The following is a 288358-nucleotide window of genomic DNA, read 5'->3' on the forward strand; positions in this document are numbered from 1 at the left end:
GCCGAGTGGTGCAAAAACAGCTTGTGCAGGTCTGAACTTACTCAACCACTGCGATCACTTTAGCCTGTCCGGTCCGGAATTGACGTCAGACACCCGCGATTTTCCAACCGTTCTTTGAAAACGGTCAGTTGACACCCATAAATGCCTTTTGCCTGTCAATCTTCTTGAGATCGGCTGAACGAATGGAATCTTCGTTAAATCCATCGCCCAGCAACGATCCACTTTGTACCCGTACGACGCGCCTGCGCATTGAGGTGCATACACATGCGCAGTAGTGACCTGATCAATGCGCTGCGAAAAACGGCAGCGTGAGATCAGGTCGGAAAGACCCCCCTGATCATAGCAGCAAATTTGTTAGCAGTTGGGCAAAACCATGGGCACTGCAGGGAGGGGGGGGGGGGGGGGGGGGGGTGCAGATGTAACATGCGCAGAGAGAGTTAGATTTGGATGGGGTGTGTCCAAACTGAAAACTAAATTGCAGTGTAAAAATAAAGCAGCCAGTATTTACCCTGCACAGAAACAATATAACCCACCCAAATCTAACTCTCTCTGCACATGTTATATCTGCCTCCCCTGCAGTGCACATGGGGGGTCATTCTGAGTTGATCGCACTCTGCTGATTTTCGCAGTGCAGCGATCAGGTTACTACTGCGTATGCACTGCAATGCGCGTCGTACGGGTACAAACAGCATCGTTGCTGGGCAATGCTTCTAGCGACAAATCCATTCGCAGGGGTGATCGCAAGGAGATTGACAGAAAGAGGGCGTTTATGGGTGTCAACTGACCGTTTTCTGGGAGTGGTAGAGAAAATGCAGGCGTTTGCAGGGCGGGCGTCTGACGTCAATTCCGGGACTGGACAGGCTGAAGAAGTGATCGCAAGTAAGTTCAAACTGCAAAAAAAAATTTGTCCCGCTCGGCTGCACATGCGATCGCACACTTGCAAAGTGAAAATACACTCCCCCGTGGGCGGCGACTATGCGTTTGCACGGCTGCAAAAAGTAGCTAGCGAGCGATCAACTCGGAATGACCCCCTTAGTCTTGCCCAACTGCTAACAAATTTGCTACTGCGATCAGGTCTGACTTACCCCCCAAGTCACTCACTGGTGTATTAGTACTACGCCTCTGTGCCGCAAAACATTTAATTAGATCAACAATATTATTTGTAAAGAATATTTTCTGATGCAGTGACCATTCTCTGATGATAAATTAGCTGTAGGGATGCCTGGAGATGTAACCGGAGTGGAGCCAGGAATCCCTACAAGGATATTTATACCAATGGGGTTTCTACGTTTTAATAAAATGTCTCTGGAAACAACAAAAGGCCCGTCTTCTCTTTCACGACTTCAAGATGTAACCGCATAAAACTCATTTGAAAGTTGTATAAAGTTTCATCTGTGGCTGTTGTCACCCAAATGTAATAAAATTATTTGATTTTGGGGAAAAAAATATTAGAAAAATTTATGTTTATTATTTTATGGTTTTAGGGATTTGCAGAATTGATTTTGTGGCGCTGCAGAACATCTTGATATTTCTGCACCATGGGGGTTATTCTGAGTTGATCGCAGCAGGAACTTTGTTAGCAGTTGGACAAAACCATGTGCACTGCAGGGGAGGCAGATGTAACATGTGCAGAGAGAGTTGGATTTGGGTGGGGTGTGTTCAATCTGCAATCTAAATTGCAGTGTAAAAATAAAGCAGCCAGTATTTACCCTGCACAGAAACAAAATAACCCAGCCAAATCTAACTCTCTCTGCACATGTTACATCTACCCCCCCTGCAGTGCACATGGTTTTGCCCAACTGCTAAAAAATGTCCTGCTGCGATCAACTTGGAATTACCCCCCATGTGGGTTATTCAGATTTGGTTGCAGATTTTGCTCATGCAGCAAAATCTGCAATCATATACTCACATGTGTAGCGCCACCCTGCAATGCAAACGCAGCAAATAGAGGTTGGCCCCTGCCTATTAAGCCTGGCTGCGTATGCAACCTCATCGGCCGGCCCTGAAAACGGCCACGACGCGCCTGCATTTCCCAATTCCCCCAAGCACCCACCCCCCCCCGGATGGCCGTTGCCTGACAATCACCATGCAGTTGCATCCTTCCGGGATGAGATCACATGGTGAAAGGTCGCGCACGCGCACTATGGCCGCTGCACGTGCGCAGACCCTCTGAATGCAGTGGCTGCATTGAACTCTGAATGAGGGCCCATAGCAGCTGCCAGCACCACGCACCCGGAAGTGTGTACCATCCAACCGACTCCACAAGCACACTGCTTAGTTGCCATCCTGGTCTCAGAAATGTCCTTGTTCCCACATCCCACCTGTCCTCAAATCCTGTTATACACCTAAGAAATATCTCCAAAATCTGCATGTACCTCCCACAAAACACCTCCCGCACCCCCTCATTGCCCATTGCAGTTCCCTCCCCTGCTTCCCCTACAGTGTATGTTGCCGGGTCCTATCACACCTGTAATCAACTTTTCATGTGGCGGATAATTTTATCATTCAGCAAAATGCTCTATTACTGCTGGACCGCTCAGTACATTTACTGGGGGTCATTCCGAGTTGATCGCACGTTGCAACTTTTTGTTGCCCGTGCGATCAACTAGACGCCGCCTATGGGAGAGTGTATTTCTGCATAGCAAGGCTGCGATCGCTTGTGCAGCCCTGCTATGCTAAAAAGTTTTGTGTAAAACAAGACCAGCCCAGCAGTTACTTACCCTGTGCGATGAATCCAGCGATGAAGGTCCTGGAACTGACGTCAGACATCCGCCCTCCAAACGCCTGCGTTCCGATCTCCACGCTCCGAAAAAACGGTGAGTTGACGCCCCGGAACGCCTCCCCCTTGTCAATCTTCTTGCGGTTGCCGCGGCTGCGCAATGTGGCCGCCGCACATGAGCAGTTCTGACCCGTTCGCACCGCTGCGATGAACCGCAGCGTGCAAACGGGTCGGAATGGCCCCCTTACTGCGTATCTGTTTTGTAGTGGCTCCAGTATAAACTACATCTGCTAACATACACAGCCCATAAAAAAACTGCACCATGTATCACTTCCATTGTTTCCTAATATTCCCCCCTCCCCCACCATCACCTTCCTCCTGCCTTGCCCAAGCTCCTCTCCTGTCATCTACACTCATTACATGCTCCCGCTCCAGGTTATAGGCTTTCTGTTGTGCTGCACCCGCTGTGCCTGGTTCTGAGTCGCACGCAAGTACAAATGTGGCTGCATCTAGCCAGTCTGGAACCCGGAGCTTTTCGCTGTATGGCAAATCCCGCGGCTAGTTAAATGAACCCTGAGCTGAGTGACTGGATCATACAGCCCCATTAAGCACTTTTTCCTTTTGAAATCTGCCTGAACAAATGCAGAATGTGACGCAAATGGGCTGATTCAGGGCCCGGACACAGTTGCAGCTACAACGGAGTCTTTTTACGCAACAGCGTCTGCACCTTTATGCAACTGCCATGATCGGTTCTTCACCTATGGAGACGCTCACAGACATCGGCTGTACTCCATCGCTGCACATGCTAAAGCGCGTCATCGAAGCACCAGTGGTTGCGACACTGAAGACTACATCAGCCCTACGACGAGTGAAATTTCGCTAATGCCATTGTTGATGCTACTGTGTCTTTGGATGCGCGCCTCTGGCTAGCCACCTCCCTGACACACCCACATCTATGCGTGCAAGTTTATTCTGCGTCTTTCAGCGTTAACCATCAGGACATTTGCGCAGTGTGACTGAAACGTCTGCGCAGACTGAAAACATGGTCCGCTTGCATCAGAGTTTGCCCCTACGTCCACCTCTGAATCCTGCCCTTCACCTCCTGTTACCCTGTATCTCAGGGACTTTGTGTGCGACGCACGGACACCCAAAAAGTGTCATGGCCACGCATCACAGGGGCGTGACCACATATCACAGGGGTGGGCAGAGCACTGGGAGGTAGCGCTGCACGGCAAGACCTACAGATGGTGGATTGGCCCATCGCGCCATCAACCCTTCTGGCATTTGCCCCTGCTATAGATTGTAAACATGCAAGCTTATTTCTTAATACCCCATGCAGTTATAGTAACGTGTTTGCTCCCAATTGGGTATACGGTCAATAGGTCGACACCACTAGGTCGACAGTCATTAGGTCGACCAGTACAGGTCAAGATGTATTAGGTCGACAGGGACACTAGGTCGACATGGTCATTAGGTCGACATGAACTAGGTCGACAGGTTAAAAGGTCGACATGGGTTTTTCACAAAATTGTTTTTTTTTTTTTTTCATTTTTGGACTTTTTGATACTTTATGATCTACGCGGACTACGATTGGGAACGGTAACCTGTGCCGAGCGCAGCGGTAGCAGAGCGAGGGACCTTGCCCGCAGCATGGCGAGCGAAATGAGGGGACGCGGTGCACTAACTGGCGTTCCCGGTCACTTTACAAAGATAACGACACCAAAAAAAGGAAAAAACTCATGTCGACCTGTCGACCTAATGACCATGTTGACAGTGTCCTTGTCGACCTATGGTGGCCGACCTAATGACTGTCGACCCAATAACCCGTACCCCCAATTGTATAGTGCTGGTGCTATATAAATGTTACTCAAACTAACTGTGACACATAGAAGCCTAATTCAGACCTGATCGCAGCAGCAAATTTGTTAGCTAATGGGTAAAACCATGGGCAGTGCAGGTGGGGCAGATGTAACATGTGCAGAGAGAGTTAGATTTGGGTGGGTTATATTGTTTCTGTGCAGGGTAAATACTGGCTGCTTTATGTTTACACTGCAATTTAGATTTCAGTTTGTACACGCCCTACCCAAATCTAACTCTCTCTGCACATGTTACATCTGCCCCACCTGCAGTGCACATAGGGGATCATTCTGAGTTGATCGTAACATGCGGGGGGACGCCCAGCACAGGGCTAGTCCGCCCCGCATGTCAATCCCCCCCCCCCCCCCCCACAGAAACGCATAGCGGCGATGCTTTTGCATTTGAGGAGTAATTCCCGGCCAGCGCAGCTCCTGAGGCTGGCCGAGCAGCCGCCGCGGCCCGTCCCACCAACGGTCCGGCCACAACTGCGTTGGCCGGACCGCGCCCCCTAAACGGCGGCTTAACGCCTCTGTCCAGCCCCCTTCCACCCAGTCAATCAGGCAGAGGCGATCGCTAGGCAAAGACGGCCTTCGGTCGTCTGGCATGCGCAGTTCCAACCCGATCGCTGCACTGCAATAAACTGCAGCGAGCGATCGGGTCGGAATGACCCCCATGGTTTTGCCCAACTGCTAACAAATTTGCTGCTGAATTTGCTTCAGGTCTGAATTAGGCCCTATGTTAGAAGTTGGAGTAGACGCTAGATGGCATCAGCTACTTGATGGCAGCAAAAGCTCATAATCCGTGTAGATGTGGCCTGTGCCTCTATTCCACCGAGCCCCTCATTTGTCGGACTGACTGTCTTAGTCAGAGAAGCCCATGTATGTCGTAGATCTGCTTTAGGTTTAGTCTGATGATGATTTGCTGATGGCAGGAGAACCTGAGTGTCCTGTGACCAGAGTTACACTTGCCTCGGGTCACACGAGCACACATTCCACTACTAGCACGCGCCTTAAGCTTCTCCGGGGTGTGCAGAATATGCCCCCCCTTTTCTTTCGGCTGCAGAATGGACTCACTTATTGCTCCTTGGCACCATTTCCCTAACCCTGGGCAGCGATCGGCCATTCCTGCTCGTAAATCCAAAGCTCCGGGCCACTCCTTCAGGGCCCAGGGCCCTCCCAAGAAGACGAATGAGCGAGACTTGGCAAGGCGTCTCCTGCAAATCCAGCTCTGCAGATCAGCTCTCCCTCTGCTCCTGTGGGATTCTGAGATTCAGGCCTCTCTCCGAAGCCACCGTGGGAGCTCAAAGTCGTGATACATAAATTCTATATACGTGTGAAATGATTCTTTTCATCCAAGTCCTGCTCTGAGTTTATTTCCTCTCTTCTCCCCTCTGCATGTTCTGAAAAGCGGTCATTGATAAAACAGTAACTTGAGGGCAGCAGAAGCTGTGGTGTGTGGGGCCCTCACAGAAGCACGGCTCTTTCTCCTCAACCCCGTTCACCTGCCCCGATCACCTAGGCCAGCCCCCCCTCCCCAATCTGTCGACCTGCTTCAGCCACGTGATTTCCAGACACGGTTTGGAGTGAAATATGGCTGTTAGCCTGCACAAGAGACTCAAAGATTCGAGGGAACAAACACACAAATACTTCAGTTCTTTAAAAACATTTATGGCAAATAGCGAGATCCCAGCAATAAAATATCTTTCCAGGAAATAAAATGCGCTTTCATGCTGTGTTCCTGGTGAGGATAAATAACATTGAAAAGAAGCCATCGCCAAAGGTCTGAATGCTGCTACCATATGCGTGCTTTAATTAGCAAGTGCCGTTGTGTGACGGCATTCTCTTCAGCCGTAAAAAGGTTTATTATATAATATTACATTTCTCTTACGTCCTAGAGGATACTGGGGTCCATGTAGTACCATGGGGTATAGACGGGTCCTTTGGGAGCCACTGGCATTTTAAGAGTTTAATAGTGGGGGCTGGCTCCTCCCTCTATGCCCCTCCTACCAGACTCAGTTTAGAATATGTGCCCGGTGGGGCCGGTCACAGCTAGGGGAGCTCCTAGGAGTTTTTCTAGTTTTATTGTTTTCTGAGTTTTGTTAGGTACAGGAAGGCTGCTGGCAACAGCCTCCCTACTTCGTGGGACTTAGGGGGGGAGTAGGAACCAACTCTAGAAGTTAACGGTTCTCTATCTCCGCTGACAGGACACTGAGCTCCTGAGGGTGCTGATCGCAAGCCCACGAGCCGACCGCTCACTCCCTAACAGAGCCAGAAGAAAGAGTGGTGAGTTCAATGCCGGCGGCACGGTTAGCGGGTCGCCGCCAGGAATGGTGGCACAAGGGTGGAAGCGCAGCTCTGTCAGGCTGCGCTCCATGAAGGCTCAGCAACAGGTTACTGTAGACGCGGCTGAGGGGCGTCCTGGGCCAGCGCGATCACCCTGACACTGGTAATCCCGCTGTTAGCATTAAAAACCTCAGGCCAGTATAAGCATAATGTGCGGGAAGCCGTGCGGCATTTTAGGGGGCGGGGCTTCTCAGAGCGGATCCAGCACTCACCAGCGCCATTTTCTCCCTGCAGAACGCTGAGACACGCTGACAGGGAGCGCTGACCCTCTACATAACTCCAGTTACTGCGGTACCAGGGTGTTTTAGGCAGGGGGAGGAAGTGTAGTTTGTACTATTTAACCTATTAAGGTTATTAAGTCTGCGCCGGGCTGTTATCATAATAACTGCTTACTGGGGCACTGTGGGGCTGGCTCCTTATACTCTGACTCTCTGAAGGTACTCTGGGGAAACTGTGTCTGACATTTTCCTGTGTGTGTGTGAGTGTATATATCCACACTACCATGTCTAAGGGCTCTGTATCCTGTGCTGCAGAGTGTGTATCTTCTCCTGAGGAGTCAATCCCATGTACTCAGGACTGCAATGTGCTTTCCCAACTTGTCAAATCCAAACCCCCATGGGTGGATTCTTTAAGGGGAATGATATCCCACATTTCATCAAGGATGTCACATAATGAGAAAGAGACGCAGTTTTTGAGAAAGTCTGTAGAGGGGTTGCAGCATTCAGCTCCTACTCCCTCAAATACCCCACCTACATACCCTAAAAACCATACACTTGCCCAAATAATGCAAGTTGACACTGATACCGACTCTGATACAGGGGACGGTGATGGGGATATGCAGGGGGGGGGGGGGGATGCATCCCTTGCTAAGGGGGTGCAGCTAATGATTAAAGCCATTAGGGATGTTTTACATATTACTGAGAAGGTACCTGACCCGGAAGAGGAATCTTATTTTACCGAAAAGAAGAAATCCTCTCTCACCTTCCCCTCTTCTAAGGAGCTGAACTCTTTATTTGAAAAATCCTGGGAAAACCCAGGGAAAAATTCCAGATCCCTAAAAGACTTCTCATTGCTTTGCCTTTCCCTGAAGAGGATAGAAAGAAATGGGAAACTCCACCTATTGTAGACACTTCTGTATCTAGGTTATCTAAAAAGGTGGTTTTACCTGTCCCTGGTTCAACCGCCCTAAAGGAGCCGGCTGACGACAAGATTGAGAATACGCTCAAATCTATATACACTGCTACAGGAGTGGCTTTAAGACCCACTATTGCTTGTGCGTGGATTTCTAAAGCCATAGTAAAGTGGTCAGGCACATTACTAGAGGACTTAGATACTATGGATAGGTGTGACATTGATTTGTTTTTGCGTCACATACAGGATTCTGCTGGGTTCATGGTGGAGGCCATGAAAGACCTTGGAATGCTGAATGCAAGGGCTACTTCCATGGCGGTATCAGCACGCAGAGGACTCTGGCTACGCCAATGGACTGCGGATGCAGAATCCAAGAAAAGTGTGGAGAACCTACCCTTCACAGGTCAGGCTCTGTTATGGATGCATTGGATGCGTGGATTTCCATGGCAACTGCGGGTAAGTCAACCTTTCTCCACTCAGCGGCTCCACCGACTACGAAATCTTATCCTATGTCTACACTACAGTCCTTTCGGACTGCAAAATTTTAAAAATCTAAATCCCCTTCCACCTTCTTTAGGGGTGGTCGGGAAAAATCCAAAAAACCTGCTCCAACAGGCTCTCAGGAACAGAAACCAGGTTCTGCTTCCTCAAAATCTTTAGCATAATGGTGGTCCTCCCAGCCTGGATATCAGTCAGGTGGGAGCGAGACTAAAAAATTTCAGTCACATCTGGGCGTCATCAGGCCTAGACCCCTGGGTGACAGACATTATTACCCAGGGCTACAGACTGGAGTTTCAGGAACTCCCACCTCACAGATTCTTCAAATCAGGCTTACCAGTTTCGCTGACAGAAAGTGCTATCCTACAGGAAGCCATAACAAATGTCATTGTTCCAGTTCCACCTCACCTAAGACACAAGGGTTATTACTCAAACCTGTTTGTGGTGCCGAAACCGGATGGTTCGGTAAAGCCGTTTTTAAACCTAAAGTCATTGAACCCCTACTTGAGGGAATTCAAATTCAAAATGGAGTCTCTGAGAGCGGTAATCTCAGGTCTGGAGGAGGGGGAATTCCTAGAATCCCTGGATATCAAGGATGCGTACCTTCATATTCCGATCTGGCCGCCTCACCAAGCTTATCTCAGATTTGCGCTGCTGGATTGTCACTATCAGTTCCAGGCACTGCCATTTGGCCTCTCCACAGCACCGAGAGTGTTCACCAAGGTCATGGCAGAAATGATGCTACTCCGCAGGCAAGGAGTGAACATAATTCCATATCTGGATGATCTCCTGATAAAAGCATCTTCCAGGGAGAGATTGTTGCAGAGTATTGCTCTCTCAACTCAACTACTCCAGAATCATGGGTGGATCCTGAACCTTCCAAAGTCACATTTGGAACCAACAAGGAGACTGACCTTCCTGGGGATGATACTTGACACGGAAGTGCAGAGGGTGTTTCTACCGGTAGATCCTTCTAACCACGGATGCAAGTCTCAGAGGTTGGGGTGCGGTCACCCAAGAGGAAAACTTCCAACGAAGGTGGTCAAGTCTGGAATCCGATAAACATTCTGGAACTAAGGGCCATATACAACGGCCTTCTGCAAGCAGCACATCTTCTGCAAGATCAGGCCATTCAGGTTCAGTTGGACAATGTAACGGCATTGTCCTACATAACCCGACAGGGCAGAACGAAGAGCACAGCTGCAATGTCAGAGGTAACAAGAATCCTCCTCTGAGCAGAAAAGCACGTGGTTGCGCTGTCAGCAATCTTCATTCCGGGAGTGGACAACTGGGAAGTTGACTTCCTCAGCAGACACGATCTCCATCCAGGAGAATGGGGCCTCCACCTGGAGGTATTTGCAGAGATGACAAGCCGTTGGGGTGTACCTCAGGTAGACATGACGGCCTCTCACCTCAACAAGAAGCTTCGGAGGTACTGTTCCAGGTCGAGAGACCCACAGGCAGTGGCGGTGGACGCTCTGGTAACTCCGTGGGTGTTACAGTCAGTGTATGTGTTCCTTCCACTCATCCCAAGGATTCTCAAACTAATAAAAAGAACAAGAGTTCAGGCAATCCTCATTGCTCCAGACTGGCCAAGAAGGGCTTGGTACGCGGATCTTCTAAAATTACTCCTGGAGGATCCGAGACCTCTTCCTCTTCGCGAGGACCTTCTTCAAGGGCTTTGAAGATTTATGTGAAGAGAACTTCTTGTCACAGGAAGTCGGACGCTTTGTTCATCCTTTATGATCCCAACAAGGTTGGGTGTCCTGCCTCTAAGCAGACGATTTCTCGTTGGATCAGGTTTACTATCCAGCATGCTTATTCTACGGCAGGCTTGCCATGTCCAAAATCTTTTAAGGCCCACTCTACTCGTAAAGTGGGTTCTTCCTGGGCGGCTGCCCGGGGTGTCTCGGCTTTACAGCTTTGCCAAGCAGCTACTTGCATACCTCCCAACTGTCCCGATTTTCGTGGGACAGTCCCGTTCTTTGGGTACCGTCCCGCTGTCCCACCCGCGGGCCGCAGTGTCCCGCGGTGGGGGGGGCAGTTGGTGTAATGGAGGTGTGAGGTGTGGTGCCTCTGGACTGGCTGAGCTGGATGGCTTTAGTTTGGCATACCTTTACATTCTATTAACACTTTTCACTTATTAATTTTTAACACTATTTCTCTATTTTAATTACATTTCATGTTTGTATCACCCTCTCTATAGCTTCGGCTTCCTAAATACTAATTTATTAACACTATAGTTTTTTCACTGGTATGCTACACTGGACTTTCTGGATTATGCTGGTGTTTTGGGGTGCCACACCCTGCACCTAGATATAGCGCTAGGGACCCCAAATGTACAGAGATGCCTTGATGCGGCTTTGGGGCTTAACCACACATTTGCGCAAATATGTGTAACGAAGATCTCTGAATTCTATTATTATGTGGGCTTTATATCTGGTTACTGTTATCATTCAGGGTGCTCTGATTTCATCCTGTGTCCGTCATCCCAGTACCCGATAACTGGGATGATGCGTCCAGCACCTGTTTAAAGTACCGATATTTGGTACTTTGCTACAGATGCAGTACCTCTAACCACATCTGAATGACCCCCCTCAGTGCGTTAAAAATAAAAGTGTGTAATGGTGTCTATCATAGGCGTGCGCAGCACATTTTATTAGGGGGTGCACCATCGGAGTGGTGTGTCTAGCACCATCTATTGACGGTCTAGCACCATCTATTGAAAAATATCCACCCTTGTACCAATCCTAATAAAGCAGATACATTGTCAGATGTTGTGGTGTGCACCAAACAAACACCCCTGATTGCACTCACTGCAATTACAGTGCTCCTCCTCAGCCTGGTCTGGCTCCCCCTCTCTTTCCCCTGCAAGCTGCAGCAGCTTACTTACAAGTCAGTCACTCACTGACACTGACAGTCGCAGACTAGTACTGCTGCTGCTGGAAAAACAAGCGACATGTCAATGCTGCTGCAGACCGCCTGCCAGTATTGAATTTGTCTTCCTAAGAGGAACGCTGGCTGCATGCTGATCCTCATCAGTGGCTGGCGTTGGCATAGCACAGAAGGAGAGAGGTGGGCATGTGGCGGGTGTGACCAGTGGGCGTGCGAGCAGCATGACATAATCACGTCACATCACGCTGTTTTTGTACATGGAGGTGGAGCCGAGAGTTTGAAAGCCGGTGGCAGTGGCACCCTTGATTAACCCAGGCTTCCGGTCAGTAATGCAGTCCTGACAGGGTGCAGTGCAGAGGGGACAGTAATCAGCCTGCTTGGCAATCGCTGCACCTGGCATGTGAGATGGAGGTGCCAGACATTAGGGGGTGCCTGTGCACACCAGGCACACCCCCTGCGCACACCTATGGTGTCTATATATTATTAGGCAGGGGGGTACTCTCAGTGTCGGACTGGGGCATGTTAGGGGTGTGACCAGTCTGCAGAGAGGGTGTGGCCTGCCACCTCGTTGGTTTGACTAACCATTAGAGAGTGCAACGTCTGGGCCCCTTCATAAATATATACAGTAAATTCAGCTGCTGCATGCATGATAATGTACCAGATTTATAACAGCAATGCACTGTAGAAAATACACCATAGTCCAGTATAAGGTAACATATGTATAATGTATAATTCAAGTGCACAGTCTGGAACCTGATCCTTAGAGTAGGAGGTGGGGGCCCAGGCAGTAGGGCCCACCGGTGGTTTCCCCTGTACCTCTGTGGGCCATTCCAAGCCTGGGTACTCTGTATTTGTCAAACCACAAAAAGTCCTTTTTCTGTGCATATGTTTGCACAGCCGCTGCGTACAGGATCGCAGCTGTGACGGCATTTGCGTCCATCTCTGCGAATGTTACACGCCCTCTGCTCTTGTCTTATGCCCTGCTCTGACTGGCGTTCCAAGTGATTCTGTTTTGGGCCTTCAATAATAGGCCCTGTTCTGTTTCTTTTTTTTATTTGCTCATCCTCTTTTCATTGTTGTAGTTGTTTACTGTATATATATATATATATATATATATATATATATAATAAGAATTTACTTACCGATAATTCTATTTCTCGTAGTCCGTAGTGGATGCTGGGGACTCCGTCAGGACCATGGGGTTTAGCGGCTCCGCAGGAGACGGGGCACAATAATAAAAGCTTTAGGATCAGGTGGTGTGCACTGGCTCCTCCCCCTATGACCCTCCTCCAAGCCTCAGTTAGGATACTGTGCCCGGACGAGCGTGCATAATAAGGAAGGATATTGAATCCCGGGTAAGACTCATACCAGCCACACCAATCACACCGTACAACCTGTGATCTGAACCCAGTTAACAGTATGATAACAACGAAGGAGCCTCTGAAAAGATGGCTCACAACAAGAATAACCCGATTTTTGTAACAATAACTATGTACAAGTATTGCAGACAATCCGCACTTGGGATGGGCGCCCAGCATCCACTACGGACTACGAGAAATAGAATTATCGGTAAGTAAATTCTTATTTTCTCTAACGTCCTAAGTGGATGCTGGGGACTCCGTCAGGACCATGGGGATTATACCAAAGCTCCCAAACGGGCGGGAGAGTGCGGATGACTCTGCAGCACCGAACGAGAGAACTCCAGGTCCTCCTCAGTCAGGGTGTGCCCCTGACCAAGTAGCAGCTCGGCAAAGTTGTAAAGCCGAGACCCCTCGGGCAGCCGCCCAAGATGAGCCCACTTCCTTGTGGAATGGGCTTTTACTGATTTTGGCTGTGGCAAGCCTGCCACAGAATGTGCAAGCTGAATTGTACTACAAATCCAGCGAGCAATCGTCTGCTTAGAAGCAGGAACACCCATCTTGTTGGGTGCATACTAGAGATGAGCGGGTTCGGTTTCTCTGAATCCGAACCCGCACGAACTTCATGTTTTTTTTCACGGGTCCGAGCGACTCGGATCTTCCCGCCTTGCTCGGTTAACCCGAGCGCGCCCGAACGTCATCATGACGCTGTCGGATTCTCGCGAGGCTCGGATTCTATCGCGAGACTCGGATTCTATATAAGGAGCCGCGCGTCGCCGCCATTTTCACACGTGCATTGAGATTGATAGGGAGAGGACGTGGCTAGCGTCCTCTCCATTTAGATTATAAGAGAGAGAGATTTACTGGAGCTTAGGACTAGGAGGAGTACTGTAGAAGTGTAGAGAGTGCAGAGAGTTTACTAGTGAGTGACCACCAGACAGTGCAGTTTATTTAATATATCCGTTCTCTGCCTGAAAAAAGCGATACACACAGTGACTCAGTCACATACCATATCTGTGTGCACTGCTCAGGCTCAGCCCAGTGTGCTGCAACATCTATATATATTATATATCTGTCTGACTGCTCAGCTCACACAGCTTATAATTGTGGGGGAGACTGGGGAGCACTGCAGTGCCAGTTATAGGTTATAGCAGGAGCCAGGAGTACATAATATTATATTAAAATTAAACAGTGCACACTTTTGCTGCAGGGGTGCCACTGCCAGTGTGACTGACCAGTGACCTGACCACACTGACCACCAGTATAGTTAGTAGTATACTTATATTGTGATTGCCTGAAAAAGTTAAACACTCGTCGTGTGACTTCACTTGTGTGTTGTTGTTTTTTTTATTCTATAAAAATAAAACTCATTCTGCTGACAGACAGTGTCCAGCAGGTCCGTCATTATATAATATATAATATATACCTGTCCGGCTGCAGTAGTGATATATATATATTTTTTATATCATTTATCATCCAGTCGCAGCAGACACAGTACGGTAGTTCACGGCTGTGGCTACCTCTGTGTCTGCACTCGGCAGGCAGTCCGTCCATAATTGTATACCACCTAACCGTGGTTTTTTTTTCTTCTTTATACATACATACTACTACGACATCTCTTTATCAACCAGTCTATATTAGCAGCAGACACAGTACAGTACGGTAGTTCACGGCTGTGGCTACCTCTGTGTCTGCACTCGGCAGGCAGTCCGTCCATAATTGTATACCACCTAACCGTGGTTTTTTTTTCTTTCTTCTTTATACATACATAGTTACATAGACATCTCTTTATCAACCAGTCTATATTAGCAGCAGACACAGTACAGTACGGTAGTTCACGGCTGTGGCTACCTCTGTGTCTGCACTCGGCAGGCAGTCCGTCCATAATTGTATACCACCTAACCGTGTTTTTTTTTTCTTTCTTCTTTATACATACATAGTTACATAGACATCTCTTTATCAACCAGTCTATATTAGCAGCAGACACAGTACAGTACGGTAGTTCACGGCTGTGGCTACCTCTGTGTCTGCACTCGGCAGGCAGTCCGTCCATAATTGTATACCACCTAACCGTGGTTTTTTTTTCTTTCTTCTTTATACATACATAGTTACATAGACATCTCTTTATCAACCAGTTTATATTAGCAGCAGACACAGTACAGTACGGTAGTTCACGGCTGTGGCTACCTCTGTGTCTGCACTCGGCAGGCAGTCCGTCCATAATTGTATACCACCTAACCGTGGTTTTTTTTTCTTTCTTCTTTATACATACATAGTTACATAGACATCTCTTTATCAACCAGTCTATATTAGCAGCAGACACAGTACAGTACGGTAGTTCACGGCTGTGGCTACCTCTGTGTCTGCACTCGGCAGGCAGTCCGTCCATAATTGTATACCACCTAACCGTGGTTTTTTTTTCTTTCTTCTTTATACATACATAGTTACATAGACATCTCTTTATCAACCAGTCTATATTAGCAGCAGACACAGTACAGTACGGTAGTTCACGGCTGTGGCTACCTCTGTGTCTGCACTCGGCAGGCAGTCCGTCCATAATTGTATACCACCTAACCGTGGTTTTTTTTTCTTTCTTCTTTATACATACATAGTTACATAGACATCTCTTTATCAACCAGTCTATATTAGCAGCAGACACAGTACAGTACGGTAGTTCACGGCTGTGGCTACCTCTGTGTCTGCACTCGGCAGGCAGTCCATAATTGTATACTAGTATCCATCTCCATTGTTTACCTGAGGTGCCTTTTAGTTGTGCCTATTAAAATATGGAGAACAAAAATGTTGAGGTTCCAAAATTAGGGAAAGATCAAGATCCACTTCCACCTCGTGCTGAAGCTGCTGCCACTAGTCATGGCCGAGACGATGAAATGCCAGCAACGTCGTCTGCCAAGGCCGATGCCCAATGTCATAGTACAGAGCATGTCAAATCCAAAACACCAAATATCAGAAAAAAAAGGACTCCAAAACCTAAAATAAAATTGTCGGAGGAGAAGCGTAAACTTGCCAATATGCCATTTACGACACGGAGTGGCAAGGAACGGCTGAGGCCCTGGCCTATGTTCATGGCTAGTGGTTCAGCTTCACATGAGGATGGAAGCACTCAGCCTCTCGCTAGAAAAATGAAAAGACTCAAGCTGGCAAAAGCAGCACAGCAAAGAACTGTGCATTCTTCGAAATCCCAAATCCACAAGGAGAGTCCAATTGTGTCGGTTGCGATGCCTGACCTTCCCAACACTGGACGTGAAGAGCATGCGCCTTCCACCATTTGCACGCCCCCTGCAAGTGCTGGAAGGAGCACCCGCAGTCCAGTTCCTGATAGTCAGATTGAAGATGTCAGTGTTGAAGTACACCAGGATGAGGAGGATATGGGTGTTGCTGGCGCTGGGGAGGAAATTGACCAGGAGGATTCTGATGGTGAGGTGGTTTGTTTAAGTCAGGCACCCGGGGAGACACCTGTTGTCCATGGGAGGAATATGGCCGTTGACATGCCAGGTGAAAATACCAAAAAAATCAGCTCTTCGGTGTGGAGGTATTTCACCAGAAATGCGGACAACAGGTGTCAAGCCGTGTGCTCCCTTTGTCAAGCTGTAATAAGTAGGGGTAAGGATGTTAACCACCTCGGAACATCCTCCCTTATACGTCACCTGCAGCGCATTCATAATAAGTCAGTGACAAGTTCAAAAACTTTGGGTGACAGCGGAAGCAGTCCACTGACCAGTAAATCCCTTCCTCTTGTAACCAAGCTCACGCAAACCACCCCACCAACTCCCTCAGTGTCAATTTCCTCCTTCCCCAGGAATGCCAATAGTCCTGCAGGCCATGTCACTGGCAATTCTGACGATTGCTCTCCTGCCTGGGATTCCTCCGATGCATCCTTGCGTGTAACGCCTACTGCTGCTGGCGCTGCTGTTGTTGCTGCTGGGAGTCGATGGTCATCCCAGAGGGGAAGTCGTAAGCCCACTTGTACTACTTCCAGTAAGCAATTGACTGTTCAACAGTCCTTTGCGAGGAAGATGAAATATCACAGCAGTCATCCTGCTGCAAAGCGGATAACTGAGGCCTTGACAACTATGTTGGTGTTAGACGTGCGTCCGGTATCCGCCGTTAGTTCACAGGGAACTAGACAATTTATTGAGGCAGTGTGCCCCCGTTACCAAATACCATCTAGGTTCCACTTCTCTAGGCAGGCGATACCGAGAATGTACACGGACGTCAGAAAAAGACTCACCAGTGTCCTAAAAAATGCAGTTGTACCCAATGTCCACTTAACCACGGACATGTGGACAAGTGGAGCAGGGCAGGGTCAGGACTATATGACTGTGACAGCCCACTGGGTAGATGTATGGACTCCCGCCGCAAGAACAGCAGCGGCGGCACCAGTAGCAGCATCTCGCAAACGCCAACTCTTTCCTAGGCAGGCTACGCTTTGTATCACCGCTTTCCAGAATACGCACACAGCTGAAAACCTCTTACGGCAACTGAGGAAGATCATCGCGGAATGGCTTACCCCAATTGGACTCTCCTGTGGATTTGTGGCATCGGACAACGCCAGCAATATTGTGTGTGCATTAAATATGGGCAAATTCCAGCACGTCCCATGTTTTGCACATACCTTGAATTTGGTGGTGCAGAATTTTTTTAAAAACGACAGGGGCGTGCAAGAGATGCTGTCGGTGGCCAGAAGAATTGCGGGACACTTTCGGCGTACAGGCACCACGTACAGAAGACTGGAGCACCACCAAAAACTACTGAACCTGCCCTGCCATCATCTGAAGCAAGAAGTGGTAACGAGGTGGAATTCAACCCTCTATATGCTTCAGAGGTTGGAGGAGCAGCAAAAGGCCATTCAAGCCTATACAATTGAGCACGATATAGTAGGTGGAATGCACCTGTCTCAAGCGCAGTGGAGAATGATTTCAACGTTGTGCAAGGTTCTGATGCCCTTTGAACTTGCCACACGTGAAGTCAGTTCAGACACTGCCAGCCTGAGTCAGGTCATTCCCCTCATCAGGCTTTTGCAGAAGAAGCTGGAGACATTGAAGGAGGAGCTAACACGGAGCGATTCCGCTAGGCATGTGGGACTTGTGGATGGAGCCCTTAATTCGCTTAACAAGGATTCACGGGTGGTCAATCTGTTGAAATCAGAGCACTACATTTTGGCCACCGTGCTCGATCCTAGATTTAAAGCCTACCTTGGATCTCTCTTTCCGGCAGACACAAGTCTGCTGGGGTTGAAAGACCTGCTGGTGAGAAAATTGTCAAGTCAAGCGGAACGCGACCTGTCAACATCTCCTCCTTCACATTCTCCCGCAACTGGGGGTGCGAGGAAAAGGCTCAGAATTCCGAGCCCACCCGCTGGCGGTGATGCAGGGCAGTCTGGAGCGACTGCTGATGCTGACATCTGGTCCGGACTGAAGGACCTGACAACGATTACGGACATGTCGTCTACTGTCACTGCATATGATTCTCTCAACATTGATAGAATGGTGGAGGATTATATGAGTGACCGCATCCAAGTAGGCACGTCACACAGTCCGTACTTATACTGGCAGGAAAAAGAGGCAATTTGGAGGCCCTTGCACAAACTGGCTTTATTCTACCTAAGTTGCCCTCCCACAAGTGTGTACTCCGAAAGAGTGTTTAGTGCCGCCGCTCACCTTGTCAGCAATCGGCGTACGAGGTTACATCCAGAAAATGTGGAGAAGATGATGTTCATTAAAATGAATTATAATCAATTCCTCCGCGGAGACATTGACCAGCAGCAATTGCCTCCACAAAGTACACAGGGAGCTGAGATGGTGGATTCCAGTGGGGACGAATTGATAATCTGTGAGGAGGGGGATGTACACGGTGATATATCGGAGGGTGATGATGAGGTGGACATCTTGCCTCTGTAGAGCCAGTTTGTGCAAGGAGAGATTAATTGCTTCTTTTTTGGGGGGGGTCCAAACCAACCCGTCATATCAGTCACAGTCGTGTGGCAGACCCTGTCACTGAAATGATGGGTTGGTTGAAGTGTGCATGTCCTGTTTTGTTTATACAACATAAGGGTGGGTGGGAGGGCCCAAGGACAATTCCATCTTGCACCTCTTTTTTCTTTTCTTTTTCTTTGCATCATGTGCTGATTGGGGAGGGTTTTTTGGAAGGGACATCCTGCGTGACACTGCAGTGCCACTCCTAAATGGGCCCGGTGTTTGTGTCGGCCACTAGGGTCGCTAATCTTACTCACACAGTCAGCTACCTCATTGCGCCTCTTTTTTTCTTTGCGTCATGTGCTGTTTGGGGAGGGTTTTTTGGAAGGGACATCCTGCGTGACACTGCAGTGCCACTCCTAGATGGGCCCGGTGTTTGTGTCGGCCACTAGGGTCGCTAATCTTACTCACACAGCTACCTCATTGCGCCTCTTTTTTTCTTTGCGTCATGTGCTGTTTGGGGAGGGTTTTTTGGAAGGGACATCCTGCGTGACACTGCAGTGCCACTCCTAGATGGGCCCGGTGTTTGTGTCGGCCACTAGGGTCGCTAATCTTACTCACACAGCTACCTCATTGCGCCTCTTTTTTTCTTTGCGTCATGTGCTGTTTGGGGAGGGTTTTTTGGAAGGGCCATCCTGCGTGACACTGCAGTGCCACTCCTAGATGGGCCCGGTGTTTGTGTCGGCCACTAGGGTCGCTAATCTTACTCACACAGCTACCTCATTGCGCCTCTTTTTTTCTTTGCGTCATGTGCTGTTTGGGGAGGGTTTTTTGGAAGGGACATCCTGCGTGACACTGCAGTGCCACTCCTAGATGGGCCCGGTGTTTGTGTCGGCCACTAGGGTCGCTTATCTTACTCACACAGCGACCTCGGTGCAAATTTTAGGACTAAAAATAATATTGTGAGGTGTGAGGTATTCAGAATAGACTGAAAATGAGTGTAAATTATGGTTTTTGAGGTTAATAATACTTTGGGATCAAAATGACCCCCAAATTCTATGATTTAAGCTGTTTTTTAGTGTTTTTTGAAAAAAACACCCGAATCCAAAACACACCCGAATCCGACAAAAAAAATTCGGTGAGGTTTTGCCAAAACGCGTTCGAACCCAAAACACGGCCGCGGAACCGAACCCAAAACCAAAACACAAAACCCGAAAAATTTCAGGCGCTCATCTCTAGTGCATACAGGCTAAACAGCGAGTCAGATTTTCTGACTCCAGTCTTCCTGGAAACATATATTTTCAGGGCCCTGACAACGTCAAGTAACTTGGAGTCCTCCAAGTCCCTAGTAGCCGCAGGTACCACAATAGGTTGGTTCATGTGAAAAACAGAAAACACCTTAAGGAGAAATCGAGGACGAGTCCTCAATTCTGCCCTGTCAGAATGAAAAATTAAGTAAGGGCTTTTATATGATAAAGCCGCCCATTCTGACACACGCCTGGCTGAAGCCAGGGCTAATAGAATCTTCACCTTCCATGTGAAATATTTTAATTCCACAGTGGTGAGTGGATCAAACCAATGTGACTTTAGGAAACTCAAAACAACATTGAGATCCCAAGGTGCCACTGGGGGCACAAAAGGAGGCTGTATATGCAGTACCCCTTTTACAAACGTCTGAACTTCAGGCACTGAAGCCAGTTCTTTCTGGAAGAAATTCGACAGGGTCGAAATTTGAACCTTAATGGACCCTAATTTTAGGCCCATAGACAGTCCTGTTTTCAGGAAATGTAGGAAACGACCCAGTTGGAATTCCTCTGTAGGGACCTTCTTGGCCTCACACCACGCAACATTTTTTCGCCAAATGCGGTGAAAATGTTTTGCGGTTACATCCTTCCTGGCTTCGACCAGGGTAGGGATGACTTCATCTGGAATGCCCTTTCAGGATCCGGCGTTCAACTGCCATGCCGTCAAACGTAGCCGTGGTAAGTCTTGGAACAGACAAGGCCCCTGCTGGAGCAGGTCCTTTCTTAAAGGTAGAGGCCACGGTTCTTCCGTGAGCATCTCTTGAAGTTCCGGGTACCAAGTCCTTCTTGACCCATCCGGAACCACGAGTATCGTTCTTACTCATCTCCTTCTTATGATTCTCAGTACTTTTGGTATGAGATGCATAGGAGGGAACACATACCCTGACTGGTACACCCACAGTGTTACCAGAGCGTCCACCGCTATTGCCTGAGGGTCCCTTGACCTGGCGCAATATTTGTCTAGTTTTTTGTTCAGGCGGGACGCCATCATGTCCACCTTTGGTTTTTCCCAACGGTTTACAATCATGTGGAAGATTTCCCGCTGAAGTCCCCACTCTCCCGGGTGGAGGTTATGCCTGCTGAGGAAGTCTGCTTCCCAGTTTTCCACTCCCGGAATTAACACTGCTGAGAGTGTTATCACATGATTTTTCGCCCAGCGAAGAATCCTTGCAGTTTCTGCCATTTCCCTCCTGCTTCATGTGCCGCCCTGTCTGTTTACGTGGGCGACTGCCGTGATGTTGTCCCACTGGATCAATACCGGCTGACCTTGAAGCAGAGGTCTTGCTAAGCTTAGAGCCTTGTAAATTGCCCTTAGCTCCAGTATATTTATGTGGAGAGAAGTCTCCAGACTTGATCACACTCCCTGGAAATTTTTTCCTTGTGTGACTGCTCCCCAGCCACTCAGGCTGGCATCCGTGGTCACCAGGACCCAGTCCTGAATGTCGAATCTGCGGCCCTTTCATAGATGAGCACTCTGCAGCCGCCGCAGAAGAAAACACCCTTGTCCTTGGAGACAGGGTTATCCGCTGATGCATCTGAAGATGCGATCCGGACCATTTTCCCAGCAGATTCCACTGAAAGGTTCTTGCGTGAAATCTACCGAATGGGATCGCTTTGTAAGAAACCACCATTTTTCACAGGACCCTTGTGCAATGATGCACTGATACTTTTCCTGGTTTTAGGAGGTTCCTGACTAGCTCGGATAACTCCCTGGCCTTCTTCTCCGGGAGAAAACATCCTTTTCTGGACTGTGTCCAGAATCATTCCTAGGAACATTAGACGTGTCGTCGGAAAAAGCTGCGATTTTGGAATATTTAGAATCCACTCGTGCTGTCGTAGAACTACTTGAGATAGTGCTACTCCGACCGCCAACTGTTCTCTGGACCTTGCCCTTATCAGGAAAGCGTCCATATTTCTTTTAGGAAGAATCATCATTTCGGCCATTACCATGGTAAAGACCCGGGGTGCCGTGGACAATCCAAACGGCAGCTTCTGAACTGATAGTGACAGTTCTGTACCACGAACCTGAGATACCCTTGGTGAGAAGGGCAAAATTTGGACATGTAGGTAAGCGTCCCTGATATCCAGTGACACCATATCGTCCTGGTTCGCTATCACTGCTCTGAGTGACTCCATCTTGATTTGAACCCTTGTATGTAATTGTTCAAATCTTTTAGATCTCACCGAGCCGTTTGGCTTCAGTACCACAATATAGTGTGGAATAATACCCCTTCCCTTGTTGTAGGAGGGGTACTTTGATTATCACCTGCTGGGAATACAGCCTGTGAATTTTTTTCCAATACTGCCTCCCTGTCGGAGGGAGACGTTGGTAAAGCAGACTTCAGGAACTTGTGAGGGGAAGACGTCTCGAATTTCCAATGTACACCTGGGATACTACGTGTAGGATCCAGGAGTCCACTTGCGAGTGAGCCCACTGCGTGCTGAAACTCTTGAGATGACCCCCCACCGCACCTGAGTCCGCTTGTATGGCCCCAGCGTCATGCTGCGGACTTGGCAGAAGCTGTGGAGGACTTCTGTTCCTGGGAATGGGCTGCCTGCTGCAGTCTTCTTCCCTTTCCTCTAACCCTGGGCAGATATGACTGGCCTTTTGCCCGCCTGCCTTTATGGGTACGAAAGGACTGAGACTGAAAAGACTGTGTCCTTTTCTGCTGAGATGTGACTTGGGGTAACAAAAGTGGATTTTCCAGCTGTTGCCATGGCCACCAGGTCCGATGGACCGCCCCTTTATACGGCAATACTTCCATGTGCCGTCTGGAATCTGCATCACCTGACCACTGTCGTGTCTATAAACATCGTCTGGCAGATATGGACATCACATCTACTCTTGATGCCAGAATGCAAATATCCCTCTGCGCATCTCGCATATATAGAAATGCATCCTTAAAATGCTCTATAGTCAATAAAATATTGTTCCTGTCAAGGGTATCAATATTTTCAGTCAGGAAATCCGACCAAGCCCCCCCAGCGCTGCACATCCAGGCTGAGGCGATTGCTGGTCGTAGTATAACACCAGTATGTGTGTATATACTTTTTAGGATATTTTTCAGCTTCCTATCAGCTGGCTCTTTGAGGGCGGCCGTATCTGGAGACGGTAACGCCACTTGTTTTTATAAGCGTGTGAGCGCCTTATCCACCCTAAGGTGTGTTTCCCAACTCGCCCTCACTTCTGGCGGGAAAGGGTATACCTCCAATAATTTTCTATCGGAGGAAACCCACGTATCATCACACACTTTAATTTATCTGATTCAGGAAAAACTACAAGTAGATTATTCCCACCCTACATAATACCCTTATTTGTGGTACTTGTAGTATCAGAAATATGTAACCCCTCCTTCATTGCCCTTAACATGTAACGTGTGGCCCTAAAGGAAAATACGTTTGTTTCTTCACCGTCGACACTGAAGTCAGTGTCCGTGTCGACCAACTGAGGTAAATGGGCGTTTTTACAAGCCCCTGACGGTGTCTGAGACGCCTGGACAGGTACTAATTTGTTTGCCGGCCGTCTCATGTCGTCAACCGACCTTGCATCGTGTTGACATTATCACGTAATTCCTAAATAAGCCATCCATTCCGGTGTCGACTCCCTAGAGAGTGACATCACCAATACAGGCAATTTGCTCCGCCTCCTCACCAACATCGTCCTCCTACATGTCGACACACACGTACCGACACACAGCACACACACAGGGAATGCTCTGATAGAGGACAGGACCCCACTAGCCCTTTGGGGAGACAGAGGGAGAGTTTGCCAGCACACACCAAAAACGCTATAATTATACAGGGACAACCCCTTATACAAGTGTTTTCCCTTATAGCATTTTCACATATGTAATCATATCGCCAAATAAGTGCCCCCCCTCTCTGTTTTAACCCTGTTTCTGTAGTGCAGTGCAGGGGAGAGCCTGGGAGCCTTCCTCACAGCAGAGCTGAGCAGGAAAATGGCGCCGTGTGCTGAGGAGAATAGGCCCCGCCCCCTAAAACGGCGGGCTCTTCTCCCGGAGTTTGTGAGATCTGGCAGGGGTTAAATACATCCATATAGCCTCAAGGGCTATATGTGATGTATTTTAGCCATAAAAAAGGTATAATACATTGCTGCCCAGGGCGCCCCCCCCAGCGCCCTGCACCCTCAGTGACCGCTGGTATGAAGTGTGCTGACAACAATGGCGCACAGCTGCAGTGCTGTGCGCTACCTTATGAAGACTGAAAGTCTTCTGCCGCCTGTTTCTGGACCTCTGGACCTCTTCAACTTCGGCATCTGCAAGGGGGGTCGACGGCACGGCTCCGGGACGAACCCCAGGGTGAGACCTGTGTTCCGACTCCCTCTGGAGCTAATGGTGTCCAGTAGCCTAAGAAGCAAATCCATCCTGCACGCAGGTGAGTTTACTTCTCTCCCCTAAGTCCCTCGTAGCAGTGAGCCTGTTGCCAGCAGGACTCACTGAAAATAAAAAACCTAACTTAAACTTTTATTCTAAGCAGCTCAGGAGAGCCACCTAGATTGCACCCTTCTCGGCCGGGCACAAAAATCTAACTGAGGCTTGGAGGAGGGTCATAGGGGGAGGAGCCAGTGCACACCACCTGATCCTAAAGCTTTTATTATTGTGCCCTGTCTCCTGCGGAGCCGCTAAACCCCATGGTCCTGACGGAGTCCCCAGCATCCACTTAGGACGTTAGAGAAATATACATATATATATACGCAGCCCATTCGGACTGACAATCCCTGTCACCGCTGTAACACCAGACTGCTGCTGGGGATTACAGCGGATTTACGGATTCCCCATGAAGTGGCTCTGGTGCGCCCTCCCACTGAGAGATAAACCTAGATTACACAGAGATTGTGTTCCTCACGTATGATCATAGGTGGCAGAGGTGCCCGCCCTGCCCCTAACCGCTTCTGGCCTTGTGCCCGACGTCACCAAACTGCAGGCGTGCAGAACACTGTTATTCCAGGGGGGAAACCACTGGCAACGGTGTGATGTTTAGATGTAAGCACAATGTAATTCATATGTTCGGAGGTTATGAGGACCACCTGCAGGTACAGGTGAAATCTGGGTGAAGAAGGGGCAGGATCAAACCTGAACGACTTTTTCTTTTTTTACCTATTCTGTGAAACGTCTGGCAGCTTCATTACACAGACACTGAATAACTAGTGACGTATATCAGTGATCTTTCATGTTGCAATGTGCGTAGATCTGGTGCAATGTTTCTCTGTATTGTTGCAGATGGAATAAAGATACAGCAGTTGTCATTATCATTATCGAACGCTTTCAAAATAGTTTTTTAGTTAAAAAAAAAAAGTTTTCCTGTCCTTTATAACAAAAGGCTAATGCTGCTCCACACCTCTATGGGGGCAATTCAAGTGTTGCTCCGTTCGGCCATGCACAGCCGCTGGTGCTGACATTACTGTTATGTTGTTCCGTCATGTTGACGGGCTGGTAACTAGTCCGCAAATAAATTACGAGCGCCAGTGATGTAGTCAAGGCTGTTTATCCTTTGTAGGGTCTACCAGCAAACTGCACCAGTCTATGCCAGGTTGGGCTGGTTCCCCATACAACAGTGAGACCTGCAGTGTGAGGCCCCCCCTGTCATAACCTGAAGCCAACCAAAGCCTGGTCAGTATGGCGTTGAGTTATCCCAAGGGCAACGATGCACTGACGTTCTTCCTGATACAAATCATTAAGGAAATTGGTGGAACTACATGTCCCAGCAAACTCTAGCGGACATTGATGTCTTTGGCATCTCTCCTTCAAATTCCCAATGGGCAAAGTATAAATAAGCCTTGTAGAATGAGGAGTAATTGCTCCTAGCAGGGCAGCAACACAAATTAATGGAAGAGGGCAAGAGGCAACCAGCCAATCACAGCCGTGTTATGTGGAACTAATTCTTCCGTGTGTGCGCAATAAAACAAAATAGAATTTTGAGGCACCAGCTGGACATATCTGCAACTCTAAATTACAACCACAATGGCCCAAACTTTAATTAACCTACTTTTTTGTGAGTTGCAATGCAGATAGTCGGCTCGTACTGCAGGTACGAAAGTGCTTTTGATGCTTTTTTATTTATAGCTCTCAGTATTTAGTCACATGTAATTCTCTAATGTAAAATCTGCGATCCTTCCCTGGGCACACAATCTGAGAATGATGATCGTATACTCTTCCACAGTTTATTGCCTTTACAGATGGCGAGTGACGACCATCAAACGGCATGGTATTGTGTACACCACCTGTTCCACCTTGCAGTCTTTAGTGATATTTAAGGAACATCCATGGGGGCTATATAAGCTCCCTCAGACAAATACATTTTTATGTCGGAGGGAAAGGAAGTTGGTATTTTCCAGCAGAAACGAAAAAGCTAATACTATACAGTGCTTTCGGAAAGTATTCACAGCGCTTCACTTTTTCCACATTTTGTTATGTTACAGCCTTATTCCAAAATGGAATAAATTAATTTTTTCCCCCTCAATATTCTGCACACAATACCCCATAATGACAAAGTGAAAAAAGTGTTTGAGATTTTCTGCTCTTCCTGCAAGCAGGCGTGGATAAGGGCTTGTGGTTGGTCTCCATCAAGGTTCATATTTCGGCTCTCTCTCTATTCCAGAAACAACTAGCAGTACTGCCGGAAGTACAGACATTCCTGAAGGGTGTTCTTCACATTCAGCCACCTTTTGTCCCTCCCACGGCTCCATGGGATCTCAACGTGGTCTTGACCTTTCTCCAGTTTGACTGGTTTGAACCCTTGCAAAGGGTGGACTTGAAATATCTAACCTGGAAGACCGTCATGTTGCTGGCTTTGGCCTCTGCAAGACGTGTCAGAATTGGGTGCCTTATCCTGTAAAAGCCCATATTTTATGTTTCACAAGGATAGGGCGGAGCTCAAGACTCGCCCGCAGTTTTTGCCGAAAGTGGTATCGGCCTTTCACGTAAATCAACCAATAGTGGTTCCAGTGTTGGCGGACACATCAGTTGCTCCAAAGTCCCTGGACATTATGAGGGCTTTGAGGATTTACGTCGAGGATCGCTTGTCACAGGATATCTGACTCGCTTTTTGTACTTTATGATGCTACCAAAATTGGTTGTCCTGCTTCTAAGCAGTCAAATGCTGTTGGCTCAGGTTGACCATTCAACAAGCCTATTCTTCAGCAGCTTTGCCGCTGCCGAGCTCTATCCAGGCCCACTCTACACAGTCGGTGGGTTCTTCCTGGGTGTCTCGGCTTTACAGTTGTGCTGTGTAGCTACTTGGTCTGTTTCGACACCTTGGCCAGAGATGACCTTCAGTTTGGTCAGGCAGTTCTGCAGGGGTCTCAGCACTCTCCCACCCATTCTAGGAGCTTTGGGACTTCCCCATGGTACTAATGTCATCCCAGTATCCACTAGGACCTTAGAGAAAATAGGAATTTAATACCTACCGGTAATTCCTTTTCTCGTAGTCCATACTGGATACTGGGCGCCCACCTCAGTGCTCCATGTTCCTGCTTACCTGATTGTAAGTGTTCTTGGTTAGGTCTGCTGTTGCTGTCCCTGTTCCATGTTTGGGTAGCGTTGCTATCCTTGTTATAGTCAGCGTGGCTATCCTCTGTTCTTGTTAGGTCTGCTATCTTTTACTACTGTTGTGTGTTGGTTCATTACCTCACCGTTTTCCTTCTGTTTCCTTCTTTCATGGTATGTCCGTCTCCTCGGGCACAGTTTTCCTAGACTGAGTCTGCAGGAGGGGCATAGAGGGGAGGAGCCAGCACACACTAATGATTTCTTAAAGTGCCAGGCTCCAATGGACCCGATCTATACCCCGTGGTACTAATGTCATCCCAGTATACACTACGGACTACGAGAAAAGGAATTACTGGTAGGTATTAAATTCCTATTATTGCTCTCGTTGGGGGACAGCTAGTCCGAAAAGCAGCTGTCTCACGAGCCCTTTCACTGACACTACCGCCGCTAATTACTAGGTGACTGTGTTACTGCGCATCATGAACTGACACTGCCAGAGGGGTTCTTCATAACCCGGACCTCCGTCCCCTAATATGGCTCAGTTTCTGCAAACAGACTCTGAAAATATCTTGGAATTTGCTGAATATGGTGAGGCCACGCCGACACTGGGCCACTAATGATAAATGGGCCTGTTACCTAAAGCATGCAAAAACTACTGTTTCCATGGGCTGGTAACTGACTTCTTCACCTTGATGAATAGGCCCCATGGTAATGGAGATTTGCATGTGTTAATTATATTAGTACAATAGCAATGCCGTCTCTGCTGAAAAATGGACATTGCAAATGCTGACTCTGGTGGAGAATGGCAACAGTTACAGGCTAAAATTACTGGAGAAGTTGTAGGACAGTAGGTGGCGCTGCTGTGACAGTGTACTCTTGTAGAATTTACTTTTCCCCCTAATCCCCCATGTAATGTTCAGAAGTTTGATATCTTCTGGCCACGGCAACGTTTTCCCACATACTGTAGTGATGGCTATCAGCGCACTTGACATCAATAGTGGACCAGTGAATCGTAATCGATGGTCGTAGACTATGTAATATAGGAACATCAATGGTTTCATCCACCGATGGTCATCCCTGTTGTTTCACTGGCCTGTGGCCCAATCAAAACATGGTGGCTGGGCTTCACAGGCTCTTAGAAGGCGGAGCTAGGATCCATCTCCCTACACTAACTAGGGGGAGGGGGAAAAAAAACATTGAGGGGCTCTGTACCATCAATGGTGGAGAACCATTGGTTCTCTGCCATTGATGGCAAAACTAACTAATACTGACATTAAACCATCGATGATCGGTGGCTAACCCTATTCCCACAATCTTTGCCAGCGTGTTAGATACTGGAACAGAATCACGTACACATATCAGGGGAAGGCCCCCTCCTCATGGCGATGCATGCTGCAAGACTCAGGGGCCCGGGGCCACAGCATAACCTGCACCCAATATATATATATATATATATATACCACTGTGTACACAGCATGCCTCCGCAGCCTAATTCTTTGCTGTTGTCTCCCCTGAGCTCCATCACGGTCTAATTCAGGAACTGTCTCTCCCCCCACTGCAGTGTCTCTCTCCACCTCTAGCTTATGTTTGTAGGCAGAGTTACCAGATCTGCCCTCTGCATCGGTACATGGGAATGGTGCATGCTACGAGGAGGAGGCCGCACTGCGACCCTGCATTCCTGACGCATTCACTATGTGGTCTGTGTAATCCACACGACACCAATCTGATTTTTTTCTTTCTTTATTTGCAACCCGAGCGGGACTTTTCTCAAGTCACGTTTCGGTACCGTGTCGCTTTAAGGGTTAAATCCATCTGCTAGCGGTGTCTGCAAGCGTTTAGGAGTCATGGAAAACAGCACCCACAGACTGGAGGTCAGGAGTTTACATAAAACACAGCATCCTGTTACCTGCAGCCAGGAATATCAGGAGAGAAAAGCCTGCGGTCTGGGCTGATATTCTGCAGAACAGGTTTATTATAAATTACGGTTACACTTCCACTTAGAGCCTATCTCGCGGTGCGGAGTAAGTGTCTCCACGACCGTCAGCCGGGACAAAGAGGCCTGTGTGTCAGGAGCCAAACGTAAGGCCGAAAGCGCGGTGCCAACATGAATCTGCTGGCAGCCAGTCAGGCAGTCGTAGAGTTACAGCATGTTACAAGATGGAGCAGGACGGGCTCTGTGGGGCGAGGGAAGGAGGGTTTACATTACGGGATTTATGGGACACTTGTTTAGGCGTACTTATAGAGAAGTTATAGGCTGGACGAGTGTGGTGTCTGGATGGGAGGAAGCAGCGGTTATCACACGTTTAATCATAATAAATATGTTTAATTTCTCCTTTCATGTGGTCACATTTAATGTTTCACAGAACCCCCTGCTGCAATAACATCTTTACTTCAGCTTAAAGGGCCGTCAAAACTGAGACGGGACTCCATTAGTAAATGAGTGAGTCCGTGTAAGTTGTATAGAGCTCTTGTTACTCCATAGATGCGTTCTATCAAAGTTATTGCATAAAACCAAGCTGGCTTTTTACCATCCACTTGGGCACGAAAGACGTTCACGTCTTAAATCCTATGGTTGATACTGTAGCGAATTACACCTCATTTCAGGTACCAGGGCATGTGTGGACTTGTAGTTCCACACAAGTTGCCTACCTCTGTTTTGGAGCAAGTACAAAACGTTCATAAGACATTTACTAAGCAGTGATAAGAGCGGAGAAGTGGCCCCATCAACCAATCAGCAGCTCTGTATAATTTTATAGAATGCAAATTATAGATGTTACTTCAGTGCTGATTGGTTGCCAGCCATGGGCAACTTCTCCACTGCCTCACTTCTCCACCATTATCACTGCTTAGTAAATGTCCCCCAAAGTCACAGTTAGGGAAGCCAATCCCGGGCCATTTTTTCAATCCCGGGTATCGGGATTGAAAAATGGCCAATCCCGGGATACCCGGGATTGGCTTTTTGCTGTGTGGCCGCCCCCTCGCCCCGCGCCCTGCACACATAACTCACCATATACCGGGGGCGGGCGGGGAACATCTGCTGAACGCTGCTGGCGGCTCCGTGCAGCGGCTGAGGGCGCAGCGTGACCGCTCACTCTGCGCTGGGGAGCCGGAACAAGGAAGCCGGGCAGCGTCTGAGCGTCCTGTGGACGCTCAACGCTGATCCCTCAATCCCCGGGATTGGAGCTTCCAATCCCGGGATTGAATCCCGGCCATTTTTGGCCCTAAATCCCGGGATCCCGCCGATCCCGATCCCGGGATTGGCCACTATAGTCACAGTAGGGCGCCCCATTCATGTGATAGGGGTGTTGTCTACTTTTGTCCAGAGGTCCCAGCCAGGACCTGGTCATTTGGATTTTGCTCAAAGCCAAAAGCCCACCTACCTACCCCCTGCTGATATTCTTTCATTGTCATTTCACACTTTTATTCCTCCCTCATCACACATGGGGGTGTACGTCGGGCGTAAATAAATATATAACTGTGGGTTGTAAAAGGAAAGATAGGAAAGCAAGAGAGATAACATAGAAAGCAAATGAGGAGGACTATTTGCAGTCGTCAGAATCTGAGAGGTTAGAGTAAAAGAAAATGGAGAAATATACAGGGCTACAGCTCTCGGCCTCTCTGCCTGGCTTTATCCCCGGGGGGCTGTCTGCCGCCGCTGCTGCTGTATGTGAGGTGGAGACGGCGGCTGACCACGTACCACAAGTGGTTACGAGGGAGAGAGGCAAAAATCCACAAGTATCTGCTGTGCTCACCAGAGCCTGAGAAACCAAAACACACGGCGACCACAGCAAGCGCCACTAAGTGTGTGTACAAGTGAGATGGAGACTGCAGTGCAAGGGCTACACCCTGCGGGGACAGGGTCAGTCAGGAGGATGCCGTGCAAGGAGCATGTGCTTAGGGGGAACGAGGGAGCAGCCCGGACTGGAGAACGTGAGCTAGTAACAATACTAGGGTTACTGTGGTGAAAGATCAGACCCTGTTTTGGAAAGATTTGGTTTAAAGTGCACCTGCCAGGGGCATAGGCAGGAATGTGGGCCCTATAGCAAGATTCTGAAGGGAACTCTGCCCTATTGCTTCCAGACACACCTCTCTCCACAGCAGTTGTTCATTTTATGCCCCATAGTATTGCCCTAGTTCATGTAATGCACCATAGTAGTGCCCTAGTTCATGTAATGCACCATAGTAGTGCCCTAGTTCATGTAATGCACCATAGTAGTGCCCTAGTTCATGTAATGCACCATAGTAGTGCCCTAGTTCATGTAATGCACCATAGTAGTGCCCTAGTTCATGTAATGCACCATAGTAGTGCCCTAGTTCATGTAATGCACCATAGTAGTGCCCTAGTTCATGTACTGCACCATAGTACTGCCCTAGTTCATGTAATGCACCATAGTAGTGCCCTAGTTCATGTAATACACCATAGTAGTGCCCTAGTTCATGTAATGCACCATAGAAGTGCCTTAGTTCATGTAATGCACCATAGTACTGCCTTAGTTCATGTAATGCACCATAGTAGTGCCCTAGTTCATGTAATGCACCATAGTAGTGCCTTAGTTCATGTAATGCACCATAGTAGTGCCTTAGTTCATGTAATTCACCATAGTAGTGCCTTAGTTCATGTAATGTACCATAGCAGTGCCCTAGTTCATGTAATACACCATAGTAGTGCCCTAGTTCATGTAATGTACCATAGTAGTGCCCTAGTTCATGTAATGCACCTTAGTAGTGCCTTAGTTCATGTAATGTACCATAGCAGTGCCCTAGTTCATGTAATACACCATAGTAGTGCCTTAGTTCATGTAATGCACCAAAGTAGTGCCCTAGTTCGTGTAATGCACCATAGTACTGCCCTAGTTCATGTAATGCACCATAGTAGTGTCCTAGTTCATGTAATGCACCATAGTACTGCATTAGTTCATGTAATGCACCAAAGTAGTGCCCTAGTTCATGTAATGTACCATAGTAGTGCCCTAGTTCATGTAATGTACCATAGTAGTGCCCTAGTTCATGTAATGCACCATAGTAGTGCCCTAGTTCATGTAATGTACCATAGTAGTGCCCTAGTTCATGTAATGTACCATAGTAGTGCCCTAGTTCATGTAGTGCACCATAGTACTGCCCTAGTTCATGTAATGCACCATAGTAGTGCCTTAGTTCATGTAATGCACCAAAGTAGTGCCCTAGTTCATGTAATGTACCATAGTAGTGCCTTAGTTCATGTAATGTACCATAGCAGTGCCCTAGTTCATGTAATACACCATAGTAGTGCCTTAGTTCATGTAATGCACCAAAGTAGTGCCCTATTTCATGTAATGCACCATAGTACTGCCCTAGTTCATGTAATGCACCATAGTAGTGTCCTAGTTCATGTAACGCACCATAGTACTGCCTTAGTTCATGTAATGCACCAAAGTAGTGCCCTAGTTCATGTAATGTACCATAGTAGTGCCCTAGTTCATGTAATGCACCATAGTACTGCCCTAGTTCATGTAATACACCATAGTAGTGCCCTAGTTCATGTAATGTACCATAGTAGTGCCCTAGTTCATGTAGTGCACCATAGTACTGCCCTAGTTCATGTAGTGCACCATAGTAGTGCCTTAGTTCATGTAATGCACCAAAGTAGTGCCCTAGTTCATGTAATGTACCATAGTAGTGCCCTAGTTCATGTAATGTACCATAGTAATGCCCTAGTTCATGTAATGCACCATAGTATTGCCCTAGTTCATGTAATGCACCATAGTACTGCCCTAGTTCATGTGATACACCATAGTAGTGCCCTAGATCATGTAATGCACCATAGTAGTGCGCTAGTTCATATAATGCACCATAGTAGTGCCCTAGTTCATGTAATACACTATAGTAGTGCCCTAGTTCATGTAATGCACCATAGTACTGCCTTAGTTCATGTAATGCACCAAAGTAGTGCACTAGTTCATGTAATGCACCATAGTAGTGCCCTAGTTCATGTAATGCACCATAGTAGTGCCCTAGTTCATGTAATGCACCATAGTAGTGCCCTAGTTCATGTAATGCACCATAGTAGTGCCCTAGTTCATGTAATGCACCATAGTAGTGCCCTAGTTCATGTAATGCACCATAGTAGTGCCCTAGTTCATGTAATGCACCATAGTAGTGCCCTAGTTCATGTAATGCACCATAGTAGTGCCCTAGTTCATGTACTGCACCATAGTACTGCCCTAGTTCATGTAATGCACCATAGTAGTGCCCTAGTTCATGTAATACACCATAGTAGTGCCCTAGTTCATGTAATGCACCATAGAAGTGCCTTAGTTCATGTAATGCACCATAGTACTGCCTTAGTTCATGTAATGCACCATAGTAGTGCCCTAGTTCATGTAATGCACCATAGTAGTGCCTTAGTTCATGTAATGCACCATAGTAGTGCCTTAGTTCATGTAATTCACCATAGTAGTGCCTTAGTTCATGTAATGTACCATAGCAGTGCCCTAGTTCATGTAATACACCATAGTAGTGCCCTAGTTCATGTAATGTACCATAGTAGTGCCCTAGTTCATGCAATGCACCTTAGTAGTGCCTTAGTTCATGTAATGTACCATAGCAGTGCCCTAGTTCATGTAATACACCATAGTAGTGCCTTAGTTCATGTAATGCACCAAAGTAGTGCCCTAGTTCGTGTAATGCACCATAGTACTGCCCTAGTTCATGTAATGCACCATAGTAGTGTCCTAGTTCATGTAATGCACCATAGTACTGCATTAGTTCATGTAATGCACCAAAGTAGTGCCCTAGTTCATGTAATGTACCATAGTAGTGCCCTAGTTCATGTAATGTACCATAGTAGTGCCCTAGTTCATGTAATGCACCATAGTAGTGCCCTAGTTCATGTAATGTACCATAGTAGTGCCCTAGTTCATGTAATGTACCATAGTAGTGCCCTAGTTCATGTAGTGCACCATAGTACTGCCCTAGTTCATGTAATGCACCATAGTAGTGCCTTAGTTCATGTAATGCACCAAAGTAGTGCCCTAGTTCATGTAATGTACCATAGTAGTGCCTTAGTTCATGTAATGTACCATAGCAGTGCCCTAGTTCATGTAATACACCATAGTAGTGCCTTAGTTCATGTAATGCACCAAAGTAGTGCCCTATTTCATGTAATGCACCATAGTACTGCCCTAGTTCATGTAATGCACCATAGTAGTGTCCTAGTTCATGTAACGCACCATAGTACTGCCTTAGTTCATGTAATGCACCAAAGTAGTGCCCTAGTTCATGTAATGTACCATAGTAGTGCCCTAGTTCATGTAATGCACCATAGTACTGCCCTAGTTCATGTAATACACCATAGTAGTGCCCTAGTTCATGTAATGTACCATAGTAGTGCCCTAGTTCATGTAGTGCACCATAGTACTGCCCTAGTTCATGTAGTGCACCATAGTAGTGCCTTAGTTCATGTAATGCACCAAAGTAGTGCCCTAGTTCATGTAATGTACCATAGTAGTGCCCTAGTTCATGTAATGTACCATAGTAATGCCCTAGTTCATGTAATGCACCATAGTATTGCCCTAGTTCATGTAATGCACCATAGTACTGCCCTAGTTCATGTGATACACCATAGTAGTGCCCTAGATCATGTAATGCACCATAGTAGTGCGCTAGTTCATATAATGCACCATAGTAGTGCCCTAGTTCATGTAATACACTATAGTAGTGCCCTAGTTCATGTAATGCACCATAGTACTGCCTTAGTTCATGTAATGCACCAAAGTAGTGCACTAGTTCATGTAATGCACCATAGTAGTGCCCTAGTTCATGTAATGCACCATAGTAGTGCCCTAGTTCATGTAATGTACCATAGTACTGCCTTAGTTCATGTAATGCACCAAAGTAGTGCACTAGTTCATGTAATGCACCATAGTAATGCCCTAGTTCATGTAATACACCATAGTAGTGCCCAAGTTAATGTTATGTACCATAGTACTGCGGAAGTTCATGTAATGCACCATAGTAGTGCCCTAGATCATGTTATGCACTATAGTACTGTGCTAGTTCATATAATGCACTATAGTAGTGCCCTAGTTCATGTAATGCACCATAGTACTGCCTTAGTTCATGTAATGCACCAAAGTAGTGCATTAGTTCATGTAATGCACCATAGTAGTGCCCTAGTTCATGTAATGCACCATAGTAGTGCCCTAGTTCATGTAATGCACCATAGTACTGCCTTAGTTTATGTAATGCACCAAAGTAGTGCACTAGTTCATGTAATGCACCATAGTAATGCCCTAGTTCATGTAATACACCATAGTAGTGCCCAAGTTCATGTTATGTACCATAGTACTGCGGAAGTTCATGTAATGCACCATAGTAGTGCCCTAGATAATGTAATGCACCATAGTACTGTCCTAGTTCATCTAATGCACCATAGTAGTTCCCTAGTTCATGTAATGCACCATAGTAGTGCCCTAGTTCATGTAATGCACCATAGTAGTGCCCTAGTTCATGTAATGTACCATAGTACTGCCTTAGTTCATGTAATGCACCAAAGTAGTGCACTAGTTCATGTAATGCACCATAGTAATGCCCTAGTTCATGTAATACACCATAGTAGTGCCCAAGTTCATGTTATGTACCATAGTACTGCGGAAGTTCATGTAATGCACCATAGTAGTGCCCTAGATCATGTTATGCACTATAGTACTGTGCTAGTTCATATAATGCACTATAGTAGTGCCCTAGTTCATGTAATGCACCATAGTACTGGCTTAGTTCATGTAATGCACCAAAGTAGTGCATTAGTTCATGTAATGCACCATAGTAGTGCCCTAGTTCATGTAATGCACCATAGTAGTGCCCTAGTTCATGTAATGCACCATAGTACTGCCTTAGTTCATGTAATGCACCAAAGTAGTGCACTAGTTCATGTAATGCACCATAGTAATGCCCTAGTTCATGTAATACACCATAGTAGTGCCCAAGTTCATGTTATGTACCATAGTACTGCGGAAGTTCATGTAATGCACCATAGTAGTGCCCTAGATAATGTAATGCACCATAGTACTGTCCTAGTTCATCTAATGCACCATAGTAGTTCCCTAGTTCATGTAATGCACCATAGTACTGCCCTAGTTCATGTAATGCACCATAGTACTGCCCTAGTTCATGTAATGCACCATAGTACTGCCCTACTTCATGTAATGCACCATAGTAGTGCCCTAGTTTATGTAATGCACCAAACTAGTGCCCTAGTTCATGTAATGCCCCATTGTATTGCCCTAGTTCATGTAATGCACCATAGTACTGCCCTAGTTCATGTGATACACCATAGTAGTGCCATAGATCATGTAATGCACTATAGTACTGCGCTAGTTCATATAATGCACCATAGTAGTGCCCTAGTTCATGTAATACACTATAGTAGTGCCCTAGTTCATGTAATGCACCATAGTAGTGCCCTAGTTCATGTAATGTACCATAGTAGTGCCCTAGTTCATGTAATGCACCATAGTAGTGCCCTAGTTCATGTAGTGCACCATAGTAGTGCCCTAGTTCATGTAATGTACCATAGTAGTGCCCTAGTTCATGTAATGTACCATAGTAGTGCCCTAGATCATGTAATGCACCATAGTAGTGCCCTAGTTCATGTAATACATAGTAGTGCCCTAGTTCATGTAATGCACCATAGTAGTGCCCTAGTTCATGTAATGTACCATAGTAGTGCCCTAGTTCATGTAATGTACCATAGTAGTGCCCTAGATCATGTAATGCACCATAGTAGTGCCCTAGTTCATGTAGTGCACCATAGTAGTGCCCTAGTTCATGTAATGTACCATAGTAGTGCCCTAGATCATAGGATGCACCATAGTAGTGCCTTAGTTCACGCAATGCACCATAGTAGTGCCCTAGTTCATGTAATGCACCATAGTAGTACCCTAGGTTCATGTAATGCATCATAGTACTCCCTTAGTTCATGTAATGCACCATAGTACTGCCCTAGTTCATGTAATACACCATAGTACTGCCCAAGTTCATGTAATGCACCATAGTAGTGCTCTAGTTCATGTAATGCATCATAGTACTGCCCTAGTTCATTTATTGCACTACAGTAGTGCCCTAGTTCATGTAATGCACCATAGTACTGCCCTAGTTCATATAATGCACTATTGTACTGCCCTAGTTTATGTAATGAACCAAAGTACTGCTCTAGTTCATGTAATGCACCATGGTAGTGTCTTAAATCATGCAATGCACCATAGTAGTGCCCTAGTTCATGTAATGTCCTAGAGTACTGTCCTAGTTTATGTAATGAACCAAAGTACTGCCCTAGTTCATGTAATGCACCATTGTAGTGTCGTAAGTCATGCAATGCACCATAGTAGTGCCCTTGTTCATGTAATGTCCTAGAGTACTGCCCTAGTTTATGTAATGCACCATGGCGGTGTCGTAAATCATGCAATGCACCGTAGTAGTGCCCTAGTTCATGTAATGTCCTAGAGTACTGCCCTAGTTTATGTTATGAACGAAAGTACTGCCCTAGTTCAGAGGATGCACAATAGTACTGCCCTAGTTCATGTAATGCACCATAGTACTGCCCTAGTTCATGTAATGCACCATAGTAGTGCCCTAGTTCATGTAATGTACCATAGTAGTGCCCTAGTTCATGTAATGTACCATAGTAGTGCCCTAGTTCATGTAATGCACCATAGTAGTGCCCTAGTTCATGTAGTGCACCATAGTAGTGCCCTAGTTCATGTAATGTACCATAGTAGTGCCCTAGTTCATGTAATGTACCATAGTAGTGCCTTAGATCATGTAATGCACCATAGTAGTGCCCTAGTTCATGTAGTGCACCATAGTAGTGCCCTAGTTCATGTAATGCACCATAGTAGTGCCCTAGATCATAGGATGCACCATAGTAGTGCCTTAGTTCACGCAATGCACCATAGTAGTGCCCTAGTTCATGTAATGCACCATAGTAGTGCCCTAGTTCATGTAATGCACCATAGTAGTGCCCTGGGTTCATGTAATGCATCATAGTACTCCCTTAGTTCATGTAATGCACCATAGTAGTGCCCTGGTTCATGTAATGCACCATAGTACTGCCCTAGTTCATGTAATGCACCATAGTACTGCCCTAGTTCATGTAATGCACCATAGTACTGCCCTAGTTCATGTAATGCACAATAGTAGTGCCCTGGGTTCATGTAATACCCCATAGGACTGCCCTAGTTCATGTAATGCACCATAGTAGTGCTCTAGTTCATGTAATGCATCATAGTACTGCCCTAGTTCATTTAATGCACTACAGTAGTGCCCTAGTTCATGTAATGCGCCATAGTACTGCCCTAGTTCATATAATACACTATTGTACTGCCCTAGTTTATGTAATGAACCAAAGTACTGCTCTAGTTCATGTAATGCACCATGGTAGTGTTGTAAATTATGCAATGCACCATAGTAGTGCCCTAGTTCATGTAATGTCCTAGAGTACTGTCCTAGTTTATGTAATGAACCAAAGTACTGCCCTAGTTCATGTAATGCACCATTGTAGTGTATCGTAAGTCATGCAATGCACCATAGTAGTGCCCTTGTTCATGTAATGTCCTAGAGTACTGCCCTAGTTTATGTAATGCACCATGGCAGTGTCGTAAATCATGCAATGCACCATAGTAGTGCCCTAGTTCATGTAATGTCCTAGAGTACTGCCCTAGTTCATGTAATGCACCATAGAAGTGCCCTAGTTCATAGGATGCACAATAGTACTGCCCTAGTTCATGTAATGCACCATAGTACTGCCCTAGTTCATGTAATGTACCATAGTAGTGCCCTAGTTCACGTAATGCAGCTTAATAGTACTGAAGATCATGTAATGCACCATAGTAGTGCCCTAGTTCATGTAATATACCATAGAAGTGCCTAGTTCATGTAATGCACCATAGTAGTGCCTTAGTTCATGTAATGCACCATAGTAGTGCCATAGTTCACGTAATGGAGCTTAATAGTACTGTAGATCATGTAATGCACCATAGTAGTGCCCTAGTTCGTGTAATACACCATAGAAGTGCCCTAGTTCATGTAATGCACCATAGTACTGCCTTAGTTCATGTAATGCACCATAGTAGTGCCCTAGTTTATGTAATGCACCATAGTACTGCCCTAGTTCATGTAAGTTCATGTAATGCACTATAGTACTGCCCTAGTTCATGGAATGCACCATAGTAGTGCCCTAGTTCACATTAAACCACACACTGCTCCCAGTTCATATTATGCCACATTGCAGTGCCGCTAGTTCACCATACGTCACATTGTAGTGCTGCCAGTACAATTATGCTACATATTCCATTAGGTCATATTATTACATAGTGTTCCCAGTACATATTATGTCATATTACAGTGCCTCCAGATCATAGTATGCCACACTGCAGAGTCCCAGTTAAATTGTGCCACATTGGTTGCGGTATCCAATTACCCATAGTCATTGATCGCTTCGCCGGGGACTATCCAAATAGCCTTGCTAAGCCTCAGGCAGGCGAAACCAAATGCCTGAAAGCAGCCCTGTTTTCGTGTGAAACCGGTGCAGCGGATAGGGGGCCACACAGGTTTCACTGAACCTGTGTGTTTTCATGAGGAAATTTCTTTTTTAAGGTCCGATCTAATTGGATAGCCTGTTAAAAAATATCATTAAACCTCACCAAAAAAGGACGTTTTATGCACCCCATGTTTTATCGTGGGTAATTGGATACCTCCCATTGTAGTGCCCACAATTCAAAATTTGCCACACTGTAGTGTCCACAGTTCATATTGTGCCATAACAGTGCCCCCAGTTTATATTATGCCTCATTACAGTGCCCAGGTTCAGCTTATGCCCATTACAGTGCCTCCAGTTCATAGCATGCTACACTATAGTGCTTCCAATCCATATTACACTAATTACAGTGGCCCTAGTTATTATTATTATTACTACCAGTTATTTATATAGTGCACACATATTCCGCAGCGCTTTACAGAGAATATTTGGCCATTCACATCAGTCCCTGCCCCAGTGGAGCTTACACTCTATACCCCCAATCACATGTAAACGCACACACATTCACACTAGGGTTAATTTTGTTGGGATCCAGTTAACCTACCAGTATATATTGGATTGTGGGAGGAAACCGGAGTACCTGGAGGAAACCCTCGCAAACACGGGGAGAATATACAAACTCCACACAGTTAGGGGAATGGTGGCAATCGAACACATGACCTCAGTGCTGTGAGGCAGTAATGCTAACCATTACACCATCCGTGCTGCCCATCCTAGGTCAGATTATGCCCTAGTATACTACACACCCCTCTTACCTTTATAATATCCATTATACACACAACTCACTGACAATGGAATATCTCCCCATTAGGCAGCCTTATCCTACATGGAAGTCTGGTAAGAGAGTATGGGGTCTATTTACTGAGCCCTGGAAGAGATAATAGGATTTTAATTACCTACCGGTAAATCCTTTTCTCATAGTCCGTAGAGGATGCTGGGGTCCACATTAGTACCATGGGGATAGACGGGTCCCTTGGGAGCCATGGGCACTTTAAAAGTTTAATAGTGTGGGCTGGCTCCTCCCTCTATGCCCCTCCAACCAGACTCAGTCTAGAAGCTGTGCCCGAGGAGACGGACATACTTCGAGAGAAGAAAATACACAGATAGTGGTGAGATTCACACCAGCTCACACATAACAGAAAACCAAGCTAACCAGCTTGAAACAATTCAGCAATGGCTGAACAACAGTACTTAACCAAGTAACAAATCAGTACTTAACCAAGTAAAAACTGCAGGAAAATGAAGCGCTGGGCGGGCGCCCAGCGTCCTCTATGGACTACGAGAAATGGATTTACTGGTAGGTAATTAAAATCATATTTTCTCTTACGTCCTAGAGGATGCTGGGGTCCACATTAGTACCATGGGGATGTACCAAAGCTCCCAGTATGGGAGGGAGAGCGCGGAGGCTCCTCCAGGTCTGATTGGCCAAACTTTAGGTCCTCAGAGGCCAAAGTATCGAACTTGTAGAACTTAGCAAACATGTTCGATCCTGACCAAGTAGCTGCTCGCCAAAGCTGTAAAGCCGAGACACCCCGGGCAGCCGCCCAGGAAGAACCCACTTTACGCGTAGAGTGGGCCTTAACAGATTTTGGACACGGCAATCCTGCCATAGAATAAGCATGCTGGATAGTAAACTTGATCCAGCGAGAAATCGTCTGCTTAGAAGCAGGACACCCAACCTTGTGGGGATCATAAAGGACAAACAGAGCGTCCGACTTTCTGTGACGAGAAGTTCTCTTCACATAAATCTTTAAAGCCCTCACCACATCCAAGGACTTTGAGGTAATTGAGGAGTCAGTAGCCACTGGCACCACAATAGGTTGGTTGATATGAAAAGCCGACACAACCTTCGGAAGAAATTAATGACACGTTCTGAGCTCAGCTCTATCTTCATGGAAGATCAGGTAGGGGCTCTTGCAGGACAATACCCCCAATCCTGACACACGTCTAGCACACAGGTTCTCAAACTCGGTCCTCAGGACCCCACACAGTGCATGTTTTGCAGGTCTCCTCACAGAATCACAAGTGAAATAATTAGCTCCACCTGTGGACCTTTTAAAATGTGTTAGTGAGTAATTAATACACCTGTGCACCTGCTGGGTTAACCACTGGTCTAGCAGATGCTAATGCCAACAGTGTGACCGCCTGTAAAGGCTCAAACCAATCCAACTGCAGCACCACATTAAGATCCCAAGGTGCCGTAGGAAGCACAAAGGGAGGTTGGATGTGCAGAACCCCTTTCAAGAAAGTCTGAACCTCAGAGAGGGCAGCCAATTGTTTCTGGAAGAAAATGAACAAGGCCGAAATCTGAACTTTTATGGAGCCCAAGCGCAGCCCCACATCCACACCTGCTTGCAGAAAGAGGAGAAAACACCCTAGTTGAAACTCCACCATAGGAAACTTCTTGGATTCACACCAAAACACGTACCTTTTCCAAATACGATGGTAATGTTTTGACGTAACTCCTTTCCTAGCCTGTATCAGGATAGGAATAACCTTGTTCGGAATGCCCTTCTGAGCTAATATCTGGCGTTCAACCTCCATGCCGTCAAACGTAGCCGCGGTAAGTCTTGATAAGCAAACGGCCCCTGCTGCAGCAGGTCCTCCTGAAGAAGGAGAGTCCTCGGATCTTCTAGCAGTAGATCCAGAAGATCCGCATACCAAGCCCTTCTTGGCCAGTCCGGGGCAATGAGGATTGCCTGAACTTTTGTTCTCCTTATGAGCTTTAGAACTGTTGGAATGAGTGGAAGAGGAGGAAACACGTACACCGACTGGAACACCCACGGAGTCACTAGGGGGCGTCTACCGCTACGGCTTGCAGGTCTCTCGACTTGGAACAATACCGCGGAAGCTTCTTGTTGAGACGAGAGGCCATCATGTCTATTTGAGGTACTCCCCAAAGGTCTGTTACCTCCGTGAACACCTCCGGATGGAGTCCACACTCCCCTGGATGGAGATCGTGTCTGCTGAGGAAATCCGCTTCCCAGTTGTCTACTCCCGGAATGAAGATCGCAGACAACGTCGATGCGTGTTTTTCTGCACAGAGGATGATTCTTGTTGCCTCTGACATTGCAGCTCTGTTCTTCATTCCGCCCTGTCGGTTTATGTAAGCTACTGTCGTTACATTGTCTGACTGCACTTGAATGGCCCGATCTCGCAGAAGATGGGCGGCTTGGAGAAGACCGTTGTAGATGGCTCTTAGTTCCAGAATGTTTATTAGTAGGCCGGCTTCCAGACTTGACCACCTTCAGGTCTCCCCTTGAGTGACTGCGCCCCAGCCCCCCGGAGACTTGCATCCGTGGTTAGAAGGATCCAGTCCTAAATCCAGAACCTGCGGCCCTCCAGAAGGTGAGGTAATTGTAGCCACCAGAGGAGTGAAATCCTGGCCTTTGGCGACAGACGTATTCTCTGGTGCATGTGTAGATGAGATCCCGACCACTTGTCCAGGAGTTCCAGTTGGAAGGCCCGAGCATGAAACCTCCCGTACTGCAGAGCCTTGTAAAAGGCCACCATATTCCCGAGAAGACGAATGCACTGATGAACAGACACCCGGGCTGGCTTCAGAACATCCCGGACCGTTGTTTGTATCACCAACGCTTTCTCCTCAGGAAGAAACACCCTCTGCACTTCCGTGTCGAGGATCATTCCCAGAAAGGACAACCTCCTGGTCGGCACCAAATGTGATTTTGGAAGATTCAGGATCCAACCATGTTCCCTGAGTAGATGGGTCGTGAGAACAATGGACTGCAACAGCTTCTCCTTGGACGATGCCTTTATCAGCAGATCGTCCATATACGGAATTATGTTCACCCTCTGTCTGCGGAGAACCATCATCTCCGCCATCACCTTGGTGAATACCCTCGGTGCTGTGGAGAGGCCGAATGGCAGGGCCTGGAACTGAAAATGACTGTCAGTGCGAATCAGAGAAAAGCTTGATGCAGTGGCCAAATCCGAATGTGGAGGTACGCATCCTTGATATCCAGGGACACCAGGAATTCCCCTTCCTCCAGACCTGATATCACCGCCCTCAGAGACTCCCTTTTTAAACTTGAACTCCCTCAGAAAGGGGTTTTGTGACTTTAAGTTCAAAATGGGCCTGACTGAACCATCCGGTTATGGTACCACAAAAAGGTTCGAATAGTAACCTTTGTTTTGCAAATGGGGTGGAACTGGTACAATGACCTGTGACTCCACCAACTTCTGGATGGCTTCCTGTAGGATAGCCCTGTCCGCCAGCAAAGCTGGCAAGCCTGATTTGAAGAATCGGTGAGGAGGGAGATCGTGAAACTCCAGCCTGTACCCCTGGGATCCAGGCCGGACGACACCCAGACGTGGCTGAAATGCCTGAGTCTCGGCCCCACCTCCAGGCTGTGCTGTCCACTGTCATGCAGAGGACTTTGGCGTACCTGAAGCAGGCTTCTGTTCCTGGGAACCCGCAGCAGCAGGTTTCTTGGATTTTGTCCGACCTTCTCTAAAGAAGGTGTTGGACGGCTTGTTTCTTGTTTTAGCAGCCCAAAAGGACTGTGATGCAGCTGAACAAAAAGGTTTCTTCGTAGCAGGTGCAGCTGAGGGGAAAAAAAGGTGACTTTCCTGCTGTAGCCGTGGAAATCCACGCATCCAACGCTTTTCCAGAGAGCCTGACCTGTGTAGGGTAGGGTCTCCACACCTCTCCTGGATTCCGTGTCAGCAGCACTGGCGCAGCCAAAGTCCTCTACGAGCTGAGACAGACATGGAAGATATCCCTGCAGCCATGGAACCCAGGTCTTTCATGGATTCCACCATAAATCCTCCAGAATCCTGAATGTTACGTAAAAACAATTCAACGTCACTTTTATTAATTGTATCCAAATCCTCAAGTAACGTACCTGATCACTTTACTATAGCTGTGGAAATCCATGCACAGGCAATAGTAGGACGTAGTATCGCCCCTGAAGCCGTGTATATGGATTTGAGCGTAGTGTCAATTTTGCGATCAGCCGGTTCTTTTAGCGCGGTAGATCTGGGGACAGGTAACTACCTTTTTTGAGAGTCTGGATACAGACGCGTCAACTATGGGTGGGTTTTCCCATTTTCTCTTACGTCCTAGAGGATGCTGGGGACTCCGTAAGGACCATGGGGATAGACGGGCTCCACAGGAGACATGGGCACTAAGAAAGAACTTTAGGAATGGGTGTGCACTGGCTCCTCCCTCTATGCCCCTCCTCCAGACCTCAGTTGATTACTGTGCCCAGAGGAGACTGGGTGCATTACAGGGAGCTCTCCTGAGTTTCCTGGAAAGAAAGTATTTTAGTTAGGTTTTTTATTTTCAGGGAGCCTGCTGGCAACAGACTCCCTGCATCGAGGGACTGAGGGGAGAGAAACAGACCTGCTTTAATGTTAGGCTCTGTTTCTTAGGCTACTGGACACCATTAGCTCCAGAGGGAATGGAACGCAGGTCTCACCCTCGCCGTTCGTCCCAGAGCCGCGCCGCCGTCCTCCTCGCAGAGCCGGAAGATAGAAGCCGGGTGAGTATGTGAAGAAAGAAGACTTCAGAGGCGGCAGAAGACTTCAAATCGTCATAGAGGTAACGCACAGCGGTAACGCTGTGCACCATTGCTCCCACACAGCACACACACACAGCAGTCACTGTAAGGGTGCATGGCGCAGGGGGGGCGCCCTGGGCAGCAATAAGGACCTCCAAATCTGGTAATAAGCATATATACAGGCTGGGCACTGTATATAAAAGAGATCCCCCGCCAGTTTTTGAATTTTTCAGCGGGACCGAAGCCCGCCGCTGAGGGGGCGGAGCTTGTTCCTCAGCACTCACCAGCGCCATTTTCTCCACAGTACACCGCTGAGAGGAAGCTCCCCGGACTCTCCCCTGCTTACCACGGTGAAAGAGGGTTTTAAAAACGGGGGGGGGGGGGGCACATAATTTGGCGCAAATAGATAATTACAGCGCTACCTGGAGTAAACAGGTTTTTTCCTGGGTCATTAGCGCTGGGTGTGTGCTGGCATACTCTCTCTCTCTGTCTCTCCAAAGGGCCTTGTGGGGGAACTGTCTTCAGATAAGAGGTTTCCCTGGGTGTGTGGTGTGTCGGTACGCGTGTGTCGGCATGTCTGAGGTAGAAGGCTTTCCTAGCGAGGAGGTGGAGCAAATTAATGTGGTGTCTCTGTCGGCAACACCGACACCTGACTGGGTGGATATGTGGAATGTTTTAAGTGCTAATGTGAATTTATTGCACAAAAGGTCCAGGAATTATGCAGAGAGTCAGGCCCTGCCTGCCCCTATGTTGCAGGGACCCTCGGGGTCTCAAAAGCGCCCACTATCCCAAATAGTAGACACTAATACCGACACGGATTCTGACTCCAGTGTCGACTACGATGATGCAAAGTTACAGCCAAAATTGGCTAAAAGTATTCAATATATGATTATTGCAATAAAGGATGTTTTGCATATCACAGAGGAACCCCCTGTCCCTGACACGAGGGTACACATGTATAAGGAAAAGAAACCTGAGGTAACCTTTACCCCCTCTCATGAGCTGAACGAGTTATTTGAAAAGGCGTGGGAATCTCCAGACAAGAAACTACAGATTCCCAAAAGGATTCTTATGGCGTATCCTTTCCCGGCTAAGGACTGGATACGGTGGGAATCCTCCCCAAGGGTGGACAAAGCGTTGACACGCTTATCCAAAAAGGTAGCACTGCCATCCCAAGATACGGCTACCCTCAGGGATCCTGCTGATCGCAAGCAGGAGGCTACCTTAAAGTCCATTTACACACACTCTGGTACCTTACTCAGACCGGCGATAGCGTCGGCTTGGGTTTGTAGCGTTGTAGCAGCGTGGACAGATACCTTATCGGTGGAATGGGATACCCTGGATAAGGATACCATTTTATTGACCCTGGGTCATATTAAAGATGCTGTCTTATATATGAGGGATGCTCAAAGAGACATTGGCCTACTGGGTTCTAGAGTCAACGCTATGTCAATTTCTGCTAGACGAGTCCTATGGACCCGGCAATGGACAGGTGATGCCGACTCAAAGAGGCATATGGAGGTTTTACCTTACAAGGGTGAGGAATTGTTTGGGGAAGGTCTCTCGGACCTGGTCTCCACAGCTACAGCAGGTAAATCAAATTTTTTGCCTTATATTCCCTCACAGCCTAAGAAAGCGCCACATTATCAAACGCAGTCCTTTCGGTCAAATAAAAACGAGAGTACGAGGATCGTCCTTTCTTGCCAGAGGTAAGGGCAGAGGGAAAAAGCTGCCAACCACAGCTAGTTCCCAGGAGCAGAAGTCCTCCCCGGCCTCTACAAAATCCACCGCATGACGCTGGGGCTCCGCTGAGGGAGTCCGCCCCAGTGGGGGCACGTCTTCGACTTTTCAGCCACATCTGGGTTCACTCACAGGTGGATCCCTGGGCAATAGACATTGTTTCCCAGGGTTACAAACTGGAATTCGAAGAGGTGCCTCCTCGCCGGTTTTTCAAATCGGCCCTACCAGCTTCTCCCCCAGAAAGGGAGATAGTTTTAAATGCAATTCACAAATTGTGTCTTCAACAGGTGGTGGTCAAAGTTCCCCTGCTTCAACAAGGGAGGGGGTATTACTCAACCCTATTTGTAGTCCCGAAACCGGACAGTTCGGTTAGACCCATTTTAAATTTAAAATCCTTGAACCTATTCTTGAAAAGGTTCAAGTTCAAGATGGAATTGCTCAGAGCGGTCATAGCCAGCCTAGAAGGGGGGGATTTTATGGTATCCCTGGACATAAAGGATGCATACCTTCATGTTCCCATATATCCACCTCATCAGGCGTACCTGAGATTTGCGGTACAGGATTGTCATTACCAATTTCAGACGTTGCCATTTGGGCTTTCCACGGCCCGAGGATTTTCACCAAGGTAATGGCGGAAATGATGGTGCTCCTGCGCAAGCAGGGTGTCACAATTATCCCGTACTTGGACGATCTCCTCATAAAAGCGAGATCGCGAGAGCAGTTGTTGAACAGAGTGTCACTTTCGCGGAAGGTGTTACAACAACACGGCTGGATTCTCAATATCCCGAAGTCACAGTTAGTTAGTTCCTACGACTCGTTTGGCCTTCTTAGGCATGATTCTGGATACGGACCAGAAAAGAGTTTATCTTCCGATAGGAAAGGCCCAAAACAGGTGTCGGTGCATCACTGCACTCGAGTCCTGGGAAAGATGGTGGCATCTTACGAGGCCATTCCCTTCGGCAGGTTCCATGCGAGAACCTTCCAATGGGACCTACTGGACAAGTGGTCCAGGTCACATCTACACATTCATCGGTTGATCACCCTGTCCCCCAGGGCAAGGGTGTCTCTCCTGTGGTGGCTGCAGAGTTCTCACCTTCTAGAGGGTCGCAGGTTCGCCATTCAAGACTGGATTCTGGTAACAACGGACGCGAGCCTCCGAGGTTGGGGAGCAGTCACACAGGGAAGAAACTTCCAAGGTCTTTGGTCAAGCCAGGAGACTTGTCTTCACATCAACGTCCTGGAGCTGAGGGCCATATACAACGCCCTTCATCAAGCGGAGACTTTGCTTCGCGACCTACCGGTTCTGATTCAGTCAGACAACATCACCGCAGTGGCTCATGTAAACCGCCAAGGCGGCACAATGAGCAGAGTGGCAATGGCGGAAGCCACCAGGATTCTTCGCTGGGCGGAAAATCATGTAAGCGCACTGTCAGCAGTGTTCATTCCGGGAGTGGACAACTGGGAAGCAGGCTTCCTCAGCAGACACGATCTACATCCAGGAGAGTGGGGACTTCATCAGGAAGTCTTCGCACAGATTGCAAGTCAGTGGGGACTGCCCCAGATAGACATGATGGCGTCCCGCCTCAACAAAAAACTACAGAGGTATTGCGCCAGGTCAAGAGACCCTCAGGTGGTGGCAGTGGACGCCCTCGTGACACCGTGGGTGTTCCAGTCGGTCTATGTGTTTCCTCCTCTTCCTCTCATACCCAAGGTGTTGAGAATAATAAGAAAAAGAGGAGTACAGACAATTCTTATTGTTCCAGATTGGCCACGAAGGACCTGGTATCCGGATCTGCAGGAAATGCTCACAGAAGATCCGTGGCCTCTTCCTCTAAGACAGGACCTGTTACAACAGGGGCCCTGTCTGTTCCAAGACTTACCGCGGCTGCGTTTGACGGCATGGCGGTTGAACGCCGGATCCTAGCGGAAAAGGGCATTCCGGATGAGGTCATTCCTACTCTGATAAAGGCTAGGAAGGACGTGACAGCTAAACATTATCACCGTATATGGCGGAAGTATGTTTCTTGGTGTGAGACCAGGAATGCCCCTACGGAAGAATTCCATCTGGGCCGGTTTCTTCACTTCCTATAGACTGGAGTGAATTTGGGCCTAAATTTAGGCTCCATTAAGGTTCAGATTTTGGCCCTATCTATTTTCTTTCAGAAGGAATTGGCTTCTCTCCCAGAAGTACAGACTTTTGTGAAGGGAGTGCTGCATATTCAGCCTCCTTTTGTACCTCCAGTGGCACCTTGGGACCTGAACGTGGTGTTGAGTTTCCTTAAGTCACACTGATTTGAACCACTTAAAACGGTGGAGTTAAAATATCTCACTTGGAAAGTGGTCATGTTGTTAGCCTTGGCTTCGGCTAGGCGAGTGTCGGAGTTGGCGGCTTTGCCTCATAAAAGCCCCTATTTAGTTTTCCATATGGATAGAGTGGAATTGCGGACCCGTCCTCAATTCTTGCCAAAGGTGGTTTCGTCTTTTCATATGAACCAACCTATTGTGGTGCCTGTGGCTACGCGAGACTTGGAGGATTCCGAGTCCCTTGACGTGGTCAGGGCTTTGAAAATTTACGTGGCCAGAACGGCTAGGGTCAGGAAAACAGAAGCACTGTTTATCCTGTATGCAGCCGACAAATTTGGCGCTCCTGCTTCCAAGCAGACGATTGCTCGCTGGATCTGTAACACGATTCAGCAGGCTCATTCTACGGCTGGATTGCCGTTGCCAAAATCAATAAAGGCCCATTCCACCAGGAAAGTGGGCTCTTCTTGGGCGGCTGCCCGAGGGGTCTCGGCATTACAGCTGTGCCGAGCTGCTACTTGGTCGGGTTCAAACACTTTTGCAAAATTCTACAAGTTTGATACCCTGGCTGAGGAGGACCTCATGTTTTCTCAATCGGTGCTGAAGAGTCAACCGCACTCTCCCGCCCGTTTGGGAGCTTTGGTATAATCCCCATGGTCCTTACGGAGTCCCCAGCATCCTCTAGGACGTAAGAGAAAATAAGATTTTAAACCTACCGGTAAATCTTTTTCTCCTAGTCCGTAGAAGATGCTGGGCGCCGTCCCAAGTGCGGACTAGTTCTGCAAGGCTTGTACATAGTTTTTGCTTACATAAGGGTTATGTTACAGTTTTCCTCAGTCTCGGACTGATGCTGTGTTGTTTCATACTGTTAACTGGTTCGTATATCCAAAGTTATGCGGTGTGAATGGTGTGGGCTGGTATGAATCTTGCCCTTAGATTAACTGAAATCCTTTCCTCGTACTGTCCGTCTCCTCTGGGCACAGTTTCTCTAACTGAGGTCTGGAGGAGGGGCATAGAGGGAGGAGCCAGTGCACACCCATTCCTAAAGTTCTTTCTTAGTGCCCATGGTCCTTACGGAGTCCCCAGCATCCTCTACGGACTAGGAGAAAAAGATTTACCGGTATGTTTAAAATCTTATTTTTTCCTATCCTCCTCAGGGAAAGGGAAAGCAACCAGAACCTTTCTAAGGATCTGAAATTTTTTCTCCGGGTTTTCCCAGGCTTTCTCAAATATAACATTTAATTCTTTTGACGCAGGGAAGGTTAGCGAGGCTTTCTTACTGTTAGTGAAGTAAGCCTCCTCAACCTGCTCAGGTGTTGTATCAGTGATATTCAACACATCTCTAATGGCCTCTATCAACAACTGCACTCCTTTTGCAAGAGATGCCGCCCCCCGCAGCACATCCCCATCACCGACTGCTGTGTCAGAATCGGTATCCGTGTCATCTTGCATAATTTGGGCAAGAGCATGTTTTTGGGAGCATACGTCAGGGGGCCCTGAGGTAACAGAACCGGACCAAACTGCCATAGAGTTCTGTAAAACCTGAGTTGCAGACTCTTTTTGTGCAACTCTAGTAGAAATCTGAGAAATCATACCTTTAAGAGAGGCTAACCACTCAGGCTCCCTTGCAGGGACCTGCGCTAAAACAGTGCAATCCTGATTACATGGAATGGGATCATCCTGAGAAGATATATCCTCTGCAGCATATGACACAGAGTCCCTGGACATAGCTTAATGGAGACCAGACACTCACCACACACACACAGGGGAGGGTAGACAGAGTTCCCCCCCCCCCCCCCCCCAAGAAGGGCAAGAGAGACACAGGGATTGGAGCCAACCCACACACAGCGCTACAAGATAGGGAGACACCTACCCAGCGCTTACTGTGCACCTAAATAGGTTACACAGTACAGATATGCAGCCTCCCCCCCCCCTTCTACAACCCCCTGGTACAGTATAAGATAGCTGGAGTTGATTTGGAGGGACAGCTCTCACTGACAGCGCTTCTGGAGGCAGGAAAATGGCGCTGAGGAGAAGCTCCGCCCCCTTTCATGGCGCTGTCTTCCCGCTCTCCTGAACATTATACTGGCCTGAGGAAAAGTGTTGCCAGCGATCCAGGGACCCTGACAGGCTTGGTGGTCAGTGTAGAGTGTAGGCGCTGGCTCAGGGCGCCCCTAACAGCGCCACACTATGTACCGCTGAGCCCCGGAGCGCAGTTAGTACTGCGCTCCATACCCTGTTGCCGCCATCTTCACACCGACTCCCCGCTTGCCAGGGGGGGGCGGTGACTAACTCACCACTGATCTTCGGCTCTGTAAGGGGGTGGCGGCATACTGCTGGGGTGAGCGATCCCCTGTGGCGGCGATCGTTCTGTCCCCTCGGGAGCTCAGTGTCCTGTCAACGGAGATAGTGGCTCAGAGCCCGCAGGGTGGACACTACTCCCCCCCTTAGTCCCACGAAGCAGGGAGGCTGTTGCCAGCAGCCTCCCTGTACCTAAACTCTATTTAAAATAATACAACTAAAAGAACTCCTATGGAGCTCCCCTAGCTGTGACTGGCTCCTCCGGGCACATTTTCTAAACTGAGTCTGGTAGGAGGGGCATAGAGGGAGGAGCCAGCCCACACTCTTAAAGTGCCAGTGGCTCCTAGTGGACCCGTCTATACCCCATGGTACTAATGTGGACGCCAGCATCCTCTAGGACGTAAGAGAAAGTAAACTACAGCTCCCAGCAACCCTTGCTGCCAGGAGCTCCTGACAGCAAGGACTGCTGGAAACTGAAGTTTACTTTCACGTTCTTCACTAGTGAATTGCGGTGCCGAACACCGGCGCCTGTTCCTGCCTACTGTGAGATCCTCCAGCCCGTGCGATGCCACTACCAAGTGATTCCACCCATTGGGCGAGGGTGGCACTGCCGGGCGGCGCCCCCTCCTCGGCTGGCGTCCCTGGCGAGTGCCATCCTGGCCAAAGGGTAGATACGCCCCTGATGGCAGCCTCCCTGTACCTAACTCTTTTAAAAAAAACTAGAAAAACTCCTAGGAGCTCCCCTAGCTGTGACCGGCTCCTCCGGGCACAATTTCTAAACTGATTCTGGTAGGAGGGGCATAGAGGGAGGAGCCAGCCCACACTATTAAACTCTTAAAGTGCCCATGGCTCCCAAGGGACTCATCTATACCCCATGGTACTAATGTGGACCCCAGCATCCTCTAGGACGTAAGAGAAAAAGGGGGTAATTCAGACTTTATCGTAGCAGCAAATTTGTTAGCAGTTGGGCAAAACCATGTGCACTGCATGGGGGGTGGGGGCAGATGTAACATGTGCAGAGAGAGTTAGATTTGGGTGTGGTGTGTTCAAACTGAAATCTAAATTGCAGTGTAAAAATAAAGCAGCCAGTATTTACCCTGCACAGAAACAAAATAACCCACCCAAATCTAACTCTCTCTGCACATGTTACATCTGCCACCCTGCAGTGCACATGGGAGGTCATTCCGAGTTGATCGCACGCTGCTTCTTTTTGCAGCCCGTGCGATCAGATAGACGCCACCTATGGGGGAGTGTATTGTAGCTTAGCAAGTGTGCGATCGCATGTGCAGCCGAGCGGGGCAAAATAGTTTTGTGCAGTCTCTGAGTAGCTCTGAACTTACTCAGCCGCTGCGATCACTTCAGCCTGTCAGGTCCCGGAACTGACGTCAGACACCCGCCCTGCAAACGCTTGGACACGCCTGCGTTTTCCTCACCACTCCCAGAAAACGGTCAGTTGCCACCCAGGTCCGCCTCCCTGCTGTCAATCTTCTTGCGCTTGCAGCTGCGATCGCTTCCTTCGCTGTTCTTGTCGCTGCCTGGTGACGCCGTTGCCGGGCAACAATGTGCCTGCGCATTGCCACCCGCGCGCATGCGCACTTGTGACCCGTTCGCACGGCTGCAAAAAACTGCAGCGTGCAAATGGGTTAGAATGACCCCCATGGTTTTGCCCAACTGCTAACAAATTTGCTGCTACGATCAAGTCTGAATTACCCCCAAAGCATACATGCCGACATTCTGGCTGCTCTCTGTGGGAGAGAGCAGCCAGGTCGGCTCAGCAGGGGGGCAGGGGAGGGCTGTGACGTGGGCAGGAGGTGGGGAGGAGGTGGAGTAGGGGCGGGACGGGGGTGGAGTTACCGTGCCACATCCTTTAAGCCACGCCCCCATTCTGTAATGCCGCGATCCCCGGCATTACACTGCAGTGGGCGTGGCTATGATGACGCGATTCAGCAAGAATCGCGTTATCACCTGCCCGGACCGCCCACTTTACACACTAAGTGGGCGGACGGGCAGGGGGACCCCTGATTCCGGGAGACTTGCCTGCTCTTCCGGGGGGCCAGGAGGGTCACCCGATTTTCGGGAGCCTCCCGGCCATTCCGGGAGAGAAGGCAAGTATGCCCCAAAGTACCAGCCAATCAGTAATTTTTCAAACACAGGGTGGGATGTACCAACCTTTTGTGGTACATCCCACCACACATCGCGCTGATACTAATCTCATATGTACTAACATATGCGATTAGTACCGCTCTCCTGATAAGACCTGTCCTTTGTGATGGCCACTGGTCCCTTGAGTTCCTGCACCCACTACAGCAATACACATTCTGTCACCTACATACAACTTGCAGCCATAGTGTGGCCTACAGCTACAGCAGACCCTCCAACATGACCCGCCCCACTAGGTACAAAATGCTCTGTTTCTGGACTTCCCTCTTAATTTATGATTTCCATCACCTGTGTTGAACTAGTTAGATGGTAAGAAAGCTGTTTCTTCACAGGTGATGGCAATAATAAATTAAGAGGGAAGTCCAGAAACAGAGCATTTTTGACCTAGTGGGGCAGGTCATGTTGGAGGGTATGCTACAGTCTTGACAAATGTAATCTGTCCACTCACTAGGAACCACAAAATGGCTGCCTCCACGGTGACAGGAAAACCTGAGGTGGACTTTCACCGGAACCTAACTTTCCTGCAGTATGCCTGCACATTACAGTGGTCTTGTTTGAAGCTGGAACTGGGACACAAGTCCTGATCCAAAGAGCAGCCCTCTACACTGGGACTAAAGGAAGCTACGCTGCCTATTGCAATATTGCCAGTTCCAGTCACAAAATGGCCACCTCCACTCCACATAGATGAAAGGTCCATATTACCGCTCTTGTAATAACACCAGGTTGTCGGTGCTTGGCACAGTAAAATGAGGAGGATGCAGATGTCAATTTAAAAGGCCTCTAAAACCGCTCGTGCCTTTGTAAATCTCCCTAAATGTGTTTATGCAGAACCCGGAGCAGAACCAATCTGAGAAGCATCACGCACTGGCACAGGGCACCTTCAGCTCAATCCAAAAGTGTCACTCAGAAAATAAAAAAAAGAATATTTATGCCTGCGAAAATAGCATCTGAGGAGGAGAAAATGAAATATCCAGGCTGCATTATAAACCACACAGTTGATCCATGGTGCTCGGGGCCTGGGTCTGGCAGATTACTGCATATTTCCCTGCGTGTAGTTAATGCTTTGATTTATAACGTAAACAAGACACCTGCAGCCACCTACATTGCTCAGATCAAAGCGGAGAGGCGTCTTATTCTGGGGTCTATTCATGAAGCAGTGAAAAGAGTGGAGAAACAGCCTAGTGGAGAAGTTGCCCATGGCAACCAATCAGCATATCCCTTACATTCTTTAGAATGTACTTGATAGAGGCTTCTTTCAAAGTTGATTGGTTGCTATGGGCAACTTCTCCGCTTCATGAATAGACCCCTTAGTACCCCCAAAGAGAAACAAGCATCCGGGATAATAATGTGGCATCGTTCCCCAGAAGATGGCAATTACCGAAAGGTCTTCCTTCAGGAGCATTTTTCATTAACACATAAGAAAATGGGAAATTGTCCTACCAACGCTTACCGTAATATTATTCTCCTGGTTCTTTCTTACTCATGGTGACACCTGCCGACGCACCAATTACAAACACAACTGGCCTGTGACATACACCGCTGTTTCATTGTGGACTTCTGCATGGAGGAGATGGGTGTTGCTATGGGAAACCACCAAGGATGGAAGATGATAACTATCACTAGGACCATTTTTGGTTTTCCTTTGGTCTCCATGGCAGCATGAAAATTTGATTTGATGAGCAATAAAAAGGGGGGAAAATGTACGAAAGCTTCTTATGAATGGACAATGTAGTGTGTAGATCAGTCCTTTCCCTCTCAGGATCAAATGGGTAATAAAAGGCAACCGTATGTGCAGGTGTGAACTGGATGAAACAAGCAACACAGAGAGGTGCGGAATAAACAGGGTCACTGAAATTATGGACGCCAGGTCATCTTCCTCTGCATTGATTCATGTGTCAGTATACTATGTACAGTCTCTCCTCTTCATACATGGGAACACATGTGCACACATATATATAAAGAACTTTCGATCCTACACTTTCCCAGGCTTTTAGGAGATACAAAGTCCACTTACCTCAGAAGCTAACACTCACCAACTACATAGCGGGCGTTCTCCATTGCACTATTCTTCTGCTCTGTGGGTTGTGGAGTAGCTGTCTAAAGTGTACACTTTATATGGTGTCCATGTTGACTTATGTCGACATACACACACAAAACAACAAAAAACGCATGTCGGCATTTTACATGTCTGTATTTTTACCTTGTCGGTATTTTAAATGTTGGGATTTAGACCTTGTTGGGATTTTGACCTTCGGTCAATTGGTGTCGGGATTTTGAACGTCGGGATTTTGATTGGAGGTATTTCATACCGATCCCCTGCAGAGCAGAGCAGTAACTAGACATGTGGAGAAGAATATATATCAAGTATATATATGGGCGCTGTGATGAGTATGTTATATCCTAGCAGCTGTATATATAAGGGGTAGTCAGCCCCTTGGAATTACAAGAAAGAGAAAAAAGATATACAGCGCTGATTTGACACAAATGAAGTCTAGATTTAATAATGTAATAAAACAGATTTTGTATAATGAAATACAATACAAAATATTTAAATAAAAAAAAAAATGTTTAAAATACTGTATGTCTCTTAAATGACTACGGGTGGGCTTGAGGATAAATTTGGCTGACAATCACTTGTTTTTAGGCACACACCAATAAACCACAGTCATAATATTGGACCAAATAGTGACAAGTTCATCCTGATGGATGTATTTACCAAGTCTGTGTTCCGTTCTCAAATTGGATCCCGCTTTGCTGTAAATCCGTATGGCAACGGTGATGGAATTTGGGTCCTGGTTCACAGATGGCTTGGAATTCCGTGTTCCTTTGATTGGGTCCTCTAGATGTCGTGGGCAATGGCAATGCCCATAGGGATCCTGGTCCACGGAAAAGGAAATGTATGCACAGGTCCTGACTGTAGGTGGTAGCGTGGTGGCGGTGCTGGTCAGCTTTTGTCTGCTCAAGTCCTTGCCTAACGCGTTTCGCTGCTCCTGGCAGCTTTGTCAGAGGTAGTGTGGCATTGAAACTGATCACCCTTTTATAGGGGAAGTGATGTCATGATTAGAGACAGCTGGGGTTTAATTGCTAAACTAAGCTTATTGCTAAAATTAATATAAAATTACAATCTAGTATATAATCATATTAGGAGACAATGATTTAATATTTTATTTACAAAAACGAGATTGGGAACAAGAAAAGTTTGGTTATTTTGTATAGCTCAATGCAGGTAGTCCGATCATGTGGTTTAAATGGCCAATGGGATGTTGTGTATAGGTCATGTGACAATGTCACATGATCTATTAGCTGGAGAGCAATCGTGTTCACCTGCGTTTACCAGGAAATGAAGTCCTGGTTGGAACGCATGTATTTTCCGGTCACGTGATCGGACACTGCCGGTCACGTGACACGCTCGTATAAGGATGATTCTATCTGTGACAATGCACAGGGTTTAGTTGGACGGACCTGTCACGTGGTCGGATTGCGCCGATCACGTGACTATCGAGCAGTCGGAAAATAAGGAAGTTGGTTAGTACGTGGTCGATTTGACGTCGATCACATGACTCACTCGATCTTTTCTGGCCATACATTGGTTGTCTGCATTCTAAAACCCATTATGTTGAATCGGTTGCCTAGCAACCGATACATGGTATTGTATATTAAACCTGTATTCATTTTGCCTGCCAAAACAGTGAACCGCATTATCTACTATGCAGCTACTGATAGCAGGAACAGAGTATACCGAAATTGAACCTGAATATAAAGATATCTGTAAATGATAATAAAGTGTAACACTTTCATTATATTTATTTATAAAATATCAGCGCGACACGGGTGTAACGAGGAGCAAGCAGAACACTCGATATAGGTGTAGTTAATGGGTTAGATCCTAATAATCATACACCAAAAGAGAAATTAACCTTAAGTTAAGTAAATAGTTATACTTGCATTTAAATAAATATTTATTGATAAGTTTTTTATATAGTTTTTATTTTTATTATTATTGTTATTGTTTATATATGTGTATATATGATCTCTTCTTTATATTTAATTCAAAGGTCTAAGTTAATAGATCTATTTGGTTCACTTCCTATTAGATGGTGTTGAATATATTCTCATGTTCATACATTTTAAGGGACAGCAATCACACTGTCTATAGTTATTTATTTTATACCACGCAAATGAATACATGGTATTTTCTTCTTGTCTATATATAGTTATTTATGACACTGTCAGTAGGTTTAATAACATAATACATGAACATGAAAATATTGGTTTTTAAGGGAGTTATAATGTCCTAAATTGAAAGGGAATCATAATATAGTGTTGAGCTCTAGCGCTTCATTCAGACCTTCAGGGTGTAAAGAATTAAGTTGAAAGGTCCAATAGATTTCCTGTTTGCAAAGGTTTCCGAATCTGTCTCCTCCTCTTTTAGTGGTGGGGATATGTTCAAGGCCAATGATTTTTAGGGTTTCCGGATTCCCCTGATGGTATTTGGAGAAATGTCTCGGAACACTATGGTTCTTTATTTTGTTGAGGATGTTTCTCCTATGTTCCGTGAAACGGGTTTTTAATGACCTTGTGGTGCGACCTACATATAGTAAATTGCAACCACAGATAAGGACATATATCACCCAGCTTGTGTCACATGTCACAAAGCTGGTGATATTGATATCCTTATCGGTAATGGTTTTGGGTATTTTAGTAATTTTGTTTAATGCGTGTTTGCAAGTGATGCATTTATTTTTACCACATTTGTAGAATCCTATTTGTTTAGGAAACCAAGAGTTTATTTGCTCACGTTGTGTATTAACAGGGGCTTTTTTTAACTGACTAGGGGCCAAATATGAGCCCAAGGATCGATTTTTCTTGAATATGAACCGAGGTTTAGATGGTAAAAGATCCTTTAGGGTGGCATCATATCTGAGAATGTTATAATTCTTATTGATAATTTGTTTAATTTCATTAGAACAACTATTAAATGTTGAGATAAAGGACAATTCATAATTTTGGAGCCTTGGAAGAAGTCAACAAAATGGACAGGGAACAACTTTTGTTAACAAAATCTAAATACAAACAAAAATCCCAAAATTATGAATTGTCCTTTATCTCAACATTTAATAGTTGTTCTAATGAAATTAAACAAATTATCAATAAGAATTATAACATTCTCAGATATGATGCCACCCTAAAGGATCTTTTACCATCTAAACCTCGGTTCATATTCAAGAAAAATCGATCCTTGGGCTCATATTTGGCCCCTAGTCAGTTAAAAAAAGCCCCTGTTAATACACAACGTGAGCAAATAAACTCTTGGTTTCCTAAACAAATAGGATTCTACAAATGTGGTAAAAATAAATGCATCACTTGCAAACACGCATTAAACAAAATTACTAAAATACCCAAAACCATTACCGATAAGGATATCAATATCACCAGCTTTGTGACATGTGACACAAGCTGGGTGATATATGTCCTTATCTGTGGTTGCAATTTACTATATGTAGGTCGCACCACAAGGTCATTAAAAACCCGTTTCACGGAACATAGGAGAAACATCCTCAACAAAATAAAGAACCATAGTGTTCCGAGACATTTCTCCAAATACCATCAGGGGAATCCGGAAACCCTAAAAATCATTGGCCTTGAACATATCCCCACCACTAAAAGAGGAGGAGACAGATTCGGAAACCTTTGCAAACAGGAAATCTATTGGACCTTTCAACTTAATTCTTTACACCCTGAAGGTCTGAATGAAGCGCTAGAGCTCAACACTATATTATGATTCCCTTTCAATTTAGGACATTATAACTCCCTTAAAAACCAATATTTTCATGTTCATGTATTATGTTATTAAACCTACTGACAGTGTCATAAATAACTATATATAGACAAGAAGAAAATACCATGTATTCATTTGCGTGGTATAAAATAAATAACTATAGACAGTGTGATTGCTGTCCCTTAAAATGTATGAACATGAGAATATATTCAACACCATCTAATAGGAAGTGAACCAAATAGATCTATTAACTTAGACCTTTGAATTAAATATAAAGAAGAGATCATATATACACATATATAAACAATAACAATAATAATAAAAATAAAAACTATATAAAAAACTTATCAATAAATATTTATTTAAATGCAAGTATAACTATTTACTTAACTTAAGGTTAATTTCTCTTTTGGTGTATGATTATTAGGATCTAACCCATTAACTACACCTATATCGAGTGTTCTGCTTGCTCCTCGTTACACCCGTGTCGCGCTGATATTTTATAAATAAATATAATGAAAGTGTTACACTTTATTATCATTTACAGATATCTTTATATTCAGGTTCAATTTCGGTATACTCTGTTCCTGCTATCAGTAGCTGCATAGTAGATAATGCGGTTCACTGTTTTGGCAGGCAAAATGAATACAGGTTTAATATACAATACCATGTATCGGTTGCTAGGCAACCGATTCAACATAATGGGTTTTAGAATGCAGACAACCAATGTATGGCCAGAAAAGATCGAGTGAGTCATGTGATCGACGTCAAATCGACCACGTACTAACCAACTTCCTTATTTTCCGACTGCTCGATAGTCACGTGATCGGCGCAATCCGACCACGTGACAGGTCCGTCCAACTAAACCCTGTGCATTGTCACAGATAGAATCATCCTTATACGAGCGTGTCACGTGACCGGCAGTGTCCGATCACGTGACCGGAAAATACATGCGTTCCAACCAGGACTTCATTTCCTGGTAAACGCAGGTGAACACGATTGCTCTCCAGCTAATAGATCATGTGACATTGTCACATGACCTATACACAACATCCCATTGGCCATTTAAACCACATGATCGGACTACCTGCATTGAGCTATACAAAATAACCAAACTTTTCTTGTTCCCAATCTCGTTTTTGTAAATAAAATATTAAATCATTGTCTCCTAATATGATTATATACTAGATTGTAATTTTATATTAATTTTAGCAATAAGCTTAGTTTAGCAATTAAACCCCAGCTGTCTCTAATCATGACATCACTTCCCCTATAAAAGGGTGATCAGTTTCAATGCCACACTACCTCTGACAAAGCTGCCAGGAGCAGCGAAACGCGTTAGGCAAGGACTTGAGCAGACAAAAGCTGACCAGCACCGCCACCACGCTACCACCTACAGTCAGGACCTGTGCATACATTTCCTTTTCCGTGGACCAGGATCCCTATGGGCATTGCCATTGCCCACGACATCTAGAGGACCCAATCAAAGGAACACGGAATTCCAAGCCATCTGTGAACCAGGACCCAAATTCCATCACCGTTGCCATACGGATTTACAGCAAAGCGGGATCCAATTTGAGAACGGAACACAGACTTGGTAAATACATCCATCAGGATGAACTTGTCACTATTTGGTCCAATATTATGACTGTGGTTTATTGGTGTGTGCCTAAAAACAAGTGATTGTCAGCCAAATTTATCCTCAAGCCCACCCGTAGTCATTTAAGAGACATACAGTATTTTAAACATTTTTTTTTTATTTAAATATTTTGTATTGTATTTCATTATACAAAATCTGTTTTATTACATTATTAAATCTAGACTTCATTTGTGTCAAATCAGCGCAGTAACTAGACATGTTGGTGGCCTGGGGTAGAAAGAGCATTGGTGCCAATTCCTTATTTTTCAAACAGGGACATAAGGCGAGCCGTGGCATCCATTGAAAGCACCTGCTATGATGCCCCTTCCCAAATATATATATTTATATATATATATATATATATATATATATATATTTATTTATTTATAGAACACCTATACTTACAGAACACTCCCAAGAAAATGTATTTGGACACCAATCCTCTTTCATAATTTATACATATAACATGAGAGCTCTTTGTCATTTACATTATCCTTTATTTTAAATCACACATTTGTTAGCAGTAATACAGAGGACCTTCAGTCACATCCTCCTTTATACAGCACAATTTCATAATACTGTCATACCCAGGTTTCGAACCCATGACCTTCCATATTGCAGTCAGACATCTTACTGATGGAGCTATTTGTATACCTTAAATAAAGGAGTGTGTAACTGAAGGTGCTTAGGAATATGAGGCGGAGATGAGGGCGGCCGGGTGATGCCGGGGATTAAAGAGAAAGAAGTTGCAAGTGAGAGTGATTTAAACATGACATTGACAGGTGCTGCGGAACAGCGCCCCCTGCCTTGCGATACCCCATGTGTTGGCACATGTCGCACCACCCTAACTACAGCCCTACTGCAGAATTGTAACTTGAATCTGATCACTGACAATTCAAAGTGGACTTTCAGACACATTAAGGCCTGTGTCATGTTTGTAAGTAAAGCAAATGATTAAATAACTGGGCAAAACCATGCTGCACTGCAGGTGGGGAAGATGTAACATGTGCAGAGAGAGTTAGATTTGGGTGGGTTATATTGTTTCTGTGCAGGGTAAATACTGGCTGCTTTATTTTTACACTGCAATTTAGATTTTACTTTGAACACACCACACCCAAATCTAACTCTCTCTGCACATGTTACATCTGCCCCACCTGCAGTGCAACATGGCCCAGTTGCCCCGCCCCCCTCAATAATCAGTCTTCTTCCGAAATTTCTTTCCGGAACAAATCTGCAGCAATAACCGGCAACTCTTTGTGTAAGGAACGCTGAAGCAGTTCTTACAACAGAATGTCCTTAAGCACTTCTCCTCAGTCCCGTATCATCCCAATACTAACGGTTTAGCAGAGCGGTTTGCTGAAATATTTAAAAGGCTTGCCAAGTCATCACGTTACAATGTAAAAACATCACGTTACAATGTAAAATAGATCATTTGTTATTTGATAGTAAATGCAGAACATGCCACCACTGATATTATCTGGAGATCACACTGGGACACGACTGCAAGAAAGTTTATGATCAGCAATTCCAATCTGCATATCAGACACCCACTTAAAGGCTCAAGGTGCTTAAGCTCACCCCTGTTGGCTGATAACTGGCGGCCAGGTAAGACAACATCTAGGGTGAGACTGCTCACCTATACTGTGGATGTTGGAAATCACATATGGTGGCACCACGTAACATAGAAACATGAAATTTGACGGCAGATAAGAACCACTTGGCCCATCTAGTCTGCCCCTTTTTTATCCTTTAGGTAATCTCAACCCTTTTTGAACCTTAATTCTTTGTAAGGAGATTCATATGCCTATCCCAAGCATGTTTAAATTGCTCTACAGTCTTAGCCTCTACCACCTCTGATGGGAGGCTATTCCACTTATCCACTACCCTTTCTGTGAAGTAATTGTTCTTTACATTTCCCCTGAACCTCCCCCCCTCCAGTCTCAGTGCATGTCCGCGTGTCCTATTGCTTCTCTTCCTTTGAAGAATGTTTCCCTCCTGTACTTTGTTAAAACCCTTGGTATATTTGAAAGTTTCTATCATGTCTCCCCTTTCCCTTCTCTCCTCCATACTATACATGTTAAGATCTTTTAGCCTTTCCGGGTGAGTTTTGTGATGTAGGCCATGCACCATTTTAGTTGCCCTTCATTGTACACTCTCTAATGTATTTATATCCTTCTGGAGATATGGTCTCCAGAACTGGACACAGTATTCCAGATGAGGCCGTACCAATGACCTATACAGTGGCATTATCACTTCTTTTTTCCTGCTACCGATTCCTCTCCCTATGCAACCAAGCATCTGACTAGCCTTCCTCATTGCTCTGTTGCATTGCTTTCCTGCCTTTAAGTCACTTGAAATAGTGACTCCTAAATCTCTTTCTTCCTCAGTAGTTTCCAGTATAGTACTCTTGATACTATATTTAGCCTTTGGGTTTTTGAGACCCAAGTGCATGATATTGCATTTTTTAGCATTAAACTGTAGTTGCCACGTTCTTGACCATTTCTCAAGCCTAGCTAGGTCATCAATCCTTTGTTTTACCCCTCCAAGTGTGTCTACCCTGTTGCAAATCTTTGTATTATCTACAAAAAGGCATACTTTCCCTTCAATACCATTTGCAATGTCACCAACAAAGATATTAAAGAGAACTGGTCTGAGTACAGATCCCTGGGGTACTCCACTGGTAACATTTCCCTCCATAGATTGCACTCCATTTACTACAACTGTCTGTTTCCTATCCTGCAACCAGGTTCTTATCCATTTAACTGTTTTATAATCCACCCCCATTCTTTCAAGTTTATTTAGCAGTCTGCGATGTGGGACAGTGTCAAATGCCTTACTAAAGTCTAGATATGCTATTATTTTCATCAGAGTCAAAAAAGTGAATAAGATTTCTTTGGCATGATCTCCCACCAGTAAATCCATGCTGTTTTGGATCCTGTAAGTTGTTTGATATAAGATATTCCACAACTCTTTATTTTAATAGTTTTTCCATTACTTTCCCTACTACTGATGTAAGGCTTACTGGTCTGTAGTTACTTGCTTCTTCCTTGCTTCCACTTTTGTACAGTGGAACTACATTTGCTCTTTTCCAGTCCTCTGCAATTACACCTGTATTTAGTGACTGGTTAAATAATTCTGTTAATGGTGCCACCGGCACATCTTTTTGCTCTTTGAGTATCCTTGAGTATATCCCATCTGGCCCCATTGATTTATCCACTTTTAGTTTTGAAAGTTCTGTTAGGACCTTCTCCTCTGTAAATGTACTTTCATCTACCTTATTTTTATGAATGTCCTTGCAACTTAACTGTGACCCCTTCCCTTCTCCTTCTGTAGTAAATACTGAGCAAAAATAATTATTTATGTGATCTGCTATTGCCTTGTCTATCTCCACCAAATGCTCACTCTCTGTCTTGAGTCTTATTATTTCTCCATTTGGTTTTCTCCTTTCATTTATATACTTATAAAAAGTTTTGCCTTCTTTATCTACTGACTGGGCCATTTTCTCCTCAGCTTCTGCCTTTGCACGTCTGATCACTTTGTTAGCATCCATCCATCTGTCAAGATACACCTCTTTGTCGTTATTATTTTGAGTCTGTTTGTATCTACTAAAAGCCATCTTTCTGCAGTGGGGTACACTGGGTTCCACAGGGAATAACATCGGGGTGTAGAGTAGGATCTTGAACCGAAGCACCAACAGGCTAAAGCTTAGACTGTTCCCAAGATGCTCAGCGCCGCCTCCTCTATAACCCCGCCTCCCTGCACAGGAGCTCAGTTTGTAAGTTGGTGCCTGCAGTGCAGGCAGCTAACAGCAGCCCTGAAAGAGCTTTAAAAAAGTGGAGACTGAAGACTTCAAGGGCTGCAGCAGAGGCACTATGGGGGTCATTCCGAGTTGTTCGCTCGTTATTTTTTTCTCGCAACGGAGCGATTAGTCGCTAATGTGCATGCGCAATGTCCGCAGTGCGACTGCGCCAAGTAAATTTGCTATGCAGTTAGGTATTTTACTCACGGTATTACGAGGTTTTTTCTTCGTTCTGGTGATCGTAATGTGATTGACAGGAAGTGGGTGTTTCTGGGCGGAAACAGGCCGTTTTATGGGTGTGTGCGAAAAAACGCTACCGTTTCTGGGAAAAACGCGGGAGTGGCTGGAGAAACGGGGGAGTGTCTGGGCGAACGCTGGGTGTGTTTGTGACGTCAAACCAGGAACGACAAGCACTGAACTGATCGCAGATGCCGAGTAAGTCTGGAGCTACTCAGAAACTGCTAAGAAGTGTCTATTCGCAATTCTGCTAATCTTTCGTTCGCAATTTTGATAAGCTAAGATTCACTCCCAGTAGGCGGCGGCTTAGCGTGTGCAAAGCTGCTAAAAGCAGCTAGCGAGCGAACAACTCGGAATGAGGGCCAATATGTGCAAGATGTCATTCTGACATCTCCTGCTGCAGCTCCATCACCTCCCCCAGCGGCGCTGTATACTCCCATGTCCCTGGTTGCCGGGTACTTACAGCGGAGGCTCCAGTTCTCTACATCAGGCGCACACACCAGCCGCAGCTCTCCGGGATCGCGTTTCCTCACTCAGGGAGGAGGTTAAGAGGGTCCCCAAGGCGGGACCCGCTGGAAATCGGGATCCGGTGGGAGGCGGGCCACGCGCGCTGGCGTGGACACTGTGGTAGTACAGGGACCCCACTAGACCAACAGGGCAGGGGCACAGGTTGGTTTTACTGAAAACCATTTACATATGGCCCACAGTTCCCGGTGATGAAGTCCAGTAAGGGGATAAGGCTCTGACCTGTAGCTCCTCCCCCAGCCCCAGGGCGCCATTGAGTAAACGTTCCCGCCCTGGAGCTGCATCTCTCTCTCTCCCTCACTCCCTGTCAGCGTTTGGGCGCCATTACCGCATGCTGAGCTGATCCTGGGACTGTTTGGGCAAAACCTCCTCTGTAAAGCTGCCTGCATGTCAGCGCTGTGTACTTTACAGGACACTTGAGTATTCTACATGTCTGCTGACAGTTTTAGTTAAGAAACAGTGCATTACTTCAGGGTTATGTGGTACAAGTACCCCGTGATATATATCCAGTCTTTACTGTGCATGGATATATCTATTGATCTGTATAGCTTTACTTAGTATTACTTAGTATTTCTAGTCCAGTGCAGTTTTATTGCTTGTCATAATTTCTGCATTGTGTGTGTGTGTGTGTGTGTGTGTGTGTGTGTATATATATATATATATATATATATATATATATATAGCTGCTGCGTGATTTCTATTCCGTGTAACTCACTCAGATTGCTATCCCTATATTCTGTACTCTGAGGGGGGCTGAGTGCGTCGGGCTTATTTGATATAGGTATTTCACAGGATATACTTATTGGGCCTAATTTTGAGTTGATCGCAGCAGCATATTTTTTAGCAGTTGGGCAAAACCACGTGCACTGCAGGGGGAACAGATATAACATGTGCAGAGAGAGTTAAATTTGGGTGGGGTGTGTTCAATCTGCAATCTCAATTGCAGTGTGAAAATAAAGCAGCCAGTATTTACCCTGCACAGAAACAATATAACTCACCCAAATCTAACTCTCTCTGCAAATGTTATATCTGCCCCCCCTGCAGTGCACATGGGGGGTAATTCCAAGTTGATCGCAGCAGGAAATTTTTTAGCAGTTGGGCAAAACCATGTGCACTGCAGGGGGGGCAGATATAACATTTGCAGAGAGAGTTAGATTTGGGTGGGTTATTTTGTTTCTGTGCAGGGTAAATACTGGCTGCTTTATTTTTACACTGCAATTTAGATTGCAGATTGAACTCACCCCACCCAAATCTAACTCTCTCTGCACATGTTACATCTGCCTCCCCTGCAGTGCACATGGTTTTGCCCAACTGCTAAAAAATTTCCTGCTGCGATCAACTTGGAATTACCCCCCATGGTTTTGCCCAATTGCTAACAAACTTGCTGCTGCAATCAACTCAGAATTAGCCCCATTGTGTAATTTTCTCTGTGATTTTCAGTCACTATATACCTCTTGAATCCTCTGTTTGTGCTATCACCGGGGGTTCTTGATAGGCATTATAATGCTGATATTGGCCCTCATTCCGAGTTGATCGCTCGCTAGCTGCTTTTAGCAGCAGTGCAAACGCTAGGCCGCCGTCCTCTGGGAGTGTATCTTAGCTTAGCAGAAGTGCGATCGAAAGGTTAGCATTTCTGCAACTAAAAAATTTCATGCAGTTTCAGAGTGGCTCGAGACTTACTCCTAGCTTGCGATGACTGCAGTCTATTTAGTTCCTGGTTTGACGTCATAAACACGCCCTGCGTTCGGCCAGCCACTCCTGCGTTTTTGCCTGGCACGCCTGCGTTTTTTAGCACTCCCTGATAACGCTGAGTTGCCGCCCAGAAACACCCACTTCCTGTCAAACAACGAACGCTCGAGCAACTGAAAAGCGTCGCTCGAGCTTGTGTAAAACTATGTTTTGCGTGAAAGTACTTAGCGCATGCGCGCTGCGTACCATGTGCAGATTTGCAGATTTTCCACCTGATCGCTGCGCTGCGAAAAAACGTCAGCGAGCGATCAACTCGGAATGAGGGCCAGTGTACTGTGTTGCCCGTGGTTCACGTTTTCATATTATGTCAGCTTCAAGGGGAGACGGTTCTGCGGCTGATCCCACACTGCGTGGTGGTGACGCTGCAGACACATTGGAAGAAAACATAGCAGCGGAGAGTTCAGGTTCTGGGGGCTCCCTGCCCCCCAGTAGGGCCGCAGCAGCGGGGGACCATAATGAACCACCTTGGGCTACTTTTTCCTCTCTACTAAATACGCTGGTAACTAGACTTACGCCCCCTATGGGACCTCAGGTGCCGGTACAGCTACATATTGTCCCTGCGGTTAATCCGCCATGGGCAGATCTCCTGTCCACTCAGTTACTGCAATTGAATCACTCACTGAACAGACAAAAACCTAACCCTCGCCCGCCTAAGACCAGGGGGCCCTCTAAGCGGGCCATTACTTCCTCACAATCCACCCATGTTCCAGACACTTCGTCTGATGAAGATGGCGTATATACTGACCCCACAGGCACTGACCCAGATGCTTCTGATGGGGAATCTGTTTCGCAGGTGGATGTTCCTGACTTATTGGAGGCTATCAGGCTGATTCTTCAAATTGATGATGACCCAGAACCTGTTGTTACCTCTAAGAAACCGGATAGGTTTAAACGTCAGAAGGTTGTTAAACAAGTTTTGCCTCATGCTGACCATTTAGTTGACATACGTCAGGAATCCTGGGAAAATCCAGGAAAGAAATTTCAACCTCACAAGAAGATGTTGGCTCGCTATCCCCTCGCTGTGGAGCTAAGTAAGAGTTGGGAAACACCACCGCCGGTGGATTCGCAAGTGGCGCGGCTGTGGTGTCCTCTGCTCTGCCTGTAACTACAGTCACCACTCTGAAAGAACCGACGGATAAGTGTGTGGAGGGTTGCTTAAAAGCTATTTACACCCTCGCAGGAGCTGTGCATCGACCCACTATTGCTGCTACTTGGGCAGCAGAAGCTATTGAAGCGTGGGCTCAGGAGGTGGAAGCAGAGCTGCCGCCCAACTTTTCTGATAATGCTAGACAATGTCTCTCATATATTGTCACAGCATCTCATTACATTAAGGAGGCGGCTTCTGATGCCGGTATTCTGGCGGCCAAGGCTTCTACTACGTCCATTTTGGCGCCCCGGATTCTCTAGTTACGGTCCTGGTCTGTGGATCTGGACTCCCTGGAGGTGCTCCCTTTTAAGGGAGACATTCTGTTTGGTGAGGATCTCAACAAGGTTGTGGCTGACTTAGCTTCTGCTAAGATGGCATGTCTACCTAGTAATGCTCCTTCAGTCCCGAAGGTTAAGAGTACTTCCTTTCGTTCCTTTCGACCTCCAGGTGAAGTAAAGAGTCAAGCGCACCCGAAACAGGCTTGCACTTCCAAAACCGCTAAGCCCAAACCTAAAGGTGCCTGGGCTGCCCGTCAGCCTGCTTCCAAATCAGACTAGCCTGCTGCATGACGGGGCGGTCCTCCCCCTGTGGGATCCCAGGGTGGGAGGCCGACTTCTAAGGTTTACCCAGGAATGGTTGAAGACCACTTCAGACGCCTGGGCACGGGAAGTCATCACTCACGGAAACGCCATATCCTTTAAGAAATGTCCCCCTCTTGGATCTTGCCTGACAGATGTCCCTTCGCATCAGGTGAGGGCAAAAACTCTTCATTTGGTGGTACAATCCGTCCTGGACACAGGAGTGGTAGTACCGATGCCTCTGGCTCAGAGAAGCAAGGGGTACTATTCACCGCTGTTCCTAGTCCCGAAACCGAATGGTTCCTTCTGGCCCATTCTCAACCTCAAGTCCTTGAACCAATTGGTGAGAGTCTCCAAGTTTCGGATGAAAACTCTTCGCTCTATTGTTCTAGCTTTGGAGCCTGGGGACTATAGACATGCAGGATGCTTATCTCCATATTCCTATTGTCAAGTCGCATCAGCAGTACCTGCGGTTGCTATTGGCAACCTCCATTATGAAATTTGGGCTTTACCTTTTGGTTTGACCACGGATCTGCGAGTTTTCACAAAGGTCATGGCGGTAATGACGGCTTTACTCCGCTGTCAGGGTGTCAGGATCCTACCGTATCTGGACGACTTGCTGATCCTGGCGAATTCCACAGAAATTCTCCGTCATCTGGATCTAACGGTCCAGTTTCTGCAAGCCCACGGGTGGCTCATCAACTGGAAGAAATCCTCTGTGGTACCTGCTCAGAGCATGGTGCACCTGGGGGCATTGTTGGACACTCACAACCAGCGGTTGTTCGTGTCTCAGGAGAAGGTCCTGATCCTTCAGGACAGAATTCAATGCTTCCTCTGACGTCCACGAGTGTCGATTCACTCGGCGATGCAAGTACTAGGCCTCATGGTGTCGGCTTTCCACATGGTGGAGTACGCTCAATTTCATTCCCGTCCTCTGCAGAAGCTGATTCTTGCCAAGTGAGATGGCCTGCCTCACCGTATCAGGTCTTAGATGATCTCATTGTCTCTGGAGGTTCGTCTGTCACTGAACTGTTGCATCCAGGATCAACGATTGAGCAGGGGTCGTTCCTTCTGGATCTCCATCTGGGTCCTTCTGACGACGGATGCCAGTCTGAGGGGTTGGGGAGCGGTGTTGGAGCAACACTCCCTTCAGGGTCGGTGGACCAAGGAGGAATCTCTCCTCCCGATAAACATTCTGGAATTGCGGGCAGTGGTTCAATGCTCTGAACCTGGCCCAGCATCTGATACAGAACAGGCCTGTTCAAGTACAGTCAGACGCCACCCCGGTGGTGTACATCAATCATCAAGGTGGCACTCGAAGCCGCATGGCAATGATGGAAGTGTCAAAGATTCTTCAGTGGGCGGAACACCATCTACCAGCCATATCGGCAGTGCTCATTCCGGGGGTCCTCAACTGGAAAGCGGACTTCCTCAGTCGTCAGGACGTACATGCCGGAGAGTGGAGCCTGCATCCAGAAGTATTTAAACTCCTACTGGACAAATGGGGCCTACCAGACGTAGACCTGATGGCGTCTCGACACAATCACAAGGTTTTGGTCTTCGGAGCAAGGACAAGGGATCCTCAAGCAGCGTTCGTAGACGCACTGGCAATTCCATGGAACTTTTGGCTGCCGTACGTGTTCCCTCCGGTGTCACTTCTGCCCAGGGTGATAAGGAAGTTTAAGCAAGAAGGAGGAATCCTACTTCTGATCGCTCCAGCGTGGCCCAGACGACATTGGTTCTCAGACCTACAGGGTCTCTCAATAGAGCATCCTCTTATACTTCCAAAATGCCCAGACCTCCTCGTTCAGGGCCCTTGTGTATACCAGGATATGGCCCGGCTGCTTTGACGGCATGGCTCTTGAAGCTTCCGTTCTGAGGGCCAAAGGATTTTCTGAGGCAGTCATTCAAACTATGTTGAAGGCCCGTAAACCGGCTTCTGCTCGGATTTATCATATGGTCTGGAATTCTTACTTTGCTTGGTGCGCAACTAACAATCATGACGCGTACAACTTTAGTACGGCCAAACTTTTGGACTTCCTACATCGGGGCCTAGACTTGGGCCTTTGTCTGGCCTCCATCAAGGTTCATATTTCTGCCTTGTCGGTGTGGTCTCAGAGAAAAATTGCTACTCTGCCTGATGTTCATACATTCACTCAGGATGTATTGCGGATTCAACCTCCCTATGTCCCGCCTGTGGCTCCTTGGGATTTGTCGGTGGTTCTGGAGGCCCTGCAAGAGTCTCCGTTTGAACCTCTTGAGTCTGCAGACCTTAAGTGGCTTACTCTTAAGGTTTTGTTTCTGCTGGCTAATGCCCCTGCTAGACGGGTTTCAGACTTGGGTGCCTTATCCTGTCGGTCTCCCTTTCTGATTTTTCACCGTGACCGAGCAGTCCTTTGGACACGCCCTGGTTATCTAACTAAGGTGGTGTCTTCTTTCCACCTTAACCAAGAGATTGTGGTTCCAGCCTTTATCTCTCCTGAATTGTCATCCAAAGAGAGGTCTTTGGACGTGGTACAGGCTCTCTGTATCTATGTGAAGAGGACAGCTTCCATTCGGAAGTCTGATTCTCTCTTTGTCCTTTTTGGTTTTCACAAACATGGCTGGCTGGCGAATAAGTACACCTTGGCCAGATGGATTAGAATGGTGATTGCACATGGTTACATACAGGCTGGCCTTCCAGCTCCTGCTACCATCAAAGCCCATTCTACTTGGTCTGTTGGACATTCTTGGGTGGCCCACCGTGGTGCGACCCTTGAACAATTGTGCAAGGCGACTACGTGGTCCTCAGTGAACACATTCATAAGGTTCTATGCCTTCGATACTTCCGCCTCCCAGGATGCTTCCTTTGGACGCCGGGTTCTTGTGCCCACTACAGCGCGTCCCCTCCCATGAGGAACTACTTTAGGACATCCCCGATGTTATTCCCTATGGAACCCAGTGTAGCCCGCTGCAGAAAAGGAGATTTATGATAACAACTTACCGTTGTTAAATCTTTCTGTGAGGTACACTGGGTTCCACAGGGCGCCCACACCCTGACGCACTTAGCTTCTTTGGGTTTTGTATGGCATTAGCCGCTGATACCTTCTCCTGTAGTGAGTGTCTAATGTATGTGGCTACTAACGGTTGTCGTCTCCTTTGCCTGCTACTGCATTGGACTGGTTAACGAAACTGAGCTCCCGTGCACGGAGGCGGGGTTATAGAGGAGGCAGCGCTGAGCATCTTGGCAACAGTCAAAGCTTTAGCCTGTTGGTGCCTCGGATCAAGTTCCTACTGTACACCCCGATGTTATTCCCTGTGGAACCCACAACCCAGTGTACTTCGCAGAAAGAGATTTAACAACGGTAAGTTCTTACCATAAATCTTTTTTTTCTTTCACACTAGTTGATACTTCTTTGGTGAACCACACTGGCTTCCTTTTCCTGGTGCTTTTCCTAACCCTTTTGATACAAAGGTCTGTTGCCCATAGTATTGCACATTTCAGGTTTTCCCACCTCTCCTGCACTCCTTCCAAGTCCCTCCAGTCCGCCAATGAAGATTATGACTTCTCCCTTTAAAGCCATTTTAGTGATGTCCAACAATAGGTTCCTATACGTAGACCAAGGCCCTTACTCAGGTTTGTTAGCAAACCATGCTGCACTGCAGGTGGGGCAGATGTAACATGTGCAGAGTGTGTTACATTTGGTTGGGGTGCAGTGTTAAAATAAAGCAGACAGTATTCACCCTGCACAGAAACTATATAACCCACCCAATTGTAACTCTCTCTGCACGTTACATCTGCCCCACCTGCAGTGCTGCATGGTTTTGCCCATTAGTGTACTTTTTTGCTAACAAAAACCTGAAAAACCCCCAAAATCCAAAATGATAAAGGAAGTTGTTTCTCTGAAGTCAAAACCCATTTCCAGAAGAGAATACAGGACACACACAAGTTGTACGACAACAGGAAGCAATAAAGGAGCCTCCTGATTACATGCGTCTTGGAGGGAGGAGTGTAATGTTTTTGGTGCTATATAGCTGCTGCTGGGGGATGTATACATTGGGAACACTTGGGGTCATTCCGAGTTGATTGCTAGCTGCCGTTTTTCGCAGCGTAGCGATCTGGCTAAAAATTGGCTGTTCTACGCATGCGTATAGGCCGCACTGCGCACGCTCCAAGTAGTTTCACACAAAACTATGCAGTTTTACACAAGGCTGAGCGATGCTTTTCAGTCGCTCGGCTGATCGGTGAATGATTGACAGGACGTGGGTGTTTCTGGGAGGCAACTGACCGGTTTCCGGGAGTGTGCTAAAAAACGCAGGCGTGTCAGCAGAGAACGCAGGCGTGCCTGGAGAAACGGGGGAGTGGCTGGCCGAACGCAGGGCGTGTTTGTGACGTCAAAACAGGAACTAAACAGTCTGCAGTGATCGCAAGGTAGGAGTAGGTCTGGAGCTACTCAGAAACTGCAGGGAAATATTTAATAGCAGACCTGCTAACCTTTCAGTCGCACTTCTGCTAAGCTAAGATTCACTCCCAGAGGGCGGCGGCTTAGCGTGTGCAATGCTGCTAAAAGCAGCTAGCGAGCGAACAACTCGGAATGAGGGCCACTGTCCGTTAGATGCGCCGCTATATAGCTGTGTGTGCAGTTGGCAGGTCACAGGAAACAGTTGTTCAGCGGCTGCCGTCCATTATCCAACGTATCCAGGGTGGGTTATTTGATGATTAAACACTGCCGTTATCATGGGCTGTGCAGGTAGTGCTGGAACTCATGGTCTCATAGCGGCTGGAAAGGAACTTGTGGTTTCACAGCAGTTGGAAAATCCCCAGGTTACCATAGGCTGTCAGATGGCGCTGGAAGCTCACAGGTGGTGACAGGGAATACTGGGACAACAGATAAGCCCCCGCAACCTCCCTATCCATGTTTCCAAAGTGTTGCAGGGAGTGCTGGAGTTTGTAGTTCCATAACAGCTGGGAATATACATTCTTGCAAGGAATCCTGGGACTTGTAGTTCCACAGCAGCAGGAAAAACCTTGCATACCAGGGATTAGCATGGAGAACAGCAGTTTGTAGTTCCACAACAGCTAGGAAAGCCACAGATTACCAGTGCTTGAGAGGGAGCGCTGGGACTTGTAGTTCCATAAAAAAAAAAAAACATGGCTAAGTAGCATGTAATTAAACACGGAGAGCTAGTGATTTTTTTGGAACATTCACCGTCTAACGTTTAGCACCTTTGCCACAGCTCTGGGTCAGTAATAAAAAAAAGCATAAAAGATGTAAATAAAAAAGTTGTGAAGTCAGCCCCTACACCGACACCTGCGTTCATACACATTGCTGCTGGATCAAAGACAAACTTGTGCGTTCTGGAACGCTCTGTGACACCGCTGAATAATGAACAGGCCTTCGCCTTAATGTGGAAGTACATAATAAATCACTTTTCTTCTAATGATAAAAACATGCCGCGGCGTGGAAAATAACAGGTGAGAGAAAACAGAGCGTACAACCACTACGGCTAAACCGCGTATTTATTCTGACTACAGTGCGGCCAGTCACCTGACCTCCAGCACGCTCTGAAGGTGGATACTCTCGGTAGTGAGAGTACCTTCACTTTATTTATGGAAAGAGTTCTAGAGTACAGTGGAAATACTCTACAGTCAGAGGGCGCAGGAAAAAATAAGAATTTACTCACCGGTAATTCTGTTTCTCGTAGTCCGTAGTGGATGCTGGGAACTCCGTAAGGACCATGGGAATAGCGGGCTCCGAAGGAGGCTGGGCACTCTAGAAAGATCTTAGACTACCTGGTGTGCACTGGCTCCTCCCACTATGACCCTCCTCCAAGCCTCAGTTAGGTACTGTGCCCGGACGAGCGTACACAATAAGGAAGGATTTTGAATCCCGGGTAAGACTCATACCAGCCACACCAATCACACCGAACAACTCGTGATATGAAACCCAGTTAACAGTATGAAACGATAGAGCCTCTCAACAGACGGCTCAACAATAACCCGATTTAGTTAACAATAACTATGTACAAGTATTGCAGATAGACCGCACTTGGGATGGGCGCCCAGCATCCACTACGGACTACGAGAAACAGAATTACCGGTGAGTAAATTCTTATTTTCTCTAACGTCCTAGTGGATGCTGGGAACTCCGTAAGGACCATGGGGATTATACCAAAGCTCCCAAACGGGCGGGAGAGTGCGGATGACTCTGCAGCACCGAATGAGAGAACTCCAGGTCCTCCTCAGCCAGGGTATCAAATTTATAGAATTTTGCAAACGTGTTTGCCCCTGACCAAGTAGCTGCTCGGCAAAGTTGTAAAGCCGAGACCCCTCGGGCAGCCGCCCAAGATGAGCCCACCTTCCTTGTGGAATGGGCATTGACAGATTTAGGCTGTGGCAGGCCTGCCACAGTATGTGCAAGCTGAATTGTACTACAAATCCAACGAGCAATAGTCTGCTTAGAAGCAGGAGCACCCAGCTTGTTGGGTGCATATAGGATAAACAGCGAGTCAGATTTTCTGACTCCAGCCGTCCTGGAAACATATATTTGCAGGGCCCTGACAACGTCTAGCAACTTGGAGTCCTCCAAATCCTTAGTAGCCGCAGGCACCACAATAGGCTGGTTCAGGTGAAACGCTGACACCACCTTAGGGAGAAACTGGGGACGAGTCCTCAATTCTGCCCTATCCATATGAAAAATCAGATAAGGGCTTTTACATGATAAAGCCGCCAATTCTGACACTCGCCTGGCTGATGCCAAGGCCAATAACATGACCACTTTCCACGTGAGATATTTCAGATCCACGGTTTTTAGTGGCTCAAACCAATGTGATTTCAAGAAATTCAACATCACGTTGAGATCCCACGGTGCCACAGGAGGCACAAATGGGGGCTGAATATGCAGCACTCCTTTCACAAATGTCTGAACTTCAGGTACTGAAGCTAGTTCCTTTTGAAAGAAAATCGACAGAGCCGAGATCTGTACTTTAATGGAGCCTAGTTTTAGGCCCATATTCACTCCTGCTTGCAGGAAATGTAGAAATCGACCCAGTTGAAATTCCTCTGTTGGGGCCTTTTTGGCCTCGCACCATGCAACATATTTCCGCCATATGCGGTGATAATGTTTTGCCGTAACATCTTTCCTGGCTTTAATAAGCGTAGGAATGACTTCCTCCGGAATGCCCTTTTCCTTCAGGATCCGGCGTTCAACCGCCATGCCGTCAAACGCAGCCGCGGTAAGTCTTGGAACAGGCAGGGGCCCTGCTGTAGCAGGTCCTGTCTGAGCGGCAGGGACCAAGGGTCCTCTGAGATCATCTCTTGAAGTTCCGGGTACCACGCTCTTCTTGGCCAATCCGGAACCACGAGAATTGTGTTTACTCCTCGCTTTCTTATTATTCTCAGTACCTTTGGTATGAGAGGTAGAGGAGGGAACACATATACTGACCGGTACACCCACGGTGTCACTAGGGCGTCCACCGCTATCGCCTGAGGGTCTCTTGACCTGTCGCAATACTTCTCTAGTTTTTTGTTTATGCGGGACGCCATCATGTCCACCTGTGGACGACCCCATTGATTTACAATCATTTTGAAGACTTCTGGATGAAGTCCCCACTCTCCCGGGTGGAGGTCGTGCCTGCTGAGAAAGTCTGCTTCCCAGTTGTCCACTCCCGGGATGAACACTGCTGACAGTGCTAGTACATGATTCTCCGCCCATCGGAGAATTTTTGTGGCTTCTGCCATCGCTGTCCTGCTTCTTGTGCCGCCTTGTCGATTCACATGGGCGACTGCCGTGATGTTGTCTGACTGGATCAGCACCGGCTGGTGTAGAAGCAGGGATTTTGCTTGACTTAGGGCATTGTAAATGGCCCTTAGTTCCAGAATATTTATGTGAAGGGCAGTCTCCTGACTTGACCATAGTCCCTGGAAATTTCTTCCCTTTGTGACTGCCCCCCAGCCCCGTAGGCTGGCATCCGTGGTCACCAGGACCCAGTCCTGTATGCCGAATCTGCGGCCCTCCAGAAGATGAGCACTGTTCAGCCACCACAGAAGAGACACCCTGGTTCGTGGAGACAGGGTTATTAAACGATGCATCTGAAGATGCGATCCGGACCACTTGTCCAACAGGTTCCACTGAAAGATTCTGGCATGGAACCTGCCGAATGGAATTGCTTCGTAAGAAGCTACCATCTTTCCCAGGACCCGCGTGCAGTGATGCACCGATACCTGTTTTGGTTTTAGGAGGTCTCTGACTAGAGAAGACAACTCCCTGGCTTTCTCCTCCGGGAGAAATACTTTTTTCTGGGCCGTGTCCAGAATCATTCCCAGGAACATTAGACGTGTCGTGGGGACCAGCTGTGACTTTGGGATATTCAGAATCCAACCGTGCTGGCTCAGCACTTCCTGAGATAGTGCTACTCCCACTAACAACTGTTCCTTGGATCGTGCCTTTATTAGGAGATCGTCCAAGTATGGGATAATTAAAACTCCCTTTTTTCGAAGGAGTATCATCATTTCCGCCATAACCTTGGTAAATACCCTCGGTGCCGTGGAGAGTCCAAACGGCAGCGTCTGGAATTGGTAATGGCAATCCTGTACCACAAATCTGAGGTACTCCTGGTGAGAATTGTAAATGGGGACATGCAGGTAAGCATCCTTGATGTCCAGGGATACCATGTAATCCCCCTCGTCCAGGCTTGCAATAACCGCCCTGAGCGATTCCATCTTGAACTTGAATTTTTTTATGTATGTGTTCAAGGACTTCAAATTTAGAATGGGTCTCACCGAACCGTCCGGTTTCGGTACCACAAATAGTGTGGAATAGTAACCCCGGCCTTGTTGAAGTAGGGGTACCTCGATTATCACCTGCTGGGAATACAGCTTGTGAATTGCCGCTAGCACTGCCTCCCTGTCTGAGGGAGCAATCGGCAAGGTGGATTTTAGGAAACGGCGGGGTGGAATCGCCTCGAATTCCAGCCTGTATCCCTGAGATACTATTTGAAGGATCCAGGGATCTACCTGTGAGCGAACCCACTGATCGCTGAAATTCCTGAGGCGGGCCCCCACCGTACCTGGCTCCGCTTGTGAAGCCCCACCGTCATGCGGCGGACTTGGAAGAGGAAGCGGGGGAGGACTTTTGTTCCTGGGAACCTGCTGTTTGCTGCAGCCTTTTTCCCCTGCCTCTGCCTCTAGACAGAAAAGACCCTCCTTTTCCCCGCTTATTTTTCTGGGATCGAAAGGACTGAACCTGATAAAATGGCGCCTTCTTAGGCTGTGAGGGGACATGGGGTAAAAATGCTGACTTCCCAGACGTTGCTGTGGAAACTAGGTCGGAGAGACCATCCCCAAATAATTCCTCCCCTTTATAAGGCAAAACTTCCATGTGCCTTTTGGAATCTGCATCTCCAGTCCACTGGCGAGTCCATAAGCATCTCCTAGCAGAGATAGATAGTGCACTTACTTTAGATGCCAGCCGGCAGATTTCCCTCTGTGCATCTCTCATGTATAAGACTGAGTCTTTGATATGGTCAATTGTTAACAGGATCGTGTCTCTGTCTAGTGTGTCAATATTTTCTGACAGGTTATCTGACCATGCAGCGGCAGCACTGCACATCCAAGCTGACGCAATTGCTGGTCTGAGTATAATGCCTGAGTGTGTATATACAGACTTCAGGATCGCCTCCTGCCTTCTATCAGCAGGTTCCTTAAGGGCGGCCGTATCCTGGGACGGTAGTGCCACCTTTTTTGACAAACGTGTGAGCGCTTTATCCACCCTCGGGGGTGTTTCCCAACGTAACCTATCCTCTGGCGGGAAAGGGAACGCCATTAGTAATTTCTTAGGAATCACCAATTTCTTATCAGGGGAAGCCCACGCTTCTTCACACACTTCATTTAATTCATCTGACGGGGGAAAAACTACAGGTAGTTTTTTCTCCCCAAACATAATACCCTTTTTTGTGGTACCTGGATGTAAATCAGAAATATTTAACACCTCTTTCATTGCCTCAATCATGCAGCGAATGGCCTTAACGGGCATTAAATTTGACTCATCGTCGTCGACACTGGCGTCAGTATCCGTGTCGACATCTACTTGTGCCACCTGAGATAACGGGCGTTTTAGAGCCCCTGATGACTTTTGAGACCCTTGGACCGGCACGAGCTGAAGACTCGGCTGTCCCACAGTCGGCATGTCGTCAAATTTTTTATGTAAGGAGTCTATACGTGCACTCATTTCTTGCCATAATACCATCCACTCCGGTGTCTGCCCCGCAGGGGGTGACATCTCTGCTAAAGGCATCTGCTCCCCCTCCACATCATTATCCTCCTCAAACATGTCGACACAGCCGTACCGACACACTCCACACACACAGGGAATGCTCAAATAGAGGACAGGACCCACAAAAGCCCTTTGGGGGGACAGAGTAAGAGTATGCCAGCACACACCAGAGCGCTATATATATACAGGGACTAACTGAGTTATGTCCCTAATAGCTGCTTATACTGTATACAGTGCCAATTTAGTGCCCCCCCTCTCTTTTTCCCTCTTACTGTATTGTAGAAATGCAGGGAAGAGCCAGGGAGCTTCCTTCCAGCCGAGCTGTGAGGGAAAAATGGCGCCAGTGTGCTGAGGAGATAGGCTCCGCCCCTTTTTCGCGGCCTATTCTCCCGCTTATTTTGGGATTCTGGCAGGGGTATTTACCTCATATATAGCCCCAGGGGCTATATATTGAGGTATTTTAGCCAGCCAAGGTGTTTTTATTGCTGCCTCAGAGCGCCCCCCCCCAGCGCTCTGCACCCTCAGTGACCGGAGTGTGAAGTGTGTATGAGGAGCAATGGCGCACAGCTGCAGTGCTGTGCGCTACCTTGGTGAAGACAGGATGTCTTCATGCCGCCGATTTTCCGGACCATCTTCCTGCTTCTGGCTCTGTAAGGGGGACGGCGGCGCGGCTCCGGGACCGAACATCAAGGCTGGGCCTGCGGTCGATCCCTCTGGAGCTAATGGTGTCCAGTAGCCTAAGAAGCCCAATCCGGCTGCAAGCAGGCGAGTTCGCTTCTTCTCCCCTTAGTCCCTCGCTGCAGTGAGCCTGTTGCCAGCAGGTCTCACTGAAAAAAAAAAAAAAAAAATTCTAAGACTATAACTTTCTAAGAGCTCAGGAGAGCCCCTAGTGTGCATCCAACCTCGGCCGGGCACGAAATCTAACTGAGGCTTGGAGGAGGGTCATAGTGGGAGGAGCCAGTGCACACCAGGTAGTCTAAGATCTTTCTAGAGTGCCCAGCCTCCTTCGGAGCCCGCTATTCCCATGGTCCTTACGGAGTTCCCAGCATCCACTAGGACGTTAGAGAAATAACTTTGTAAAAATATCTGCGTCATAAATACTCGCATGTCTGCATTATCCTCTGATCAGAGGTTATTACTGCAAACGTTATAGAGGCCGTCTGTCATTTTCTTGATAACTTGGCCACTGGGTGGCATCACATACTGAAGTTTACATATGACAGAAATTGACGTCAGCATCGTCTGCAGTATAAGATCGTTGCTGTTTTGCGTTTTTTAGCAAGATACAATTATTTCCGGCTCGGGACAGAGTATGTCTGCTATACGATGAATAATGGCTTCAGGGGAACAAATAGGTACAGCTTGCTAATACCCTCCTGGCGCCAATTACACACTCCAATCACTCACTAAGGAGCCTACGCACCGCACCGAGCCTGGCACAGGGCAGGGAAATGTGATGCGTGTGGTTCAGGAGGTCAATATCGCCACCTAGTGTCATGGAAGGGGATGGGATAGAGTCACCAATACAGACTGTTAAGCTATAAAAAGGATAAAGTAAAAGTGACTTAAAGGGGGTTATCTACTAAGCGTCGGGTTCTAAATCCGATTTATCCAACAGTGTTTATGCCCGAAATGTATAAGGGCAATGATTTTACTAATCGTGTCTTTTACATTGTGGGCATAAACACCGTTGTGACAATGCTAATGAGGCACATGGGAGCAGATTTAATATAATGCTCCACATATGAACGATAAAACGCAGCAGCCATGAGAAGACAGTAGGTGCCCGGACCCGTCAGACACCTCTTCACCTCTGTGCAGGAACTGACAATTTATTACATTCCCTCTTACTTTCCAGCTCTTCAGGGATGTCTTAGGAAAGAAACAGCCGTAGCCAATCAGATCATTGGAATGTTAACAGCAGCACAGATTATTTCAGTACAAGTTTATCTTGTGCAAGGGAACAACTTGTTTACTGGTGTGATTACTGAGGATAGAGCAGCATATGATGATGGGAGGAGGAGGATGGAGGCAGCAGGAAGTCACAGACTGAGAGTTATATAGTAGGATGAGCAGGGTCCCCCGCAGCACAGAGTATATCAGGAGATGAGCGATGTGTCAGTGAGGACAGGGCTGCATGTGACAGGGGCAGTGACATGATGTGAGGAGGGGAATGGAGGCAGCAGGAAGCCACAGACTGAGTGTTATATAGTGGGAGGAGTAGGGTCTCCAGCAGCACAGAGTGTATCAGGAGATGAGTGATGTGTCAGTGAGGACAGGGCTGCATGTGACAGGGGCAGTGACATGATGTGAGGAGGGGAATGGAGGCAGCAGGAAGCCACAGACTGAGAGTTATATAGTGGGAGGAGCAGGGTCCCCAGCAGCACAGAGTATATCAGGAGATGAGTAATGTGTCAGTGAGGACAAGGCTGCATGTGACAGGGGCAGTGACATGATGTGAGGAGGGGAATGGAGGCAGTAGGAAGTCACAGACTGAAGGTTATATAGTGGGAGGAGCAGGGTCCCCAGCAGCACAGAGTATATCAGGAGATGAGTGATGTGTCAGTGAGGACAGGGCTGCATGTGACAGGGACAGTGACATGATGTGAGGAGGGGATTGGGGGGAGCAGGAAGCCACAGGCTGAGAGTTATATAGTGGGAGGAGCATGGTTCCCAGCAGCACAGAGTATATCAGGAGATGAGTGATGTGTCAGTGAGGAGAGGGCTGCATGTGACAGGGGCAGTGACATGATGTGAGGAGGGGAATGGAGGCAGCAGGAAGACACAGACTGAGAGTTATATAGTGAGAGGAGCAGGGTCCCCCAGCAGCACAGAGTATATCAGGAGATGAGTGATGTGTCAGGGAGGACAGGGCTGCATGTGACAGGGGCAGTGACATGATGTGAGGAGAGGAATGGAGGCAGCAGGAAGCCACAGACTGAGAGTTATATAGTGGGAGGAGCAGGGTCTCCAGCAGCACAGAGTATATCAGGAGATGAGTGATGTGTCAGTGAGGACAGGGCTGCATGTGACAGGGACAGTGACATGATGTGAGGAGGGGAATGGAGGCAGCAGGAAGCCACAGACTGAGAGTTATATAGTGGAAGGAGCAGGGTGCCCAGCAGCACAGAGTATATCAGGAGATGAGTGCTGTGTCAGTGAGGACAGGGCTGCATGTGACAGGGGCAGTGACATGATGTGAGGAGGAGAATGGAGGCAGCAGGAAGCCACAGACTGAGAGTTATATAGTGGGAGGAGCAGGGTCCCCAGCAGCACAGAGTATATCAGGAGGTGAGTGATGTGTCAGTGAGGACAGGGCTGCATGTGACAGGGACAGTGACATGATGTGAGGAGGGGATTGGGGGGAGCAGGAAGCCACAGACTGAGAGTTATATAGTGGGAGGAGCAGTGTCCCCAGCAGCACAGAGTATATCAGGAGGTGAGTGATGTGTCAGTGAGGACAGGGCTGCATGTGACAGGGACAGTGACATGATGTGAGGAGGGGATTGGGGGGAGCAGGAAGCCACAGGCTGTGTTATATAGCATATCTCCCAGTAGAACAGAGATATCCCTTCCAAATACACCTATATACAAAAGAGCATAAGGATCGCACAATGTTCCTGAACAATAAATAGCATAGTCCACCGCATGTCACGATATGTAGATGTTGGATTCTGTGGGACGTGTATAAAAACTGGTGCAGAAGAGACAGGTGGTGCTGTCCACAGCAAGCAGAGTTTAGCGGATATAGTGCCGTATAGCGACATCTGATCGGCAGCGATGGGTAACGACATATTATCTCTCGCTGTCTGGGAACACCGCACCTGTATACAGCGCACACTCCACTCCCCGCAGATACTTTTATGAAAACGTAACAATGGTTTTTAGGTCATTTGAAGCAGTAACCAATCACCACGTCAGTCAGGGAAGAGGAAACGTTTCCGGTTTCTCCCTGTATCAGCGGCAGCGGTCACGTCCAGCCTGGCTTAACGTCTTTTATCAACCCTGATACGTATCACTGAAAATCCACACAGGGGACCGAAAGTGTAAAACAGCAGATATGTTTATTGTAATAAAAGTTCCGATCACTCAAAGTGGGTCCGGGGCCGTGGTCTCTGCGCAGTGGTTGGAGGAGATATTCGGTATTCGGTTTTCCTGGAAAACAGAAATGAACGCACAACGTTTAACTACTTGACAGTTTCACCGCTTTATGACTACGCCTAAAGTCTCCTATTAGCGGCTCTTAGATCTCCCAGGTTCAAGGGCTATAAGAGGTATACTCTTTAAGAAATCGGATACGGAAACCCTTATGGACAACGTGCATTCAATGCGACACCCATGCGAAATGCGGCTGGTAGAATTCTGGCAAGTTTTATTTTTCAAGCTGGTCAGTTAAAACAATCAGGTTTCCAAAGTAACCCTTATGCCTGTCTTGTTCCGTTTACCGTGGAGTGGTCGGGTGCCCAACCACAGCGCAGGAACCGGAAGCGGTCACTGACAGCGCTGGGTGGAGAGAGGCTACTGATCCACTCGCTGCCATCAATATACAATTACGCCGGCTTCATTTAGTCTGAGCGGACATTAATATATTGTGGGAAGTGAGGAAGCAAATTACAAAAATAGACTCCTAATAAATGATGATAAAGATGGGGAATAAAACGGCATCGAGACAGGCACGAGCGGTAATGGGAGCGCGGATTGTAGAGAGACATAAAACTTTTAAGTCAGAGACACTGTAAACCTAACAAAGGTAGAGTATGACGGCCAGACGTAATAAACATGTAATACTTATAGCTCATCCAACTATAATAAGCTGCAGAGGTTTCATAGAACGGAATCACAAGACACAAACTCACTTCTAGACGACTGTAAATTCCCAGTTTGAACCGGCAGCAAATGAGATCCACGAAAAACTCCCCCAGTCCATGGATCATACCTACGGCGACAGGATCACACACAGATTACATAAACTCGCTGCCGTCCACGTGTAAGCCGCAAAGTGACGCCAGCGCACGGAACTCACCCGTGGTGGTGAATATTCCTCCGACGATGCCACAAAGTTGTACAAGAAACTTCCACAGCGGCATGTGATCCTCTGTGACCGTCACCATCAACGAACTGATGTCATACTTCATGAATATCCCAGACACCCCGTGGCTGCCGGTGGCATGATTAATGGCACGCTCCTATAAGGGGATATGGAGACATGAGTGAAGGCTGGCCTCCGCCAATCACTGGGGTCGCACACATAGACCACGCACTCACCCGCTCCGTCACGGAGAACTGGTGTGTGTCTCCGTACACTTTGCGCGTGTTCAGCTTGGTTGGGACGATGGTGATAAAATACTGGTACATCTGGTTGCCTGCGGGAAGACATAATAGGTCATAGGCCAGGCTAGCGGGGACAAGCACAGGAATAAATGGGCGGGGCATGAGAAACGGGGCAACAACGGCAAAAGAGCGGCGGATAGCTGGCAAGCAAAGCGACAACAAGGACGGCAGAACACAAGTCTCCAGAAGGCATCTGGGGCAAAACAAAAACCATTTGCATCAACACAATACATAGCAGCCTGTGACCGGCGAGGGTCTCGGGGGCAGGCTACCGGCGAGGCGGCCGTGCTTACTTTCTTCAGCTATTTTCTCAGTTCCGTCCAATGGATTGATGATCCCCGGCATGACCTCTCCGAAGGACAAGTGGTCGATGCGATGAGAGAAGTTATAACCTGAGGAAGGGATGAATGAGGAAAGTGACGGTGAGATGGAGTAAGGGTTCTTCTGTGGCTCCTATAACTTCACTCTGGAGACGTAACACTGCAGAGGGACCAGGAAGTAGGATGGAACCCTAAGTGCCAGGAGTACCACCCTTTGCATAAAATATACAAAACTCAAGCTACCTGATTTTCTTCTCACTCAACGCTAATAGTGGATAAAACAATGAGTGACAGATTAAGCCACATTGGTGGTCAGAAACACGTACTGGAGCAACTGGCCCAGGTATGCATCATACGCAGCAATAATCGCCTCACGCGGCACATTCAGGTGATGCTGGAGGTCTCGGGAAGCATGGATTGAGTAATGGTTAGCAACAGAGGTACAGAGCTCAATCCCCACCAATGCCTTATAAGTGTGGAGTTTGTATGTTCTCCACATGCGAGTTTCCACTTACACTCCAAAAACATACTGGTAGGTTAACGGACCTCTGGTAAAATATTACATTGGTTTAAGTGTGTATGTTGTGTGTGTGTTAGGGAATATAGATTGCAAGCTCCAGTGACAAATAAATAAATAAATGAGGTCTTGTACTACGCCTAACTAGACCCCTTCGTAAGTGCCTACCCCTCAGCCTCCCTTCTAAGATCACTGTCTTGGCGGTGTCCCACATACAGGACGACAGAGGAAATGATACTCTATATCAGGGGTGGGGAACCTCCGGCCCGCGGGCCGTATACGGCCCGCGAAGCCGTTTGGTCCGGCCCACCAGCCGGTGTCAGTGAGACACGCTGCCGCTCAGTCCGGCGGCAGCGTGTCTCAGCTGTCAGAACAGAGAGACGGAGGAGAGGGCGGCTGTCGAGTGGGAGCGGCGGCGTGTAGTACTTCAAACCAGCCGCCGGTCCGTGAGCCAATCAGAGCTTGCGGACCGGCAGCCAATCAGGAGCCGCAGCTGCCGGTCCGCGAGCTCCGATTGGCTCTCGAACCGGCGGCTGGTTTGAAGCACTACACGCCGCCGCTCCCACCCGACAGCCGCGCTCTCCTCGGTGTCCCACGGTAAGTAGCACGGAGGGGGGAGGGCATTGGGCATCTGTATAGCTGGCACTGCGGGGACATTTGTATACCTGGCACTGTGGCGACATTTGTAAACATGGCACTGTGGGGACATTTGTATACCTGGCACTGTGGGGACATTTGTATACCTGGCACTGTGGGGGACATTTGTATACCTGGCACTGTGGGGGACATTTGTAAACCTGGCACTGTGGGGGACATTTGTAAACCTGGCACTGTGGGGGACATTTGTAAACCTGGCACTGTGGGGGACATTTGTATACCTGGCACTGTGAGGGGCATTTGTATACCTGGCTCTGTGGGGGCATTTGTATACCTGGCACTGTGGGGGCAATTGTGGATCTGGCACCGCACTATTGGGGGCATATGTGTATCACGTCCCATTTTAACTGGCCACACCCATTTTTTTGGCGCACACACAGTACCTCTAAGGGGCAGACCTACTGGGGGGCAGGGTAATTTTTAAAGTTGAGAATTTTTGTATGGCCCCCGAAGGATTTTATAAATATCCAAATGGCCTCGGGAGAAAAAAGGTTCCCCACCCCTGCTCTATATGGAAACCTGGCGGCCTAAGGTGACCACATACATCAGGGAAGCGGGAGCCCTGATCGTTGTGGTAAGAAGCGGATATGAATATTGGTAACAGCGACACATTCAGACTCTATACTCACTGTCGTGGCTCACTAGGGCTGCCAGATGTGCGTGGCCCCGTGGGTGTGGAATTGCTCTAAATAAAGAAAAAGTAAAAAAGAAAAATTACCGAAGCAGAACCTGAAATGATGGAGAAACAAAAACATTCCCTAAGATCTCACTGGCGTTTTATTTCCAAGGGCCTCGCGCTGAGTGTTCCATTATTATGTCAAACTGTGGCTCTATGCAGGGAATAAGCGGACACATTGTCAGTGATACAATAGGACCAGCGACACTGAGGACCCCCCAGATAAACTTTGCCCTGTGTCCGGCCAATGACTGGGGAGATGACCACTTTCCGCGTCACTACCAGACTAAGCCCATAAGACCACAGGACGGCCCCGTGCCAGAAACGCTCTACAGCACAGGTTCTCAAACTCGGTCCTCAGGACCCCACACGGTGCATGTTTTGCAGGTCTCCTCACAGAATCACAAGTGAAATAATTAGCTCCACCTGTGTACCTTTTAAAATGTGTCAGTGAGTAATTAATCCACCTGTGCACCTGCTGGGTTACCTGCAAAACATGCACCGTGTGGGGTCCTGGGGACCGAGTTTGAGAACCCCTGCTCTACAGCAATTATTCAGCTCGTCCCCTGAAAACCAGTGACCAGGCGCCCTCGAGAGATGCACATACTTGCCCACAGTGATGTGGAAGTTGCCGGCCACTTTATTGATATCAAGATGTCCGTGGATCCTGCAGGCGATAGGCGGCTCGGTAGGAGAATCCTCCCTGAAAGACGGACAGACAATTAGACCGTTTACCTGGGATGTCCCCATATCGCATCATCCTTTCTAACCGACTTGTTCTGTGTCTCCGAAACTGGCCTTGGTGCCAATAGGTCGCACAACTGCCGGTCGCTAGGCGACACCCCAGTCACTGGTAACGCCAGAGGATTATCACACCGCAGCGAGGATGAAGGAGATGAAGGGGCAGTAAGACAGAGACCAGCTAAACTTTGTAACCCCCGTATAGAAGCTAGGTAAAGTGCTGCTACTTAAAGACAAAGGGAACAGAACACAGAGCGGCCTGCCTTTAGGATAAGCGATAAACACCTGGCGCTGTTCCGGCTTTCTCACCTAGGGGGCAGGGCGGTGACGGAACTCCTCATCGCGCTTTTGAACAGCAGATCTTGTAACGACAACTCCTCCTGCAGCCTGTTCTGGATCTGCTGTAACATCCTGCAAACAAAGTGACACATTGACGAGGGAACGTCCTAGAGGGCACCCGCCCTCACCCACCCATCAGCTGCTGGTCTCAGGGTGCTTTTACCTCACCTTTGCCACTGCCTTTGCTGGGGCGACAGATCAAACACCACCTGGAGAAAAAGAGGACAGTCGGTGTACTCACAATCAGCGTGCAGGACAGACGCTCGCTCCACTTACCCTGAACGCCAGGCTCCCCATGGCCCTCAGTTGTCCCAATACACCCTTTTTATCAAGACCCAAACTCATGCAGGAAGATGTGTCAAAGTTGCCCATAACAGCCAATCAGCTTGTACCTATCATTTTATAGAACATACTTGATAAATGCTCGCTAGAATTTTATTGATTGCTATGGGCAAGTTCTCTTGTCCACTCATTAGAAGGTTTGATACAATTCCTCCAGAATACCTAAATTCCAAATGATGAAAACACCTGATGAACCTAAATTAAGAGGAATGGGAAGAACAACTGTTTTACCTTATACGGGACCTACATGAATGCATTTCACAGCCTGAACTAAGTCTGGCTCACCTGTGTGTCCCCGGATTTCCATTATACAATGATGGGAGTCCTGCCTATATATCCCAGCCAGAGAGGACCACCATCCAACACCTCCATATAGCCAACAACATAGCACTGTGCCAATAAATATGGCACAGAACATCCTGTGGAACTACAACTCCCAGCGTGCACAGACAGACAGGGGTAGTTACACAGAACATGGAAAACCTCTGATTCCCTAAGACGAGACAAGGATGGAGTAACTACACGTGAAAGGCAGCAAATAAGCTTCACTTAAAGGGCATCTGTGCTGCAACCGGAGGGGTCTCCCAACAGTGATACAACGGGGTCATGTAACGGAATTTCATGTGTGACCCCAACCCTGGGTTTCTAAGGGAATATCAGACATATGAATTTTGTTTATATTAATCTTTACAAAACTATTGCCAAGTAGACTGTAATCATAACACCTAAAGGACCCCCCACCCAAAATGCAGATACGGCCTTGTCCTAGATTACTCTCCAACATATCACTATCATTTCCTTCCCGATAAACCACCATCAGAATCTCCTATATAATAGCCCAGATCTGTGATCTTGTGATTCATTTGCTAACGCTGGGCGGAGTCACAACAGTGGGCGGAGTTAGTCAAATGAGTCACAGATCTGGCCAAATCTATAGGACACTAGGAGCAGCTGCAGAAGCAGATAGTATGGACATGGCACAGGCAGGGTGCATACCTCCCAGTTTTCTCACACACACACACACACACACACACACACACACACACACACACACACACACACACACACACACACACACACACACACACACACACACACACACACACACACACAGCGAAAAGGGGGCGTGGCTTCACGGGAGGGCCCCGTTTTCGTCAGTGAGGGGGCATGCCCAGCGCTCTGTGAGCTGCTGGCATGCCCCCAGGGGCTGATTATGAGTCCGGGGGGCACAGGGTACTTGAGACAGGGGAGCCCTATCTCATTGCTGTGCATGCTGTGGGCGTGGCCTAATCGCGGGACGCGAGGCCACGCCCCATTATGCAAATTCCGGGATTTTTTTGTTTTTGTTTTTATGGAATTTTGGCCCCTCAGCTAGAGGTAAATCCAGAGGAGGTGGTCGCTCCCCCTACACACCCGCACAGGCAGAAGAAAGCAGGGAGACTGCTGCCTCCCTGCAACACCACAGACCTGCCAATATGCAGCAGCGTGTGCTGACTGTAGCACAATGCTGCCGCTGATGCTGGCAGGACGAGGTGGGGGGAGGGGGGGAGCTTCTGACCTGGGACAGAGCTACTCCAGCCGGGGGGGCCCCTAAAACTGTGGGGCCAACGGTACGTACCGCCTCCCCCCCCCCCCCCTTAATCCGGCTCTGCTGCTGGAACCCCCTCTTAATCCGTACCCCCTGATGCCCCCTCTCCCTCTGTCTCCACTATTCACCGCTGCTCTGCTAAGCAGAACAGCGAGTACAGGAGCTTTCCAACTGCTCCCCCCCCCCCCCCCCCCACCGCAGGACACTGCGACCCGCGGGTGGGGCAGCGGGACAGACCCCAAAAAATGGGACTGTCCCGCGAAAATTGGGACATTTGGGAGGTATGGGGGTGTGTGAGGGGGTATGCCATACTTGACCCCCACATCAGCATACTCAGCAGGGTCTCTCTGGCGGGGAGGAGCATCACATTCTGGCACACTCCACGCTTCTTAGCTGTAGTTTTGTGGGTCACCAGCCTCTGTGCACTTTCCGTACTGCCTCCGTTATCTCCAGCCCCTGCGACCCCATCGCTAGCTGCAGCGCTGCCACCCGCAGTGAGTTGCGCCCAGCTCCTTCCCACACTTTAGCGGCGGGTAGCGCTGCAGAAGTCCGCGCTGCTTGCAGGCTCTGACCCCCTCCTCCCTCCAGCATCAGCGTCTCCTGGGAGCTAACCAGTCACTCCCAGTCTCCCCTTACCATAGTGCCCAGCAGCCGTGAGGTCAGCGCCACGTGCATGCTATGACCCCCTCCTCCCTCCAGCCGCAGCATCTCCTGGGGGCTAACCAGTCACTCCCAGTCTCACCTTACCACAGTGCCCGGCAGCTGCGCGAGGTCTGCGGTGTGTGACTGAGGAGGGGGGGAGTGATGCGGACGGGCAGAGGAAGCAGGAATACAGCCTAAGAGAGTCAGCCATGCCAAGTCTCCACCAGCAGCAGATCCCAACAGGTTGGAGTGGAACAGCAGCAGCCAGCAGCAGTGACTCCGGTAAGACACATCTGTCTGTCACCACTGTTCTGTCCCTAATACCAATCTCTCCCGTGCCCTGTGTTCTGTCATGTCCCTGTCACCCCCCTGGCCTTGACCTGCCACCCTTATCCTGGCCCTTTCACCCTTATCCTGGCCCTTTCACCCTTATCCTGGCCCTGTCACCCTTATGCTGGCCCTGCTACCCCTATCCTGGCCCTGTCACCCCTGTGCTTGCCCTGTCAACCCTATACTGGCCCTGTCACCCCTGTCCTGGTCCTGCCGCCCCTACACTGACCCTGTCAACCCTATCCTGTCCCTGTCATTTCTGTCCCGGCACCGTCGCCCATGTCCTGGCCCCGTCACCCCTGTCCTGGCCCCGTCACCCCTGTTCTGACCCTGTCACCCCTGTTCTGACCCTGTCACCCCTGTCCTGGCCCAGTCAACCCTGTTCTGACCCTGTCACCCCTGTCCTGACCCTGTTACTGCATACCCTCCAACTACCTTTTTGGCAGGTACAGTACCCGCAGCACCTCCAGACCTCTCCCCAATGCACCACACCTCCGCACCTTCCCCTCCACCACATGCGGCACTCCACCCCTCCCCCACATGCTGTGCCTCCAGACCCCCTACACCACCCGCGGCTCCCACTCCTCCGCCCCTTCACCACCCCCAGCAATCTCCAGGCCCCCTCCACCATTCACCCCCCTTATATGTCTCCCCCACACCTGCCCCCCTCCACCCGCAGCATCTGCAGACACCCTCCTCCATCCGCGGACCCCCACCTCAACCATCCCACCCCCATCCAATGGCACCCCCGCACCTGCCCCACCACCACCTGCAGCACCTCCGGACCTCCTTCCCCATCTGCCGCAACACCCGTACCTGCCCCTCCCCTACCCATGGCGCCTGCGGACCCCTACCCCACCAGTGGCACTCCCGCCCCTTCCCATCCCACAGCACCTCCGGAACCCTTCACCCATCTGCAACATCCCCACACCTGCCCCTCCCCCACCCATGGCACCCCTGCCCCACCTGCAGTGCCTCCGGACCCCTCCCCCATCTGCATCCCCCACACCTCTGCCCCTCCCCCACCCGCAGCACCTCCCAACCCTTCCCCATCCGGGCCCCACCCCCACTTCCGCCCCCCTCCATCCGCAGCATCTACAGACACCACCCGCAGTCCCCCCCGCACCCGCTACATTCTGTACATTGTGCCCTGCAGGTGCTGTTCACGCCGTTGCAAGGGGCTGCGCCTCCTTCACCATCGCACACCCTTTCATTGTGCAATATTTAACCACTAACAAAGGAATGCAGGTGATACTCCATATAACACAAATATTGAACCCCAGAAAGGCATGCAAGGGTTAAGGGGGCGTAGCCCCTTGCGACGGTGTGAAGAGCGCCCGTAGGGCGCGATGAAGCACCTAGTTAAAGATATAAACATACAGTAATACACTGAAACAAATGGTTGGCCTGACACACATGTACTTGTAATGTACAGTTTATTCCAGGGAAACTCATCTACTGGATAGTGGTGGTCATTCCGAGTTGTTCGCTCTGTAATTTTCTTCGCATCGCAGCGATTTTCCGTTAATTGCGCATGCGCAATGTTCGCACTGCGACTGCGCCAAGTAAATTTGCTATGAAGATTGGTATTATACTCACGGCATTACGAGGTTTTTTCTTCGTTCTGGTGATCGTAATGTGATTGACAGGAAGTGGGTGTTTCTGGGCGGAAACTGGCCGTTTTATGGGAGTGTGTGAAAAAACGCTACTGTTTCTGGGAAAAACGCGGGAGTGGCTGGAGAAACGGGGGAGTGCCTGGGCGAACGCTGGGTGTGTTTGTGACGTCAAACCAGGAACGACAAGCACTGAACTGATCGCACTGGCAGAGTAAGTCTCGAGCTACTCAGAAACTGCACAGAGAAGTCTTTTCGCAATATTGCGAATCTTTCGTTCGCAATTTTGATAAGCTAAGATTCACTCCCAGTAGGCGGCGGCTTAGCGTGTGCAATGCTGCTAAAAGCAGCTTGCGAGCAAACAACTCGGAATGAGGGCCATAGTGTGCGTCCTCCTGCAACATTTACTTAATACACAGTTCTCCTGTATATATTAGGGGTGGTGTTTTGAAGGGCAAAGATGTCCTGGGAAAAAACCTGCTCTGTGCATATATATGTGTCTATAGGGGGATGGGACCTTGAATTACACACCCTAATTCCAAACATAATAAGAGGTGCTATCATGAGACTTGTAGTTCCACACAGAAAAAAGAAAAAGAAAATGCATAATATTTGGCCAAATGTATGGGCCCACTAACTGCAACAAGGTGACCTCATCAGGTGGGTTCCCTAACACTCACAAGTCCACGGCAAGTGTTAATAGGTGTTACATAGGTAAGAAGAAGCTATGCAATAGGAGTGTTACAAAGGTGAGAGATGATAATTAGAATGTTTAAAGGTATTACATAGGTAAAATAATAATGTCAGGCCGCAGCACTGCACCATACCCACCGCAGCACTGAACAGGATATAAAGGCATGGCTGAGCAGCACAGACAGAAGCCGGAAAGCTAAAGCTAACTAGATAGTATAATATACGCACAAGGCATCCGAAGGTGGCCAAAGCCTTCCGTTATAATATGACGATTACTTTCCTCAGCCCATGTTGGCCAAAAAAAGTTTCTTGGTGCTTTGAAGTTCCAGCACCACGCAACCTGCTCACCGGCTCATAGACGAGTCCTTCGGCAGAGGTCACCATGGTCTCGGCCAGATCGAGAACATCCGCGCCGACATCTGGAGAAAATAAACTATGTGAGACCCATGTGAGGGCAGCATGGAACAACAGCGCCACCTACTGTGGGAGGAGAACATACTTACACTGGCATCTCATCGCCACCGTGATGTCTATGTTAAGCCGTAATTTACTGGAAGAAAGAAACAGACAACATATATGAGACATCCGTGTCCCACGGAAGGTTACTGGTGACCACAACAGCTCCGGAATAATCTCTGAAGCCGAGACGGTGGGCAACGGGTGGCAAATCAATTAGGAACAAAGCCACAGAGAGTATAGTCACCTGGTGAAATCTTTATCTACTTCATAATCGTATCTCATCCACGTGTCACGATACACCAGGAATTCCAGAACCGTGAGTACGGCCATGACGGAGAACGCCAGCAGGGAGACTGGAGAGAGAAACGTGTGAAAGATAAAAAATAAACAGATGACAAAATCCTCCTGAATTAATGGCACTTGTGCCGATTTGGATGACAACATCGCATTTGCGCTTGTGATAGAAGCACTGGTAAAGTGATAAACAGGAGATATGTTTTCCCCAGGATTCTGGCCTACGTATTTTAAAACCCCAGGAAGATGTTTGTGGTTGCTACTCTGAGAGCTTTTGGGCTTTTTGTAAAAGCCGGATAAGGGTTCCTGGGGGTATGGGTGTGAGAGAGAAGGGAGTGCTCCGTCCATAAAACCCATTTCAGGTCTTAAGACTAATTAGTGCCTGCAACTGTAAGAGGCTGATAGAAGGTGCGTCAGGTCTTGCTCAGGGTTTCACTAAAGGACTGTGAGAAGTCACTGTGATTTACTGACTGTAAGTACTGTGCATATGCCTGTGCTTGTGGTGGTGTATTAGGCCCTACCGCTCTGAGAGAGGGAATCTATTATGTTTAGTTAATGCCCAGACAGGATTTATTTTTAGGTTTTTTTTTTATGTACACAAGATAAAACTAGCCACGGCTAGATTGCACAAAAACTCTGGACTGGTGTGCTGGTTTCCTGGCTGCTGTGTGTTTGGAGGTGCCCATCTATCCCAGTAGAGAGCACCCCTACACAGGGTGAAAACAAAGTACACCCATGAAATTACAGTTCAGGGGCACAGATGCTATGTACCACACAGGTGTGAAGAGGGGGCTACAGACATTTTCCCCCAGAACAATGGAGGAAGGATAAGTGCCTGAGAGACCTACAGACCTGGGACATTAGATGATTGTCTCATACCAAAGCTGTGCAATGTGATTGGCCTGATAATCCAGTGGGTGTAATTTATTCTGAAGAATTAGGGAAAATTCCTGAGTCACTAAAATTGAGAGTCGGACGAATCACCCTGCCCCGTTTCTGGCAACCAGGGAAAGGCAACGTAACACAGCAGTACGTACAAAGAGTTTACATTAGTGGGGAGATTTACTAAAGTTTCCAAAAATAAAAAGTTGTGGTGTCCGCAGCAACCAATCACATTCTAGATATTTCTCGATTGCATTCTAAAAAATGCTAAACACAATCTGACTGGTTGCTATGGGAAACACCACCACGTCAGTTTTAGAAGCTGCAGTGAATCTACCGTTAGGCAGTCCGGCGGGCATAGAGAAGTCCCAACGCCAAGCGCGCCCCAGCACTCACCGGTCCCCCGGCTCGCCGACGTTTCCACATAGCTCTCAGGCACCTTGGGGAAAGCGTCCAGCTCCTTCACCAGACTCAGCGCCTTCTTACGGTTCAGTCGCCTCATGGTTAAAGGTCTGTCGGGCGATACCGACCTGCGAACAGATCTGTAGGCAAGAGACATCGAATATTTCCAACTACTGTCTGTGGCCTTCACAATAAATGTACAGGAATAGACATCCAGTCTGGACAGATGTTACCGACGCATTTCGCCTGGGCGACACTGTCGTCATAGTTGGGCATGCATTAATTTTTTCTGCAGTGACTGTATTGGAATGAGAATGCGGGCTGTAATACTATTAAATACCACCAGCATGCTTAAAACGCATTACAGACGCGTCGGAATAATGGTGCCGGCATTTTTATTAGTGATGAGCGGGTTCGGTTTTACTCGGTTTTACTCGGTTCTCAAAACGGCATCTTATTGGCTCACGGATGTCACGTGTTTTGAATAGCCAATAAGATTCGGTTTTGAGAACCGAGTAAAACCGAATCCGCTCATCACTAATTTTTATGTCAACACAGTCAAAGTCAATGTAACGTATGTATCCCGCAAATTATTTCTTATATAAATGAAATGAGTTTGGGATAATTCAGTCTAAGTTCTCCAGCAAATACATCCCCGATAAATGTAGGCTGGCACCGATGACCGGTAACTATTACTGTATACAACGCACATAGGAATACTCCGCCTGCGTAGTCTGCGGTATGTAAGTATACAGTGAGGAAAAATAAGAATTTACTCACCAGTAATTCTATTTCTCGTAGTCCGTAGTGGATGCTGGGGACTCCGTAAGGACCATGGGGAATAGCGGCTCCGCAGGAGACTGGGCACATCTAAGAAAGATTTAGGACTACCTGTGTGCACTGGCTCCTCCCACTATGACCCTCCTCCAGACCTCAGTTAGGACACTGTGCCCGGAAGAGCTGACACAATAAGGAAAGGATTTGAAATCCCGGGTAAGACTCATACCAGCCACACCAATCACACCGTATAACTCGTGATACTATACCCAGTTAACAGTATGAATAACAACTGAGCCTCTCAACAGATGGCTCATAACAATAACCCTTTAGTTAGGCAATAACTATATACAAGTATTGCAGACAATCCGCACTTGGGATGGGCGCCCAGCATCCACTACGGACTACGAGAAATAGAATTACCGGTGAGTAAATTCTTATTTTCTCTGACGTTCTAGTGGATGCTGGGGACTCCGTAAGGACTATGGGGATTATACCAAAGCTCCCAAACGGACGGGAGAGTGCAGATGACTCTGCAGCACCGAATGAGCAAACTCTAGGTCCTCCTCAGCCAGGGTATCAAACTTGTAGAATTTAGCAAATGTGTTTGAACCCGACCAAGTAGCAGCTCGGCAAAGTTGTAAAGCCTAGACCCCTCGGGCAGCCGCCCAAGAAGAGCCCACCTTCCTTGTGGAATGGGCTTTTACAGATTTAGGATGCGGCAGTCCAGCCGCAGAATGTGCAAGTTGAATCATACTACAGATCCAGCGAGCAATAGTCTGCTTTGAAGCAGGAGCACCCAGCTTGTTGGGTGCATACAGGATAAATAGCGAGTCCGTTTTCCTGACTACAGCCGTCCTGGAAACATAGATTTTCAGGGCCCTGACTACGTCCAGCAACTTGGAATCCTCCAAGTCCTTAGTAGCCGCAGGCACCACAATAGGTTGGTTCAAGTGAAAAGCTGATACCACCTTAGGAAGAAATTGGGGACGAGTCCTCAATTCCGCCCTATCCATATGGAAAATCAGATAAGGGCTTTTACATGACAAAGCCGCCAATTCTGACACACGCCTGGCCGAAGCCAAGGCCAACAGCATGACCACTTTCCACGTGAGATATTTTAGATCCACGGTTTTAAGTGGCTCAAACCAATGCGACTTTAGGAAATCCAACACCACGTTGAGATCCCAAGGTGCCACTGGAGGCACAAAAGGGGGCTGAATATGCAGCACTCCTTTAACAAATGTCTGAACTTCAGGCAATGAAGCCAGTTCTTTTTGGAAGAAAATCGACAGAGCCGAAATCTGGACCTTAATGGAACCCAATTTTAGGCCCATAGTCACCCCTGACTGTAGGAAGTGCAGAAAACGACCCAGTTGAAATTTCTCCGTTGGGGCCTTCCTGGCCTCACACCACGCAACATATTTTCGCCATATGCGGTGATAATGGTTTGCGGTCACCTCCTTCCTAGCTTTAATCAGCGTAGGGATGACTTCCTCCGGAATGCCCTTTTCCTTCAGGATCCGGCGTTCAACCGCCATGCCGTCAAACGCAGTCGCGGTAAGTCTTGGAACAGACAGGGCCCCTGCAGCAGCAGGTCCTGTCTGAGCGGCAGAGGCCATGGTTCCTCTGATATCATTTCTTGAAGTTCTGGGTACCAAGCTCCTCTTGGCCAATCCGGAACAATGATTATAGTTCTTACTCTTCTTCTTATTATTATCCTCAGTACCTTGGGTATGAGAGGAAGAGGAGGGAACACATAAACCGACTGGTACACCCACGGTGTCACTAGAGCGTCCACAGCTATCGCCTGAAGGTCCCTTGACCTGGCGCAATATCTTTTTAGCTTTTTGTTGAGGCGGGACGCCATCATGTCCACCTGTGGCCTTTCCCAACGGTTCACAATCATTTTGAAGACTTCTGGATGAAGTCCCCACTCTCCCGGGTGGAGGTCGTGCCTGCTGAGGAAGTCTGCTTCCCAGTTGTCCACTCCCGGAATGAACACTGCTGACAGTGCTAAAACGTGATTTTCCGCCCATCAGAGAATCCTTGTGGCTTCTGCCATCGCCATCCTGCTTCTTGTGCCGCCCTGTCGGTTTACATGAGCGACCGCCGTGATGTTGTCTGACTGGATCAGCACTGGCTGGTGTTGAAGCAGGGGTCTTGCCTGACTTAGGGCATTGTAAATGGCCCTTACTCCAGAATATTTGTGTGTAGGGAAGTCTCTTGGCTTGACCATAGTCCTTGAAAGTTTTTTCCCTGTGTGACTGCCACCCAGCTTAGAAGGCTGGCATCCGTGGTCACCAGGACCCAGTCCTGTATGCCGAATCTGCGGCCCTCTAGAAGATGAGCACTCTGTAGCCACCACAGCAGAGACACCCTGGTTCTTGGAGACAGGGTTATCAGCCGATGCATCTGAAGATGCGATCCGGACCACTTGTCCAACAGATCCCACTGAAAGATTCTTGCATGGAACCTGCCGAATGGAATTGCTTCGTAAGAAGCTACCATCTTTCCCAGGACTCGCGTACAGTGATGCACCGACACCCGTTTCGGTTTTAGGAGGTCTCTGACTAGAGATGACAGCTCCTTGGCTATCTCCTCCGGGAGAAACACTTTTTTCTGGTCTGTGTCCAGAACCATCCCCAGGAACAGCAGACGTGTCGTAGGAACCAGCTGTGACTTTGGAATATTCAGGATCCAGCCGTGCTGTTGCAGCACCTCCCGAGATAGTGCTACCCCGACCAACAACTGCTCCCTGGACCTCGCCTTTATAAGGAGATCGTCCAAGTACGGGATAATTAAAACTCCCTTTTTCCGAAGGAGTATCATCATCTTGGCCATGACCTTGGTAAATACCCTCGGTGCCGTGGACAGACCAAACGGCAACGTCTGGAATTGGTAATGACAGTCCTGTACCACAAATCTGAGGTACTCCTGGTGAGGATGGTAAATGGGGACATGCAGGTAAGCATCCTTGATATCCAGTGATACCATGTAATCCCCTTCGTCCAGGCTTGAAATAACCGCCCTGAGCGATTCCATCTTGAACTTGAATCTTTTTATATAAGTGTTCAAGGATTTAAAATTTAAAATGGGTCTCACCGTATCCGTCCGGTTTCGGTACCACAAACATTGTGGAATAGTAACCCCGTCCTTGTTGAAGGAGGGGTACCTTGACTATCACCTGCTGCGAATACAGCTTGTGAATTGCCTCCAGCACTGCCTCCCTGTCCGAGGGAGCTGTCGGCAAGGCAGATTTGAGGAAACGGCGAGGGGGAGACGTCTCGAATTCCAGCTTGTACCCCTGAGATACTACTTGTAGAATCCAGGGATCCACCCGTGAGCTAGCCCACTGGTCGCTGAAGTTCTTGAGACGGGCCCCCACCGCCTGTGGAGCCCCAGCGTCATGCGGTGGACTTAGAGGAAGCAGGGGAGGACTTTTGTTCCTGGGAACTGGCTGTATGCTGCAGCTTTTTTCCTCTACCTCTGCCTCTGGGCAGAAAGGACGCGCCTCTAACCCGCTTGCCTTTCTGGGGCCGAAAGGACTGTACCTGATAATACGGTGCTTTCTTTGGCTGTGAGGGAACATGGGGTAAAAATGTTGACTTCCCAGCTGTCGCTGTGGAAACGAGGTCCGAGAGACCATCCCCAAACAACTCCTCACCCTTGTAAGGCAAAACTTCCATGTGCCTTTTAGAATCAGCATCACCTGTCCACTGCCGAGTCCACAATCCTCTCCTGGCAGAAATGGACATTGCGTTTATTCTAGATGCCAGCCGGCAAATATCCCTCTGTGCATCTCTCATGTATAAGACTGTGTCTTTAATATGCTCTATGTTTAGCAATATAGTGTCCCTGTCTAGGGTATCAATGTTTTCCGACAGGGAATCTGACCACGCAGCAGCAGCACTGCACATCCATGCTGAAGCAATAGCTGGTCGCAGTATAATGCCTGAGTGTGTATATACAGACTTCAGGATAGCCTCCTGCTTTCTATCCGCAGGCTCCTTTAGGGCGGCCGTGTCCGGAGACGGTAGTGCCACCTTTTTTGACAGACGTGTGTGCGCTTTATCCACCCTAGGGGATGTCTCCCAACGTGACCTGTCCTCTGGCGGGAAAGGGTACGCCATTAGTAACTTTTTAGAAATTACCAGTTTCTTATCGGGGGAAGCCCACGCTTCTTCACACACTTCATTTAATTCATCAGATGGGGGAAAAACCACTGGCAGCTTTTTCTCCCCAAACATAATACCCTTTTTTGTGGTACTTGGGTTAATAATAAGAATTTACTTACCGATAATTCAATTTCTCGTAGTCCGTAGTGGATGCTGGGGACTCCGTCAGGACCATGGGGGATAGCGGCTCCGCAGGAGACAGGGCACAAAAATAAAGCTTTAGGATTAGGTGGTGTGTACTGGCTCCTCCCCCTATGACCCTCCTCCAAGCCTCAGTTAGGATACTGTGCCCGGACGAGCGTACACAATAAGGAAGGATATTGAATCCCGGGTAAGACTCATACCAGCCACACCAATCACACCGTATAACTTGTGATCTGAACCCAGTTAACAGTATGACAAACGTAGGAGCCTCTGAACAGACGGCTTACAACAATAACAACCCGAATTTGTTTGTAACAATAACTATGTACAAGTATTGCAGACAATCCGCACTTGGGATGGGCGCCCAGCATCCACTACGGACTACGAGAAATAGAATTATCGGTAAGTAAATTCTTATTTTCTCTAACGTCCTAAGTGGATGCTGGGGACTCCGTCAGGACCATGGGGATTATACCAAAGCTCCCAAACGGGCGGGAGAGTGCGGATGACTCTGCAGCACCGAATGAGAGAACTCAAGGTCCTCCTCAGCCAGGGTATCAAATTTGTAGAATTTTGCAAACGTGTTTGCCCCTGACCAAGTAGCAGCTCGGCAGAGTTGTAATGCCGAGACCCCCCGGGCAGCCGCCCAGGATGAGCCCACTTTCCTTGTGGAATGGGCCTTGACAGATTTAGGTTGTGGCAAGCCTGCCACAGAATGTGCAAGTTGAATTATGCTACAAATCCAACGAGCAATCGTCTGCTTAGAAGCAGGAGCACCCATCTTGTTGGGTGCATACAATATAAACAGTGAGTCAGACTTTCTGACTCCCGCCGTTCTTGAAATATATATTTTCAATGCCCGGACCACGTCCAACAACTTGGAATCCTCCAAATCGTTAGTAGCCGCAGGCACCACAATAGGCTGGTTCAGGTGAAACGCTGACACCACCTTAGGCAGAAAATGAGGACGCGTCCGCAGTTCTGCCCTGTCCGTATGGAAAATCAGATATGGGCTCTTATATGATAAAACCGCCAATTCTGATACTCTCCTGGCTGAAGCCAGGGCCAGTAGCATGGTTACTTTCCATGTAAGATACTTCAACTCCACCGATTTGAGCGGCTCAAACCAATGGGATTTGAGAAAATCCAAGACTACATTAAGATCCCACGGTGCCACTGGGGGCACAACCGGGGGCTGTATACGTAGTACTCCTTTTACAAAAGTCTGGACTTCAGGAACTGAAGCCAATTCTTTCTGGAAGAAAATCGACAGGGCCGAAATTTGAACCTTAATGGACCCCAATTTGAGGCCCATAGACGATCCTGTTTGCAGGAAATGTAGGAATCGACCCAGTTGAAATTCCTCCGTGGGGGCCTTCCTGGCCTCACACCACGCAACATATTTTCTCCAAATGCGGTCACCTCCTTCCTGGCTTTTACCAGTGTAGGAATGACCTCTTCCGGAATGCCTTTTTCCCTTAGAATTCGGCGTTCAACCGCCATGCCGTCAAACGCAGCCGCGGTAAGTCTTGGAATAGACACGGTCCCTGCTGAAGCAGGTCCCGTCTTAGAGGTAGAGGCCACGGATCCTCCGTGAGCATCTCTTGAAGTTCCGGGTACCAAGTTCTTCTTGGCCAATCCGGAGCCACTAGTATCGTTCTTACTCCCTTTTGCCGTATAATTCTCAGTACTTTTGGTATGAGAGGCAGAGGAGGGAACACATACACTGACTGGAACACCCACGGTGTTACCAGAGCGTCCACAGCTATTGCCTGAGGGTCTCTTGACCTGGCGCAATACCTGTCCAGTTTTTTGTTGAGGCGGGACGCCATCATATCCACCATTGGTTTTTCCCAACGGTTCACAATCATGTGGAAGACTTCTGGATGAAGTCCCCACTCTCCCGGGTGTAGATCGTGTCTGCTGAGGAAGTCTGCTTCCCAGTTGTCCACTCCCGGAATGAATACTGCTGACAGTGCTATCACATGATCTTCCGCCCAGCGAAGAATCCTTGCAGCTTCTGCCATTGCTGTCCTGCTTCTTGTACCGCCCTGTCTGTTTACGTGGGCGACTGCCGTGATGTTGTCCGACTGGATCAACACCGGCTGACCCTGAAGCAGGGGTTTTGCCAGACTTAGAGCATTGTAAATCGCTCTTAGCTCCAGTATATTTATGTGAAGAGACATCTCCAGGCTTGACCATACTCCCTGGAAGTTTCTTCCCTGTGTGACCGCTCCCCAGCCTCTCAGACTGGCATCCGTGGTCACCAGGACCCAGTCCTGTATGCCGAATCTGCGGCCCTCTAACAGATGAGCACTCTGCAACCACCACAGAAGAGACACCCTTGTCCGTGGCGATAAGGTTATCCGCTGATGCATCTGCAGATGTGATCCGGACCATTTGTCCAGCAGATCCCACTGAAAAGTTCGTGCGTGGAATCTGCCGAATGGAATCGCTTCGTAAGAAGCCACCATCTTTCCCAGGACTCTTGTGCATTGATGCACAGACACTTTCCCTGGTTTTAGGAGGTTCCTGACAAGTTCGGATAACTCCCTGGCTTTCTCCTCCGGAAGAAACACCTTTTTCTGAACCGTGTCCAGAATCATTCCCAGGAACAGCAGACGTGTCGTCGGGGTCAACTGAGATTTTGGAAAATTCAGAATCCACCCGTGTTGTTGCAGCACTAGTCGGGTTAGTGCTACTCCGTCCTCCAGCTGTTCTCTGGACCTTGCCCTTATCAGGAGATCGTCCAAGTAAGGGATAATTAATACGCCTCTTCTTCGCAGAAGAATCATCATTTCGGCCATTACCTTGGTAAAGACGCGAGGTGCCGTGGACAATCCAAACGGCAGCGTCTGAAACTGATAATGACAGTTTTGCACCACGAACCTGAGGTACCCTTGATGTGAAGGGCAAATTGGGACATGCAGGTAAGCATCCTTTATGTCCAGGGACACCATAAAGTCCCCTTCTTCCAGATTCGCTATCACTGCTCTGAGTGACTCCATCTTGAACTTGAATTTTTGTATGTACAGGTTCAAAGATTTCAGATTTAGAATAGGTCTTACCGAGCCGTCCGGCTTCGGTACCACAAATAGCGTGGAGTAATAACCCTTTCCCTGTTGTAGGAGGGGTACCTTGACTATCACCTGCTGAGAAAACAGCTTGTGAATGGCTTCCAATACCGTCGCCCTGTCTGAGGGAGACGTTGGCAAAGCAGACTTTAGGAACCTGCGAGGGGGAGACTTCTCGAATTCCAACCTGTAACCCTGAGATACTACCTGCAGGATCCAGGGGTCCACCTGTGAGCAAGCCCACTGTGCGCTGAAATTCTTGAGTCGACCCCCCACCGCTCCTGAGTCCGCTTGTAAGGCCCCAGCGTCATGCTGAGGGCTTTGCAGAACCCTGAGAGGGCTTCTGTTCCTGGGCAGGGTCTGCTTGCTGCCCTCTCTTACCCCTTCCTCTGCCCCGAGGCAGATATGACTGTCCTTTTGTCCGCTTGTTCTTATAGGACCGAAAGGACTGCGGCTGAAAAGACGGTGTCTTTTTCTGTTGGGAGGGGGTCTGAGGTAAAAAGGTGGATTTTCCGGCAGTTGCCGTGGCCACCAGATCCGATAGACCGACGCCAAATAATTCCTCCCCTTTATACGGCAATACTTCCATATGTCGTTTGGAATCCGCATCATCTGACCACTGTCGCGTCCATAAACTCCTTCTGGCAGATATGGACATCGCATTTACTCTCGATGCCAGAGTGCAAATATCTCTCTGAGCATCTCGCATATAAAGGAAAGCATCCTTTAATTGCTCTATAGTCAATAAAATACTGTCCCTATCCAGGGTATCAATATTTTCAGTCAGGGAATCCAACCAGACCAACCCAGCACTGCACATCCAGGCTGAGGCGATGGCTGGTCGCAGTATAACACCAGTATGTGTGTATATACTTTTTAGGGTAGTTTCCAGTCTCCTATCAGCTGGATCCCTGAGGGCGGCCGTATCAGGAGACGGTAACGCCACTTGTTTTGATAAGCGTGTGAGCGCCTTATCCACCCTAGGGGGTGTTTCCCAGCGCGCCCTAACCTCTGGCGGGAAAGGGTATAATGCTAATAACTTTTTTGAAATTAGCACTTTTCTATCTGGGTTAACCCACGCTTCATCACATACATCATTCAATTCCTCTGATTCAGGAAAAACTACAGGTAGTTTTTTCACCCCCCACATAATACCCCTTTTTGTGGTACTTGCAGTATCAGAGATATGCAAAGCCTCCTTCATTGCCGTGATCATATAACGTGTGGCCCTACTTGAAAATACGTTTGTTTCATCACCGTCGACACTAGATTCAGTGTCTGTGTCTGGGTCTGTGTCGACCGACTGAGGTAAAGGGCGCTTTACAGCCCCTGACGGTGTCTGAGACGCCTGGGCAGGTACTAACTGGTTTGCCGGCCGTCTCATGTCGTCAACTGATTTTTGTAATGTGCTGACATTATCACGTAATTCCATAAACAAAGCCATCCATTCCGGTGTCGACTCCCTGGGGGGTGACATCACCATTATCGGCAATTGCTCTGCCTCCACACCAACATCGTCCTCATACATGTCGACACACACGTACCGACACACAGCAGACACACAGGGAATGCTCTTATCGAAGACAGGACCCCACTAGCCCTTTGGGGAGACAGAGGGAGAGTTTGCCAGCACACACCCAAGCGCTATAATATATATGGGAACAACCTTATATAAGTGTTGTTCCTTATAGCAGTCTTAAATATATCAAAATATCGCCAAAAAATGCCCCCCCTCTCTGTTTTACCCTGTTTCTGTAGTGCAGTGCAGGGGAGAGTCCTGGGAGCCTTCCTCACAGCGGAGCTGAGCAGGAAAATGGCGCTGTGTGCTGAGGAGAATAAGCCCCGCCCCCTATTTCGGCGGGCTTTTCTCCCGGAGTTTTAGATATCTGGCATGGGTTAAATACATACATATAGCCTCAATGGCTATATGTGATGTATTCTTTTGCCATAAAGGTATTAAATATTGCTGCCCAGGGCGCCCCCAGCAGCGCCCTGCACCCTCCGTGACCGCTTGGTGTGAAGTGTGTGACAACAATGGCGCACAGCTGCAGTGCTGTGCGCTACCTTCATGAAGACTGAAGAGCCTTCTGCCGCCTGTTTCCAGACCTTCAATCTTCAGCATCTGTAAGGGGGGTCGGCGGCGCGGCTCCGGGACGAACCCCAGGGTGAGACCTGTGTTCCGACTCCCTCTGGAGCTAATGGTGTCCAGTAGCCTAAGAATCCAATCCATCCTGCACGCAAGTGAGTTGAAATTCTCTCCCCTAAGTCCCTCGATGCAGTGAGCCTGTTGCCAGCAGGACTCACTGAAAATAAAAAACCTAAAAACTTTTTCTAAGCAGCTCTTTAGGAGAGCCACCTAGATTGCACCCTGCTCGGACGGGCACAAAAACCTAACAGAGGCTTGGAGGAGGGTCATAGGGGGAGGAGCCAGTACACACCACCTAATCCTAAAGCTTTATTTTTGTGCCCTGTCTCCTGCGGAGCCGCTATCCCCCATGGTCCTGACGGAGTCCCCAGCATCCACTTAGGACGTTAGAGAAATCAGAAATGTGCAACACATTTTTCATTGCCGTAATCATGTAACGGGTTGCTCTATTGGAATGTACACTAGTCTCATCGTCGTCGACACTGGAGTCAGTATCCGTGTCGACATCTGTATCTGCCATCTGAGGTAGCGGGCGTTTTAGAGCCCCTGATGGCTTTTGAGACGCCTGGGCAGGCACGGGCTGAGAAGCCGGCTGTCCCACATCTGCTATGTCGTCAAACCTTTTATGTAAGGAGTTGACACTGTCGCGTAATTCCTTCCACATGTCCATCCATTCAGGTGTCGACCCCGCAGGGGGTGACATCACATTTATCGGCACCTGCTCCGCCTCCACATAAGCCTCCTCATCAAACATGTCAACACAGCCGTACCGACACACCGCACACACACAGGGAATGCTCTGACTGAGGACAGGACCCCACAAAGTCCTTTGGGGAGACAGAGAGAGAGTATGCCAGCACACACCAGAGCGCTATATAATGCAGGGATTCACACTACACACAGTGATTTTTCCCCTATAGCTGCTATAAATACACAGTTTGCGCCTAAATTTAGTGCCCCCCCCCCTCTCTTTTTTACCCTATTGAGCCTGGAAACTGCAGGGGAGAGCCTGGGGAGCGTCCTTCCAGCGGAGCTGTGAGAGGAAATGGCGCCAGTGTGCTGATGGAGATAGCTCCGCCCCCTTCTCGGCGGACTTCTCCCGCTTTTTTAAGGATATTTTTGGCAGGGGATTTTACACATATATAGTCCTACTGACTATATTATGTGTTTTTTGCCAAACTTAAGGTACTCTTATTGCAGCCCAGGGCGCCCCCCCCCCCCCCCCCCCAGCGCCCTGCACCCATTAGTGACCGGAGTGTGTGGTGTGCATGGGGAGCAATGGCGCACAGCTGCAGTGCTGTGCGCTACCTTAATGAAGACCGGAGTCTTCTGCCGCCGATTTCCTGGACGTTCTTCTTGCTTCTGGCTCTGCAAGGGGAACGGCGGCGCGGCTCCGGGACCGGACGACCGAGGCTGGGCCTGTGTTCGATCCCTCTGGAGCTAATGATGTCCAGTAGCCTAAGAAGCCCAAGCTAGCTGCAAGCAGGTAGGTTTGCTTCTCTCCCCTCAGTCCCACGTAGCAGTGAGTCTGTTGCCAGCAGATCTCACTGAAAATAAAAAACCTAAATATACTTTCTTTTCTAGCAAGCTCAGGAGAGCCCCTAGTGTGCAACCAGCTCGGCCGGGCACAAAATTCTAACTGAGGTCTGGAGGAGGGGCATAGAGGGAGGAGCCAGAGCACACCAGGTAGTCCTAAATCTTTTTTAGATGTGCCCAGTCTCCTGCGGAGCCGCTATTCCCCATGGTCCTTACGGAGTCCCCAGCATCCACTAGGACGTCAGAGAAATACATTTGTAGTAGTAATTGTTACAGCTGCCACCCAGGAAATACAGACATACAGGATACAGCACGAGGCGCGCGCAGACCCGGACACCAATGTTTGTGTAGTGATGATCGGTCTGTGTGACGTGTGGGCACCACAAGGGAACGCACAGTGTTTATATTAGCTAACGGTTGTGTACACTGCGTGTGTGCATGTATGGAGGCGATTATTGAAGCGCTAAAGCAGTTCTGGACCCATCATGCACTGGGATTTCCACCACGGATGACGGCTTTTAGGGGGTTGGGCAAAAATAAAATAGATTTCATTTTACAGAGTCCCAAATTAGACAATAGGGCGGAGAGAGCATCATGGTGGGGCGGGTGCTCGCCCGCTTCCATTCTGCAAAGGACTAGAATCTCGCCCGGCTTAGAGCTAGCGGTCGCTGGGTCTTGTCCTATGGAGGAGGGGGCACGGGCAGTGTATATTATATGGAGGGGGGCACGGGCAGTGAATATTATATGGAGGGGGGGGCACGGGCAGTGTATATTATAAGGAGGAGGGGGGTACAGGCAGTGTACATTATATGGAGGAAGGGGGTAGGGACAGTGTACATTATATGGAGGAGGGGGAGCACCGACAGTGTACATTATATGGAGGAGGGGGAGCACCGACAGTGTACATTATATGGGGGAGGGGGGCACCGATAGTGTAGATTATATGGAGGAGAGGGGCACTGCCAGTGTATAGTATATGGAGGAGGGGGGCACGGGCAGTGTATAGTATATGGAGGAGGGGGCCACGGGCAGTGTATAGTATATGGAGGAGGGGGGCACGGGCAGTGTATAGTATATGGAGGAGGGGGGCACGGGCAGTGTATAGTATATGGAGGAGGGGGGCACGGGCAGTGTATATTACACGGAAAAGGGGGCACGGGCAGTGTATATTACATGGAGGAGGGGGGCACGGGCAGTGTACATTATATGGAGGAGGGGGGTACGGGCAGTGTACATTATATGGAGGAAGGGGGTACGAGCAGTGTACATTATATGGAGGAAGGGGGTACGAGCAGTGTACATTATATGGAGGAAGGGGGTACGGGGCAGTGTACATTATATGGAGGAGGGGGGCACCGACAGTGTACACTATATGGAGGAGGGGGGCACGGGCAGTGTATATTACACGGAGGAGGGGCACGGGCAGTGTATATTACATGGAGGAGGGGGCACGGGCAGTGTATATTAAACGGAGGAGGGGGGGCACCGACAGTGTACATTATATGGAGGAGGGGGAGCACCGACAGTGTACATTATATGGAGGAGGGGGGCACGGGCAGTGTATAGTATATGGAGGAGGGGGGCACGGGCAGTGTATAGTATATGGAGGAGGGGGGCACGGGCAGTGTATAGTATATGGAGGAGGGGGGCACGGGCAGTGTATAGTATATGGAGGAGGGGGGCACGGGCAGTGTATAGTATATGGAGGAGTGGGGCACGGGCAGTGTATAGTATATGGAGGAGGGGGGCACGGGCAGTGTATAGTATATGGAGGAGGGGGGGCACGGGCAGTGTATAGTATATGGAGGAGGGGGGGCACGGGCAGTGTATAGTATATGGAGGAGGGGGGCACAGGCAGTGTATATTACACGGAGGAGGGGGCACGGGCAGTGTATATTATATGGAGGAGGGGGGCACGGGCAGTGTATAGTATATGGAGGAGGGGGGCACAGGCAGTGTATATTACACGGAGGAGGGGGCACGGGCAGTGTATATTACATGGAGGAGGAGGGCACGGGCAGTGTATAGTATATGGAGGAGGGGGCACGGGCAGTTTATATTACATGGAGGAGGGGGGCACGGGCAGTGTATATTACATGGAGGAGGGGGGCATGGGCAGTGTATAGTATATGGAGGAGGGAGGCACGGGCAGTGTATATTACATGGAGCAGGGGGCACGGGCAGTGTATATTACATGGAGCAGGGGGCACGGGCAGTGTATAGTATATGGAGGAGGGGGGCACGGGCATTGTATATTACACGGAGGAGGGGGGCACGGGAAGTGTATATTATATGGAGGGGGGGCACGGGCAGTGTATATTATACGGAGGAGGGGGGGCACGGGCAGTGTATATTACACGGAGGAGCGGGGCACGGGCAGTGTATATTATATGGAGGAGGGGGCACGGGCAGTGTATATTACACGGAGGAGGGGGGCACGGGAAGTGTAAATTACACGGAGGAGGGGGCACGGGCAGTGTATATTACACGGAGGAGGGGGGCACGGGAAGTGTATATTACACGGAGGAGCGGGGCACGGGCAGTGTATATTACACGGAGGAGCTGGGCACGGGCAGTGTATATTATATGGAGGAGGGGGGCACGGGAAGAGTATATTATATGGAGGGGGGGGCACGGGCAGTGTATATTACACGGAGGAGCGGGGCACGGGCAGTGTATATTATATGGAGGAGGGGGGCACGGGCAGTGTATATTACACGGAGGAGCGGGGCACGGGCAGTGTATATTATATGGAGGAGGGGGGCACGGGCAGTGTATATTATACGGAGGAGGGGGGCACGGGCAGTGTATATTACACGGAGGAGGGGGGCACAGGAAGTGTATATTATATGGAGGAGGGGGGCACGGGAAGTGTATATTATACGGAGGAGGGGGGCACGGGAAGTGTATATTACACGGAGGAGCGGGGCACGGGCAGTGTATATTACACGGAGGAGCGGGGCACGGGCAGTGTATATTACACGGAGGAGGGGGGCACGGGCAGTGTACATTATATAGAGGAGGGGGGCACGGGCAGTGTACATTATATAGAGGAGGGGGGTACGGGCAGTGTACAATTATGGAGGAAGGGGGTAGGGGCAGTGTACATTATATGGAGGAGGGGGGCACAAACAGTGAATAGTATATGGAGGAGGGGGCACGGGCAGTGCATATTATATGGAGGAGGGGCCCCGGGCAGTGTATATTATATGGAGGAGGGGCCCCAGGCAGTGTATAGTATATGGAGGAGGGGCCCCGGCCAGTGTATAGTATATGGAGGAGGGGGGCACGGGCAGTGTATAGTATATGGAGGAGGGGGGCACGGGCAGTGTATATTATATGGAGGGGGGGCACGGGCAGTGTATATTATATGGAGGAGGGGGCACAGGCAGTGTATATTATATGGAGGAGGGGGCACAGGCAGTGTATATTACACGGAGGAGGGGGCACGGGCAGTGCATATTATATGGAGGAGGGGGCACGGGCAGTGTATATTATATGGAGGAGGGGGGCACGGGCAGTGTATATTATATGGAGGAGGGGCGGCACGAGCAGTGCATATTATATGGCGGAGGGGGGGGCACGGGCAGTGTATATTATATGGAGGGGGGGCACGGGCAGTGTATATTATATGGAGGGGGGGGCACGGGCAGTGTATATTACATGGAGGAGGGGGCATGACCATTGTATATTACATGGAGGAGGGGGGCATGGTCAGTGTATATTATATGGAGAGGGGTGGTCAGTGTATATTATATGGAGGGGGACGGGCAGTGTATATTATATGGAGGAGGGGGCACAGGCAGTGTATATTATATGGAGGAGGGGGCAGGGGCAGTGTATATTACACGGAGGAGGGGGCACGGGCAGTGCATATTATATGGAGGAGGGGGCACGGGCAGTGTATATTATATGGAGGAGGGGGCACGGGCAGTTTATATTATATGGAGGAGGGGCGGCACGGGCAGTGCATATTATATGGCGGAGGGGGGGAACGGGCAGTGTATATTATATGGAGGGGGGGGCACGGGCAGTGTATATTATATGGAGGGGGGGCACAGGCAGTGTATATTATATGGAGGGGGGGCACAGGCAGTGTATATTATATGGAGGGGGGGCACGGGCAGTGTATATTATATGGAGGGGGGGGCACGGGCAGTGTATATTATATGGAGGGGGGGCACAGGCAGTGTATATTATATGGAGGGGGGGCACAGGCAGTGTATATTACATGGAGGAGGGGGGCATGGTCAGTGTATATTATATGGAGAGGGGTGGTCAGTGTATATTATATGGAGGGGGATGGGCAGTATATATTATATGGAGGGGGATGGGCAGTGTATATTATATGGAGGGGGATGGGCAGTGTATATTATATGGAGGGGGATGGGCAGTGTATATTATATGGAGGGGGATGGGCAGTGTATATTATATGGAGGGGGATGGGCAGTGTATATTATATGGAGGGGGATGGGCAGTGTATATTATATGGAGGGGGATGGGCAGTGTATATTATATGGAGATTGGGTATACACAGTGTATGTATGAAATGGAGAAGGGGAATGTAGTGTATATATTATATAGGGGGCATGTACAGTGTATATATGATATAGAGGAGTGGGCAGAGCATGCACAGTGTATATAATATGGAGGGGGTTGGGCATGCACAGTGTATATATGATATAGAGGAGGGGGCATACACAGTGTATATATCATATGGAGGGGGATGAGTCTGCACAGTGTATATATCATATGGAGGGGGATGAGCATGCACAGTGTATATAATATGGAGGGGGGATGAGCATGCACAGTGTATATATCATATGGAGGGGGATGAGCATGCACAGTGTATATATCATATGGAGGGGGATGAGCATGCACAGTGTATATATCATATGGAGGGGGATGAGCATGCACAGTGTATATATCATATGGAGGGGGATGAGCATGCACAGTGTATATATCATATGGAGGGGGATGAGCATGCACAGTGTATATATTATATGGAGGGGGATGAGCATGCACAGTGTATATATCATATGGAGGGGGCTGGGCATGCACAGTGTATATATGATATAGAGGAGGGGGCATACACAGTGTATATATCATATGGAGGGGGATGAGCATGCAACAGTGGTCACCACCTAATTACTAAAGGTAATAGTTGGTGGCGTGGATAGTTGAGGAACTATCCCGCTGGCCTAGCTCCTCCCCCTTGCGTCGTAACTCCTCCCCCTTACGGAAAAGGTCCCTTAGCCCACTTGATTCTAGCATCTACCATGCACCAGTGTATATAATATGGAGGGGGAGGTGCATGCACAGTGTATATATGATATGGAGGGGGATGGACATGCACAGTGTATACATTATATGAAGGGGGGAACATGCACCTACCGGGTCTTGATCTCGGGGATCCCCCGGCCCCTAGGTGCCAGAGAAGCTGGCAGTCGGGTCAGGGAACATAGCAGCCTGAGCCTGACATTACAGTCACTTCCGGCCTCGTCAGCACTGGGCTCTAGTGACAGAGCGCACAGAACAATGTCCCCACCTATGGAGACATTTTATGTAAGACAGTTGCTTGTTTATGGACGTATTTTGGTCTTTATGAAAATGGACGACTCCTTCATTATCTCCCACAGAACTGCGGCCACCTAGGAAAACAAACTATAACGTGAGGACGCGTAAACTCTTCACGTGGTACACTCAAAGGCGGCCATGATTAGTGAGGGCAAGCCATCCAGTATAGGATGTAGTGATTTGTTGCTGGTTGCCCAATTTTACCTGGTTACAGTGTTGTAAATGGAGCATGAGCCCAGTGTGAGAGACACTATGAGGGACATGTACTAAGCAGTGAAAAAAATGAAGTGTGCCAGTGGAGAAGTTGCCCATGGCAACCAATAAGCATTGAAGTAAACATTTATAATTTGCGTACTATAAAATTATACAGAGCTGCTGATTGGTTGCCATGGGCAACTTCTCCACTGGCTCTCTTCTCACTGCTTAGTACATCTCCCTTAATATGTCCTTGTGTTGCAGACAGACCTGGTAGTGGGAAATCTGTTAATAACGCATTGACCTCGGTGTGTACAGACCACCACGCAGTGAAGGACACAAATACATATTTATTCTAATATAAGCACTGAGCACTGGGTGTAGTTGTTGTGGGCTAATGATGGTGGGGACGGGGCCTAAATAAAGGTGATGTGACGGGCTGTTACTATAATGCTGGGGTGGTTTGGGCCCGGGGGCCTTTTCTTAATGTGGTGCAGAGACAGCGATTCATAAAATGAGAATACTAAGTAATGTCATGTTGCCATAATATACCTGTAATCCTGGACACATATGAATTACGGCCCGTATTCACGGGCAGATGTGGGGAGAGACGTGTGCTGAGCGAACCGCTCAGCACATACCTCTCCCTCCACTTAGCACAACGCGATGCGTGCTGAGCGTGCGGGGAGGGGGGCGCCTGCATGCAGGCCAATCGAGCACCAGCGATAGCGATGCGCGGGGCTGCGCATCGCTATCGCTGTGCGGGGTACACACGAAGAAATCACTGCTTAAAATCTAAGCAATCTAGTCAGAGTGCTTACATTATCGCTCCGTGAGTACCCCCCTTTACACAGGTTCTGTGGCTGGCTGACTACAAGCCTGTATTTCACCTGGTATTAATCAGCCACAGAACCTGTGTAAATCATAGGTCTCCCGCATTAAAGTGATATTAGTAATTTAACAGTCCCCCCCCGCCCCCCCCTTTGTTCATCTTCTGCATGGAGATCAGGCAAATCCCAGGAGTACCCCTGGTTCAGCTAGTGATGGTGGTTCCACCGGTGATGAATCCGTGGGGTACACAGCTAACGTGCAATAATTCCAGCTCCAACCCCACCTCAGAACGTCGCTGGCTCTGGCGATTAGTGGTATAAATCTTGGAAGTGGCGATGTATTATTCCGGCTATGTGAAGTAACAGCATACTGTACTACATACACACAGTACATACTTGCCTACCTGACCCTCTCCATGAGGGAGAAAATGCTCTGTTCCTGGACTTTCCTGGTAATGTATGATTGCCATCACGTGTGGTGAAACACCTTTCTTATCAATTAACTAGCTCACCACAGGTGACGGCAATCATACATTACCAGGAAGCCCAGGAACAGAGCATTTTCTCCCTCATGGAGAGGGTCAGGTAGGCAAGTATGAGTAACAGGTGCTGGTTGGTTGGCACTTTATCCCTCTAAACTTTATCACTCTCCAACCGTTGATGCATATGCCCCTTTGTGTTGTACATGGTTACTAAATAGTAGACGCCAGCAGACAGAAGTCTTAGAGAAACACCAGCCGGACAGACGGAACCAGGCGTTTATATTCATTGTAGTACAGCCATACTGACAGTTACCGGAGATGGAGTGGAGCACGCAGTGGACCAGCCGGTCACGTATGTGCAGGGTATACTGCAGAGACCCCCACTGGGATCAGTACTACACACAGTCGTGTAGCACTGCGGTGCTCCCACACAGTGACAAGATGTCACCATGCATGAGTAGACTAGATCATAGGTTCTCAAACTCGGTCCTCAGGACCCCACACGGTGCATGTTTTGCAGGTCTCCTCACAGAATCACAAGTGAAATAATTAGCTCCACCTGTGGACCTTTTACAATGTGTCGGTGAGTAATTAATACACCTGTGCACCTGCTGGGTTACCTGCAAAACATGCACTGTGTGGGGTCCTGAGGACCGAGTTTGAGAACCTCTGGACTAGATAATGGCGGCCATCTTGGTAAAGGAGCAGATGCTTCAGTTATGGAGCATCATGGAGGCAGCGCAGCATTGCACTCCATATACCAACAAAATCATTGTGCGCGGGTAGATAAAGGGCGCAGTTTTGAGGGTTTTATTAATTTTATTTTGGATTCTTCCAGCGCCATCTTCACAGTGATATTTGGGAAGATGATGCTGGCCACTAGAGAGCACAGTGCCAGAGTCTTTGCTTTCTGTGGGCGGCGCCATCTTCCCAAATATATCACCGGAAAGATGTTGCCGCCGCCACCGGCCGGCCACAGTAAATGCATACCTCCCAACATGACCCTCTCCAGGAGGGACACAATGCTCTGCTTCTGGACTTTTCTCTTACTGTATGATTGCCATCACCTGTGTTGAACAGGTTACTGGATAAGAAAGGTGTATCAGCACAGGTGCTAGCAATCATGCAGTAAGAGGGAAGTCCAGGAGCAGAGCATTGTGTCCCTCCTGGAGAGGGTCATGTTGGGAGGTATGTAAATGTGTCCTCAAAAGTGTGTGTGGGGGGGAGGGGGGGGGATTTGGGGTTTGAACGATTCAAAAGAAAACCAGGGAACACTGAGAAACATTTTATTAAAATCCAGCGTGTCGCTTTATCCAGTCTCTGTACTTCGCCACAGAGGTATACACGGCGGGCGTGTTGGGGTCACAGGAACCACTGCCCCAGCTGACTACACCAACCAGCATGTATTTCTCGTTCCTGCTGCATATCAGGGGACCTCCAGAATCTCCCTGCGGAAAGTAAATTAAATGTCGGTCACAGGTTTAACTTTTGTCAGTTTGTAACAAGTTTAACAGGGAACAAATTAGCAAAATTATCTTTCTAATAATATATTTTATTAATATATATTTCTCTAACGTCCTAAGTGGATGCTGGGGACTCCGTAAGGACCATGGGGAATAGCGGCTCCGCAGGAGACTGGGCACAAAGTAAAAAGCTTTAGGACTACCTGGTGTGCACTGGCTCCTCCCCCTATGACCCTCCTCCAAGCCTCAGTTAAGATTTTGTGCCCGAACGAGAAGGGTGCAATCGAGGTGGCTCTCCTGAGCTGCTTAGAGAAAAAGTTTAAAGTAGGTTTTTTACTTTCAGTGAGACCTGCTGGCAACAGGCTCACTGCATCGAGGGACTAAGGGGAGAAGAAGCGAACTCACCTGCGTGCAGAGTGGATTGGGCTTCTTAGGTTACTGGACATTAGCTCCAGAGGGACGATCACAGGCCCAGCCATGGATGGGTCCCGAAGCCGCGCCGCCGTCCCCCTTACAGAGCCAGAAGACTGAAGAGTCCGGAAAATCGGCGGCAGAAGACGTCCTGTCTTCATTAAGGTAGCGCACAGCACCGCAGCTGTGCGCCATTGCTCTCAGCACACTTCACACTCCGGTCACTGAGGGTGCAGGGCGCTGGGGGGGGCGCCCTGAGACGCAATAGAAATACCTTTTTTTGGCTAAAAATACATCACATATAGCTCCTGGGCTATATGGATGTATTTAACCCCTGCCTAAATTACAATAAAAAAGCGGGAGAAAGGCAGCCGAAAAGGGGGCGGACTCCTCAGCACACTGGCGCCATTTTTTCCTCACAGCTCCGTTGGAGGAAGGCTCCCTGACTCTCCCCTGCAGTCCTGCACTACAGAAACAGGGTAAAACAAGAGAGGGGGGGCATAAAATTGGCATATAAAGATATACAGCAGCTATATTAGGGAAAAACACTTATATAAGGTTATCCCTGTATATATATAGCGCTCTGGTGTGTGCTGGCAAACTCTCCCTCTGTCTCCCCAAAGGGCTAGTGGGGTCCTGTCCTCTATCAGAGCATTCCCTGTGTGTGTGCGGTGTGTCGGTACGTTGTGTCGACATGTATGAGGAGGAAAATGGTGTGGAGGCGGAGCAATTGCCTGTGTTAGTGATGTCACCCTCTAGGGAGTCGACACCTGACTGGATGATCTTATGGAAAGAATTACGTGATAGTGTCAGCACTTTACAAAAGTCTGTTGACGACATGAGAAAGCCGGATAATCAGTTAATACCTGTACAGGCGTCTCAAACACCGTCAGGGGCTCTAAAGCGCCCGTTAGATCAGGTCGATACAGACACAGACACGGACACTGACTCCAGTGTCGACGGTGAAGGAAAAAAAAACGTATTTTCCAGTAGGGCTACACGTTACATGATCACGGCAATGAAGGAGGTTTTGAACATTTCTGATACTACAAGTACCACAAAAAAGGGTATTATGTGGGGTGTGAAAAAACTACCCGTAGTTTTCCTGAATCAGATGAATTAAATGAGGTGTGTGATGAAGCGTGGGTTTCCCCCGATAAAAAACTGCTAATTTCTAAAAAATTATTGGCATTATACCCTTTCCCGCCAGAGGTTAGGGCGCGCTGGGAAACACCCCCTAGGGTGGATAAGGCGCTCACACGCTTATCAAAACAAGTGGCGTTACCGTCTCCTGATACGGCCGCCCTCAAGGAACCAGCTGATAGGAAGCTGGAAAATGTCCTAAAAAGTATATACACACATAATGGTATTATACTGCGACCAGCAATCGCCTCAGCCTGGATGTGCAGTGCTGGGGTGGCTTGGTCGGATTCCCTGACTGAAAATATTGATACCCTGGACAGGGACAATATATTATTGACTATAGAGCGTTTAAAAGATGCGTTTCTATATATGCGAGATGCACAGAGGGATATTTGCACTCTGGCATCAAGAGTAAGTGCGATGTCCATTTCTGCCAGAAGAGGATTATGGACGCGACAGTGGTCAGGGGATGCGGATTCTAGAGATGAGCGCCTGAAATTTTTCGGGTTTTGTGTTTTGGTTTTGGGTTCGGTTCCGCGGCCGTGTTTTGGGTTCGACCGCGTTTTGGCAAAACCTCACCGAATTTTTTTTGTCGGATTCGGGTGTGTTTTGGATTCGGGTGTTTTTTTTTAAAAACACTAAAAAACAGCTTAAATCATAGAATTTGGGGGTCATTTTGATCCCATATTATTATTAACCTCAAAAACCATAATTTCCACTCATTTTCAGTCTATTCTGAATACCTCACACCTCACAATATTATTTTTAGTCCTAAAATTTGCACCAAGGTCGCTGGATGACTAAGCTAAGCGACACTAGTGGCCGACACAAACACCTGGCCCATCTAGGAGTGGCACTGCAGTGTCACGCAGGATGTCCCTTCCAAAAAACCCTCCCCAATCAGCACATGACGCAAAGAAAAAAAGAGGCGCAATGAGGTAGCTGACTGTGTGAGTAAGATTAGCGACCCTAGTGGCCGACACAAACACCGGGCCCATTTAGGAGTGGCACTGCAGTGTCACGCAGGATGTCCCTTCCAAAAAACCCTCCCCAATCAGCACATGACGCAAAGAAAAAAAGAGGCGCAATGAGGTAGCTGACTGTGTGAGTAAGATTAGCGACCCTAGTGGCCGACACAAACACCGGGCCCATTTAGGAGTGGCACTGCAGTGTCACGCAGGATGTCCCTTCCAAAAAACCCTCCCCAATCAGCACATGACGCAAAGAAAAAAAGAGGCGCAATGAGGTAGCTGACTGTGTGAGTAAGATTAGCGACCCTAGTGGCCGACACAAACACCGGGCCCATTTAGGAGTGGCACTGCAGTGTCACGCAGGATGTCCCTTCCAAAAAACCCTCCCCAATCAGCACATGACGCAAAGAAAAAAAGAGGCGCAATGAGGTAGCTGACTGTGTGAGTAAGATAAGCGACCCTAGTGGCCGACACAAACACCGGGCCCATTTAGGAGTGGCACTGCAGTGTCACGCAGGATGTCCCTTCCAAAAAACCCTCCCCAATCAGCACATGACGCAAAGAAAAAAAGAGGCGCAATGAATTAGCTGACTGTGTGAGTAAGATTAGCGACCCTAGTGGCCGACACAAACACCGGGCCCATTTAGGAGTGGCACTGCAGTGTCACGCAGGATGTCCCTTCCAAAAAACCCTCCCCAATCAGCACATGACGCAAAGAAAAAAAGAGGCGCAATGAGGTAGCTGACTGTGTGAGTAAGATTAGCGACCCTAGTGGCCGACACAAACACCAGGCCCATTTAGGAGTGGCACTGCAGTGTCACGCAGGATGTCCCTTCCAAAAAACCCTCCCCAATCAGCACATGACGCAAAGAAAAAAAGAGGCGCAATGAGGTAGCTGACTGTGTGAGTAAGATTAGCGACCCTAGTGGCCGACACAAACACCGGGCCCATTTAGGAGTGGCACTGCAGTGTCACGCAGGATGTCCCTTCCAAAAAACCCTCCCCAATCAGCACATGACGCAAAGAAAAAAAGAGGCGCAATGAGGTAGCTGACTGTGTGAGTAAGATTAGCGACCCTAGTGGCCGACACAAACACCGGGCCCATTTAGGAGTGGCACTGCAGTGTCACGCAGGATGTCCCTTCCAAAAAACCCTCCCCAATCAGCACATGACGCAAAGAAAAAAAGAGGCGCAATGAGGTAGCTGACTGTGTGAGTAAGATTAGCGACCCTAGTGGCCGACACAAACACCGGGCCCATTTAGGAGTGGCACTGCAGTGTCACGCAGGATGTCCCTTCCAAAAAACCCTCCCCAATCAGCACATGACGCAAAGAAAAAAAGAGGCGCAATGAGGTAGCTGACTGTGTGAGTAAGATTAGCGACCCTAGTGGCCGACACAAACACCGGGCCCATTTAGGAGTGGCACTGCAGTGTCACGCAGGATGTCCCTTCCAAAAAACCCTCCCCAAACAGCACATGACGCAAAGAAAAATAAAAGAAAAAAGAGGTGCAAGATGGAATTGTCCTTGGGCCCTCCCACCCACCCTTATGTTGTATAAACAAAACAGGACATGCACACTTTAACCAACCCATCATTTCAGTGACAGGGTCTGCCACACGACTGTGACTGATATGACGGGTTGGTTTGGACCCCCCCCAAAAAAGAAGCAATTAATCTCTCCTTGCACAAACTGGCTCTACAGAGGCAAGATGTCCACCTCATCATCACCCTCCGATATATCACCGTGTACATCCCCCTCCTCACAGATTATCAATTCGTCCCCACTGGAATCCACCATCTCAGCTCCCTGTGTACTTTGTGGAGGCAATTGCTGCTGCGGAGGAATTGATTATAATTCATTTTAATGAACATCATCTTCTCCACATTTTCTGGATGTAACCTCGTACGCCGATTGCTGACAAGGTGAGCGGCGGCACTAAACACTCTTTCGAAGTACACACTTGTGGGAGGGCAACTTAGGTAGAATAAAGCCAGTTTGTGCAATGGCCTCCAAATTGCCTCTTTTTCCTGCCAGTATAAGTATGGACTGTGTGACGTGCCTACTTGGATGCGGTCACTCATATAATCCTCCACCATTCTTTCAATGGTGAGAGAATCATATGCAGTGACAGTAGACGACATGTCCGTAATCGTTGTCAGGTCCTTCAGTCCGGACCAGATGTCAGCATCAGCAGTCGCTCCAGACTGCCCTGCATCACCGCCAGCGGGTGGGCTCGGAATTCTGAGCCTTTTCCTCGCACCCCCAGTTGCGGGAGAATGTGAAGGAGGAGATGTTGACAGGTCGCGTTCCGCTTGACTTGACAATTTTCTCACCAGCAGGTCTTTCAACCCCAGCAGACTTGTGTCTGCCGGAAAGAGAGATCCAAGGTAGGCTTTAAATCTAGGATCGAGCACGGTGGCCAAAATGTAGTGCTCTGATTTCAACAGATTGACCACCCGTGAATCCTTGTTAAGCGAATTAAGGGCTCCATCCACAAGTCCCACATGCCTAGCGGAATCGCTCCGTGTTAGCTCCTCCTTCAATGTCTCCAGCTTCTTCTGCAAAAGCCTGATGAGGGGAATGACCTGACTCAGGCTGGCAGTGTCTGAACTGACTTCACGTGTGGCAAGTTCAAAGGGCATCAGAACCTTGCACAACGTTGAAATCATTCTCCACTGCGCTTGAGACAGGTGCATTCCACCTCCTATATCGTGCTCAACTGTATAGGCTTGAATGGCCTTTTGCTGCTCCTCCAACCTCTGAAGCATATAGAGGGTTGAATTCCACCTCGTTACCACTTCTTGCTTCAGATGATGGCAGGGCAGGTTCAGTAGTTTTTGGTGGTGCTCCAGTCTTCTGTACGTGGTGCCTGTACGCCGAAAGTGTCCCGCAATTTTTCTGGCCACCGACAGCATCTCTTGCACGCCCCTGTCGTTTTTTAAATAATTCTGCACCACCAAATTCAAGGTATGTGCAAAACATGGGACGTGCTGGAATTTGCCCATATTTAATGCACACACAATATTGCTGGCGTTGTCCGATGCCACAAATCCACAGGAGAGTCCAATTGGGGTAAGCCATTCCGCGATGATCTTCCTCAGTTGCCGTAAGAGGTTTTCAGCTGTGTGCGTATTCTGGAAACCGGTGATACAAAGCGTAGCCTGCCTAGGAAAGAGTTGGCGTTTGCGAGATGCTGCTACTGGTGCCGCCGCTGCTGTTCTTGCGGCGGGAGTCCATACATCTACCCAGTAGGCTGTCACAGTCATATAGTCCTGACCCTGCCCTGCTCCACTTGTCCACATGTCCGTGGTTAAGTGGACATTGGGTACAACTGCATTTTTTAGGACACTGGTGAGTCTTTTTCTGACGTCCGTGTACATTCTCGGTATCGCCTGCCTAGAGAAGTGGAACCTAGATGGTATTTGGTAACGGGGGCACACTGCCTCAATAAATTGTCTAGTTCCCTGTGAACTAACGGCGGATACCGGACGCACGTCAAACACCAACATAGTTGTCAAGGCCTCAGTTATCCGCTTTGCAGCAGGATGACTGCTGTGATATTTCATCTTCCTCGCAAAGGACTGTTGAACAGTCAATTGCTTACTGGAAGTAGTACAAGTGGGCTTACGACTTCCCCTCTGGGATGACCATCGACTCCCAGCAGCAACAACAGCAGCGCCAGCAGCAGTAGGCGTTACACGCAAGGATGCATCGGAGGAATCCCAGGCAGGAGAGGAATCGTCAGAATTGCCAGTGACATGGCCTGCAGGACTATTGGCATTCCTGGGGAAGGAGGAAATTGACACTGAGGGAGTTGGTGGGGTGGTTTGCGTGAGCTTGGTTACAAGAGGAAGGGATTTACTGGTCAGTGGACTGCTTCCGCTGTCACCCAAAGTTTTTGAACTTGTCACTGTCTTATTATGAATGCGCTGCAGGTGACGTATAAGGGAGGATGTTCCGAGGTGGTTAACGTCCTTACCCCTACTTATTACAGCTTGACAAAGGGAACACACGGCTTGACACCTGTTGTCCGCATTTCTGTTGAAATACCTCCACACCGAAGAGCTGATTTTTTTGGTATTTTCACCTGGCATGTCAACGGCCATATTCCTCCCACCGACAACAGGTGTCTCCCCGGGTGCCTGACTTAAACAAACCACCTCACCATCAGAATCCTCCTGGTCAATTTCCTCCCCAGCGCCAGCAACACCCATATCCTCCTCATCCTGGTGTACTTCAACACTGACATCTTCAATCTGACTATCAGGAACTGGACTGCGGGTGCTCCTTCCAGCACTTGCAGGGGGCGTGCAAATGGTGGAAGGCGCATGCTCTTCACGTCCAGTGTTGGGAAGGTCAGGCATCGCAACCGACACAATTGGACTCTCCTTGTGGATTTGGGATTTCAAAGAATGCACAGTTCTTTGCTGTGCTTTTGCCAGCTTGAGTCTTTTCATTTTTCTAGCGAGAGGCTGAGTGCTTCCATCCTCATGTGAAGCTGAACCACTAGCCATGAGCATAGGCCAGGGCCTCAGCCGTTCCTTGCCACTCCGTGTGGTAAATGGCATATTGGCAAGTTTACGCTTCTCCTCCGACAATTTTATTTTAGGTTTTGGAGTCCTTTTTTTACTGATATTTGGTGTTTTGGATTTGACATGCTCTGTACTATGACATTGGGCATCGGCCTTGGCAGACGACGTTGCTGGCATTTCATCGTCTCGGCCATGACTAGTGGCAGCAGCTTCAGCACGAGGTGGAAGTGGATCTTGATCTTTCCCTAATTTTGGAACCTCAACATTTTTGTTCTCCATATTTTAATAGGCACAACTAAAAGGCACCTCAGGTAAACAATGGAGATGGATGGATACTAGTATACAATTATGGACGGACTGCCGAGTGCCGACACAGAGGTAGCCACAGCCGTGAACTACCGTACTGTACTGTGTCTGCTGCTAATATAGACTGGTTGATAAAGAGATGTCGTAGTATGTATGTATGAAGAAGAAAGAAAAAAAAACCACGGTTAGGTGGTATACAATTATGGACGGACTGCCGAGTGCCGACACAGAGGTAGCCACAGCCGTGAACTACCGTACTGTACTGTGTCTGCTGCTAATATAGACTGGTTGATAAAGAGATGTCGTAGTATGTATGTATGAAGAAGAAAGAAAAAAAAACCACGGGTAGGTGGTATACAATTATGGACGGACTGCCGAGTGCCGACACAGAGGTAGCCACAGCCGTGAACTACCGTACTGTACTGTGTCTGCTGCTAATATAGACTGGTTGATAAAGAGATGTCGTAGTATGTATGTATAAAGAAGAAAGAAAAAAAAACCACGGTTAGGTGGTATACAATTATGGACGGACTGCCGAGTGCCGACACAGAGGTAGCCACAGCCGTGAACTACCGTACTGTACTGTGTCTGCTGCTAATATAGACTGGTTGATAAAGAGATGTAGTAGTATGTATGTATAAAGAAGAAAGAAAAAAAAACCACGGGTAGGTGGTATACAATTATGGACGGACTGCCGAGTGCCGACACAGAGGTAGCCACAGCCGTGAACTACCGTACTGTACTGTGTCTGCTGCTAATATAGACTGGTTGATAAAGAGATGTCGTAGTATGTATGTATAAAGAAGAAAGAAAAAAAAACCACGGTTAGGTGGTATACAATTATGGACGGACTGCCGAGTGCCGACACAGAGGTAGCCACAGCCGTGAACTACCGTACTGTACTGTGTCTGCTGCTAATATAGACTGGTTGATAAAGAGATGTCGTAGTATGTATGTATGTATGAAGAAGAAAGAAAAAAAAAAACACGGTTAGGTGGTATACAATTATGGACGGACTGCCGAGTGCCGACACAGAGGTAGCCACAGCCGTGAACTACCGTACTGTACTGTGTCTGCTGCTAATATAGACTGGTTGATAAAGAGATGTCGTAGTATGTATGTATAAAGAAGAAAGAAAAAAAAACCACGGTTAGGTGGTATACAATTATGGACGGACTGCCGAGTGCCGACACAGAGGTAGCCACAGCCGTGAACTACCGTACTGTACTGTGTCTGCTGCTAATATAGACTGGTTGATAAAGAGATGTAGTAGTATGTATGTATAAAGAAGAAAGAAAAAAAAACCACGGGTAGGTGGTATACAATTATGGATGGACTGCCGAGTGCCGACACAGAGGTAGCTACAGCCGTGAACTACCGTACTGTGTCTGCTGCGACTGGATGATAAATAATGATATAAAAAATATATATATATCACTACTGCAGCCGGACAGGTATATATATTATATAATGACGGACCTGCTGGACACTGTCTGTCAGCAGAATGAGTTTTTTATAGAATAAAAAAAAAAACACCACACAAGTGAAGTCACACGACGAGTGTTTAACTTTTTCAGGCAATCACAATATAGTATACTACTAACTATACTGGTGGTCAGTGTGGTCAGGTCACTGGTCAGTCACACTGGCAGTGGCACTCCTGCAGCAAAAGTGTGCACTGTTTAATTTTAATATAATATGTACTCCTGGCTCCTGCTATAACCTATAACTGGCACTGCAGTGCTCCCCAGTCTCCCCCACAATTATAAGCTGTGTGAGCTGAGCACAGTCAGATATATAATATATACATAGATGATGCAGCACACTGGGCTGAGCAGTGCACACAGATATGGTATGTGACTGTCTTGTACTCCTGGCTCCTGCTATAACCTATAACTGGCACTGCAGTGCTCCCCAGTCTCCCCCACAATTATAAGCTGTGTGAGCTGAGCACAGTCAGATATATAATATATACATAGATGATGCAGGCATGCAGCACACTGGGCTGAGCAGTGCACACAGATATGGTATGTGACTGAGTCACTGTGTGTACCGTTTTTTTCAGGCAGAGAACGGATATATTAAATAAAACAACTGCACTGCTGGTGGTCACTGTGGTCAGTCACTAAACTCTGCACTCTCTTCTACAGTATCAGCCTCAGGTCAATCTCTCTCTCTCTCTCCTAATCTAAATGGAGAGGACGCCAGCCACGTCCTCTCCCTATCAATCTCAATGCACGTGTGAAAATGGCGGCGACGCGCGGCTCCTTATATAGAATCCGAGTCTCGCGAGAATCCGACAGCGTCATGATGACGTTCGGGCGCGCTCGGGTTAACCGAGCAAGGCGGGAAGATCCGAGTCGCTCGAACCCGTGAAAAAAAACATGAAGTTCGTGCGGGTTCGGATTCAGAGAAACCGAACCCGCTCATCTCTAGCGGATTCCAAACAGCATATGGAAGTATTGCCGTATAAAGGGGAGGAGTTATTTGGGGTCGGTCTATCGGACTTGGTGACCACGGCAACGGCCGGGAAATCCACCTTTCTACCCCAAGTCACCTCGCAGCAGAAAAAGATACCGTCTTTTCAGGCTCAGTCCTTTCGTCCCCATAAGGGCAAGCGGGCAAAAGGCCACTCATATCTGCCCCGGGGCAGAGGAAGGGGAAAAAGACTGCAGCAGACAGCCTCTTCCCACGAACAGAAGCCCTCCCCCGCTTCTGCCAAGTCCTCAGCATGACGCTGGGGCCTTACAAGCGGACTCAGGCACGGTGGGGGCCCGTCTCAAGATTTTCAGCGCGCAGTGGGCTCACTCGCAAGTGGACCCCTGGATCCTGCAGGTAGTATCTCAGGGGTACAAATTGGAATTCGAGACGTCTCCCCCTCGCCGGTTCCTGAAGTCTGCTTTACCAACGTCTCCCCCCGACAGGGAGGCGATATTGGAAGCCATTCACAAGCTGTATTCCCAGCAGGTGATAATCAAGGTACCCCTCCTACAACAGGGAAAGGGGTATTATTCCACGCTGTTTGTGGTACCGAAGCCGGACGGCTCGGTGAGACCCATTTTAAATCTGAAATCCTTGAACACTTACATAAGAAGGTTCAAGTTCAAGATGGAGTCACTCAGAGCAGTGATAGCGAACCTGGAAGAAGGGGACTATATGGTGTCTCTGGACATCAAGGATGCTTACCTCCATGTCCCAATTTGCCCTTCTCACCAAGGGTACCTCAGGTTTGTGGTACAGAACTGTCATTATCAGTTTCAGACGCTGCCGTTTGGATTGTCCACGGCACCCCGGGTCTTTACCAAGGTAATGGCCGAAATGATGATTCTTCTTCGAAGAAAAGGCGTCTTAATTATCCCTTACTTGGACGATCTCCTGATAAGGGCAAGGTCCAGAGAACAGTTAGAGGTCGGAGTAGCACTATCTCAAATAGTACTACGACAGCACGGTTGGATTCTAAATATTCCAAAATCGCAGCTGATTCCGACGACACGTCTGCTGTTCCTAGGGATGATTCTGGACACAGTACAGGAAAAGGTGTTTCTCCCGGAGGGGAAAGCCAGGGAGTTATCCGACCTAGTCAGGAACCTCCTAAGACCAGGCCAGGTGTCAGTGCATCAATGCACAAAGGTCCTGGGAAAGATGGTGGCTTCTTACGAAGCGATTCCATTCGGCAGATTCCACGCAAGAACTTTTCAGTGGGATCTGCTGGACAAATGGTCCGGATCGCATCTTCAAATGCATCAGCGGATAACCCTGTCTCCAAGGACAAGGGTGTCTCTCCTGTGGTGGTTACAGAGTGCTCATCTCCTAGAGGGCCGCAGATTCGGCATTCAGGATTGGGTCCTGGTGACCACGGATGCCAGCCTGAGAGGCTGGGGAGCAGTCACACAGGGAAGAAATTTCCAGGGCTTGTGGTCAAGCATGGAAACGTCACTTCACATAAATATCCTGGAACTAAGGGCCATTTACAATGCCCTAAGTCAGGCAAGGCCTCTGCTTCAGGGTCAGTCGGTGTTGATCCAGTCGGACAACATCACGGCAGTCGCCCACGTAAACAGACAGGGCGGCACAAGAAGCAGGAGGGCAATGACGGAAGTTGCAAGGATTCTTCGCTGGGCGGAAAATCATGTGATAGCACTGTCAGCAGTGTTCATTCCGGGAGTGGACAACTGGGAAGCAGACTTCCTCAGCAGACACGATCTCCACCCGGGGGAGTGGGGACTTCACCCAGAAGTCTTCCACATGATTGTGAACCGTTGGGAAAAACCAAAGGTGGACATGATGGCGTCCCGCCTCAACAAAAAACTGGACAGATATTGCGCCAGGTCAAGGGACCCTCAGGCAATAGCTGTGGACGCTCTGGTAACACCGTGGGTGTACCGATCAGTGTATGTGTTCCCTCCTCTACCTCTCATACCCAAGGTATTGAGAATCATAAGAAGGAGAGGAGTAAAGACTATACTCGTGGCTCCGGATTGGCCAAGAAGGACTTGGTACCCGGAACTTCAAGAGATGCTCACGGGAGACCCGTGGCCTCTACCTCTAAGAAAGGACCTGCTCCAGCAGGGACCATGTCTGTTTCAAGACTTACCGCGGCTGCGTTTGACGGCATGGCGGTTGAACGCCGGATCCTGAAGGAAAAAGGCATTCCGGATGAAGTCATCCCTACCCTGATCAAAGCCAGGAAGGATGTAACTGTGCAACATTATCACCGTATTTGGCGTAAATATGTTGCGTGGTGTGAGGCCAGGAAGGCCCCTACAGAGGAATTTCAACTGGGTCGTTTCCTGCATTTCCTGCAAACAGGACTGTCTATGGGCCTAAAATTAGGGTCCATTAAGGTTCAAATTTCGGCCCTGTCAATATTCTTCCAAAAAGAACTAGCTTCAGTTCCTGAAGTTCAGACGTTTGTCAAGGGGGTACTGCATATACAGCCTCCTTTTGTGCCTCCAGTGGCTCCTTGGGATCTCAATGTAGTGTTGGGATTCCTAAAATCACATTGGTTTGAACCACTCACCACTGTGGACTTAAAATATCTCACATGGAAAGTGGTAATGATGTTAGCCCTGGCTTCAGCCAGGCGTGTATCAGAATTGGCGGCTTTATCCTATAAAAGCCCTTACCTAATTTTTCATACGGATAGGGCAGAATTGAGGACTCGGCCTCAATTTCTTCCTAAGGTGGTTTCAGCATTTCACTTAAACCAGCCTATTGTGGTGCCTGCGGCTACTAGGGACTTGGAGGATTCCAAGTTGCTAGACGTAGTCAGGGCCCTGAAAATATATGTTTCCAGGACGGCTGGAGTCAGAAAATCTGACTCGCTGTTTATCCTGTATGCACCCAACAAGCTGGGTGCTCCTGCTCTAAGCAGACGATTGCTCGTTGGATTTGTAGTACAATTCAGCTTGCACATTCTGTGGCAGGCCTGCCACAGCCAAAATCTGTAAAAGCCCATTCCACACGGAAAGTGGACTCATCTTGGGCGGCTGCCCGAGGGGTCTCGGCTTTACAACTTTGCCGAGCAGCTACTTGGTCAGGGGCAAACACGTTTGCTAAATTCTACAAATTTGATACCCTGGCTGAGGAGGACCTGGAGTTCTCTCATTCGGTGCTGCAGAGTCATCCGCACTCTCCCGCCCGTTTGGGAGCTTTGGTATAATCCCCATGGTCCTTACGGAGTCCCCAGCATCCACTTAGGACGTTAGAGAAAATAAGAATTTACTTACCGATAATTCTATTTCTCATAGTCCGTAGTGGATGCTGGGCGCCCATCCCAAGTGCGGATTGTCTGCAATACTTGTACATAATTATTGTTACAAAAATCGGGTTATTATTGTTGTGAGCCATCTTTTCAGAGGCTCCTTTGTTATCATGCTGTTAACTGGGTTCAGATCACAAGTTGTACGGTGTGATTGGTGTGGCTGGTTTGAGTCTTACCTGGGATTCAAAATCCTTCCTTATTGTGTACGCTCGTCCGGGCACAGTATCCTAACTGAGGCTTGGAGGAGGGTCATAGGGGGAGGAGCCAGTGCACACCAGGTAGTCCTAAAGCTTTTTACTTTGTGCCCAGTCTCCTGCGGAGCCGCTATTCCCCATGGTCCTTACGGAGTCCCCAGCATCCACTACGGACTATGAGAAATAGAATTATCGGTAAGTAAATTCTTATTTTTAAAGTGGATTCTAAAGGCCCATTCACCCTAGACGAGAAAATAATCTCTCAGAAGGGCCGATCTGAGCGAGATCTTTTACAATCTCGTCTAGGGTGTACTCTCAATGTCGATAACGATGTGCGTTTCCGCGCATCGTTAACGACCTCCTCTCTCGTCTGAACAGTACCGACGAGGGAGGACCTCTTTAATGAGGGCTATTAAGCAGCCCCAACTCCCCACGCCGTTGCTCCCTCCCCGCCGACATACACACTTGTCGATGCCAACACCCCGCCAGGTCTCCGCCGCTTCCAATATCGCCGGGTACACACATCGGCTAGTGCGTACCCACCCAGCTTAACTCACAAATTATTGGGAGATTTCAGCAGCCCATCTTATTCACTACAATATAACTTAGCGGCAGCCTGGACTTAATTTACCGCCAGGGTAAGTCCGGGTGTAAAATCAGACTTGCTTTGGGGTGCATGAAAAAGAAGCAGTGATTTCTATAGAAATCACAAATCTCATTTTCAGTCCTGTAATTGAATAGCAAAAACCCTGCAACGCTTTTTTTTTTCTTCAAATTTCCCCCGGTTAATTGAATCTGCCCCTTAGTGCGCGCCATAATAGGTCATCAAATATGGGGATTTCACACAAAGGGAACAAGTTAACAATTCTGACAGTTCTCCTATTTCAGGATTAGTCAATGTTTGGTACAAAGTAATAACAGACAACTCCTAGGGGTGAATTTACTAAAGATCGATGTTTATTGATTTTAAAATGATTTAAATCATTCACCATCGATCTTTAGTACTTTTAGCCCCATTGTTTTTGGGATCAGTATTTTATTAGGATCTGGAAGAGGAGGAAGTCTTCATACCAGGCAAGAAGATGCACCAACAGCCCCCGCGCACAGGTTGCCCTCGGTAATATCCGTCCCCCAGTAGCTCATGCAGTCCTCTGCGGGCACTAGTGGGATTTTCGCTTGCTGGAGCAGGTTAGTATACTGGGTACCTGGAATAGAGCGGAGATTCACATAGGTGACTGCAGCTTCCATTTCCCCCAACCATTATTTTACCTACCCCTAACCTCTCTGATTTCAGCGGGACGGTCCTCATTTCATGGCACTGCCCTGTGGTCAGGAGTTTCCCCTGGTCTTGCGGGGAGTTGGTAGGTATGCCAACATTGCTGTGTGACCGAAACATGCAGCCACAAAACGTGCTCATTGCTGCAATCTGGACCAATGGTCAGTATGTGGCTCTTACCGTCATGCATCAAACTACACCTCCCGACGTTATAAGTGGCCGTGTCTTGTTCTTCTGAAGCGCTGGGCAGCCCCCTCCTCCCGGAATTTACAACTGAAATGCCACATACACCCGAGTCATCCGCCTCCTGCTCACCAGGAGATATTGCTCCTAACTTCGACAAGTTGGGTCAAACATTCCAACACATAAATCCCCTGAAAGCGGAACTGTGACAACAAAGGTGGTCATTCCGAGTTGATCTCTAGCTGCATTCGTTCGCTGTGCAGCGATGAGGCAAAAAAACTGCATTTCTACGCATGCGTAGGCGGCGCAATGCGCACGCGCGACGTACCATTACAATGAACTATGTAGTTTCACACAAGGTCTAGCGAAGCTTTTCAGTTGCACTGCTGGCCGCAGAGTGACTGACAGGAAGAGGGCGTTTCTGGGTGTTAACTGACTGTTTTCAGGGAGTGTTCGGAAAAACGCAGACGTGCCAGGAAAGGCGCAGGCGTGGCTGGGCGAACACAGGGCGTGTTCGTGACGTCAAAACAGGAACTGAACAGTCTGGAGTGATCGCAAGCGCTGAGTAGGTTTTGAGCTGCTCTAAAACTGCAAAAAACAACAACTTTGTAGCCGCTCTGCGATCCTTTCGTTCGCACTCCTGCTAAGCTAAAATACACTCCCAGTGGGAGGCGGCATAGCATCTGCACGGCTGCTAAAAACTGCTAGCGAGCGATCAACTCGGAATAACCACCAAAATTGGGATCATTGGCCCTCATTCCGAGTTGTTCGCTCGCTAGCTGCTTTTAGCAGCATTGCACACGCTAAGCCGCCGCCTACTGGAAGTGAATCTTAGCTTTGCAGAATTGCGAACTAAAGATTTGCATAATTGCGAATAGACACTTCTTAGCAGTTTCTGAGTAGCTCGAGACTTACTCTGCCACTGCGATCAGTTCAGTCAGTTTCGTTCCTGGTTTGACGTCACAAACACACCCAGCGTTCGACCAGACATTCCCCCGTTTCTCCATCCACTCCCGCGTTTTTCCCAGAAACGGCAGCGTTTTTCCGCACACACCCATAAAACGGCCAGTTTCCGCCCAGAAACACCCACTTCCTGTCAATCACACTCCGATCACCAGAACGATGAAAAATCCTTGTTATGCCGTGAGTAAAATACCTCACTTTTTAGCAAATTTACTTAGCGCAGACGCACTGCGAACATTGCGCATGCGCAGTAAGCGACTAATCGCAATACAGAGAAAATCGTCAACGAGCGAACAACTCGGAAGGACCACCATTGAGAGGGACAGTATGAGCAAACTCCTGTTTTTCTACAAGTTATAAATAGAGATGAGCGGGTTCGGTTCCTCGGAATCCGAACCCGCCCGAACTTCAGTTTTTTTTACACGGGTCCGAGCGACTCGGATCTTCCCGCCTTGCTCGGTTAACCCGAGCGCGCCCGAACGTCATCATCACGCTGTCGGATTCTCGCGAGGCTCGGATTCTATCGCGAGACTCGGATTCTATATAAGGAGCCGCGCGTCGCCGCCATTTTCACACGTGCATTGAGATTCATAGGGAGAGGACGTGGCTGGCGTCCTCTCCGTTTATAGAGATTCGAAAAGAGAGTGAGACAGAGAGAGACACAGTAGTAATTTTGGGGAGCATTAGGAGGAGTACTACTACTACTAGTACTTGCTGAAGTGATAGAGATAGTGTGACTGTATTATCTGACTTGTGGGGGAGACACTGACAGTGGGGAGCAGTTAGAGTCTGAGAGCAGGACTCAGGACTCAGGAGTACATATAACGTACAGTGCACACTTTTGCTGCCAGAGTGCCACACTGCCATTGTTTGTGACCACACTGACCACCAGTATAATATATATTGTGATTGTCTGCTTAGGACTCAGGAGTACTACTTGCAAGTTGCTGATAGTGTGACCAGTGACCTGACCACCAGTTTAATAATCACCACCAGTTTATGAGTTTAATATATATATATATATATATATAATTGTATATAATATATATATAATATTGTATACCACCTAGCACCTAACCGTGTTTTTTTATTTTTTTATTTCTTCTTTATACATACTACTATAGTAGCTTACTGTAGCAGTCTGCGGTGCTGCTGAGCTGACAGTGTCCAGCAGGTCCGTCATCAGTCATTACATAATAAATATATATACCTGTCCGGCTGCAGTACTAGTGATATTATATAATTATATATATATATATATATATATTTTGATTTCATCTCATTATCATCCAGTCTATATTATCAGCAGACACAGTACGTTAGTCCACGGCTGTAGCTACCTCTGTGTCGGCACTCGGCAGTCCATCCATAATTGTATACCACCTACCCGTGTTTTTTTTTTTTCTTTCTTCTTTATACATACTACTATAGTAGCTTACTGTAGCAGTCTGCGGTGCTGCTGAGCTGACAGTGTCCAGCAGGTCCGTCATCAGTCATTACATAATAAATATATATACCTGTCCGGCTGCAGTACTAGTGATATTATATATACATATATATTGATTTCATCTCATTATCATCCAGTCTATATTATCAGCAGACACAGTACGTTAGTCCACGGCTGTAGCTACCTCTGTGTCGGCACTCGGCAGTCCATCCATAATTGTATACCACCTACCCGTGGTTTTTTTCTTTTCTTTCTTCTTTATACATACTACTATAGTAGCTTACTGTAGCAGTCTGCGGTGCTGCTGAGCTGACAGTGTCCAGCAGGTCCGTCATCAGTCATTACATAATAAATATATATACCTGTCCGGCTGCAGTACTAGTGATATTATATATACATATATATTGATTTCATCTCATTATCATCCAGTCTATATTATCAGCAGACACAGTACGGTAGTCCACGGCTGTAGCTACCTCTGTGTCGGCACTCGGCAGTCCATCCATAATTGTATACCACCTACCCGTGGTTTTTTTTTTTTCTTTCTTCTTTATACATACTACTATAGTAGCTTACTGTAGCAGTCTGCGGTGCTGCTGAGCTGACAGTGTCCAGCAGGTCCGTCATCAGTCATTACATAATAAATATATATACCTGTCCGGCTGCAGTACTAGTGATATTATATATACATATATATTGATTTCATCTCATTATCACCCAGTCTATATTATCAGCAGACACAGTACGGTAGTCCACGGCTGTAGCTACCTCTGTGTCGGCACTCGGCAGTCCATCCATAATTGTATACCACCTACCCGTGGTTTTTTTTTTTCTTTCTTCTTTATACATACTACTATAGTAGCTTACTGTAGCAGTCTGCGGTGCTGCTGAGCTGACAGTGTCCAGCAGGTCCGTCATCAGTCATTACATAATAAATATATATACCTGTCCGGCTGCAGTACTAGTGATATTATATATACATATATATTGATTTCATCTCATTATCATCCAGTCTATATTAGCAGCAGACACAGTACGGTAGTCCACGGCTGTAGCTACCTCTGTGTCGGCACTCGGCAGTCCATCCATAAGTATACTAGTATCCATCCATCTCCATTGTTTACCTGAGGTGCCTTTTAGTTGTGCCTATTAAAATATGGAGAACAAAAATGTTGAGGTTCCAAAATTAGGGAAAGATCGAGATCCACTTCCACCTCGTGCTGAAGCTGCTGCCACTAGTCATGGCCGAGACGATGAAATGCCAGCAACGTCGTCTGCCAAGGCCGATGCCCAATGTCATAGTACAGAGCATGTAAAATCCAAAACACCAAATATCAGTAAAAAAAGGACTCCAAAACCTAAAATAAAATTGTCAGAGGAGAAGCGTAAACTTGCCAATATGCCATTTACCACACGGAGTGGCAAGGAACGGCTGAGGCCCTGGCCTATGTTCATGGCTAGTGGTTCAGCTTCACATGAGGATGGAAGCACTCAGCCTCTCGCTAGAAAAATGAAAAGACTCAAGATGGCAAAAGCAGTAGCACCGCAAAGAACTGTGCGTTCTTCGAAATCCCAAATCCACAAGGAGAGTTCGACTCCAATTGTGTCGGTTGCGATGCCTGACCTTCCCAACACTGGACGTGAAGAGCATGCGCCTTCCACCATTTGCACGCCCCCTGCAAGTGCTTGAAGGAGCACCCGCAGTCCAGTTCCTGATAGTCAGATTGAAGATGTCAGTGTTGAAGTACACCAGGATGAGGAGGATATGGGTGTTGCTGGCGCTGGGGAGGAAATTGACCAGTGTCACGAACCGGTCTCTCACCTCTGCGGGTTCTGGGGTTCATCCATTGCCAGTGCGGTTGCTTGCGGTGCTGTGCGCCCGTGTGGGGACACGGCATGATCAATGGCACAGGTAATGCAGAGTCTGGGAACTGTGAGTGCGGGGACCAAATGGCCTAAGGCACTGCAGTGTGTCTGCTGTATAGGAGGTGGCCATGTTGGAGACCAAATAGCTAATACAGAGCACTTGTGAAAACACCTGTGGGCAGGTGTAAGCCAATCCCGTGCTTGTGCTGCCTTTAAGTAGGCTGGGATTATGTTACTCTGGGCCAGTGCTTTGTTGTATCAAAGCTGTGCTCTAGCTCTGAACTCTCTCCGTGCATTCCTGTGTGATTCCCGTGGTCCAGATATCGCCTCCGTTCCCAGAGGTCCGTTTGCAGCCTTCACTGCCAAAGATCTACCGGCTCTCCATTGTGCTATCAGTCAATTGCACACCTATTGGAAATACTTGGATTCCCAGTGTCCTGCATGAGGTTACCTTGTCAGTCTGCCTATCCTACAAAGTCTGCAGGATCTAATTTCTCTCAGCTGTTCGTTTGTTCAACTCTGCATTTAACCCATTCATCACCTTGTCTTCTACTACAGTTTCACAGTGATCTCCGGAACCCGCAAGTAACCCAATTCAGTACTTTTTGCTATGTTGTCTTTACAAGGATAATTCATCACAGTCTCTCAGTTAACTCTCAAAGCTCCATTGCTAATTCTTACAGTTATCTCTTCATGTCTGCATTATCCAGTTAATAACATTCTACAGTTCAGCATCAAAGTTTGTTTATATTTGCTACGTTGTCATAACAAGGATAATTCTTCACAGTCTCTCAGTTAACTCTCAAAACTCCATTGCAAATCCTTACAGTTATCTCTTCATGTCTGCATTATCCAGTTAATCACATTCTGCAGTTCTGCATCAAAGCTTGTTTATATTTGGACAATCCAACATTTATTCATCAGCTTGTTTTGCATATGTTTCCATGAACATTTCTTTTATTTATTTTTGAGTTTTCTCTTGCATATTATTCCTGCAATACTTCAGTATAATATGATGATTAACAACTTGTCAGTTAACCCTTTACTGAATTATTATTTTGAATAAATATATGAATCGGAACTTTCTTCGTCCTCCCTGCTTTCTTCATAGCCCAGCACCTACACCTGTGGTTGGTTCCGGGTTAACGGATTCACAAAAACACCCGGACCTGACAACCAGGAGGATTCTGATGGTGAGGTGGTTTGTTTAAGTCAGGCACCCGGGGAGACACCTGTTGTCCGTGGGAGGAATATGGCCATTGACATGCCAGGTGAAAATACCAAAAAAATCAGCTCTTCGGTGTGGAAGTATTTCAACAGAAATGCGGACAACAGGTGTCAAGCCGTGTGTTGCCTTTGTCAAGCTGTAATAAGTAGGGGTAAGGACGTTAACCACCTCGGAACATCCTCCCTTATACGTCACCTGCAGCGCATTCATAATAAGTCAGTGACAAGTTCAAAAACTTTGGGTGACAGCGGAAGCAGTCCACTGACCAGTAAATCCCTTCCTCTTGTAACCAAGCTCACGCAAACCACCCCACCAACTCCCTCAGTGTCAATTTCCTCCTTACCCAGGAATGCCAATAGTCCTGCAGGCCATGTCACTGGCAATTCTGACGAGTCCTCTCCTGCCTGGGATTCCTCCGATGCATCCTTGAGTGTAATGCCTACTGCTGCTGGCGCTGCTGTTGTTGCTGCTGGGAGTCGATCGTCATCCCAGAGGGGAAGTCGTAAGCCCACTTGTACTACTTCCAGTAAGCAATTGACTGTCCAACAGTCCTTTGCGAGGAAGATGAAATATCACAGCAGTCATCCTGCTGCAAAGCGGATAACTGAGGCCTTGACAACTATGTTGGTGTTAGACGTGCGTCCGGTATCCGCCGTTAGTTCACAGGGAACTAGACAATTTCTTGAGGTAGTGTGCCCCCGTTACCAAATACCATCTAGGTTCCACTTCTCTAGGCAGGCGATACCGAGAATGTACACGGACGTCAGAAAAAGACTCACCAGTGTCCTAAAAAATGCAGTTGTACCCAATGTCCACTTAACCACGGACATGTGGACAAGTGGAGCAGGGCAGGGTCAGGACTATATGACTGTGACAGCCCACTGGGTAGATGTATGGACTCCCGCCGCAAGAACAGCAGCGGCGGCACCAGTAGCAGCATCTCGCAAACGCCAACTCTTTCCTAGGCAGGCTACGCTTTGTATCACCGCTTTCCAGAATACGCACACAGCTGAAAACCTCTTACGGCAACTGAGGAAGATCATCGTGGAATGGCTTACCCCAATTGGACTCTCCTGTGGATTTGTGGCATCGGACAACGCCAGCAATATTGTGTGTGCATTAAATCTGGGCAAATTCCAGCACGTCCCATGTTTTGCACATACCTTGAATTTGGTGGTGCAGAATTTTTTAAAAAACGACAGGGGTGTGCAAGAGATGCTGTCGGTGGCCAGAAGAATTGCGGGACACTTTCGGCGTACAGGCACCACGTACAGAAGACTGGAGCACCACCAAAAACAACTGAACCTGCCCTGCCATCATCTGAAGCAAGAAGTGGTAACGAGGTGGAATTCAACCCTCTATATGCTTCAGAGGTTGGAGGAGCAGCAAAAGGCCATTCAAGCCTATACAATTCAGCACGATATAGGAGGTGGAATGCACCTGTCTCAAGCGCAGTGGAGAATGATTTCAACATTGTGCAAGGTTCTGATGCCCTTTGAACTTGCCACACGTGAAGTCAGTTCAGACACTGCCAGCCTGAGTCAGGTCATTCCCCTCATCAGGCTTTTGCAGAAGAAGCTGGAGACATTGAAGGAGGAGCTAACACGGAGCGATTCCGCTAGGCATGTGGGACTTGTGGATGGAGCCCTTAATTCGCTTAACAAGGATTCACGGGTGGTCAATCTGTTGAAATCAGAGCACTACATTTTGGCCACCATGCTCGATCCTAGATTTAAAGCCTACCTTGGATCTCTCTTTCCGGCAGACACAAGTCTGCTGGGGTTCAAAGACCTGCTGGTGAGAAAATTGTCAAGTCAAGCGGAACGCGACCTGTCAACATCTCCTCCTTCACATTCTCCCGCAACTGGGGGTGCGAGGAAAAGGCTCAGAATTCCGAGCCCACCCGCTGGCGGTGATGCAGGGCAGTCTGGAGCGACTGCTGATGCTGACATCTGGTCCGGACTGAAGGACCTGACAACGATTACGGACATGTCGTCTACTGTCACTGCATATGATTCTCTCACCATTGAAAGAATGGTGGAGGATTATATGAGTGACCGCATCCAAGTAGGCACGTCACACAGTCCGTACTTATACTGGCAGGAAAAAGAGGCAATTTGGAGGCCCTTGCACAAACTGGCTTTATTCTACCTAAGTTGCCCTCCCACAAGTGTGTACTCCGAAAGAGTGTTTAGTGCCGCCGCTCACCTTGTCAGCAATCGGCGTACGAGGTTACATCCAGAAAATGTGGAGAAGATGATGTTCATTAAAATGAATTATAATCAATTCCTCCGTGGAGACATTGACCAGCAGCAATTGCCTCCACAAAGTACACAGGGAGCTGAGATGGTGGATTCCAGTGGGGACGAATTGATAATCTGTGAGGAGGGGGATGTACACGGTGATATATCGGAGGATGATGATGAGGTGGACATCTTGCCTCTGTAGAGCCAGTTTGTGCAAGGAGAGATTAATTGCTTCTTTTTTGGTGGGGGTCCAAACCAACCCGTCATTTCAGTCACAGTCGTGTGGCAGACCCTGTCACTGAAATGATGGGTTGGTTAAAGTGTGCATGTCCTGTTTATACAACATAAGAGTGGGTGGGAGGGCCCAAGGACAATTCCATCTTGCACCTCTTTTTTCTTTAATTTTTCTTTGCGTCATGTGCTGTTTGGGGAGTATTTTTTGGAAGGGCCATCCTGCGTGACACTGCAGTGCCACTCCTAGATGGGCCCGGTGTTTGTGTCGGCCACTAGGGTCGCTTATCTTACTCGCACAGCTACCTCATTGCGCCTCTTTTTTTCTTTGCGTCATGTGCTGTTTGGGGAGGGTTTTTTGGAAGGGCCATCCTGCGTGACACTGCAGTGCCACTCCTAGATGGGCCCGGTGTTTGTGTCGGCCACTAGGGTCGCTTATCTTACTCACACAGCTACCTCATTGCGCCTCTTTTTTTCTTTGCGTCATGTGCTGTTTGGGGAGGGTTTTTTGGAAGGGACATCCTGCGTGACACTGTAGTGCCACTCCTAGATGGGCCAGGTGTTTGTGTCGGCCACTAGGGTCGCTTATCTTACTCACACAGCTACCTCATTGCGCCTCTTTTTTTCTTTGCGTCATGTGCTGTTTGGGGAGGGTTTTTTGGAAGGGCCATCCTGCGTGACACTGCAGTGCCACTCCTAGATGGGCCAGGTGTTTGTGTCGGCCACTAGGGTCGCTTATCTTACTCACACAGCTACCTCATTGCGCCTCTTTTTTTCTTTGCGTCATGTGCTGTTTGGGGAGGGTTTTTTGGAAGGGCCATCCTGCGTGACACTGCAGTGCCACTCCTAGATGGGCCCGGTGTTTGTGTCGGCCACTAGGGTCGCTTAGCTTAGTCATCCAGCGACCTCGGTGCAAATTTTAGGACTAAAAATAATATTGTGAGGTGTGAGGTATTCAGAATAGACTGAAAATGAGTGGAAATTATGGTTTTTGAGGTTAATAATACTTTGGGATCAAAATGACCCCCAAATTCTATGATTTAAGCTGTTTTTTAGTGTTTTTTTTAAAAAACACCCGAATCCAAAACACACCCGAATCCGACAAAAAAAATTCGGTGAGGTTTTGCCAAAACGCGGTCGAACCCAAAACACGGCCGCGGAACCGAACCCAAAACCCGAAAAATTTCAAGTGCACATCTCTAGTTATAAAGCTTGCCGGCTGCAAATATAAATGTTAAAAATAATAACCTCAAAGTGTGCTCCTCGTCCGCTGGTCCCTGAATATGGCTGTAGGGTGGGTAGAACGGTATTTCACATTTGGTATCCCTACCAGTGATGGCATTTACAGCTCTATGCTAGGCTTCAGGGTCAAATGCAGGATTTCTGGAGGGGGGGGTCCAAATGTTTGAGTTGAAACCGATTGTCGCCAGCACATGAAGGATTCACATTGCCCCAAACACAGCGCAGTGTATTTAATACAGTACATCAGACACAGGGCCTAATTCAGACCTGATTGCTCGCTAGGCTGTTTTTGCAGTCCTGCGATCGCATAGTCGCCGCCCATAGGGGAGTGTATTTTAGCTGTGCAAGTGTGCGATCGCATGTGTAGTAGAGATGTACAAACAGATCTTGTGCAGTCTCTGCGCAGCCCAGGACTTACTCAGCCGCTGCGATCACTTCAGCCTGTCCGGTCCCGGAATTTACATCAGGAACCTTTCCTGCGAATGCTTGGACACGCCTGCGTTTTTCCAACCACTCCCTGGAAACGGTCAGTTGCCACCCACAAATGGCCTCTTCCTGTCAGTCACCTTGCGATCGCCAGTACGAATTGATTCTTCATGCAATCCATTGCTGAGCGGCAATCGGCTTTGTACCTGTGCGCGCGCCTGCACATTGCGGTGCATGCGCAGTTCTGACCTGATTGCAACGCTGAAAAAACCGCTAGCGAGCGATCAGGTCTGAATTACCCCCATAGGCAAGCCCAATGCTCATGGTAACCTACTTACCCAGATTCTCTCTCTGGTGCAGTGACGCAGCATATTCATTCCACCCTTTATACTGCATGTAGCAGCCACTGGCCAGGCTGTGGGGAAGGGGGATTTCCTGGCAACTGGAAACACCCCCCCCTGCATTTGCCTGTAGACTTTAACCTCTGAGCTAAGGTCTGTGATTTGGAGGGGACGTCAGGGGTGGGTCACAGATGTCCTTTGGCAGTCCCTACCTCCAGGAAACCCCATGCAATGCGGGCTTCCGCAAATCATCAGAAGGCCCCAGGTGGTTCACAATGAAGTACAAGTCAAAGGTGTCCAGGGCCGGACTGGCCATCTGGCACTTCTGGCAGATGCCAGAAGGGCCGATGGCCATGTGGGCCGGTCCAGCGGTCACTGAAACGCGCTGCCGCTCAGTCCGGCGGCAGCGCGTCTCAGCTGTCAGGATAGGAGAGCTGTGAGGGACGGGGGTGAGAGCGCCGGGCGCCCGCCAGCACGGCTGTGTCTGGCGCGGCGCGTATAGCGGACTTCAAAGCAGCCGCCGGTTCGTGAGCCAATCAGAGCTCGCGGACCGGCAGCCAATCAGAAGCCGCCGGTCCGCGAGCTCTGATTGGCTCACGAACCGGCGGCTGGTTTGAACGCTATACGCTGCCGCGCCAGACACAGCCGCGCTGGCGGGCGCCCGGCGCTCTCACCCCCGTCCCTCACAGCCCGGAGGAGGAGGAGCAGCAGCAACAGCAGCAGTGCAGCAGCGGTAAGCAGCTGCAGCACTGGCTGCTGTGGGGGCAATTGTAAACCTGGCACTGTGGGGGCAATTGGCTGGCACTGTGGGGTATTTGTATATCTGGCACTGTGGGGGCATTTGTATACCTGGCACTGTGGGGGCATTTGTATACCTGGCACTGTGGGGGCAATTGTTTACCTGGCACTGTGGGGGCATTTGTATACCTGGCACTGTGGGGGCAATTGTTTACCTGGCACTGTGGGGGCAATTGGTTACCTGGCACTGTGGGGGCAATTGTTTACCTGGCACTGTGGGGGCAATTGGTTACCTGGCACTGTGGGGGCATCTGTATTCCTGGCACTGTGGGGGCATTTGTATACCTGGCACTGTGGGGGGCATTTGTGTACCTGGCACTGTGGGGGCAATTGTTTACCTGGCACTGTGAGGGCAATTGTTTACCTGGCATTGTGGGGGCATTTGTATACCTGGAACTGTTGGGGCATCTGTATACCTGGCACTGTGGGGGCATTTGTATACCTGGCACTGTGGGGGCATTTGTATACCTGGCACTGTGGGGGCATTTGTATACCTGGCACTGTGGGGGCATTTGTATACCTGGCACTGCACTATTGGGGGCATATAATGTGAATTTCGGCTCATACCGGGTGCTATAATGTGAATTTTGGCTCATACTGTGTGGTATAATGTGAAAGAGGCACCAGTACTAGATAGTATAAGGGGTCCTACTATTGTGGTGCATAATGCGTATAAGGCAGGGCCGGACTGGGACTAAAAATAGGCCCTGGCATTTTTGAAGCACACAGGCCCACCTCTGACTCCTCCCCTTACTATTCCTGACTCCTCCCACTTATTAGTCTATGCTCTTACAAATATAATTAATATTATAACAACATACAAGTGTACATCATTCTCTATTAAAATACACACAACCAGTGGGGGCATTTGTATGCCTGGCACTGTGGGGGCATTTGTATACCTGGCACTGTGGGGCATTTGTATGCCTGGCACTGTGGGGGCAATTGTGGATCTGGCACTGTGGGGGCATTTGTGGATCTGGCACTGTGGGGGAATTTGTATACCTGGCACTGTGGGGGCAATTGGCTGGCACTGTGGGGGCATTTGTATACCTGACACTGTGGGGGCATTTGTGGATCTGGCACTGTGGGGGCATTTGTATACCTGGCACTGTGGGGGCATTTGTATACCTGGCACTGTGGGGGCATTTGTGGATCTGGCACTGTGGGGGCATTTGTGGATCTGGCACTGTGGGGGCATTTGTGGATCTGGCACTGTGGGGGCATTTGTATACCTGGCACTGTGGGGGCATTTGTATACCTGGCACTGCACTATTGGGGGCATATAATGTAAATTTCGGCTCATACCGGGTGCTGTAATGTGAATTTTGGCTCATACTGTGTGGTATAATGTGAAAGGGGCAGCAGTACTAGATAGTATAAGGGGTCCTACTATTGTGGTGCATAATGTGTATAAGGGGTGTATGGTGTGGTAAATTACACTGAAGGCCACACACCCCTTTTGAGTGACCACGCCCCCTTTGAGTGACCACGCCTCCTTTTCCGGAGCACGCGCGCTTAATTACAAACCTCACATTTCCATACCCCCACTTAAAAATTTCCACTTCAACCACTGGTTGTGTATATTTTAATAGAGAATGATGTACACCTGTATGTTGTTAGAATATTAATTATATTTGTAAGAACATAGACTAATAAGTGGGAGGAGTCAGGAATAGTAAGGGGAGGAGTCACAGAGGTGGGCCTGTGTGCTTCAAAAATGCCAGGGCCTATTTTTAGTCCCAGTCCGGCCCTGCAGGTGTCCATCAGGAGTACTACACTGGGTGGTTCCTAAAAGGTAGGGGGTGGGGGGTTATACCAAAGTTGAGAACTATTTAAAAAAAAGTTTATGGAACATGTGGCCCAAAAGTCACAATTTACGCAAACTCCACTTTCACACAACACACATCAGACACAACCTGTGTATCCAGAGCCGGCCCTAACCAATATGATGCCCTAGGCCAGATTTTGGCTGGTGCCCCCTAGCACCACCGCTGGTTCCGCCTCTGACCTTGCACTTCTTTCCCAGAACCATCACCCCTCAGCCATAGCAGTCCTTATTTTGGTGTTTGTACCCCCTATATTTTAAATAGGAACAGTTCGCACATTTGGCGCACAGCTCAACAAGGGGGGTGTTTTTGCTGGCACGGGGCATGGCCACACAATAGTAACCCCAATTCCAAATACGCCACACAGTACTGCAACTTTATTCACATTTGATCATGCGATAGTGTCCATAATTCATATTACATCCCACAGTAGTATCACTTTACCTTATAAACATCACTCCTAACAGTAGAGCCCCTTATTCACATTACATCACACTGAATTGCTCCTTATTCACATTACACTACACCCTATTGCTCTTTATTCACATTAGACGACACAGTAGTGCCCTTTCTATACGCGACACCACATAGAAGAGCACCTTAAACACATAATTCCACAGAGTAATGCCCCTAACACATATGATACACATTATTAATGCCTTTTACACATAATGTCCCTTACACATATGCCGCACATTATTAATGCCCTAATACACATAATGACACACATAGTGCCCCCTACACATTTGCTGCACATTGTTAGTGCCCCTATACACATAATGACACATACAGTAGTACCCTGTTACACATACAGTATGCCACACATTATTAATGCCCTTATACACATAATGACACACATAGCGCCCCTTACACATTACTAATGCATTTTTACATGACACACATAATGGTCCTTACACATATTCCAAACACTACTGCACAACCAACCCACTCACATGCACACAGCACTCACACTGCCACTAACACTGTGACCTCTGCCTCTGCTTGGATACAGATGTGTCCTCATAAATCTTGGCTCAGTGCTAACATCGGGCACATTTTTTAATGAAAATGCATCTTATTTGCTTTGATATGTGGCTAGGATGCACAAGCATCTTCTGCTGATTAAAATGATATGTAGCATGCCTACATACTGTGTGAGACTGTGGCTGTATCTGCATATGAAATGCTACACACAGAATACAGGCATATCATTTTAATCAGCAGAAGCTGCTGATGCCCCTGGGCATATCAAATGCCCTAGGCAATTGCCTAGTTTGCCTATAGCTATGGCCGGCTCTGTGTGTATCAGCAGTTTTGATTCTCCATAAACCCATCGCTGCCGCTCTTTGTAGAGTGATAGAAGGCGACGCAGACGGTCACACGGTGCAGAGACCGCGGGGATTAGGGTTTTAATGACCGGATTAGAAATCTGCTGCCAGTTATTCAAGAAATATAATACGGCTGTATAATTAGATCAGATGACTCAGGCCAGTTGGAGGCACGATTAGGTACAATGAGGATTAGGCTGCAGGAATCACAGTGACACAAGCGTCCGCTTCGCTCTCATTACAGCACGTCACGCGGGGCAACGTATCACCAGCGTGACTCCCTGCTCCATGTACAGACAGGACGGAACCCGGCTGGCCACAGACAGTCCATATCAGACATGGGGGATGCCGGAGGAAAATCAAACAAATGAAAATGCAGAATCAGATCAACATCGCAACCATTGATCGCAGCATTGGAACTCTGAGTACCCCTCTGGTCACTCAAGATGTCCAGCAGAACTTCGCTGCCAGGGCCAGTGAAGCTGTGTCTGGGGATGCAGCCACTAGCTTCTGTACACCACGAGAAAAGGGGCCGACGCACCCTACCAGTAAGTTTTTCTGACTGTGAGAGTAAAGCAGAGCACACATCAGAAACCCACGCAAACATGGAGAGTACATACAAACCCCACACATATATGACCTTGGTTTGGGTCAAACCCATTTGTACAGAATTATATTATCCTTTACAATACATTAATGATATGGTCAAACAGAAAAAAGGAAGCGCTGATATGCGTAATACTCTATCAATACATTGCACAGGTAAAATGTACTACTAGGGTTAGTATAAAATATATTTACAAATGTGAAGTCATTTGCAATCAATATTAACATTTAATATTGGGGGTAATTCCAAGTTGATCGCAGCAGGAATTCTGGGCAAAACCATGTGCAGTGCAGGGGAGGCAGATATAACATGTGCAGAAAGAGATAGATTTGGGTGGGGTGTGTTCAATCTGCAATCTAATTTGCAGTGTAAAAATAAAGCAGCTAGTATTTATTTACCCTGCACAGAAACAAAATAACCCACCCAAATCTAACTCTCTCTGCACATGTTATATCGGCCACACCTGCGGTGCACTTGGTTTTGCCCAACTGCTAAAAAATTTCCTGCTGCGATCAACTTGGAAAATTACCCCCATAGGTCCTTTATATACGGTCCTTTCTAGAAGTCCCTGAATCAATTGAGCTTTAATGCCACCATGTGGTCAATCACAAGTACTGCATACTTAAAGTTGGATTTTAAGTACAGTATATCCATGCTTGGCCACAGAAAACTGTGGGGCCGATTCAGACCTGATCAATGCTGTGTGATTTTGCACAACGGGCGATCAGACACAAACTGCGCATGTGTATGCACTGCACTGTGCAGGCGGTCGCACGGCTACAAAGCGGATCGCCGCTCAGCGATGGGTTTGTATGAAGGATCCATTCGCACGGCCTATCACAAGGAGATTGACAGGAAGAAGGCGTTTGTGGGTGGCAACTGTACTCAGGGATTGTTTGGAAAAACGCAGGTGTGTCCAGGTGTTTGCAGGGCGGGTGTGTGACATCAAATCCGGTCCCGGACAGGCTGAAGTGATCGCAGCGGCTGAGTAAGTTCTGGGCTGCGCAGAGACTGCACATAATCTGTTTGCACCGCTCGGCTACACATGCGTTCGCACACTTGCACAGCTAAAATACACTCTCCCTGTAGGCGGCGACTATCTGATCGCAGGGCTGCAAAAATCGCTGCCCAGTGCTCTGGTCTGAATTACCGCATTACTTAGCACCTCAGCCAATTTAGTTTTGCCATCTGTGCGGAGCTACGGATATACCTAAAACCTAGACCGTTGCGGTGCCCTGAGAACCGCGTTTGAGAACCTCTGCTATAACCTCACCAGTAACTGGCGACATAACGGAGACACCAATCTCTATGGATGTAATATCTCAGTATAGCTGCTAGAGATGAGCGCCGGAAATTTTTCGGGTTTTGTGTTTTGGTTTTGGGCTCGGTTCCGCGGCCGTGTTTTGGGTTCGACCGCGTTTTGGCAAAACCTCACCGAATTTTTTTTGTCGGATTCGGGTGTGTTTTGGATTCGGGTGTTTTTTTCAAAAAACCCTAAAAAAACAGCTTAAATCATAGAATTTGGGGGTCATTTTGATCCCAAAGTATTATTAACCTCAAAAACCATAATTTACACTCATTTTCAGTCTATTCTGAATACCTCACACCTCACAATATTATTTTTAGTCCTAAAATTTGCACCAAGGTCGCTGTGTGAGTAAGATAAGCGACCCTAGTGGCCGACACAAACACCGGGCCCATCTAGGAGTGGCACTGCAGTGTCACGCAGGATGGCCCTTCCAAAAAACCCTCTCCAAACAGCACATGACGCAAAGAAAAAAAGAGGCGCAATGAGGTAGCTGACTGTGTGAGTAAGATAAGCGACCCTAGTGGCCGACACAAACACCGGGCCCATCTAGGAGTGGCACTGCAGTGTCACGCAGGATGGCCCTTCCAAAAAACCCTCCCCAAACAGCACATGACGCAAAGAAAAAAAGAGGCGCAATGAGGTAGCTGACTGTGTGAGTAAGATAAGCGACCCTAGTGGCCGACACAAACACCGGGCCCATCTAGGAGTGGCACTGCAGTGTCACGCAGGATGGCCCTTCCAAAAAACCCTCCCCAAACAGCACATGACGCAAAGAAAAAAAGAGGCGCAATGAGGTAGCTGACTGTGTGAGTAAGATAAGCGACCCTAGTGGCCGACACAAACACCGGGCCCATCTAGGAGTGGCACTGCAGTGTCACGCAGGATGTCCCTTCCAAAAAACCCTCCCCAAACAGCACATGACGCAAAGAAAAATTAAAGAAAAAAGAGGTGCAAGATGGAATTGTCCTTGGGCCCTCCCACCCACCCTTATGTTGTATAAACAGGACATGCACACTTTAACCAACCCATCATTTCAGTGACAGGGTCTGCCACACGACTGTGACTGAAATGACGGGTTGGTTTGGACCCCACCAAAAAAGAAGCAATTAATCTCTCCTTGCACAAACTGGCTCTACAGAGGCAAGATGTCCACCTCATCATCATCCTCCGATATATCACCGTGTACATCCCCCTCCTCACAGATTATCAATTCGTCCCCACTGGAATCCACCATCTCAGCTCCCTGTGTACTTTGTGGAGGCAATTGCTGCTGGTCAATGTCTCCACGGAGGAATTGATTATAATTCATTTTAATGAACATCATCTTCTCCACATTTTCTGGATGTAACCTCGTACGCCGATTGCTGACAAGGTGAGCGGCGGCACTAAGCACTCTTTCGGAGTACACACTTGTGGGAGGGCAACTTAGGTAGAATAAAGCCAGTTTGTACAAGGGCCTCCAAATTGCCTCTTTTTCCTGCCAGTATAAGTACGGACTGTGTGACGTGCCTACTTGGATGCGGTCACTCATATAATCCTCCACCATTCTTTCAATGGTGAGAGAATCATATGCAGTGACAGTAGACGACATGTCCGTAATCGTTGTCAGGTCCTTCAGTCCGGACCAGATGTCAGCATCAGCAGTCGCTCCAGACTGCCCTGCATCACCGCCAGCGGGTGGGCTCGGAATTCTGAGCCTTTTCCTCGCACCCCCAGTTGCGGGAGAATGTGAAGGAGGAGATGTTGACAGGTCGCGTTCCGCTTGACTTGACAATTTTCTCACCAGCAGGTCTTTCAACCCCAGCAGACTTGTGTCTGCCGGAAAGAGAGATCCAAGGTAGGCTTTAAATCTAGGATCGAGCACGGTGGCCAAAATGTAGTGCTCTGATTTCAACAGATTGACCACCCGTGAATCCTTGTTAAGCGAATTAAGGGCTCCATCCACAAGTCCCACATGCCTAGCGGAATCGCTCCGTGTTAGCTCCTCCTTCAATGTCTCCAGCTTCTTCTGCAAAAGCCTGATGAGGGGAATGACCTGACTCAGGCTGGCAGTGTCTGAACTGACTTCACGTGTGGCAAGTTCAAAGGGCATCAGAACCTTGCACAACGTTGAAATCATTCTCCACTGCGCTTGAGACAGGTGCATTCCACCTCCTATATCGTGCTCAATTGTATAGGCTTGAATGGCCTTTTGCTGCTCCTCCAACCTCTGAAGCATATAGAGGGTTGAATTCCACCTCGTTACCACTTCTTGCTTCAGATGACGGCAGGGCAGGTTCAGTAGTTTTTGGTGGTGCTCCAGTCTTCTGTACGTGGTGCCTGTACGCCGAAAGTGTCCCGCAATTCTTCTGGCCACCGACAGCATCTCTTGCACGCCCCTGTCGTTTTTTAAAAAATTCTGCACCACCAAATTCAAGGTATGTGCAAAACATGGGACGTGCTGGAATTTGCCCATATTTAATGCACACACAATATTGCTGGCGTTGTCCGATGCCACAAATCCACAGGAGAGTCCAATTGGGGTAAGCCATTCCGCGATGATCTTCCTCAGTTGCCGTAAGAGGTTTTCAGCTGTGTGCGTATTCTGGAAAGCGGTGATACAAAGCGTAGCCTGCCTAGGAAAGAGTTGGCGTTTGCGAGATGCTGCTACTGGTGCCGCCGCTGCTGTTCTTGCGGCGGGAGTCCATACATCTACCCAGTGGGCTGTCACAGTCATATAGTCCTGACCCTGCCCTGCTCCACTTGTCCACATGTCCGTGGTTAAGTGGACATTGGGTACAACTGCATTTTTTAGGACACTGGTGAGTCTTTTTCTGACGTCCGTGTACATTCTCGGTATCGCCTGCCTAGAGAAGTGGAACCTAGATGGTATTTGGTAACGGGGGCACACTGCCTCAATAAATTGTCTAGTTCCCTGTGAACTAACGGCGGATACCAGACGCACGTCTAACACCAACATAGTTGTCAAGGCCTCAGTTATCCGCTTTGCAGCAGGATGACTGCTGTGATATTTCATCTTCCTCGCAAAGGACTGTTGAACAGTCAATTGCTTACTGGAAGTAGTACAAGTGGGCTTACGACTTCCCCTCTGGGATGACCATCGACTCCCAGCAGCAACAACAGCAGCGCCAGCAGCAGTAGGCGTTACACGCAAGGATGCATCGGAGGAATCCCAGGCAGGAGAGGACTCGTCAGAATTGCCAGTGACATGGCCTGCAGGACTATTGGCATTCATGGGGAAGGAGGAAATTGACACTGAGGGAGTTGGTGGGGTGGTTTGCGTGAGCTTGGTTACAAGAGGAAGGGATTTACTGGTCAGTGGACTGCTTCCGCTGTCGCCCAAAGTTTTTGAACTTGTCACTGACTTATTATGAATGCGCTGCAGGTGACGTATAAGGGAGGATGTTCCGAGGTGGTTAACGTCCTTACCCCTACTTATTACAGCTTGACAAAGGCAACACACGGCTTGACACCTGTTGTCCGCTTTTCTGTTGAAATACCTCCACACTGAAGAGCTGATTTTTTTGGTATTTTCACCAGGCATGTCCACGGCCATATTCCTCCCACGGACAACAGGTGTCTCCCCGGGTGCCTGACTTAAACAAACCACCTCACCATCAGAATCCTCCTGGTCAATTTCCTCCCCAGCGCCAGCAACACCCATATCCTCCTCATCCTGGTGTACTTCAACATCTTCATCTTGAATCTGACTATCAGGAACTGGACTGCGGGTGCTCCTTCCAGCACTTGCAGGGGGCGTGCAAATGGTGGAAGGCGCATGCTCTTCACGTCCAGTGTTGGGAAGGTCAGGCATCGCAACCGACACAATTGGACTCTCCTTGTGGATTTGGGATTTCGAAGAACGCACAGTTCTTTGCGGTGCTTTTGCCAGCTTGAGTCTTTTCAGTTTTCTAGCGAGAGGCTGAGTGCTTCCATCCTCATGTGAAGCTGAACCACTAGCCATGAACATAGGCCAGGGCCTCAGCCGTTCCTTGCCACTCCGTGTGGTAAATGGCATATTGGCAAGTTTACGCTTCTCCTCCGACAATTTTATTTTAGGTTTTGGAGTCCTTTTTTTACTGATATTTGGTGTTTTGGATTTGACATGCTCTGTACTATGACATTGGGCATCGGCCTTGGCAGACGACGTTGCTGGCATTTCATCGTCTCGGCCATGACTAGTGGCAGCAGCTTCAGCACGAGGTGGAAGTGGATCTTGATCTTTCCCTAATTTTGGAACCTCAACATTTTTGTTCTCCATATTTTAATAGGCACAACTAAAAGGCACCTCAGGTAAACAATGGAGATGGATGGATACTAGTATACAATTATGGATGGACTGCCGAGTGCCGACACAGAGGTAGCTACAGCCGTGGACTATTGTACTGTACTGTGTCTGCTGCTAATATAGACTGGATGATAATGAGATGTAGTATGTATAAAGAAGAAAGAAAAAAAAAACCACGGGTAGGTGGTATACAATTATGGATGGACTGCCGAGTGCCGACACAGAGGTAGCTACAGCCGTGGACTACCGTACTGTACTGTGTCTGCTGCTAATATAGACTGGATGATAATGAGATGTAGTATGTATAAAGAAGAAAGAAAAAAAAAACCATGGGTAGGTGGTATACAATTATGGACGGACTGCCGAGTGCCGACACAGAGGTAGCTACAGCCGTGGACTACCGTACTGTACTGTGTCTGCTGCTAATATAGACTGGATGATAATGAGATGTAGCATGTATAAAGAAGAAAGAAAAAAAAAACCACGGGTAGGTGGTATACAATTATGGACGGACTGCCGAGTGCCGACACAGAGGTAGCTACAGCCGTGGACTACCGTACTGTACTGTGTCTGCTGCTAATATAGACTGGATGATAATGAGATGTAGCATGTATAAAGAAGAAAGAAAAAAAAAACCACGGGTAGGTGGTATACAATTATGGACGGACTGCCGAGTGCCGACACAGAGGTAGCTACAGCCGTGGACTACCGTACTGTACTGTGTCTGCTGCTAATATAGACTGGATGATAATGAGATGTAGCATGTATAAAGAAGAAAGAAAAAAAAAACCACGGGTAGGTGGTATACAATTATGGACGGACTGCCGAGTGCCGACACAGAGGTAGCTACAGCCGTGGACTACCGTACTGTGTCTGCTGCTAATATAGACTGGTTGATAATGAGATGTAGTATGTATAAAGAAGAAAGAAAAAAAAACCACGGGTAGGTGGTATACAATTATGGACGGACTGCCGAGTGCCGACACAGAGGTAGCTACAGCCGTGGACTACCGTACTGTACTGTGTCTGCTGCTAATATAGACTGGATGATAATGAGATGTAGTATGTATAAAGAAGAAAGAAAAAAAAAACCACGGGTAGGTGGTATACAATTATGGATGGACTGCCGAGTGCCGACACAGAGGTAGCTACAGCCGTGAACTACCGTACTGTGTCTGCTGCGACTGGATGATAAATAATGATATAAAAAATATATATATATCACTACTGCAGCCGGACAGGTATATATTATATAATGACGGACCTGCTGGACACTGTCTGTCAGCAGAATGAGTTTTTTATTTTATAGAATAAAAAAACACCACACAAGTCACACGACGTGTGTTTAACTTTTACAGGCAGACATTCACAATGCAATATAGTATACTATATACTGGTGGTCAGGTCACTGGTCAGTCACACTGGCAGTGGCACTCCTGCAGAAAAAAAGTGTGCACTGTTTAATTTTTTAATATGTACTCCTGGCTCCTGCTATAACCAAACTGCTCCCCAGTCTCCCCCACAATTAAGCTGTGTGAGCACAGTCAGATATTATACATAGATGATGCAGCAGCACACTGGGCTGAGCACAGATATGGTATGTGACTGAGTCACTGTGTATCGTTTTTTCAGGCAGAGAACGGATTATATTAAATAATATAAAACTGCACTGGTGGTCACTGGTCAGTCACTAGTATAACTAACTAATACTATCAGCAAAATTCTGCACTCTCTGTCTGAGTACTCCTCCTAAGCTCCAGTAAATGAAGTGTCACTGTCTCACTCTGTCACTAGTATAACTAACTAATACTATCAGCAAAATTCTGCACTCTCTGTCTGAGTACTCCTCCTAAGCTCCAGTAAATGAAGTGTCACTGTCTCACTCTGTCACTAGTATAACTAACTAATACTATCAGCAAAATTCTGCACTCTCTGTCTGAGTACTCCTCCTAAGCTCCAGTAAATGAAGTGCCACTGTCTCACTCTCACTCTCCTATCTATTTCTTCTCTAAACGGAGAGGACGCCAGCCACGTCCTCTCACTATCAATCTCAATGCACGTGTAAAATGGCGGCGACGCGCGGCTCCTTATATAGAATCCGAGTCTCGCGATAGAATCAGAGCCTCGCGAGAATCCGACAGCGTCATGATGACGTTCGGGCGCGCTCGGGTTAACCGAGCAAGGCGGGAAGATCCGAGTCGCTCGGATCCGTGTAAAAAAAGCTGAAGTTCGGGCGGGTTCGGATTCCGAGGAACCGAACCCGCTCATCTCTAATAGCTGCGTCACTGAGTGTAGGGGACAGCAGTGGTGTTTTAAGAGTTAGGGGCCCATGCGCAGCGGATCCCGCCCCACTACCATTATTTGTGAATCGTTATTACAGCCCCGCCCCTCACTGTGTAATGCCACCAATCGCTGTATCACGCCGGGGAGTTCAAATACCCCACATTACCGTAACCGCAGAGAGGTGCGGCCAATATCGGTCTGAAGGTGCGGGGTGCATCAGACCCCTCACCCAATTGAGACTAGAGCAGTACTGTTCAGCCCTTACACAGAGTTTGCTATTCAGTCCGGTGATGCATTGTTCTGTCCTTTCTCACTAGATACACATGCCCAGCTCATAAGTAGATAGGTTTGCAACGGGATGTAGTTATGTGACCGATGGACAGGTGACCGCCGGTCACATTACTTCCCCCTATATCCCGCCCCTTCACAATCCAGACGGTCAGCAAGCCGACCAACAGGGACTATTCCGACACCCACAGAGTGGGAATAGAACCCACCAAGCCCGCAACGTGGCGAGCGGAGCGAGCCTGCAAGGGGCTTCTGGCACTCACCCCCCCCCCCTCCCCACCCGCTGGCATTCTGCGGCTGTGATCCCGGCCACCGATAAAACAATACACACCCGTTTGCAACTATACTGTAGGTTTTTTTACCAGTAAGCAACTAAAAATTAATTATAAGTTATAACTTCTAAATAGTCTTATCATACTAGTGCCATGTACTGCGCTCCCATTAATGCTGCAGGCCGGAGTGGCGGTACACTTACTCAGGCCTTTTGTAGCGCCCCATCCTGCGGTCAGACAGCCATCGTGTGAGAGGACTTCATTATCCTGGGGCAAACATATCACTGCGATCGAGTCACCTAATAGGAACAGTTTAAGTTATTAGACTTCGACTACTCCCAAGTGCCGGACATTATTTATGTGTGTGTGTGTGTGTGTGTGTGTGTGTGTGTGTGTGTGTGTGTGTGTGTGTGTGTGTGTGTGTGTGTATATATATATATATATATATATATATATATATATATATATATATATATATATATATATATATACACACACATACACACAGACAGACATACACACACACAGTATATCTTAAACAAAAATCAGCCGGCTGGACAATAAATACAAAGGGGGAAATTTACTAAGATTCGTATTTTCCCGTTTCAGGTCAAAGTTCAATCACGAATGACATCGAAAGTGTAAAACTGCAACTTTTTGAATTGATTACGACTAATTTACTAAGCTGTCGTATTCGGGTTTTTCTTTTGTTCCGATGTCGATGTCATTCGTGGTTTTTTTTCTATTTTTACGGCAGTGATTAGCAAAACACTGCCGACTTTTTTACAATGAATCTCGGCCGGATCTGTGTGATCCGTGCTGGGGTTCATTTTTTTTGTTTTTTTTAAATTAAACACTGTCAAATATTTTAAAAAAAATTGCGTGGGGTCCCCCCTCCTAAGCATAACCAGCCTCGGGCTCTTTGAGCCGATCCTGGTTGCCGAAATATGGGAAAAAAAAATGACAGGGGTTCCCCCATATTTAAGCAACCAGCATCGGGCTCTGCGCCTGGTCCTGGTTCCAAAAATACGGGGGACAAAAAGAGTAGGGGTCCCCCGTATTTTTAAAACCAGCACCGGGCTCCACTAGCTGGACAGATAATGCCACAGCCGGGGGTCACTTTGATATAGTGCCCTGCGGCCGTGGCATCAAAAATCCAACTAGTCACCCCTGGCCGGGGTACCCTGGGGGAGTGGGGACCCCTTCAATCAAGGGGTCCCCCCCCCCAGCCACCCAAGGGCCAGGGGTGAAGCCCGAGGCTGTCCCCCCCCATCCAATGGGCTGCGGATGGGGGGGCTGATAGCCTTTGTTGTAAAAGAAAGATATTGTTTTTAGTAGCAGTACTACAAGTCCCAGCAAGCCTCCCCCGCATGCTGGTACTTGGAGAACCACAAGTACCAGCATGTGGCGGAAAAACGGGCCCGCTGGTACCTGTAGTACTACTACTAAAAAAATACCCAAAAAAACACAAGACACACACACCGTGAAAGTATAATTTTATTACATACATACACACATACATACATACTTACCTTATGTTCCCACGCAGGTCGGTCCTCTTCTCCAGTAGAATCCAAGGGGTACCTGTTGAAGAAATTCTACTCACGAGATCCAGGGGTCCAGGGTCCTCGGGGAATCCAGGTGTAATCCACGTACTTGAAAAAAATAACAAAACGGACACCCGAGCCACGCACTAAAAGGGGACCCATGTTTGCACATGGATCCCCTTTTCCCGACTGCCAGAAACCCACTCTGACTGATGTCTAAGTGGGTTTCTTCAGCCAATCAGGGAGTGCCACGTTGTAGCACTCTCCTGATCGGCTGTGTGCTCCTGTACTGAGTGACAGGCGGCACACGGCAGTGTTACAATGTAGCGCCTATGCGCTCCATTGTAACCAATGCTGGGAACTTTCTGCTCAGCGGTGACGTCACTTTAGGTCAACCGCAGGGCAGAAAGTTCCCACCATTGGTTACAATGGAGCGCATAGGCGCTACATTGTAACACTGCCGTGTGCCGCCTGTCAGACAGTACAGGAGCACACAGCCGATCAGGAGAGTGCTACAACGTGGCGCTCCCTGATTGGCTGAAGAAACCCACTTAGACAGAAGCCAGAGTGGGTTTCTGGCATTCGGGGTAAGGAGTCCCATGTGAAAACATGGGGCCCCTTTCAGTTCGTGGCTCGGCTTTCCGTTTTCTTATTTTATGCAAGTACGTGGATTACAAATGGATGCCCCGAGGAGCCTGGGACCCGCGATCTGGTGAGTAGAATTTATTCAACAGGTACCCCATGGATTCTACTGGAGAAGAGGACCGACCTGCGTGTGAACATAAGGTAAGTATGTATGTATGTTTGTGTGCATGTATGTAATAAATCTTTACTTTCACGGTGTGTGTGTCTTGTCTTTTTTGGGGTATTTTTTTAGTAGTAGTACTACAGGTACCAGCGGGCCCGTTTTTCCGTCGCATGCTGGTACTTGTGGTTCTCCAAGTACCAGCATGCGGGGGAGGCTTGCTGGGCCTTGTAGTACTGCTACTAAAAACTATCTTTTCATTATCACAAAAGGCTATCAGCCTCCCCATCCGCAGCCCATTGGATGGGGGGGGACAGCCTCGGGCTTCACCCCTGGCCCTTGGGTGGCTGGGGGGGGGGACCCCTTGATTGAAGGGGTCCCCACTCCCCCAGGGTACCCCGGCCAGGGGTGACTAGTTGGATTTTTGATGCCACGGCCGCAGGGCACTATATCAAAGTGACCCCCGGCTGTGGCATTATCTGTCCAGCTAGTGGAGCCCGGTGCTGGTTTTAAAAATACGGGGGACCCCTACTCTTTTTGTCCCCCGTATTTTTGGAACCAGGACCAGGCGCAGAGCCCGATGCTGGTTGCTTAAATATGGGGGAACCCCTGTCAATTTTTTCCCCATATTTCTGCAACCAGGATCGGCTCAAAGAGCCCGAGGCTGGTTATGCTTAGGAGGGGGGACCCCACGCAATTTTTTTTAATAAAATAACAACTTTCCCACCCCTTCCCACTGATATACATGCACGGATCTCATGGATCCCTGCATGCCTATCCAATCACGGAAAAAAAAGCAGGTCTGTTTTTTTTTTGCACTTTTTTACGAGTTGTAATTTTTCACGGCAGTGTTTTTTTTTTTTTTTGCTTTGCACTTCTTAGTAAATTACCGAGATTCATACTTAAACAGCCGCGTTTTGACCGATGGTGTATTCATTCGTATTTTTTTTCTTGGACTTGCAAAAAATTACGAATGCCCTCATCACTGCCGTGATTATTGCTTAGTAAATTACCGAGATGACACTTTGATGAAAAAACGGCATCTCGGTCAAAATCGGGAGCTTAGTAAATTTCCCCCAAAGCATTCCATGAGCGTAGTCTGATTATTCAAAGGATTCCCTTTAGAGCGCTAATTATAATGATGTATTATCCACATTTAGATTTTTGTGCCACTTCACATTCATTGGCCTACAGCGGCGGCAAACCGTTCTCAGTCCGATTCCTTGTCTTGGTCAACTCAGTTTTTCTCCACTTTGTCTAGGTCTTTCTTCAAGCTCATCCTGCCTCATAGTGACTAACAAATCAGAATATTGAAGTCTGTGTAAACCATGTTCGCATGACCAATGTAAAAAGGTTTATAATTGCCCCGGGGCAGTTGCCGGAAAAGGAGGCAGCTCCTGAGCCGGAAAAGATGGCCTCATCAGTGTAGGCTAGGCCCTTCTTCTCAGCACGTGAGCCACTACAGAAGCAGCCTTACCAAACAAGTAGTATAAGGTTGGGGGAGGCGCAAGTTCCTTATTAGATACTATATGTTGTTTCTAATCCAGGACCTGTCACTTATAAATCTCTTTAGTGTGTCACGTGCTTAGATTCCTATGCTACACTGATGAGCTCCAAACCAGGGGAACAGTCTGCCTGTAGGCCTCGGCACCAGCCAATGTCATGCTTTTATTACGTATAGATTCAAATTGCAGATGTAGTCTCAGAAGAGACAGCTCATGCAAGAGACATGCTTCATTGCTGGTATACACAGGACATATTCCTACCCAGCACAAGAGAGGTCTCTAGCTCCAGGAGGCAGATGTCGTAGCTGGGTGGGAGGAAACCTTTGTCATACTTCTCATGGACGTAGGCCTTCCTAACTATGGCTTCTGCCCTGGGTCTCTGGGATAGGTTCGTCTGCCCCACAAACACTCGGTCTGACCCGACCCTGCAAAGACGGAATACAAACAAAATATAAAGATTGCAGCTAAGGTGCGCTCTATATATTGCACGTTGTACAGTATCCGTCACAAAGCTACATGGTCACATGCTGTAAGGAATTTCCTCTAACCGAGAATTTGCAGATAATGAAAATCAAATTAGACAATAAGAGAGGCAAAGGACAAACAATTTAAACATGTTGTAATTACAATAATCTGAAAGTAATGAGTTTCTACTGTTAAAACTATTTAAAATGTATATGAACGCTTTTATTTACCATGGGAATCGATCACATGACATATGGGTGGTCATTCCGAGTTATTCGCTCGTTGCCGTTTTTTGCAACGGAGCGATTAGGTAGAAAATGCGCATGCGCTTAGTTATTTAACACAAAACTTAGTAGAGTTACACAAGCTCGAACGACGTTTTTTCAACGCTCGAGTGATCGTAGTGTGATTGACAGGAAGTGGGTGTTTCTGGGCGGCAACATGGTGTTTTCAGGGAGTGTGCTAAAAAACGCAGGCATGCCAGGTAAAAACGCAGGAGTGGCTGGAGAAACGGGGGAGTGGCTGGCAGAACTAAACGGACTGAGGTGATCGCAATCTAGGAGTAGGTCTGGAGCTACTCAGAATTATTTAGTAGCAGTTTTGCTAATCTTTCGTTCACAATTCTGCTAAGCTAAGATACACTCCCAGAGGGCGGCGGCCTAGCGTTTGCAATGCTGCTAAAAGCAGCTAGTGAGCAAACAATTCGGAATGACCACCATGATGTAGTGAGCAGAGACTCTTCGGAACACCCCTCTGAGTTCGGTTTTCGCTGGGACATCCTCTCCCCTCCTTCTACCCCCTCTGCTATCACATGGCACACTGAGGGGCATATGTAATAGGTTTCAATTTGGTAGAAGCAGCGTCATTTCTGCAATACAGCAGGTACATTTGAAGCAGCAATTTGTTTTAGGGAAAAGCCAGGTTGGTTTCGCCTTAATACAAATCGGCACTTTAAATTCCTCTAGTTACATCAAATCAGAACCTATTACATATATGTGAGTCGAAGTATGTGAATGGCAACCATACTTGCTTTGTCTCCAGAGAGATTTTGAAAAGGAGATAATGATTCTTACCATGCTTGGTCATCCTGTATATGTGTGCATTTGTGTGGTTGGCTTTTATTTTGTTTTGGTTTTTTTGTGCGGTGGGGTCTCAAATCAGATCATGTGACCTTCTTTTCCATAACATTTTATGCTTTGTTATAGTGGAGCTTTTTATTAGGAAGTAGTTACAGTACGTTAAGGACTTTTGTGCGTTCTGCAGAGAATTTCCCAGAAATAAACTAAGGGTGAAACGGACGTAGGTGTTTGGCAGTCATATAGGCCCAGTTGCTGCGTAAGGGTTTATTGTTCTGTTGTTTTTTTTTAAATTTGCCCAACATCTCCTAAACGCTATAGAGGACAAGAAGTCTAGGGCAGATAAAAAAGTAATAGTTACATGAAGTCGCAGTGAGCAGCGGTCAGTATCCATTTCTCATGGATGATTGCAGCTCCGCAGAAGAATTTCCCATTCTTGTCCTGAAGGCTGACCACCCATGGCCAGGATTTAGAAGGAGCTGTGTGGCCGCCCACCACCCGGGCCGTTCCTTTTTCATCAATGGAAACTTCCGCCATTACTACGGACTTCCCTTTTGGCATAGGGTCTACTTGTGTGTTCCCGCAGCTCTCTGCATAAAGTACAAAATAAACTTTGTAGTTACGACAAATTATAGATAGATAGATAGATAGATACACTGTAAAATAAAGGATTAATGCCCTTATTTATCAATGAGTGATAAATTGCACCAGCCAATCCGTTCCTAATTGTCATTTTTCAAACACAGTCTGTAACATGACAGTTAGGAGCTGATTGGCTGGTGCAATTTATCACTCACAGTGAAATGTATCACTCATTGATAAATAAGCATTGGAATTTGTTCTGATCCTCGCTTTACCATCATCCTCGCTGGTTGCGGCAGGACAGCATAGCCCAGTCGGGGAAGTTGTTATCTCGCTGTAGTGGATGTGAAATCCCCGGCTGGCCACGGACACGTCGGTGTGGAAGTGGAGCGTTAGGAAGTTGCTGCTGGTGTACAAGACCAGATTGGACATGTTCCCGCAAAGCGTGACTAGGATATAAGCACAGAAGCAATTCATCAGTTCTTTAATTCATATACAGGGCTGTGGGTGATTCCAGTATCGCAGCCGGAAGCGCTGAGGTCACCCAGGAACAAATATTAAATTATTTTGATACATAAATCACTTTTTGATTACCCCAAGTTTTTTTTTTTTTTTATAAAAATTGTAATTTATAGTGGTGTCAAGGCAAGGCTGAAAAGCACAGCACACTATTGGATATACTTTTTTTTAATATAAATTAATTGATCTTTATAAAAAGCTTTTTGCTTGTTTCTAATTGTTACATTGCGCAGAAACAATAAAATGGGATGTTTTTATATTAATTTCAATAAAACATTTAATTTTATTTTTTAATATAGAGCTGCATCATATGATGGCGCTACATAACAAACCGATAATGAAGTGAACGTATTTTATGTTGTATTTTATGACACCGACACCTACCCAACAACTGGGTCCTATTGCCGGTTCCATCATAAACGCTCAGAAAGTCCCAGGTGCAGTTTGGAGAATCCTCTAAAGCCAAATCCACAACGAGAACCTCAAGCCGGTTTCCAGAGGCCAAATTAATGATCCACCAGCAATCCAGTCTACTGGGATAGGCGCTGGGATAGTTGGGGGATCTCACATCTGCTGACCCAGCTGTAAGAAGATCCAGGGTGGGACAACCTGGGGACATGACATGAGCAAACTGGTTTATTGGTGAACACCTGGGCAGAGACGTTCCACCAGGTGAGAGGCTAGAGCCAGGACTTGGGAATACTGTAGGCTATGCAGGCAAATGTCTATAGCGCCATTACTCCAGGGGGCGCACAGTAAGCACGTCATCCTGTTCCTTAGTCACCCAGCATACACTGACAGAAGGAGCCACCAGTCAACGCCGAAAAAAATAATTAGTTGTAGTGCAGCTGCAGGGAGAGGTCGCGTCTGGTGGCCACCAGCAGATCATGTGACCTCTACCAGCAGTGTGACCTCATCAACGCCAGCCGTCAGTGAGACTCGGGTCATCAATCTGTGGCATATTCATGTAAATTGGGGGAACCAAATTGGTCCAGGCCGCCTCTCTGTGACACACAAGAGGAGATGGGAACACATCTGCTCATCAAGAGAGGAACACACAGAAATACGTACACACTTACCTGCAGCAGTCTGGCCAGCTCCCATTTTCTTAGCGTCTATAAAGTAAATCACAAAAATACGTCACGTTTCAAGACTGCATCTTATACATACACGTGCAGCAAGGAACGGCTGGGACTTGTGCATGGCCAAGTAATCCTCACCTAGGAAATATATCATGAGAGTGACATTTGGCAAAGTCCAACACAAAAATATTTGTGTCCCAAATCCCAGCTTCACCTCCATTTCCCAGCTCACATCATAGCCACGCTGCCGCCCACATCTCCTGAAACACACTGTGCTGCTGTAAACATCAGACGAATCTGAGGACACAGGTTGTACTATTCCAAAAAGCAGCGTACCCTCCAACATTACCCATTCCATAAAGTACAAAATACTCTGTTCCTGGAGTTTCTTGCCAATGGTAAGCTTCAGCCCACCTTCCTCCAGTCATACCCCCCTCCCTATAATTAGGGACTGACGGGGGTGGAGGGGGATGGGGTTCTGTGGATTACCAAGCCCATGGCTTTAGTACCTGGCTGCACCTTCCAGAAGGAATATCTCAGGGAAAATCCATCCATGACCACTTTGGAGTTTGTGGTGAACACCAAAGTCATCCCCGGGGCGCTGGACTTCATTGCGTAGTGCGACACGTTCCCGCAGAATGAACCTGTTGAGTATGAGGTGTTACAGACAATACAGGGCAAGTATCTCTATAGGAGGTTATTATGTGCTTGGGGCAGAAAACGGGAACTACAAATATAGGAGTTACACAATGGGGCATTGGACGAGAGACAAGTATGCGTATTGAAGGACGCTGTTGGGGGAGGAAAACGCGGTCTCAGACGTGGGAAATCTCAGGAATGCTCCATTGGAATATCTGACACTTCGATTAATTGCTGGTTCCTGTTAAAGACACCCTATCTAGGGTCACTCAGTAAGCTTCCTTATCTTTCCTAACGTACACATTTGTTATCCTACGGTTACTGATCAAATGACATTACTCTTAAACGATTTTGCACTATTATTTTGCCACTTTATTTTTATTTATATGGATACTTTGGATATTTATATGGATATTTTTATGGCACTAATTTCTCCCTACCGTCACATATATAATACATACACACTTTATATTATACATAGTGTTCATTCTAGAACCCTGCACCTTTTCAAATCCTGTGCAGTTCCTCTTTCCTGCCTGGGGTGTCGCTCTCTGCTCTGGTGCTTCTCAGCACACTGGTCTGTATCACAGCACTGAGTAACGAGCGCAGAGTGTGCTGAGAAGCACCACAGCAGAGAGCGCACCCCAGGCAGGAAAGAGGAACTGAGAAGGTGCAGGGTGCTAGAATGAACACTATACATATTTCTATATGTTGGGCTCCTCCCTAGGCATCGCCTCACCTAGTAAGACTTTGCTTTCTCCGATCCCGTCGTAAACCAGGAGACTGTCCTGACAGCCCGTTACATCTTGCTCGGTACACAGGCGCTCGATGCCCAGCCGTACGACGCTTCCAAGTGGGGCAATGATCCTCCATTCACATCTATAGTTACAATCACACAACGGAAACAAAGTTATAGGGGACAAGAAAAATTAAAATGCAACCAGGGCCTGATTCTGCTTTCCCAGGGCCTTTCTAACACGGATCTACCACACAGGGATCAATAACGTAACATCAATAGTACAAGCTGACGGTGTCAAGTTAATTACAGACATACTATTCTCAATAAAGTAAAAAAAAATCTATAAAAAAGTGTGACGGGTCTCTGCGCGCCGTATTTCATTCAATAATTCTGTGGGGGTTTTTTTTTAATGAGCCGTTTGTTTAACTGAAGACACTGGTCTCATGTGACCTCTCAGGGCCAATCAGGAGCCTCTTTTGAAAGCTGGACAACTTCCTGAAGTTGCAGAGAATTGGTGTAACCACCATGGAGTGCCAGGTCCCCCCCCCCCACCACCACCACCTCTACCCCTCAGAGGCACCTGTAGCACTCCCCAAAGCCCCATCCCTTTCTGTTTTAAACAGCGCATAGCAGAGGGTCCTTTTGTAAGTGGCGCCTGCGCCGTGGGTGCCCATGTGATACCCCTGGCTCCAAACAGGATTTCAGAGTCCAAAACTAGAGGCCTGTACTACACAGCAAGAGCACTGATGCTGCACCAAATGACAACGTGAATGTGGCACCTGATCATTGTCTTCAAGGAAGAGAAAACCGCACACCGCCAACAGCAGTTGCCCAGAATGGAGAAGAAGAGCAACCAACCCAGGTGCAGCAGTTCCACCTACCAAGTTACTTATTGAGCCATATACTACTTTGGAGCATCTACACTTCCAACTTAATGGTCCATAGTGCAGTGTCCTGCAGTTTGCTTGACTTTAAGGAGAGAATGGGTACTTCAGGGTCACATAGTTATAGGGCCACACTTGGCATTTTGGGTTTTTACAGGGAATGTATGAAAAAAAATTTAAGTTTTACACCTTACCATAGTAATGACCTTATTTATCAATGAGTGATACATTTCACCGTGAGTGATACATTTCACCAGCCAATCAGCCCCTAACTTCTATGTCACAGGCTGGATTTGAAAAATGACAGTTAGGAGCGGATTGGCTGGTGCAATTTATCACTCACAGTGAAATTTATCACTCATTGATAAATAAGGGCAACAGTCTGTAACACAGCAGTTAGGACTGGAGCTGATTGGCTGGTGCAAGTGATCACTCACAGTGAAATTTATCACTCATTGATAAATAAGGGCATTAGTAGGTAAATATGCTGTGTGGCTGAGATTAGTCACGGACCCCCATTAAACACCCACACAAGCACACGGCTAGCACATACAATGACCGGACAGTGCTGGAGGCACCAGTTGCTGCATAGAGGCCCCCGGTCCTCACCTCAGATCATTGAGGTATTTATCTGGGTATCCAGGAGATGAAATCACCCCATTATCCGTAGTCACAATCACATCGGTGCAGCTCTCCGGTGCGCTAGGTCTCGTCCGGTTTCTCTCTTTCGTATATTGCCTGGCTGCACAACACGGAAAACAAATCAGTGAAAACTATTCTCTAAACAAAAACAAGCGTATTTCTGTCCCATCATATTGAACAATTCATTTTGTTCTTTAACAGGAGGACAGCTCTGGTCGTCGAGGCGACTTCCGTCACATTTAAAAGATGCAACATATCACGTGTCGCAGAGCAACGCTTTGTGAAAAAAGGTAGGTGCATTGCCCACCAAGTAATGACTGAAAATGAATGAAAATAAAGTATTGAAGTAATCATTTTAAGTTTCTTTGCCCATCTATTTAAGCCTAAAATTAAAAAAAAAAAATAGATAAAATAAAAATCAAATAAAAAATAAAGCGTTTGGGGTAAATTAGGAGATAAAGGGGGTAATTCCGAGTTGATCGCAGCAGAAAATATGTTAGCAGTTGGGCAAAACCATGTGTACTGCAGGGGGGGCAGATATAACATGTGCAGAGAGAGTTAGATTTGGATGTGGTGTGTTCAATCTGCAATCTAAATTGCAGTGTAAAAATAAAGCAGACAGTATTTACCCTGCACAGAAACAAAATAACCCACCTAAATCTAACTCTCTCTGCAAATGATATATCTGCCCCCCTTGCAGTGCACATGGTTTTGCCCAACTGCTAAAAAATGTCCTGCTGTGATCAACTTGGAATTACCCCCAATGGGGGTAATTCCAAGTTGATCGCAGCAGGAATTCTGTTAGCAATTGGGCAAAACCATGTGCACTGCAGGGGAGGCAGATATAACATGTGCAGAGAGTTAGATTTGGATGTGGTGTGTTCAATCTGCAATTCTGCAATCTAAATTGCAGTGTAAAAATAAAGCAGCCAGTATCTACCCTGCACAGAAACAAAATAACCCACCCAAATCTTACTCTCTCTGCAAATGTTATATCTGACCTCCCTGCAGTGCACATGGGGGGTAATTCCAAGTTGATCGCAGCAGGAAATTTTTTAGCAGTTGGGCAAAACCATTTGCACTGCAGGTGTGGCAGATATAACATGTGCAGAGAGAGTTAGATTTGGGTGGGGTGTGTTCAATCTGCAATCTAATTTGCAGTGTAAAAATAAAGCAGCCAGTATTTACCCTGCACAGAAATAAAATAACCCACCCAAATCTAACTCTCTCTGCAAATGTTATATCTGCCACACCTGCAGTGCACATGGTTTTGCCCAACTGCTAACAAATTTGCTGCTGCGATCAACTTGGAATTACCCCCAAAGAACGAGACTCATAATGTTAGGTATCTGTACTCCAGGTAAGGCCCCCCTGATGCACCTAACAGCCCTAAGCAGGAAATACTTGGTTAACCCTTGTTCACTATAATACAGGTGTTGTGATAGTATATTTGAAGTTCCCATTAATACAGTGGTTTCCAAACTTTTTTGAATCACGGCGCCCTAGAATATCAGAATTTTTTTCACGGCACCCCTAGGCCAAAAATTTCTTATTGAGAAATTTAGAAAGAAATATTACATTAAGTAGATGGCATTTATATGTCATCCTTAGGGTCAGTTGTGTGGTGAGGGACAGGATTTGCTTCTGATTGGCCACATATTTTATGACTGGCAGCCATCAGCACTGGTTTTGCCTATTATATTGACCATGAATAATTTGAATTGGTCCTGGACCACCAACCCAAGGCACCCCTGCAAGTGTCCTGAGGCACCCCAGGGAGACATGGCACACAGTTTGGGAACCTCTGCATTAATATGTATGAACCTTTCAGAGGGGAGGGGCTTTGACAACTCCAAACAACATCTGATTAAGATTGAGAGGCTCTTTGAGCCAGATCAATGGAGCAGAAATAAAGAACATTTAAAGGTTATTCTCTCTCACCTAATTCTTAGTTGTTGGTGGCTTCAGTCTTTAATTAAAAAGTTACCTTGTCCTCCATATATTTTATACTGTAGCGCAAAGCCCCTTCTACCATGCAGGCCTTCTCTGTTGGAGATGAACACCACTCTGATCATAGGACAACGACATTCGTAAGTTATCGGAGTAGACAGGAAGCCACACGTTTTACCTGCAAAGTGTTATAAACCACAAAATACTGCTGGAACTACATTGATAGTCTTTGCTGCACATAAATTACTTATGTTATAGATTTCTAATATTATACAACAGAAGAAAAAAAACACAACAGGGTTAAATAGATGTATTATCGGTTATAAAAGTTTAATATATCATTTTCTTGTTATAGAATATATAAAGGTGGTGTTCACCTTGACGTGGTGGATGGCCACACATTTTTGGTCAAACATGCCAAGAAACTCATTTGTACTCCATGTTAACTGTAGAGTTTATCATACCAGTTTTGACTATCTGTTTTCTTAGTACTAAGAGTGTGCACCTGCATTTTCGTTTTTCCTGCATGGCACTACAAGTCTTAGCATGGCAGCACCTCTTATTAGGTTTAAAATAAGGGTGTGCAGCCCAAGCTCCCACCCTTTCCACAGTCTGTATTGTTGGCTGAACCTGGCGGTCCTATACAGTGGACGAATTGAGGCATCCACCGTGCTTTTACCTAACAATTGACTTCCGTTGTTCACCTCCTGGTAGACGGACAGAGATTCTGTGACACAGTTTATAGATTTCTTGATAGACTGATGTTCCACCACAATCTTTATGATGCTGGAAGAGGACCTGGAGGAGATCAGCCACGAGCAGTTGAGATTACCAGGGTACCCATACGGATATCCGGGGGAGGCGATGAAACCCGTTGAATCACTTACACGAAGCCCATCAGGACACCCTACAGAAATACACTTTGTTATTTGCTGGCTGCATCGAAGGTAAATAAAAGAAAGTTTAGCAACTTAGAAGTCAATAAAGTTTTTTAGACTTCTTAAAATAGAAAATTAGATTTTTGAGAATTTAAATAACTGTTATTTGCTTTCATTCACATAGGGGATGGCTGTCAACCACTGGCCTGGCATAAAACCACAAGCAAATAGCCCAGACTATTCTGCCAGTGCCCCAGAATGGAAAAAAGGGGCAATACAGCGAGAGTACCCAAGTGACTGATGTGCAATACAGTGAGAGTACCCAAGTGACTAATGTGTAATACAGAGCGAGTACCCATTGATTGATGTGCAATACAGTGAGAGTACCCAAGTGACTAATGTGTAATACAGAGCGAGTACCCATTGACTGATGTGCAATACAGTGAGAGTACTCAAGTGACTGATGTGCAATACAGCGAGAGTACCCAAGTGACTAATGTGTAATACAGAGCGAGTACCCATTGACTGATGTGCAATACAGTGAGAGTACCCAAGTGACTGATGTGTAATACAGTGAGAGTACCCAAGTGACTGATGTGTAATACAGTGAGAGTACCCAAGTGACTGATGTGTAATACAGTGAGAGTACCCAAGTGACTGATGTGTAATACAGTGAGAGTACCCAAGTGACTGATGTGTAATACAGTGAGAGTACCCAAGTGACTGATGTGTAATACAGTGAGAGTACCCAAGTGACTGATGTGTAATACAGTGAGAGTACCCAAGTGACTAATGTGTAATACAGAGCAAGTACCAAAGTGACTGATGTGCAATACAGTGAGAATACTCAAGTGACTGATGTGCAATACAGTGAGAGTACTCAAGTGACTGATGTGTAATACAGAGCGAGTACCCATTGACTGATGTGCAATACAGTGAGAGTACCCAAGTGACTGATGTGCAATACAGTGAGAGTACCAAAGTGACTGATGTGTAATACAGAGCGAGTACCCATTGACTGATGTGCAATACAGTGAGAGTACCCAAGTGACTGATGTGCAATACAGTGAGAGTACCAAAGTGACTGATGTGTAATACAGAGCGAGTACCCATTGACTGATGTGCAATACAGTGAGAGTACCCAAGTGACTGATGTGCAATACAGTGAGAGTACCAAAGTGACTGCTGTGCAATACAGAGCGAGTACTCCATTATGCAATGCAGACAACATTCTAGTGACCGCTATACAATGCAATGAGTATATTAATGATTAATATACAATATAGAGTGCTGTATATTGTACAGAGAGATACAAATAAACAATTTACATAAAGAGGACATTTTTATTACTGGTGAATGATTGGCGAATGGCCATCACTAGTCAGGATGCTTACAGCCATCGACTGGGTGTGAGGACACCACAGTCCATTTCAAATGATAAATAATAACAATTATTCAGTACTGTAGAGGTAAAAGAATTATACTCTAATAAAACTCATCGAGCAGGAGGAGGTCTCCTGTAGGTGTGAGATTCCATCAATAACTGACTTCCTGTACAGATCCACATACTAAAAAAGTTTTAAAATGTATTACACGAAATGTCCTAGACCAGTGGTTCTCCAGCTCAGTCCTCAAACAGTTTCCCAGGTCACCTGTGGATCTTTAATATGTGATAACTGTAATACACCTGTGCACCTGCCTGGACCGGGGGGTTGAGAAACAAGGTCCTAGAGGAGAAGCTTCTAAATTAGTTTCCATTGGTCCACAAATTGCAATCTATCCAGCAGATAAAATACATGAGTATAGAGTTATATTTACACACTTTCCAGGCACCCTAACTGCAGACATAAGTGAATACATCTAGGCAGAATACAGGGTGATTCAAAAGTCGCAGTACACCCTTTTGTTTCAAAAACTGTGCAGGAAATGGGGAAACTGAATACTCCAGTAAGGTATGGGCGCCATCTTGAAATCGGCCATCTTGAATCTAAGTCCGTTTTTTTAAAATGGAAAGGGGGGGGGGGGGTCGTGTAACATGTCAAACAACATCAGAATGTGCTGGAAAGTTTATTGAGGCAAACAGATTTAAAATAGAAGCGAAGGTTCAAAAGTTGCATCACTTTTTTGTTGTTGCAGGTAACTGAAGATCGCTTTAACAAAAGAGGAGAGAATAGAGGTCATTTTGATGGGTTCACTACGATATGCCGGCGGTCGGGCTCCCGGCGACGAGCATACCGGCGCCGGGAGCCCGACCGCCAACTTACCGACAGTGTGGCGAGCGCAAATGAGCCACTTGCGGGCTCGCTACGCTCGCCACGCTACGGGCACGGCGCCACACTATTTTATTCTCCCTCCAGGGGGGTCGTGGACCCCCACGAGGAAGAATAAGTGTCGGTATGCCGGCTGTCGGGATCCCGGAGCCGGTATACTGTACGCCGGGATCCCGTCAGTCGGCATACTGAAGACCACTCATTTTGATGTCTGGAGAATGAAGTTTCTGTGTCATAGCTGCAGATTTTAACAACCGACACCCAGAAAGACCTCCAATTTCACATAACACTGTCAGGTGCCTAATTTCCAAATTCCGAGAAACTGGGACTGTGGCTGATAAGTCACTGAGTGGTCGTCTCTCCTCCTTTGTCGAAGCCATCTTCAGTTACTTGCAACAAAAAAAGTGTTGTAACTTTTGAACCATAAATGCTATTTCACATCTGTTTGCAGCAATAAACTTTTCAGCAAATTGTAATGCTGTTTGACATGTTACACGACCCCCTTTCCATTTGAAAAAACTGACTTAGATTCAAGATGGCCGATTTCAAGATGGCACCCATGTTCGGTATATACCCTAAAATATAGCCCACCTCCCCCATACCTTACTGGAGTATTCAATTTTCCCATTTCCTGCACCGTTTATGAAACAAAAGGGTGCACTGTGACTTTTGAATCACCCTGTATAATAATTGCTGCTAGCTTTCCATTAATTAAAATAGCCGCTTTACCAATCATATGTTATCATAGCCAATGAGCTTATGTCAGCCACAAAGACTGCTTTGGTTCACAAGGGCTCTCCGATAGGGCTACCTACGCCTTTGTTTTGTCTCTTACCAGCAGGTTGCACATCTTCTTTCTGAAGTGTCCTCAGATTCTTTACTAGGTAGCGCTCATTAATGGGGGTTTGGTTTATTCCTTCAAAAGGTAGAGAACAGGTAAAGATCACAGACAAGTCCACCAGTGGGGCCGTAACATCCCTCACTGATTATATCCATTTAATCTTTCAGTTTATTTACCTTTTTGTGCGTTTTGTATCCAGCACAGGAAAGACCGGACTCTGGCATATACACCCGGCCGCTTCACCCGGGCGCAACCCACACCCCAACTGACAATGCCATACAGCACATAGGATTTATCCGCGCTGGGACAGACCAAGGGCCCACCAGAATCTCCCTAAATGAAAAATAAAAAGACGCATTTCTAAAAATATCTAACCATATGTCAATATTATCTCAAACTGTAATAGGAAAAATAATTTTTTATCGGTTACATGCATGGACAAGGTTCCTGAGCACAACCCAGATGAGCAAAGCAGAATTTGTAGTTGGCACTGGCAGATTTGGAAATCCCCTCAAGGAAAGGAGCATTGCCTATCAAATGGTAACAAAATTGCAATATAACTTCGGAATCAGAATCAGCTTTATTGGGCAGGTATACTTGCCTATACTAGGAATTTGTCTTCTGTTTGCTATTCAACAGCCAAGTAGGTAACAGATAAACAGGGGGGGCAAGTAAAGTCACACAGATAAGAATACCGTAGGGACGCAAGTGAGTTATATGTACGTCTAGTCAGCAGGCGGACCGCTTGGGGAAAGAAACTTTTGAGGCTTCCGGTGGACCTGGCGGGGGCGGCCCTGTAATACCTGCCTGAAGGAAGCAAGTTAAACATGCTGTGGCCGGGGGCTGGTCCTTTAGTATCTTCATTGCCCTCTTTTTAGCTCTGGACAGGTACAGGTCCTGGACAGAGGGAAGGTCGGCCCCGATGATCTTCTCTGCGGTTCTGACCACCATTTGGAGCCTGCATCTGTCCCTCGCGCTGGCGGAGCTGTACCATACGAGTTTCAAGGAGCACAGTACCGACTCCACAATCGCGGAGTAGAAGAGGAGCAGAAGCTTCTGTGGGATGTTGAACTTCCTCAGTTGCCTGAGGAAGAACAACCTCTGCTGAGCTTTCCCAATAGTGGTGTCAGCGTTGGACCCCCATTTAAGGTCCCGGGAGATTGTGATCCCTAGAAACTTGAAGGAGTCCACTAGCGATACCACACTGTCAGCAATCGTTAGTGGAGGTGCACTAGATTACTTCTTCCTGAAGTCCACTATCATCTTGACAGTTTTGAGGGGTTGAGCTCAAGGTTGTTGTGGATGCACCACTGGGCCAACCGGTCTACTTCCCGTCTATAGACGATTCATCCGCGTCCTTGATGAGGCAGATGACGGTGGTGTCATCGGCGAATTTTATGACCTTAACTTATTGCGCCTCTGAGGTACAGTCATTTGTGTACAGGGAGAAGAGCAGGGGTGAGAGGACACAGCCCTGAGGGGCCCCTGTACTAATGGACCGCGCTTGAGAGGTGAATTCCCCCGCTTTCACCACCTGTGTCCTATCTGTCAGGAAGTCTACTATCCAGGAACAGGTAGCTTCTGGGACCCCTAGGCGAAGTAATTTGGGGTGGAGGATGCTGGGGATGATTGTATTGAAGGCCGAGCTGAAATCGACAAACAGGACCCTCGCGTAGGTACCGGGAATGTCTAGGTGCTGTAGAATGTAGTGCAGGCCCAGGTTGACTGCATCCTCGACACACCGATTCGATCGATAGGCGAACTGCAGGGGGTCCAGTTGGGTGCCAGTCACTGTTTTCAGGTGATTCAAAACCAGACGCTCAAACGTTTTCATGACCACAGACGTCAGTGCTATCGGCCTGTAGTCGTTCAGGTTCGTGTTAGAGGGTTTCTTGGGGACCGGGACGATAGTAGACCTTTCGAGGCAGGAAGGGACTTTCTGTAGCTCCAGCGATTTGTTGAAGATCTTGGTGAATATGGGGGTGAGCTGACCCACACATGCTCTTAGGGCAGATGGTGACACTCCATCAGGACCCGGAGCTTTCCTGGGTTTGGCCCTTTTGAACAATGCCTCCACCTCTTCTTGGGCGACTTGCAGTGCCAGGGGTTGGCCGTCGGTGTTTGGGGCATCGTAGAGGTGATTGTTTGGTTTGCAGGGGACTTCTTTTGCGAACCTGCAATAAAAGTGGTTCAGTTCATCTGCTAGGTCTTGGTGCATGGTGGTGGACTTCATTGTTTTCCTATAGTTGGTTATGGATTGCATTCCTTTCCATACAGATACGGGGTAATTGGTGGAGAGATCGTTTGTCAGCTTGTCCGAGAACTGCTTTTTTGCTAGCCTAATTCCTTTAGTCAGAGAGTTCCTAGTATGGTTGTATAGTGCTCTGTCACCGCTGCTATAGGCCTCCTGTTTGGCTCGACGAAGTTGCCTGAGCTGGGCATTGAACCAGGGCTTGTTGTTGTTGTAAATGCGGTAAGTCTTGGTAGGTACACACATGTCCTCACAGTAGCTGATGTAGGATGTGACAGTGTCGGTCAGGTCATTCAGGTCGGTTGCCGAGGCTTCGAAGACCCCTCATTCCGTGCAGTCAAAGCAGGCCTGAAGCTTCATCTTGGCCTCATTGGTCCATTTCTTAACAGTCTTGATGACAGGCTTAACCGCTCTCAGCTTCTGTGTATAGGTAGAGAGTAGGTGGACGAGGCAGTGGTCAGATAGGCCGAGTGCAGCATGCAGGATAGACCGGAAGGCAGACTTGAGGGTAGTGTAGCAGTGATCAAGGGTGCGCCCTTCCCTAGTGGGACACGTGACTTGTTGTTTGTACTTAGGTAGCTCCTTGCTCAGGTTAGTTCTGTTGAAGTCGCCCAGTACTATAAGCAGAGAGTCTGGGTGTTTTTGTTCTATGTCAGATATGCATACGGCCAGGTGGTGCAGGGCTTCGTTCGCGCAGGCGAGGGGGGGGATGTACACTCCCACAAGGACAATTGAGGCAAATTCGCAGAGGGAATAGAAGGGGTTGCAGTTGATACTCAGCATCTCCAGGTGAGGGCTACATGATTTGCCTATGATCGTGACATTGGTGCACCATCCGTCGTTGATGTAGAAGCAGATGCCACCACCCTTCGTTTTTCCTGAGAGAACCTTGGAGCGATCGGCCCTGAAGAGACTGAAGCCCGGCAGAGACATCGGGTTGTCCGCAATACGGTCGTCCAGCCACGTCTCCGTAAAGCAGAGGACGGACGACCCTGTAATGCCTGACCCTGCGCTGTCCAGAAGGAGGGACAATTCGTCGAAGCCTTCGTCTTATAGCCACAAGATGGCGATATAGACCACATCCATTCAAAGCATATTTTATGTGCAGTGTAGTTTGTTGACTATGCTAGGACAGGGTTTATAGACACACTATACAGAAAAAGGAAGGATTGCTGCCCAAGAAAACCCAATTTTTTGTTTAATTGATAATTTGCTCCATGTTTTAACATTTTAAATTCCAGGATAAGAGCTACACGGCTGCCAACTGGTATCTCAGCTACTGGAGCTTCTCAAAGAACGCAATTATCAGCCCAACACCCAGTTTGTCGCTTGATTTAATAACGTATGACCCAGACACAAGATGATGGTCCTATTTTGGTCATCAGGTCTACAAGTATAGGAAACAATTCACTGACTTCAATCCGGAATCCGAGGTTTAGCTTTGGGGAACTTCACTACGAGCATGAAAAAAAGTAAAAGATTAAATAATTCCAGGGTAATTTACTAAACCTGGCAGGAATCTTTTCCTCCAGCATCCGGGAACCCGGCGCAGAACATACGTTCTGAGATCTGCCCGTGGTAATAGGAGCTGTTGCAGATTTTGGTGTCCAGAATGGGGACCTGTAACTGCTGCAGGCGGCTGGAAAATTGTCCACCTGGAGTGAAGATAAGAGGACAGCAGGGAATACATCAGACTATGCACAAGTTATAACGTAGCACCTACATTCTAGTGAGTTTTCATACGACGTAACCATTTTTCCCACCATTCTTGTTCTTTTGTATAGGAACCAGTGCAGCAAATGATGGCCAAAGCTTTAGCTAAAGTATTATGTATGATGGACAGTAGGTATATATTTTACAGCCTGTCATCCAAGTTTGTGCAATGCAATAATCAGGGTCAATGAGGTTGACTGCAAGGAGGGAAAAGGACACTGTATACCTGAAGACCATACTATGGAGAGAACTGTTTTGCTCTTATTGATCTCATCAGTGCAAGATACACAACAGTGGTTTCTACAGTGCAAGACCTAATTTGAAGCAATGATACCATAAACAGCCACCTTCTTCAGTGCTGCCCCAGCCAGTGACCACACACAGAGAGGACGGCTCAAGAGGTTCATCCATTTTGGGCAGACAGACCGGACGTACAAAATCGTTGAAATTAAACTTCTCTTTCAACCGGAGCAAAGCAACGTCATAGTCGTAGGTGGTGACATCAAACCTCTCATGGACTGCGATGGCTTGGACAGTCCTCTCCTGCAGAAGACACAAGCGCACTCCCCTGTAACTTACTTTCCGGTTCACAATTCTTTGACCGCAACAAAAGTAAGAACACTACGACTGACCTGCTCAGTGGTCTCAGGTAAGTGTCGGTCATGGATTCCGGCTAGTATCACGTAAAGGGAGATATCAGTGGATCTGCAAGTGCACAAAGGGGGGATGCGACACAGGGCAGGGGAGTTAGGAGGTTTAACTTTAAAAAGAGAGATACACAGAACCATTATATAAAGTGAGGTCAACCAGATGAAACTGCAACATCTGTCACAAAGAGCATAACCAAAAGTGCAGGCATAAAGTGCGTAATATAAATGCTCTAAAAAAAGTAATCTAAACTCCCTGCTCTTTGGGTGGTTTCCGGGCAACTGGGAACCCCCCTCTCCTGTGTTTGATCTGGGCAGGTATAAACACTTTACCTAATGCAGAAGATATCAGAGGTAGTAAGGATTTGCTAATAAGGAGAGTTACTTCAACCATCATTTCCACATGACTTTCGATGGAAATTAGGTTAATAAATAAATCAGATATAATTCCACAATTCTATCTTGGTAAATGGAAAAGTGTCATGTTCTATGATAATATAGCCACTAGGGGGCACTTTTGGAATATACATCAAATCAGCGTACAGTGTAAGAAACCCTGTATCTATAAAGTGTTTGGTTTTTTCCCTGATAGGAAGAGATTCTGCAAGTTTGGCGGTTTCCAGGCGTACGGTAGGCAATGAGCGGCGGTCAGGACCCACTCCGTGGACAGAATCACTCCTCCACACTGAAATGTTTTCTGGAACAGGAGTTCAACATGCCAGGGCCAGCAGTTGCTGCAGGCCTCCTCCCCTCCAACAATACGATTCAGAAGCCACGGAGCGGACAGCGGCGCCACCCCACAGACACCTGGGAACCAGAAACAGCCATAAGCAACTACAATGGAAATGAGGCCATATAAAAACATAAATAAAAACAAACAGTTGTGGCATGAAGTATTACAGGGTTCAGGTTTGGGATTTCTTCAAACTCAGTAAAAGGGGGAAGGGAACAACTAATTTTTCCGAAAATGTTCCAAACTAATGTAGAGATGTGCCCTGTGTCCCAGGGCACATCAGAGGGGCAGCTTGTATGTCTCCAGCGCTGGGTGTGCAGCAGCGGCGGGTGTCTGGTGCAGGGATCAGACGGTTCCCTGCACCAGACTGTCAGCAGCGACGGGCAGCGGCGCGGCGGCGTTTTAAACTTGGCGCCAATCTAGCCGCCAATGAAAAGCGCCGCCCGCGGCATTTGAAATCCGGCACCTTCCGCGAGCCAATTGCGGCTCGTGGGGCGTCGGCCAATCAGAGGCGGGCGCGGCGAGCCAAAGAGAGGAGAAGCCGCGCCGAAGAGCGGTGAAGATCCGGGCGGCGCCAGGAGGAGGAAGACATCGCGGGAAGAGCTCCGGTGGCCGCGGAAGAGGCCAGAAGACCCCAGGCTCCAGGAAGAAGATGTCCAGCGGCGGCTGGACGCGTGGAGGCTACGGCAGCGCCGCTGGCCAGGACGGGCCAGCGGCAGAAGAGTGAAGAAGAGCGCCGGAGCGGTCACCAGGGGTGGGAAGCGAAAGAGATCTGACGAAGCTCCCCCACTGGTGCCTCTCCCACCGGGTCAGGTAGGCCCTTCTTAGGTGACCCTGTTACCCGCTCTCCTCCCTAGACCACCTGGTGATCGGGCATTAGGCCCGTGGGTACAGTCAGGCCCTTCCGGCCTGTGGGCAAATAGTTGTGCCCTCTCGGCCCGTGGCCACATGTAGTTGGGCACTAGGCCCGTAAGGATAGTCAGGCCACCGGCCTGTGGCACTAGTTAGGCGGGCATTAGGCCCGAGGGGCAATACCAGGCATTAGAGGGCATTAGGCCCTAGTTCATTGGTGGGGATCAGTACGTAATCCCGCCGGACGGGATCCCGGCGGCCGAAATACCGACGCCGGAATCCCGACCACACAATCTCGACAGGGGTGGCGAGAGGAACGCAGCCCCTTGCGGGCTCGCTTCGCTCGCCACGCTGCACTCGCCACGCTGCGGGCACGGTGCCTCGCTACGCTCGGCACACTATTATATTCTCCCTCTATGGGTGTCGTGGACACCCACGGAGGGAGAATATGTCGGGATTGTGGCGGTCGGGATTCCGGCGTCGGGATTTCGACTGCCGGGATCCCGTCCAGCGGGATGTTGACCGCATCCCCATTGGTGGCTGCTAGGGACATAAGGTTACCCTGGGCACAAGGTCCAGGTCACCCAACGGGTGACAAGTTAGGCGGGCTAGGCCCATGGGTGATGTCAGGCCTCCGGCCTGTGTGCAGTTAGGGGTGCTAGGCCAGTGAATAACTGCCCCCCCCCCAAGGTGAATACAGGTGGCACTGGGCACTAGGTCCAGGCCACCCCGAGGTGGATAAGTAGGCAGGCCCACTAAGGAAGTGTACAGGAGGCGGGCAGGCTGTACGGCGCCCACCCCCCTAGCGGCAGGTGGGGATTTAAAGGAACAACACTGTTGAATCTTGCACTGTGTATTGTGATGTATGTTGTTACCGTGCAGGGCAAAGTGTTAGTTTGTAAAGTTTGTGTCTAGTTTTGTTGCACCACACCCACAGAGTTAGTTGAGGGCTCTGCCGTTGTAGTTAGTATAGGGGTGTTACATTAGGTTAGAGTTAGGCCCTGCACGGCTGTTTGGTTGCCTCCATACAGGGACCGGTAAGTGGAGAGGAAGATCGCGGTGCAAGACTGACGACGGTGAGTAGCATCTGTGTACGTTTGTCCCTTTTTCTGTCCCCGAGCGCCGGAATAGGGTTTGCTCACGGACGTGAGAAACCCCTTTATCACACTACGCGCGAGAGTGTGAGTGTGTGAAATTTGAATGGCTGAGGCTTTGTGCCAGAGATGACCTTACACCTAACCGGTGAAGGTCGCCGCCACCCCTGGGGTATCCCCTTTTCCGGTGGAAGAAGGGTTGATACCCCCCCTTAAGTTAGTTTATTTCTCCTCAGTTCGTCCGTCAGCTCCGAGGGGGGATCGCTGTGTCCGTGTCTGATTAAAGATTTCCAGGTCCATTGAAGGTTCCGGTACCTGAAGGTGAGAGAGTGCGGCGCCTGGTAAGTGGTAAACCTACACCTGCACGGCAGCAGGCACCACACCGCACCGCCACCCCTCTTACACTTACTGTACACTTTTTTTTTTTTATGTATTGCATCTTATCCAATAACTCATGGTGTTTTATACATCATACAGGTGAAGGATATATGAGGGCCGGCTACATAAAAAATTACACAAAAAAAACCAATTGCTATGGTTTAGCTCCACCCATGAGGAGCCTAGCGGCATCTCTCTGTTTACTCACTTGAATTAACATGACTTGGCTTTGGCTCTTGATCTGCATCTGGGATTGGAGAAGGTTTAGTAGGGATGAAAGGTCTAATTTTATCTGAAATAGAGGGAATTAAAAAAAGACTGACCGCATGAGAACATCAGCATGAGCATGAGAACATCAAGACTGACCGCAGAACCACCGCAGTAAGAGAACATCTACACAGGGATATGACAGCACCAATTTTATGAATTTCAGAATTTTATCCAGAAATTAATCAAGTTATTCAATTGATAAAACACCCAGCAATGGAGGCATGGGGCACTTAGTAGGCAGTTATAATCTGGAGATGATGATAACAGCTGCGGAACAAGTACAAGGCAAAGGGTAAAACAAAATCTATAGCCGCCAGTTATCCCCATTTTTATTTTTTTATATTTTTGCCCATTGATCATGGGCAAAAATGGATAAATCTTTTGCATAAACCCAGTCAGTATGACCAGTTGTAGGCACTTATACTGGGCTGTGTGAACAAACTTACTGGGGTATATAAAGCTGAATCTGGCCGCGAATCCGGAATAGTTGTTCTCAAGATCGCTTTTGAATGTAATGACCATTACGTTGCTTGGGCTGAGGACTGGACGGGCAACTGAAAATCCACATAATGTTTCTGTATATGGAAAAATAAAGAGAAAATTTGGGAGGGTAAATCAATGGGGGTCATTCCGAGTTGTTCACTCGGTAATTTTTTTCGCATCGCAGCGATTTTCCGCTTAGTGCGCATGCGCAATGTTCGCACTGCGACTGCGCCAAGTAAATTTGCTATACAGTTAGGTATTTTACTCACGACTTTTTCTTCGTTCAGGCGATCGGAGTGTGATTGACAGGAAGTGGGTGTTTCTGGGCGGAAATTGCCCGTTTTATGGGCGTGTGGGAAAAAACGCTACAGTTTCTGGGAAAAATGCGGGAGTGGCTGGAGAAACGGAGGAGTGTCTGGGCGAACGCTGGGTGTGTTTGTGATGTCAAACCAGGAACGACAAGCACTGAACTGATCGCAGATGCCGAGTAAGGTTGAAGTTACTCAGAAACTGCTAAGAGGTGTGTAGTCGCAATTTTGAGAATCTTTCGTTCGCAATTTTACTATGCTAAGATTCACTCCCAGTAGGCGGCGGCTTAGCGTGTGTAAAGCTGCTAAAAGCAGCTTGCGAGCGAACAACTCGGAATGAGGGCCAATGTACACAGGGGTTTATGGGACATTATCATGCACTGTGCTAACCAACACAGCTTTATTATATGTCCCTGTTTTCTCATCACAGTCCCACTTTACCCTCACCATCACCAGTGCCGAGATAACCTTTCTGCAGGACAACGAACCAGGAAAATGGTACATAGAACAAATTAGCAAATTACCATTAAATTCTATGGTAACTCGATCGTTCCCCATTGTAATATTTTAGAAAGGAAAGATCCGGTGAGTTTGAGCCCTTAACGGAATCTGCAGCAGATGCACAAAGGTCTAATTTGGGGGCATCCGCATAGATAAGCAGTACTATTAGTAACTGGCTCTTTTGGGGGCCCAAAACAATGGGAGACTAGGGATGCCACTTTAAAAAAACATCACGTTACATCACATTATTTCATGTCCCATGAATGTAAAAGTGCTCGTAAAGTGGAATTAAACATGGACATGATCCCATTGTTCAAACCAAACAAGTCTAAAATATTAGTAGATTAAGGGCCAGATTCAGACATGTATGCAAACCCAACGGTGGCCAAGTCTTCGAGACCCAGTGACCCAAGCGGTTGGCGTTTCACCAGCTCAAGAAAGATAATTAAGTTCCTACTAATTAGCAGAGTTTCGTCTCGGTCGCCGTAAATGGATACACGATCATATTCACATTCCTCCTGGTACTCCAGCGCAAAGTCTTCAAAAATGAGCTGAAAGGACAGAAAGTAACTATGACACCGAAACACACTATGCAACCCTCACCCCGGTACGTTCACAGATTGCTACAAAGGTTAAGGTACATCTATAAAAATAGGTCACAAAATTTTCTCCACCGAGACATCTGAACAAAAAGCCATAACCATCTGTGCTGAGGGGTGTAGTGGTCACCGGGAGCCCGGCCGCCGGCAACCTGAAGACCACCCTGTGCTGAGCCATGAATATACCTAAAACCTGGACCGTTAAGGTGTCTTGAGGACTGCGTTTGAAAACCTCTGTTCTAGGCTCTTATACCTGGAGAAGCAATTACGGCTGGTCTCAGATGAGGCAAGTAGTTCTAGAACCATGGAGATCCTAAGCATAATGGGGAAGGTGTATCAAAAGAGGACAAGTGGAGGAACTAGCAGCCATTTGTCAAGTACATTCTATAAAATAACTGATTCGATCGGCAACTTCTCCGCCTGTCTTCTTTACAAGGTTTGATACCTCTTCCTCATCTCCTAATGGTGGTACCAGCTTTTGGTGTGGTTTACTCAATCATTTTATATATAATCTTCCAGAATTTCCCCTTTGATGGGATCAGGACAATCATGAATAAATAACAATGGCGTCACTTTTAGGAATTCCGTTTTGAACGTACCTGTATAATGTCGCCTTCTGGTGCTTCGATGACCCAACGACACGTGGCGAGACTGGGGTATGACCCGGGGTAATTAAGGCTGAATATCTTCCCTTCCTCTTTTAATACTGCAACACTGCCGCACCCAGAACCTGTCCAAAAAGGAAGCGGATTGAATGGATCTGGACGAGAGAACCTGGCGGCTAAGGACTGTCTAATGTGCCAGATACAGGGATACCGGCGATCAAAGCACCCACCTTTTCCCGAGGTAGCTGGCAACGTGGAGAACTTGAACTTAAACCCGCCACCATTAACCGTGTTGTCCGAAAGGAACGTAACTGTCACCTTATTTGATGGGATTATTAAAGGAGATGGCAGGATGGATCCACAGACCTTTCCTATAAGACAGAAGTGCACATAGTATATAACCATCATTTCTTATCAATATATAACAGGTCACGATGGACGTTCTCAGTAACCAACACCGATGACTGAAGAGATGAGTCCCATATGCCGATAACCTGGAGGACTGGTGATCTATGGGCCTAGTCCATCATGGACATCAGTGCAGTTCTACATGCAGGAACAATAGTCATTAATATAGTTACACAACAGATATACATATATCTTCCTATGTATATGGGGACACAGTGATTCTACTATTCATTAGGCTCCGAAAACTGTTCCGGAATCCTGTGGGCCATCTCTATTTCTCGGGAGGTGGAGGAACCATCTAGAGGTCTACCTATCATGGGACAACCCCACTCACACTGACTGGTGCATGTATAATTCCTGTTTTTGTTAGGACGTTCCTCATTTTTGAGGATGGAAAGGGGTAGGCTCACTAAGCCAGGGATGTGCCCGGCAGGTCAGGACATGGTTTTGGTAGATCAGGGGCTGGGAGAGTTGAGTACTAATTTTATTTTCTAGTTTTGAAATTTTAGGTTAAGCTAGAGTGACTTCTTTTTCTAGATCAGAGAGAAGCATACAACCTGGGTGGAGAGACACTTCTACTGTTGGTATAATGTCGGCATTATAAATTGGTGAGATGGGGGGGACTTTGCCAGGCATAAATATGCCTTGTAATTTATGTCGGTTAGAAAAGTCCCCTTATACCTGTAAAGACACACCCACTGTTTTGCATAACCACACCCCAAAGCTTTGTACAATGCAATACAGCTTATAATAATTCTTCCCTCCATTAGCCAGATAGGGGTTCCTGGAAATGTTTTCCCAACGTGGGTAACTACTGTATGATCAGAAACACTCACTGAAATCCTTTAGTTTCACGGTAAACGTCAGCGAATCGTGGGCGCAGGTAACGTGATCCTCAATGTCCAGTTTAATAAACTGGATCTGGATAATTTTATCCTTTGAGGAAATAATTGTCCAACGACAGAGGCTGTAAATGACACATTTAAAAAAGGAATAATAACTTGTTAAGCCTTTTAAAGTCAATGTATGTCTTGTAGACAGCCTCCTGTAGAGCAGAACATGGGTACTCCTAGGTCTGAGGGACAATCTGTTCACAAACTAAGAAGGGGGAGATATAGCAAAACCATCAAGAAAGAGTGGAGACGTTGCTTATGGCAACCAATCATTTTATATAATTTCATAGGCTGTTCTAGAAAAATGACAGTTATTAGCAGATTGGATGCTTTGGGCAACTACTCCACTTTATCCCTCTCCAAGGCTTGATACACCTCCCCCATTATTATCTTCATGCCTAACATACAATTTACTTGTTCATTTTCTGACCCACCCTAGCAATATGGGGGCCAGCCTCATCTGATTTTTGAAAAGCCCACTTCTTTTTTATGGTGCGCTAATAACGGTTCCAGGAGGCTTGTCATCGAACCGCAGGTGTCTCCCCTTTACTAATTACTATCCATGAGTCGGGTGGAGATTTCCATGAACCGAACCCTGGTAGGAAACGGACAATACTACTGTACCGAGAAGGAGCACGGGCAGGATTTGGGAGGAGACACTGAACTAGAGACCAAGGTGAGTCCTTACCTGTACGTACACACACCTCTATCAACACGCAGTCCTACACTGGGAAGGGTCAGCTCTCGGGGATAGATACAGGTTGTTTTTATCATCTGGATTCCAAAAATGTGAACTTCTGGTGACAATCATCCTAAAATACTCTTAGGTGGGAATTCAACACGGGACCCTAACTTACATGAGTGAAATGTGTCTTGTGTCCAATATCATAGCTCTCAGAGCCGGCCATAGGTATAGGCAAACTAGGCAATTGCCTAGGGCATTTGATATGCCTAGGGGCATCAGCAGCTTCTGTTGATTAAAATGATATGCGGCATGCCTATATTCTGTGTGTACCATTTCATATGCAGATACAGCCACAGTCTCACACAGTATATAGGCATGCTGCATATCATTTTAATCAGCAGAAGCTGCTTGTGTATCCAAGCTACATAGCAATGCAAATAAGATACATTTTCATAAAAAAAAGGTGCCCGACGTTAGCATTGAGGCAAGATTTAGGAGGACACATCCGTATCCAAGCTGAGGCAGAGGTCACAGTGTTAGTGGCAGTGTGAGTGCTGTGTGCATGTGAGTGGGTTGGTTGTGCAGTAGTGTTCAGAATATGTGTAAGGAGCATTATGTGTGTCATGTAAAAATGCATTAATAATGTGCAACATATGTGTAAGGGGCACTATGTGTGTCATTATGTGTATAAGGGCATTAATAATGTGCGGCATATGTGTAACAGGGTACTACTGTATGTGTGTCATTATGTGTGTAGGGGCACTAATAATGTGTAACATATGTGTAAGGGGCAATATGTGTGTCATGTGTATAAGGGCATTAATAATGTGCGGCATATGTGTAACAGGGTACTACTGTATGTGTGTCATTATGTGTGTAGGGGCACTAATAATGTGTAACATATGTGTAAGGGGCAATATGTGTGTCATGTGTATAAGGGCATTAATAATGTGCGGCATATGTGTAAGGGACATTATGTGTAAAAGGGCATTAATAAAGGTTGTCATAATGTGTAAGGCGCATTATGTTTATAAGGACATTAATAATGTGTCTCATATGTGTAAGGGGCATTACTGTGTGGAATTATGTGTATAAATGCATTACTAATGTGTGGCATTATATGTATAAGGTGCTCTACTATGTGGCATTGCGTATAGAAAGGGCACTAGGGTGTGGTGTAATGTGAATAAGGAGCAATTCAGTGTGATGTAATGTGAATAAGGGGCTCTACTGTGAGGAGTAACGTAAAGTGGTACTACTGTGTGATGTAATATGAATTATGGACACTATAGCATGATCAAATGTGAATAAAGTTGCAGTACTGTGTGGCGTAATTGGAATTGGGGTTACTATTGTGTGGCCATTCCCCTTTCCAGCAAAAACACACCCCTTTTTGGGCTGTGCGCCAAATGTGCAAACTGTTCCTATTTAAAATATAGGGGGTACAAACACCAAAATAAGGACTGCTATGGGTGAGGGGTGATGGTGCTGGGAAAGAGGTACAAGGTCAGAGGCGGAACCAGCGGTTGTGCTAGGGGGCACCAGCCAAAATCTTGCCTAGGGCATCATATTGGTTAGGGCCGGCTCTGATAGCTCTGGACGGGGATATGCAACCTGGGGCAATCTAGCTGCTGGGGAACTACAAATTCCAGCATACCCTGCCACATTTTGCTGTTAGAGCATGCCTACTTTTGACTCAAGGATGACCCTGACCCAACACATAGGACTGAACGAGGAGCAACAGGAGTATAGGAGCCCTCACAGTAAAGGAGAAACACCGTAATACAAGCGGACAGCAAGTTCCTGTCTCTCTGTATACTCCTGGCGTCACCCGACTCACCTGTTGCTGGAATAATTGCTGGTGGCAACCAGCGGGTACTTGATGATACCACTCACAGCAACGATAACCAGAGGATCCGAGCTACAACCACCTAGGAGATAAATTGCAGGATTTATTGAGTCTGAGGAACAAGTTATCCTGACGCTCAGCTTATTACAGACTTTAGTTAGACAATGGGGGTAATTCAGATCTGATTGCTGGGCTGCATTTTTTGCTGCCCTGCGATCAGATAGTTGCCGCCTACAGGGGGAGGGGAAATCGCTGTGCAAGTGTGCGATCGCTTGTGTTGTAGAGCTGCACAAAAATCAGTTTGTGCAGTCTGTGCGCAGCCCAGGACTTACTTATCCAGTGCGATGAGAAGAGGCTGATCAGGGCCGGAGCTGACGACAGAAACCCTCGCTGAAAATGCTTGAGCCCGCCTGCGTTTTTCCGGACACTCCCTGAAAACTGTCAGTTGCCACCCACAAACAGCCTCTTCTAGTCAATCTCCTTGCGATCGCCGGTGCTGACCGGCGATCCCTGTTGTAGTTGTCCATTGCGCCAGCGCATTGCGGCTCAGACGCATGTGCAGTTCGGATCTGATCGCCAGCTGTGCGAAAACGCACAGCAGCAATCAAATCTGAATTAGGCCCAATGTTTTGAGGTACGTAATTTAGCAATGTTGGTTGCTTAGAGTGCACCTGCCATCTGCAGGCAGGGGGCAGCCATTTTGTGGGCCGAATCAATACTCATAACCACTAGGAAGCAGTGACACAATATTTGCGCCTCTATGGTGACTACTGTCACCGGTGCAACCGATAGGTTATTCCTTAAAATGGGAATCTCCACTGTGTTCGTGCAAATGATAAACAGCAGATTTAGTTATAATATTTTTTCTTCAAATCTCTGCTATAAGGTATTTAGGGGTCTATTCATGAAGCAGTGACAAAAGTAGAAAAGTTACCCAAGGCAACCAATCATCTGCCATGTAGAATTTTATAGAATGCACTTTATAAATGTTACCTCTACACTGATTGGTTGCCATGGGCAACTTCTCCACTGGCTCACTTCTCCACTCTTGTCACTGCTTCATGAATAGACTAGAGATGAGCGCCTGAAATTTTTCGGGTTTTGTGTTTTGGTTTTGTGTTCGGTTCCGCGGCCGTGTTTTGGGTTCGACCGCGTTTTGGCAAAACCTCACCGAATTTTTTTTGTCGGATTCGGGTGTGTTTTGGATTCGGGTGTTTTTTTTAAAAAACACTAAAAAACAGCTTAAATCATAGAATTTGGGGGTCATTTTGATCCCATATTATTATTAACCTCAAAAACCATAATTTCCACTCATTTTCAGTCTATTCTGAATACCTCACACCTCACAATATTATTTTTAGTCCTAAAATTTGCACCAAGGTCGCTGGATGACTAAGCTAAGCGACACTAGTGGCCGACACAAACACCTGGCCCATCTAGGAGTGGCACTGCAGTGTCACGCAGGATGTCCCTTCCAAAAAACCCTCCCCAATCAGCACATGACGCAAAGAAAAAAAGAGGCGCAATGAGGTAGCTGACTGTGTGAGTAAGATAAGCGACCCTAGTGGCCGACACAAACACCGGGCCCATTTAGGAGTGGCACTGCAGTGTCACGCAGGATGTCCCTTCCAAAAAACCCTCCCCAATCAGCACATGACGCAAAGAAAAAAAGAGGCGCAATGAGGTAGCTGACTGTGTGAGTAAGATTAGCGACCCTAGTGGCCGACACAAACACCGGGCCCATTTAGGAGTGGCACTGCAGTGTCACGCAGGATGTCCCTTCCAAAAAACCCTCCCCAATCAGCACATGACGCAAAGAAAAAAAGAGGCGCAATGAGGTAGCTGACTGTGTGAGTAAGATTAGCGACCCTAGTGGCCGACACAAACACCGGGCCCATTTAGGAGTGGCACTGCAGTGTCACGCAGGATGTCCCTTCCAAAAAACCCTCCCCAATCAGCACATGACGCAAAGAAAAAAAGAGGCGCAATGAGGTAGCTGACTGTGTGAGTAAGATTAGCGACCCTAGTGGCCGACACAAAACACCGGGCCCATTTAGGAGTGGCACTGCAGTGTCACGCAGGATGTCCCTTCCAAAAAACCCTCCCCAAACAGCACATGACGCAAAGAAAAATAAAAGAAAAAAGAGGTGCAAGATGGAATTGTCCTTGGGCCCTCCCACCCACCCTTATGTTGTATAAACAAAACAGGACATGCACACTTTAACCAACCCATCATTTCAGTGACAGGGTCAGCCACACGACTGTGACTGATATGACGGGTTGGTTTGGACCCCCCCCAAAAAAGAAGCAATTAATCTCTCCTTGCACAAACTGGCTCTACAGAGGCAAGATGTCCACCTCATCATCACCCTCCGATATATCACCGTGTACATCCCCCTCCTCACAGATTATCAATTCGTCCCCACTGGAATCCACCATCTCAGCTCCCTGTGTACTTTGTGGAGGCAATTGCTGCTGGTCAATGTCTCCGCGGAGGAATTGATTATAATTCATTTTAATGAACATCATCTTCTCCACATTTTCTGGATGTAACCTCGTACGCCGATTGCTGACAAGGTGAGCGGCGGCACTAAACACTCTTTCGGAGTACACACTTGTGGGAGGGCAACTTAGGTAGAATAAAGCCAGTTTGTGCAATGGCCTCCAAATTGCCTCTTTTTCCTGCCAGTATAAGTATGGACTGTGTGACGTGCCTACTTGGATGCGGTCACTCATATAATCCTCCACCATTCTTTCAATGGTGAGAGAATCATATGCAGTGACAGTAGACGACATGTCCGTAATCGTTGTCAGGTCCTTCAGTCCGGACCAGATGTCAGCATCAGCAGTCGCTCCAGACTGCCCTGCATCACCGCCAGCGGGTGGGCTCGGAATTCTGAGCCTTTTCCTCGCACCCCCAGTTGCGGGAGAATGTGAAGGAGGAGATGTTGACAGGTCGCGTTCCGCTTGACTTGACAATTTTCTCACCAGCAGGTCTTTCAACCCCAGCAGACTTGTGTCTGCCGGAAAGAGAGATCCAAGGTAGGCTTTAAATCTAGGATCGAGCACGGTGGCCAAAATGTAGTGCTCTGATTTCAACAGATTGACCACCCGTGAATCCTTGTTAAGCGAATTAAGGGCTCCATCCACAAGTCCCACATGCCTAGCGGAATCGCTCCGTGTTAGCTCCTCCTTCAATGTCTCCAGCTTCTTCTGCAAAAGCCTGATGAGGGGAATGACCAGACTCAGGCTGGCAGTGTCTGAACTGACTTCACGTGTGGCAAGTTCAAAGGGCATCAGAACCTTGCACAACGTTGAAATCATTCTCCACTGCGCTTGAGACAGGTGCATTCCACCTCCTATATCGTGCTCAATTGTATAGGCTTGAATGGCCTTTTGCTGCTCCTCCAACCTCTGAAGCATATAGAGGGTTGAATTCCACCTCGTTACCACTTCTTGCTTCAGATGATGGCAGGGCAGGTTCAGTAGTTTTTGTTGGTGCTCCAGTCTTCTGTACGTGGTGCCTGTACGCCGAAAGTGTCCCGCAATTTTTCTGGCCACCGACAGCATCTCTTGCACGCCCCTGTCGTTTTTTAAATAATTCTGCACCACCAAATTCAAGGTATGTGCAAAACATGGGACGTGCTGGAATTTGCCCATATTTAATGCACACACAATATTGCTGGCGTTGTCCGATGCCACAAATCCACAGGAGAGTCCAATTGGGGTAAGCCATTCCGCGATGATCTTCCTCAGTTGCCGTAAGAGGTTTTCAGCTGTGTGCGTATTCTGGAAACCGGTGATACAAAGCGTAGCCTGCCTAGGAAAGAGTTGGCGTTTGCGAGATGCTGCTACTGGTGCCGCCGCTGCTGTTCTTGCGGCGGGAGTCCATACATCTACCCAGTGGGCTGTCACAGTCATATAGTCCTGACCCTGCCCTGCTCCACTTGTCCACATGTCCGTGGTTAAGTGGACATTGGGTACAACTGCATTTTTTAGGACACTGGTGAGTCTTTTTCTGACGTCCGTGTACATTCTCGGTATCGCCTGCCTAGAGAAGTGGAACCTAGATGGTATTTGGTAACGGGGGCACACTGCCTCAATAAATTGTCTAGTTCCCTGTGAACTAACGGCGGATACCGGACGCACGTCTAACACCAACATAGTTGTCAAGGCCTCAGTTATCCGCTTTGCAGCAGGATGACTGCTGTGATATTTCATCTTCCTCGCAAAGGACTGTTGAACAGTCAATTGCTTACTGGAAGTAGTACAAGTGGGCTTACGACTTCCCCTCTGGGATGACCATCGACTCCCAGCAGCAACAACAGCAGCGCCAGCAGCAGTAGGCGTTACACGCAAGGATGCATCGGAGGAATCCCAGGCAGGAGAGGACTCGTCAGAATTGCCAGTGACATTGCCTGCAGGACTATTGGCATTCCTGGGGAAGGAGGAAATTGACACTGAGGGAGTTGGTGGGGTGGTTTGCGTGAGCTTGGTTACAAGAGGAAGGGATTTACTGGTCAGTGGACTGCTTCCGCTGTCACCCAAAGTTTTTGAACTTGTCACTGACTTATTATGAATGCGCTGCAGGTGACGTATAAGGGAGGATGTTCCGAGGTGGTTAACGTCCTTACCCCTACTTATTACAGCTTGACAAAGGGAACACACGGCTTGACACCTGTTGTCCGCATTTCTGTTGAAATAGTTCCACACCGAAGAGCTGATTTTTTTGGTATTTTCACCAGGCATGTCAAGGGCCATGGCCCTCATTCCGAGTTGTTCGCTCGATCTTTTTCATCGCATCGCAGTGAAAATCCGCTTAGTACGCATGCGCAAAGTTCGCACTGCGACTGCGCCAAGTAACTTTACTATGAAGAAAGTATTTTTACTCACGGCTTTTTCTTCGCTCCGGCGATCGTAATGTGATTGACAGGAAATGGGTGTTACTGGGCGGAAACACGGCGTTTCAGGGGCGTGTGGCTGAAAACGCTACCGTTTCCGGAAAAAACGCAGGAGTGGCCGGGGAAACGGTGGGAGTGCCTGGGCGAACGCTGGGTGTGTTTGTGACGTCAACCAGGAACGACAAGCACTGAACTGATCGCACAGGCAGAGTAAGTCTGGAGCTACTCTGAAACTGCTAAGTAGTTAGTAATCGCAATATTGCGCATACATCAGTCGCAATTTTAAGAAGCTAAGATTCACTCCCAGTAGGCGGCGGCTTAGCGTGTGTAACTCTGCTAAATTCGCCTTGCGACCGATCAACTCGGAATGAGGGCCCATATTCCTCCCACGGACAACAGGTGTCTCCCCGGGTGCCTGACTTAAACAAACCACCTCACCATCAGAATCCTCCTGGTCAATTTCCTCCCCAGCGCCAGCAACACCCATATCCTCCTCATCCTGGTGTACTTCAACACTGACATCTTCAATCTGACTATCAGGAACTGGACTGCGGGTGCTCCTTCCAGCACTTGCAGGGGGCGTGCAAATGGTGGAAGGCGCATGCTCTTCACGTCCAGTGTTGGGAAGGTCAGGCATCGCAACCGACACAATTGGACTCTCCTTGTGGATTTGGGATTTCGAAGAACGCACAGTTCTTTGCGGTGCTACTGCTTTTGCCAGCTTGAGTCTTTTCATTTTTCTAGCGAGAGGCTGAGTGCCTCCATCCTCATGTGAAGCTGAACCACTAGCCATGAACATAGGCCAGGGCCTCAGCCATTCCTTGCCACTCCGTGTGGTAAATGGCATATTGGCAAGTTTACGCTTCTCCTCCGACAATTTTATTTTAGGTTTTGGAGTCCTTTTTTTACTGATATTTGGTGTTTTGGATTTGACATGCTCTGTACTATGACATTGGGCATCGGCCTTGGCAGACGACGTTGCTGGCATTTCATCGTCTCGGCCATGACTAGTGGCAGCAGCTTCAGCACGAGGTGGAAGTGGATCTTGATCTTTCCCTAATTTTGGAACCTCAACATTTTTGTTCTCCATATTTTAATAGGCACAACTAAAAGGCACCTCAGGTAAACAATGGAGATGGATGGATACTAGTATACAATTATGGACGGACTGCCGAGTGCCGACACAGAGGTAGCTACAGCCGTGAACTACCGTACTGTGTCTGCTGCTAATATAGACTGGTTGATAAAGAGATGTCGTAGTATGTATGTATGAAGAAGAAAGAAAAAAAACCACGGTTAGGTGGTATACAATTATGGACGGACTGCCGAGTGCCGACACAGAGGTAGCCACAGCCGTGAACTACCGTACTGTACTGTGTCTGCTGCTAATATAGACTGGTTGATAAAGAGATGTCGTAGTATGTATGTATGAAGAAGAAAGAAAAAAAAAACCACGGGTAGGTGGTATACAATTATGGATGGACTGCCGAGTGCCGACACAGAGGTAGCCACAGCCGTGAACTACCGTACTGTACTGTGTCTGCTGCTAATATAGACTGGTTGATAAAGAGATGTAGTAGTATGTATGTATAAAGAAGAAAGAAAAAAAAACCACGGGTAGGTGGTATACAATTATGGACGGACTGCCGAGTGCCGACACAGAGGTAGCCACAGCCGTGAACTACCGTACTGTACTGTGTCTGCTGCTAATATAGACTGGTTGATAAAGAGATGTCGTAGTATGTATGTATGAAGAAGAAAGAAAAAAAAACCACGGTTAGGTGGTATACAATTATGGACGGACTGCCGAGTGCCGACACAGAGGTAGCCACAGCCGTGAACTACCGTACTGTACTGTGTCTGCTGCTAATATAGACTGGTTGATAAAGAGATGTCGTAGTATGTATGTATAAAGAAGAAAGAAAAAAAAACCATGGTTAGGTGGTATACAATTATGGACGGACTGCCGAGTGCCGACACAGAGGTAGCCACAGCCGTGAACTACCGTACTGTACTGTGTCTGCTGCTAATATAGACTGGTTGATAAAGAGATGTCGTAGTATGTATGTATGAAGAAGAAAGAAAAAAAAACCACGGTTAGGTGGTATACAATTATGGACGGACTGCCGAGTGCCGACACAGAGGTAGCCACAGCCGTGAACTACCGTACTGTACTGTGTCTGCTGCTAATATAGACTGGTTGATAAAGAGATGTCGTAGTATGTATGTATAAAGAAGAAAGAAAAAAAAACCACGGTTAGGTGGTATACAATTATGGACGGACTGCCGAGTGCCGACACAGAGGTAGCCACAGCCGTGAACTACCGTACTGTACTGTGTCTGCTGCTAATATAGACTGGTTGATAAAGAGATGTAGTAGTATGTATGTATAAAGAAGAAAGAAAAAAAAACCACGGTTAGGTGGTATACAATTATGGACGGACTGCCGAGTGCCGACACAGAGGTAGCCACAGCCGTGAACTACCGTACTGTACTGTGTCTGCTGCTAATATAGACTGGTTGATAAAGAGATGTAGTAGTATGTATGTATAAAGAAGAAAGAAAAAAAAACCACGGGTAGGTGGTATACAATTATGGATGGACTGCCGAGTGCCGACACAGAGGTAGCTACAGCCGTGAACTACCGTACTGTGTCTGCTGCGACTGGATGATAAATAATGATATAAAAAATATATATATATCACTACTGCAGCCGGACAGGTATATATATTATATAATGACGGACCTGCTGGACACTGTCTGTCAGCAGAATGAGTTTTTTATAGAATAAAAAAAAAAACACCACACAAGTGAAGTCACACGACGAGTGTTTAACTTTTTCAGGCAATCACAATATAGTATACTACTAACTATACTGTTGGTCAGTGTGGTCAGGTCACTGGTCAGTCACACTGGCAGTGGCACTCCTGCAGCAAAAGTGTGCACTGTTTAATTTTAATATAATATGTACTCCTGGCTCCTGCTATAACCTATAACTGGCACTGCAGTGCTCCCCAGTCTCCCCCACAATTATAAGCTGTGTGAGCTGAGCACAGTCAGATATATAATATATACATAGATGATGCAGCACACTGGGCTGAGCAGTGCACACAGATATGGTATGTGACTGTCTTGTACTCCTGGCTCCTGCTATAACCTATAACTGGCACTGCAGTGCTCCCCAGTCTCCCCCACAATTATAAGCTGTGTGAGCTGAGCACAGTCAGATATATAATATATACATAGATGATGCAGGCATGCAGCACACTGGGCTGAGCAGTGCACACAGATATGGTATGTGACTGAGTCACTGTGTGTACCGTTTTTTTCAGGCAGAGAACGGATATATTAAATAAAACAACTGCACTGCTGGTGGTCACTGTGGTCAGTCACTAAACTCTGCACTCTCTTCTACAGTATCAGCCTCAGGTCAATCTCTCTCTCTCTCTCCTAATCTAAATGGAGAGGACGCCAGCCACGTCCTCTCCCTATCAATCTCAATGCACGTGTGAAAATGGCGGCGACGCGCGGCTCCTTATATAGAATCCGAGTCTCGCGAGAATCCGACAGCGTCATGATGACGTTCGGGCGCGCTCGGGTTAACCGATCAAGGCGGGAAGATCCGAGTCGCTCGGACCCGTGAAAAAAAACATGAAGTTCGTGCGGGTTCGGATTCAGAGAAACCGAACCCGCTCATCTCTAGAATAGACCCCCCAATCCATTTAGGTTTTTATTATAGCCTTAAGCGTCAATGGAACAGTCATCCCGCTCACTGGAGAAAATAGGTTCTTAAATATCCAACATGATTTTGCCACCTCATATTATCAGCAGAAGCCTGGTGTTGCATATACATGACCCCGGTGATATTGGTTGGTATTTGGTACTAAACAAAATCTGTCATGGCTCTAAAAGGCTATAAAAATAAAAATAATACATATAAAAAAACGGGCAGTAATAGAAAGACAAGATTAAAAGCCGTAGGGGCATACTTTACTTTTCTACTTTAGCTTTTTGACCACCAGCTGTTTAGTCACTGACTGCGCGGTAAGGGGGTTTAGGCCAAATGTACTATAAGACCTAACACAGCATTTACCGCCATTCTCCATTAACAACGATGAATTAGACTGGGACCTTGTAAGTGTAAAATATATATGCGCTGGTCGTTCCGATAAGTGGACTCCGGCCGTACTCACTGTCAGCCGTGGAATTCCTCAGGAAGTCCAGGAGCGCAGAGACCTTTGCGTATATGGCGGGGGACCCCATAGCATCTCTGTTACTCATCGACGTACCCCAGGATCGTCCACAACCAACACCCCAGGATGTACAACCGACCAGGACCCATGATCCAGACCGCCGCTTGCAAACCAAGGGGCCGCCAGAGTCACCCTGTGTGATGGAAGATAGGACTTAGGGCCCCTCACTATCAGGATGTGGCAGAATAATGTCATATTAATAGCAAACACGAAACACGCAGTACACACACACACACACACACACACACACACACACACACAATCACACACATTTGCATTGTTTCCCTACTCACAGTCCCACCTGACAAGCATCTTTTCCCCCATCCGGGAAGCCGGCGCAGATCATGGACCTGTGTAAGGGCGGGAGTCGCATGGAATCCAGCATGGCGCTGCAGGTACCGTCATCCAATAGGGGTAACTTCACTTCCTGCAGGGTGTCAGAGAGCGCCCCAGCTGGCAACAACAGGGAGCGGGTTATGTGTCTGGACAAAAGGTCTGTCAAAGAGATTTGTATGTCACAGCAAATACTACTGGCAAACAAAATGGCGGCATTATACTGAAACATGACTTCTACGTAAAAATTACATTTATTATGTACAGACAAAACAAAAAGCAGAAGCACTTTGTGTAAATGTGAACAAAGGACGTTCTACCAGCAATAAAATAAGACAGAAACACAACGCATGTAATCTCACACATATACACCGCAGTGACCACCTGACATGAATGTGGGGGGGTGCCCGCCATCCACTGCGGGATTGCAGGCCGAGATGGCAACACGCAAATGGTGACTCCACAGTTCTGCTTACTGTCATGTTACAGACATCCGCTTCATTTGGAGATTTACAATGATCTCCTGAAACCCTGCGCTGTCAGGCCTCAACCCAGCGGGCCCTATGTTATGGGTGAAGAGCCTACTGCTATGAACAGCGATGTTACCGGACACTTACACATTACATGGGGTGGAGGAGGAATATTTACCAGGGCCTCAGAGCCTTAGGGGTATATTTACTAAAATGAGGGTTTACAGAAGTGGGGATGTTGCCTATAGCAACCAATCAGATTCTACATATCATTTATCTAGCTCCTTCTAAAACAGGGGTGGGGAACCTTTTTTCTACCAAGGGCCATTTGGATATTTATAAAATCCTTCGGGGCCATACAAAAATTATCAACTTAAAAATTAGCCTGCCCCAAGTCAGTAGTTATGCCCCCAATAGATATACCCCTAGTCACTTGTTATGCCTCATTAGATATGCCCCATTAGATATGCCCCCAGTCAGTTGTTATGCCCCATTAGATATGCCCCCTAGTAGCGCCGCTTACACACACACACATTAAAAGGAAAAAAAAAACCACAATACTCACCAGCCCCGCTCCTGTTTCTGGACCGCTGCCCTCCGCCTTGCCACCCACCCCTTGGAACTATGGGAGTGCCGCACATGTCCACTGCCTGAGCCGGAAGCCGGAGCTTAGGAGTGAGCTCCTGCCTCCGGCTGCTGCTGAGGAGAAGGAGCCTGGGGCCCACTGGTAACAAAATCTCAGCGGGCGCCCGGCATCTCCCTCAGTTAGGTGAGTCTGGCCAGGCCGGATCAAGCGGCCTTGTGGGCCTTATACGTCCCACGGGCCTGAGGTTCCCCACCTCTGTTCTAGAAGATAGTTGCTGAAATCTGATTGGTTGCTATGGGCAACATCTCCACTTCTATAAACCCGCACAGTAGTAAATTTACCCCTCAGGCAATCTCTACGGGTCAATTTAAGATGAATTTCTATGAATTCCTCAATTAGGTTAAAATCTGTCCATGCTTACAAATACAGCATATAGGGAATGTCATCAAGACTTAGACAATCAAGGGGGAGATTTATCAAAGCTTGGAGAGAGAAAGTGGAGATAAAGTACCAACCAACCAGCTCCGGTCAATTTTCAAACACAGCCTGTAACATGACAGTTATGCGCTGATTGGATGGTACTTTATCTCACTCCACTTAAAATCTCTCCAAACTTTGTTAAATCTCCCCCTAAGTTTGGACACTTTATGTACCAAACCCACACGTAGACACCGTAAAGGTAGACAACACTTGTAAATGGAAAGATAATTAGGAAACAATTAAAAATAAATATGAATTTACATGATGCAAACTTACTCTCATTAACCCTTCCCCATCCGCTGGTGATACATAAGGTTCCAGGCTCAAACTTTTCTCCCACCTGCGGGAGGCAGACTGGCTGCACCCGAGTACCTGACGTAGGGACAGAAGGGATTAACTTCTCATCTCAGTATCATCCATACAGTATGTGGGACATAGAGGCTGTCTCTCTCTGCACCTCTCCCATGTGGAGCCTGACTAAGGCCCTCATTCCGAGTTGTTCGCTCGCTAGCTGCTTTTAGCAGCAGTGCAAACGCTAAGCCGCCGCCCTCTGGGAGTGTATCTTAGCAGAAGTGCGAACGAAAGGTTCGCAGCATTGCTACAAAAATAGATTGTGCAGTTTCCTTGCGATCACTGCAGACTGTTTCGTTCCTGTTTTAACGTCACAAACACGCCCTGCGTCCGGCCAGCCACTCCCCCGTTACCCCAGCCACTCCTGCGTTTTTAACTGGCACGCCTGCGTTTTAACACACACTCCCCGAAAACGGTCAGTTTCCGGCCAGAAACACCCACTTCCTGTCAATCACTCAACGATCAGCAGTGCGACTGAAAAGCGTTGCTAGACCTTGTGTGAAACTGCATCGGCTTTTGTGAAAGTACATCGCGCGTGCGCAGTTCGCCCCATACGCATGCGCAGTAATGGTGATTTTTAGCCTGATTGCTGCGCTGCGAACAACGGCAGCTAGCGATCAACTCGGAATGACCCCCAAAGGGCCCATTTTTGCAGCAGTCTGCGATCAGATAGCCGCCGCCCAGGGAGAGGGAAAACCCGCCCGTGCAAGTGTGCGAATGCATGTGAACAGTACAGTGTGCGAAAATTCTGTCAGTCAGCGGACATCTGCAAATCCGTTTGCAACTCACTCACCATCAAATGATTTTCCCAGTGTGTGCGCAGCCCAGGACTGTTACTCCTACAGTGCGATGAGAACAGGCTGATCGGGGCCGGAGCCGACGTCACACACCCTCCCTGAAAACGCTTGGGAACGCCTGCATTTTTCCTGATACTCCCAGAAAACGCCCAGTTACCACCCACAGACGTCCACTTCCTGTCAATCACCTTGCGAACATCTTGCGATTGAAATTTTCACCCATCCTGTCGCTGCTTGGCGACATGCCTGCTTATTGCGCTGCATACACATGCGCAGTCATTCGACAATTGGCCGCAGTGTGATTTAGTGATCAGGTCTGAATCAGGCCCAAAAATCCACTGAGGTTTGAGGCAAGATACTGGTTTTGTACACTGCCCACCCCTTGAACTAAAAGGCATGGAAATGGGTTACAGTAATCTAGTGAACACTGGCCCTAGGCAAGGCCCTAGTTGCCTGATGGGTGCTCCAGCTCTGCTATCTCTCTCATACACACTCACAATGAAGGAAGCCATTTTGTCAGGCAAATCAATTTTCAGCCATTTTGTGGGCTAAAACAAAGGTAACGAGATTATTTATTCACAAGAAGTAGAGACATCGGTGAGGGACTGTCAGGTACTAGTAGCTGTTATGGGGATGATGTGTCCAATGTACAATTTCCATTTAGTGACTTTTCTGCTGCTCACCCAGAACAATCTTCTTATACAGATAAACCAATGCGATGTCGTAGCTCATACTCCCATTGCTCCGGTAGTTTGGGTGCACCTTCACATAGGAGACCGGGATATTTTGCTGCTGTGGGTCCATGACATTTCGGTCATACTCTCCGGCGACCACAGTCATGTGCTTGACCTTCTCTCTGGCAACAATCCAAAATGGAGACGAAAGTGAGGCATCAGATGCACGAGAGGCCCAGGTTGGGCTCCTGTGTATCTGAGACATAAACTTCATTAAGTACTTATCTATATACCATACAAAGATGTATTCCTACACAAGTTATGTATTCACATTCTTATGCTGTCACCTACAGTCATGGCAGCCATTTTCTACACTGTGCCAGTATCCATCAGAATGGAGACTGAGTTTACTATGTACCAGTACCTCATGAATACTGAAGCATCTTGGTCACAAGTCTCTAATGAATGGACACTGACTTGGGGGTCCATTTACTAAGCATTGGAAAGAGATAAAGTACCAGTCAATCAGCTCCTAACTGTCATGTTACAGGTTGTGTTTGAAAAATGACAGGAGCTGATTGGCTGGTAGTTTCTCTCTCCACTCTACCTCTATCCAAGGCTTAGTAAATAGACTCCTTGGAAACAGTGAATTTGCCACAAGATGGCTGTTGCTGACGTGTGGGTGACCCATAATTTTGCAGATTTTGGCCCAGATTTATCAAGCTTTGGAGAGTGATAAATTGCAAGGTGATAGAGTATCAGTCAATCAGCTCCTAGCTGCCATGACAGTTAGGAGTTGATTGGTTGGTACTTTATCACAGTGCAATTTATCACTCTCCAATGCTTGATAAATCTGGGCCTTTTACTGTTAAAATAGGACCGTCCTGGCTAAACCATGACGCAGATGCAACGTGCGCTGAGCAGGAGACAGACTTACTCAGATACCGGATAGACACAGTGCGCAGCCGTCACCACCATCTTTTTCTCCACAATGGCCCCCCCACAGATGTGTCTCTTGTTCAGCTGTAGGGACACCTGAGCAGAAAATTGGGAGATTAGTTTGGTCACTGTGGTATCTCGGGGCAACAGAAATAACCAATACCGACCTGAACATCACAGCATTACGCCACAAAAACATAACGTCACATATTTAAGAAGCACAAATTTGCAGATGTAAACGTAGTACAAGCCAATACATTTTGCTCATCTGAGAACGCCGCAAACCCCCATAAGAAAGTTGCGTAAAATAATATTTATTTTTCTGAACCAGATGCTCTCCCATTCTTATACCAGTTAGATGAGGAGTGAGAGGGGGGGGGGGAAGGTGGGGGGGGAGAAATGAAAATTTTACAGAATTTTTGAACCAATTTGAGATTTTCGGGCATCTTCATTTCCAAAGCACCAAAAACAGTGTTGGACTATACTGGTCATGGGGGTCATTCCAAGTTGATCGCTAGCTGCATTGGTTCGCTGTGCAGCGATGAGGCAAAAAAAGGCACTTCTGCGCATGCGTATGCGGCGCAATGCGCACACGCGGTGTACTATTGCAACGAACAATGTAGTTTTGCACCGGGTCTAGTGAAGCATTTCAGTCGCACTGGTGGCCGCAGAGTGATTGACATGAAGTGGGCGTTTCTGGGTGTCAACTGACCGTTTTCAGGGAGTGTTAGAAAAAACGCAGGCGTGCCAGGAAAAAAGCAGGCGTGGCTGGGCGAATGCAGGGCGTGTTTGTGACGTCAAAACAGGAACTGAACAGTCTGAAGTCATCGCAAGCGCTGAGTATGTCTGGAGCTATTCTGAAACTGCACAAAATTATTTTGTAGCCGCTCTGCGATCCTTTCGTTTGCACTTCTGCTAAGCTAAAATACACTCCCAGTGGGAGGCGGCATAGCGTTTGCACTGCTGCTAAAAACTGCTAGCGAGCGATCAACTCGGAATGACCACCCTGGTACGTACAATATAGAGGACGTGTATTCCGTCTGTCGAATTCCTGGGTCTCCAACCCTGGTAAATTCCTGGGTCGAAGTCCCGGGAATTTCAACCCTGGTTGACCCATTCACACAGAAAAAAGACCCGTGTTTATCGGCAAATTACTAGGTAGAGCTTCTTCACCCAAGAGCCAGACTCCAAAGGCCGCCCACGGCGACCGGCATAAGGTACGCGTCGCTGCAAAACACCTTGCAAATGTAATTATTTTATACAAAATAACCAATTTATTTACAGTAGAACCGTCCTTAATCCTATTATTGTAAGGATGACCCCCTCCCGACGTGCAATATGGGGGTGACAGAGCTTCTCACCCTGGCGCGTCTCTCCCAAATCTGAAAACCTGATTTTTCCAATTCTTTTAAAACTGAATGTACAAGAACGCGTCCCATCCTGCCCTCACACTTACTGTCCACGGCTGTTCCCCCGCCGCAGCCTGTACTCCGCCAACGATGCGCAAGTTCATCTCCAATAAATTCGTAGTGTCCTTCCTCAGGTGGCGGACGCCGCATTTTACCCCTGAGTAGGAGACAGGTAGTTACAAAGCTCAAGTAGAAAGCTAAAATCAATAGGACTGTAATCTAGCATGTTTCTCTCACCAGGAGAATGTACAAACTAGGGGCCCATTTATCAATGAGTGATACAACGCGCTGTGAATGATGAAACTCATTGCTTATGCTAAATGGTGCTCCAGCCAATCAGCTCCCAACTGTCATGACAGTTATATGGGATTCAGAAGCTCCTGGGGGAATCCCAGGCAATCACAAGTAGAACATACAAACTCTACACAGAAGGGCCATGTCCGGTGATTGAACTCCAAGCAGTCTGCTCAGATATGGTTTAATGTGGCAGATGTATTAACCTGGAGAAGGCATAAGGAAGTGATAAACCAGTGATAAGTGCAAGGTGATAAACGCACCAGACAATCAGCTCCAATATGTAAATTAACAGTTAGGAGCGGATTGGCTGGTGCGTTTATCATCTTGCACTTATCACTGGTTTATCACTTCCTTATGCCTTCTCCAGGCTTAACATATCTGCCCCAGTGTGACTTATCCCTTTTCCATTACGATGCGGGTCGCAGCCGGGAGCCTGACACGGGTGCTGCCCGGCTGCGACCCGCATCGATGGCCCCTTTCCCATCAGCAGTCACCATCCCGGCATATTGCCGGATTGGTGACGCTGCTAGTGACGCGGCAGGGGCGGCGCTGGGAGATCACATGATCTCCCAGCGACGCCCTTCCATACAGTGTAAACGGGAGCCGTGTCGCATCGACACGGCTTCCGTTTACACTACAACCTTACCCGGATCATTCCCGCGTCCTACCCAGGTAGGATTCACGGCTCACTTGATCTGGGTTTTTGCGGAGGGACCCTTTTCCGCTAGCAAAAAACACGGGTAAATGCGCGCCCCCATGCATTTACCCGTGTTTTCTAAGCTAGAGGAAAAGGGGTATAAGAGAGGGTCTCAGTCTCTGATGTGACGCGGGATGAAAAATATCACTGAACATTGCTCATTTATAACTACACAATAATACACAATGTAATGTAGTGTTAAATCCAGGGCCGTCTTAACAGTAGTGCAGGCCCCTGGGCACAGCAATGCGCTGGGCCCCCTACCCATCCTTCAGAGGTAGGGGTGGGGGGTGCTATCAGCGTCAGCTTTGATGTCCTGCGGGAGGTAGGGGGTGCTCTATCTTCTGCTCAGCATGTAGGACCTGGAGCAGTAATTTCTGCTAATATCGCCTTTACTGCACAGATGGGGCTAAACCAGTGGTTCCCAAACTGTGTGCTGTGGCACCCTGGGGTGCCTCGGAACACTTATAGGGGTGCCCTGGGTTGGTGGTCTGGGACCAATTCAAATTATTTATGGTCAATGTAATAGGCAAAACCAGTGCTGGTGGCTGCCAGTCATAAAATATGTAGACAAACAGAAGCAAATCCTGTCTCTCACCACACAATGGAACCTAAGGATGACATATAAAAACAATTTACTTAATTTCATATTTTTAAATCTTTTGGCCTAGGGGTGCCGTGAGAGAAATTCTGATGCTCTAGTGTGCCGTGATCCAAAAAAGTTTGGGAACCACTGGGCTAAACTGTTTAAGGGGGCATTGGGCTGAACGAAGGGGCCCTGGTACATGACTTTCAGGGTGCTGTGGGGTGTTTAATATGTAGGGAAGGGGTGGATAGTGGAGTGGGCTTAATATTTATTATTTTTTGGTGGGAGGGCAGCTTGCTTGACTGCAGATGTCTCAAGTTACTGAAAATATATTTCTTAGCTTTAAATGGAATAAAAAACTAGAGAGTTCCACCTTTCAGAAGGTTCTGGGGACTTGAGGTTCAGAATTCAGGAGCCAGAGCAATTCACCAACGAAAATCTAAAACTGCATACCAGGCGTGTGGAGCTGGAGCAGGGACCAGCTGTTTGAAGGCTGATATCTTTGGTTCTGGGCATAGTAGAGACAAGCTGCCAGTGTTCACTGAAAGGGGAGAGTCACAGCATTTGGATTATAGCATCAGAAAAACTCTAATTCAGACAGAACCTGAGATATCTGGCTGGGAAGAGCAATTAACAGGCTTGGATGGGGACCACTGGTTTCAAGTAGAGATGAGCGCCTGAAATTTTTCGGGTTTTGTGTTTTGGTTTTGGGTTCGGTTCCGCGGCCGTGTTTTGGGTTCGAACGCGTTTTGGCAAAACCTCACCGAATTATTTTTGTCGGATTCGGGTGTGTTTTGGATTCGGGTGTTTTTTTCCAAAAACACTAAAAAACAGCTTAAATCATAGAATTTGGGGGTCATTTTGATCCCAAAGTATTATTAACCTCAAAAACCATAATTTACACTCATTTTCAGTCTATTCTGAATACCTCACACCTCACAATATTATTTTTAGTCCTAAAATTTGCACCGAGGTCGCTGTGTGAGTAAGATAAGCGACCCTAGTGGCCGACACAAACACCGGGCCCATCTAGGAGTGGCACTGCAGTGTCACGCAGGATGTCCCTTCCAAAAAACCCTCCCCAAACAGCACATGACGCAAAGAAAAAAAGAGGCGCAATGAGGTAGCTGTGTGAGTAAGATTAGCGACCCTAGTGGCCGACACAAACACCGGGCCCATCTAGGAGTGGCACTGCAGTGTCACGCAGGATGGCCCTTCCAAAAAACCCTCCCCAAACAGCACATGACGCAAAGAAAAAAAGAGGCGCAATGAGGTAGCTGACTGTGTGAGTAAGATTAGCGACCCTAGTGGCCGACACAAACACCGGGCCCATCTAGGAGTGGCACTGCAGTGTCACGCAGGATGTCCCTTCCAAAAAACCCTCCCCAAACAGCACATGACGCAAAGAAAAAAAGAGGCGCAATGAGGTAGCTGTGTGAGTAAGATTAGCGACCCTAGTGGCCGACACAAACACCGGGCCCATCTAGGAGTGGCACTGCAGTGTCACGCAGGATGTCCCTTCCAAAAAACCCTCCCCAAACAGCACATGACGCAAAGAAAAAAAGAGGCGCAATGAGGTAGCTGTGTGAGTAAGATTAGCGACCCTAGTGGCCGACACAAACACCGGGCCCATCTAGGAGTGGCACTGCAGTGTCACGCAGGATGTCCCTTCCAAAAAACCCTCCCCAAACAGCACATGACGCAAAGAAAAAAAGAGGCGCAATGAGGTAGCTGACTGTGTGAGTAAGATTAGCGACCCTAGTGGCCGACACAAACACCGGGCCCATTTAGGAGTGGCACTGCAGTGTCACGCAGGATGTCCCTTCCAAAAAACCCTCCCCAATCAGCACATGATGCAAAGAAAAAGAAAAGAAAAAAGAGGTGCAAGATGGAATTATCCTTGGGCCCTCCCACCCACCCTTATGTTGTATAAACAAAACAGGACATGCACACTTTAACCAACCCATCATTTCAGTGACAGGGTCTGCCACATGACTGTGACTGATATGACGGGTTGGTTTGGACCCCCCCCAAAAAAGAAGCAATTAATCTCTCCTTGCACAAACTGGCTCTACAGAGGCAAGATGTCCACCTCATCTTCACCCTCCGATATATCACCGTGTACATCCCCCTCCTCACAGATTATCAATTCGTCCCCACTGGAATCCACCATCTCAGCTCCCTGTGTACTTTGTGGAGGCAATTGCTGCTGGTCAATGTCTCCGCGGAGGAATTGATTATAATTCATTTTAATAAACATCATCTTCTCCACATTTTCTGGATGTAACCTCGTACGCCGATTGCTGACAAGGTGAGCGGCGGCACTAAACACTCTTTCGGAGTACACACTTGTGGGAGGGCAACTTAGGTAGAATAAAGCCAGTTTGTGCAAGGGCCTCCAAATTGCCTCTTTTTCCTGCCAGTATAAGTACGGACTGTGTGACGTGCCTACTTGGATGCGGTCACTCATATAATCCTCCACCATTCTATCAATGTTGAGAGAATCATATGCAGTGACAGTAGACGACATGTCCGTAATCGTTGTCAGGTCCTTCAGTCCGGACCAGATGTCAGCATCAGCAGTCGCTCCAGACTGCCCTGCATCACCGCCAGCGGGTGGGCTCGGAATTCTGAGCCTTTTCCTCGCACCCCCAGTTGCGGGAGAATGTGAAGGAGGAGATGTTGACAGGTCGCATTCCGCTTGACTTGACAATTTTGTCACCAGCAGGTCTTTCAACCCCAGCAGACCTGTGTCTGCCGGAAAGAGAGATCCAAGGTAGGCTTTAAATCTAGGATCGAGCACGGTGGCCAAAATGTAGTGCTCTGATTTCAACAGATTGACCACCCGTGAATCCTTGTTAAGCGAATTAAGGGCTGCATCCACAAGTCCCACATGCCTAGCGGAATCGCTCCCTTTTAGCTCCTTCTTCAATGCCTCCAGCTTCTTCTGCAAAAGCCTGATGAGGGGAATGACCTGACTCAGGCTGGCAGTGTCTGAACTGACTTCACGTGTGGCAAGTTCAAAGGGCATCAGAACCTTGCACAACGTTGAAATCATTCTCCACTGCACTTGAGACAGGTGCATTCCATCTCCTATATCGTGCTCAATTGTATAGGCTTGAATGGCCTTTTGCTGCTCCTCCAACCTCTGAAGCATATAGAGGGTTGAATTCCACCTCGTTACCACTTCTTGCTTCAGATGATGGCAGGGCAGGTTCAGTAGTTTTTGGTGGTGCTCCAGTCTTCTGTACGTGGTGCCTGTACGCCGAAAGTGTCCCGCAATTTTTCTGGCCACCGACAGCATCTCTTGCACGCCCCTGTCGTTTTTAAAAAAATTCTGCACCACCAAATTCAAGGTATGTGCAAAACATGGGACGTGCTGGAATTTGCCCATATTTAATGCACACACAATATTGCTGGCGTTGTCCGATGCCACAAATCCACAGGAGAGTCCAATTGGGGTAAGCCATTCCGCGATGATCTTCCTCAGTTGCCGTAAGAGGTTTTCAGCTGTGTGCGTATTCTGGAAAGCGGTGATACAAAGCGTAGCCTGCCTAGGAAAGAGTTGGCGTTTGCGAGATGCTGCTACTGGTGCCGCCGCTGCTGTTCTTGCGGCGGGAGTCCATACATCTACCCAGTGGGCTGTCACAGTCATATAGTCCTGACCCTGCCCTGCTCCACTTGTCCACATGTCCGTGGTTAAGTGGACATTGGGTACAACTGCATTTTTTAGGAGACTGGTGAGTCTTTTTCTGACGTCCGTGTACATTCTCGGTATCGCCTGCCTAGAGAAGTGGAACCTAGATGGTATTTGGTAACGGGGGCACACTGCCTCAATAAATTGTCTAGTTCCCTGTGAACTAACGGCGGATACCGGACGCACGTCTAACACCAACATAGTTGTCAAGGACTCAGTTATCCGCTTTGCAGTAGGATGACTGCTGTGATATTTCATCTTCCTCGCAAAGGACTGTTGAACAGTCAATTGCTTACTGGAAGTAGTACAAGTGGGCTTACGACTTCCCCTCTGGGATGACCATCGACTCCCAGCGGCAACAACAGCAGCGCCAGCAGCAGTAGGCGTTACACGCAAGGATGCATCGGAGGAATCCCAGGCAGGAGAGGACTCGTCAGACTTGCCAGTGACATGGCCTGCAGGACTATTGGCATTCCTGGGGAAGGAGGAAATTGACACTGAGGGAGTTGGTGGGGTGGTTTGCGTGAGCTTGGTTACAAGAGGAAGGGATTTACTGGTCAGTGGACTGCTTCCGCTGTCACCCAAAGTTTTTGAACTTGTCACTGTCTTATTATGAATGCGCTGCAGGTGACGTATAAGGGAGGATGTTCCGAGGTGGTTAACGTCCTTACCCCTACTTATTACAGCTTGACAAAGGGAACACACGGCTTGACACCTGTTGTCCGCATTTCTGGTGAAATACCTCCACACGAAGAGCTGATTTTTTTGGTATTTTCACCTGGCATGTCAACGGCCATATTCCTCCCACGGACAACAGGTGTCTCCCCGGGTGCCTGACTTAAACAAACCACCTCACCATCAGAATCCTCCTGGTCAATTTCCTCCCCAGCGCCAGCAACACCCATATCCTCCTCATCCTGGTGTACTTCAACACTGACATCTTCAATCTGACTATCAGGAACTGGACTGCGGGTGCTCCTTCCAGCACTTGCAGGGGGCGTGCAAATGGTGGAAGGCGCATGCTCTTCACGTCCAGTGTTGGGAAGGTCAGGCATCGCAACCGACACAATTGGACTCTCCTTGTGGATTTGGGATTTCAAAGAACGCACAGTTCTTTGCGGTGCTTTTGCCAGCTTGAGTCTTTTCAGTTTTCTAGCGAGAGGCTGAGTGCTTCCATCCTCATGTGAAGCTGAACCACTAGCCATGAACATAGGCCAGGGCCTCAGCCGTTCCTTGCCACTCCGTGTGGTAAATGGCATATTGGCAAGTTTACGCTTCTCCTCCGACAATTTTATTTTAGGTTTTGGAGTCCTTTTTTTACTGATATTTGGTGTTTTGGTTTTGACATGCTCTGTACTATGCCATTGGGCATCGGCCTTGGCAGACGACGTTGCTGGCATTTCATCGTCTCGGCCATGACTAGTGGCAGCAGCTTCAGCACGAGGTGGAAGTGGATCTTGATCTTTCCCTAATTTTGGAACCTCAACATTTTTGTTCTCCATATTTTAATAGGCACAACTAAAAGGCACCTCAGGTAAACAATGCAGATGGATGGATTGGATACTAGTATACAATTATGGACGGGCTGCCGAGTGCCGACACAGAGGTAGCCACAGCCGTGAACTACCGCACTGTACTGTGTCTGCTGCTAATATATAGACTGGTTGATAAAGAGATAGTATACTCGTAACTAGTATGTATGTATAAAGAAAGAAAAAAAAACCACGGTTAGGTCACTGGTATATACAATTATGGACGGGCTGCCGAGTGCCGACACAGAGGTAGCCACAGCCGTGAACTACCGCACTGTACTGTGTCTGCTGCTAATATATAGACTGGTTGATAAAGAGATAGTATACTCGTAACTAGTATGTATGTATAAAGAAAGAAAAAAAAACCACGGTTAGGTGGTATATACAATTATGGACGGGCTGCCGAGTGCCGACACAGAGGTAGCCACAGCCGTGAACTACCGCACTGTACTGTGTCTGCTGCTAATATATAGACTGGTTGATAAAGAGATAGTATACTCGTAACTAGTATGTATGTATAAAGAAAGAAAAAAAAACCACGGTTAGGTCACTGGTATATACAATTATGGACGGGCTGCCGAGTGCCGACACAGAGGTAGCCACAGCCGTGAACTACCGCACTGTACACTGGTTGATAAAGAGATAGTAGTATACTCGTAACAACTAGTATGACGACGGTATAAAGAATGAAAAAAAAACCACGGTTAGGTGGTATATAATACAATTATGGTTGGACGGACTGCCTGCCGAGTGCCGACACAGAGGTAGCCACAGCCGTGAACTACCGCACTGTACACTGGTTGATAAAGAGATAGTAGTATACTCGTAACAACTAGTATGACGACGGTATAAAGAATGAAAAAAAAACCACGGTTAGGTGGTATATAATACAATTATGGTTGGACGGACTGCCTGCCGAGTGCCGACACAGAGGTAGCCACAGCCGTGAACTACCGCACTGTACACTGGTTGATAAAGAGATAGTAGTATACTCGTAACAACTAGTATGACGACGGTATAAAGAACGAAAAAAAAACCACGGTTAGGTGGTATATATTATAATACAATTATGGATGGACGGACTGCCTGCTGAGTGCCGACACAGAGGTAGCCACAGCCGTGAACTACCGCACTGTACTGTGTCTGCTGCTAATATAGACTGGTTGATAAAGAGATAGTATACAATACTACTAATATACTGGTGGTCAGGCACTGGTCACCACTAGTCACACTGGCAGTGGCACTCCTGCAGCAAAAGTGTGCACTGTTTAATTTTAATATAATATTATTTATCATGTACTCCTGGCTCCTGCTATAACAACCTGCAGTGCTCCCCAGTCTCCCCCACAATTATAAGCTTTATATACAATACATTGATGTGCAGCACACTGGGCTGAGCAGTGCACACAGACTGAGTCACTGTGTGACTGTGTATCGTTTTTTTCAGGCAGAGAACGGATATATTAAATAAAACAAACAACTGCACTGTCTCTGGTGGTCACTGGTCACTGTGGTCGTCAGTCACTAAACTCTGTCTGCACTCTGCACTCTCTTCTAATCTACAGTATCACAGCAATCTCTCTCTCTCTCTCTCTCTTCTAAATCTAATCTAAATGGAGAGGACGCCAGCCACGTCCTCTCCCTATCAATCTCAATGCACGTGTGAAAATGGCGGCGACGCGCGGCTCCTTATATAGAATCCGAGTCTCGCGATAGAATCCGAGCCTCGCGAGAATCCGACAGCGTCATGATGACGTTCGGGCGCGCTCGGGTTAACCGAGCAAGGCGGGAAGATCCGAGTCGCTCGGACCCGTGAAAAAAAAAGTGAAGTTCGTGCGGGTTCGGATTCAAAGAAACCGAACCCGCTCATCTCTAGTTTCAAGTCGGATATCTCCGGTTCCCCAGGGCCGATTTTCAAAAATCTGGTACCCCTGGAAAGAGGGGACCGTCAGCTATCAGCCTAGGGCCCTTAAACTCCTGGGGCCCTTGGGCAAGAGCCCATTGAGCCCATACGAAAAGACGGCCCTGGTTAAATCCCTTCCTCTGTATGGGTGTTGCCATTTGTGGAGAACGTCTATGATTCTATAATATATATTACATCTTACCATATTATCCCTTTAAACTGGCACACTAATGAATTATACAGGTTCTGTGGCTGGCTGACTTCAAGCCTACATTTCACCTGGTTTTATCAGACACAGAACCTGTGCAATCCTGGTTTAAAGGGACAGTATGGTTTTATATATATATATATATATATATATATATATATATATATATATATATATATATATATATAGTGCACTGAACCACAACAACCAATCAGAGCAAGATGTACTGACCTGCTAAAAAGCAAGAGATATTAATTTCAGAAAACTTAAAGAATAAAAAAAAATCTCAGCACTTTCCCATTGAGATAACAGGGTGAGCGTACCTCTGGTATTGGACGACCCGGTCCATTTCCTGGCGAGTGGGCGGGGTGCAGTGCTCACTGTCACACCTGGGAGAGATGCATATTATATACAGGACGCAGGGAGACTGTGAGATATAACATACACACTCCCAATCTCCCCCCATACAGGCTTCTCAGTCCTGGTGCCAGGCACAGTCTTCCAGGTGATGTATGTTAGTGACCGCTACAGGGTGTAATAACTCAGTGTAATACGTGTGTACAGCATGAACCCAGTGTTACCGCATTTAGCTCTGCAATATGATCTCACCCCATGACAGGAGCAGGGTAGGAAATGCCAAAATACATAGAAACATTCTGTCTGACACCAGGAGGCGTCCTGCAATGCTACAGAGACTTCACTTTCATTCAGCTGCTGAATGCACTGGAGACTGCAGCCAGGTGATCCGGATTACCAGGTGTGCAGGGCCTGGATCCGTGTTACCAGGTGTGAAAGAGCTGGTCCCAGATTACCAGGTGTGCAAGATCTCGACCTGGATTACCAGGTGTGCAGGGTTGGACCCAGATTACCAGGTGTGCAAGGGCTGGTTTCGGATTACCAGATGGGCAGGGTCTGGATCCGGATTACCAGGTGTGCAAGGCCTGGATCCGGATTACCAGGTGTGCAAGGCCTAGATCCGAATTACTAGGTGTGCAGGGGCTGGACCTGGATTACCAGGTGTGCAAGGGTTGTATCCGGATTACCAGGTGTGCAAGAGTTGATCCCAGATTACCAGGTGTGCAAGGCCTGGATCCGGATTACCAGGTGTGCAGGGTCTGGATCCGGATTACCAGGTGTGCAAGGCCTGGATCCGGATTACCAGGTGTGCAAGGCCTGGATCCGGATATCCAGGTGTGCAGGGGCTGGATCTGGATTACCAGGTGTGCAGGGGCTGGATCCGGATATCCAGGTGTGCAGGGGCTGGATCTGGATTACCAGGTGTGCAGGGGCTGGATCCGGATATCCAGGTGTGCAGGGGCTGGATCTGGATTACCAGGTGTGCAGGGGCTGGATCCGGATATCCAGGTGTGCAGGGGCTGGATCCGGATTACCAGGATATGGTCCGTCCAGAGCAGGCCTGGCCAACCTACGGCTCTCCAGCTGTTGTAAAACTACAAGTCCCATCATGCTTTGCCACAGTTTTGCTATTAGGGAATGCTAAAACTGTGGCAGGGCATGCTGGGTTGTGTAGTTTCACGACATCTGGAGAGCCACAGGTTGGCCAGGCCTGGTCCAGAGAAGTAATAATTCCTGTGTGCATTTTGGGAATACTTATGATCCAGGCAGTGTAATTCATGGTGGGTTTGACGTAATGGGGCAGATGTAATAACCTGGAGATGGCATAAGGAAGTGATAAAGCAGTGATAAATGCAAGGTGATAAACGCACCAGCCAATCAGCTCCAATATGTAAATTAACAGTAAGGAGATGATTAGCTGGTGCCTTTATCACCTTGCATTTATCACTTCCTTATGCCGTCTCCAGGTTAATACATCTGCCCCAATATCCCTTCATTCCGGGACACCTATGATTTACACAGGTTCTGTGGCTGATTAAGACCAGGTGAAATGCAGGCTTGAATTTAGCCAGCCCAAGAACCTGTGTAAATCATACTTGTCCTGGATTAAAGGTATATTATGGAAAGCCTAGACCAGGCATGTCCAAACTGCGGCCCTCCAGCTGTTGAGAAACTACACATCCCAGCATGCCCTAACACAGCTTTAGCATTCTCTGCAGTGGCGCACCCAGGGGGGGTTTCCGAGTACCCAGAAACCCCCCTCCACTAAAAAAAAAAAAAAAAAATTTTTTTTAGCTGCATGAGTATTATTAATGACTGTCTAGCGTCCTCTGCAGCCTGCTGTCTTCCTGGTGGCACTTGAAAGTGCAATAAAAGTTTACTTTATTTTAATTATAGTACATATATATCCATGTGCCTACATATATACACATGTATATACATACATATAAACACACACACACACACATGATATATATATATACATGTGTATATATATATATATATATATATATGTGTACTGTATGTGTGTGTATATATATATATATATATATATATATATATATGTATGCATGTTTAATATGCTATGTATATGTGTATATGGGTACACTACGATCTCCCGGCGGCCGGCCTCCCGGCGACCAGCATACCGGCGCCGGGAGGCCGGCCGCCGGCTTACCAACAGTGTGGCAAGCACAAATGAGCCCCTTGCGGGCTCGCTGCGCTCGCCACGCTACGCGCGCCACACTATTCTATTCTCCCTCCAGGGGGGTCGTGGACCCCCACGAGGGAGAATAAGTGTCGGTATGCCGGCGGTCAGGCTCCCGGCGCCGGTATGCTGGTTACCGGGAGCCCGACCGCCGGCATACTGAAGACCACCCGTGTATATGTATGTGTGTGTGTGTGTATGTGTATATATATATATATATATATATCTCCTATATAATAGCCCAGATCTGTGATTTTGTGATTCATTTGCTAACGCTGGGCGAAGTCACAACAGTGGGCGGAGTTAGTCAAATGAGTCACAGATCTGGCCAAATCTATAGGACACTAGGAGCAGCTGCGGGAGGGCCCCCGTTTTCGTCAGTGAGGGGGCATGCCCAGCGCTCTGTGAGCTGCTGGCATGCCCCCAGGGGCTGATTATGAGTTCGGGGGGCATAGGGTACTTGAGACAGGGGAGCCCTATCTCATTGCTGTGCATGCTGTGGGTTGGGGGCGTGGCCTAATCGCGCCCCGCGAGGCCACGCCCCCTTATTCAAATTCCGGGAAATTTTTTTATTTTATGGAATTTTGGCCCCTCAGCTAGGGCTAAATCCAGAGGAGGTGGTCGCTCCCCCTACACACCCGCACAGGCAGAAGAAAGCAGGGAGACTGCTGCCTCCCTGCAACACCACAGACCTGCCAATACGCAGCAGCGTGTGCTGACTGTAGCACAATGCTGCCGCTGATGCTGGCAGGACGGGGGAGCTTCTGAGCTGGGACAGAGCTACTCGAGCCGGGGGGACCCCTAAAACTGTGGGGCCAACGGCCCCCCCTTAATCTGGCTCTGCTGCTGGAACCCCCCCTTAATCCGTACCCCCTGATGCCCCCTCTCCCTCCACTATTCACCGCTGCTCTGCTAAGCAGAACAGCGAGTACAGAAGCTTTCCAACTGCCCCCCCCCCCCCCACCCCACCGCAGGACACTGCGACCCGCGGGTGGGACAGTGGGACAGACCCCAAAAAATGGGACATTTGGGAGGTATGGGGGTGTGTGAGGGGGTATGCCATACTTGACCCCCACATCAGCATACTCAGCAGGGTCTCTCTGGCGGGGTGGAGCGTCACTTTCTGGCACACTCCACGCTTCTTTGCTGTAGTTTTGTGGGTCACCAGCCACTGTGCACTTTCCGTACTGCCTCTGTTATCTCCAGCCCCGGCAACCCCACCGCTAGCTGCAGCGCTGCCGCCCGCGGTGAGGTTCGCCCAGCTCCTTCACACACTTTAGCCGGCGGGTAGCGCTGCAGAAGTCCGCGCTGCTTGCAGGCTCTGACCCCCTCCTCCCTCCAGCAGCAGCATCTCCTGGGAGCTAACAAGTCACTCCCAGTCTCCCCTTACCATAGTGCCCAGCAGCCGTGAGGTCCGCGCCACGTGCATGCTATGACCCCCTCCTCCCTCCAGCCGCAGCATCTCCTGGGGGCTAACCAGTCACTCCCAGTCTCACCTTACCACAGTGCCCGGCAGCTGCGCGAGGTCTGCGGTGTGTGACTGAGGAGGGGGGGAGTGATGCGGACGGGCAGAGGAAGCAGGAATACAGCCTAAGAGAGTCAGCCATGCCAAGTCTCCACCAGCAGCAGATCCCAACAGGTTGGAGTGGAACAGCAGCAGCCAGCAGCAGTGACTCCGGTAAGACACATCTGTCTGTCACCACTGTTCTGTCCCTAATACCAATCTCTCCCGTGCCCTGTGTTCTGTCATGTCCCTGTCACCCCTGGCCTTGACCTGCCACCCTTATCCTGGCCCTTTCACCCTTATCCTGGCCCTTTCACCCTTATCCTGGCCCTGTCACCCTTATGCTGGCCCTGCTACCCCTATCCTGGCCCTGTCACCCCTGTGCTTGCCCTGTCAACCCTATACTGGCCCTGTCACCTCTGTCCTGGTCCTGCCGCCCCTACACTGACCCTGTCACCCCTATCCTGTCCCTGTCATTTCTGTCCTGGCCCCGTCGCCCGTGTCCTGGCCCCATCACCCCTGTCCTGGCCCTGTCATCCCTGTTTTGACCCTGTCACCCCTGTTCTGACCCTGTCACCCCTGTCCTGGCCCAGTTAACCCTGTTCTGACCCTGTCACCCCTGTCCTGGCCCTGTTACTGCATACCCTCCAACTACCTTTTTGGCAGATACAGTACCCGCAGCACCTCCAGACCTCTCCCCAATGCACCACACCTCCGCACCTTCCCCTCCACCACATGCGGCACTCCACCCCTCCCCCTCATGCTGTGCCTCCAGACCCCCTACACCATCCGCGGCTCCCACTCCTCCGCCCCTTCACCACCCCCAGCAATCTCCAGGCCCCCTCCACCATTCACCCCCCTTATATGTCTCCCCCACACCTGCCCCCCTCCACCCGCAGCATCTGCAGACACCCTCCTCCATCCGCGGTCCCCCCCTCACCCACCCCTTCCCCACCAATGGCACCCCCGCACCTGCCCCACCACCACCTGCAGCACCTCCGGACCTCCTTCCCCATCCGCCGCAACACCCGTACCTGCCCCTCCCCTACCCATGGTGCCTGCGGACCCCTACCCCGCCAGCGGCACTCCCGCCCCTTCCCATCCCACAGCACCTCCGGTACCCTTCACCCATCTGCAACATCCCCACACCTGCCCCTCCCCCACCCATGGCACCCCTGCCCCTCCCCCACCTGCAGTGCCTCCGGACCCCTCCCCCATCTGCATCCCCCACTCCTCTGCCCCTCCCCCACCCGCAGCACCTCCCAACCCTTCCCCATCCGGGCCCCACCCCCACTTCCGCCCCCCCTCCATCCGCAGCATCTACAGACACCATCCGCAGTACCCCCCGCACCCGCTACATTCTGTACATCATGCCCTGCAGGTGCTGTTCACGCCGTCGCAAGGGGCTGCGCCTCCTTCACCATCGCACACCCTTTCATTGTGCAATATTTAACCACTAACAAAGGAATGCAGGTGATACTCCATATAACACAAATATTGAACCCCAGAAAGGCATGCAAGGGTTAAGGGGGCGTAGCCCCTTGCGACGGTGTGAAGAGCGCCCGTAGGGCGCGATGAAGCACCTAGTATATATATATGTGTGTGTGTGTGTAGATATATGTGTATGTATATATATATATATATATATACACACACACACACACACACACACACACACACACACACACACACACACACACAGACACACTAGTTTTACGGACCCAGCATATACTGGGTCACCTCAGTCCCCACCCCCATGATTAGCTCCGCCCAGTTCTGGAAACCCCCCCATGCAAATCCTGCGTTTGCCACTGCTCTGACAGCAAAACTGTGTCAGGGCATACTGGGATAATGGATAAGTAGTTTCACAACAGCTGGAGGGCCGCAGTTTGGACATGCCTGGCCTAGACCATGGGTCTTCAACCTGCGGCCCTCCAGCTGTTGTGGAACTGCACATCCCAGCATGCCCTGCCACAGTTTTGCTATTAAGGCATGCTAAAACTGAGCAGGGCATGCTGGGATGTGTAGTTCCACAACAGCTGGAGGACCACATGTTGAAGACCCATAGATATTGTGAGGTATATATAAAATAATGCTGCAAATGAAACTATTTATTTGTTTACCTGATTTTTTTCAACAATAATTAAGAGGTAGTTTTGCATTATTCAGTGATTCTCCTCCTAGCAGATGCCTCCTGCTACATTACCATATTAGTGCCTCGCTGCTTCATTACCATACTAGTGCCTCGCTGCTACTTCCCTGCCTTATAGCAGATGCCTCCTGCTGCATTACCATACTAGTGCCTCGCTGCTGCATTACCATACTAGTGCCTCGCTGCTGCTTCCCTGCCTTATAGCAGACGCCTCCTGCTGCATAACCATACTAGTGCCTCACTGCTGCATTACCATACTAGTGCCTCGCTGCTTCATTACCATACTAGTGCCTCGCTGCTGCTTCCCTGCCTTATAGCAGACGACTCCTGCTGCATTACCATACTAGTGCCTCGCTGCTGCATAACCATACTAGTGCCTCGCTGCTGCTTCCCTGCCTTATAGCAGATTACTCCTGCATTACCATACTAGTGCCTCGCTGCTGCATAACCATACTAGTGCCTCGCTGCTGCTTCCCTGTCTTATAGCAAACGCCTCCTCCTGAATTACCGTACAAGTGCCTCGTTGCTGCTTCCCTGCCTTATAGCAGATGCCTCGCTGCTTCATTACCATACTAGTGCCTCGCTGCTGCTTTCCTGCCTTGTAGCAGATGCCTCCTGCTGCATTACCATACTAGTGCCTCGCTGCTGCTTCCCTGCCTTATAGCGGATGCCTCGCTGCTTCAATACCATACTAGTGCCTCGCTGTTGCTTCTCTGCCTTATAGCAGATGCCTCCTGCTGCATTACCATACTAGTGCCTCGCTGCTGCTTCCCTGCCTTATAGCAAACGCCTCCTCCTGAATTACCGTACAAGTGCCTCGTTGCTGCTTCCCTGCCTTATAGCAGATGCCTCGCTGCTTCATTACCATACTAGTGCCTCGCTGCTACTTTCCTGCCTTATAGCTGATGGCTCCTCCTGCATTACCGTACTAGTGCCTCGCTGCTTCATTACCATACGAATGCCTCGCTGCTGCTTCCCCGCCTTATAGCAGACGCCTCCTGCTGCATTACCATACTAGTGCCTCGCTGCTGCTTCTGTGCCTTATAGCAGATGCCTCCTGCTGCATTACCATACTAATGCCTCGCTGCTGCTTCCCGTCTTATAGCAGATGCCTCCTGCTGAATTACCATACTAGTGCCTCGCTGCTGCATTACCATACTAGTGCCTCGCTGCTGCTTCCCTGTCTTATAGCAGATGCCTCCTGCTGCATAACCATACTAGTGCCTCACTGCTGCATTACTACACTAATGCCTCGCTGCTGCTTTCCGTCCTTATAGCAGATGCCTCCTGCTGCATTACCACACTAATGCCTCGCTGCTGCTTCCCGTCCTTATAGCAGATGCCTCCTGCTGAATTACCATACTAATGCCTCGCTGCTGCTTCCCGTTTTATAGCAGATGCCTCCTGCTGAATTACCATACTAGTGCCTCGCTGCTGCATTACCATACTAGTGCCTCGCTGCTGCTTCCCTGTCTTATAGCAGATGCCTCCTGCTGCATTATCACACTAGTGCCTCACTGCTGCTTCCCGTCTTATAGCAGATGGCTCCTCCTGCATTACCGTACTAGTGCCTCGCTGCTTCATTACCATACTAATGCCTCGCTGCTGCTTCCCAGCCTTATAGCAGACGCCTCCTGCTGCATTACCATACTAGTGCCTCGCTGCTGCTTCTGTGCCTTATAGCAGATGCCTCCTGCTGCATTACCATACTAATGCCTCGCTGCTGCTTCCCGTCTTATAGCAGATGCCTCCTGCTGAATTACCATACTAGTGCCTCGCTGCTGCATTACCATACTAGTGCCTCTCTGCTGCTTCCCTGTCTTATAGCAGATGCCTCCTGCTGAATTACCATACTAATGCCTCGCTGCTGCTTCCCGTCTTATAGCAGATGCCTCCTGCTGAATTACCATACTAGTGCCTCGCTGCTGCATTACCATACTAGTGCCTCGCTGCTGCTTCCCTGTCTTATAGCAGATGCCTCCTGCTGCATTACCACACTAGTGCCTCGCTGCTGCTTCCCTGCCTTATAGCAGATGGCACCTGCTGCATTACCATACTAGTGCCTCGCTGCTGCTTCCCTGTCGTATAGCAGATGCCTCCTGCTGCATTACCATACTAGTGCCTCGCTGCTGCTTCCCTGCCTTGTAGCAGACGCCTCCTGCTGCATTACCACACTAGTGCCTCGCTGCTTCATTACCATACTAATGCCTCGCTGCTGCTTCCCTGCCTTATAGCAGATGGCTGCTCCTGCATTACCATACTAGTGCCTCGTTGCTGCTTCCCTGATTTATAGCAGACGCCTCTTGCTGCATTACCTTACTAGTGCCTCGTTGCTGCTTCCCTGCCTTATAGCAAACACCTCTTGCTGCATTACCATACTAGTGCCTCGCTGCTTCTTCCCTGCCTTATAGCAGATGCCTCCTGCTGCATTACCATACTAGTGCCTCGCTGCTGCTTCCCTGCCTTGTAGCAGACGCCTCACTGCTGCATTACCATACTAGTGCCTCGCTGCTGCTTCCCTGCCTTATAGCAGATGCCTCCTGCTGCATTACCATACTAATGCCTCGCTGCTACTTCCCTGCCTTATAGCAGATGCCTCCTGCTGAATTACCATACTAATGCCTCGCTGCTGCTTCCCTGCCTTAAAGCAGATGCCTCCTACTGCATTACCATACTAGTGCCTCGCTGCTGCATTACCATACTAGTGCCTCGCTGCTGCTTCCCTGTCTGATAGCAGATGCCTCCTGCTGCATTACCACACTAGTGCCTCACTGCTGCTTCCCTGCCTTATAGCAGAGGGCACCTGCTGCATTACCATACTAGTGCCTTGCTGCTGCATTACCATACTAGTGCCTCGCTGTTGCTTCCCTGCCTTATGGCAGACGCCTCCTCCTGCATTACCATACTAGTGCCTCGCTGCTGCATTACCATACTAGTGCCTCGCTGCTTCTTCCCTGCCTTATAGCAGATGCCTCCTGCTGTATTACCATACTAGTGCCTCGCTGCTGCTTCCCTGCCTTGTAGCAGATGCCTTACTGATGCATTACCATACTAGTGCCTCGCTGCTGCTTCCCTGACTTATAGCAGACGCCTCCTGGTGCATTACCATACTAGTGCCTCGCTGCTACTTCCCTGCCTTGTAGCAGACGCCTCCTGCTGCATTACTATACTAGTGTCTCGCTGCTTCATTACCATACTAATGCCTCGCTGCTGCTTCCCTGCCTTATAGCAGATGGCTCCTCCTGCATTACCATACTAGTGCCTCGTTGCTGCTTCCCTGCTTTATAGCAGACGCCTCTTGCTGCATTACCATACTAGTGCCTCGCTGCTGCATTACCGTACTAGTGCCTCGCTGCTGCTTCCCTTCCTTATAGCAGATGCCTCTTGCTGCATTACCATACTAGTGCCTCACTGCTGCATTACCATACTAGTGCCTCGCTGCTGCTTCCCTGCCTTATAGCAGATGCCTCCTGCTGCATTACCATACTAATGCCTCGCTGCTGCTTCCCTGCCTTATAGCAGATGCCTCCTGCTGAATTACCATAATAATGCCTCGCTGGTGCTTCCCTGCCTTATAGCAGACGCCTCTTGCTGCATTACCATACTAGTGCCTCGCTGCTGCTTCCCTGCCTTATAGCAGACGCATCCTGCTGCATTACCATACTACTGCCTCACTGCTGCATAACCATACTAGTGCCTCGCTGCTGCTTCCCTGCCTTATGGCAGACGCCTCCTCCTGCATTACCATACTAGTGCCTTGCTGCTGCATTACCATACTAGTGCCTCGCTGCTGCTTCCCTGCCTTAAAGCAGATGCCTCCTGCTGCATTACCATACTAGTGCCTCGCTGCGCTTCCCTGCCTTGTAGCAGATGCCTCACTGCTGCATTACCATACTAGTGCCTCGCTGCTGCTTCCCTGCCGTATAGCAGACGCCTCCTGGTGCATTACCATACTAGTGCCTCGCTGCTGCTTCCCTGCCTTGTAGCAGACGCCTCCTGCTGCATTACCATACTAGTGCCTCGCTGCTTCATTACCATACTAATGCCTCGCTGCTGCTTCCCTGCCTTATAGCAGATGGCACCTCCTGCATTACCATACTAGTGCCTCGTTGCTGCTTCCCTGATTTATAGCAGACGCCTCTTGCTGCATTACCATGCTAGTGCCTCGCTGCTGCATTACCATACTAGTGCCTCGCTGCTGCTTCCCTGCCTTGTAGCAGACGCCTCCTGCTGCATTACCACACTAGTGCCTCGCTGCTTCATTACTATACTAATGCCTCGCTGCTGCTTCCCTGCCTTATAGCAGATGGCTCCTCCTGCATTACCATACTAGTGCCTCGTTGCTGCTTCCCTGCTTTATAGCAGACGCCTCTTGCTGCATTACCGTACTAGTGCCTCGTTGCTGCTTCCCTGCCTTATAGCAAACACCTCTTGCTGCATTACCATACTAGTGCCTCGCTGCTGCATTACCATACTAGTGCCTCGCTGCTTCTTCCCTGCCTTATAGCAGATGCCTCCTGCTGCATTACCATACTAGTGCCTCGCTGCTGCTTCCCTGCCTTGTAGCAGATGCCTCACTGCTGCATTAAAATACTAGTGCCTCGCTGCTGCTTCCCTGCCTTATAGCAGATGCCTCCTGCTGCATTACCATACTAATGCCTCGCTGCTACTTCCCTGCCTTATAGCAGATGCCTCCTGCTGAATTACCATACTAATGCCTCGCTGGTGCTTCTCTGCCTTATAGCAGACGCCTCTTGCTGCATTACCATACTAGTGCCTCACTGCTGCATTACCATACTAGTGCCTCGCTGCTGCTTCCCTGCCTTAAAGCAGATGCCTCCTCCTGCATTACCATACTAGTGCCTCGCTGCTGCATTACCATACTAGTGCCTCGCTGCTGCTTCCCTGTCTGATAGCAGATGCCTCCTGCTGCATTACCACACTAGTGCCTTACTGCTGCTTCCCTGCCTTATAGCAGAGGGCACCTGCTGCATTACCATACTAGTGCCTCGCTGATGCATTACCATACTAGTGCCTCGCTGTTGCTTCCCTGCCTTATGGCAGACGCCTCCTCCTGCATTACCATACTAGTGCCTCGCTGCTGCATTACCATACTAGTGCCTCGCTGCTTCTTCCCTGCCTTATAGCAGATGCCTCCTGCTGTATTACCATACTAGTGCCTCGCTGCTGCTTCCCTGCCTTGTAGCAGATGCCTCACTGCTGCATTACCATACTAGTGCCTCGCTGCTGCTGCTTCCCTGCCTTATAGCAGACGCCTCCTGGTGCATTACCATACTAGTGCCTCGCTGCTGCTTCCCTGCCTTGTAGCAGACGCCTCCTGCTGCATTACCATACTAGTGCCTCGCTGCTTCATTACCATACTAATGCCTCGCTGCTGCTTCCCTGCCTTATAGCAGATGGTTCCTCCTGCATTACCATACTAGTGCCTCGTTGCTGCTTCTCTGCTTTATAGCAGACGCCTCTTGCTGCATTACCATACTAGTGCCTCGCTGCTGCATTACCGTACTAGTGCCTCGCTGCTGCTTCCCTGCCTTATAGCAGATGCCTCTTGCTGCATTACCATACTAGTGCCTCACTGCTGCATTACCATACTAGTGCCTCGCTGCTGCTTCCCTGCCTTATAGCAGATGCCTCCTGCTGCATTACCATACTAATGCCTCACTGCTACTTCCCTGCCTTATAGCAGATGCCTCCTGCTGAATTACCATACTAATGCCTCGCTGGTGCTTCTCTGCCTTATAGCAGACGCCTCTTGCTGCATTACCATACTAGTGCCTCACTGCTGCATTACCATACTAGTGCCTCGCTGCTGCTTCCCTGCCTTAAAGCAGATGCCTCCTCCTGCATTACCATACTAGTGCCTCGCTGCTGCATTACCATACTAGTGCCTCGCTGCTGCTTCCCTGTCTGATAGCAGATGCCTCCTGCTGCATTACCACACTAGTGCCTTACTGCTGCTTCCCTGCCTTATAGCAGAGGGCACCTGCTGCATTACCATACTAGTGCCTCGCTGCTGCATTACCATACTAGTGCCTCGCTGTTGCTTCCCTGCCTTATGGCAGACGCCCAGTGGCGTCACATGGGGGGTGCGGGGGGTGCGGCCCGCTCCCGGGTGTCACCCGCCGAGGGGTGACACCAAAATGCCGGCTCCTGCAGAGTGACAGAAGCCGAGTGCTGCACTGTTATATTATGTGCAGCACTCGGCTCCTGTCACTTTGTAGGAGCCAGCACTGCAGGGACAGCACCTCCCGAGAGTCAGCCCTCACCTCCCACACCCCCCAGTGAAAAAAAAAACGGGTGTCGGGACGCGAAGCCCCGCCCCCTTTGCGTGCCTGCATTGGTTTAAAAACGGGTTCCGCCGTGAAGCCCCGCCCCTCTATTTAAGCCCCGCCCATTCCCGCGAAGCCCCGTCCCTTTTATCATCGCTGCCGCAGCGGGTGTCACAGAGGTGAGGGACGCCTCTGCAGACGCCTCCTCCTGCATTACCATACTAGTGCCTCGCTGCTGCATTACCATACTAGTGCCTCGCTGCTGCTTCCCTGCCTTATAGCAGATGCCTCCTGCTGCATTACCATACTAGTGCCTCGCTGCTGCTTCCCTGCCTTGTAGCAGATGCCTCACTGCTGCATTACCATACTAGTGCCTCGCTGCTGCTTCCCTGCCGTATAGCAGACGCCTCCTGGTGCATTACCATACTAGTGCCTCGCTGCTGCTTCCCTGCCTTGTAGCAGACGCCTCCTGCTGCATTACCATACTAGTGCCTCGCTGCTTCATTACCATACTAATGCCTCGCTGCTGCTTCCCTGCCTTATAGCAGATGGCACCTCCTGCATTACCATACTAGTGCCTCGTTGCTGCTTCCCTGCTTTATAGCAGACGCCTCTTGCTGCATTACCATACTAGTGCCTCGCTGCTGCATTACCATACTAGTGCCTCGCTGCTGCTTCCCTGCCTTGTAGCAGATGCCTCCTGCTGCATTACCATACTAATGCCTCTCTGCTGCTTCCCTGCCTTATAGCAGATGCCTCCTGCTGAATTACCATAATAATGCCTCGCTGGTGCTTCCCTGCCTTATAGCAGACGCCTCCTGCTGCATTACCATACTAGTGCCTCACTGCTGCAAGACCATACTAGTGCCTCACTGCTGCATTACCATACTAGTGCCTCGCTGCTGCTTCCCTGCCTTAAAGCAGACGCCTCCTCCTGCATTACCATACTAGTGCCTCGCTGCTGCATTACCATACTAGTGCCTCGCTGCTGCTGCTTCCCTATCTTATAGCAGATGCCTCCTGCTGAATTACCACACTAGTGCCTCATTGCTGCTTCCCTGCCTTATAGCAAATGGCACCTGCTGCATTACCGTACTAGTGCCTCGCTGCTGCTTCCCTGCCTTATAGCAAACACCTCTTGCTGCATTACCATACTAGTGCCTCGCTGCTGCATTACCATACTAGTGCCTCGCTGTTGCTTCCCTGCCTTATGGCAGACACCTCCTCCTGCATTACCATACTAGTGCCTCACTGCTGCATTACCATACTAGTGCCTCGCTGCTTCTTCCCTGCCTTATAGCAGATGCCTCGCTGCTGCATTACCATACTAGTGCCTCGCTGCTGCTTCCCTGCCTTGTAGCAGATGCCTCACTGCTGCATTACCATACTAGTGCCTCGCTGCTGCTTCCCTACCTTATAGCAGACGCCTCCTGCTGTATTACCATACTAGTGCCTCGCTGCTGCTTCCCTGCCTTGTAGCAGACGCCTCCTGCAGCATTACCATACTAGTGCCTCGCTGCTTCATTACCATACTAATGCCTCGCTGCTGCTTCCCTGCCTTATAGCAGATGGCTCCTCCTGCATTACCATACTAGTGCCTCGCTGCTGCTTCCCTGCCTTATAGCAGATGCCTCTTGCTGCATTACCATACTAGTGCCTCGCTGCTGCTTCCCTGCCTTATATCAGATGCCTCTTGCTGCATTACCATACTAGTGCCTCACTGCTGCATTACCATACTAGTGCCTCGCTGCTGCTTTCCTGCCTTATAGCAGATGCCTCCTGCTGCATTACCATACTAATGCCTCGCTGCTGCTTCCCTGCCTTATAGCAGATAGCTCCTCCTGCATTACCATACTAGTGCCCCGTTGCTGCTTCCCTGCCTTATAGCAGATGCCTCTTGCTGCATTACCATACTAGTGCCTCGCTGCTGCATTACCGTACTAGTGCCTCGCTGCTGCTTCCCTGCCTTATAGCAGACGCCTCTTGCTGCACTACCATACTAGTGCCTCACTGCTGCATTATCATACTAGTGCCTCACTGCTGCTTCCCTTCCTTATAGCAGATGCCTCCTGCTGCATTACCACACTAGTGCCCAGCTGCTGCTTCCCGTCTTATAGCAGATGCCTCGCTGCTGCATTACCGTACTAGTGCCTCGCTGCTGCTTCCCTGCCTTGTAGCAGACACCTCTTGCTGCATTACCGTACTAGTGCCTCGCTGCTGCATTACCATACTAGTGCCTCGCTGCTGCTTCCCTACCTTATAGCAGACATCTCTTGCTGCATTACCGTACTAGTGCCTCGCTGCTGCATTACCATACTAGTGCCTCAGTGCTTCTTCCATGCCTCCTCCAGCCACAAGTTAATCAGGCCCAGGATTCCTTGTCATGTGTGTTACTACATTTTCTCCATTGTACGTATGCAGCTTATGCACATACATGTAATAACAAGCAGGGCATACAGGCAGCATGTGTATCTCTGGAACTACATGTCCCAGCATGCACATCATTCTGATGACCGGGATCTGTGAGTAGTGGTATACTGGCTGTCTGTGCTGTATGTCATGGGGTACGGGAGCAGATTTATGATGGAATGAGAGTTTTTCCCAGGAAATCACATATTCTAAATCTATTTACATGTTGTAACGTCCGTCGTCCTGAATACAATGTGTTACGTCCATGTCTTAAAGCGTCTTCGTCAACAATGATTGCTCGGTAAAGACCTGTACCCCATTTCCAGGATAATGGGGGTTCTATTCCATCATACACAGGAACCAGCTAATTAGCGATTACATTAACGAGTGCTGCATTAAAATGTAAAGTGGAATCATTCGGTAAACTCATCAGTGATGTCCGATTAACAATACAAACTGAACGGATCTTTGCTCCAGGGGTCGCGGGCGTGTGACAGACATGGCTCCGGCCTAGCGGGTCTGCGCCACCTGAAATTATATCACAATTACAGCACATTAACATGCCCATCCCAAACTCACCTATAGGGCCTTATTCGGGTTTGTTTGCAAAATGAAAAAAAAAATGCAGATCGGCCGCACGTGCTGAGTTCGCATTGCGCGTGCGCGCTCTTTCACAATGCAATCCCGGCATGATGCGATCGCATAGTGATTGGCAGACGTTCGGGGGCGGCTACACAGCATTGGTTGGGAGCAGTCGTTTTGGGGGCAGGCGGGTGACGTCACGTGCATTTGCCGTGATGGAAAACATGGCGCTGGTGCACCTGCATATGCAGCCTGGCTGCTTATGCAGGGGGGTGACCTGTATTCCCGATGGTACTTGATTACTGTGGTGTTCCCATTTGAAATGCGAACGCTTCGCAGGGCAGCGCTACACACGCCGGACGGCCTTGTCCTGTGCTGGGCGTCCCTCAGTAGCCATTTTTTGCAGAACTGCTACAGAACCTGAATGAGGACTATAGTACACTTGTACACCCCCTCACCTCGTTACACCTCTATAGGCAAGTCACAAATACACCAAAATCTTAATATGGATACGTACACACTGTGTGGAAATGCAGATTCTATGGAGCTAGAAAAGGTTCAGAGGCGGGCGACCAAACTAATCAAGGGCATGGAGACGCTGGAATACAAGGAAAGGCTTGCAAGGCTAGGCATGTTTACACTGGAAAAGAGGAGACTAAGAGGGGACATGATCAACATCTACAAATATATAAGGGGTCAATACACAGAGCTTGGGAGGGACCTGTTTTCTATAAGATCAGCACAGAGGACACGTGGTCACTCGCTTAGGTTAGAGGAGAGGAGTTTCCGCACATTGAGGCGCAAAGGTTTTTTCACAGTAAGGACAATACGTGTTTGGAATTCCCTGCCTGAGAGAGTAGTAACTGCGGACTCAGTCAACACCTTTAAGAATGGGTTAGATAAATTCCTATTGGATAAAGATATTCAGGGTTATGGTGCGTAGGCATGCATTATAGTTAATATAACTAGTCCTAACATAAAAATACATAAAAAAGTCTTATAATAAGAATGCATAGGAGACCACAAATAGGTTGAACTCGATGGACAATTGTCTTTTTTCAACCTTAGTTACTATGTTACTATGTATACAAAAAAAAAAAAAAATGTAATGGACACCAAAACTAAATCCCCCCCGTGTGCTCTGATGAGTATATTTACTAACAGAACAAACGCAGAGAAATTTGCAGCTGTCAGTAAGCCTAGGCTGGAGGCCGCATGTCATCCTCCTGGTACTAACCAGTTCTGGGCTTCAGAAGTTCACATGTATTGAATGGAATTATGGAATGCAAACAATTGCACTATTATCACACTCAGCAATTATGTCATGATGGGTGTTGTAGTGCTCCGAGACAGCGGCACCACAGATTCCCTGGAATAGATCTGAAAATGCAGCAATTGTGTAAATAAGATTTACAATGACAGAAGGTTCACGTCAATAAAGAGTTTACAAAGAATAAAAGGTCTGACTTTATTTGGTATAACATTGCACCAGATGACACGGCCATAGTGTACAGATACGGGACAACAGAACAACGTTTTACGGCAAATTCCCTCAAAGATTTATTCTTCAGGATACAAAAAAAGACATTTTCCTGCCCTGGACAATTCCATACTGAACACTGAGAATTTCTAAGTACGTCAGGCTCTTGCCCCTCCGGACGCCTAAACCCCCCCCCCCCCCCAAGGCCTTCTCAAATAAATAGTGTAACACCAGCGCGATAATATTTTTCTATATACCCGGCTGAGCTTAGTATTTGCTGCATTACTAGACAGCCAGATGTATTTGTGCTAAAATTATCTATACGGGCTTTAGCCTTGCAGATCATTATTGTATAATGCCTTAATCTGGGAAAATATATCTGACTTGATATGGCTATGATGTATATATCTCTTTAAATATATAGTTATGTCACTGTAAAAAAATATTTGGAGGATAATCTAGAAAACTTTGTATATCGTGATACAATATATATATTACATTTAATAACTTATGATAAGATTATTACGCTTGAAGGTTTGAAGCTGTGCTTTGAAAATTATTTGGGCATTTGATATCTTTGTAATCAATCATTAATGTATAAAATGTGAAACGCGTTTCGTCCGTTTCACCCATTTGTTCGCATCATTTTTAACCACATGCAAAACGTTTCACTGCATTTTTTTTTTAAAGACACAACACATTTCACACATGAAATACATTCATAACATGTATTCTTACATGCATCACTGTACACATCCAGAGATATTACGCGTTTCGCATCCAACATGTTTCTTTAATTGTATCCTCTTGATTACACGGCCTAGAACTGTGCTATCCCATATGAAATGTGCCCGGGTGGTGTAAAAGACGTTCCACTGATTTATATTCCCTTAATAAAAGAAATTATATTTCAGCCCATGCAATTAGACCTGCGTCTATGCCAAATCAGGCGGCGGATATTTGGTTCACATCAGACACATGTGGAAACGCTTCTTAACCACGTCTTGACACATTTTCAATGCGCTTCCACCGGGACAAGCACATTTTCTTAAAGTTATGACGGATATTTGATGCAATGGGATGGAACAAGGCGCGTTCAAAGGAAAACGCCACCAAGTTACACGCGTTAAATGTTCCTTTTTAGTTGCGTTTGTCTTGATGTATGTAAACACAGTTTTACCGCCAGTGGGTACATAGTGTAAAACAGCGTGGGCTTAGTGGCAGAGACACAATATGATGTAGTGCCATGACCAGGTCCTGGAGTCCAAACACACGATAGATCACTTGGTGTCCGCTGTGACCTGTTACATGAGGCCTCCAAAGCCGGTTTCTTGCGCACAAGCTGGCAGTTACCTGGCGACCACCACAGTATTTCCTCCTTCTCCCTCATCGTTGCCCCTCTGGTAATTTAAAGCATATGTTCATTGTTTTCTGGCAGATTTGTCGTCCTCTCTAGACGTTTCTGCTCCTCTTTCGGGTCTCTCGCCGGATCCACGTTGATCGTTTGGTGCACCTGTATTTCTTTCCTTTGATCCTTGCAATTTATTTTCCAAGCGCTGAAGTTTAGCCAGGTTTTCCTTCAGTAATCTGCTGTCGGGATCCAATGCGGCTGCTTTCTTGTAATAGGTGCGGGCGGCAATGTAATCCCCCTAGGAAGGAAACAGTTGAAAATCTGTAGTCCTTCTATCCGTGACTCCACCCACAGGGGGAGGAGTACTAAGACTTGGAGAGAGATAAAAAGTGTCAGCCAATCATCTCCTAACGGCCATGTTACAGGCTGTGTTTAAAAAGTGACAGCTAGGAGCTGATTGGCAGTGACTTTATCTCTCTCCACGGCTTAGTACATCTGCACCAAAGTGTCAAGCTCTTGGGTGGCTCTGTCTAGTGAATATTCTAGAACCCCCTTTCACCGCCAACTTCAGAATAATAAAATTTGAGAGTCACAATCTATGGACAAATCTGTGAAGAAGGGCTCGTGATAAATTCCCAAATATCTGAGTTTTCTATACAGTTAAAAAAGAGCCTTAGTAAATATAAATATAAGGAGTGGTGGGGTATCGCCCTATTTTGTAACATTACTACCCACATCTCCAATCTATTTCACCAGAACAGATCTGAAATCTTCAATCCCTTTGTTCTTGGTGTTGGTAGGTACCAATATCTATTTTGCATTGTAGCCCGTAGTAACCAATCAGGAAACGGCTTGAAACATTCTAGTGTAGGCACAGTATTGATGGGAATATCTGATTGGTTGCTATGGATTACAGCACAGGTCTTCTGCTTGCATTATTTTAACAATTGAACCCTCATTTATTGTCTCAACCATAAAGTTCTCTGATTTCCTATCTTCCCTCCCTCGTATGTACCAATATCTCCAGACCCGCGTAGTACTGTACCTGAATATGTCTGATGCCGCCCATGTTCATCCAGGCCTGGGCTTGCTTTGGACTCAGATCAGCCACGCGACTGTAACTCTGACAAACGATATAGAAAAGGTCAAATTTAAGTGTTTAAGTGTCACCTGCTTGCGGTGTGGCAGCCATTTTGTGGCCTGAGCCGACATTTACAGCAGTACAGTCTATCAGTTCAGCAGCAACCAGCGGCATTGCTATGGCATGAGGCACAAAGTGGCATATGCCTCAGCGGTGTTCCTAGCAAACTGACAGGCTTGGTAATAGTTCACAATGGCCTCCTCGGCTGTGTATATGTAATAGGTAAACATTAATCCAGACTGGCTCTAAGGGATATATTTATGAAGTGGCGGTTGACCTCAAAATTTAAAGCGGCCCTTACAGAGACCCACATGTTTTGCAGTTACTATTAGTGCTGCTTTAAATTTGGAGGTCGAACCCACTAAGTAGCACCGCTTTATAAATATACCTCAAAGTTAGCCCAATGGCTAGCGCATGCACAGATTAGGCCGATTCTGATGCATGCAAACCCAAATGTGTGTACGAGTCGTCCACAGTTTGCAGTCGGATTTCCTGCGCCAAGAATGGGGCTAATGCATATGCAAATGACAGCGATTACGGCTGCTATTGCTACCGGAGACCTCTAGGTGGCGCTGTCACATAGCTGCAGCTGACCCAGAATACAGGCAGATGGACGCACAGTACCGCATAGTGCTGCGGGCCGTAATGTTAGGGGATACCTGGAAGGCCTCGTCCAGCTGGTTCAGCTCCCGCAGTTGGTTGCCTTTTGTGAAATAAAGCTCAGATATAATGTTAGGATCATTCGGCTTCATCTGCAGAGCGATGTCAATCATTTCTAGAGCCTGCGGCAGAGAGACACGGTAAGGATGACTGAGAGAGGGGAATGGAGGTCACAGTATTTCCTTTCACCAGGGACCAATGACATCTCTATGGTATAAAGAGTAACGCAAGTGGAGGCTGACTGTGCAGAGAGGAGGGACACTGGTGGCACTAAAGTTTTGGCGGGAAACTGCACGCATGGAAGAGACAAGGGGATGAGAGGAGGCTCCCGGCTCGTTGGGGATGAGGGGAGGCTCCCGGCGCGTTGGGGATGAGGGGAGGCTCCAGGCGCGTTGGGGATGAGGGGATGCTCCCCGCGCGTTGGGGAAGAGGGGAGGCTCCCCGCGCGGCATTGGGGAAGAGAGGAGGCTCCCCGCGCGGCATTGGGGAAGAGAGGAGGCTCCTCGCGCGTTGGGGAAGAGAGGAAGCTCCCCGCGCGTTGGGGAAGAGAGGAGGCTCCCCGCGCGTTGGGGAAGAGAGGAGGCTCCCCGCGCGTTGGGGAAGAGAGGACACTCTTGAGCACAGAGATCCAGAGGAGGCTCCCTGAAGTATGAAGATAGAGGGATAATTTGGGCTGAGGTACATTAAGTGCTGGTGGTGGGCCTGACATTCCTCTTCTGTAACAATAAGGAGGAAGAGGTGATGTGGAATATTAAGTGCAGGGAGCGGGGAAGGGGCCAGAACACTGTTGAATCTTGCCCTGGGGTAACTGAAAAGTGAGGGCATCAGATCCCTGAACACAAGTGAACAAAGATGAGCCTTCTGGGCACAGGGAAAGCATTGAATACTGGCATAGAGGTGACAGAGAGGGGGCTAGCTTTGGGAATGACAGCATCTGAGCACAGAGGGTAATGACACAAGCAGAGGTATGATAGGGAATGCAGATACGTAGAGAACAACAACCTTGGAATAGGCCTCCTGCTTGCTGTAGATGGCTGACAGGAAGCGGAAACACTCAATGCAGTCAGGGACGTCATCTGCAATCTGACGAGCGAGAGCCACCGCCTCCTCCGTGCGACCCATCACAGTCTGGACTTGTGCCTGAGAGAGACAGGAGAGAAAACTAGTCCTGGGCACCAGCATAACACAGATAGAACGTGTGCACCTAGCAAGAGGCTGCGATGACCGGGGGAAAAGAGAGATCGTACAAACAAGGAATGAGAAAGGGACTAAACATACAGGACAAATTGGGTAATTGTGCAAAAATAAAATATGGCAGCACGAAAAGGGTGATTTGTGACATCACACGGTTACTACTCCGCAAATTCACTCAGCTCCACAGAGAAATGTGCAAGGATACTAGCCAAGATGGCGGCATCTGCAAGGGTGCAAAAATACACACTTCACACGCTAGCTGGGCGGAACGCGGCGTTTGTGACGAGTGTGGGTGATGAGCAGAAATGGGACACGTTTAGTTAAATTTAAATTACATTTAGTTTTTCAGAACGGGATTATTTAAACTGGATAACAGGTTGGCAAGGCGGTATATATATATACACACACACACACACACACACACACAGGCAATCCTCCGCAGCTGGAGGCCGCACAAAGGAGCATTGCGAATCCATACTGTTTACGGTTCATACAGACTCCGCCCTAAGCGCAGTCTCTCTGCTCACCAGTGACAGGCGTATCTGAACGCTCCCCGGGTGCAGCGCCGACGCCTCCGTGTACAGGCGCAAGGCCTCGTCGTATTTCTCCGTGTTGTAATATAGAGCTCCAAGAGGGGTGATGACATCAATATCCTGGGATATCTGCAGGGCCCTAATAGGGAGAAACAAACAGTAAAACATCATGTAATAGATTGTAAGCTCTGGCAAACAGGATCCAGTCATGCTCTGTTTCAATACACGCTCCTTTACAGGCTTTCAGGGCGTGCTCAACTAGTCCCCCTGACCCCAAATTGTACTGTGCTGCTGATTATGTTGGCGCTATATAAATAAAGAGTGACAATGGTCCGAGGCAGCCATGTTGTCTGGATTTGAAAAACCTGCAATGATTTCCCCGTGTGCCGTTTCCACTGAATACCAAGATGAAAAGGAACAATTAAAATAATTTTCATATTAAATACTCGTAAATGAAAGTGTGTGTTTGGCCGGTAACTACATATATTACGTTTCTGTGGTTACCGGCTGATTACACTAATGAGCCCTCCAATAGAAGACTAGCCAAATTATGCACAATCAGGTTGATCGTGAGGCCAGCGTTATAGTAATGATAATAATTCACAATTGATCATTCCTGTATCATATAATTTTAAGCGGTTTTGCCGTACAAACTATTATACTGTAGCCTCATACTGAAGACAACAGATCAGGTTGCGTTACTGAATGATATATGGCACAGTACAGTTCCGTACAACTATTATACTGTAGCCTCATACTGAAAACAACAGAACAGGTTGCGTTACTGAATGTTATATGGCACAGTACAGTTCCGGACAACTATTATACTGTAGCCTCATACTGAAGACAACAGAACAGGTTGCGTTACTGAATGTTATATGGCACAGTACAGTTCCGGACAACTATTATACTGTAGCCTCATACTGAAGACAACAGAACAGGTTGCGTTACTGAATGTTATATGGCACAGTACAGTTCCGGACAACTATTATACTGTAGCCTCATACTGAAGACAACAGAACAGGTTGCGTTACTGAATGATATATGGCACAGTACAGTACCGGACAACTATTATACTGTAGCCTCATACTGAAGACAACAGAACAGGTTGCGTTACTGAATGTTATATGGCACAGTACAGTTCCGGACAACTATTATACTGTAGCCTCATACTGAAAACAACAGAACAGGTTGCGTTACTGAATGTTATATGGCACAGTACAGTTCCGGACAACTATTATACTGTAGCCTCATACTGAAGACAACAGAACAGGTTGCGTTACTGAATGTTATATGGCACAGTACAGTTCCGGACAACTATTATACTGTAGCCTCATACTGAAGACAACAGAACAGGTTGCGTTACTGAATGTTATATGGCACAGTACAGTTCCGGACAACTATTATACTGTAGCCTCATACTGAAGACAACAGAACAGGTTGCGTTACTGAATGATATATGGCACAGTACAGTACCGGACAACTATTATACTGTAGCCTCATACTGAAGACAACAGAACAGGTTGCGTTACTGAATGTTATATGGCACAGTACAGTTCCGGACAACTATTATACTGTAGCCTCATACTGAAGACAACAGAACAGGTTGCGTTACTGAATGTTATATGGCACAGTACAGTTCCAGATTTGCAAACAACGCATTTTTAGTGACAGATAATAATACAGAATCATGACATCAGCAAGACCCTGGTAGAGGCAGCGGGACCCCTCTATGTGACAATGGGACGGTGATGGGGTATGAATCATTTGCAGCTGTGGCCCAGACCCTCCCTCCTCCCCCCAGGCCAATACAATGCTCAGATGGTTTTGGTCCGAGGGGATAATCCCCATATATAAATCAGAAAGCATCGGCTATTATGTTGTCTTTGTAAGGATGATGCGGTACTGCGTCACAAAGTGTTCCGTCTACACTAACGACTGTGCGTCGAGGAGATAATGAGACTCATCCTTTCATCGCTATAGATACAGAGTGTCTTGTCTCCTTTGTCGTATTCTTCTCCTAGGAAATGTATTATTCCTGAATGTGCGGCATTCAGCGTGTGTGCCAGATCCTGGGAAACTCAGAAGATAACGGCTACGGCAGCAAGGCCTGAATCAGCGTTCTGCTGCTGTGGGGTTTACACCAAGAAAGGAATCTCATGGCCCACTAGTTACTGTGGAACTACAAGTCCCATCACAGACATTAACAGCTGAAGAGCCACAAGTGACCATGCTAAACGGTTAGGGGTGGAATTCAGTTCATAGCGTGACCTCAGTGACGACTGGGCGCAGGCAACCTGACAACACCACCGCTTGTCTGTTTAAGGAGGTTTAGTAAATCTATCTGTTAGACCAGTGGTTCCCAAGGCACACTAACAGGCCAAGTTTTAAGGATATCCATGCTTGAGCACAGATGGTTAAATCAAATTGACCTAGGTACAGATTAAGGGTCTAATTCAGACCCTGTCGCTGATGAACAAAAATCGCTGGGTAGTGATTATTGCTCATCTGCGCAAGGTCCTAAACTGGGTTCTCTGGAGGGGGGCGGGAACGGGGCATCGACGCTGCATTTTGTGGGCGTCGACGCTCCATGTAAGGTGTGTCCGGACCATTGCTGGGGCGGGTCCCGGCGGCTGCGTGACATCACAAGCAGCTGCTGTTACCATGAAGCTACTCACCAGGTGTGACAGCATCACCGCTATGCAATGCTTTCTTACCCCTTTGCTGGGGGGGTGGGGGTAGGGCCTGGCATGCGGGGCAGACTAGCCCTGTGCTGGGCATTTCCCCGCATGTCACAGATTTTGTTCGTAGATGTGCAGTTTTAGCACATTTACGATCAGCTCTCAATTGGGCCCCTAAGCCACCTGTGCTCAAGCAAGGATATCCTTAAAATCTGGACTGATAGGGTGCCTTGAGGACCAAGGGGCGGATTTATCAACTAGTGATAAAACTTGTTGTGTACGATTAATGATGTTCCAGACAATCAGCTTCCAACTGTCATGTGTTCAGCTCCTAACTGTGAAGTGTTTGAAAAATGACAGTTGGGAGCTGTTTGGCTGGATCACCATTTATCACTCACAATGAGTTTTATCACTGGTTGTTAAATGGGCCCCCAAGTTTGGGAATCACAGCCTTAGACTATGTTGTGAGCAGCAAGCAGGCCGCAGGGAAAGGACAGGAGCTAATCCAAAATACAATTTCCTAAATGGAAGGACAGGATAGATTACGGGAGGTTGAAGATCATCCTTGAGATTAATCACAATGTGGTCACCTTTCACACGTCATATATTCACCAAAGTCCCTTCATTACAGGTCACTCCCTCCGAGGTCTTACTTTTTGTACCACATCTCGGCCTCTGCGTTCTGGTTGAGAGAACGGTACAGACGTCCGAGGTTCAGCATCGCCACGTGGTGATCAGGGCGCAGCCGAAGAGCAAGAAGATAATGGGACACAGCTTTCCTGGGAGCTCCTGCAAGAGGACGTCCAAGAATGTCAGCTCTTTGGACCAGCAATAAATGTGTTTTCTTTTCTTAAACAATGCTCAAAAATGCGCAAGTGGAAAATTAGCAGAAAAGCGACCAGCCACACTTGTACCTTCCCTGTACAACGCAGACGAACGGGAAATTATCAACAGCGAGGCTCAAAATAGTTTCAAAGTGGTTTATAAGTATATTATGGGGTATGCTGCATTTATGAGAACACTCCCATACGGCACTCGGGATACGACTGCGCACACCCTGCTGCCCACGTTCCATCCCTCTAAGCGTAGAATGCAACCGAATCTCCCTGCAGACGCAAGCGCAAGACTCTATGAGCAGGTGAGCGAAATGATTGGCTGAAACAATACAAGTTGCACTCACCCACATCCACCAGGAACACCCCATAATTATTCTGCAGGTCTGGACTCTCGGGGCAGTTGGTCACGCCTGTCAGATAGACCTCTTCTGCCTCTAGATGTCGCTTCTGAGTAGACGAGGGGAGAAGAGTGTAATGTGACATTGATGGTAAGAACAGAGGAGGCTGAGCTACTGCCCGATATACTGTCGCTATACTGGGTGCGCTACTGTCCGCTTTCCCCAACCGCTGAGCAGCACCTCGTCACTTACAGACAACTATTACAACCAATTGACAGCCGGTCGGGTTCTACAGTCGACCTCGATCTTTCCGCAGCCAATTACCCCCTAGGCAAGCGTATTTAACAATTTACTTTATTTGATTTTTTTACCAAATGTTGAGGCAGAACGCTGCAAACATCACCGTGCCACTCTCCCACGGAGGAAGGAATACAGCTGCGGACACTTATCGGTCACTCTCCTCCTGATAACGGTACAGGCAGTGGCAGCCCATTATTATATACTGTAAGAGAGGCCAGTGGGGAGAACGCGACGTATATATAAGAAAAGGATCAGACCAAGATCTCTGGCAAGGCCAAACAGGTGGAATTCTGCAGGTATTGGACATTGCCATCTAAGAGGGTCATTCCAACCTGATCGCACGCTGCCGTTTCTCGCAGCGCAATGATCAGGTCACTACTGCGCACCGCAATGCGCAGGCGCGTCATACGGGTACAAAGCGGATCGTTGCTGAGCGATGGATTTAACGAAGAATCCATTCGCACAACCGATCGCAAGGAGATTGACAGGAAGAGGGCGTTTATGGGTGTTAACTGACCGTTTTCTGGGAGGGGTTGGAAAAACGCAGGCGTGTCCATGCGTTTGCAGGGCGGGTGTCTGACGTCAATTCCGGACAAAAACAGGCTGAAGTGATCGCAGCGGCTGAGTAAGTCCTGGACAACTCAGAAACTGCACAAAATGTTTTTGTACCGCTCGGCTGCACATGCGATCGCACACTTGCACAGCTAAAGTACACTCCCCTGTGGGTGGGGACTATGCGTTTGCCCGGCTGCAAAAAGTAGCTAGCGAGCGATCAACTTGGAATGACCCCCTATATTTACAATGTAAATCTGGGACCGGAAGGGATGAGTTCACTGGCCAACACACGTGACAGAGAACAGGGGGGCAGGAGCCACTGTGGGGTAAAGGATTGGGGGAGAATGAGACACTATGACATGATATATAAAGAAATGACTCGTATCCCCCATCTCACCTGATCAGCCAACAATGACCCAAGACTTGAATACGCGTCTGCAAAATAAGGCCCGTGAAGGAGCGATTCCCTTAGTACAAGCTCCGCCTCTTCGTTCTGGCCACGAGTCCTGCACCAGACAAATAATGATCATATTCACTTTCTTACACTATATATATATTTGCTGATAGATTCATCTATTATATCTGGGAATTGAAGTGCACTTACCGGTAATGGCGTATGTCATTCGGGATTCTCCCGGTTTATCTGGCTAATGTTAGCATTTTAAACACTTCACGCATGTGGCGTTTTGCATGACATACATGTAATCTGTACTCTCCCTCACCTGAGCAAGTTGCCAAGATTGAAAAGTGCCCGGCTATGCTGTGGGCTTATCGCCAAGGCCTTGCGGTAAAATTCCTCCGCTGCCGTAGCATTGGTGGTTAAGGTGCCAAGGTTGTTGAGGGCGCTGGAGTGTTGCGGGTACAATCTAGGGGTGACAGAATACCCATGAACATAGTGCCCTTCTATCTCATTTATTGCAGGATATTCATTTTTTTAACTCAACAAACAGTAAATCAAAAATCAGAAAAATGATGCATGAGGTCGACTCATGACCCCACCAATATCTTCACAAAGGGAGATCAACTACATTGTTGGTGCTCTCTAAAGGGCCCCATACACAACTAGAACCATAATATCCGATTTCGGGCATTCGGGCCGATATATCGGGTGAAATCGGGCATTTTGGAGGGGTTTCCGATCCGATGCGCGTTCCCGTGACCATCGGATCGGATCCTCCAGATTGAACGCGCTGCACTTGTGATATGTCAGACCCCGCAGCATAGCTGGGATCGCCCAAGATATATCGTATGCAAAAGGACCGCATATGATGTATATTGGGCGGTCCTGCCGCCCGGGAGCCTGCCGCGGTGATCATCTGCGACATGACGGTCAGACATTAGTGTATGGGGCCCTTAAGGGATGGATTAATAAAGAGAAGTTTCTTCCCTACAATTATCATCTATGCATATAATGTATATTATATGGGGTATCCGTTCACATGGTCGACCATGTTATGGTCGACAGTCATAAGGTCGACCACTGTTAGTCGACATTGGCATGGTCGACATGGACACATGGTCGACACATGAAAGGTCGACACATGAAAAGGTCGACATGAGTTTTTTTAACTTTTTTTTCTTTTGGGGAACTTTTCCATACTTTACGATCCAAGTGGACTACGATTGGAACGGTAATCTGTGCCGAGCGAAGCGGTAGCGGAGTGAAGGCACCATGCCCGAAGCATGGCGAGCGAAGCGAGCCATGCGAGGGGACGCGGTGCACTAATTGGGGTTCCCAGTCACTTTACGCAAAAAACGACACCAAAAAAAGTAAAAAAACTCATGTCGACCTTTTCATGTGTCAACCGTTCATGTGTCGACCATTTTCACGTGTCGACCATGTGTCCATGTCAATGTCGACCAATAGTGGTCGACCTAATGACTGTCGACCATAACATGTTCGACCATTCATACCGGAACCATTATATGGTCCCCCCCCTCCTTTTCATTAATACAGTTCACCTTATAACCAATGTATTATCTTCTTTCATTATGAAATGGTTTTTATGTATATTTGTTTTTCTGTATGATAGAATTGATTTATTTAGTGCATGACTCTTTCTCCCTGCTTATTCCATTATCCCAGATTGGGGAAGACGTACTAGGCCTAGAGAGAGATAATACGGAGAGAGATAAAGTACCAGACAGTCAGATCTGCCATGTTACAGGCTAGGTCTCAAAAATGACAGCTAGGAGCTGATTGGTTGGTACTTTACCACCGTGCAATTTATTACTCTTCAAGGCTTGATAAATCTGGGCCTTTATCTCTCTAATAGGTTTGATACATCTCCTCCTTTTACCTAATTATAAGGGGGAGATGTACTAAGCAGTGATAAAAGTGGAGAAGTGAGCCAGTGGAGAAGTTGCCCATGGCAACCAATCAGCATTGACGTAACATTTATAATTTGCATACTATAAAAGTATACAGAGCAACTGATTGGTTGCCATGGGCAACTTCTCCACTTTTATCACTGCTTAGTACATGTCCCCCTTAGTTTATTACCACCAACATAAAAGGAGTAGATTGCAGGCTGCTTGGAGAGATTCAGCCTCCGTCACTGTTACCTTTATATATTCCTGCGTTACTTGCTACTGACACATATTTGTGCACCTATTAGGTTAATTTAGGTTTTACTTGTATCTCAATGCTCCCAGCATTTCACCGCTGACGACAGCGCCTTGTGGAGAAGGTCCCCGGTGTTTGCGTTCACCATGGTAACGCAATCCCAGCATGCCTTGCACTTCCCGACACTTGCGTTGCCTCTAGTTACACAGCTGCTACCGATTCTGGCTCTGACATGACACAGCTGGAGCCGGCGGGGGTAATTAAGACTTAGTTACTAGGTAATTAATTTTCCTTGCCGGAGATCTCGGGGAGGGGGGCTGAAAGCCGCCACGGTCGGCAGGGCACATTTCGCCTGTTATTCTTTGGTTATAGTTTCCTACTAATAAAGATTTGTGGATGATTCAGAGTTGCCTGCAAGTTGGCTGCGATTATTCTCTCACTGCATGTGCCGAACTAAGGCCCTCATTCCGAGTTGTTCGCTCGCAAGCTGCTTTTAGCAGCATTGCACACGCTAAGCCGCCGCCTACTGGGAGTGTGTCTTAGCTTAGCAAAATTGCGAACGAAAGATTCTCAAAATTGCGAATAGAAATTTCTTTGCAGTTTCTGAGTAGCTCGACACTTACTCTGCCACTGCGATCAGTTCAGTCAGTTTCGTTCCTGGTTTGACATCACAAACACACCCAGCGTTCGCCCAGACACTCCCCCGTTTCTCCAGCCACTCCCGCGTTTCTCCAGCCACTCCCGCGTTTTTCCCAGAAACGGCAGCGTTTTTTCACACACTCCCATAAAACGGCCAGTTTCCGCCCAGAAACACCCACTTCCTATCAATCACACTCCGATCTCCAGAACGAAGAAAAAAATAAGAATTTACTTACCGATAATTCTATTTCTCGTAGTCCGTAGTGGATGCTGGGGACTCCGTCAGGACCATGGGGAATAGCGGCTCCGCAGGAGACAGGGCACAAAAATAAAGCTTTAGGATTAGGTGGTGTGTACTGGCTCCTCCCCCTATGACCCTCCTCCAAGCCTCAGTTAGGATACTGTGCCCGGACGAGCGTACACAATAAGGAAGGATATTGAATCCCGGGTAAGACTCATACCAGCCACACCAATCACACCGTATAACTTGTGATCTGAACCCAGTTAACAGTATGACAAACGTAGGAGCCTCTGAACAGACGGCTCACAACAATAACAACCCGAATTTGTTTGTAACAATAACTATGTACAAGTATTGCAGACAATCCGCACTTGGGATGGGCGCCCAGCATCCACTACGGACTACGAGAAATAGAATTATCGGTAAGTAAATTCTTATTTTCTCTAACGTCCTAAGTGGATGCTGGGGACTCCGTCAGGACCATGGGGATTATACCAAAGCTCCCAAACGGGCGGGAGAGTGCGGATGACTCTGCAGCACCGAATGAGAGAACTCAAGGTCCTCCTCAGCCAGGGTATCAAATTTGTAGAATTTTGCAAACGTGTTTGCCCCTGACCAAGTAGCAGCTCGGCAGAGTTGTAATGCCGAGACCCCCCGGGCAGCCGCCCAGGATGAGCCCACTTTCCTTGTGGAATGGGCCTTGACAGATTTAGGTTGTGGCAAGCCTGCCACAGAATGTGCAAGTTGAATTGTGCTACAAATCCAACGAGCAATCGTCTGCTTAGAAGCAGGAGCACCCATCTTGTTGGGTGCATACAATATAAACAGTGAGTCAGACTTTCTGACTCCCGCCGTTCTTGAAATATATATTTTCAATGCCCGGACCACGTCCAACAACTTGGAATCCTCCAAATCGTTAGTAGCCGCAGGCACCACAATAGGCTGGTTCAGGTGAAACGCTGACACCACCTTAGGCAGAAAATGAGGACGCGTCCGCAGTTCTGCCCTGTCCGTATGGAAAATCAGATATGGGCTCTTATATGATAAAGCCGCCAATTCTGATACTCTCCTGGCTGAAGCCAGGGCCAGTAGCATGGTTACTTTCCATGTAAGATACTTCAACTCCACCGATTTGAGCGGCTCAAACCAATGGGATTTGAGAAAATCCAAGACTACATTAAGATCCCACGGTGCCACTGGGGGCACAACCGGGGGCTGTATATGTAGTACTCCTTTTACAAAAGTCTGGACTTCAGGAACTGAAGCCAATTCTTTCTGGAAGAAAATCGACAGGGCCGAAATTTGAACCTTAATGGACCCCAATTTGAGGCCCATAGACAATCCTGTTTGCAGGAAATGTAGGAATCGACCCAGTTGAAATTCCTCCGTGGGGGCCTTCCTGGCCTCACACCACGCAACATATTTTCTCCAAATGCGGTGATAATGTTGTGCAGTCACCTCCTTCCTGGCTTTTACCAGTGTAGGAATGACCTCTTCCGGAATGCCTTTTTCCCTTAGAATTCGGCGTTCAACCGCCATGCCGTCAAACGCAGCCGCGGTAAGTCTTGGAATAGACACGGTCCCTGCTGAAGCAGGTCCCGTCTTAGAGGTAGAGGCCACGGATCCTCCGTGAGCATCTCTTGAAGTTCCGGGTACCAAGTTCTTCTTGGCCAATCCGGAGCCACTAGTATCGTTCTTACTCCCTTTTGCAGTATAATTCTCAGTACTTTTGGTATGAGAGGCAGAGGAGGGAACACATACACTGACTGGAACACCCACGGTGTTACCAGAGCGTCCACAGCTATTGCCTGAGGGTCTCTTGACCTGGCGCAATACCTGTCCAGTTTTTTGTTGAGGCGGGACGCCATCATATCCACCATTGGTTTTTCCCAACGGTTCACAATCATGTGGAAGACTTCTGGATGAAGTCCCCACTCTCCCGGGTGTAGATCGTGTCTGCTGAGGAAGTCTGCTTCCCAGTTGTCCACTCCCGGAATGAATACTGCTGACAGTGCTATCACATGATCTTCCGCCCAGCGAAGAATCCTTGCAGCTTCTGCCATTGCTGTCCTGCTTCTTGTGCCGCCCTGTCTGTTTACGTGGGCGACTGCCGTGATGTTGTCCGACTGGATCAACACCGGCTGACCCTGAAGCAGGGGTTTTGCCAGACTTAGAGCATTGTAAATCGCTCTTAGCTCCAGTATATTTATGTGAAGAGACATCTCCAGGCTTGACCATACTCCCTGGAAGTTTCTTCCCTGTGTGACCGCTCCCCAGCCTCTCAGACTGGCATCCGTGGTCACCAGGACCCAGTCCTGTATGCCGAATCTGCGGCCCTCTAACAGATGAGCACTCTGCAACCACCACAGAAGAGACACCCCTGTCCGTGGCGATAAGGTTATCCGCTGATGCATCTGCAGATGTGATCCGGACCATTTGTCCAGCAGATCCCACTGAAAAGTTCGTGCGTGGAATCTGCCGAATGGAATCGCTTCGTAAGAAGCCACCATCTTTCCCAGGACTCTTGTGCATTGATGCACAGACACTTTCCCTGGTTTTAGGAGGTTCCTGACAAGTTCGGATAACTCCCTGGCTTTCTCCTCCGGAAGAAACACCTTTTTCTGAACCGTGTCCAGAATCATTCCCAGGAACAGCAGACGTGTCGTCGGGGTCAACTGAGATTTTGGAAAATTCAGAATCCACCCGTGTTGTTGCAGCACTAGTCGGGTTAGTGCTACTCCGTCCTCCAGCTGTTCTCTGGACCTTGCCCTTATCAGGAGATCGTCCAAGTAAGGGATAATTAATACGCCTCTTCTTCGCAGAAGAATCATCATTTCGGCCATTACCTTGGTAAAGACCCGAGGTGCCGTGGACAATCCAAACGGCAGCGTCTGAAACTGATAATGACAGTTTTGCACCACGAACCTGAGGTACCCTTGATGTGAAGGGCAAATTGGGACATGCAGGTAAGCATCCTTTATGTCCAGGGACACCATAAAGTCCCCTTCTTCCAGATTCGCTATCACTGCTCTGAGTGACTCCATCTTGAACTTGAATTTTTGTATGTACAGTTTCAAAGATTTCAGATTTAGAATAGGTCTTACCGAGCCGTCCGGCTTCGGTACCACAAATAGCGTGGAGTAATACCCCTTTTCCTGTTGTAGGAGGGGTACCTTGACTATCACCTGCTGAGAAAACAGCTTGTGAATGGCTTCCAATACCGTCGCCCTGTCTGAGGGAGACGTTGGCAAAGCAGACTTTAGCAACCTGCGAGGGGGAGACTTCTCGAAATTCCAACCTGTAACCCTGAGATACTACCTGCAGGATCCAGGGGTCCACCTGTGAGCAAGCCCACTGTGCGCTGAAATTCTTGAGTCGACCCCCCACCGCTCCTGAGTCCGCTTGTAAGGCCCCAGCGTCATGCTGAGGGCTTTGCAGAACCCTGAGAGGGCTTCTGTTCCTGGGCAGGGGCTGATTGCTCCCCTCTCTTACCCCTTCCTCTGCCCCGAGGCAGATATGACTGTCCTTTTGTCCGCTTGTTCTTATAGGACCGAAAGGACTGCGGCTGAAAAGACGGTGTCTTTTTCTGTTGGGAGGGGGTCTGAGGTAAAAAGGTGGATTTTCCGGCAGTTGCCGTGGCCACCAGATCCGATAGACCGACGCCAAATAATTCCTCCCCTTTATACGTCAATACTTCCATATGTCGTTTGGAATCCGCATCACCTGACCACTGTCGCGTCCATAAACTCCTTCTGGCAGATATGGACATCGCATTTACTCTCGATGCCAGAGTGCAAATATCTCTCTGAGCATCTCGCATATAAAGGAAAGCATCCTTTAATTGCTCTATAGTCAATAAAATACTGTCCCTATCCAGGGTATCAATATTTTCAGTCAGGGAATCCAACCAGACGACCCCAGCACTGCACATCCAGGCTGAGGCGATGGCTGGTCGCAGTATAACACCAGTATGTGTGTATATACTTTTTAGGGTAGTTTCCAGTCTCCTATCAGCTGGATCCCTGAGGGCGGCCGTATCAGGAGACGGTAACGCCACTTGTTTTGATAAGCGTGTGAGCGCCTTATCCACCCTAGGGGGTGTTTCCCAGCGCGCCCTAACCTCTGGCGGGAAAGGGTATAATGCTAATAACTTTTTTGAAATTAGCACTTTTCTATCTGGGTTAACCCACGCTTCATCACATACATCATTTAATTCCTCTGATTCAGGAAAAACTACAGGTAGTTTTTTTTTACCCCCCACATAATACCCCTTTTTGTGGTACTTGCAGTATCAGAGATATGCAAAGCCTCCTTCATTGCCGTGATCATATAACGTGTGGCCCTACTTGAAAATACGTTTGTTTCATCACCGTCGACACTAGATTCAGTGTCTGTGTCTGGGTCTGTGTCGACCGACTGAGGTAAAGGGCGCTTTACAGCCCCTGACGGTGTCTGAGACGCCTGGGCAGGTACTAACTGGTTTGCCGGCCGTCTCATGTCGTCAACTGATTTTTGTAATGTGCTGACATTATCACGGAATTCCATAAACAAAGCCATCCATTCCGGTGTCGACTCCCTGGGGGGTGACATCACCATTATCGGCAATTGCTCTGCCTCCACACCAACATCGTCCTCATACATGTCGACACACACGTACCGACACACAGCAGACACACAGGGAATGCTCTTATCGAAGACAGGACCCCACTAGCCCTTTGGGGAGAGTTTGCCAGCACACACCCAAGCGCTATAATATATATGGGAACAACCTTATATAAGTGTTGTTCCTTATAGCAGCTTAAATATATCAAAATATCGCCAAAAAATGCCCCCCCTCTCTGTTTTACCCTGTTTCTGTAGTGCAGTGCAGGGGAGAGTCCTGGGAGCCTTCCTCACAGCGGAGCTGAGCAGGAAAATGGCGCTGTGTGCTGAGGAGAATAAGCCCCGCCCCCTATTTCGGCGGGCTTTTCTCCCGGAGTTTTAGATATCTGGCATTGGTTAAATACATACATATAGCCTCAATGGCTATATGTGATGTATTCTTTTGCCATAAAGGTATTAAATATTGCTGCCCAGGGCGCCCCCAGCAGCGCCCTGCACCCTCCGTGACCGCTTGGTGTGAAGTGTGTGACAACAATGGCGCACAGCTGCAGTGCTGTGCGCTACCTTCATGAAGACTGAAGAGCCTTCTGCCGCCTGTTTCCGGACCTTCAATCTTCAGCATCTGTAAGGGGGGTCGGCGGCGCGGCTCCGGGACGAACCCCAGGGTGAGACCTGTGTTCCGACTCCCTCTGGAGCTAATGGTGTCCAGTAGCCTAAGAATCCAATCCATCCTGCACGCAAGTGAGTTGAAATTCTCTCCCCTAAGTCCCTCGTTGCAGTGAGCCTGTTGCCAGCAGGACTCACTGAAAATAAAAAACCTAAAAACTTTTTCTAAGCAGCTCTTTAGGAGAGCCACCTAGATTGCACCCTGCTCGGACGGGCACAAAAACCTAACTAAGGCTTGGAGGAGGGTCATAGGGGGAGGAGCCAGTACACACCACCTAATCCTAAAGCTTTATTTTTGTGCCCTGTCTCCTGCGGAGCCGCTATTCCCCATGGTCCTGACGGAGTCCCCAGCATCCACTTAGGACGTTAGAGAAACCTCGTAATGCCGTGAGTAAAATACCAAACTTCTTAGCAAATTCACTTGGCGCAGTCGCAGTGCGAACATTGCGCATGTGCAATTAGCGGAAAATCGCTGCGATGCGAAGAAAATTACTGAGCGAACAACTCGGAATGACCACCTAAGTGCGTATATTAATCGTACGCCCAATTGTGCGCATCTATGAGTCCGCAACACCCTTATTCATAGCCTCAATTAACAAGTCTTCATCATTATCAGCGCCCACCTGCACCAGCCTTATATCCGGTGCAAGTGAAACGTCTGACATCACACATCTCTGCGTGCGCATAACTCAGTGTAGCCGCAATTCCGCCTGCACACCCTCTCTGAACTTTGCCTACATGACGTGTCTCTTTCCGCCCCAGTTCTGCCTCTTTGGTCACAAGGGTCGATGCGCTCCAATTGCGTCCGTTTCTGCATAACCCTATTATCTTGCTCTATGTAGCTGGCGCAGTGTGAATTCAAGGCAGAAACTGCGCAATCTCTGCCTCGGCCCCCGAATCTGCATACAAGGACTAAGGTCATAGATCCCCCACTGTGTCCTGTTATACAGCTCTGTAGCTCTGTCCGGGGCAGCCTGTGCTCTGGAAGAATACGTATATAGCATACATTCGCTGTTCTGCCATTTTCAGCTGTCACGCCCCAGGGTTAGGGGGAAGGCGCCATGTCGCGGCAATAGAAGATGCTTTGATACCTTAGCACGGTGGTGTAGTGGTTTATCGCCTCCTCCTTCCGATTCTGGTCCTTGAGGAAGTTGGCGTAATTATAGTGCACTTTTGCGTTGTGCGGCAAAGTCTGGACCCCCGATCTGTGACAGAGACGACACAACTGTGACCAGTGGAGGGTGCTGTACAGGTAGAGGCAGAGGTTTTTACTGGAGAGATACCTGAAGAGCGATTCCCGTGACCTCCAGCACTCGCTCTGGGACACGGATTTCCAGGAGAACAGGAGAAGGAGGAGCAGGAAGCAGAGGGTGACGGCAGAAGACCCCCGAGGACCGACGCGGGTGTACAGACCTTTCAGCCCGTGCACACACAGGATGCAGAATCCCATACTATAAAACATGAAGCAATGACAGCATAATGCACAATGGTACCATCAATATGCAAATGATCTGATCACGCTTATCACAGTCACTGAATAATATATGTAGCTACACCCCTGGCCTGTGCTGTAAGTGTCCGGAGGGTCTCCCGGGTTATACCTCCCTTCCTGCCCAATAACATTATCCGCTGGCCGCAAATTCTCCCCCTTCGCCCTCTGCCGGACTGCTTCCAAACCATTCAATCTATCATCTTACAGGCTGTTTGCTTTGGCCAGATCTCAGCCCGCCAGGCTCAGTGGAATAGAATTACGGAGCTATTTCAGCAGTTGTGCTGCAGAGAGAAGACGCGAGATGTATATTATTTATTTGTAGAGATGTACAAAGAAATCGGAGGCTGCGACTGGTGGTTAGAATTTATTGCAGCTGAAACAAATGACTTAATTGGTGGAAAACCATGTTCATTTAGTAATCATGCTGCCCACCTGTCTGTATATACCATATAGGGCAAAGGAGGAGAGTTGGAGACAGGTGGGGGTGGGGTTAGTATGAAATACATGGCCCACTCAAGGAGGTGTGGTCAATACCCGAGCCACTCAAGGAGGCGTGGCCATGCTCTCAGTATTGAGTAGCCATGCTTCCTCTAGTGTTGCACCACGGCACAGCATTTGCTTAGGAGAATGATATGTATGATGGAGCTTGGCGCCATTTGCCCTCTAAGGATTGCGGCCTGTAACTTTTCATGGTGGCCCTTGTGTTTCTGATGTCTGGACTCCATAATTACGCTTATTGCTACTCCTTGCTGTCCTTAGGGTATGTTTAATAAACTGTGACGTTCACTAATCAGCAACAAGTAATAAGCCCCAAGTTTAACCAGAAGAAGCGGGCTGGCACTGTGATGGGCAGCTAACGGAGAAGGGGAAAGGAATAAAAAATAAATAAACCTTGACTAAATTATAAGCAAAAACTAGAATAAAAAACTCCAGATAAAAAAGTCCCAATAACCGGCAGAGGGGAAGACAGGCGGACGCCATGGAAACATAGCGGATCTGAGCCTCTTACTAAGATGTGATGTCACTGCTGTCCAGCCATCGGCGCCAAAGGAAATTGATAAATAATAATAATAATACCACCATATTTAAAGGGTTTTTCTGGGAACTTTCTTAGGGTATGGGAACCCTGGACCTCTTTTTTTAAGACCCCACTAACCTTTACTTGACTAGCCATTGCTCTCCTATAACATATACACTGTCGCGTACTATCACGATGATTTTCAGGTTATTTCCCGGAAAACAGGACCAGTCGAGGTATCCCCCATATTTCCGTTCTATATTTTTCCTATCCTCTTCTTTTTCCCGCTCTCCTTTTATACTCTATACCTATCCTCCCTCTTTTTTCTATCTATCCCCTCACGTCTCCCAGTTTCTATACTGTTTCGTATTATATAAAAAAATATGACGAGACTGATTAATATAATCGTATATATTTACAGGAATCTCTCCATGTTAGACACTGGTTTCTCAATTACGGTATTCTCTGTAATCTGATAATTCTGTATGAATCCTGTTGCAAATTGTCAGTGACATTCTCTGTGTTGTATCCAATCTACCTAATAAAAACGTTACTTTAAAAAAAAAAATAATACCACCATATTAGGGGGTTCGATTCCCAAAACCCATTGTGCCCGGAATTAGAAAAATAATTAATGAAATAAATACACAACGGATCCATTTCTGTTACACAGGAGACAGTCTAAGTCCTACACTGAACAGTGACAGTCCAGGGACAGTATGGTCACCGCAGGTTGGGTGCATGAAACGCGTTGGTCAGTACAAACAAAACACAATTACATAACATAAAAACAAAACTTTACAGTGAAACTATGGACAGGGAGGAACAAGAGCAGGAGGAGGGGTGGAGATACTTATCGTAGCTTTTAGGACCAGAGAGAGGTGAGCTGGGGGGGGGGGGGGGGGGCGGGCGGATGGGCACAGCAACTAAACAGTCCCACTCCTGTGCTCCTCAGCCTCCAATGTCATGCTTCAATGTATGGAAACGTTTACTTATATTTTTGCCATTCAGTTCAGCTAAAATCTTGGAAGAGGGTGAAGGAGGGTGTGTACCTGGGCATGTAGAGGACGCGTTCCGCCACCACAAAGCCCACTCTGAAGAAAAGGTTACTGGCTGGTATGAAGGGAAAGGTCAGGAAGAGAAGCCCCACCACTGTCTCTCGATGTCCCGTCCTCTGTAAGATACACAGAGCTGCATAAGCATTAATAACACACAGACTGTCTCCAATACATTAATGCGGCCTAAACAATGGCCTCCGGGAACAGCTCGATTGACCCTGGGAAGTATCTCCGCCAGAGGGGCTCATAGCGTGTAAAGGGGAATGTATCTGACCAACACTAGTGGAGGGGAAATGTTCATTGACTCTGTATATAAGGGGTGGTCTTCAGTATGCTGGCGGTCGGGCTCCCGGCGACCAGCATACCGGCGCCGGGAGCCCGACAGCCGGCATACCGACACTTATTCTCCCTCGTGGGGGTCCACGACCCCCCTGGAGGGAGAATAAAATAGTGTGGCGCGCGTATAGGCTGATCTGCTTCATTCGAAGACATCTGTTATCAGCGCCACCTTCTGGCTAAGACCAACATTACTGCTGGATTTTGGATATACTTTATATATGTGGGTTTTGTCTTACATTGAAAACAGAGATACTATGTAGCACTAGGACTAAATCAATAATACTAAATGAGTACAGATAATATAAATAATATATAATAATATCAAAAAAGCAACCAGTATATTAAAATAAATAGTACAATTTATTATTTAGTCTTTTGAAACAGTAAAATGTATAATCTAGTATCCTGGGAGTGGGAAGAAGAATGGCATATGCCATGAAATCATATGAAATCAGTACATGTGCATTCCTTGTTTAGTTGTCTTTTGCAGGACTGTTAATGTAAAACCTAATAATAATAAAAATGATATTTATTATTATTACAGTCCCAAGTTACATTTCCATGTACGAAGCCTTGGAGCGGCAGCTGTCTCTGTTTTGGCTGCAATAACAGGTGTCCCCAGCTACAGACGGCCAGCGTCAGACCCCTTCAGATACCGAGATATCACCAGATGAGAGCTGACCGCTGTGCAGGGCTCTTGCAGAGGCACAGTGAACCCACACTCACTTCCCTTCCAGACTGAGGCCAGAAGTAAACTGGATGCATTCGCTTGTGGAATCAGCTACGCCAAACGCGCGTATTAAAGCCCAGAAGCATTTACAGGAATAACGCATTCAGCGAAAGTGAGATCATTATCACATGTGACCCAGGGTTACGGCTAATGACACATTAACACAAACAGCAGCCGCTTTGCGGTAGCCAGGGAAAGCAATTGTATATGATTTTTCTGGACTGCAGAAAGACCAGCGCTGAGAAATGATGAGATCGGCTTCCTGCGGGGCTGATAACAATCAGATGTAGAGGCGGGCGCAGGAGGGAGTTTTCTTAAAGTATACAATTTACTTCTCTCCTCTGGGATTATCCCCTGACACAGATACCGCCCGGCGCTGCGCTATGTGGGGTGTGGCACTCCTGCGTTGTGTGCCTGGTGCAGAGTTACAAGTTACAACTCAAGATACAAAATGGCTAACTCTGATGTGCGTATTTATGAAATGCCTCAAACCTCAGTGATGCCACTTACTCCTAGTGCCTCCAAAGTGTGTATACATGAAGTTCCTCAATCCCCTGTGATGCCACTAATTCCTAGTGCCTCTAAAGTGGGTATACATGCAGTGCCTCATGCCTCAGTAATACCATTAATTCCTAATGAATTCGTACTTGCCTACTTTTTGGTTCAAGAGACAAGTACAAGGGGCTTCCATCATCACAGCCCTTCCCATGCTGCACTATGGCAATATGCCCAACGAGGTTCAGTGTGGGTGAGGCCAAAACCTCTCAAAGTGAGACTCCGGAGGGTGGACTGTTCTGCAAACTCAACGAAATGCGTTAGTCTCCCAAACATGATGGGAAAATAGTCGCGTGTGAGTGGACGGACAGCAGAAATCTCAGAACTATCAGTTTAGGTTGTAAAATAGATGCCTAAAGTTTGTGTACACATAAAGTGCCTCATTCCTGAGCCCACTAATTCCTGAGCCCTGCACTGAGTTTATACGTGCAGTGCCTCATGCCTCAGTGATGCCCCTAAATCAGTGATGGGGAACCTTTGGCACTCCAGCTGTTGTTGAACTACACATCCCAGCATGCCCTGCTACAGTTTTAGCATGGCCAAATAGCAAAACTGTAGCAGGGCATGCTGGGATGTGTAGTTCAACAACAGCTGGAGAGCCAAAGGTTCTCCATGACTGCCCTAATTCCTAGTGCCTCCACTTTGTGTATACATACGTCTCCTTCCTCAGTGATGCCCTTAAGTCCTAGTGCCTCTATTTTGTGTATACATACAGTGCCTCATGCCTCCACTGTGTGTAGGTATTACAGAGATTGTCTAGGCCTCAGAATATGAATATTGCACTGATCATGGAAGTTAATCCCTTCTATTCCCTATGTCGGTCTCAGGGGCAGCGAGACTGCCTCCCGCAGGTGGGGGAGGAGACTGACCCTGGGACCCTGTGCATCTCCTGTGGATGGGGGAGAGTCGGCCATTGTTACCTGTCACAGTATTACTGCTAGTGGTTAATGTAATAACCATGCACAGGAGCAGTGTACAGAGGGCCGCTGTATGATCCAGTACATACCTTGCGTGCAGCCAGGCAGTGCAGCCCCAGAGATAGGAGTACCGCCAGCAGGAGGAGAGTCTGCACATTCCGGCTGTCCCAGATGGAGTGGATGAGGGGTATGCTGCCCACCTGCCAGTCGTAGCACAGCGTGACGGGGGCGAGCAGCAGCCAGGCGTTGAACGCCAGCAGGTAGGAGAAAGTCAGGAACCTGCCACACAGACAGAGCAGGATCAATAACCGATCGTAACAGCCATGACGTCCCCTCCTCTCATTATCCCCCCATTCCCCCACCTGTATATGCATATACCAGGGATATATTCACCTGCAGTGTGCCAGGTATAATATATATTGTGCAATGCACAGTAGCACAGTGGTTGGCATTGCTGACTTAAAGCACTGGGGATCAAGGCTGACCAGGGCACGATTTGTGTGGTGTTTGTATGTTTTTCCCAGTTTGTCTGTATGCTTTGGTTACCTGCCAGGTGTAAAGCCGCACAGGTAGGTCTCTGATTATACAGCACTCTGTATGTTGCTGCTGTGTAAATAATAATAGTTTATATTACATGCAGTGTTCCAGGTGTACTGCTTACTTTATGTGCATGTCCACAGTGTATGTCCCTGCATGTACAACGCCACTGCTGTAGGGGCATGTTTAATATTCCTTGTGCACATAGGACATGCGTGTACCACGCTCTGGGTGTATGTGCTTGCGTACGTTCAGCACTTTAAGCTTATATACAAATGTGTGTTCTGTGCACACACAGTACGTGTTGGGTATTCTGGGCATATCTGTACATGTGTGTCCAGTGTTCTGGGTAAATCTGTACATAGATGTTCTGTCTTCTGAGTAGATCTCTCTACACGTGTGTTCTGTGTTCTCGGTGGACCAGAACATACACATTTAGTGTGCTGGGTATATTACATGCACATATATGTTCTGTGTGGATCTGTACATGTGTGTCCTGTATTCTGGGTGGATCTGCACATATATGTTCTGTGTGAATCTGTACATGTGTGTTCTGTGTTATTGGTGGATCTGCACATATATGTTCTGTGTGGATCTGTACATGTTTGTCTTTGTTCTCAGTGGTTCTGCACATATATGTTCAGTGCGGATCTGTACATGTGTGTCCTGTATTCTGGGTGGATCTGCACATATATGTTCTGTGTGGTTCTGTACATGTTTGTCTTTGTTCTGAGTGGTTCTGCACATATATGTTCTGGATGGATCTGTACATGTGTGTTCTGTGTTATGGGTGGATCTGCACATATATGTGTGGATCTGTGCACATGTGTTACGTGTTCTGGGTGAATCGGCACATATATGTTCTGTGTGGATCTGTACACATGTGTTACGTGTTCTGGGTGAATCGGCACATATATGTTCTGTGTGGATCTGTACATGTTTGTCTTTGTTCTGAGTGGTTCTGCACATATATGTTCTGTACATGTGTGTCCTGTATTCTGGGTGGATCTGTACATATATGTCCTGTGTGGATCTGTATATGTGTATCCTGTATTCTGGGTGGATCTGCACATATATGTTCTGGATGGATCTGTACATGTGTGTTCTGTGTTATGGGTGGATCTGCACATATATGTTCTGTGTGGATCTGTACACATGTTACATTTTCTGGGTGAATCGGCACATATTTGTTCTGGATGGATCTGTACACGTGTTACGTGTTCTGGGTGAATCGGCACATATATGTTCTATGTGGATCTGCACATGCGTGTTCCGTTGTTGTGCATGCGGCTGGGTTGTCCCTTTGCTGCAGCAAATGTAATTAACAGTTTTTCCAATTTCTCAAACTTTATAACCTAGAGAATACTGCGCATCATTATATCATTCCTCCCAAACGTAATAAACTGCATAGAGTATATTATATATTACTACAATTTACATAAGAACAATATATCAATATATCAGCTTAACCAATATTTCAGATTAATCCACCTTTTCTGTGAGTTTCTACTCTGTTATATTTCATAGAATTATCTAATGTACAAAATAAATAGATAAATACAATTATAATGAAACTAGTCCTCCTCATTAAACACGAGTACTCTAAATGCTGGGAGTAGCACCGGTTATGTTCTGTCTCTCTGGCCTATCAGTGAAATGTCTGTGAACCACTGGAAAGTCCCCAGGAGGATCCGCTGGCACCAGGCGCCTTTCCCCTTGTTACACAACCTGCAGTGTTAGGTATAACTTGGTGGCTCTAATCCCACCGCACAGCACAAAAGGCGCGCAGCCCTGGCCACCGCCCTGCCGGCTCTCCCACGTACCTGGTGAGGAGGTAAGGTGAGAAGGAGGCCGGGTTGTCCTGCTCTGAGAACAATGGCATCGATCCTCCCATGATACAGACACGGAAACACAAAACCACCGTCACCTGCACAAGACACAAAGCCTGCTGAGATATTCCCCCAGCGAGAGAGTGGGTGCAGCAGACGCAGCGACAGGACAATGGGTCCTCTGAGAATGGACACAGGACATAAAGGGTGCAGCCCGGGTCCTGGACACAATAACTTATTCAGTAGTGAGGCAGAGATGGAATAACAGGCCGCTCTGGTGTAGCATTAGGAGCAAGAACTGCACTGGAGACTATGGGGGTCATTCCGACCCGATCGATCGCTGCAGTTTGTCGCAGCGCTGCGTTTGGGACGGGACTGCGCTGGCGCATGGCATCCGTCGTTGCCTAGCGATCGCCTCTGAGACAGGCGGGAGGGGGCTGGACGGCGGCGTTAAGCCGCCGTTTAGGGGTAGCGGTCCGGCCAACGCAGGCGTGGCCGGACCATTGGGGGGGGGCGGGCCGCGGTGGCTGTGTGACATCACACGCAGCCGCTGCGGGCCGAGGAGCGACGAGTAGCTCCCGGCCAGCACGCTAAAGCTGCGCTGGCTGGGAGCTACTCTTCAAGTGCAAAGGCATCGTTGCCTTTGCACTTCTGCGGGGGGGAGGGCAGCACTGACATGCGGGGCGGACTAACACTGTGCTGGGCGTCCCCCCGCATGTCAGTGTGAATGATCGTATCTGTGCTAAATTTAGCACAGCTACGATCAACTCGGAATGACCCCCCATATACCTATAATTTATCTAGTGCAATGGTTCTCATCTCTAGTCATAGCCAGATTAAAGAGGCGGGCGCATGGGATACTGTACCCTGGCCCCCCACCCCACCCCAGCCAGAGCACAATGACATCACTAGCTGTCCCTCTTGTGCAGCAGCAGAACCAGGCAGCCATAATGAGAGAAGGACAGTATGCAGTGCAGGCAGAGACACGGGAGTATCAGGTACCATGACCCACCGATGGAGCTTTCCGACCAGAGTTGAGATGGGGGGGGGGGAGCTGTAAGTGACCCAGGAACGCCAGCTTCTCCTCCTCTTCTGTGTTGAAACACCTTTCTTATTAAATAGTTGAACACAGGTGACGCCAATCATATATTAATAGGAGAGTCCAGGAGAAGAGCGCTTTGTTCCTACTGGAATGGGTCATGTTGGGAGGTATGCACAGTCTAATATACATAACCCATGAAGCTATATACTTTGGAAGTGGTTAATATTTTGCATACAGAGCAGTCGCAGGGTTAATACTAAAGGTGGGTACACACCAGTAGATATATCTGCAGATCAATTGATCTGCAGATATATCTATGTACGGATCGGGCAGTGTGCTGTGCATACACACTGCCCGATCCGTCGGGGGACTAACGTCATGAACTGGGCGAGCGGGCGCCCGCCAGCCCGCCCAGTTCACCTGTCAATCACCGCCAGCCGCCGCAGCATGTGTACGGGCGGTCGGACTGCTGCTGCGCAGCCGACGCGATACGTCTGTGAGCGACGGAGTTCACAGACATATCGGCCGTACACACTGGCCGACGGTCCCACGATATATCGGCCGTTCAGGAGAACGGCCGATATATCGACCAGTGTGTACGGGCCTTTAGTTGAATATAGAACTGTTTTATTCACTGTGGACAATAATTTCATCCAAACATTAGAACGCAGCTGAACCTGGCTGGGAGAGACATCACTTCTCTCCAAATTCAGGAACAAACCATCCCGGCTGCGTTACAAGTGGGCTATCAGTAACTTGGCTCCGTACACCAGTACAGAGCGCTCCGCACAGCCCTCTGTTCCGTCAGGAGAAAATACTGAACTGAAACCAATATTCCACTCACATGGCAGGAAACCAGGACGGCTCTCTTCAGGAAGGGACCGGCCGCATTCCAGATGTTCATAGGGTGGTGGGAAGAGGAGGACCTGGAGGTCACAGAAAGGGAAGGGTGATCATGTAATCAGGGTCCTGCACACAGTCACAGGTACCGAGAGGGTCTGTCACATGTTACTACAATGTAAAGTTTATATAAACTGATCTCATTATTCCTTCCTGGCTCACACGGCGCAGTGCAAAAACCAAAACAAAAAAACCACGATTATATAATATAATCACACACGCAGTGTCTCTATGGGGGTCATTCCGAGTTGTTCGCTCGTTAGTTTTTTTCGCTACGGAGCGATTAGTCGCAAACTGCGCATGCGCAATGTACGCAGCGCGCCTGCGCCAAGTAAATTAGCACAAAAGTTTGGTCTTTTACTCACGGCGTAACAACGTTTTTTCATCGTTCTGGTGATCGGAGTGTGATTGACAGGAAGTGGGTGTTTCTGGGCGGAAACTGACCGTTTTATGGGTGTGTGCGGAAAAACGCAGGCGTGTCAGGTAAAAACGGGGGAGTGTCTGGAGAAACGGGGGAGTGGCTGGGTGAACGCTGGGCGTGTGTGTGACGTCAAACCAGGAACGAAACTGACTGAACTGATCGCAGTGTAGGAGTAAGTCTCGAGCTACTCGGAAACTGCTAAGAAATTTCTGATCGCTATTCTGCTAATCTTTCGTTCGCAATTTTGATAAGCTAAGATACACTCCCAGAGGGCGGCGGCTTAGCGTGTGCAATGCTGCTAAAAGCAGCTAACGAGCGAACAACTCAGAATCACCCCCTATATGTACACTATCGACCCTGAACTCAGGACTGCACACTTACACGCGCTCTCTGGGGCTCATTCACAAAGCGCAGCCGGAGCACAGCATGCAACAAACTGCTTGTGTGTACCTGGGGCATAATTGCACCTGCATCTTAACACAAAACACCAGTGTGTGGGTGTGTACAGAATCCTATTTACTGGATTGCGGCTGCTGCAAAAGCGGATAGCCAGCATACACGGCCGTCCTGGGAGATTCTCTGTGTGTTTATAGCATAAGTGGACGTTCTACACACGTTACTAAATAAGAAAATTTACTGACTTACTGTTGAATCTATGGGGTCTATGTACTAAGCTTTGGAGAAAAATAAAGTGGAGAGAGAACCAGCCAATCAGCTCCTAACTTTCACAGGCTGGGTTTGAAAAACGTCAGTTAGAAGCTGATTGGCTGGTACTTTATTTCCATCCACTTTATCTCTCTCCAAGACTTGATACATTACCCCCTTGGACTCCATTTTGGGGGCACTGTGTTCCGGAACCTTCTTTTGCTCTCTTACGTTTAATTGTTGGCCTTGTCAGTCAGTAAACTATCCTCCGATTGGTGGAGGGGTGGAGACTGACTTTTCAATAGGCGCCTATTCCTACCACAGCCCCAAGGATCGCGGCCCCTCCCCCCCAAAGTGGATGAATGAGAACCTTTTATATCTCATTAGACACAGGATCTGGAAATCGTACACCAGGCAGACCCCAAACACGGTGACCCCCGTCTCCTTCACCAGCATTGCGCAGGTCCCCAGGAGCAGGCTGAGCAGCAGGAGGAGGGGAGAGGAGGTGCCGGGGAAACTATCGGGGGCTGGGTTCACCTCCACGCTCCTGAAACAAGAGACAAAACATGGAAAAAGCTTAATACACGAAGACAGAACAATTTCCATCTTCATCCTAAACACATGAAATGTCAGAATATTTATTACTATCGGTGATTATTTAGACATTTAGGGGTCTATTTACTAAGCATTGGAGAGAGATAAAGTGTCTGGAGATAATGTACCAACCAATCAGCTCCTAACTGTCATTTTTCAAACACTGTAATATGGCAGCTAGAAGCCGATTGGCTGGCACTTTATCTCGGTCCACTTTATCTCTAGCCAAGGCTTTTAGTACATAGACCCCCATTGTGAATAAAGATACTGAGCTTGCACCCTATCTCTGAGAATGCCAGCAGCTGCCCAGAGCAATGTGTATAGGAAGATTCAGTAAAGTGACAACTGTGGAGCAGAATTTATTGCAGCGCATTATTTATGGCTCATCAGTTAGACCCCCCCATTCGTTGATGTACAGCAAGCGCACTGACGTCTGCTTGAGGCGCAGAACTGTATTGAGCTCTATTTTAATAATAATATTTAATATAGCAAATCTGTAACACTATCAGCTAGTAACGCCCCTGCAGAGTGTGTCGGTGTACGGGGCCCCGGCCTCCGCAGCTGCCGGCACATCTAGCCTACAGTGAAGCCATGCTGCCCCTATACATGCTCGTAAGAGCAGAGCGAGCTTCATGGGACCGGAGTCTCCGCGGCCTCCCCCAAATGTTACTATAAGATCTCAGAAATCACGTATTCCGCCCCTGAAAAGACCGACAGTGCTGGTATCTGTCGGCAACTTCACCGCGTAATGAAAAGACCAACCTTATATAGAAGAGGAAGGTGAGGAGGAATAAGAAGCAGGATAGCACGTCTGCTCTTCCTACAATGCCTGCAACCTGCCGGAGACACAGAGAAAGTGATGAGGTAATAATGTATGTGATGCGCAATCTCTACTGTCAATGATATGGGTGTTAGCTCTGTGACCATAATAACATATCTGCAATATGACACTGCTACGGTTATATATAAGTGATGCATTTAGGTGGTCATTCCGAGTTGATCGCTCGCTAGCAGTTTTTAGCAGCCATGCAAACGCTAGGCCGCCGCCCACTGGGAGTGTATCTTAGCTTAGCAGAAGTGCGAACGATAGGATCGCAGAGCGGCTACAAAATAATTTTGTGCAGTCTCAGAGTAGCGTCAGACCTACTCAGCGCTTACGATCACTTCAGACTATTTAGTCCCTGTTTTGACATCACGAACACGCCCTACGTTCACCCAGCCACGCTTGCGTTTTTCCTGGCACGCCTGCGTTTTTCCGAAGACTCCCTGAAAACGGTCAGTTACCTCCCAGAAACGCCCACTTCATGTCAATCACTCTGCGGCCAGCAGTGCGACTGAAAAGCTTTGCTAGACCCTGTGCAAAATTACATAGTTCGTTGTAATAATACGATGAGCGTGCGCATTGCGCCGCATACGCATGCGCAGAATTGCAGATTTTTTGCCTGATCGCTGCGCAGCGAATGAAAGCAGCTAGCGATCAACTCGGAATGACCCCCTTAAAGTCTGTTTGTGCGAGCTGGACATTAGGGGTCCGATTCAGACCTGACCGCTGTTGTGCGTTTTTCGCATCCCGGGCGTATACGCACCACAATGCGCAGGCGCGTCGCCAAACAGCAAAAGGATGGTGCAAAAAATTCTGATTGCACGGGCGTTCGCAAGGTGACTGACAGGAAGCGGACGTTTGTGGGTGGTAACTGGCAGTTTTCTGGGAGTGTCAGGAAAAACGCAGGCGTTCCCAAGCGTTCTCAGGGAGGGTGTGTGACGTCAGCTCCGGCCCCGATCAGCCTGATGTGATCGCACTGGAGGAGTAAGTATTGAGCTACGCACACACTGCACAGAATGGGAAAACACTGGGTGGTGAGTGTGATGTGAATGGATTTGCAGCTGTCCGCTGACTGAAGGGAATTTTCGCACAGCGTATAAATGCAATGGCACACTTGCACGGGGCGAATTTACACTCCCCCTGGGCGACGACTATCTGATCGCAGGACAGTGTAAGTTGCAGCACAGTGATCAGCTCTGAATTGAGCCCTAGGTCCTTCCACCCTGAAAGAGGGAGATCTGCGTTATCATTAGCGCCGCACTGGCCAGGATTTATTTTTAGCTTTAATTTACATTTTGTTCTGCGCAAATAAACTACTTACAATAAAATAGAATAGGGCTACTTGTACAAAGGCCCCGGACTGCTGTGGTATTAAATGGCTGACGCTCGCAAAGTGCTACCATTTACACCAAGAGACAGCTCGCTGATTTTGATCTTGCTACAATAATATATATATATATATATATATATATATATGTGTATGTATATCTTTGAAGAAGTCTGATGAGATGAAACGCGTTGGGTTTCCTGCACTAATCCCCTGCTGTTTTTTAAGCTAAGTTGATCTCCTTATCCTTGTAATATTTACCGGTACTTGGTCCATACTTTTATGTTTTTATGTACTTTGTATAAAAAATTTTTACTCTCATATATATTAAATTTTTTGATATAAAATAAGTTTTATACATATATATATTTTTTGGCTTTTAAATTTACCATTTCTTAGCAACACTGAGCGCCGAACCCTATCTCTCCAGTTTTCCATATATATATATATATATATATATATATATATATATTGTATGTGCTATACTTTGATCATGTCTGTGGCGGTTACAGTATATTGTTGCATGTGCCTTGGAGTGCTGGTCTCCTTAGTAACAGGCTGAGGTTGCAGTGTATTGGCGCTCAATCGCCCCTCTTGCGCTACTGCAGAGCTGGCAGGATGTGAGGCATCCAACCACTTATATTAGATACATCCAGCGCTCTTACGGCGAAACTTTATATTAGAATAAACTAGTTTTATATATTATTTTGAGGTATACTAATTATGTGATGTGCGGCTATAGATTAATGCAATGGTTAAGATCAACTAATATTTATTGTGCTTCTGTGTGACATAAATTGCGTGTAACAATTCATTAAACTCCGCTGCGACACATTGTTACAATCTGGTCAGTATTATCAGACAATCCCTCATCAGTAAACAAAAATAACATAATAGCAAATAAATAAATAAATAATAAAATAAAAGTGATGTTTCAAAAGAACAATCAGAACTTTACTTTCAGATCGTAATCATTTTTTTTCTTTGTATATTATTCTTGTTTATTGACAAGTATTAATCAGTGATGTTTTGTCAGTTCCGGTAAAAAAAAAAAAAGTGAAAAACTCATGTCGACCTTTTGTCATGTCGACCTAGAGTCCCTGTCGACCTAGAAACCATGTCGACCTACTTACTGTCGACCAATAGTGGTCTACCTAGACACTGTCGACTTAATTCTTGTCGACCTAGAGACCGGATACCGCTTTTATGTTATACTCAATAATCTTGTTCGCATGTAGGGAAAAAAGCCACAGAAATTCATTAAATGCTTTCCCTGAAAAATAACAATGATGATGGTAGTCATTAAATGTTCAGTTCTGTCCTTTTATAGACTGTGTTAGATAAATAACAGTCAGAATTTCATTGGTTGCTATGGGCAACTACTCCAGTTTTTTTTCTTTGGAAGGTTTGATATATCTAAGTAAACGGTGTCGAAGTAAAAAATATTACATAGAGAGAACATACAGACTCACATTATGAGTCGCTATACTTGCGAATACGCACAGCGCGCACCGCTGTATATGGTAACATATGCATTTACACAGACATGCCACAAAGATAGATTCAACACATATTTCATACAGCACATAATTATAACATATCAAGCGCCAGACATCATAATGTTTTAAAATTATATAATGGAGTAATGTCATGTATGTGTATTATTGGAACGAAGCAAGATGGAAATGTCGTGTTTGGTATTAAAGCAACCAGATTAATGTGTATATCAATTTGATGCCTGTTATTAAGTTGTAGCTCATTGCAACAAGTAGATATGATTAAATGTATCAAAGCTAAAGTCACTCTTATTAGAACAATGGATTTCCTGGAAGACAGCATGAACTGACCAGTGACTCATCATGAATGAGAAAGTTCCCTCCCCTAGACTAGTCTGTGCACTCCCCCAAAACTACATAGTATAATAGTATATAGCTGATTGCAGACACAATAGCTGGCTGTCTTTTTGTCCCAGATGATGATGGAGATGCTGTCTGTCCAGTGGCTGCATGATTTTACAGAGAGAGAGAGAGAGAGAGTGATATGGAATGGAGACTTTATTTGAGCAAAATATGGTAATTGTATCGCTGGCCATGTATGTAGTTGAATTAGTTTGTATTAACTGCTTACTGTGTAAATTGTAACCATGTAACTATATATATATATATATATATATATATATATATATATATACACTGTACATTGTGATATATTGAATACATATTTAATAACAAATATATACATCAATGAGCTTTGGAACTCAGATAATGTGTGGGTGTATTGTTTTCTCTTATGGGATGCAGTGTTTTTGCGATGTATAGCGCACATTCATAGCACATGGTAATAAGATGCGCAGGCGTCCATAGTATATATTAGAGCGGGCATTTTAAATATTTGTTAGAAAGCAATTTGAAATTTACAACGGATACTCTTATGATAGTATTTTAAGACCTGAGAAACACTAATACAGCAAAGACACAATCCCACATCAATAAAAGATATGACGCCACTTACCGCCTCCGTGTGAATGGGGTGTACGGCAAACAGCAAGGCGGTGGCCAACGCCTGCCACTTGTCTTCAAACACAGCCGTGCTGCAGACGTAACAGAGCAGAGAGCTGACCGCGCAGTGGAAGACCACGTTCACCGCGTGGAAATAAAACGGGTCCAGGCCTCCCAAATATACATTAATTCTGTAGGGGAAATGCAGAGAAGGGTCAGAGGTCATCAGAGAATGTAACTACCCCCCTCCCTCCATCTGCGGGCATGAAGAATCTATTGCCCTGTTTACCTTCTGTGCATGACTTATAGGGATTTTTACTGCCCAATGTGATTTAGGGGAACATGTACTGAGCCGTGATAAAAGTGGAGAAGTGAGCATGTGGAGAAGTTGCCCATGGCAACTATAGTATGTTTATAGTATGCAAATTATAAAATGTTACGTCAATGCTGATTGGCTGCCATGGGCAACTTTTCCACTGGCTCACTTCACCGCTCTTATCACTGCTTAGTACATCTCCCCTAAGGATTACATCTCGCCACAGCAATGCTAACACTGGTGGTATGACCCACAAACACTAAAATACACTGTTCATATGGCCACCAACAGCCTCCTACACCGTCCGTACGGCCACTCACAGCCTCCTACACCGTCCTTACGGCCACCAACAGCCTCCTACACCGTCCTTTTGGCCACCAACAGCCTCCTACACCGTCCTTACGGCCACTCACAGCCTCCTACACCGTCCTTACGGCCACCAACAGCCTCCTACACCGTCCTTACGGCCAGTCACAGCCTCCTACACCGTCCTTACGGCCACCGACAGCCTCCTACACCATCCTTACGGCCACCAACAGCCTCCTACACCGTCCTTACGGCCACTCACAGCCCCCTACACCGTCCTCACGGCCACCGACAGCCTCCTACGCCATCCTTACGGCCACCAACAGCCCCCTACACCGTCCTTACAGCCACCAACAGCCTCCTACACCATCCTTACGGCCACCAACAGCCTCCTGCACCGTCTTTACGGCCACCGACAGCCTCCTACACCGTCCTTACGACCACCAACAGCCTCCTACACCATCCTTACGCCCACTCACAGCCTCCTACACCGTCCTTATGGCCACCAACAGCCTCCTACAAAGTCCTACGGCCACCAATAGCCTTCTACACCGTCCTTACGGCCACCAACAGCCTTCTACACCGTACTTACGGCCACCAAGAGCCTCCTACACCGTCCTTACGGCCACTCATAGCCTCCTACACTGTCCTTATGGCCACCGACAGCCTCCTACACCGTCCTTACGGCCACCAACTGCCTCCTACACCGTCCTTACGGCCACTCACAGCCTCCTACACCGTACTTACGGCCACCGACAGCCTCCTACACCGTCCTTACGGCCACCGACAGCCTCCTACACCATCCTTACGCCCACTCACAGCCTTCTACACCGTCCTTATGGCCACCAACAGCCTCCTACACCATCCTTACGGCCACCAATAGCCTTCTACACCGTCCTTACGGCCACCAACAGCCTTCTACACTGTACTTACGGCCACCAAGAGCCTCCTACACTGTCCTTACGGCCACTCACAGCCTCCTACACCATCCTTATGGCCACCAACAGCCTCCTACACCATCCTTACGGCCACTCACAGCCTCCTACACCATCCTTACGGCCACCGACAGCCTCCTACACCATCCTTACGGCCACTCACAGCCTCCTACACCGTCCTCACGGCCACTCACAGCCTCGTACACCGTCCACTATCTTATTTGCCTCTTTTCGGGGTTCAGGATAATTCCCCGCTCTTTAATGCCCACAGGTCACAATCTGTGACCTCACCACTAGACCTGACATCTATAACTCGCAACTAACTGAATGCGCCCCTTTGAAGTACCAGGAAGCCTCAACATACGGTTATATCTTTGATGTGGTGTCATTAAATCAAGCCTTATTCCATGAAGCGATGGGCGGTGCCCTACAGTATTGTCTGTCCTTATTTACAGTGCAGCCAGCGATAAGAAGAGGGTGTCTTGTAACAATGAGTACGTCTGCTCCGAGCTCTGCCCCATAAATCACTGTTGTGCACAATACATTGTAATTACAGCTGTAACTAGAGCCTGCCACTGCGTACACTGACTTATAGAGCTAATAACCCAGCTATCGAGTTGATCGCTAGCTGCATTCGTTCACTGTGCAGCAATGAGGCAAAAAAAGGCACTTCTGCGCATGCGTATGCGGCACAATGCGCACGCGCAACGTACTGTTACAACGTACGATGTAGTTTCACACAAGGTCTAGCGAAGCTTTTCAGTCGCACTGCTGGCCGCAGAGTGATTGACAGGAAGGGGGCGTTTCTGGGTGTCAACTGACCATTTTCAGGGAGTGTTTGGAAAAACGCAGGCGTGCCAGGAAAAACGCAGGCGTGGCTGGGCGAACGCAGGGCGTTTTTGCGAAGTCAAAACAGGAACTGAACAGTCTGAAGTGATCGCAAGTGCTGAGTAGGTTTTGAGCTACTCTAAAACTGCACAAAAAAACTTTGTAGCCGCTCTGCGATCCTTTCGTGCGCACTTCTGCTAAGCTAAAATACACTCCCAGTGGGAGGCGGCATAGCGTTTGTACGGCTGCTAAAAACTGCTAGCGAGCGATCAACTCGGAATGACCACCTATATCCCTACAATGATGGAGCAGCATTGACCAACGCAGATTTCTAAGAGCTGTGCTGGGAGAGCTTTGGGAGTTAACCAGAAAGATATCTGAGCAATGTAAGCAGTGAGGGAACTGAGACGAGGCCCAGGACTTCTATAAACAAACCGCACGACAACGCGGCCCTGCGCTGGGAGGAAAGTACTTTCAGATGGCGGCCTCTCACTATAAACAACCTATTCTGCACTTTCTTCTTAAATGGCATGGAAAGCAGAGATGGTATTAATGGCCCTGTTACACTGTATCACAAGAGAAACAGTTTATTACAAGTTATGGGGCTTTTTTTTTTTTTTACAAGCATCAGAAATTCTAAGTATTGAAACAGACCACTAAACCCAACAATAAAACTATTCTGACAAACGTTTTAGTTGAAAGCAGCAATCTCACATAGAATGATTTATTGCTTCTGTTAATAGCAAGTTAAAGCCCTTGTATGCAATCTAAGTTTCTCTAGCTGTTCTCCAACAAATACTGTCATTATCTTTGTCAAAACCTCTCTGGAGGATGGGCAAGTATGGCTGCCATATACGTGCACAAACACGCTCTTAGCCTGCCATGTGACAGCAGAGGACAATTATACAGTGAAAGCAAAGCTCAGATGGGTGTTCTAAAGCATCTCTGCTCGCTACACCATGAGACACGCGGCTGTGGTTGCCATGGTCACACAGCATTGTGGAAATTGCAGAATTTTAAATTAATAGACGTTGGAAGACAGAAATGGATGGAAAATCGTAACTCCCAAGAGTCTCGTTACAGCCACCCACACTAGATAACAGTGGACAAAGCTTGAAAATATTCTTATTCCCATTGTAAAGCATGATGGAATATGCTGACGCTATATAAGTTACCTATTAATAAATAAATCAGTTACTGACAATTTTATATAAAGTTACAGAAAACAAACGATCTCTACTGACACATTATTTTATCCTGCATCAAGAAGTAAAGCCTCTAGGGGTCCGGATTCTAGTCACAGAGAACACATAACCTCATTTAGACTAAAAATAAATTAGTGTACTGAATGCTATTTTACAATTAGCCGTGTCAGAGGCTGATCCCTATTTTTTCTTAATGACAGACACAAGTCAATTTTTTACTGGTTGTCAGTAAATTTAAGATTGCTGCCGACTGTGATACACGGGAAGGTCAGCCCATGATTTTTATGAACCAATACAGAATATAGATGGATCAGGGTGTGGTATGGCTGAAAACGGACAGCATACCGACGCTGGGATACAGGCAGCATACCGACGCGGCCAGAGGGGCGAGTGCAGCAAGCCCCTTGCGGGCTCGGTGGCGACCTGTGGTCACCTTGGGTTGTATTCCCACTCTATGGGTGTCGTGGATACCCACGAGTGAAAATTGTCCCTGTTGGTCGACATGCCGACCGTCGGGTTAGTGAGGGGGCAGGATGTTGGGGGAGGTCATGTGACCGTCGATCTCCTGATCGCCGGTCACATGAATACCACCCATGGATCATACCACAGAATGGCTGTACAGGCACAAGTCGTCTGCACAGCGTGGGTAAGATGTGTGTTTGGGGCCTCGAAAGGGTGTGGAATGCATAGTAACGTGTTGTTGTTACATCCATTCCAGAGCTGTACTGTGAAAAACGCGTTGGTTTGCCCGCACGTAGAGACAAGTGTACAACTACAGTCCCTGAGGTCCAATTGATGGCAGGATTATCAACGACAGGAAATGTCATACACAAATATGAAATCAGTGAGCTTTTCCTACAGTCACTGTAAGGAGCACTGACACAAGATAATGAGAGAGAATGTCATACATACAGTCATGAACAGATAGTCACTTATAATAAACATTGTAAGGAGCGCTGCTACACAGTGTAATAAGGGTAATGTTATACACTCAGAAGTGATCACTGGGTGCCTCCTATTACAGTCACTGTGAGGAGCGCTGCTACACAGTGTAATAAGGGTAACGTTATACACTCAGGCGTGATCACTGAGTGTCTCCTATTACAGTCACTGTGAGGAGCGCTGCTACACAGTGTAATAAGGGTAATGTTATACACTCAGACGTGATCACTGGGTGTCTCCTATTACAGTCACTGTGAGGAGCGCTGCTACACAGTGTAATAAGGGTAATGTTATACACTCAGACGTGATCACTGGGTGCCTCCTATTACAGTCACTGTGAGGAGCGCTGCTACACAGTGTAATAAGAGTAATGTTATACACTCAGACGTGATCACTGAGTGTCTCCTATTACAGTCACTGTGAGGAGCGCTGCTACACAGTGTAATAAGGGTAATGTTATACACTCAGACGTGATCACTGGGTGCCTCCTATTACAGTCACTGTGAGGAGCGCTGCTACACAGTGTAATAAGGGTAATGTTATACACTCAGACGTGATCACTGGGTGTCTCCTATTACAGTCACTGTGAGGAGCGCTGCTACACAGTGTAATAAGGGTAATGTTATACACTCAGGAGTGATCACTGAGTGCTTCCTATTACAGTCACTGTGAGGAGCGCTGCTACACAGTGTAATAAGGGTAATGTTATACACTCAGGCGTGATCACTGGGTGCCTCCTATTACAGTCACTGTGAGGAGCGCTGCTACACAGTGTAATAAGGGTAATGTTATACACTCAGACGTGATCACTGGGTGTCTCCTATTACAGTCACTGTGAGGAGCGCTGCTACACAGTGTAATAAGGGTAATGTTATACACTCAGACGTGATCACTGGGTGTCTCCTATTACAGTCACTGTGAGGAGCGCTGCTACACAGTGTAATAAGGGTAATGTTATACACTCAGGCGTGATCACTGGGTGCCTCCTATTACAGTCACTGTGAGGAGCGCTGCTACACAGTGTAATAAGGGTAATGTTATACACTCAGGCGTGATCACTGAGTGTCTCCTATTACAGTCACTGTGAGGAGCGCTGCTACACAGTGTAATAAGGGTAATGTTATACACTCAGGCGTGATCACTGGGTGTCTCCTATTACAGTCACTGTGAGGAGCGCTGCTACACAGTGTAATAAGGGTAATGTTATACACTCAGACGTGATCACTGAGTGTCTCCTATTACAGTCACTGTGAGGAGCGCTGCTACACAGTGTAATAAGGGTAATGTTATACACTCAGACGTGATCACTGAGTGTCTCCTATTACAGTCACTGTGAGGAGCGCTGCTACACAGTGTAATAAGGGTAATGTTATACACTCAGACGTGATCACTGAGTGTCTCCTATTACAGTCACTGTGAGGAGCGCTGCTACACAGTGTAATAAGGGTAATGTTATACACTCAGACGTGATCACTGAGTGTCTCCTATTACAGTCACTGTGAGGAGCGCTGCTACACAGTGTAATAAGGGTAATGTTATACACTCAGGCGTGATCACTGGGTGTCTCCTATTACAGTCACTGTGAGGAGCGCTGCTACACAGTGTAATAAGGGTAATGTTATACACTCAGGAGTGATCACTGAGTGCTTCCTATTACAGTCACTGTGAGGAGCGCTGCTACACAGTGTAATAAGGGTAATGTTATACTCAGACGTGATCACTGGGTGCCTCCTATTACAGTCACTGTGAGGAGCGCTGCTACACAGTGTAATAAGGGTAATGTTATACACTCAGGCGTGATCACTGAGTGCCTCCTATTACAGTCACTGTGAGGAGCGCTGCTACACAGTGTAATAAGGGTAATGTTATACACTCAGACGTGATCACTGAGTGCTTCCTATTACAGTCACTGTGAGGAGCGCTGCTACACAGTGTAATAAGGGTAATGTTATACTCAGACGTGATCACTGGGTGCCTCCTATTACAGTCACTGTGAGGAGCGCTGCTACACAGTGTAATAAGGGTAATGTTATACTCAGACGTGATCACTGAGTGCCTCCTATTACAGTCACTGTGAGGAGCGCTGCTACACAGTGTAATAAGGGTAATGTTATACACTCAGACGTGATCACTGAGTGCTTCCTATTACAGTCACTGTGAGGAGCGCTGCTACACAGTGTAATAAGGGTAATGTTATACTCAGACGTGATCACTGGGTGCCTCCTATTACAGTCACTGTGAGGAGCGCTGCTACACAGTGTAATAAGGGTAATGTTATACACTCAGGCGTGATCACTGGGTGTCTCCTATTACAGTCACTGTGAGGAGCGCTGCTACACAGTGTAATAATGGTAATGTAATACACTCAGACGTGATCACTGGGTGCCTCCTATTACAGTCACTGTGAGGAGCGCTGCTACACAGTGTAATAAGGGTAATGTTATACACTCAGGCGTGATCACTGGGTGCCTCCTATTACAGTCACTGTGAGGAGCGCTGCTACACAGTGTAATAAGGGTAATGTTATACACTCAGGCGTGATCACTGGGTGCCTCCTATTACAGTCACTGTGAGGAGCGCTGCTACACAGTGTAATAAGGGTAATGTTATACACTCAGACGTGATCACTGGGTGTCTCCTATTACAGTCACTGTGAGGAGCGCTGCTACACAGTGTAATAAGGGTAATGTTATACACTCAGACGTGATCACTGGGTGCCTCCTATTACAGTCACTGTGAGGAGCGCTGCTACACAGTGTAATAATGGTAATGTAATACACTCAGACGTGATCACTGGGTGCCTCCTATTACAGTCACTGTGAGGAGCGCTGCTACACAGTGTAATAAGGGTAATGTTATACACTCAGACGTGATCACTGAGTGCCTCCTATTACAGTCACTGTGAGGAGCGCTGCTACACAGTGTAATAAGGGTAATGTTATACACTCAGACGTGATCACTGAGTGCTTCCTATTACAGTCACTGTGAGGAGCGCTGCTACACAGTGTAATAAGGGTAATGTTATACTCAGACGTGATCACTGGGTGCCTCCTATTACAGTCACTGTGAGGAGCGCTGCTACACAGTGTAATAAGGGTAATGTTATACACTCAGGCGTGATCACTGAGTGCCTCCTATTACAGTCACTGTGAGGAGCGCTGCTACACAGTGTAATAAGGGTAATGTTATACACTCAGGCGTGATCACTGAGTGCCTCCTATTACAGTCACTGTGAGGAGCGCTGCTACACAGTGTAATAAGGGTAATGTTATACACTCAGACGTGATCACTGAGTGCTTCCTATTACAGTCACTGTGAGGAGCGCTGCTACACAGTGTAATAAGGGTAATGTTATACTCAGACGTGATCACTGGGTGCCTCCTATTACAGTCACTGTGAGGAGCGCTGCTACACAGTGTAATAAGGGTAATGTTATACTCAGACGTGATCACTGAGTGCCTCCTATTACAGTCACTGTGAGGAGCGCTGCTACACAGTGTAATAAGGGTAATGTTATACACTCAGACGTGATCACTGAGTGCTTCCTATTACAGTCACTGTGAGGAGCGCTGCTACACAGTGTAATAAGGGTAATGTTATACTCAGACGTGATCACTGGGTGCCTCCTATTACAGTCACTGTGAGGAGCGCTGCTACACAGTGTAATAAGGGTAATGTTATACACTCAGGCGTGATCACTGGGTGCCTCCTATTACAGTCACTGTGAGGAGCGCTGCTACACAGTGTAATAAGGGTAATGTTATACACTCAGGCGTGATCACTGGGTGCCTCCTATTACAGTCACTGTGAGGAGCGCTGCTACACAGTGTAATAAGGGTAATGTTATACACTCAGACGTGATCACTGGGTGTCTCCTATTACAGTCACTGTGAGGAGCGCTGCTACACAGTGTAATAAGGGTAATGTTATACACTCAGACGTGATCACTGGGTGCCTCCTATTACAGTCACTGTGAGGAGCGCTGCTACACAGTGTAATAATGGTAATGTAATACACTCAGACGTGATCACTGGGTGCCTCCTATTACAGTCACTGTGAGGAGCGCTGCTACACAGTGTAATAAGGGTAATGTTATACACTCAGACGTGATCACTGAGTGCCTCCTATTACAGTCACTGTGAGGAGCGCTGCTACACAGTGTAATAAGGGTAATGTTATACACTCAGACGTGATCACTGAGTGCTTCCTATTACAGTCACTGTGAGGAGCGCTGCTACACAGTGTAATAAGGGTAATGTTATACACTCAGGCGTGATCACTGGGTGCCTCCTATTACAGTCACTGTGAGGAGCGCTGCTACACAGTGTAATAAGGGTAATGTTATACACTCAGGCGTGATCACTGGGTGCCTCCTATTACAGTCACTGTGAGGAGCGCTGCTACACAGTGTAATAAGGGTAATGTTATACACTCAGGCGTGATCACTGGGTGCCTCCTATTACAGTCACTGTGAGGAGCGCTGCTACACAGTGTAATAAGGGTAATGTTATACACTCAGGCGTGATCACTGGGTGTCTCCTATTACAGTCACTGTGAGGAGAGCTGCTACACAGTGTAATAAGGGTAATGTTATACACTCAGACGTGATTACTGGGTGCTTCCTATTACAGTCACTGTGAGGAGCGCTGCTACACAGTGTAATAAGGGTAATGTTATACACTCAGACGTGATCACTGGGTGTCTCCTATTACAGTCACTGTGAGGAGCGCTGCTACACAGTGTAATAAGGGTAATGTTATACACTCAGGCGTGATCACTGGGTGTCTCCTATTACAGTCACTGTGAGGAGAGCTGCTACACAGTGTAATAACGGTAATGTTATACACTCAGACGTGATCACTGAGTGTCTCCTATTACAGTCACTGTGAGGAGCGCTGCTATACAGTGTAATAAGGGTAATGTTATACACTCAGACGTGATTACTGGGTGCTTCCTATTACAGTCACTGTGAGGAGCGCTGCTACACAGTGTAATAAGGGTAATGTTATACACTCAGACGTGATTACTGGGTGCTTCCTATTACAGTCACTGTGAGGAGCGCTGCTACACAGTGTAATAAGGGTAATGTTATACACTCAGGCGTGATCACTGAGTGCCTCCTATTACAGTCACTGTGAGGAGCGCTGCTACACAGTGTAATAAGGGTAATGTTATACACTCAGGCGTGATCACTGAGTGCCTCCTATTACAGTCACTGTGAGGAGCGCTGCTACACAGTGTAATAAGGGTAATGTTATACACTCAGACGTGATCACTGGGTGTCTCCTATTACAGTCACTGTGAGGAGCGCTGCTACACAGTGTAATAATGGTAATGTTATACACTCAGACGTGATCACTGAGTGCCTCCTATTACAGTCACTGTGAGGAGCGCTGCTACACAGTGTAATAAGGGTAATGTTATACACTCAGACGTGATCACTGGGTGTCTCCTATTACAGTCACTGTGAGGAGCGCTGCTACACAGTGTAATAAGGGTAATGTTATACACTCAGACGTGATCACTGGGTGTCTCCTATTACAGTCACTGTGAGGAGCGCTGCTACACAGTGTAATAAGGGTAATGTTATACACTCAGGCGTGATCACTGGGTGTCTCCTATTACAGTCACTGTGAGGAGCGCTGCTACACAGTGTAATAAGGGTAATGTTATACACTCAGACGTGATCACTGGGTGTCTCCTATTACAGTCACTGTGAGGAGCGCTGCTACACAGTGTAATAAGGGTAATGTTATACACTCAGGCGTGATCACTGAGTGCCTCCTATTACAGTCACTGTGAGGAGCGCTGCTACACAGTGTAATAAGGGTAATGTTATACACTCAGACGTGATCACTGAGTGCCTCCTATTACAGTCACTGTGAGGAGCGCTGCTACACAGTGTAATAAGGGTAATGTTATACACTCAGACGTGATCACTGAGTGTCTCCTATTACAGTCACTGTGAGGAGCGCTGCTACACAGTGTAATAAGGGTAATGTTATACACTCAGACGTGATCACTGAGTGTCTCCTATTACAGTCACTGTGAGGAGCGCTGCTACACAGTGTAATAAGGGTAATGTTATACACTCAGACGTGATCACTGGGTGTCTCCTATTACAGTCACTGTGAGGAGCGCTGCTACACAGTGTAATAAGGGTAATGTTATACACTCAGGCGTGATCACTGGGTGTCTCCTATTACAGTCACTGTGAGGAGCGCTGTGTCAAAGTCAGAAAAATGTCTTAGTGCACACTGCCATATTTGCACCGCACACTGGTCCGTGCTGCGCATGCGTACGCTCTCCCGTGGAAGCGCATACCCGCAATAGCGTGCACTCGCACGCGCAGTATGCGCATTTACGGTAGAGTTTATGTGATCGTAGCGTGCGACTCATTAGTTACAAATGTTCACAATTAATGTAGTTTATAGATCATGTTCCCCTCAATAGTTTCTGTAAGTTTGGTTTAGATAGAATGTCCCTGAGCGGAGGAATCCCTCTTTGTATTGCACGAAGGGTCTAACAGGAGTCATACAGCAGTGTTTGATACCCATCGGAAGAGTATTTAATTAGCAATATTCCGGTGTTGGTTTGGAGCGTATTAATCGCTCGTGCGAATAGTTATGGACATAAGAAGTTTATGTCCATTTCTATGATTTGCACATACTCAGGTATGCGGCGGGAAACCCAGTTCCCCACCCACCTGAGCTGTTGGAAATCAGCACAGCCCACCTGTATGAATCAACCTATGACCTTTGGTTACAGTACAGGGCCGAATTCCTGTGTCCAATAAACTGTAGGATTGTAAGGACTAGGAGATTGCATTGTGTGTGGAGCATAAATAGGCAGGCCGACCACATCCAGCTCTCACTCTCTCATCAACGGTTATCTGCTGATAATCGGGAGCTGGATATCGAGGCGCTGGCGATCATACCCTTTGTGCGTAAGTTCTCTCCATAATCATTGTCTTTCTGTGAGCAAATCTCTCTATCTCTCTCTCTCTCTGTGTCTATTTCTCTCTCTCTATTCTCTCTTTTCTCTCATATCTCCCCTAGACTAAACTTTATAGTATTGTATTGTATTGTGTTAAACCAGGATAGCATTGTAGTTTATCCCTTAGTTAGGTGTTTGGTTAGGAAGTCTTTGTTATATTGTAGTGTATCATTTGTACTGTGTTACTCTTTTACAAGTATACTAGATATAATACAGATAATAGGCTTTGGAACCCTAAACCAGTATCAGTGTATTTACTATAGTGTTAAGTGTTCACTTGAGCGTCGGTGACGCTCAAACAGCTTTGTAGATAGTCAGGTTACACAAGGTTGCATTTACACCCTGTACTCACATTAAGGTATTCTGTGTGTTTCATCGGTATAAGGTTTAACATAAAGGTATAGTGTTGTGAGCGTCTGCACCGCTGGTGACCTCCTCGTGGTCTCTAGCGTATGCTACGTTACAGCGAATCTTTCCCCTAGACATAACCAATAACGTGTCCTGTGATCACTGGGCCGTGAGCGAACGTGACGCTTGAGCGTCTCGCCTACGGCTGAGCGATCGTTACGCAAACAGCGTATCATTACGGTATTTCTTAAGTAAGCAGCGTACAGTGTTCTTAGCTTCATAAGGGTTGTTTATACGACAAAGGAATTTAGAATTGTCAATTGCGGGCTCGTCCGGTCCTTTTCACATCTGCACTAGGTAGATCAGCAGACGTTATCCCCCAGCAAAAGGGTGGGAGGTTGTCTCGCAGTTGCTGACGGGATAAGCGTCTGCTTCGCTTAGGTAAAGAGTGCTGAAGGAATCCGGTAACCGGAAGTAAGAACAAAACGCTTGTGTCTTTTAAAACTGTTTATTTTTCTTTTGTCTTGCGTACGCACGCATATATCTGCATTTCTATTTCATTTTTTCGTATATCACTATTCCTGTTTGCCAAATTTTATAGTTGATAGAAAGGGCTAAAAGGAGATTTGCTGTTATTTAATAGTAGAGGTAATAGTTAAAGTATAGAACAACACACGGGTTTGTCTGAGATACAAGGCAGTCAGTGTGGATTGCGGTAGATGATCAGGGATCACCTACATTGATAAATAAATATATTGTGTTACGGTGGATCCTTTGCATTGCGTACACGTGTCGCTAACAAAGACTAGCGTACGCAATCCAAAAGGCAGACGCACGCAGCGTACACTACGCAACGTAGCGTCTGGTTACGCCCACGTAGCCCAAGTCACGAAAAGTTGAATTAGCGCAAAGCGATAATTAGCGCAAAGCGATAATTAGCGCAAAAGCGATAAGTAACGCACAGCGGTAGATAACGCGAAGCGGTAAATAACGCAAATCTATTTTTGGAAAATCTAAAATTTAGTTTAACAGATCCTGCTCCTAATTGGTAACACTCTTGGCCTGAAGACAATTTCTGCGCAGAAATAGATATAGAAACAAAGTGTACATGTGTTGAGTGAGTGTGTTTTGTATACAAAAGTTTATATAACTTTAAGGTGGAACCAAAAGGAAAGTCGGGTACTCGTTAAGGAACATACGTGTAAGTGACATATACGGTGGCCAGGGAGGCATCCCTGGTTAAAATAATATTTGAGCATTAGAGTATAGCGGACCATAAGGTATCAAGACCAGGAGGTCATAAGGTAAACAGACCAGGAGGTCATAAGGTAACAAGACCAGGAGGTCATAAGGTAAACAGACCAGGAGGTCGTAAGGTAACAGGTAAATAGACAAAGAGGTCCGCTATAAAAGTCCAGTGGCACAACGCCTGGGGTGTTGGTGCAGAACCCATATAGGCCATACAAGCTCTGGTTGAAGGAATCGCAGCCGAAAACATCGATTCCATTGATCTTTCAGTACATGACAAGTAGTGCTCGTATACTGAACGATTGGACCGCACGTTATTGTGTGCAGTAGTTAGTAATCTGACCTAATACCATTAGAGTAAAGTGGTCACAAACGCTATCTGTACATTCTGACGTGATTTGTGTAATTTTTTATTTTTGGAAGGGAAGTTCGCTGGTCACTCAGGAACTATCTAACAACCCCAACTTTACTGGAAAGAGTAAGTGTCCTGCGGGTAACCCTCATATGTTCCAGTAAACTAAAGGTTCACAGGGGCCCTGGGTTGGGTACCACAGCTCTGGTTTACAGTGATTGCGGCATAGGCCAACGTGGGCGAGAAGTAAGTGGGGTACTTGATAAACCACCACCGCCGGCCTGCCCAAGGACATCTTGGTTTGTTTGTAAGGGTGCGCTGAAAGCCTTGATATTCAAGGAGGAATAAGCAACGCCTGCAGATTATGGGGGCCATTTGTTCAGGTAGGGGGCGATCAACCCAGGTTCAGGTTGATTCAGAGAACCGATCCATCGGGTCGGCACGATATGTGATGTGTAAGAAATATGGAAATCACGCTGAAGTTTTTTGTGATGAATGGGAGAGAATGACTGTACAAGACAGGGACAAGTTCCCAAGAATAGGTAGCTTCAGTCCAGAGGTGTTACAAAATTTAAGGAGGAGGATAAGTCTCGTTGAACTAACGAAGAGACAAAATAAACATTATGAATATTTACAGTTATGGCAACAGGAAAGTGAATTACAAAGAGAGTCTATTGACTTTTCTGACTCTTATCTTGAGAGGAGAGATATGGCAGCAGGAGAGGAGTTGATTGCGGAGAGAAAAGCACAAGGGTGGAACAACAAAAATGCTCTTAGCAACTGTAATATAGATTATAAGAATAAGTGTAATAAATGTAACAATGATTATTGTAATACTGTTGAATGTACAACTATTAACCTGTGCCAGTTGCACCCCATGTCAAACCTCCCTCAGGAATACAAACAAGACAGTGAGCCCAGAACGATGTCAGCACCTCTTCCAACAACCATCACAGAAGCCATCCAGGTGGACACGACCAAATGGGTAAAGGCAATAATCGAACCCCCTAACGGAGGGTCAGGTGAGGTCGTGTCCACAGGTACGTACAATGTTTCATATCACGCACAAACAGATGTACCCCATATTGTAAGGCCAACACAAGATGATGGAACTGAGCTCAATCTGGCCAGGGTGATCTCAGTCCCCAATGGGAAGACTGACGATCAGGGAATCATTCCCGTCAAGGACAGTGCAATGCGCTGTCTCTTGTCCCGGACCGAATTGAGATCAGTTGTGTCTGAATTTCCTGATCCTAGGAAAAATCTAGCCAAATGTCAAAGGTTTATAAAAGAACTAGGAAACGCCACAGAACCCACCAACAAAGAGTGGCGGACAGTGCTGAGGGCATGTTTGCCCTCCAGGGTTGACCCTGAAAAGTTCATTGCTGATTGTAAATTAAACACAGAGGTACCTTGTACGGAGGAACACAATCAGGAATGTATTAGGCAGATTAACCGACAGTTAGGAATATATTTCCCAGCTGCTGTCAAGTGGAATGAAATTTTCTCCATAAGACAAAACGAAAGGGAAAATGTTTCTAATTATTTCAATCGAGCACTGCAAATAATGGCTGGGAACACTGGGATCACGGACATCAAGACAAATGCGCAACATAGAAGAATAGCGGTTAAGGTATTAATGAATGGTTTAAAAGATGAATTAAAAACAAGGGTACAGACCACCAACCCAAACTGGAGAGATATCTCGGTGACTGCACTAAGAGAGGCCGTCATCAATCAGGATCAGAATATCACCAGATACAGAGAGTCACAAAGAGATAAGTTAATGGCAGCAAAAATACAGGCCCAAACCACAAGACCACCCCAACAAAAGCCCCACACCCCTGCGAGAAATCCAGATATGGTAGTCTGTTACCATTGTCATAGAAAGGGACACATTGCAAGAGATTGTAGATCACGAGAAAGACCACACCATAATCATAAAAACCAAGGAACCAGGGAAGCACAGGGGAAACGATTGATGATGATGAGCATCCGAGCGTTTGAGGAGGCATCAAATCAGCCAAGACCCCATTTCACTGACACTTGGAGGAAGCCCAGGATTTGTTACCATTGTAGGAGAGAAGGGCATTATGCCCACAACTGCAACAGCCCACATAAAGTTAGACCCCCTAGACCAAGAAATGAGCAAAATTACAACACACACCATTATAATCAAGAATCACATAGGCAGGAAAGGTGATTGTTAGGAATGGAGGCAAGCCTGAGGTAACGGTTAATGAAGTGGGAGGTCATTCACTGAAGACACGGGAATGACCAGGCTAAACGTTGTAAATGTATTTGTGAAAAATGTTTTTCCCTTTTCTCTCTCTATCCCCATCTCTGACGATTATTGGTAAGAATTCAAACATTGCATATTCGCTTGGTCCTTGCAGAAGTCTACCAAACCCCAGCATGACCTATCCACCACAATGTATTCTGGCCAGATACAGACAGTGGAATAATGCAAGTGCTGGTGGGGAGGGACTGCTCAAGGAGACCATTAGACACGTAGATACGACAGCCTAATAAGTCTGACAATGTTTTTCTAATACTAACAATGTTTTCTTACAATGTTTAAAAATGCTTTGTTTCTCTTTTCTTATTGATGGTTATTGTCGAGTTATGTGATGTATATATGCACATGAATTGTTCTCTATCTCTTTTGTTTTTTTATTTTTTTTTTTTTTTTTATTTTCTCTCTCTCCTCACTCATGTTTCCATGATTTAAAGATGGTATGTCACCCCTAAGTGTTAACCAATGGTAATGCCAGATTTTTGCTCCTTACAGAAAGATCGTCGGTTAGGAAGGGATATTGCATCACCAGAATGATCGTTTTTGAAGACTGAGAGACAACACCTTTGAGAGGACAGCAGAACAAGAAGAACAACAAGACGAGAGAACTTATTATCGTAACGAGTTCTCTCCCCCTCAAACTGATTTTCTTATACCCCATTTACAAATTTCTTCTTTTCTCCTCCTGTAAGATGGACTTGCCCCAAGAGACTGTGATATGGATTTTTCCCGTTAACCATGATGTTGACCAGAGCAGTCTGTTTCGGTGAGAGTACCAGTGAGGTCGAGAAAGGATCCAGAAAGGTCCTGATGACTGAGACGGAGGTGTAAATTTCCAATAGCAACCCAATCACCAAGCAAAGGCGAGTACCGGGCACGATCTAACAACCATGTTATTTGTAAACAACTGTGAAGGAATGTTAGTTCAAAAAGAAAGTTGTATCTGTAGGCTCTGTAACAAAGAAATGCCAATCCAGTTTTAATATCCATATGGACCGGCATCCATTGAGTGACTATCACTCTCTAGTGGGTAACGTGTTGAACCAAACAGATTGTTGGGTATGCTCTCAAGTACCTCAGGGTCACAGCAAATCAGGGCTAGTACCATTTCCTTTAACGTTAGGGGAGGTACTTGAGCTAAGTGGTGGGAGACCGGTGGACCGGAGGTTTAACATCTCCAGCCCTCCTAGTTTAAAGCTCCACCAATACCATGTGGATAGGTCCCTCATATGTTTTAACATCTCCAATCCCAGAAAACCGGGAAATTGGGAAGTGTCATGGAGCAACCTTACCATGACCTTTTCACACAGAGCAGATAGAATGCCTACAGATACAGAGCTCGTACGCCACATAGCCAGTAGAGGAAAATCATTCCGGTATCGATATACCTTGGGAAATAGGATTACTAAAGTTGGAGAGGTATCACCAGGATACTGTGCACATATCGTACAAACTGATACGTGCATTAGACAGATGGAAGAATTAGGGTCAGGAGATTTCACCTGGAAGGTTTGTAACATGGTCATGTCCTTCTCCGTCCCTTATGTTCTCCCCGATGATGCATATTTCATATGCGGGAGAAAGGCGTACAAGTGGCTTGCCCCAAACTCTGAAGGATTGTGTTATATTGGAAAAGTATTGCCTGAAGTAATGACTGTTACACATGACAAAATGAAGGACATACACCGTGGTGCCCAAACTCCTTATACTCACACTCACTACGAGCACCTTGTTAAAAGACAACTGTCAGAAAGGTTAGAGCATCCGGCCTCTGATCTTATCCATGAATCCACCGGGATTCAGGTTCTGGTAGCGTTAGATTTCACTCGCACCGCTCGAGGTGTGATGAATTATAGATACATTTCCGCACTCGCCAATTTGTTAGATAATATCACTGAAATGTATGATGACACGTTTAGATACACTGGAAGAGAACTTCAAGCTTACAAAACAGAACTAGTTCAGCATAGGATGGTTCTTAATTATCTTACAGCAGTAACAGGCGGATATTGTGTTACATTGGCAACACAGTACGGCATAAAGTGTTGCACGTATATCACAAATAGCACCGAGGATCCGGTAGAGGTCATAGACCAAAAGATGGACGATATTCTCCAATTGAAGTGGGAATTTAGTCGAAAACACAATCTCACCCTTGCTGCTGTAGGTAATGAGCTGACTGGTTGGGTGTCATGGTTGAACCCGCGAAATTGGTTCTCCGGTTTAGGAGACTGGGCTCAAGGAGTCATAATGGATGTTGGAAAGTTTCTCCTATGTATTTTGGGTGTCGTTATATCTATTGGATTGATATTTAGATGCGGGCAGGCTTTGATGAGGTGCAAGCAAAGTACGAAAGTGATGAGCTTAAGGAGTGAGGAAACTGTAATTAACCTGGATTTGATTTATGACCCAATGCTAGAAACCATGACGTAATGATGTAATGAGTATACGGTCCGTCTTTCACCCATTTCTATGTTTTCCTCCGAGGTACAAAGACCCACGTAGACGAAGGATTTGATGAGCCAAGGGGCCGACAACGGAAAGATGGAAAGAAGAAGAGCAGACGACCTGATATACAAGATTTTGATGGACAATGCCATGGGTACCCCAGTTTCCCTAGGAACTTTAAAATCACGCTAGCCCAACATTTTTTGTAAATCCATGGACGTTGTTTGCTTTACTCACGATTTATGAGCAAAAGCACAAAGAAGAAGACTCCAATCAACCGACACCAATCAAGACCCCAATCGACGAACGTACATTAACCTGACATAGAATATCATTGCATTTTTCGTAAGTGTTCTTTATCTTCATCTCTACAACCCTCAGGTAATAACACACATAGTCGATAGGGAATACAGGCACAGAATAGCAGCAACCACATACCCCCCCAATTCATGTATCATCAACTAAAATGTGCATCCCCATTGTGTTACAACCACAGCCGAAATGAGCTCGGTAGAGTTTGACAGCCCATCCACAGACCTGTACCACAGGATAAGAAGGAATTCAAATGTATACTTCGCAATACCTCGAAGCTTGATTTACCACACGTACGGCACGATGATACATGACCCTCCAAACATGGACTCATACACACATGCTTCTACTTTCTCACTAGGTCATACTCTCTTCACACCTACTCCATTCTTCTTCCTCCCCTACCCAACCATGGAAATCAATTAACCCCTGACTTACATTTTTCTCCTTAAATATTTTGTGGCAGTTATTATTGACTGCCAAAGGGTGGACTGTCAAAGTCAGAAAAATGTCTTAGTGCACACTGCCATATTTGCACCGCACACTGGTCCGTGCTGCGCATGCGTACGCTCTCCCGTGGAAGCGCATACCCGCAATAGCGTGCACTCGCACGCGCAGTATGCGCATTTACGGTAGAGTTTATGTGATCGTAGCGTGCGACTCATTAGTTACAAATGTTCACAATTAATGTAGTTTATAGATCATGTTCCCCTCAATAGTTTCTGTAAGTTTGGTTTAGATAGAATGTCCCTGAGCGGAGGAATCCCTCTTTGTATTGCACGAAGGGTCTAACAGGAGTCATACAGCAGTGTTTGATACCCATCGGAAGAGTATTTAATTAGCAATATTCCGGTGTTGGTTTGGAGCGTATTAATCGCTCGTGCGAATAGTTATGGACATAAGAAGTTTATGTCCATTTCTATGATTTGCACATACTCAGGTATGCGGCGGGAAACCCAGTTCCCCACCCACCTGAGCTGTTGGAAATCAGCACAGCCCACCTGTATGAATCAACCTATGACCTTTGGTTACAGTACAGGGCCGAATTCCTGTGTCCAATAAACTGTAGGATTGTAAGGACTAGGAGATTGCATTGTGTGTGGAGCATAAATAGGCAGGCCGACCACATCCAGCTCTCACTCTCTCATCAACGGTTATCTGCTGATAATCGGGAGCTGGATATCGAGGCGCTGGCGATCATACCCTTTGTGCGTAAGTTCTCTCCATAATCATTGTCTTTCTGTGAGCAAATCTCTCTATCTCTCTCTCTCTCTGTGTCTATTTCTCTCTCTCTATTCTCTCTTTTCTCTCATATCTCCCCTAGACTAAACTTTATAGTATTGTATTGTGTTAAACCAGGATAGCATTGTAGTTTATCCCTTAGTTAGGTGTTTGGTTAGGAAGTCTTTGTTATATTGTAGTGTATCATTTGTACTGTGTTACTCTTTTACAAGTATACTAGATATAATACAGATAATAGGCTTTGGAACCCTAAACCAGTATCAGTGTATTTACTATAGTGTTAAGTGTTCACTTGAGCGTCGGTGACGCTCAAACAGCTTTGTAGATAGTCAGGTTACACAAGGTTGCATTTACACCCTGTACTCACATTAAGGTATTCTGTGTGTTTCATCGGTATAAGGTTTAACATAAAGGTATAGTGTTGTGAGCGTCTGCACCGCTGGTGACCTCCTCGTGGTCTCTAGCGTATGCTACGTTACAGCGAATCTTTCCCCTAGACATAACCAATAACGTGTCCTGTGATCACTGGGCCGTGAGCGAACGTGACGCTTGAGCGTCTCGCCTACGGCTGAGCGATCGTTACGCAAACAGCGTATCATTACGGTATTTCTTAAGTAAGCAGCGTACAGTGTTCTTAGCTTCATAAGGGTTGTTTATACGACAAAGGAATTTAGAATTGTCAGCTGCTACACAGTGTAATAAGGGTAATGTTATACACTCAGACGTGATCACTGAGTGTCTCCTATTACAGTCACTGTGAGGAGCGCTGCTACACAGTGTAATAAGGGTAATGTTATACACTCAGACGTGATCACTGGGTGCCTCCTATTACAGTCACTATGAGGAGCGCTGCTACACAGTGTAATAAGGGTAATGTTATACACTCAGGCGTGATCACTGAGTGCCTCCTATTACAGTCACTGTGAGGAGCGCTGCTACACAGTGTAATAAGGGTAATGTTATACTCAGACGTGATCACTGAGTGCCTCCTATTACAGTCACTGTGAGGAGCGCTGCTACACAGTGTAATAAGGGTAATGTTATACACTCAGACGTGATCACTGAGTGCCTCCTATTACAGTCACTGTGAGGAGCGCTGCTACACAGTGTAATAAGGGTAATGTTATACACTCAGACGTGATCACTGAGTGCTTCCTATTACAGTCACTGTGAGGAGCGCTGCTACACAGTGTAATAAGGGTAATGTTATACACTCAGACGTGATCACTGGGTGCCTCCTATTACAGTCACTGTGAGGAGCGCTGCTACACAGTGCAATAAGGGTAATGTTATACACTCAGACGTGATCACTGGGTGCCTCCTATTACAGTCACTATGAGGAGCGCTGCTACACAGTGTAATAAGGGTAATGTTATACACTCAGACGTGATCACTGGGTGCCTCCTATTACAGTCACTGTGAGGAGCGCTGCTACACAGTGTAATAATGGTAATGTTATACACTCAGACGTGATCACTGAGTGCTTCCTATTACAGTCACTGTGAGGAGCGCTGCTACACAGTGTAATAAGGGTAATGTTATACACTCAGACGTGATCACTGGGTGCCTCCTATTACAGTCACTGTGAGGAGCGCTGCTACACAGTGTAATAAGGGTAATGTTATACTCAGACGTGATCACTGAGTGTCTCCTATTACAGTCACTGTGAGGAGCGCTGCTACACAGTGTAATAAGGGTAATGTTACACACTCAGACGTGATCACTGAGTGCTTCCTATTACAGTCACTGTGAGGAGCGCTGCTACACAGTGTAATAAGGGTAATGTTATACTCAGACGTGATCACTGAGTGCCTCCTATTACAGTCACTATGAGGAGCGCTGCTACACAGTGTAATAAGGGTAATGTTATACACTCAGACGTGATCACTGAGTGCTTCCTATTACAGTCACTGTGAGGAGCGCTGCTACACAGTGTAATAAGGGTAATGTTATACTCAGACGTGATCACTGAGTGTCTCCTATTACAGTCACTGTGAGGAGCGCTGCTACACAGTGTAATAAGGGTAATGTTATACACTCAGGCGTGATCACTGGGTGCCTCCTATTACAGTCACTGTGAGGAGCGCTGCTACACAGTGTAATAAGGGTAATGTTATACACTCAGGCGTGATCACTGGGTGTCTCCTATTACAGTCACTGTGAGGAGCGCTGCTACACAGTGTAATAAGGGTAATGTTATACACTCAGGCGTGATCACTGGGTGCCTCCTATTACAGTCACTGTGAGGAGCGCTGCTACACAGTGTAATAAGGGTAATGTTATACACTCAGGCGTGATCACTGGGTGTCTCCTATTACAGTCACTGTGAGGAGCGCTGCTACACAGTGTAATAAGGGTAATGTTATACACTCAGACGTGATCACTGGGTGTCTCCTATTACAGTCACTGTGAGGAGCGCTGCTACACAGTGTAATAAGGGTAATGTTATACACTCAGGCGTGATCACTGGGTGCCTCCTATTACAGTCACTGTGAGGAGCGCTGCTACACAGTGTAATAAGGGTAATGTTATACACTCAGGCGTGATCACTGGGTGTCTCCTATTACAGTCACTGTGAGGAGCGCTGCTACACAGTGTAATAATGGTAATGTTATACACTCAGGTGTGATCACTGGGTGCCTCCTATTACAGTCACTGTGAGGAGCGCTGCTACACAGTGTAATAAGGGTAATGTTATACACTCAGACGTGATCACGGTCTCCTATTACAGTCACTGTGAGGAGCGCTGCTACACAGTGTAATAAGGGTAATGTTATACACTCAGACGTGATCACTGGGTGCCTCCTATTACAGTCACTGTGAGGAGCGCTGCTACACAGTGTAATAAGGGTAATGTTATACACTCAGGCGTGATCACTGGGTGCCTCCTATTACAGTCACTGTGAGGAGCGCTGCTGCACAGTGTAATAAGGGTAATGTTATACACTCAGACGTGATCACTGGGTGCCTCCTATTACAGTCACTGTGAGGAGCGCTGCTACACAGTGTAATAAGGGTAATGTTATACACTCAGACGTGATCACTGAGTGCCTCCTATTACAGTCACTGTGAGGAGCGCTGCTACACAGTGTAATAAGGGTAATGTTATACACTCAGACGTGATCACTGAGTGCCTCCTATTACAGTCACTGTGAGGAGCGCTGCTACACAGTGTAATAAGGGTAATGTTATACACTCAGACGTGATCACTGAGTGTCTCCTATTACAGTCACTGTGAGGAGCGCTGCTACACAGTGTAATAAGGGTAATGTTATACACTCAGGCGTGATCACTGGGTGCCTCCTATTACAGTCACTGTGAGGAGCGCTGCTACACAGTGTAATAAGGGTAATGTTATACACTCAGGCGTGATCACTGGGTGCCTCCTATTACAGTCACTGTGAGGAGCGCTGCTACACAGTGTAATAAGGGTAATGTTATACACTCAGACGTGATCACTGGGTGCCTCCTATTACAGTCACTGTGAGGAGCGCTGCTACACAGTGTAATAAGGGTAATGTTATACACTCAGACGTGATCACTGAGTGCCTCCTATTACAGTCACTGTGAGGAGCGCTGCTACACAGTGTAATAAGGGTAATGTTATACACTCAGACGTGATCACTGGGTGCCTCCTATTACAGTCACTGTGAGGAGCGCAGCTACACAGTGTAATAAGGGTAATGTTATACTCAGACGTGATCACTGGGTGCCTCCTATTACAGTCACTGTGAGGAGCGCTGCTACACAGTGTAATAAGGGTAATGTTATACACTCAGACGTGATCACTGGGTGCCTCCTATTACAGTCACTGTGAGGAGCGCTGCTACACAGTGTAATAAGGGTAATGTTATACACTCAGACGTGATCACTGGGTGTCTCCTATTACAGTCACTGTGAGGAGCGCTGCTACACAGTGTAATAAGGGTAATGTTATACACTCAGACGTGATCACTGGGTGCCTCCTATTACAGTCACTGTGAGGAGCGCTGCTACACAGTGTAATAAGGGTAATGTTATACACTCAGACGTGATCACTGGGTGTCTCCTATTACAGTCACTGTGAGGAGCGCTGCTACACAGTGTAATAAGGGTAATGTTATACTCAGACGTGATCACTGGGTGTCTCCTATTACAGTCAATGTGAGGAGCGCTGCTACACAGTGTAATAAGGGTAATGTTATACACTCAGGCGTGATCACTGAGTGCCTCCTATTACAGTCACTGTGAGGAGCGCTGCTACACAGTGTAATAAGGGTAATGTTATACACTCAGACGTGATCACTGGGTGCCTCCTATTACAGTCACTGTGAGGAGCGCTGCTACACAGTGTAATAATGGTAATGTTATACACTCAGACGTGATCACTGAGTGCCTCCTATTACAGTCACTGTGAGGAGCGCTGCTACACAGTGTAATAAGGGTAATGTTATACACTCAGACGTGATCACTGAGTGCCTCCTATTACAGTCACTGTGAGGAGCGCTGCTACACAGTGTAATAAGGGTAATGTTATACACTCAGACGTGATCACTGGGTGCCTCCTATTACAGTCACTGTGAGGAGCGCTGCTACACAGTGTAATAAGGGTAATGTTATACACTCAGACGTGATCACTGAGTGCCTCCTATTACAGTCACTGTGAGGAGCGCTGCTACACAGTGTAATAAGGGTAATGTTATACACTCAGACGTGATCACTGAGTGCCTCCTATTACAGTCACTGTGAGGAGCGCTGCTACACAGTGTAATAAGGGTAATGTTATACACTCAGACGTGATCACTGAGTGCCTCCTATTACAGTCACTGTGAGGAGCGCTGCTACACAGTGTAATAAGGGTAATGTTATACACTCAGACGTGATCACTGAGTGTCTCCTATTACAGTCACTGTGAGGAGCGCTGCTACACAGTGTAATAAGGGTAATGTTATACACTCAGACGTGATCACTGAGTGCCTCCTATTACAGTCACTGTGAGGAGCGCTGCTACACAGTGTAATAAGGGTAATGTTATACACTCAGACGTGATCACTGAGTGTCTCCTATTACAGTCACTGTGAGGAGCGCTGCTACACAGTGTAATAAGGGTAATGTTATACACTCAGACGTGATCACTGAGTGCCTCCTATTACAGTCACTGTGAGGAGCGCTGCTACACAGTGTAATAAGGGTAATGTTATACTCAGACGTGATCACTGAGTGTCTCCTATTACAGTCACTGTGAGGAGCGCTGCTACACAGTGTAATAAGGGTAATGTTATACACTCAGACGTGATCACTGGGTGTCTCCTATTACAGTCACTGTGAGGAGCGCTGCTACACAGTGTAATAAGGGTAATGTTATACACTCAGACGTGATCACTGGGTGCCTCCTATTACAGTCACTGTGAGGAGCGCTGCTACACAGTGTAATAAGGGTAATGTTATACACTCAGGCGTGATCACTGGGTGCCTCCTATTACAGTCACTGTGAGGAGCGCTGCTACACAGTGTAATAAGGGTAATGTTATACACTCAGACGTGATCACTGAGTGTCTCCTATTACAGTCACTGTGAGGAGCGCTGCTACACAGTGTAATAAGGGTAATGTTATACACTCAGACGTGATCACTGAGTGTCTCCTATTACAGTCACTGTGAGGAGCGCTGCTACACAGTGTAATAAGGGTAATGTTATACACTCAGGCGTGATCACTGAGTGCCTCCTATTACAGTCACTGTGAGGAGCGCTGCTACACAGTGTAATAAGGGTAATGTTATACACTCAGACGTGATCACTGAGTGTCTCCTATTACAGTCACTGTGAGGAGCGCTGCTACACAGTGTAATAAGGGTAATGTTATACACTCAGACGTGATCACTGAGTGTCTCCTATTACAGTCACTGTGAGGAGCGCTGCTACACAGTGTAATAAGGGTAATGTTATACACTCAGACGTGATCACTGAGTGCCTCCTATTACAGTCACTGTGAGGAGCGCTGCTACACAGTGTAATAAGGGTAATGTTATACACTCAGGCGTGATCACTGGGTGTCTCCTATTACAGTCACTGTGAGGAGCGCTGCTACACAGTGTAATAAGGGTAATGTTATACACTCAGACGTGATAACTGGGTGCCTCCTATTACAGTCACTGTGAGGAGCGCTGCTACACAGTGTAATAAGGGTAATGTTATACACTCAGGCGTGATCACTGGGTGCCTCCTATTACAGTCACTGTGAGGAGCGCTGCTACACAGTGTAATAAGGGTAATGTTATACACTCAGGCGTGATCACTGGGTGCCTCCTATTACAGTCATTGTGAGGAGCGCTGCTATACAGTGTAATAAGGGTAATGTTATACACTCAGGCGTGATCACTGGGTGCCTCCTATTACAGTCACTGTGAGGAGCGCTGCTACACAGTGTAATAAGGGTAATGTTATACACTCAGGCGTGATCACTGGGTGCCTCCTATTACAGTCATTGTGAGGAGCGCTGCTACACAGTGTAATAAGGGTAATGTTATACACTCAGACGTGATCACTGGGTGCTTCCTATTACAGTCACTGTGAGGAGCGCTGCTACACAGTGTAATAAGGGTAATGTTATACACTCAGGCGTGATCACTGGGTGCCTCCTATTACAGTCACTGTGAGGAGAGCTGCTACACAGTGTAATAAGGGTAATGTTATACACTCAGACGTGATCACTGGGTGCTTCCTATTACAGTCACTGTGAGGAGCGCTGCTACACAGTGTAATAAGGGTAATGTTATACACTCAGGCGTGATCACTGGGTGCCTCCTATTACAGTCACTGTGAGGAGCGCTGCTACACAGTGTAATAAGGGTAATGTTATACACTCAGGCGTGATCACTGGGTGCCTCCTATTACAGTCACTGTGAGGAGCGCTGCTACACAGTGTAATAAGGGTAATGTTATACACTCAGACGTGATCACTGGGTGCTTCCTATTACAGTCACTGTGAGGAGCGCTGCTACACAGTGTAATAAGGGTAATGTTATACACTCAGACGTGATCACTGGGTGCCTCCTATTACAGTCACTGTGAGGAGCGCTGCTACACAGTGTAATAAGGGTAATGTTATACACTCAGACGTGATCACTGAGTGCCTCCTATTACAGTCACTGTGAGGAGCGCTGCTACACAGTGTAATAAGGGTAATGTTATACACTCAGACGTGATCACTGAGTGCCTCCTATTACAGTCACTGTGAGGAGCGCTGCTACACAGTGTAATAAGGGTAATGTTATACTCAGACGTGATCACTGAGTGTCTCCTATTACAGTCACTGTGAGGAGCGCTGCTACACAGTGTAATAAGGGTAATGTTATACACTCAGACGTGATCACTGGGTGTCTCCTATTACAGTCACTGTGAGGAGCGCTGCTACACAGTGTAATAAGGGTAATGTTATACACTCAGACGTGATCACTGGGTGCCTCCTATTACAGTCACTGTGAGGAGCGCTGCTACACAGTGTAATAAGGGTAATGTTATACACTCAGGCGTGATCACTGGGTGCCTCCTATTACAGTCACTGTGAGGAGCGCTGCTACACAGTGTAATAAGGGTAATGTTATACACTCAGACGTGATCACTGAGTGTCTCCTATTACAGTCACTGTGAGGAGCGCTGCTACACAGTGTAATAAGGGTAATGTTATACACTCAGACGTGATCACTGAGTGTCTCCTATTACAGTCACTGTGAGGAGCGCTGCTACACAGTGTAATAAGGGTAATGTTATACACTCAGGCGTGATCACTGAGTGCCTCCTATTACAGTCACTGTGAGGAGCGCTGCTACACAGTGTAATAAGGGTAATGTTATACACTCAGACGTGATCACTGAGTGTCTCCTATTACAGTCACTGTGAGGAGCGCTGCTACACAGTGTAATAAGGGTAATGTTATACACTCAGACGTGATCACTGAGTGTCTCCTATTACAGTCACTGTGAGGAGCGCTGCTACACAGTGTAATA

The 288358-nt window shown here is 47.6% G+C and overlaps 3 protein-coding genes across 10 annotated transcripts; all 3 read right to left on the reverse strand.

Moving 5' to 3' along the window:
* Positions 1 to 83888: 83888 nt before the first annotated feature.
* Positions 83889 to 113054, reverse strand: ERGIC2 (ERGIC and golgi 2). 2 transcript variants are annotated; one of them, XM_063929167.1, is made up of 14 exons: positions 112919 to 113054; positions 95664 to 95809; positions 94336 to 94444; positions 94136 to 94182; positions 93981 to 94051; positions 88593 to 88633; positions 88395 to 88496; positions 87952 to 88047; positions 87298 to 87353; positions 85468 to 85566; positions 85109 to 85206; positions 84867 to 85029; positions 84700 to 84779; positions 83889 to 83998 (listed from the first exon to the last, which is right to left on the reverse strand). In XM_063929167.1, the coding sequence occupies exons 2-14, from the start codon at positions 95767 to 95769 to the stop codon at positions 83933 to 83935; spliced, it is 1134 nt and encodes a 377-aa protein (XP_063785237.1). In that variant the 5' UTR covers positions 95770 to 95809; positions 112919 to 113054; the 3' UTR covers positions 83889 to 83932. The 2 variants fall into 2 exon arrangements, with proteins under 2 accessions (XP_063785237.1, XP_063785238.1); XM_063929168.1 differs by having other exon boundaries at positions 112915 to 113054.
* A 2824-nt stretch (positions 113055 to 115878) lies between these two features.
* OVCH1 (ovochymase 1) lies at positions 115879 to 209361 on the reverse strand. 7 transcript variants are annotated; one of them, XM_063929170.1, is made up of 34 exons: positions 209201 to 209360; positions 208915 to 208980; positions 199719 to 199828; positions 198261 to 198358; positions 197333 to 197505; positions 195778 to 195873; positions 193934 to 194085; positions 193573 to 193765; positions 184470 to 184560; positions 181888 to 182018; positions 180874 to 181014; positions 180638 to 180768; positions 179897 to 179990; positions 178594 to 178722; positions 178086 to 178169; positions 175450 to 175627; positions 174806 to 174878; positions 174521 to 174716; positions 173970 to 174115; positions 170386 to 170542; positions 170204 to 170284; positions 166900 to 167127; positions 166258 to 166398; positions 164238 to 164370; positions 162745 to 162884; positions 161876 to 162010; positions 161364 to 161399; positions 160669 to 160893; positions 160041 to 160214; positions 159545 to 159773; positions 157904 to 158067; positions 154049 to 154144; positions 130466 to 130599; positions 115879 to 116056 (listed from the first exon to the last, which is right to left on the reverse strand). In XM_063929170.1, exons 1-34 carry the CDS (start codon positions 209244 to 209246, stop codon positions 115898 to 115900), a joined length of 4560 nt encoding a protein of 1519 aa, XP_063785240.1. In that variant the 5' UTR covers positions 209247 to 209360; the 3' UTR covers positions 115879 to 115897. The 7 variants fall into 7 exon arrangements, with proteins under 7 accessions (XP_063785240.1, XP_063785239.1, XP_063785242.1 ...); XM_063929169.1 differs by having other exon boundaries at positions 193934 to 194127; XM_063929172.1 differs by lacking the exon at positions 130466 to 130599 and having other exon boundaries at positions 193934 to 194127; positions 209201 to 209361.
* A 16179-nt stretch (positions 209362 to 225540) lies between these two features.
* On the reverse strand, positions 225541 to 260840 carry TMTC1 (transmembrane O-mannosyltransferase targeting cadherins 1). Its single transcript, XM_063929176.1, has 18 exons — positions 260613 to 260840; positions 256714 to 256787; positions 255728 to 255904; positions 254236 to 254317; positions 252344 to 252447; positions 250073 to 250262; positions 247437 to 247558; positions 245158 to 245325; positions 244966 to 245079; positions 235883 to 236026; positions 235558 to 235666; positions 234312 to 234414; positions 233785 to 233920; positions 230445 to 230589; positions 229726 to 229863; positions 228723 to 228845; positions 227968 to 228045; positions 225541 to 227220 (listed from the first exon to the last, which is right to left on the reverse strand). The coding sequence occupies exons 1-18, from the start codon at positions 260823 to 260825 to the stop codon at positions 226993 to 226995; spliced, it is 2448 nt and encodes an 815-aa protein (XP_063785246.1). The 5' UTR covers positions 260826 to 260840; the 3' UTR covers positions 225541 to 226992.
* Positions 260841 to 288358: the final 27518 nt, after the last annotated feature.

This window comes from Pseudophryne corroboree, chromosome 6 (assembly GCF_028390025.1).
Source record: "Pseudophryne corroboree isolate aPseCor3 chromosome 6, aPseCor3.hap2, whole genome shotgun sequence".
Classification (NCBI taxonomy): Eukaryota; Metazoa; Chordata; class Amphibia; order Anura; family Myobatrachidae; genus Pseudophryne; species Pseudophryne corroboree.

Excerpts from the sequence above, each read along its gene's own strand:
- OVCH1 (XM_063929169.1), bottom strand. The coding sequence starts at position 209,246 with ATGTTTCTATGTATTTTGGCATTTCCTACCCTGCTCCTGTCATGGG. Across the intron at positions 174,116-174,520 it reads CTGGGGCAGCACTGAAGAAG|GTGGACAATTTTCCAGCCGC; the intron begins GTGGCTGTTTAT and ends TCTTCACTCCAG. Across the intron at positions 162,885-164,237 it reads AAATACCTCAATGATCTGAG|ATGTGAATGGAGGATCATTG; the intron begins GTGAGGACCGGG and ends TTGTAACTATAG.
- ERGIC2 (XM_063929167.1), bottom strand. The coding sequence starts at position 95,769 with ATGAGGCGACTGAACCGTAAGAAGGCGCTGAGTCTGGTGAAGGAGCTG. Across the intron at positions 87,354-87,951 it reads TTCCACATCACTGTGGGCAA|AGCAATTCCACACCCACGGG; the intron begins GTATGTGCATCT and ends TTCTTTATTTAG. Across the intron at positions 84,780-84,866 it reads AGGAATATTCACCACCACGG|GTATGATCCATGGACTGGGG; the intron begins GTGAGTTCCGTG and ends CTGTCGCCGTAG.
- TMTC1 (XM_063929176.1), bottom strand. The coding sequence starts at position 260,825 with ATGACCTCTGACCCTTCTCTGCATTTCCCCTACAGAATTAATGTATAT. Across the intron at positions 250,263-252,343 it reads TCACCTTACCTCCTCACCAG|GTTCCTGACTTTCTCCTACC; the intron begins GTACGTGGGAGA and ends TCTGTGTGGCAG. Across the intron at positions 228,046-228,722 it reads AGCTGGACGAGGCCTTCCAG|AGTTACAGTCGCGTGGCTGA; the intron begins GTATCCCCTAAC and ends ATCGTTTGTCAG.